Here is a 288,358-nt window from a genome sequence, read left to right as displayed (position 1 = left end):
CCAGCAAATTCACCCAGTGAGTCCAAAGAGAGAACACCAGGCTCCTACCCTGTTATAGACTAGGAAATACAGATAATACACCTGGACCAATAGGAATACCTCTCCGGCTCAGGGAATAAGCTATTTTCCTACAACATCTATCACAGTAAGGAAGTTAATTGTTTCACATTCCCTACCTTTATAAACTGAGGGCCAGAGCATACCAACTTCAAAAAAGTTTTAGGATAAGGGCCAATTCCAACTTAGTTTATAAAGTCAGCTATTATTAGTTGTGCAGAGGGGAAGTTTGCACTCAGTGATTCAAAAGCCACATCCAGTGCTTCACTACCAAATAAATTCACCACCTCTACCTTCCAATACGATGCTCACTATGTATGAATACATGAAAGCAACATTTGTTTTTAAAAAGCTTACATGTTGATACCTTAAGACATTTGGATCTTGCTAATTTGCTTATCATTTCAAGATTCTGATGAATATTTGCGATTCAGCTGAATCTAAAAAAGGTGAATTCCGTGTACCCCAAAGTTTTATATATGTATAATTCACCTGTGTCTCCCATCCTGTGTATAGAGAATTTTGACAGACTTTCATATGAAAACATGTATTTCAGACTGAGGGTTAAACAGTTGTGCATGTTGGCTGTACAAATTGAGAGAAAAAAAATCAAACTTTTACTGCTATAAAAGTAAAGGATTTCAGTACTATTTTGGTGTAATTAGACTTCTGTTTGATTTAACCAAAACAATGTTCTAAATTCAGTTTTTATTTCAACACTTTAAATGTCCCCCCTTTGTTATGTAAAATTCAGCTCAAATTATACCTGCTTTCCAACATGTCCCATAGCTTTTATAGCTCCATTACTGTCCTGCACAAATTAGGGTTTGCCAGGTTTGACTCTAAAACAGTGAAAAATCTATAAACATGTTCTTACAATGCAGAACCTTTTGTTTAATTATTTTTAAAACAGACACATTTCTGTAAAATAATCGTAGAGGCTCATAGGGTTAACACTGCCCTGTTAAATCCCTACACTTCCTTATTTCCCAAGTTGCTGGGCAAAAGCCCATGTATTAGTTTGAGTTATTAGAATACTGTGTAAAGTGCATCATTGGACCTCCACCTGAGGAACAGGGTGAATGTTGCTTGGAGCCGGCAATTAGTCCCAAGTAAAGGAAAAGCCCCAAGGGTGGTGAGGCCTTTGGTGAAGTTGGGATACAGGGGCCCCGTGAATGAGGTGTAATGAAGATGGTAGTTCTCTGGAATAGCACTTTCTAGGAAAGTGAGGCAGTTAGAATTAACTAGCAAGAGCAGCCTGCGCTCCAACTTTTTGTTTGGGTGGGGTGTGGGTGGGGTATTGGTATAATTGGGCCATGCATAAGAGGGGCACTCTTTTCCATTGGGGCTCCATTAACATTTTGGCAGGGCCCACATTTCTGATGACTAGGGGTCTAATAATTGGAGGTCCCTGGGGAAGGGCCTTGCCAACTTTGTAATATATGGCTCTGTGACTATGGATGTTGCCCTGATTTCAGCAGACATAGTACATTTCTCTGTGCCTTTTGTTGTTTATTTTTGTGCATTACATAAGAAAAAAAATATCAGCAACCAAATCTCCTAAATCTCCTGGCCTAAAATCAGGTATTTACCAGCTGCTACTCCTCCTTCTCCAGGATGAGCCACAGGAGGTACTGTGGTTTTTGGCTTGGAGATTAATGGACCTCTGTATTCCCCCACACTGTAGGTCAGGGATCCCCAACCTTTACAACCCGTGAGCAACATTCAGAAGTAAAAGGAGTTGGGGAGCAACACAAGCATGAAAAATGTTCCTGGAGTACCAAATAAGGGCTGTGATTGGTCATTTAGTAGCCCCTATGTGGATTGTCAACCTACATTGAGGCTCTGTTTGGCAGTGCACCTGGTTTTAATGCAATAAAACTCACCTCCAAGCCTGGAATTCAAAAATAAGCACCTGCTTTGAGGCCCCTGGGAGCAACATCCAAGGGGTTGGAGAGCAACATGTTGCTCGCGAGCTACTGGTTGGGGATCACTGCGTGTAGGTGTTGGCTAATAGCCCATACTCCATATCTTTTAAATGCCTCTGGCAAGTGCTAGGCCACATGCACCAGGATGGAGTTTCCAGTGCAGACAGCGATTTGGGGCACTTCAAATTTGTTCTAAAGCTTTCACTGCATACACATATGCATAATGAGTGTGCTCATGAGAAGTGCTCATTATGACCATGTGTACCACACAATATGGCTCCCCCCCAGGTTGTGTGGCCTAGCATTTGTGGTGGTCATTTAAAGAAGAGAAACAAGATTTTTCCCTCAACTGGACTGTGGGCTCAATTAGCAGATAGGTGACATTTGATATAGATGACTTTTTCCTCCTGGCTGTATACCATGTGTAACAACCTTACCTGGTGGTCTAGCTGGAGGGGGTCTGCAGGGACGCCTGCAGCCCCCTCGGCGGGGACGCCCGCCACGTTGCTCCTCTGGGCCGCAAATGGGGAATGGTTAGGGCGCGCGCGGCGCGTCTCTTCCTGATTTATGTGCGCATGCGCGCTGGCGTGTGACGCCAGCGCGCAGTGGCGCGAAATTTAAAAGTATTAAAGGCACAGTTTGGATTTTTCACATTGCCCGTGATAGGATTTTGTTCCTGGTGCTTCTGAGCCTTGTGCTATATTCTGAACCTGTTTGATTCCTGTTTTTGACCCCTGCCTGGCTATTTGACTATTCTGACTTCTGGATTCTGACCCTTGCCTGATTACCGACTACCTCCTCTGATTAACCCTCTGATTGACTTCCTGGTTTGACCCTTGCCTGCCTGATAAACGTTTATTCTCTGCCTGCCTCGACCCGGCCTGATCTGACTACTCTTTTGCCTAAACGCCTTGTACTACGATCTTCTGTCCAAAGACTTTGCTTTACTGTCGTGCCCCTCTGCTTATCCAGAACCCTCATCTTGCACCTCTCGTTTAAGTCCAGGTGGCATCCAAGTAAGCCGAGGGCTCCTCCCGAGGCCCAAAGGCGGTCACACTACTGGTGAAGCACGAGCCGAGACCAGGGTGCCTGGTGTTTTGTTCTGGTGTTGGGTGCCGACTGTGACACCATGGCTAACACCACCTGTGATCCAACTGTAGGCAATAGCCCAATTAAGGGGCTATTTAAGCCTGTCTCTCCTATACCCTGGTACTGGATCATTAGCATCTCTGCTTTGTCAAGCCATCGTTCCTGTCCTATAAGTTGGTTCCTGTCCTGCCCTTGTCTCCTCTAGTTTTGACTCACCAGCTTGTTATTGGATTTCCACTTTGCTGCTTTTCCAAACCTTTTTTTCATTGACTTGCTACCAGCCCTGACCATGTGCCTGAACTTTTATTTGTCTTCTGTCTGATTCTCATCATTTGCTGAGGTCTGAGTTAAGTATCTGTTGGTAAGCACACAGTTGTGTTTAGCCTCAGTATGTTTGTGAGTGGTTAAACAGCATGCAGACTCCTTACTAACAGTACAGCCAGCTATTCTGACAGTTAGCTGAAACCTTCACTGCTCAGGGGCACTTTTGTAGAGCAGCACATACTAATGTTCTCTTTGTCCTTCACTTTGCAAATTTGCCCTTTTACAAATTCTCAATAGCTTTATCAAGTTGTCTGTAAATGAAATCACCATTGAAGTAGAATCTGTAAAAAGCTGCTAAGAATTAGATTTTCTTTCCTTGTGTTTTTGGATCAATTTTAAGGTCATGTTAAACAGCACATATGGTAGAGTGTCCTATAAAAGATGTAGGCCCAGACAGGGCAAAGCTATAAATAAGCTAGTAGTGCATACACATTCCCACTGTGCATACCTTACCAGTCAAGTGTAAGAAAGGTGGCCTCCAAATGCTATTCATTTATCTTATTGGCTTTAGTAGTAGTGTTTCTACCTATGCCACAGTCAGTTTTATATCTTAAGGTGGCCATAGACGTAACAATTACAATCTTTCCTGCAAACTTCATTTTATACAATAGCATCAGTGCCACCTTTACTCTGACCACCTTCATCAAAAGGTTTTCTCATCTCATCTGAAGTTTTATTTACTTTACTATAACATTGTGTTTTCTTCATTTTAGATTAATTCAGTCATTTTGTTCTGCATTCACAGTAAAAACTACATGCACTTCTTTTCATCTGACATTAAGGTTTATTTATAAAGTGCAAGTCTCCTTAGGAATGCCCCATGAATACATAGTTGTGTTTGGCTGGCTTTATTCATAAGAGAGCAGGCAGGAGTAAGCGAGTAGGAGTCCTCCTGTCTCCTACCCATCTCCTACCTCAAGGGACGTTTTAGTCCCCTATGATTTTTGCGGCTCCTGCTAACCTGGTAGGATTCTCAACTTGCTTCATTGCTGGAGTCAGGCACCATCGAGGGGAGGGGGCACAGGGGGGATTGTCCCCTCAGGCCTAGCAAATTTCAAGTTTAAAGGGAGTCTGACTATGCTGCACTTCCTGAATTAGCCAGGCCCCCCTTAAGTTAAAGCAGGACGTTGCTGCCAAAGCCACAAAAGAAAGCCGGAGAAGCTGCCTTCACTGAGGAAAATGCACCTTATTTAAACGGTAAGTTCCTTTAAACCATTTTTCTTTTTATTAAACCCCTGGCCACCAATGTTTTTTTAAAAAAATCTTTTATGAGCCATGGTCACCAATTTCTTTTTTCCTTAATCCTCTATGGCAGCCCTGGCCACCAATGTTGTTTTTTTAACTTTTATGAGGTCCCTGATAAGCAGAAGAATCTAGCGAAGCTTTTATATACCTGTATATATATAGCGCTGCCATATATATATATATATATTATCAAGAAGAGTTTGCACAATGTATATTCGTAAGCAAGAGTTAATAGATAGAGATCAAGGATAAAAAAGATACAGAGCAATTGTTAATGCACAGATACATTTTATTCAACCAACTTTAAAACAAGATTCTGGCTGGGGGGCCCCACCCCTGCTGCAAACCACTGTAACACCACCCCCCCCCGATGCCATGCACGCGTACCTGTTTTTTGCCATGACCTGGCCGGAGAGGGAGATCAAGGGCAGGCACATCGGACTTTGATAGGAAGCAGGTCAGGGCCAATTATTATTTTGTATACATTTTGCATACCTCCCAACTGTCCTGTTTTTTGCAGGACAGTCCCGATTTTGTGGTGAGATAATGCTTTAAGTTTATCCATTTCTGCATTGATTTTACTGGCAGGTCTGGCGTTAATGGAGTGTTCATTGATGCGTGTTCAGAAGACAATGAAATATAGGGTTGTGTTTGGAACTGACAAAAATCTACTTTGTGCGGTTGTGATTCAGCTCCTCTTCTTGCCGATACACACTAACTGACATGGTACATCAACAGATTCGATTTTCAAATCTGGACAATTAACGAACTGATCAATACCTACAATACATGGATGTCATTTAGGATAGTCCAGCAGTAGAAAGGCTGGGTACCAGTGCAAAAAATATGTGCATGGGCCCCACAGGCCCAATAAAAAAATGTCTGTGGGAGTCTACAGCAGCCCCGGCAATTGCCGGAATACACAAATTGACAGTCAAACATACACAGACTGACAGGCCATCATACAATTTTATCAATACATGTATGGCTGGACTTAGAAGAAAACAATTGAAATAACCCCAGAAAAAAATAATCTTTGGCTTCAATGTAAGGTCCATTATCATAGGCATTCAAAGGACTCCTGTATTGGAGTGTGCATTTAAGCTGTTTTAAGTACTCTGCATTTATGGAATGTTATTTTTAATAACTAGATTTGTTATGTAATCTACTCCAGCAATATACAGAAATGCAATTTACAACTGTTTGTGTTTTGGTTTTGAATGCTGTTCCCCTTGAATAGTTAATCTTTATACATGTAAGTATGTCATGGTTAAGCATGGCTAAGCAGGAATTAAGTAGATAAAGCTCACATGATTAATAGCAGAATTACAGTTTCTCCACTCGAGCAAAAAGAAAGTGCCCCCATTATCAGAAATTACATTATTTGTAACTAAATGATTATTATTGTACTCTGAAGAGGGAACAAAGTTGTCCTACACATGCTACATGCAGCCCACCCAATGTAAGGGGCCAGGCCTGAATTTGTGGTGAGGCCACAAAGGACTGGGCCTATGAAGGCTTAAATTCAGGGGCTGCATGCAACCCAGCTGATTTCTAAGGGGGCCGCAGCTCCCAAGCAATCTGGTGCATGCATGCATGCATGCACAAGCTCGCGCGGGTTGGACAGGACACAAAACCTGGTGGGCCCTAGGACGCCTGGGAGTCAAAAATGGAGAGGGGCTGTTATCAGGTCCCATAGAAAGTCAGTATTTAGTGGGCTGGTGGGGGCTGTTTGGGCCTTTGTGTACCTGAAAAGCCAGGGCCTATTTTAATTCTCAGTCCGGACCTGCCTGCGTGTGACTGATATGGCCACAAACATACAAAATGGGAAATTGACCAATGGACATTTCCTGGTTCCCTATTTTATTCATTGTTTCTTATCCATACCTCCCAACATTTTGGAAGTAAAAAGAGGGACAACAATTTAAATTTTGCACGTAGAACAGGGATTTTTTGACCATGCCCTTTCTGTGGCCATACCCCCTAATTACCATGTTCATTTTACAAAATGTAGCAGGTTATGAAAGTTTGAAAATATTTTTCCTTATCTAAACTGTTTATTTGTGTCTCAAAATTGTTACAAAGTATCTTATTTGCAACTGTTAGCTGTTCTCTGCTTTCTGCTAAAAGTGAGAAACTTTTTTTCTTTTTCTTCAGTGCAGAGAAAATAGGGACTTTCCAGTACAAATGAGGGACTGCAGGTTGAGCTGTCAAAAGAGGGACTGTCCCTCTCAAAAAGGGACAGTTGGGAGGTATGTCTTATCTGAGCAAGTGCATACATTTTCAAAAACAATGTTTTTAGATAGATAGTCACAATATTGCCAAGCCAACCTACCACAGCAAGGTAGTAAAACAGGGGACCAGGGAATGTACACTGATCACTCTCCTCTTTCGTATGCTTGATTTCAACCATTTATTGGCTGTCTCCAACACGCACAATACTAAATGTTATTGCATCAGACAATTCTGGTTTTTTTTTACCTCCAAGTAGTTTAGGACTTTTACCAACTTATTTAGAGCAGTAATTATTGTAATTGCAAAAGTTGCAGAAGTGAGGACTAATGCTATTTGGGACTTGTCAACAAGACTTGCATTGTTCCTTTTAGCCCCGCATATTTCCAAGGGGTGTGGCTGAGGGGGGCCCAGGAGGTATAGGGAGGCCCATAAGATCCAAATAATCAGCAATTTCAACATATATTGGTAAAACAGGGCAACCTCTGTATATCTTGGGGGGCCCTAAAATTAACTTGCTGTGGGGCCCAGTAACATCTACTCCACTGATGTTTCCCTATGTCTCACGACTAGAGGGGTTGATATTTTATAAAATCTTTCCTGCCTTAATTGAAACCTACCTGAGGCTGTAGAGAGAAAAAATCAACAGGGCCTGGATTCAGACATATCTGCCGATATATCATACTCATTTGCTCTTTAAGATGCCAGGAATGATGTGGCTGGCATAAAGCTGCCTATTGCTTTAATAATTGGAGTTAAAGCAATAAATGAGAGGTGTGTCCTGCTACCCTAATAACAGCATGGATTGCCCCAAGGTGGGCTGCATTTCTGTCGATCAGATGTATGGTTATGATTAGCAGCTGTGTAACAGGGTGTCTCCCTAGTGGATGAATGTTTTTTTTTTTGTTGCTAAAGTGTTACAGCAGTTGTATACCACAGTGGGGCACTGTAGTTCTACTTGTTGTTTCAGTTAACACATTCTCTCCTGTAAAGGATGTGATTTTCCTTGTTATTTGCTCTTTATGGTTAAAATTCAACTTCCTGTAAATAACTGAACATAATTAGCCCATGTTGGAGCTCTAAGGTCAATGACACACAAGGAGATTTGTCGCCTGCATTAAAAAAAATCAATGCTGCGAACGACAAATCTCCCTGAAAATGCTTGCTATTCACTAACCTTGTAAATGGCATTACTCACATATATGGGCTTAATGGTTTGCTGCTTTTAGCGGCTGTCAGATGTTACATGAAAGTTATTGGTTAAATATTATATGAATGTAATTATTTACATTGATATAATACATTGATCACAACTGATGATCTATGCTGGTTGTTATTTATGTGCATTTGTTAATAAACAAGCAGCGGCCTTTTCACCCAACTATCTGGGTTGGCTTGTTGTCTTTTGGAAGGGGGCTAGAACTTGGTGTTGTTGGGAGGGGCCCATCAGTTGTAATTTACTTGTGGTGATTAGAAGGTAAGTGAACAGCAAAGCATTTTCTGGAAGATTTAAGAGATAGTGATCAGCAGCAGCAACAACAAATCTTGTCCATGTGTCATTGTCCTAATGCAGTGCTTTCATTTTCTGGCCTACTTGGTGGAGGGCTGATAGTAGAAGCCAGTGTTGACCACTCCCTCTTAAACCACACCCATTTAAAACACACCCATGTCATCACAAGACCATGTCCACGTTAATGGTGGTAACACCCCCCCCAGCTCATGATTAAACACGCTAGGGGCCCCTAACAAAATTTTCCAAATGCTAACAAACCCCCCAGAACAAACCCTACCAGGCTCACATCTCACAGGGTACAGAGTAGGGCAGGCAGAGTATGGCACGCCCAGGGTGCATAAGGCAGACAGAGTATGGCACACACAGGGAGCATAGGGCAGGCAGAGTAGGGATGTAGCGAACGTCGGAAAAAAAGTTCGCGAACATATTCGCGAACTTGCGCAAAAATGCGAGCGGTTCGCGAACGGTTCGCGAACCCCATAGACTTCAATGGGAAGGCGAACTTTAACATCTAGAAAAGACATTTCTGGCCAGAAAAATGATTTTAAAGTTGTTTAAAGGGTGCAACGACCTGGACAGTGGCATGCCAGAGGGGGATCATGGGCAAAAATGTTTCTAAAAAATCCATTGTTGACACAGCGCTGCGTTTTGTGCTGTAAAGGGCAGAAATCACACTACATTTCTAAACCTGTGTAATAAAATGCTTTAAAACGTCCGGCGTCTACATGCCAATCAAGTCGTGTAAAAGTTACAGCCTGTTCACACGCAAAGACGAAACGCGGTGCTTACTGCAACGCAAAAAGACGCAAAGAGCTTTAATGAATGATACCGTCAAGTGAGCAAATAATAGTTTTTAATTACTAGTTGCTTGTCACCTCCAGGATGTTCGTCCTGTTGGTGGCAATATTTCTGTAGTGGTGTGTTTAGCAGTCACCGTGCTTGTGCGCACGTGCACGGTCAGGCAGAGGTAATTCAATGTACAGTGAAGTGAACCAAAAAACACAGATTCTGCAGTGTGGGCCCAGTTTTGGTCTACTTTATTGATCACCTGCGGTGACCATAAAAGATGCGATTTTGCCACTGTTGCAGAACCCTGAAAAATTAGGCATGTGTACTTTCCTGAAAAATTATGTTTTTTTTGTCGCAGCCACTGAACCAGAAGTCCAGAAACAATATGCCATATAAATGCTGAAAATATTAATTTTTTTTTGTGGCAGCCACTGCAGCACAGAGGCCAGAAAAAATATGCCATATAAATGCAAACAATATTAATTTTTTTTTGTCGCAGCCACTGCAGCACAGAGGCCAGAAAAATATGCCATATAAATGCAAACAATATTATTTTTTTTTTGTCGCAGCCACTGCAGCACAGAGGCCAGGAAAAATATGCCATATAAATGCTAACAATATACATTTTTTTTGTCGCAGACACTGAAGCACAGAGGCCATAAAAAATATGCCATATAAATGCAGAAAATATGCATTTTTTTGGTCGCAGCCACTGAAGCACAGTTGACAGAAAAATTATGCCATATAAATGCAGAAAATATAAATTTTTTTGGTTGCAGCCACTGAAGCACAGAGGCCAGAAAAATTATGTCATATAAATGCAGAAAATATGCATTTTTTTGGTCGCAGCCACTGAAGCACAGTTGACAGAAAAATTATGCCATATAAATGCAGAAAATATAAATTTTTTTGGTTGCAGCCACTGAAGCACAGTTGCCAGAAAAAATATGCCATATAAATGCAGAAAATATAAATTTTTTGGTTGCAGCCACTGAAGCACAGTTGACAGAAAAATTATGTCATATAAATGCAGAAAATATGCATTTTTTTGGTCGCAGCCACTGAAGCACAGTTGACAGAAAAATTATGCCATATAAATGCAGAAAATATAAATTTTTTTGGTTGCAGCCACTGAAGCACAGAGGCCAGAAAATTATGCCATATAAATGCAGAAAATATGCATTTTTTTGGTTGCAGCCACTGAAGCACAGAGGCCAGAAAAATTATGCCATATAAATGCAGAAAATATGCATTTTTTTGGACGCAGCCACTGAAGCACAGTTGCCAGAAAAATATGCCATATAAATGCTGAAAATAGTCATTTTTCGCCATACGTTGACCTTGTAGACATTGTTTGCCCAGTTTTTTTGGTTGCAGCCACTGAAGCACAGAGGCCAGAAAAAATTAAACCAGTAGGGTTTGCACCCTAGTTTGTAACGGTGGCGGAGGGAGGAGGACGCTAAAGGACAGCTGTGTGTGGAGTCATGAGGCTTGAAGAGAAGGACAGCTGCATAGAAGTCAGAACAAGTCTTCCGGCGTGCAGTAACCCTCCGAGATCCACCCCTCATTCATTTTAATAAAGGTCAGGTAATCGACACTTTTGTGACCTAGGCGAGTTCTCTTCTCAGTTACAATCCCTCCTGCTGCACTGAAGGTCCTTTCTGAGAGCACACTTGAGGCTGGGCAAGACAAGAGGTTCATGGCAAATTGTGACAGCTCTGGCCACAGATCAAGCCTGCGCACCCAGTAGTCCAGGGGTTCATCGCTCCTCAGAGTGTCGATATCTGCAGTTAATGCCAGGTAGTCCGCTACCTGCCGGTCGAGGCGTTCTTTGAGGGTGGATCCAGAAGGGTTGTGGCGCTGCCTTGGACAGAAAAACATTTGCATGTCTGACGTTACAGACTGGCCAAAGGGCTTTGTCCTTGCAGGTGTGCTCGTGGCAGGATTACTGGCACCTCTGCCCCTGGAATGTTGATGAGTTCCTGAAGTGACATCACCCTTAAAAGCATTGTACAACATGTTTTGCAGGCTGGTTTGTAAATGCCGCATCTTTTCGGACTTGTGGTATGTTGGTAACATTTCTGACACTTTATGCTTGTACCGAGGGTCTAGTAGCGTTGCGACCCAGTACAGGTCCTTCTCCTTAAGCCTCTTGATACGGGGGTCCTTCAACAGGCATGACAGCATGAAAGACCCCATTCTCACAAGGTTGGATGCAGAGCTATCCATCTCCGCTTCCTCATTATCAAGGACTGCATCATCCACGGTCTCCTCCCCCCAGCCACGTACAAGACCAGGGGTCCCCAAAAGGTCACCACTAGCCCCCTGGGAAGCCTGCTCCTGTTGGTCCTCCTCCTCCTCCTCCACAAAGCCACCTTCCTCCTCTGACTCCACTTCTGGCACCTCTCCCTGCGTTGCAGCAGGTGCCTGGGTTCGTTCTGGTGATTCCGACCAGAAATCGTGCGCTTCCAGCTCCTCGTCACGCTGGTCTACAGCCTCATCTGTCACTCGTCGCACGGCACGCTCCAGGAATAAAGCGAAGGGTATTAGGTCGCTGATGGTGCCTTCGGTGCGACTGACCATATTTGTCACCTCTTCAAAAGGTCGCATGAGCCTGCAGGCATCGCGCATAAGCACCCAGTAACGGGGGAAAAAAATCCCCAGCTGTGCAGATCCAGTCCTACCACCCAGTTCAAAAAGGTACTCGTTGACGGCCCTTTGTTGTTGCAGCAGACGTTCCAACATAAGGAGCGTTGAATTCCAGCGAGTCTGGCTGTCAGAAATCAAACGCCTGACTGGCATGTTGTAGCGCTGCTGAATGTCAGCAAGGCGTGCCATGGCTGTGTAGGAACGCCTGAAATGGGCCGACACCTTTCTGGACTGGGTGAGAACGTCCTGGAATCCTGGGTACTTGGAGACAAAACGTTGGACTATTAAATTTAACACATGTGCCATGCAGGGCACATGTGTTAAATTGCCTAGTCTCAACGCTGCCAACAGATTGCTTCCATTGTCACACACCACTTTTCCGATCTGCAGTTGGTGTGGGGTCAGCCACCGATCGGCCTGTGACTGCAGAGATGACAGGAGTACAGATCCGGTATGGTTTTTGCTTTCCAGGCACGTCATCCCCAAGACAGCGTGACAACGGCGTACCTGGCACGTCGAATAGCCTAGGGGGAGCTGGGGGTGCACAGGTGTGGAGGAGGAGAAGGAGGACCCAGCAGCAGAGTAAGAAGAAGAAGAAGAAGACGAGGTAGAGAGCGATGGAGGAGTAGAGGTGGTGGCAGAACCGCGTGCAATCCGTGGCGGTGACACCAACTCCACTGTTGTTGTTGAGCTACCCATTCCCTGCTTCCCAGCCATTACCAAGTTCACCCAGTGGGCAGTGTAGGTGACATACCTGCCCTGACCATGCTTGGAGGACCATGCGTCAGTAGTCATATGGACCTTTGGCCCAACACTAAGTGACAGAGATGCGGTAACTTGGCTCTGCACATGTTGGTACAGGTGTGGTATTCCCTTTTTAGAAAAAAAATTGCGGCTGGGTACCTTCCACTGCGGTGTCCCAATTGCTACAAATTTGCGGAAGGCCTCAGAGTCCACCAGCTGGTATGGTAAAAGCTGGCGGGCTAAGAGTGCAGACAAGCCAGCTGTCAGACGCCGCGCAAGGGGGTGACAGTCAGACATTGGCTTCTTACGCTCAAACATGGCCTTCACAGAAACTTGGCTGGTGGCAGATGACTGGGAATGGGAACAGGTGGTCAAGGTGGAAGGCGGAGTGGAGGGTGGTTCAGACGGGTCAAGGAGAGCAGAGGTAGAGCAGTAAGATGCTGGACCAGAAGGAGTGTGGCTTTTAGTTTGCCTGTTGCCTTTGAGGTGTTGCTCCCAAAGTGCTTTGTGCTTGCCGCTCATGTGCCTTCGCATAGAAGTTGTACCTATGTGGCTGTTGGGCTTACCAAGGCTCAGTTTCTGACTGCACTCATTGCAAATTACAATGCTTTTGTCAGAGGCACACACATTAAAAAAATCCCACACTGCTGACTTTTTGGAAGTGTGCGATCTGGCGGTAACAGTAGAAGTTGGCGGAGTTGGCGGTATTGGCGGCAATGGCGGGTGCGTTGGCCGGCTGAACACAGGTGCCGATACATGTTGTTGCCCTACTGATCCCTGCGGGCTGTCCTCCCTGCTTCTTCTAGGTCTTATTCTCCTACTGCCTCTCTGACTCTCCGTCTCTCCATCTGAACTACCCTCCTCTTGCTCTCTTCTACTAGGCACCCACAAAACATCAATCTCCTCATCATCATTCTCCTCAGATGCATCAATTTCTTCTGACACATCACAGAAGGAAGCAGCAGCGGGGACCTCCTCCTCATCACTCATTATGTCCATCTCTATCGTGTTCTCTGCCAGAATTAAATCTGGTGTAAGGTCCTCATCTCCTTCATCTTCTTCTGGCAATAATGGTTGCGCATTACTCAGTTCAAGAAACTCATGGGAAAATAACTCCTCTGACCCCAGTGAAGAAGGGGCACCGGTGGTGGAGGAAGTGTTACGTGGGGTGGCCATAGCAGTGGAGGATGAGGAGGATGTTGTGGTAAAGTTAGAAACGGTAGAGGATGGGGTGTGCTGTGTAAGCCAGTCAACTACCTCTTCAGCATTTTGGGAGTTCAGGGTCATTGGCTTTTTAAAACTGGGCAATTTGCTAGGGCCACAGGATTGCATAGCAGCACGGCCCCTAGCACGGCCTCTGCGTGGCGGCCTGCCTTTGCCTGGCATTATTTTTAAAAAAACAACAACAACAAAAACTCAGTTGGTTTTTCTGGAAACGATAATACACACAGCTAGATGGCAGTTTGAAGAAAACAGTGTGCAAATAATGCCTACAAGGTCAACGTATACACAGCGGTGGATACGGATTACGTAAAATATATGAATGCTGCTTGAAAAAAAGTAACTCAAGTGGTTTTTCTAGAGACGATAATATTATCAATATTTAGACAAAATGTGAACAAGCTCACACAGCTAGATGGCGGTTTGAAGAAAACACTGTGCAAATAATGCCTACAAGGTCAACGTATACACAGCGGTGGATACGGATTACGTAAAATATAAGAATGCTGCTTGAAAAAAAGTCACTCCGGTGTTTTTTCTGGAGACGGTAATATTATGGATATTTAGACAGAATGTGAACACGGGCACACAGCTAGATAGCAGTTGGTTGAATAACACACTGGGCAAAAAATGCCTACAGGGCAAATAATGCCTAAAAGGTCAACGTATACACAGCGGTGGATACGGATTACGTAAAATATAAGAATGCTGCTTGAAAAAAAGTCACTCCGGTGTTTTTTCTGGAGACGGTAATATTATGGATATTTAGACAGAATGTGAACACGGGCACACAGCTAGATAGCAGTTGGTTGAATAACACACTGGGCAAAAAATGCCTACAGGGCAAATAATGCCTAAAAGGTCAACGTATACACAGCGGTGGATACGGATTACGTAAAATATAAGAATGCTGCTTGAAAAAAAGTCACTCCGGTGTTTTTTCTGGAGACGGTAATATTATGGATATTTAGACAGAATGTGAACACGGTCACACAGCTAGATAGCAGTTGGTTGAATAACACACTGGGCAAAAAATGCCTACAGGGCAAATAATGCCTAAAAGGTCAACGTATACACAGCGGTGGATACGGATTACGTAAAATATAAGAATGCTGCTTGAAAAAAAGTCACTCCGGTGTTTTTTCTGGAGACGGTAATATTATGGATATTTAGACAGAATGTGAACACGGTCACACAGCTAGATAGCAGTTGGTTGAATAACACACTGGGCAAAAAATGCCTACAGGGCAAATAATGCCTAAAAGGTCAACGTATACACAGCGGTGGATACGGATTACGTAAAATATAAGAATGCTGCTTGAAAAAAAGTCACTCCGGTGTTTTTTCTGGAGACGGTAATATTATGGATATTTAGACAGAATGTGAACACGGGCACACAGCTAGATAGCAGTTGGTTGAATAACACACTGGGCAAAAAATGCCTACAGGGCAAATAATGCCTACAAGGTCAACGTATACACAGCGGTGGATACGGATTACGTAAAATATAAGAATGCTGCTTGAAAAAAAGTCACTCCGGTGTTTTTTCTGGAGACGGTAATATTATGGATATTTAGACAGAATGTGAACACGGGCACACAGCTAGATAGCAGTTGGTTGAATAACACACTGGGCAAAAAATGCCTACAGGGCAAATAATGCCTACAAGGTCAACGTATACACAGCGGTGGATACGGATTACGTAAAATATAAGAATGCTGCTTGAAAAAAAGTCACTCCGGTGTTTTTTCTGGAGACGGTAATATTATGGATATTTAGACAGAATGTGAACACGGGCACACAGCTAGATAGCAGTTGGTTGAATAACACACTGGGCAAAAAATGCCTACAGGGCAAATAATGCCTAAAAGGTCAACGTATACACAGCGGTGGATACGGATTACGTAAAATATAAGAATGCTGCTTGAAAAAAAGTCACTCCGGTGTTTTTTCTGGAGACGGTAATATTATGGATATTTAGACAGAATGTGAACACGGGCACACAGCTAGATAGCAGTTGGTTGAATAACACACTGGGCAAAAAATGCCTACAGGGCAAATAATGCCTACAAGGTCAACGTATACACAGCGGTGGATACGGATTACGTAAAATATAAGAATGCTGCTTGAAAAAAAGTCACTCCGGTGTTTTTTCTGGAGACGGTAATATTATGGATATTTAGACAGAATGTGAACACGGGCACACAGCTAGATAGCAGTTGGTTGAATAACACACTGGGCAAAAAATGCCTACAGGGCAAATAATGCCTACAAGGTCAACGTATACACAGCGGTGGATACGGATTACGTAAAATATAAGAATGCTGCTTGAAAAAAAGTCACTCCGGTGTTTTTTCTGGAGACGGTAATATTATGGATATTTAGACAGAATGTGAACACGGGCACACAGCTAGATAGCAGTTGGTTGAATAACACACTGGGCAAAAAATGCCTACAGGGCAAATAATGCCTACAAGGTCAACGTATACACAGCGGTGGATACGGATTACGTAAAATATAAGAATGCTGCTTGAAAAAAAGTCACTCCGGTGTTTTTTCTGGAGACGGTAATATTATGGATATTTAGACAGAATGTGAACACGGGCACACAGCTAGATAGCAGTTGGTTGAATAACACACTGGGCAAAAAATGCCTACAGGGCAAATAATGCCTACAAGGTCAACGTATACACAGCGGTGGATACGGATTACGTAAAATATAAGAATGCTGCTTGAAAAAAAGTCACTCCGGTGTTTTTTCTGGAGACGGTAATATTATGGATATTTAGACAGAATGTGAACACGGTCACACAGCTAGATAACAGTTGGTTGAATAACACACTGGGCAAAAAATGCCTACAGGGCAAATAATGCCTAAAAGGTCAACTTATACACTACTACAGCGATGGATACGGATTACGTAAAATTTATTATGGCTGCTTGAAAAAAGTCACTCCGGTGTTTTTTCTGGAGACGGTAATATTATGGATATTTAGACAGAATGTGAACACGGTCACACAGCTAGATAACAGTTGGTTGAATAACACACTGGGCAAAAAATGCCTACAGGGCAAATAATGCCTAAAAGGTCAACTTATACACTACTACAGCGATGGATACGGATTACGTAAAATTTATTATGGCTGCTTGAAAAAAGTCACTCCGGTGTTTTTTCTGGAGACGGTAATATTATGGATATTTAGACAGAATGTGAACACGGGCACACAGCTAGATAGCAGTTGGTTGAATAACACACTGGGCAAAAAATGCCTACAGGGCAAATAATGCCTAAAAGGTCAACTTATACACTACTACAGCGATGGATACGGATTACGTAAAATTTATTATGGCTGCTTGAAAAAAGTCACTCCGGTGTTTTTTCTGGAGACGGTAATATTATGGATATTTAGACAGAATGTGAACACGGGCACACAGCTAGATAGCAGTTGGTTGAATAACACACTGGGCAAAAAATGCCTACAGGGCAAATAATGCCTAAAAGGTCAACTTATACACTACTACAGCGATAGTAAAATAAAAAAAAGTTAAATAAAAAAGAATGAATATTAAAAAAAAAAATTAAAGTTGGTGCTGCTGAACTACTAGGAGCAGCAGATTAGCACACCAGTCCCACTCCCCAACACTGCTAGACTAATAGCACTGGGCTCTTATAGTAGTAGTAGTAGTAGTAGTAGTAGTAGTAGTAGTAAAACAACAAAAAAATAAATAAAAGCAGTCCTTACAAGGACTATTGCTATTGCAGCAGTCAGCAGATGAGATCAGAAGCAGGACAGCTGCCCACTGCAGCTACATACAGAGCACTGCAGTAGAAGGTAGATTACTAGCCAGCAAAGCTACCTAAGCTTAAATGTCCCTCAAACCCCTGCAGACTTCTGTCCCTCCAATAACAGAGCAGTATCAAAACGATTACTAGCCAGCAAACTTTCAACTGTCCCTGAAATCACTAACAGGCAGCAGCTCTCTCCCTACACTATCTCTTCAGCACACACAGGCAGAGTGAAAAAACGCTGCAGGGCTTCGGTTTTTATAGGGAAGGGGAGTGGTCCAGGGGAGAGCTTCCTGATTGGCTGCCATGTACCTGCTGGTCTGGGGTGAGAGGGCAAAAAAAAGCGCCAACAATGGCGAACCCAAAATGGCGAACGTCGCGCGACGTTCGCGAACTTCCGGCGAGCGCGAACACCCGATGTTCGCGCGAACAAGTTCGCCGGCGAACAGTTCGCGACATCTCTAAGGCAGAGTATGACACACACAGGGAACATAGGGCAGGCTGGACGTTGGCAACTTCGGTCCCCACCGCAGCTGTGCACAATCGCGCGCAACCATGGACTTGCACGCACAAACAAGGACGTGTGTGCGTAATCACTCATAACCGAGGATGCGCGTGTGCAATGGTGCACAGACGATGGCGTCGCGCACAAAGCACTTCGACTTCACAGAGCGCACCCAATTTTCAATGTGGTAACACTTACCAGACTAGGGGTAGGCTGCATATAAGGTAAGTGCCTGGCACCCCCCAAGCTTTGCGCCCCAGGCACGTGCCTCTTGTGCCTACCCCTAGTTCTGGCCCTGCACACGGAGCATAGGGCAGGCAGAGTATGGCACACACAGGGAGCATAAGCCAGACAGAGTATGGCACACACAGGGAGCATAAGGCAGAGAGAGTATGGCACACACAGGGAGCATAGGGCAGGCAGAGTATGGCACACACAGGGAGCATAGGGCAGGCACACTATGGCACACATAGGGAGCATAGGACAGGCAGGGTATGGCACACACAGGGAGCATAGGGAAGGCAGAGTATGACAGACACAGGGAGCATAGAGCAGGCAGAGTATGGCACACATAGGGAGCATAGGACAGGCGGAGTATTGCACACACAGGGAGCATAGGGCAGGCAGAGTATGACAGACACAGGGAGCATAGAGCAGGCAGAGTATGCCACACACAAGGAGCATAGGGCAGGCAGAGTATGATAGACACACAGAGCATAGAGCAGGCAGAGTATGGCACACACAGGGAGCATAGGGCAGGCAGAGTATGGCACAGGAAGCATAGGGCAGACAGAGTATGGCACACACAAGGAGCATAGGGCAGACAGAGTATGGCACACAGGGAGCATAGGGCAGGCAGAGTATGGCACACAGGGAGCATAGGGCAGGCAGTTGGACAGTGCTGCCCCAATGCACAAGTTGTTTAGACATTACCAGAGAGTTCTGCACGCTTCCACTATGAAACTATCAAGAGTAAAAGCACAGGTTTTGTTGTACACAGAACATATTTTGTCTGCACATTAGAAATAATAATATTTATTGTAGTAGCCATGTTGCTTGTTTCATTGGTGGCAGTCTCAACAAATGTAGTTAAAACTGCTACAGGTACTGTGGACACTCCTCAAAGAAATAACATATGGAATCATATTTTCATTATGTGGTGCTACTGGCTCTACAATCAACAAGAGACTTAATTGGGTTGTACACAGTGCTTGTAATATAGTGGCGTGTGCGTTTTATAATAACTTGATAACTGAATACTGTTTCAGGTTCACTTTTGACAGGCTTGTTATAAACTCAGTAGAACTGGAAAGAATGAGTACCAAGCAATATAATGAGCAGCCATTTGGTGGCATCACACTTTCAGCTTTGAAATTATTACACAGGCTGTACAGTTAACTTGGGCTAAGCTGCATTAAATAAGGTTAACTGCTTAAACTGATCTATGTAATTATGTTTAAAGAAGAACTAAACCCTATAAATTAATGTGGCTAAAATGCCATATTTTATATACTGAACACTTTGTACAGCCTAAAGTTTCAGCTTGTCAATAGCAGCAATGATCCAGGACTTCAGACTTGTCACAGGGGATCACCATCTTGGAAAGTGTCTGTGACACTCACATGCTCAGTGGGCTCTGAGCAGCTGTTGAGAAGCTAAGCTTAGGGGTCGTCACAAATTATCAAGCAGAAAATGAGGATTGTCTGTAATATAAGCTGATGCTACAAGGCTGATTATTAAATTCTGATGCTAATTGCACTGGTTTCTGTGCTGCCATGTCGTAATTATCTGTATATATAACAAATCAGTCTAAGGGCTCTTACAGACAAGCATTTTAGCTGCGCCCCCCTGCATTCCGTTTCATGCATTCAGCCGCAAGGGAGCGCAGGATTAGTCACACTGAATTCTTTTCAATGGGACTGTACTCACACAGACGTATGTAAGTGCCGAACGCAGGTTGGCACGCAGCATGTTGCATTTTTCCTTACATGCATCCTTGTGAGTACAGCTCCATTGAAAATAATTCAGTGCGTCTACTCCTGCGCTCCCCTGCGACTGAACGCATGAAACCGGAAAGCAGGGGAGCGCAGCTAAAAACGCTCGTCTGTAAGAGCCCTAATACTGTGACATTTATATTCTATGTGTACTGTATATTATGAATCGGTCCCTAAGCTCAGTAACTGACAGCAGAATACAGATCTTTACTGCTATGCTAAAGGGTTGTGGTTGCTTTGAGCTGGTACAGAACTCCAAAACAGAATGTACAACATATCTAGCCTAGCAAATTACCCTAGCAACCATGCATTAATTTGAATAATAGACTGGAATATGATGACCTGAATAGAAAGATAAGTAGTAAAAAGTAGCAATATCAATAAACACTATGAAAACAGGAGTCCAGTTTCAGAAAAAGGGGTACATACTTACATATTTTAATGAAACTGGGCCTATTCAAATATTTTACCTCTTCTGCATTCCCTAAGGTCTGTATATGTACATGTGTATAAATACATGTGCTGAGGATAAATTGGAAGGGTCAAACTTGATCGGGGCCGGAACTAGGGGTAGGCAGAGTAGGCACGTGCCTAGGGCGCAAAGGTGGAGGGGCGCCAGGCACATACTTACACTTACCGCTAGTCCGGTCCCTTCACTGCCGACCGCGAGTACGCGAACGCATGTGTCGATTTGCGCATGCGCAGAAGCGTCTATGCGCTCACGCGTCTATGCGCTGAAGCGTCTTTTCGCGCAGCAGCCAGGCAGGCTGCCTAGGGCACCTGCCCGGCTTGGCCCGGCTCTGACCTTGATCACTATAGTAACTATTTTACTGTTATATATCATGTATTTAAGAGAAATTCCATTCAAAAATGGCAAAATTGAAATACATAATTAAATAATATGTAATATTAGGTAAGTTCCCATTATACATGAAACACTTTCAGTGTTATTTGTAAATGTAAGTTAAAGTGTCTGGCTGACTGTTTATATTCTCTGCACTGCTGGTCCTGACTTATGAAGCCAACAGACCTGCAGAAGAACTTTTGATACATTTTTCATGAGTCAGAACTAGATGTGAGTGCAAAGAACAGAAAGACAAAAAATAATACTTGCAGTTGCAATTCAGTTTTCAAATTAGTTTAAACCCACTGAACATTTTTGAAGAATGTATATTGGGAAGTTGCTTAGATTTACATTTCTATGGTAGACATAATTTTTAATGGACAAATGTGAATTAGTGGATGGATAATATAAAACCGTAATGGGAAACAGAGAGTATCAGGGCACACAAAGAAAACTAGGGAAGAACAAAAACTCTAGCATGTGCATGGCAGGGTCACAAATAAGTCCCTGGATCAACTGTGGTTAAAACTAATTTCTGTAACCCTGTATTTTTCACTTGATAAAAAGCAAGCCAACCATTTCTTAAAGCTATATAATCTCAGTACAACCACTCCACAGAGAGAATTCCACATTGTGGTCTTTGATCCGATGGGATTTTTTGATCTGCCCAATGGACATCTGGCTGAATGTGTCCCTATATGGACAATAAGCTGCCACTTGGTCTGTAGGCAGCTTTTATCAGTCCGTATATGGCCACCATTACTGTAAAAAAAACCTATTTTGATTATAAAGATGGAACCTCCTTTCTTTTAATCTAAATTGAGGCCCTTGCGTCTGCTGGATGGACCTTATGGTAAATAAAACTTGAGAGAGTTTATTATATTGCCTATTTATATATATATAGTTATACATAGTAATCATATCTCAGTATCTTCTCCAGTGTAAACGTTCTTACCTTGGCTATCCATTTCTCATAACTCTTTTGGCCAGTTGACTATTTATTCACAAGTTCCCTTAGGTCCTATTTCATTGCGCCTTTTCCTAAAGTAGTCTATTAATTATATAAATGACCATACATTTATCAACACTGAATCTCATTTGACAATTAGTCAACTAGAATTACATTTTGTCAAATTTGTCATCCTGTTGCAATTTCACATCCTGAATGGAATTTTTTAGGTTCAATCTTTGCCTGTGAAGCAATCATTTCCTTATTTTCTTTATCTGATGTTTTTATTACGTGTTGTAGTATTTATATTCCCCGACTTACTTGCTGTTTTTTTCAATGCTTTCCTCTTCATTCCTATTAGCTTTTTTACTTCTAGTTCTTGCATTTCCTGTATAAGGGAATACATTATGGTTTCCAGTAGGGAAAAAAAGTTATTTTAAGGAAGCACACTAATTTTGGAACACAAAGAGTGCTGCAAACCACAGATACAATTCCCAGGACCACCAAAGAGAGTCGAAGGGAAGGTGCCAAAGCATTAACAAGACAAAGTTAAATAAGTAAGATTTTGGAGATCTTGCCTTACAGTGTCGCCTACAGTAGGTAGCCTGCCCTAGATAATCTTTATTCGAGATCATATACTACCTATTTAGTTTCTTAAAATAATACATATATTGTGTAGACTAGTAGATCAGGATTGCTTATACACTGATAGAGACCCTGATAGAGAGTGTTATCATACTAACATTCTGACCCTTTATTTTACTCTTTCTTCATTCCATCTTCATGTGCCTATAAGATGTAAAATTTAAAAATCATCAGAAATCTGGTCTACATGCAGGATTTGTGCTGAAGATTTTGTTTGTGCTAGAATCAGTTATTTAAGTGAGCTCTAATACATTTGCTAGAAAAAGGGAGCCCCTAGTAGCAGCTACGTTTTTATGGCTACAAAATACCCTACAATAGACAATACTGAGAATTCTGCTAAAACACGTCTTCGCAAAGCCAATTATCACTATTGTCTATTTTGTAGCCGTGACAAGTAGCTGCTACTAGTAGCTCTGTGTGTCTTCACCCTAAAATATATATTCGATTCTTGCTCTGTGTTTGTGATACTGACTTTGAAAACCCTGTTATGCTTGTTATAGTAACAGGCTGAGGGAGGACCCCAGTTCTTTCTGACAATAACGGGCCTATGGAACAATGCTCCTGTTTGTAACAAATTGCTGAGTGTGCTTTTTCCTCTGTATGAGGAATGTTGGAAAACTGAGAGCATTTGTGAGTTTATGGGTTAAAATATGCACATCTGTTTGGTTTTTCAACCATAATATAACCAATAAAGGCAAAAAAGATTCATTTATGACTGCTGAGCAAATCACATCTGTATTTTGCACTTTGCATCATCTCTGCACTGTGTATTTTGTGCCAAACTTTTGTTGCGCCAAGGTCATTGCCTTATATACAGGTGCTCTTTGTGTGGACATTAGGGGGTGCAATGTTCCACCTCTCAGTGCTCTTGTGTCAGAAGCAATGTTAAATAAGCCCTAAACTTGTGCAAACTATGGTCATATCAGGCATGGTGCACATAACTTCCCAGCAAATATATATGAAATTATGCTCTCATATTTCAGTGCTAAGGAAGCGTGACATAGGCACATCTTTGTAAAAAGGGAGCAGTCTCTCAGTGTGAAGTGGATCAGTTTTCCCTCGTGTACACTATTTTATTCACCATGTAAAACTTGTAAAATATTCTCCCGATCTGCAAAATGACAAGTACTCAAAAATAACAAGGAATTCTTAGCCTTTTCTTAAAGCAATCTTAGTTGTGACCCAAGGAATGGCTTGGTTTGGCAACTTTTAGTGGGCAATCATATAAAAGAGTATAGCTGTGGAAGCTACACAGGCTTCTTTTCAAAGTATCAAATATAAAGGCCTATATCTAAAGATGGAATCGGAATCAGAACATGCCCAAGACTGAATGCAAAAACGATTGGTCAACTAATTCGATTTTGCTTTTATTGTTCTTCCTGCAGCTATTGCCGTGGCTCAAGTGCGAATTTTAACCATTGTTGGAAGATAAATCCCACTACAAACTGCTGTATTCTTATTATGTGTAAGCCATTTGCATGTAGTCACGTACATGTCTTATTTCAATTAGACAGTAGACAATGACCAAAGTTCTAGTCCTCTGTATTCATTATATTAGTTAATGAGCCACTATGATTTCTTTACAAGAACTAACAATTATCACTATATCTAAAATTACGCTACTTGACACAGTATTGGCAAGAACAAGTGTGAATTCAAAACATGCTTTGGTTTAGATAGGATTGGCATTCCTTGTGAATTGATGCAGACTTTGATTGCCAAATACATCTTTACTCCATAAAGTAGTGTTTACCAATCTATAAGGCTGCTGTAGCAGATGATATGCTTACTGTATACACAAAGTCAATGTTTATCATATCGGCATTACTTTGCTCTATATATGATTATATAGACCCTTTGCTGTGTAGAGCAAAGAAAGACAGAGCTAACTATGTCATGTGCTTGACACAGAAAAACCCATAACCTCATCCATTGTGTGTGTGGGTTTTTGTGTGTGGCCTTGACAAAATGAAGGTGACCCTATTGTGTGACAAACAGTAACACATTTATTGACTCTTGCTCACTTTGTGACACTAAAGGACAATGACAACCATCTAGTGTGTTTGTACATTTGTTTATGTGTGATATAAATTGACTTTTTGTCTGAACCCATTATGTGTGTGTGTGTGTGAGAGAGATAGAAACAGAGAGCTCAACAGAAATGCTTGATCCATTCACACAGATGGTGAGCCTGCCCTGTCTATATGACACTGGAGTACTGAGCAATGCCTCTAATCTGAATGTGACACTGAGATATAAAAAGAGTGTGTCCCTGAGAGACTATATCCTGCTTCATTGTTAATTCATTCATAATAATGATGTTTATATACAAAATACCATCAGGTTTGTAATGCTTCTTTTCTCAGATTGTGTGCATATTTAGTATCCTTCACAAAGTACTAGATCTTGCTTGAGAACCCTGTGTTCCTGACATTGCAATTGTCTCTGTGTTTGTGTGCGCTGCCAACTTGACATCTGATGTAACTGATTTGTTGTAAGATTACCAGATAACTTGGAAAATTAGGCTCAATTCTAAAAAATGCTAGTTGCTGGGCTTTACTAATTGCATTTAAATTAATTTAATCCCAGAATGTCCCTATTAATGTACACAGGTTCCATATGCCACCAACAAAAATGATGTTATAATATAGAAGCTAAACTTCACTTATGGTGATTATTTTTTAACTGCATCAATAGGCATCACAGTAGGCCTGTAGGAATTGTGTAGGCCTCACTGTATTGGAAATCATATGGGTGTGCAAGTAAAGCAGGGATGCACTGAATCCAGGATTCGGTTCGGGTTTCAGCAGGATTCAGATTTGGCTGAATCCTTCTGCCCCGCCGAACCGAATCCCAATCCTAATATTAGGGGTGGGAAGGAAAATCACGCGACTTTTTGTCACAAAACAAGGAAGTAAAAAATGTTTTCCCCTTCCCACCCCTAATTTGCATATGCAAATTTAGTTCGGTATTAGGCAGAATCTTTCGCGAAGGATTTGGGGGTTCTCCGAGTAAAATAATTTACTCTACCGTGCAAAACTGAATTCCTGAACCAACAAGGGTATTTTTTTATTGGTAATATTGTTGTGTAGGCAGCCATCTCAGGTCATTTTGCCTGGTCATGTTCAGAAAGAGCCAGAACTTTAGGATGGAATTGCTTTCTGGCAGGCTGTTGTTTTCTCCTACTAATGTAACTAAATGTGTCGCAGTGGGACCTGGATTTTACTATTGAATGATGTTCTTAGATCTACCAGGCAGCTGTTATCTTGTGTTGGGAGCTGCTATCTTTTTACCTTCCCATTGTTCTGTTATTAGGCTGCTGGGGGTGAGAAAGGGAGGGGGGTGATATCACTCCAACTTGCAGTAAAGCAGAAAAGAGTGACTGAAGTATATCAAAGCACAAGTCACATCATTGGGGCAGCTGGGAAACTGACAATATGTCTAGCCAATGTCAGATTTCAAAAGTAAATATATAAAATCTGTTTGCTCTTTTGAGAAATGGATTTCAGTGCAGAATTCTGCTGGAGTAGCACTATAAACTGATGTTTTCCCATGACAGTAGCCCTAATACCCACACTGTCCTTATAATGGGTATGGGGGGGAACCGAACTGTATCAAAATTGAGCAGCCATGCAGCTGATGCATCAACATTGCAGCACATCTTTTCTGCACTTGTGCACAAGTTACTGTGACACACACAGGAAGAATTGTGTACAATTGGGCATATGGAAATTTAGCAACCTGGAAAAAGGGTCCAATGAAATCCCTTTACACACCTGCTCTCACGTTTCTCAGCTGGGCTGTGGCAGCCGGATATAAGTTGGCTGATGAATACCAATTTTTGCCATGAGTGGGGGCAGTCTCATACAGAAACCAGATTTTCTTTTAGAAAATGCTATGCTTCCACTGTTTTTGTTCATACAAATAGTTATAAAACAGATCATTAAAAACTGCCCAACATCACCATTCACATGTGGCCTCTGGCTGCCACTGATTCTGTGCCATTTTCTGACATGCATGTGACATGAAGAGACTATGATCATTTCCCACTAGACCCACTAACCCACTAGACTCAGCAATTTGGTATTGACAAAGTGAACAAGCTCTTTATAATTCATATTCTCATAGTATGTCTGTTCTTTGTGGCTTTGTTGGTATTTTAAACATCTATTTTTGAGACAGAAATGTTGACAAAACCACAGTTTTTCTCAAAGCAGACTTTACTATTCTGTGAGAAAATAATTATAGGTCCTGGAATTATATACGGTATAGTAAAAAGGAGAAGGCAGAATAAGCTAGGGAGGGGTGGCTGAAAAGAGAAGAGCAGAGGAAAAGAATGAGTGGGAAAAGGAGCAAGGGGCAGAAATGAGACAGACTGATCCTGTGCATTTAAAACAGCCCACAAAGGACTTGAATTGTCTCAATGTTTTAGAGAGGAATAAAAAAAAAAAAGACAGGGGTGGAGAAACAGGAGAGTGGGTAGGGGGGAGGCGATATGAAAAAAGCAAGAGAAAAGCAAAGAGGGAAGAAGAAAAAATGAAGGAAGTGAAAAGGAGGGGAAGGAAAGGAGGGTAGGTTAGAGGAGGAGAAAAAATACAGGGGATAAGAGGCGGTGTTATCCCAGAGATTTAAAAACTCTCAATTGTTATTGTTATGGGAATTCCAAGCCGGTCCAGTGCAAGTAGGCAAACTCTGTTTAGATTCCTTTTCTCTGTCCTCTCAGCAGTGTGTGGGCACATTGTGAGAAAAAAGAAGGAGGCTGGGGGGAGTTAGGCTACCCACTCAGTGCTGGCTGGAGGCAGGATTTGTCCTCAGTGACTCTAAGGGTAGTTTTATTGAGCATCTCGAGACAGTTTTCCCATGAAGGGCTAGGGCGCATGCTGCGAATTACCTGTCCTCATGGAACCACTAGAAAACATTTAACCCTTTCTTATGCACAGCACCACACTCTTTGCAGCTCTGGGCATACTAAAAAGGACGGAATCGTAGAATCTACTGGCCCACAGAACCATGAGATTGTGGTTGCCCTGCTGCTCAGGTTGGCACATTCTGCTCTGTCTCTGTGCTCTTCTGGACAAAGGTGTGTCCACATGGCCACCCAACACCCAGTACCGCTATTCACCAGTACTGCAAGCGAAATCCAGGGAGACACTCTCCACACCTAGAAGGTAACCAGGTTAATATGCAATGTGGCAACTTCTTTCCTTCTTTTTCTTCTATTTGAATATTGCTTTAATATTTGTATTCAGTGATTCATACAGATTTATTTTAAACATGAAATGTCTTTGATTTGATGAGACACAGGCGATCGACTGCTTGTTCTAAGTCACACTAATCTGGAAATCTCACTGTATAACGAATTACTTTTTAAGAACTGAGACTTTTTTTTACGCTTTAATTCTGGCATCTTTACACAAAGCTTAAACAATGTAGTTCAAATCATTGGTTGTACAACCTATTTGGTTTAACAGACTTGATTTAAATTTTGCTAAGCAGACAAAACAGTTCTCATTCTAACAGTTTCAATGTGTCGACAGCTGCTTTCTGCGATATAAAGAGTTAATGCTTTCTCCTTTTTTTTCCTTTTTTGCGTGCTAACAATGCATATCCTGCTGTAGGTCTCATATTTTCTCCTGTCTATACTGTAAATAAATGGCTCTGCTTACGATTCCTGGATACAGAATCAAACTGTTTTCATATTTTCATATTTCACACAACATCATGTAGCAAATATGACTGATTGCATTATAAGGAAGCTATGCACAGAGGTTTACTGTATCCATTAAAAGGTGCAGTACAGAAGTAAGGATGGAGTAGAATGTAATTTCTTGATCAGAAAAATGTGAACGTTATGTATCTCAGACCATACTATTACTGCTACATTCCTGATTCACAGAATTTGTATTTTTTATTTATTGACAACTGTTTGGTCTATTAATTTATTGTTCTATGTTTATTTCCTGGCATTTATATAGTGCCAACACAGTTCGCAGAGCTGTAAAATGATTATACATCATTCACATTGTTTCCTGCCCCAGTGGATTTTACTACAACTCCTATAACATTTACTTTCTCCTGATACATTTCTTGTGGTGCCACTGCACTCTTCTTCATACACTGCTTGCGGTACTATTGTTCTCCTCCTGACCCACTGATTGTAGATTGATTGCTCCCCACCTGATACACTGCTTGTAGTTGCTCCACTCCTGACACTGCTTGCAGATCGATTGCTTCCCTCCCGACACTGTTTGCAGTTCGATCAGGCCTGGATTTGTGGAAAAGCCCAGGCCTAGGGCGGCAGAATTTTAGGGTGGCATGTAGGTCTGGACTGGGAGTATAAATAGGCCCTGGTATTTCAGGTACACAGAGGCCCAATCAGCTCCCCAGAAGCCCACTAATTAGTGACTTTCTATGGCATCTTATAGCAGCCCGTCTGGCATTTGCCAGAACCCACAGATGGCCAGTCCAGGCCTGGCGGAATGTCAACGAGCCACATCTCAATGGGTTCAGAAGCACTGGGGACATGTGAACATAGCTCTTTAAATCTCCTGTGCACCAATCCCTGGACTAGGGTTGCCACCTGGTCAGTATTTTACCGGCCTGACCGGTAAAAATGATGGCTGATCCCAATGTTATTAATATGGGAAAAAATATAAATATATAGGAAGGCCAGTATTTTTTGCCAGAAAAGGTGGCAATTGTACCCTGGACCCAACAAGAAAAGACTTTGTAAATGAAGGGGGGGGGGTGGAAGGTGTAGAGGAGGCAACAAGTGGCCTTGGCCTAGGGGCGCCCTATGTATAAATCCGGGCCTGAGTTTGATTCCTCCTCTCCTGGCACTGCTTGCAGTTTCATTGCTGTCACCCTAATACATTGCATTCAGTCTTATTGCTGCCCCCGGTACTCTTTTGTAGCTGCATGTTCCCCTCCTGATATTCTGCTATCTATCCCATTGCTACACTTCTAAAACACTGCTTCCAGCACAACAGCCACACAATTCATTGTTTGCGTTCCAGTACACTGTGAACACTAATATTGCGATTTTATGGCTCATCCTCCTGATACAGTGCTTATCATTTCCATAGTTTACTACTGTATACTAATAATATACTTGTTGCTATCGTATCCTCCCATCAGAATACTTACAGAATACTTACTCTTCTACCTGAAACAAAATTGCACTTCAGTAACTTTCATTATGACCTGGCCCTTCTTTCAGATCTCAATGTTTGTTAAGTGCCTCATATGATTCCATCCTTTCTCCTAGTTATTTTCTCTGCTGATTTGCATAAAGCTTTCCTCTACCTACAGATGAGTCAAATAAATTTTCCACCCTAAACACACCTTTATAACTGCAGGGGTCTTTTTAAAAGAGGTGAGTTGTCTGTTTACCCCTGGAGCAGTCTCAAACTTAGTCTCTCTCTCTTTTTTGGCATGCCTTTCCTTCCCCCACCCCACCTGTAAAAGAAATCACACTCCCTTGGGGCAATAATAACAGATCGTTCACAAAAACTTGTGTATCGGGATATATATGTTTTTTTCTAAATGTTAATTCTTGTCCTAGGGAAATCCATGCATATGAATTCTAGTGGGTTCACAAGTATAAAACAAAATTGATATCACACTGAGTTTCATTACATCTAATCTTTCCTGTGTTCTCTCTGATATTGTGCCTTTTTTTCTGAAAGGAATTGGTGTTCAGTGCCTGTGAGTCGGACAGTGTCGTGCCAAGTTCAGAATGGCACCTTCATGCAGAGAGTGTACCAGAACTGTCACTGGGCAGCAGGCTGCTCAGGGGGGAGGTAAGACCATGTTTGTGCAAAAATAGCTTAATGCGTCAGTTGTAGGTTTGCTTTATTTTGTTTCTGTGTTATATCAACACATCAGTAGTCTTCACTTGTACTTTTTAACCTACTGACAAATATCATGCAAATTGTCCAGTTATAGAACAGTTGCCAGGCCAACATACAGACTCAGCTATAAGACAGTGACATCGCTGGAATGGAGATGTTGCCCAGGATACCGGGGAACCAACTGTGAGGAGGGTAAGAAATGTAACCCAATGATTTGTGATTTTTTAGAATAGGGCAATCCTTGAATCAGGATAGTAACAGTTAAGTAACAAGACCACAGTCCCGGTAATCCTGCCTATCTTTGCTTTGTGGTGTCCCAGGGAAAGAAAATAATAGGTAGTCAGTTTTGGGACAGCTTCACCGTTCTTTTTTCCACCTTTCTCAGCTAAATTCTTATGAATTAAGCACATGGTTTAATTTATATCCAAAGCTATACTGGTCACATAAATCGGCTACTAGTTAACCCACTACTATTGAAATCACGATTGGGATTTAAGTTTAATTATAGCACCTTAAAAAATTTAAAATCTTTAAAATCACTTTAAAATCATACATTTTGGCATTTAAAATCCAAGGAATGATAATTTGTAATTAATGTATAAAGTAATTAATTTAATGGATTAAATTCTATTTATTAAATCACTATTGCACTTTGAATTGAGAATCGGCAAATAATTGATTGCACATAGAATCTGTTAGCGCATTATAAATGAATTTTAACTCTATGCACTGCACTTTACTTTTGTAAAAAACCTTTTAAAAAATCCTTTCGGACTAAGAAGGTATTTTCTCAAGAGATGAATTCAACTTGAAATATTTTGTGATTTGTTACTGGTGGGGTGTGGATGGTCATATAATAGGGACACTGAATGTCCAATACCAATCGTATTAATTAAATAAATTTGATTATTTATTAGTTATTGCTGGTACTTTATTCTTTTATTTTTTCTTTCTATAGAAAATAATTTTTCCTATTTTAATTCACTGACCTATATCAGACCCCTGTTATAACTAAGTGGATATAAAATTTGGTTGAAATAATTAAGGCATACTATCCTATCATTCTTTTTACAATGTCCTCCTCATGCCCAATAGAATGTTCTATTACCGCACACCTCCTTCCACTTTTCTGCGTGGTGGTGCTGGTCCTCCGTTGACCTAGCCCGGTCTCCTTACTGCTTTGTAATTTCAAAAAACGGTCCGCACACACCAATATTGCAGTCGGGGATTGTGCCCCTTTTATTAATGCCACCAACAATCAACGTTTCGGGGGGAACACAGCCTCCCTTCTCCTGAAGAAGGGAGGCTGTGTTCCCCCCGAAACGTTGATTGTTGGTGGCATTAATAAAAGGGGCACAATCCCCGACTGCAATATTGGTGTGTGCGGACCGTTTTTTGAAATTACAAAGCTCCTCATGCCCAAACCATAGAAAGAACAGGTAATCTCTGTAGTGTCTATGATATTTAAATGTAATGGTAGACCAAAAATATGTGTAAATATGTGTAAGCCTTACCCATTGTTCAACGTACAGGAAATCCCTCCTATATCCTTAAAAATCCAGTGATGTAAGACATCCTTTTTATATTTGGCAGATTTGCAGATGAAACGTTTATGTAGGGTTATAAGTCAACTCCAGGTAATAATATACACTAGACAGTTGGATAAGAATTTTTGATCTATAACATCCATAATCCATCAGGATTACTACACAGATTTTTCAGAGTAGATTTATCCTCTTTACTTAAGTGGCCCCTGATATATGTTTAGGCAGGTGTTTCACTGATCACATGTAACTGATTGTATGTTAAACATATGTTTAAAGGCCTTAGTAATGTATTGTTAGTCCCTGAATGAAAATTCTTAGGTAATTTAAATAAGCAAACTCATAGAATCCCTATTGAATGTATTTTATTGAATAAAAAAAGTAAATAAAAAAGCTGAAACAGTTACTAAAAATACTACCTTTTGCATGCATTTATTTTAATTTGTAAGCAGAAACCCTGAACTTGTGCATTTGGGCAATGGATGGTTTTGGGGGTTGGTTGTTGATGTGCAGATTACAGTGAAGGTGGCAGCCATATGGGCCTCAGATTATGCAGCCTGGAAGTTTGGATGAGGTTATGGTGCATAAAGACCTGGCTAACCTCTGACGTCATCCTCTAACATATGTGTATAAGCAAAGAATGTCTATAAAAAGTCTGTTTACTGCAAAAATATTAGGGTCTGTGGCTAGGCATGCACAGTTCCTGGTGTCAGATGGATGATCTATCGGTGATGATCAGATGCATAGATAATCAGTGCATAAATAATTACTAAATATGTGTTTAGTTGTGTGTGTTTCTTTTCACTGTTCACTTTCTTTTGTGGAACTCCCAAAACCTATACTTCTGTCATTCTGAGCAACTTTCCAAAATATATTAATTAAAATTTACATCATAAGTTAATTGTAACTGTGATTACTATTATTTAAGAGTATAAACCAGAGAATAGAAATACAAATATACAGTGCTTTCATATTGAACACTTTTAATTAATGTATTCTGGAAAACTACATACATTTTATTTTTCTATTTTCTACATGTAGAGCAACATGGTACTTACTTTACTAAATGGTTGCTTGATTACTAAGGGGATTATTTATCAAAATCCAAATTTTTCTGATTTTTTTAAATAAAAAAAGTTCAACCAAACTAGAATACCCGATTTGACCTTATTTATTATTAAAACAGCTCAATTCCATTGATTTGTATAAACATTTGATAAAATCAAGGGAAAACCCGAATCGTATGATTCTTTTGAAGTTTTTTCTTGAATAGCTTGTTTTTTTCTGGCTTTTTCCTGAAATGTCCGAATTTTTTAGAATCCAGAAAAGGTCAGATTTTCAGGCTAATTCTAGCACAGACCACAGAAACTTCAAAATAGGATAGGAACCTCTGCCATTGCCTTATATACAACCTTGTCGGGTCTGAGATGGCAGATTTTCAGATTCTGGCTTTTTGCTGAATCTGGCTTTATTAAATCTCGAAAAATTTGATTTTTAAAAAAAACTCGGGTTTTGCCCCAAAAAGCACGAATGGAGTTTAGTAAATAACCCCCTTAGTGTATGAGTGTACGTTATTACCATTTTTCACCCAAATCATAGAAGTGACTATTTATAAATGAGTCCATTTAAAACCAACTCACTTTTTGGTTCTAAAATAAAATACGCCATCCATTGTATTCATGCATGTATCCATACTCATTTCACTCTGTGTAAATTTGCATCTGGGTAGTAACCCATGGCAACCAATCAGTAATTAGCATTGTTGAAAAATGAAAAAATTTATTTATTTTAAATGAAAGAAAAAATGTATTTGGGTGCCATGGGTTACTGCCCAGGTGCCTGTTTATCCAGTATTATTAAATAAGCCCTGTGTAGTGCTTTATGGATACAATAACAGACTGCTAGACAACAGCTTAACTACAGTATAGCATACACTGCACCTGCAGGGGGGACCAAGGGACAGGGGGACTAGACTGGGAGGTCTGCTGTATTGTATTCCCCCTCAGCAATGCAACAAAGTTTGCCACCAGTCAGTAAGCAAGCAGCGGGCAGAGTCTGTAAATGGCCTACTAAGGTCAGAGGGGGTAGCTGGTGGTGTAATGTGCTTGTGGTTAGGCCAGGACCTTAAAGATTTTTTTGTGGGTGGCCAGGTCAACTGTAGTTACTCCTCTGCTGCCAATCCAGACTACTGTTGTATTTTTTTTTCTCTTGCTATCTGCTAGGACTACATTTACATTTTAGAAAATTCTACAGGTGCACAACTTTTTACAGAATATAATCTCCAGATTTCCAACTAATTCAACTTTACATCTTCATAATATTCAGAATTGTATACCTTTATTTCTTGTTGGTTACCCAAGTGCCCATGGTTACTGTTACTGAGTCATCTTTAATTAGTACAGTATCTGTGGTGCCAAAGAATGAAAATGTAATGGGCAGGAGTAATGGAAGGCAATAGATTAATTGCAAAGCAGCAATAAATCTTACAAATTTGGATATTTGGAGGATCTTTTTGCTTTCATGACTTTATATTAGTAATTACAGACTAGTTACTTTGTGCCCAATGCCAGCATATTGGTGTAAATTACATGCACCCATAGATAGACTGGGAACATCAAAACACACTTGCAAAAACATTGCTAATACATGAATATGTATATTTGATCTAAACTATCAAGTGTGCTGTAGTTATATCAGAGTGGCATGAAGTGGGGCTAGTGTGAATGGGGTCAATTTAAACTAGAGACAGAAAGAGGTGAATTTAGAGGACATGGGCCTCACTTTATGCAATGATATTAAGTAAAATATATTTGTAATTGTGATTAAAGTATCTGAATTTATTATTAAGGGGAGTATAAGAGAAGATTGAGGATATATTAACAGGAATTAAGAAAGCAAGGTATGCAATGGCAATAATAGATTAATTAAGAGCCTAAGGGGCAAATTCACTAACGCGCGAAGCGCCGAACGCTAGCGTTAATTCGCTAGCGTTTGGCATTTTCGCTACTGCGCAAATTCACTAACGAACGCTGGCATAGTTTCGCTAGTGTTACTTCGCAACCTTACGCCAGGCGAATCTTCGCTAGCGACGAAACTACGCAAATTCACTAACTTGCGCAGTGTAGCGAACGCTACCTTTTACGCTAGACTTCCTTCGCCAGATAGAGTAGATAGGGATTGTTTCAAAAAAAGTCAAAATTTTTTCTAAGTCCCAAAAAATGCTGGCGTGTTTTCTACATGATGGCTGATAGGCTGAAAAAGATCGAAAAATTTTTGGGGCTCCCCTTCCTCCCCCCTACATTTCCTGACTCATGGCAACTTACCTAGACAGTGGGCACATGTGTAGGGCAAAATAAAATTTTTATTGGCTGATTTGAAGGTTTTCTAGGCATTTGTAGTGCAGATACGTGTTCCTCCATTGAAATTTGAATTTCGCGCCGTATGCAAATTAGCCTCCGCTAGCGCAACTTCGCTTTATATAGCGAAACAACGCTAGCGCAACTTCGCAACCTTACGCTACCCCTGTGCGCAGCTTCGGATTTTAGTGAATTTGCGGAGCCCTGGCGAAACTTCGCCTGGCGAAGTGCGGCGAAGTTGCGCCTGGCGCAACTTCGCATCTTAGTGAATTTGCCCCTAAAGGTTTACTGTAATGGTATAACATTTAGAATTAGTAACCATGTCACATTCAGACTGTGGATTTTCCCATGGTTACGTATGTGTAGACCTGGCCTTAGTATTTTGTTTTTTTATTACTAAATTTAGTGTTTATGGCAGGAAACAATATAGGGGTTACTATAGAACAACTTTGTAGATTCTACTAGATACTGTGCTAATCAATGAAGCTGTAAATATCAAACTAGGTATGTGTTCTATGCCCTTTTGTTTATTCTGCCCCAGTTGAATCCAGGTCATGTTTGGGATTTACAATCTGTCTCAGTTGGTAAAAGAAGGCAATCGCGATAAACTATACCCATACAATTCAATTACCTCAGCTGGGAAGCATTATTCTTTAGAGGGGGAGATTACAAAGCATTGTGTGTGTTTAATGAGATTAGGTAAAGATTTGAACCTTTCTCCTTGTAACACTGAGTGGCAGCCTACAACAAGGTATTCACTAATACAAGGGCACCCTGCTCTCAGAGGGATTTGACCTTAAAGCTGACTGAGAATTTTTAACATCAAGTCATCAGAATGCTAGCTTTTCAGCAATTATGCTTATCTAAACTGGTACACAAGTTATGATGCCAGCAGTATCCTTCTGTTTTACTCAATAAATGCCATAGAGTTTTTCAGTTCAAACCCCCTTTGTGATCCAAGCTTTGGTCAGGGCCCTTACCTGTTACCAGGCTTACAGATATACACTAGATACAGTAAATGTAATTCATCCAGCAAATAAGTTTTCACCCAAAATATTACCTTTCAAGCTGAGCATTCAAGTGTATCTAGAAGGGTATATATGGGCATTCTGCACAGATCTCACTGACATTTAGGATGAGCCCTCTACAGTAGGACCAACTACAGAACAGTTCCACTGAACAGGTTAGAAGCTGCACAATGGGGTCATGAGCACTAGGTTCAAGTGCTTAACCTCACCTAGAGCCTGTATCCACAGTATTTAATTAACCCCCAAGGAAAGGTTTTTTTTTAGAGGAGGAACATAACTTTATCGGTGTGCAGGGCCGGATTTAGATAGCGGGCGCCCCTAGGCCCGCCGTCGCTCGTCGCCCTTGTCTTTTATTAACTCAAATTTTCATCATCGGGATCATAGCAATTGCTGCACCGGAAATGTAAAAAACGATCATATTTCCTGCGCATCACCAGTGTTTCTGAACCAATGTGGGTGTGGTTGGGCAGCATGCCACACCCTAAGCCCGGCCTTGGTGGCCTTTCCACAAATCCAGGCCTGCATGTGTACCTATCTCTTTAACATATGCACTTAAGCCTGCTAAATACAGTGAGTGACAAAGAAATGAAAACTGATAGAAATCACATTACATGCTCATCTAATGTGTTATGTGTTTCAACTACAGATAAACACTACAAATTTCTAGGAGCAGAAGTAGGCCAAACTAAGTGAATAAGACATCTGATTCAGATTTAACTGATGTTTCTTTCTTTTTTTTCATTTGGCTGTCCCATTGTAACAGATACCATGTCCTTGGCTGAAGCACAGGAAGCACCACGGATCAGTGCCCCAATTCGTAAATTGCCTCCAAGGGCTGGGGGCAGCTTTTCAGGTACCTTTAATCTGTTTGTGTTAAGGCAACTGGCCAGCTGGGCAGTACCCAAAATAGAGCAATTGTGTGCTGCCAATGTCCTATTTGTACCCATTTTGTATTAATGAAGTTGCTGGCAGTAGATGTAGTTAAGACCAGGTTATTAATCCGGCATGTTTAGCTCCTGTTGAATGTGTGTGTGAAGGGGATTAGGGTAGAACTGTATTTGCCTTTTTTATGCATAATCTCAATGCCTGCCAATGCATTAAATAAGGAACGCTGGCACTGGTGTCTCCCTTTTGTTTATTTTTGCAGTGGTTGGCACCACAGTGTGTTTGTGGCATTGCTATTGATTGTATAAATGGAATGTTTCAGACAGGATTGTATATAGGGATAAGAGAAATAGATATGCAAGGACTGTCAGTGAAACTGCTCAGTCTGTGGCTGTCCTTTGTACTTGGTACCCATGGAATAAAAGTATAAAAATAGGCTGTGTTTATTAGTGTAAACAAACATTTGGAGAATCCTTGTGTGCTTGTCCTGGGTTTCTCAGGATATGGATATGAGTGATACTAAGCCTGTCCTAGCTTTAACCGTGCTGCCTTCTAAGCAATCTATTGCTTTACCCATTTAGGGGATTAAACACAATTCTAAAGCACTGCCAAGACAGTTGGAAATGAAATGTGTGGGAATCAGCTTCTTTTGTGATTCCTAATTTAAAAAGGGGTCTACCACCCCAAAACAGTTATGCTTAAAATAAATTCTAGCTTTCAAATATTCATTCATTAACAATTTGAGTAGTTCGAATGGTATTTGCAAATGTAATTTTCAGTGCAAATCAGTATCTACATGCTTGTTTTCTATACTATTGGATCAGCCTGAAACTTTAAATTACATTTTAATTAAAAATTTGTTTTGCTTTTATTATGTATTTGTGGGTGATCTCCTGTACTATATACATACAAATAGATCCTCTGCATTTCATTATAAGGCTAGTGCCGCATGTGGTGCCGGTTGATAAACACAGGCTGAGATCAGGTGCTCTGCACAACTATGCAAAAGTGCAACGATCAGCTTTGGACACAAGTACCAAAGAATGGATATAATTCACGCAATGACTGCTCATTTGTGATTGTAAATTTGTCCTATTGTCTAATTCTGTTCAGGGCCCTATAGCTGTTACTAACCAAAGTTCCCAGCAATATCAGTTAGCTACTGGCTGATTATGGATCCTGTGACTGATGTATACAAACAAATCTTAATACAGACTGACAATCCTTCTCTTAGTAGTAAAGCATCCAGCATGTGTCCACTGTAGTGCCATTTTCCTGTTGCCAACATTGCAATGTTTTGCAGATCAGCATTTTTCCTGGTCTCAGCACCTGCAGGTCATTTCATGCTAGAAGCTTATGGACATGCTTTTTAACACCTGCACATTCAAGCACAACCATGCATGTTGCAACATTACTTTTAAGGACATCCAGTTTCTCAACACTTTGCAAAGCAATCTAAGCCTATCCTGCTGTGACTATAAGGGCTATTCCACACGGGGAGATAGCCATGCGTTTGCGGTCGCGGCGCTTTGTCGCCGCGACCGGCGCAGGCGACAGTTTTGTATGGGCGCCTATGTAAAAACGCCTGTGCTAACCACACGAGGCGATGCGCTTTTCAACAGTCGCCTGAAAATGCCTCGCCAGGCATTTTCAGGCGACTGTTGAAAAGCGCATCGCCTCGTGTGGTTAGCACAGGCGTTTTTACATAGGCGCCCATACAAAACTGTCGCCTGCGCCGGTCGCGGCGACTGGCGCGGCGCTTTGTCGCCGCGACCGCAAACGCGTGGCTATCTCCCCGTGTGGACTAGCCCTTAGCCTTCTTGTATTTAGGACCATTATTACTGACGTTTGCCTGTTTTCTGGACCTAAAGTCTCTGTTGCCTGTCTTTGATCCAGCCTGAACTTGACTCCAATCTCTGATACTGGTTTGGCACTTTGTTTGCACTATTTCCTAGTGAGAATTTACCAGCCAAGTATTCATCTCCAGGTGTTGTTCTGCTTGTAGCAGATGTAGGAAAGGCCAATCCTCTCTCCTGGCTACATTTCCTATATACTGACCGAGTATACTGAGTATAAGCACAATTAAAATGAATTAATCAATTCACTGAAATGCCTCTGTATAAACAAAATCATGCATTTCCTAAGCTAGAGTCTTGCTTCAACTAAGAGACAGATAATTACATAGCGGGCGTCTCTGTACTGATAGTCAAGTTGGTTTGTTTTAATTGTACATTCACAAACAGAAAGTAAAATCTGACTTTACTTTAAACTTGTGATTTGGCTTTAAATACAAGCCAAGGAAGCAATGTTGACAACAGGGCTGTAAAAAAGAATAGATGAAGTGGTGAACTACATGGTTTCAGTGGTTTATTCTTGAGACAAAGTTCTGGGAATGATTAGCTGTATTGAGGGTATTCTTGCCTATGGCTTCATTATAAGAGTAATTATTTTCGGTCCACATAGTGATTAAGAAGCAGAGAGCTGGGTCCCCAGATCCCACATTTCTGCAAAGTTTTTTTGCAGAGTATCTTTCTTAAGCAAAGCACAAGGGTTTTCCCTGGGCTGATTCCTGCATGTAAATCCACAAACATTAATGGAGTGGAAGGCAACAGATCGGCTTTTCTTTGCTAGCATATGAAAACAATATGTCTGCCATTAAGATGCAATTAAAACATGAAAAATACAGTAGAGATGACAGAGATACAGGAGGTGATGATAATAGAAAGAGAGGCACAGAGGGCAACTGTAAACCAGGACAATTATTGTGATAACTTTTTTTTAAAAAAAATCTACAGGATTCTTATCCACATTCTGCCAAAACAATTACATATAAAGCATTAATTAACCTGTTGTTTTATGTTATTGAGGCTTTTCTGTGTGTGCTGCTTCACCCAAAACTGTATTGCTTTTTCTTTTTCTCCAGGTTGTCTAAACTGCAGCCAAATCCCGGATCTGAGCGAACGTTTGAGCTTTCTGGAATCCAAGGTAAATGGATATGTAGGGAAACCTTTATATGTAATGTTATTGCTTATATATCACATAGGCAAAACACCTTTTTCTCTTGCTTATAGGTAGCAGTGATCTTGGAATCTGATCCTTCACTGAGCCAAAAGCTTAGCTCTCACTCCACTGCATCTCAGTTGTGGGGAAACCCAGCAGCCCGGGGTAGCCCTGGGGAGGAATCTGTAACAGGTAAGAGATTCTCCGTAATACACACAACATTCAATTTTCACATTGTGAAATGTAGAAGATTCTAGTAAAAAAAAATCTGATTTCTGCCCCTTGATAAGCGTGTCTTTGTGTTTCTTCCTCTGAGGCTCTTGGGCCTTTTAATTTTGCCAGATGAGAGAAAAATAGCCAGATGCCAAAAATAGTCCTGTGTGCACTCTCTTACCTGCAACCACATAAGCAAGCACTAAAGTAGAAACTCTACAAACAGTGACTCGTCAATCATACTTATAGCTTTGTCATTAAACAGTACAGAACAAGTTTTTTGGATAGACACAATAGAATAGAAATAGAATGACTAAGTCTAAAGCCACCTGTGTTATTTGGGTTCTGCTTTTTGCTTTGTTCGTTCTAAATTATCATTGATATTTGGACAGCACTAATGCTGTCAGTTTAACAACAACAAAATCTACATTTTTTCCCAGTATCTCCCTCGTAATCAGTCCTGTCATTCCCCTGTGACTCTATTGTTGGAGGATATGTGTTACAGGAATGTATATAACACAGGGGAAGGAACTAATAACATGGTCCTTTTCCATCAGGAAGCCAGTGTATATTGACGTCACTTAACTCCTTTTGTATCAGAACAGTAAAACATGGATTGTTCGTCTATGAGAGCCAGTTTGCTGTTTGCAAAAAGAACAAGATTTAAGCACAACAGGGGCTCATTTACTAAATTATGGAAAGAACCATAGCAATCAGACTTTTGGAGCTACAAATCTGCCCTATACTCCTATAACACCAGCCTTTCCCAAGCCAAACAAACATAATTTACTTCACTCATTAACTCCTTTTATAAAAAAAACGGCAAAACTTTTTTCCACCTTTAACACTCTTTTTTCCCCTTCTCCATCCCCTCCATGCCCATCTGTCTCTGCTCAAGATATTGTTGAGCACTTCAAAAACAAAATTGACACTATCAGAAGTGACATTACACTACTCAATCCCCCTAGACTTCCATCACCCTCCTTCCACACTCCTCAGTCTCTCCTGTGCTCCATCACTCCTGTCACTGATGAGGAAGTCTCAAAACTATTGGCCTCTTCTCACCTTACCACCTGCCCGCTTGATCCTATTCCTTCGAAACTTCTCCACAATGCAAATACCTGTCTAATCAAAGCCTTAACTCATCTATTTAAATTCTCGCTCTCAACTGGAATCTTTCCTTCTCAACTAAAAAAAAGCTCTTGTCATCCCCATTCTGAAAAAACCCTCTCTTGATCCCTCTAATCTTGATAACCTCTGGCCTATCTCTCTGCTAACTTTCATTTCTAAACTACTTGAGCGCCTAGTCTACAACTGACAAACCTCATTCCTCTCTGGTGCCTTGGGGTTATCCTAGATTCTGCCCTATCCCTCACTCCTCATATCCAGTCACTTATTAAATAATGTCACTTCCACCTAAGGAATATATCCAAAATACGATCATTTAACACCCAAGATGCTGCTAAAATTCTTATTCACTCTCTCGTCATATCACGTCTAGACTACTGTAACTCTCTTCTAATTGGCCTTTCCCTCCAGAGACTGTCACCACTCCAGTGCATAAGGCTGCACCCCTCCTCTGGAATTCTCTCCCACGGCTGTCCGACTTTCTCCCAACCTTTCTGCTTTCAAAAGATCTCTTAAAACGATCTTCTTTAGAGAAGCCTACCCTCACTCTGCTTAACTACCAAATGTAATACCACATACAGTACCACATCTCTCACTCACTCAATTCTGATCCTGCCCACTCCCACACCTTGTGTCTTAATTTCTGCCCTTTAGATTAGAAGCTCCTCTGCACAGGGCCTTCCTTACCTTTTTTACCGGTATTGGTTGTGATGTATATAACTCCATATGTTCTATGTATGTAATTAATGTGATTTAGTTGTATAAACACATTTACTTTACAGCGCTGCGAAATATGCAGGCGCTATATAAATGTTAATAATGTTAATAATAATAATAATAATAATAACTCGCCATGTTTTTTTCCTACAATACACCATTTTCCAAGCATGCCCACATAATTCCTTTCCACTCTTTGCCATCGATTCTAGAGTTACAGTTACAGTAAATTTTCTGGGTGGTGAGTAGTAGTCTATTAAAACCTAAGCAATTTGTAGAGGGCATATAGTACTGGGCAAGGGCTAGGGGTGGATGTGTATGGAACTGTAAAGCCCAGACTTCCCAACCCTTAGCATTCCTGCACTTGCACCTACACCTTGATAAATGAGCACATAAGAGAAGAGGGGCATACACTGATTATTATTACATTACTGTGATAATGTAACCGGAATTACAAATTACATGATCATACATATGTTAACAATATGCTTGTATGAGTTTAACAGAAAATAAAATCTTTAAATAAAAAAAAAATAGTTCTCATTATGAGATTAAAGGGGGAGCATATAGCATGATGAATTGGATGCATCAACCTATATGATCCAACACTTCGGTACTATTGCTTGACAAGCATTTCTCAGGCACTTTCAATACAAGTGTATGGAGGTCTGCTTTCAGTACTTTATTGCTACTTAAAAAGCTGCAGTAAAGATGCCAAAAACAGTCCTGTGCGCAATTACCCTAAAGGCTGCTTTGAGCACTGCAGTGTTCTTGCTGACAACGGCCTTGGGCAAAATGCCCTTTTTGCCTGTTACCCCGTACTGTAAAAATTGATGGGGGAAAATATGCCTGTGGCACAATACCAAAGTAAGCATTCCTGAAGAAAGATAACAAATGAAAAAGGGGACGAAAGATAACAAAGGTAATATTGCCAAAATTATTTAAAGAACAAAAAAGGCAAACTCAGCAGTAATAAGGATGCCAAGTGTTGGTAGGATTCTTTGTAACAATGCTCTTTTCCAAGGATTTTGCCTGATGTTTAGTTTTAGTTTAGTTTATACTGTATGCTCCACCTAGTGGGAGAATGCAGAATCTATGAATAAACATTAATACTAACATTAACAGTCTGGTGAAAAATACAGATTTCTCTTATCTGAATTCTTTGTGCCTGGGGTTTCCAGATATGGATGCTTTCCATATTGAAACCTCTATTCCTAAAGGCTATTTAAAAAACAATTAAATATTTTGAACCCCAACATGCGCCTGCTACAAAGGACACATTTTCACTGCTCTCGAGTCCCATTAAGGGGAGTTGCTGCAGATGTTTGTCAATCAATAATAAAAACCCCACACACCTTACAAATAGTTCTTGTGCTGACATTGCTTCCAGAGACAGTTTAGAACTCAACAGTGTGAGTGTACCAAAAGAGGATTGATGTGATTTTAGATCGAGTGACTGCATTCTTATGGCTATAATGTACCCAGATACTTTTGGCAGTGTAGCATAGCTTATTACTCTGAGTAGGGTTTCTTCTCTACACAATGACATCATGTCAAAAATCTGTTATTTCAGACATTTCTGCAAGGAAAAACTCTCAGGGACCAGTTGTTATTCCATGGAGCTCAAGGATTCCAGGAATGAAAGGCCCAGCTGGGCCCCCAGGTTGGGAATCCCCATTTATTTATTTATTCACATATAAAAGCAATCAATGGCAGATAACTTTCTATGTCATAACTACAATACCTTGTCTCAGGTAACAGTCGCTTTTTCCAAAGGAGCCCAGGATGCTACAAGTACAGATAAGGCCTTGATACTCTGGTCAGAAGACCACTCTAGATTTAAGGATCCATGTTACACAAACAGGATCTGATATGCACCCCAACAAGACGCAGCCCCTAATTTGTGATTTTTTTTTAATGATGTGGTGCACTTCTTTACATGATGAAATATGTCCATCAATTTATAAATCATGGATAAGCTCCTCTAATTTCCCAGAGTATGCCTTTACAACACTGATTTTGTACTAGATTTTAAGCATAGTACATATTTGGGAAATATTAGGAATTTCATTATAAAGGTCAAGTAATTTAATCAAAATTATAAAACATTAGGACATATTTTGGGGGTATTACAGTATGTACTTGTTTGCATGGACTGCCCCAGTAGGAACTCACTCTCTCTGCACACACACACCAGTGTTGGACTGGCCCACTGGGATACCAGGAAAACTTCCGGTGGGCCCAGATGTCAGTGGGCCCTCATGCTGTAAAACATTTGGCCTGTTTCATGTCCATTCCCTATTTCTATGAGAACAAAGAGGCTAAATAGATGGAATAATAGATTATAGTATGTAAAGAAAAGAGACTAGGAGAATAGAGGTTGAGTGAGGAGAGAAATAATAATAGTGCTGAGAGTTGTCCCTGGTCTAAGGTTTTTTCATGGGCCCCTGGTGTCCCAGACTGACACTGCCACTCACACATTTTTTCTTTTTCTTTCAGGTCCCCCTGGGGCTCCAGGTCCGCCAGGACGGGCTGGTGCAGTTGGGCCCCCTGGTGAAAGAGGCCCACCTGGCCCAGCTGGCCCTTCGTCCACTGCAACTCAGAGATCAATGGATCGGGGTGGGTTTTGCATATAAACATTTCTATTATTCCTACAAAACATGTTGTTTTAGAATCAACTTCTTTATTATTACAGTTATCTAAGCCAAATAATGAATGTGAGTATTTACACTTGTATTTTATGTTCCTTCTTTGACATATTCCTTTGTTATAGTATTTCCTGTCTCAGTCAGCAATTTTAGCCCTGCTGTGGAACTATATTACCATGCACTTTGCTCAACTTATTCCCCCCTTCCCTCAGTAAAGAAAAGAGCATGCATCATAGTATTGTAATGCTATTTTGGGCTGGTTAATGTCCAGCTAATACAGTAGAGAAAAGGTTACATTTTAACATGCAGGAAGGGGCCTTCTCTAGGTGGAAGATATGAAGGGGAAGTGTAGTGGTACTGAAACTCATATAGACTACTGTGTATGAAAATGAAATAAGGACATCGGGAGGTTCTTGCAGGAAACACATAGAAAAAACTTTATTGTCAAAGATCCACAAGGTTAAATACTCACAGATTCATAGAGGCAAGGTGGTGAAAGATCAGAATTTAGCAGGACAGTCAAGCAATGGCACCATGTGGAGACAGCTGGGTACACCTCTAGGTTTTAAATGCGCCTTGTGGTCCAGATCCCATACAGCAAAATGGATCAGAGAGAAAATTATGCCTGAATTCCTCTTTAAACTGTGGCCTCTTCAGAGTTTAGGGGAGAGCTACTCCCTACTATCAATCTTTGTTGGAACAGAAGCTGCTCATTCTACCTATACCTGACTATTTATTTACCTTGAAAGTACCATTAAATAAATTAACCTGTCACTGACTAAGCCTAGTTCGTGGAGTCCCTGTTCCCTGATTTTCACTATAGGTCACTCTTGGACAGTACAGCTTTACTGGGCGTTGTTGGACCCAGGCTCCCTGGAGCACATCCAGCTGGGTCAACAATGGAAGACCAAAGAGAGAGATCCACCTCTAACCAAACACTATATTATAGTGTAGCAGGAAGTGGCCATAGTCCTAAAGGCCAATAATAGAAGTATGTAAATTAAGTGACTAGATACATGTACATCTGCCCAGTCACAAGGAAGTGTAGGGATTTATAGCTATGGCATTACTGAATCTATGGGCCCCTACAGTATATTTACTGAGTAGGCATGTGCCTGGGGTGCATTAGAGAGGGGAAAGATGAAAGGAAATATGTCAGTGAAAGTGTCAGGGATTCAGAGAGTGGTGGCAGTGGCAAAACGAGAGTAACAGTGGGGGGGGGCAGCAAATGCAGTGACAACAGCGCCAGGGAGGTTTGTAGATGTGAGCAAGCAGGGGCAATTTAGGGAAGTGATAGACCAAATTGGGTAGCAATATTACGTAGCCCAGCTCTGCATTTGACACTTAATCTACCCAAATTGTCATTCAGAATTGTTCAGATGAAATAAAAATTTTCTTGCAGAAGGATAAATAACTTTATAACTTCACATTTTCAGTATTTTACTACTCAACAATAATATGGTTAAAGAAATTAAAATGGAACTGAATGACATTTTACTGCTGTAAAAAATGACATTGAAAATGCTTCAACTGAAACCTTTTGATGTTCTATAATTATTACCACTTTGATGCTTTATGAATAGGCTTTTGCATGATTTGTTATGCTACATGATATGTTCAAAATATGTAAATTCATGAAATTCTCATATAATAATCAAAAGAAAATTATGGATGATAGAATATTTTAAATTCTTTTAAATGAGGCAGACTTTTCATTTTGAATCAGTGACTGCCTGATGAATTCATGTAAATCCCTTTAACAAAGAAGGCATTTAAAACATGCCTAAGGCAGATCTGCATGGATTTCAATACAGCTTATATCACTGGATATTCACTTGACACCCCTTTTAAGGTACTTTATATGTTGCTACATGGGAAGGTTTCATATATCTAGTAATGAATTCATTTTATATGTGAAATGTGCTGTTATTTCATTCCTAGGAAGATGGCACTTTCTCTGCAGGGAGCTCTCTGTAGAGAAGTTGTGAATCACCCAAATGTGTCCCATTAATTTGAATGTAAATAAGTGGCAGCACTGTTATTGGCATGGTTTTAGCCTGAGGATGCGGAGTGCCAGTACCAGCTCTGCTATGCATTTCCCATTCAAGCAAATGGTTTGAGACACTTCTATGCTGGCTTAAGTAAGACCCATGTGTCATATCCCATAGAGTCAATACACTGCAACCAGTTGCCCCTCTAACAAGTCACTTTTTTTTTCCAGACTTATTTCAGTCAAACAGATTTACAGAAAACTCAGGACACAGTATTCAGGGACCCAAAGGCCCTCCAGGACCAGCTGGTAAATTAACTTTGAGAGCATTGCTATACTGCATTTCAAGGCCAATCTTGTCTAATGAACCTTCACCTTTCCTTCCACTTTTATTTCAGGGCCACCAGGACCCCAAGGGCAAATTGGGCCCCCAGGACTAAGAGGCCAGAATGTATGTGTCGTGTCTTGGATCTGTGTATCAATAATATACTGACTATTATAAAATTATAAATTGTTATTAATTATGTCATATTTTGCCAATATTTTTGCTCATTTACCGCTACTTAATGACATTGTGGTTTTGCAAAGTTAACCACAGTTGTAGCATGAAAAAATTATATTCATTAATGGTGTACATTGCAAATATTTCATTCTACCATTTAAAATGTTATTCTTGAACCAATAATGTATTTTTTTTTCCATTGTAATAATAGTGTGTAGGCAGCCATTGGTGTGTAAGTAGGTAATTGTGCCTGATCCTGAGCTTCAGAAAGAGCCAGCATTGCACATCTTAGCTATTGTTTCTCTTTCTCAATGTAACTAGAGGAGTCATGGCCAGACTTGGATGTTTTACTATTAAGTGCTGTTCTCATGTATGCCACTAGGTGGGGCATGGGATCATTTTAGCAGTGGAGGTGTCAGAAAGAAGCTGTTATCTTCTTACCTTCCCATTATTATGTTGATAGCCTGCTGGGGGTGAGAGTGGTGACATCAATTCAACCAGTAAAGAGTGACTGAAGTTTATCAGAGCACAAGTCACATGGCTGAGGACACCTGGGAAACTAAGAACATTTCTAGCCCCATGTCAAATTTCAAAATCAAATATAAAATGTTTGCTCTTTTAAAAAAAGGAATTTCATTGCAGGATTCTGCTGGTCGAGTGCTATTAACTGATGCATTTTGTAAAAACATGTTTTCCCATGACAAAATCCCTTTAAGGTTAAACATCTATTTGCATTGTTTCTGCACTTTGCTCATTGCACGTGCAATCATAAATGTGACTTTTTTTTTAAATCGTATAACTAACTCTTCACAACAATTTGCAAAGAAAAAGCATCATAAGCATGGGATCCCTTATCTGCAAACCCATCATCATTTGAAGGAAGAATTTTATATTAAAGTGTTTACACTTTGTTGTTTTTTTTTTTTACAACATGCATAGGGTTTAACCGGCTCCCAGGGACAAACTGGCCCTAAAGGAGAGAAAGGAGACAGTGTGAGTAACAGTTCACCATGAATACACAGCCTATATATTATAATGTACATTTTAATCTGATATAATATTTTCTGCAATTCAGGGTCTGTCTGGAATGCCTGGTGACCCTGGAACAAAGGGGGAACCTGTAAGTGCAACCATTTCTTAATTTTAGCTTTCTGCCTATATTCTGATTGATGATCCTATTTAAAAGGGAAAGCCATAAGGAGTGTACCCTTGCTCATATTCTATGAACACGTAGATGCCTATGCAATCAAGCAGCATTAGAATGTTGTGCATTCTTGCTGTTTATTCAAGGGGAGATGAATGGCAGTTCATTTATGAATCAGGTATTGTTACTTTTAAATTAACGTTTGCTAGTGCCCTTGGTGTTTATATTTATATATGCAAAATACTAGTTTTGTCCTTTTGTTCTCTGGATACTAATTGGTTTGTCTGTGATTTTTTTTTATCGGTTAGGGAACCCCAGGACAAAAAGGGGAACCTGGAGAGAAAGGCGAGCCGGTAAGCATTCCCCAGCACACATCCCACTCAAATATCGACCCTTAGATATGTTGCTGCACTGTAAACTGACAATATATAATGTTCATGTAATGAGGCTTTCATTTCATATGACCCATATTCATATCAAACCTTTTATCTGGTTTCTGTACATCTAATTTATCTAAACTTTATCCCTTCCCTTTGTGGTATCCCTCAGTGTTTTCTCACATATTTTCTATTGTTACTCTTTTTAACACACAGTACATGTGAATTAGAACTCAGGAAATGTAGCTTAGTATTTTATAGAAACCAGCTTGTACTTATTGCCTTCTGTGGGGGTGTTATGTAAGATCTGGTTTGGGGGTTACGTTAGATAAATGTAGTGGTAACAGCTCTTTGGGAAAAGGACTGATACAGCTGTGGGGATTTCTGGTCTCACTCTCTCTTATCAACCTGAAAATCACTCTCTCTTATCATCCTGAAAATCCTGCAATATAATATGCACTTGACTTTTTCTGTCTATTCCCAGTCTGCTTTTAATCATTTCCCCCTACTGGCGTACGTTTCTTCCTTTTTATAGTTTAAAATATGCATCTAATTAACGCATGATTGGCATGCTATTGCACCATTTCATCTTTAATTACATTTTTTAAAGTACAGTTTATTTTATTGATTATAAATACAATGCAATACCAGCTTACCCTGCAGCTCACTGACAGAGAGTTATAAACTCTTGACTTTTCAATTTCCTGACCCAGCAATAGGACCCTGTGCTACAGGCAATAAAATCCCCTTGAACTGTTGTTTAAAAATATCACATTTACTGCAATTTGTGAGCGACATTAGCCTGGCACTACTGGAGGGACATAGATACCAGTGCAGGATATAATTTCTATAGAGAGAATGCTAAGAAAATGCAAATATACATTTTTACTTTATAGTGCTTAACATTTTCTGATAACCTGCTAATATTTTATTTTCATACATATTAACATTTTAAATTCATTTTACAGAATCTGTGGGAGTTATCAATATACCCCTGCCCCCTCCCCCCTAGACACACACACAAAAACATGTTTTCATCCTATCATAGGTTAGTATCATGCCCAAAGTTCACTGCTTTAAAATACCATGGGCATTAATTATACCATAGGCCAGATTATAAAGAGTGATGCATTTATGATATTCGTAAGAGATACCAGAATCAGATACTCCTTATAAATGTATGCATCCACGTCTTAAACAACTGGTGTTTATTTAAATGTGTGTATTTCCACACAGTACCTTAAAAAGGATGTTAACATAAAATTAAAGGAACGGCAGCACCAAAAAATAAAAGTGTTAAAAGGAATGTCAATATGTACTGTTGCCCTGCACTGATGAAACTGGTGGGCTTGCTTCAGGAACACTACTATAGTTTATATAAAAAAGCTGCTATGTAGCTGCTGTTAAGAAACCTACATGCTTGGGGACTTGGAATGTGCCTTGGCCAGATGTAAAGCCATAAAAGTCCCTTAGAGGGCCAGTCAGAAATGACAATTATAAACTGAAATGTGTTCACAGTTGCTGGTTTTCAGCACCTAGGACATACTGGCCCAGTTATCCCTTTCACCTACTGCTGCACAGGCAATAGCATCTTATTAAAAGTCACTTAAAACATGCTATTGTGCTGCAGGGCCCCATACATTGTTGACTAAGAGTCACAGTGGTACATTTATCAAAGAGTGAAGTTCCGCCACTAGAGTGAAATTCCGCAGCTCTCCATTCATTTCTATGGGATTTTGAAAGGCGTAGTTATCAATGGGTGAAAGTAACCCCTTTGATAAATACGCCTATAAAAATCCCATAGAAATTCATGCAGAGTGGCGGAATTTCACTCTAGTGGCGGAACTTCACTATTAACTTCACTCTTTGATAAATATACCCCACAGTTGTTACCCAATGCAGATGGCACAGCTTGCCTACTCTGGACTCATATCTTGCTGCTAGAAATGCTATACCGGTCTGAGTGCTAAATGCATCCATCCTTATTAAAAGGTCATTTAAAGGGGTACTATCATGGGAGAAAATGTTTTTTTCAAAAACACATCAGTAATAGTGCTGCTCCAGCAGACTTCTGCACAGAAATCCTTTTCTCAAAAGAAGAGCAAACTGATTTTTTTATATTTAATTTTGAAATCTGACGTGGCACTAGACATATTGTCAGTTTCCCAGCTGCCCCCAGTCATATGACTTGTGCTCTAATAAACTTCATTCACTCTTTACTGCTGTACTGCATGTTAGAGTAATATCACCCCCTTCCTTTCCCCCTCAGCAGCCTAACAACAGAACAATGGAAAGGTAACCAGATAGCAGCTCCCTAACACAAGATAACAGCTGTCTGGTAGATCTAAGAACAGCACTCAATAGTAAAACCGAGGTCCCACTGAGACACATTCAGTTACATTGAGTAGGAGAAACAATAGCCTGTCAGAAAGCAGTTCCATCCTGAAGTGCTGGCTATTTCTAAAAGCACATGACCAGGCAAAATTACCTCAGATGTCTGCCTACACACCAATATTACAACTAAAAAAAACAATTGCTGGTTCAGGAAAGAAATTTTATATGGTAGCAGGCCCTAGGCCCGGGCCTTTGTGGCCTCGGCACAAAGGCCCGGGCCTAGGGCGGCACATTTTTAGAGGCTACGTGCCGCCCAGCCGCATCGATTTGCCTCACCACAAGCAGAGCTGGAAGCAGAAGAACAGTAAAACTACGCGTGCGCGCAGCTGGTCTCAGACCGCATAGTTGAGAACTTTGGCGCATGTAGGTGAGCAATCTGGCGATGTGCGCATGCGTGCGAATGTGTTAGGAGAAGGAGGAAGTGCTTGCGGGGGGAGGGATCGCTTGTGATGGGAGGGGGGTGGGTATCTGAACCTCTGGCCTAGGGGCGGCCCAAAAAGAAATCCAGGCCTGTATGGTAGAGTAAATTATTTGCAGTGTAAACAGTTTAAATTTAGAAATAAAAACAACATCATAAAAATCATGACAGAATCCCTTTAATGTTTAAATATAACTTTCAAATTGGTGCCGTCAATGAGGCATTGCTATAGGAGCCGTTTCCAAATCCTGAATGGTTTTCAATTATTAACCCTTTGAATGTTAATAACAATACTGCAAGGTAATGTGAATGCTCCTTTTTCTCCATTAGGCTTGATATGACATTGCATGATGTATAACGTTATGACCAGTTAACTATTAGAAATAAAGCACTGTGGCTGCAATTTCAAATTATTTTAACTCTAAAAGGGTTAAATGTGGGAGGGTGGGGGTTAATCCTTCACAGCTGTGTCTGTCTCTTGCCTACACAGGGGGAAAGGATGCTGCAGATCAGAGAGGCTCTGAAGATTTTAGCAGAGAGAGTTTTAATATTGGAGACAATGATTGGAATTCATGGTAAGTATCATAAATAGAGTGCCACGGGGACAGAATTGCTTATTGGCTGCTACTAGTAAACTTGCAGTGGTGTGATTTAGCACAGTGAATTTTATCAACTACTATTTGAGATGATGTAACAGCAAATGTGCAGATAATGCTTTTTCAGACTAAATACATATACATGACAGATCAGAGTTAAAAAAATATTTAATCTCCAAATATGTAAATGTCTTAAATTATGTTTAAAGACTAGACTTTCATATCACTGTACTAGATAGTATGCTACATATGAATATGTCATAGAAACGCTATTGTGATTTCACTTGCAACAGCGGTAGTTCAAGGGTACCATGTGTCACATAATAGCTAGATCATAGGCTTATCCATGGGTAATCAAAAGATCTTGCCCCTATCTTGATTTGTAATGCTCTGTGCTGGAATGTGGGTGGGATATTCTTTTTTGCTGTATGGCTGTGGCCAGTACTAAACATTTGGACCTTTGATTGTACGTTCCTCTGTGCCAAGGACTGGTGTGAATTAGGACCAAACTCTGTAAAGTGTTTAAGGATATGCTGGGCAAAGGCTAGAAACATAATATAAATTGTATAGAAAAAAAACATGGATGTCATTTAAAAACAGCAAAGTATATATATATATATATATATATATATATATATATATATATATATATATATATATATATATATATATATATATATTCTTCAGATTATCCATAGTACATTTTGTAAAATAAATCTTGTATTAAGCATGTGGACATTCACATTTATCACTAGAGTCACTTATGTAATTGCAGCTTGGCTACAGATCTAAACCAGCTCTCTAGCACTAAGGGGCTGATTCACTAAGCTCGAGTGAAGGATTCGAATGAAAAATATTTCGAATTTCGAAGTATTTTTTGGGTACTTCGACCATCGAATTGGTTAAATTCGTTCGAATTCGAACGAAATCGAACGAATCGAACGAAAAATCGTTCGACTATTCGACCATTCGATAGTCGAAGTACTTCCCCTTTAAAAAAAACTTCGACCCCCTACTTCGGCAGCTAAAAGCTACCGAAGTCAATGTTAGCCTATGGGGAAGGTCCCCATAGGCTTGCCTGTGATTTTTTGATCGAAGGATTTTCCTTCGATCGTTGGATTAAAATCCTTCGAATCGTTCGATTCGAAGGATTTAATCGTTCGATCGAACGGAAAATCCTTCGATCGATCGATCGCAGGATTAGCGCTAAATCCTTCGACTTCGATATTCGAAGTCGAAGGATTTCAATCCGAGGGTCGAATTTCGAAGTATTTTTAACTTCGAAATTCGACCCTTAGTGAATCGGCCCCTAAGACTCTATCATTACACTATTAACACTAAAAACAAAATTATAACACTATCATTAACTAAATACATAATCCATTTTAATCTTAAAACTTTTGAGCCGGCTTCTGTGTTTGGCATCAAAATCAACAATCACGTCATGTTCTGTGGCTGAAGTTCTAGTTTACATAAACTCACAAGTAACCGTTTTCTTGTCTAGAGGGGTCATAATAATAGTATTCTCTAAGCCGTTCTTTTTCAACCCCCTCTCCAGTACAGCTCAGTACAGTTTTGAGTTTTGTGTGTTTTTTAATTCCTTCTAAACCTTAACCTCTTCTATTGATCTCAAAAATAAACAAAAGAGGAACACCAGGACTCACCAGTGTTTAGACCACAGGGATTATAGGAGGGAAAATTGGGTAGTAAGCCAAATACTGGAGAGTTTTGCGATGCACTTTTTTGAGCATTGTATAGTTAGCACTTTCTCCCATGTAGTGCAACTCTGCAGTGCACCACTGACGAGCATTTCAGTTGGTCGTCCAACTAAATGGAAACAGTATAACTGTGTGTTGGACTGGGAGAGAGAAATCTCCCCCCCCCCCAACTTGGTATTAGACATCTAGCGCAGTCGAGTCTTCAGTATTCATTTGGGAGCATGGGATTATGTCGGTGGCTGGTCTGCAGTAAGACTCAAAATTGCCTTTTTAGTCTCTTCTCGGACTGTTGTCGGGGGCCTGTCTCCGTGGGCCCCTTGCATCCAACCAGCTGTCGGCTTCTGATGGTGTTGCGAAAATATGTGACCAACCGCTATCTAGGACCTTTAGTTTAGCGGGGGAAGAGCATATTATATTGGATCTGCGCCTCCCGCAGGCGTCTCTTGACTCCTTGAAAAGTAGCTCTTTGTTTTTGCACTGCGATAGAGAAATCAGGATAGAAGGAGATACGGGCGTTGTTGTATTGTATGTCTCCTTTTTGGCGAGCTGCTCTGAGAATAGCGTCTCTGTCTCTGTAGTTAACTGACGAGCATTTCAATGGGATTTTTAAAAGAGTGTTTATCAATGGGTAAAAGTTTACCCTTTGATAAATATTCCTTTCAAAATGCCGTAGAAATGAATGGAGAGTGGTGGAATTTCACTCTGGCAGACTATGGAGATCCCCTCTTCTTTGATAAATGTGCCCCTATGAGTTTGTGCCAGCCTGGTTTTATCAGTAACTAATCTTGACAAACAAATCGAATTGCCTTTTATGAGGAAGTGAGCAGGAACCTCAACTCTGCAATGGCAGTGGATGTAATCTTCTTGGACTTTGCTAAAGCTTTTGATACAGTGCCACACAGAAGGTTAATGGTTAAATTAAGAATGCTGGCCTGGAACATAGTATTTGTACCTGGATAGAGAAGAGTGGTGGTAAATGGAACATTTTCTAATGGACCAGTGTTGTTAGTGGAGTACTGCAGGGCTCTGTACTTGGTCCTTAAAAGGGGCGGGGCCACCGCCGGAAGCCGACGAAAATGTAAGTTTTCATCGGCGGGCAGGGGTTTTGTAAATGGTATTACAAATTACCAGCAGCTACATTGCAGGTAAATTTGGAATACCGGCCCCGGCAGGTGTTTTACCAGCTAGGCCGGTAAAATACCGGCCGGGTGGCAACCCTATCACCACCTTGGAACTCAAATGCTCAGTGGGCTTTGGCCAGCTGATGAGAAGTTTAGCTTAGAGGGTCATCGCAAATTGACAAGCAGAAAATAAGGTTTGTCTGTAATATAAGATGATGCTACAAGGCTGATTAAATTTTGATGTTAGTTGCACTGGTTCCTGTGCTGCCATGTAGTAATTATATATACAGTATATATATATAGTCAGTCCCTATGTGGAGTAACTGGGCATGTGCAGTGAATCTGCAGAAAAGAAGATATGGAGCTACTGGGGTCATCTTTGGAGACACAGATCTTTACTGCTAAAGGACTGTGGTTGCCTTGGGCTGATACAGAGGAAACATAACGCATAATCTTTCTAGCCTACTTCTTCAGTTAAGCTTTAGTTCTCCTTTAAGGGGATGGAAGATTTATATTATGAGGGTAGATCAAGTTTTGGGGTTGTTTTCTCTGGAGAATGAAGATGCTTGCAAGGGGACATGATTATTCTTTATAAGTACATTAGAGGACATTATAGACAGGGGACCTTTTTACCCATAAAAGGATCACCGTACCAGAGGCCACCCCTTTAGAATAGAAGAAAATAACTTTTATTTGCAGTAGTGTAGGTGGTTCTTCACAGTGAGGACAGTGAGGTTGTGGAATGCACTGCCGGGTGATGTGATGGCTGGTTCTGTTAATGCCTTTAAAGGAACAGTTCAGTGTGAAAATAAAAACTGTATAAATAGATAGACTGTGCAAAATAAAAAATGTTTCTCATATAGTTAGTTAGCCAAAAATGTAATGTATAAAGACTGGAGTGACTGGATGTCTAGCATAATAGCTAGAACACTACTTCCTGCTTTTCAGCTATATAACTGAGCTAGTCAGCGACTTGAAGGGGGGCTACATGGTACATTTCTGTTTAGTGAGTTTGCAATTGATCCTCAGCATTCAGCTCAGATTCAAAAGCAACAGATATGACCCATGTGGCCCCCTCAAGTCTCTGATTGGTTACTGCCTGGTGACCAGGGTAACCAGTCAGTTTAAACCAAGACAGCTGAAAAGCAGGAAGTAGAGTTCTGGCTATTATGTTACACATCCAGTCACTCCAGCCTTTATACATTACATTTTTGCCTAACTAACTATATTAGAAACATGTTTTATTTTGCACAGTCTATCTATTTAGCCAGTTTTTATTTTTATACTGAACAATTCTTTTAAGAGTGGCTTGGATGAAAAGCATAATATCCAAGGCTATTGTGATACTAAAATCTACAAATAATATAGATATTGGTATATATAGTTTCAGTGAATGTGTGAGCTGTGTTTCATTTGGAGGGGCTGAACTTGATGGATGTTGGTCTTTTTTAACCCAACTTGACCTATGTAACTATATTCATGTAACTACAGTATGTAGCTATGTAAGCGTGTATGAGACACTGTGCAGTACAATCTGATGGAATGGTTTATTCAATATACTTGATTAAACTGAATTTAAATTCTGTTTATCAAAATTAGATTATACAATTTTATTAACATAGAAATATAAAGCACCAAGTATCCTTTTTCTTCTTTTTTTAATTTTGTTTTCCATCCATCCCTATTTAATTTTACTTGTCTTTTTTATGTGATTTCTCTGATGAATAGCTTTTATTCCTACCCTTTACCCTTATCCTACATTTTTGATATCAGCCTCCCCACTCATCTTGCTGGACCATTATCCCACTCTTCTATTTTTGGTCTGGCAGGTGGTCAGCCTAGCCTCCTTCATCCAGCTACAAGAACAGCTGGAGCTGCTGGTTAGAAGGGTCACTCTGCTTGAGCACATTATGTGGCCAGGTAACCACAGTCTTGAACTTCTTTTATCAGTCCAATGGCACTTTATATATTTTCAACCATTTATGCACCTGATATTAACATGGCTGTAAAGGTAACTTGTTCCCAATATGCCTCTATAGTCATTTCAAGCTGAGGGGCACATTGAAAATGGCTTTAAACATAAGATATATAACTAAATGCTTTATAAACTCCCAGGATAATTGTTCTGTTATCCATGTAAGAATAATGTAATTAACTTTGTCCAATTAAAGCAAATGATAGCTTTTAATAATCGAGCATTCCATATACCTGATTATAAATCCTGGGCTAGTAGAACAGGTTACACTTACAGACTTTTGTGATATCCACAGATTGTGTGCATGCTGCTTTTGTATTCTTGTTGCATGTGTGCACGTGTACTTGTGTATGTAGATTGAATTGCATGCTTTGGGCATGTATTAAAAAAATTATTTATGCCATATTTATGCATTTATGCAAATACCATATTTTTTGTTATTATGCAAGCATTAACACCATACATCATGATCACAGAAACAATCCATTGCAACGGGATCTGGGGTTTTACGGATAACGGATCTTTCTGTAATTTGGATCTTATACCTTAAGTCTACTAGAAAATCATGTAAACATTAAATTAACCCAATAGGCTGGTGTAATCAGTGCCTCGCATACATAAAAAATATAAATAGAAAGCTTTATATGGTCATATAAATAACAACAAGTATGCCCCATCCCCCAAGGTCAGGACATCACATAATACCCATTCTTAAGTTCAATGTGATTCTTAGGGCTATGTAAGTCTATGGGTAAATTAACTAACTGTGAAAATTCGCCAGCGCTCGATTTGCGCACATCGCAACACTTCGTCAGGCGTAAATTTGCCTGGACAACCCTAATTCATGAAGATCCGAAGTTGAGCACAAGTTACCGAATGCTTGCGAAGTTGCGCTAGCGAAAATAAGATCACCAGTTCGAAGTTACGCAAGCGTTGGCTAATTTGCATACGGCGTGCAGTTAAAGTACAATGGCCGTATATGTTGCAGCAAATACATTACACTACATAAGGCCAGGGAACCTTAATAAAATTATATACAGTTGTTATAATGCCCTACACATGTGCCCACAGTATAGTTTAGGTGCCATATGTTATCAAATGTAGAGGGAAGGAGGGTACCCCAAAAAAAAATCGCTCTTTTTCAGCCTATCACCCAGTAAAAAGGATGCTAGCGTTTTTTTTTTTGGGACTTTTTTTTGACAAACTCCTATCTAATCCATTGTTCTTCGCCAGGTCTAAGGGGGCGAAGGCAAGTCTGGCGATAGAGGTAATGGTCAGTAAAATCAAAAACTTAGTGAATTTGTGTAGTAACGCTCTTTCGCCAGAGTGAAAATTTGCCTGGCGTTAGAGTGCGAAGTTGCACCAGAGTCTATCTCCTTCACTAGCGTAATTACGCTAGCGCCCGTAAGTAAATCGACAAAGTGCCGAAATGATGTCACGCTGGCGAATTTTCGGCAGCATTAGCCACTTTGCCCTTTAGTAAATTTGCCCCTACATATTTCAATCTCAAAAATGTGCCAGGAATCCATAGTGGTACTTTTTAACCTTAATATAGAGCCAACGCTCACTATAAAGTGTAGAAAATGTGCAAATAGTGTTAAAACCATAAAATATCTAAAAACATCATGCGAAGAAATTTGGAAACTAAAATGATGACAACTACCTTTTAGAAAAAAACATAGTTCATCAGAGTCAATCAATTTATATGTGGCCTTAAGCCTTGGATACTGCAATTATGTTTAGTCAGTTCATTTATGTTTTAAATCCACGTATCTCACATAGAACCCTATGGGCAATTTATACTCCAAAGTGATTTTTCCTTTTGTGGTCAAAATTATCAGTACCACTCCATTATAAGTAGCTAGAGAGAGAGTACATTTCATTAAGACTTTTAGGGGCAATAGTATCCAGAGTTTGCATCCATCTCGCTTCCCTTTGCAAAAAAAGTTTAAATCTATCACCCCCTCTACGTGGGGGGTATGTCAATCAAAATTGCACGTAGGGTCAGCAGAGGATGTTTGCACAATAAGAAATGTCTAGCCAAGGGAGTATCGGCTTTTCCCGTAGATAAAGCAGCACGTATTTCAGATCTATGGTTGTTCATCAGCATACGAAACAAAGTCACACATTTTCCCACGTAATAAAGGCCACAAGGGCACAATATACAGAAGATAACATAGTGTGAGGCACATGTCAGTCTGTACCGAATCTGATACCTTTTTCCACTGTGGGGATATATATATAAATATATAGTGAGTGTGGATATATATAAAAATTAGGGATGCACTGAATCCAGGATTCGGTTCTGGATTCGGCCAGGATTTGGCCTTTTTCAGCAAAATCCTTCTGCCCAGCCGAACTGAATCCGAATTTGCATATGCAAATTAGGGGAGGAGAGGGAAATCGTGTGACTTTTTGGCACAAAACAAGGAAGTAAAAAATGTTTTTCCCTTCCCGCATATGCAAATTAGGATTCTGATTAGGTTCGGTCAAGTAGTATACTTGTTCGGCCAAATCCAAAATAGTGGATTCGGTGCATCCCTAATATAAATGTATAGCGAGTGTGGGATCCAGCAGTTGAGCAGTCAGTCATTGTAGTTTACCAGCCTTGCTGTGCATTTTTACAACAGTTTAAGAGCAGTATAGGGAGGTTTCATTGCTGTGATTGGTAGATGGGAGTGGAGCCAATAAAGGTGACCCTTGGTTAATCAATTATTTTATTTCTCCTTTAAAGCTATCAATAACTGTACTCTATAAATTTTCTGAAATCAAGGTATAAAAGTTAGCTTTGGTTTGACATGTGGACAATTTTTTTTGTGGAGTATTCACCATTTAGTAGAATCCAAAATAAGTGTGTTTTTTATGCCTCCCTAATGATTATACCATAATTTTACACCATACTACATCTGAAGTAACCCACTGATAGATAGGGCAAATTCTGGTCCGTCTGTAATTTACCAGCATCATTATTTGTAACCAGATATTTTAACAACTACTACACATTTTGCTGGGGAAGCTTTTACTGACATTTTAACAACGTTTCCAATCTGTTTCAATAATGTGCCTTTCACAGCTTGATAAATAGGTCAGTCCAACAGTGGTAGAATATGGAGAGATAATACAAAAAGGTGTGCAGAATTCCACAAACATCCCATATATTTGTAATAGTTTAGAAGTGTTTCTCCTCAAGTATAGGGTCATTGACTAGAGACATCCCAGAAGGTAACATTATTCCTAACCAGGATATATAACTGACCACCTGTAAAACGATGAAACAATAAACTGAAGAATGTAGAGGGGTCTTATATAACCATGAGTGGGACAATCTGAAATGTGTGACATTGGTGAGGTGAGGGAGGGCTCGCAATTAAAAGTTACCAATACAAAATTGGGTGGACTACAGGTTCAGATTACACTAGGGCTGCATATAGACCACTCTGGCATATATTAATAAAACAACCCACATATAGAATAAATAAACCCCCCTCCTAATCTTGTAGGCAATAATAAATACTATATGGAGGTGGTTTCACTTTGGGGTAAAAATGAATTACTTTAAAAATGGCTCCTTTATTGGAGTTTCTCTTAGATCTGCTATGGCCACATCTTTGTTTCAATGATGGTGGGAGTGTCCTTACAGTCCCTGCCAGAAGCACAGTAGGAATAAGATAGCCAATCACAGCCCAGCATTCACACAAGCAAAGACAGGCTTCAGTTCCCTATCAGGTCAGCCTAGCTGCTGATCTGAGTGCCACCAGTTCAGGCCAGGACTGGCAATCTGTGGGTTATGGCAAATTCCAGAGGGGCTGCTGTAAAGTCCGACAGATAGTCACTATTTAGTGGGCTTCTGCACAGCCTGGGAAAGGAGGCAGCATGAAGTGGAGCAGATTTATTTTCAATTAATCAACCCTAAACACAACTTTTTAAAGCACATTCCTTCTATATTTAAAAGAGTATAATGCACTGGAACATTCTTGTTTTTTTACACAATATGTCTCCTTTAACCCTTTTTTCACCTTCTGGACAACTTGCAGGTTTGGGCTGGGCACAGGTAAGAAAAATAGCCGCACACTACATATTGTGTTGGGTGCAGGTTGTAACTTGTTGGGTTAGAGATCTAACTTAATTTATACAACCTGTTCATCCTTGGTGTAACAATAGTAGGCAAAGACATGTTGTGGAAATGTACACAGCTGCAGGGTAACCATCAAGGATATGTTGTACTATTGATAGTTAAGTATGTTGCATTTGACAACATACCCATGAATTTTTCCATGTTCTGTTCACAGAGACTGATGTTGGTTCAGGAACAGGACCTACCCCAACTGGTGATCCTGCATTTTATCGGGGCAGGCGCAACGGGCCTACACATTACAGATTTAAGCCCTCTGAGCATTATGAAGATGAGGAGGAAAATTTCTGATTGTGCCAAGCTAAAAAAAACATTGATATCTCTTCACTCTGCTGATATCTAAGTGCCTTAATATGCTCTGTAAAAAAAAGCTGATGGCAGCTATATCCTAGAGGAACATTTTGTGTGTCCTGGGGGCTTGCACTGCAATCTCAGCCAAAGTGTTGAAAATTGAATGGGACATTCCTGATGCTTATTTTACCAATGTGGACTTCATGTTTCCACTTAAGTACTCATATAATAATAATGATTTTACCTGCATACACTTTTGCCAATAATGAAATATAGACCAGAAGCTATGTATAAAGACAATATATGAACACAAGTCCATAACTCCCAACTGTCCCGTTTTTCGCGGGACAGTTCAGATTTTGACAACTCATGTCCCGACTTTCTCTTTGATCTCCTGCACTGAACAGCTAAAAAAAGATACAATGTTTCTGACTTAATTGGCTTTTGGCAAAGAGTCCAGAACAGCCACCAAGTGCAATTTGGTACTTTTGTAACAATTTAAGATGAGCAAAGAAGCTATTGTAACAATTTAAGATAAGCAGGTATCTTGGGGAAACTGTGACTTGCAGCTTAAAGGGCAATTCACCTTCATTAGAAAAACTGTAATAACACATAAAAACCACAGAAATGTGTACAAACTTTCATAACCTGCCAAAAAAACTTTTTGTCCCTCTTTCTATTTCCAAAATGTTGGGAGGTATGCAAGTTTTCTGTTTTTAACTTAATAATTACATCTGTGTACCTCTAATTAATTATAAAGCCCCTCTTCAATCATCTAATAAGAAACTCTCAAGTAGAGACAGAGAAAACAAGTTGACGAGAGGGCAACAGCAAGTGCTATATAGATTAGCACCCATATCAGGAAGAGCAGTTTGATACTTTCGGTGGGTATGTCAGGAATTGTTTGCACGTATCCAAGAATTTGCAATCTACCATGAAAAATAAAAACATTTGTATAAATAAAATACCTTTTTTTACAAAAATACAGTAATTTTGTTTTGTGTATTTATTAGAAGACCTTGCAAATAATGTATAATTCATAATATTAAAAAACTATTAGAAAAGATTGCTCTTGTTATGCAGTTCCTGTGCTTGAAAATACTGCAGCATTTTACACCATGCAAAGCTGATATGGCACTGCATACTGGAATTTTATACATCCTATAAAACAATGTTTGTATGGCAGTTATGTATTTGTGTACAGGTCAGATTGCCTAATGGTTGTACTTATGCGTCTTTCACTTCACATGTATGGGCTTGTTCTGGTGGGCTTCTAAAGATCCCTAATTTCCGTTTCTCATTTTTTACACGGGCGTAAGTTTTTTGGACGCCGGCGCCCGTTTTTTGGATGCCAGCGCCTGTTTTGTGGATGCCGGCGCACATTCACGCGGTTTCGCGAATCGCGGGAACTAATGGTGGCTAAGTTGGGGCACACATATGTGCATAATGAGCTAGATTTATTGTTTATTATATGCATGTGTGCACCCAACACGGCCGCTCATTAAGCTGTTGTGAGAGGGGTTTTAAGTCACAAAGTATTACTGCTTCCTCCAACCGGAGTGCAGATTCTTCTCAAGAAAAGGAAATGGCCTGAAATCCATTACTCCAGTGTGCTTTGTTGCCCCGAGCTGACATGGTTGTTAAAAAGGAACACTGACTTAAGGTGGCCATAAAGCTGACGATATCGGTCGTTTGGACCGATTTGACAGCTTATCTGCCCGTGTATGGGGGCTTCCGACGGGTCTTCCCGATCGATATCTGGCCACGATATCGATCAGGAAGGTTGGATTTTTAACCGACCCGTCGGAACCCCTTGGCGCATCGTAATTCGATTGTTCGGCCATATGGCCGAACGTTCGAATTACCCCTGATATGCTGTTTAGTGGCATATCGGGGAAAGATCTGCTCGTTTGGTGATGTCACAAGCACCTTATGTAATTTCTCTAAAGGGAAAATATTGTATTATAAAATGTTAATAATGAGGGGTGGGTCTATTGTAGTATAAGGTCATGTTATTATAAAACTATTCTGTTCCACTAAATAGCACAGGCCCCTGGTGCTACAGCATGGTATTAAACAAAAATTTCTTTATAATCTCTCAAATACGTTGAAGACGCACTAAAGAACAGAGCAATACCAGGCAAAGAAATATTCATTCACTGCTTCTCTGTTGACACTAATCTATTTCTGTTGCTTAGGAATATGGCAAACAACATTAGGAACTGTAACCTGTATGCTTGAATGTTTGGAAGAAACTTTATATGGTTCAGAAATATACCATATATTCATGTTCTACTATATTTATTCAACATTTAGGGACAGATTTATCAAAAATCAAATTAGATTTTTTTTCCCACTATTCAAATTTTCTTGGCACTCAAACTCACACATTCGAGTTTTATTTTCAAAAACTCAAATGTCTGGTATTTATAAAGCAAAAAAACCTAGAAATGTGAATGTAAATATTCGCTATCGAAAAGCTGGCGAGGTCATGCAGAAGTCAATAGGAGTTTTCCTAGGCAAAGCTCAAGTGTTTTGGTTGATTTGAGGGTTTTTATCTGAAAACTCGATCAATTTGAGTTTTCAGGACATAAATGCAATCAATTTAAGCGATTCGAGATTTTTCAGGACACGGACTCAATCATTAGAGTTTTTTTCCCTGTTGTTTTTCCCTACGAGTTTTTGACATTCTGATTTTTTCATGAATACACAAACATTTGAAATTCAAGTTTATTCGAGGTAGAAAAACCTTCACACAAATGTGATTCTTGATAAATATGCCCCTAATTCTCACACCATCCTACAATATCTAAGTTGCAAAATTGAAGCATAGAGGGGTCATTCAGTCTGAATTCTACTTGTGTAATACCTTTGTAAAAATGATATGCATACATGCTGGTGTCCATAGGCTGAGCAAAAATTACACATCATTACAGTTAATCCAGATATTTTTTCTTCACTTAATAGACAAAATTGTTAAAGGGGTAGTTCACCTTTAAATAAACTTTAAAAAGGATGTTATCACAGAAAACTATTTTCCACAATAAATAATAGTGAAATTCTGCACTGAAATACATTTTTCAAAAGGGAAAATATTTTTTTTAATATTTAATTTTGAAATCTAACATGGGGTTAGATATATTGTAAGCTCTCTGACAACTGCAATGCTGGGCGTAGAAAGAAAATAGTCCCACCACGAGTACACAGAGTAGGTAGATCTTTCTGAAAGCACAGGATCAGGCAAAATTACTTGAGATAGTTGCATACATACCAATATTACAGGTAAAAAAATACATTTGTTGGTTCAGGAATAAAATTTCATATCGTAGATTGCATTATTTGTTATGTAAACAGTTTAATTTAGAAATAAAATTACTAGAGATGCACCGAATCAAGGATTCGGTTCGGGATTTGGCCTTTTTCAGCAGGATTCGGCCAAATCCTTGTGCCTGGCCGAACCGAATCCTAATTTCCATATGTAAATTAGGGGCGGGTAGGGAAATCATGTGACTTTTCGTCACAAAAGACAGTTTTTTGTTTTTTTTTACTTTTTCCTTCCCCAAATGCTGATGCATATGCAAATTAGGATTCGGTTCAGTATTTGGGCAATCTTTTACCAAGGTTTAGGGGATTCGGCCGAATCTCAAATAGTGGATTCGGTGCATCCCTAAAAGTTACTCCATAATGCTCCATTTAATGCTATATAGATGGTGATATTCTGAAAACCTGCAATTGTTTTTCATTTGTTTTTTTACAATTTAGCAGCCCCAGTATGGAAATAAAGAAGCTGTCTGGCAGCTAGGATCATATATATCCTGTCAATCAGGCGGTAGTTTAAATGAAAGATGGGAAAATAAATAGGAGAGTGACAGAATCGAAAGATATGTAAAGTAACAAAGAAATTGGAGTAATAGTTTATTTGGCTGCTAGGTCAGTCTCCCACCCATTTGATAAGCTGGACTGCCCATTTAAACAATAACATGAACAGTCTGTTAGGTATTGGGGCTGCTGCAAATTAGCCGCATACTTGTGCACAAAAGGTAAACGGTTAAATCATAATAAGATTGACTAATCCGCAATTGGTATACCTTATAGTGGTGGGTGGAAGAGAAGGCGACGACATGTGACTTAAAATTTTAGATAGTTTCTATGGGGTGATTTTCTTTTCCCCTTTGGAAAAATTACCTTGTTCAATTTTACTATTGCTGACCCAAGTCAGACTTCAACAGAAACTGAGAGATACGACTATAAATAGGTCATCGGGAGTACTGATTTGTTCTGCTATTAGGATTTTATACATACACATGTATTTCTTGAGCTGAAAGGAATTCACAAAATGAAGTTAACTCAAAGCAATCAATCTAATGTTTTAGTGGGAATTTATACTGTGTGGTTTACTCTAGCAATGGAAGAGTTGATTAGGTTTATGGGGAAGTTATAAATATCCTTTTGGTCAGGTGATCATATTGGCTGAGCTATAGGTTATGGAGAGAGGAGATTAGCGGTCTAGAAACTTTGCTAAGGTTTATTGAGAGATTTCTAGTACTGATTCCTGAGACTCTGCTCTAGTTACAGCTTTGGCAAATTGCTATTTGGGAGTTTTCATACTTCCCAACATTTGAAAAATGGAAAGAGGAACGTGAGGAGCACGAGTAGTGTGGCAAGATTTTTTGACCATGGCCACACACCTTAATTACCATGTCCATTTTACAAAATTTCACAGGTTCTTAAAATTTGAACACATTTCTGGGAGTTTTGAAGCAATGTTTTACATTATTACAGTTTTGCTAATGAAGATAAATTTGCACCTTAAACTGCTAGACTCAGTTCTCCTAGGAGACCTGTTTATCTTAAATAGTTACAATAGGCTTATTTTAAATTGTTACAAATTTATCAGATGCTGCTCTGCCAAAAAGCTTATTTTTTTCATTTTCAGAAACGTTGTAGCTTTTTCTAGTGTCTGTGCAGCAGATCAAAGACTTTTTAATAAAAATCCAGGACTGCTGGCTGACCTGTCAAAATCAGGAATGTCCCACAGAAAAGTATGTGTTTTGTCTGTTCCAGCCCGTTTGTACTGCTGCATTCAGAATCTCCTGAGCTCTGTGTGTAACTGCTGCTGCACTACTCTGGCAAATGTTTATTTTCTTATCTTAGTTTTACTTTTGATCACCTGTTGTATTTAGCTAGAGTTCTCTAGTATTTTGCAACTTGCTGCAGATATATCAGAACTAGCTGTGACTAAGCATTGAGATTGATTAAGGTAGCCAGTCTACACTGCAGACATCTCTAGTGGGAGCTTAACTCTTTCATCTCAACTCCTGCTTAGTATCTTCTAGCTCTTTGTATACAATATTACTGCAACCACTTGCTCCTTGCTGCTGGGAACACATAGGGGCAGATTTATCAAGGGTCGAAGTGAATTCGAGGGAATTTTCAAAGTAAAAAAATTTGAAATTCGAATTAATTTTTTGGATACTTCAACCATCGAATAGGATACTACGACTTTGAATTTACTTTGAATTCGATTTGAAGTAAAATCGTTTGAATATTTGAACATTCGATAATCGAAGTACTGTCTCTTTAAAAAAACTTGACTTCAATAGTTCGCCAAATTAAACCTGTTGAAGTGCTATGTTAGCCTATGGGGACCTTCTAATGCATTTTTCTATGTTTTTTGTAGTCAAAGTAAAATCGTTCAATCGATCGCTGAAATCGATCAAACTATTTTACTTCAACCGCAAACCAGTCAAATTCGGTAAAAAAAAACTTCAACTTCGATATCCAAAGTCGAAGTATATTTCACTTCGAATTTCGACCTTTGATAAATCTGCCCCGTAGAGTTCCTATTATATTTACTACTTTTAAGGTGGCCAGATTTAGTTGGCTTAGTTAGACAATATAGTACTTGGGCTGATTATTCTGCAATCATTTTGCAGTCCATCTGCACAGCTTTAAAATGTGATGCCTCCACAAATGGAAATGCAGCTTCTGCTGCCTTTTTTTGTAGATAACGTGGTCATAAACGCACCAATAATATTGTACGAAACTTTGTTTCATACTATATTCACTGCGTCTGGCTGGAGACGAGCCAACCGATATCAGAAGACTTGGATATTGGTCAGTTCGTCCATCGGGCTGGCCAGGAAATTTTCGGCCACTGTTAGTGCTGGACATTAATAGTGCAAACATAACATCTAAAAAGAACTGTTTTTCTAGAGGAAATATGTACAGCCACCTTTGGTCTTATTGCAGTCAACATGTGAGCTAATTATTGTGTATTTGATGTAGGATACTACTTTACAGTAAAATGATAATAGTTTTTTGAACCTGTCCCCTAAACATGACCCCCCCCCCCAAAAAAAGTAGAAACTATCTTGTCATGTGTGGCTATTATTAAAAGAACCATTACAATTTTGATGAGTGCTCCTTACTAAATTCCATTTTTTGTAATAGCTAGAAACAACCCCATAACAGCAGCTTATTTTTATTTGAGGGATATACTATTCTAAATGCTTATAGGAAAATGAAGTATACATTTATTTATGCAACATGGTATGTGAATCATGCTTATATTTTGCAAGTACAGTGATTAAAAAGTATATTACTATTTTTAGGTTTCCCTAAAGGATTTTTTTTAACTTCCACTGCTTTCTTCTTGTACAATAACTAATACAGTTTTAAAAATGTACCCTTAGGAACACAGAAAGCAGAAACATATGGCCTACTAATTGCAGTGCAGGCAAGACCCATAGCAAATAATAAAAATAAATGCTTTGTTAGAAGTGCAGGACTTTGTCTTTTTTCAACCCGATTTAACTATGTAATTATGTAGCAGAACATATATGATGAGAAAATACTGGAGATATATAGTTATCTGACTTTTTCATTGGGATTACTTCAATAAACACAAGTATACTGTGCCTTTCGCTCAATCAATGTAATACTATGCTCTTAGACAAATACCCACAACTCTGCTCTAAACAATATAATTGTATAATATATAATTGTACACCATTGTTTGGTTTTTAAGTCAACCCTGCCTCTTACCTGGATCCCTACAAGATATTTCAGTATGGGTTAAACAAGAGAAAATGTTTGGTTAATCTCCATGGATGTTGAGGGACTGGGACCAGTATATCAGAGAAACCTCCTCTCCATCTGCCTCTTTTCCCTCTAGCCCTTGTCCTCAGCTAGAACATACTTTTGAACATACCTGTGGCACATTTGTGATCCCACAGAGACCTAATACACAGTATTTATGCCCAAAGACACATAAAAAATATGCTCTAAGGAATTGTATGCTTTATAGCTGATCCCTTAATTATTATTTCATATGTCTAAATAAAAACCAAACCTGGTTTAATATGACTATAGAACAGCATATTAAAATTTGAGTTCCGAACCACTGTTTAACCATTCTAAAAGAGAAGGCATTCAGGCTGTATGCATTGTATAACTTTGCAATCACAACATTCAGCACAAAATTGCACCACATACAATATCATCACATAAGTGCTTGTGTCTGCTCCAAAGTGCAACAATAAAGTGCCATTTAGAACTGCAATAAAAATTGGGCACAGTGCACTGTGCTGCAAACTTGACCTATACCTTTTACCTGCCCCCAGCAGGTGGTATTTCCAGGATATCCTACTGCATGTATTAATAGAATTAATATAAATGTTGTTATACACCACATGATCTGTCATATCGTAGTAGTGTCAGCTCTACCAAATTAGTGCAACTTACTGAAAAATCCTGTTACGCAACACAACGTTTTTTAGGGTTGGTAGTAGTGCTGGGAATGCTTGGTAAAAATTATGCATTGAGAATAAAAAAACACTTATAGTACCAGTATAGTAGATAGGCCTTATAACCAGGTTATGGCAGACATGGAAGACATACCAACTGTGGGAGCATTGGAAGCATATCAACTTCCCTAAAGTCTGTGGGTATTTAAAAGATTTTGCTGTGGAACCACTTGCATACTTGTATACCCTCACAGCCCACACCATATTTAATAACCACTCAAATAATATCTAGCCTAGTTACATCTTACTATCTCTATTGTTTGTATGCTTATTAATCCTATCAACTCATCACACCATCTGGAGGTAATCTTTGACTCCTCTCTCTCTTTATCTGAGCATATTAACACCACTTTCAAGTCCTGTCAATTTTTCTTACAAAATCCGTCCCTTTCTTTCACCTACTATAGCCAAGACACTCATGCATGCTCTCATCCTATACTGACTAGAATACTAGCTTCCCATAAAACAAGGAATAACTTACGAACTCCTCCTCATAAGCTTTAAAGCCCTGCATTCTTCAGCACCTAACTACATTTCATCTCTCTGTATGTCCCTGGCTGAATCCTCGGCTCCTCTCTGAGCAACCGCTTGTTTGCACCCAGTGGCGTAACTACCAGGGCAGTCGATATTCGAAGTCGAAGGATTTTACTTTGAGGGTCAAATATCGAGGGTTAATTAACCCTCGATATTCGACCCTTAGTAAATGTGCCCCTTAGTGAGGCTCCAATTTTATTGTTATTGTTACTATATTTCTAATCTAGCCCTCTCATTCATTTCTAGTCTCTCATTTAAACTACTGCTTGGTTGTTATGGTAAGTCAGATCCTAGCATTATCTGTCATTTATAGATATAGCGCCACCAAATGTTGCAGCACTTTACTTTATATGAACAATGATGACCAGTTGCAATTTACCTCAGAATATGTCTACATAATACTAAAAATGATTTTAAAATTTCAAGTGTTCATCTGAACTGAATCCAAACCATTACAGGGGTGGTTCACCTTTAAATGTAGTCTAAAACTTAACTTTTAGTATGTCATAGAATGAATAATTCTAAACAATCTTTTAATTGGCCTTCATTTTATCTTTTTTATAATTGCTGAAATATTTCTTCTGACTCTTTCCAGCTTTCAAATGGGGGTCACTGATCCAATCGAAACAAACAATTGTTCTGTAAGACTACAAATGTATTATTATTGCTTCTTTTTATTACTGAAATTTCTATTTAGGTCCTTTCCTATTCATAGCTAGGGTAATTTGGACCCTAGCAACAAGATTGCTGAAATAGCAGATTAGAGAGCTGCTGAATAAAAAGCCAAATAACCCAAAAATCACAAATAATGAAAACTGAAAACCAATTGTCAGGTGGACAATCCCTTTAAAATTCAATCAAATCCGAGTCCTGCAAAAAGTGCTACAATTCCGAAGTACACTAATTTTTACACTATTTTTGGCACACTTTTGCACAATTTGAAAAATAGGCCCTAAGTTTTACATTATATTAAAATGTGAATTGTAGTTACAAGTTCGCAGTGTTCCCTCAAAGCAGTGCACTAGTGTTTTGAGGCTAGCAAACATAACAAATGCCATGTGGAAAAGTAATTTTGTTAGAAACATACCATTTTATACTCATTCTGACCCATGCAAAACTCTTTACACACATTTTTTAAAAATATGAATAAAAGAGAACACTGCCAGTGAATATAGTATGCTGAATTTGAAATTAAAATTATTAATGCAATGTAGTAAACCACAAGCTATGAGGACACAATTTGCTGTATGCGCCTTCTCTACATCAGGGGTGTCCAAACTACGGCCCACGGGCATTGAAATACAATGGATGCAGCTAGGTCCATATATCCTTTTCAAATAATTTGTATACCTTAATATATCTAGAAGATACATAGACAGACATCTTTTGAGAATCAACCAATTGATTGTGTTTATATGTGCATGCTAAGTCCTGTGCAGTGTTTTCTTTATAAGTATATTTTAATACATGCATTGCGGTTGTCTTTTACATAGTTACATATCACAATAGCCTCTGATATGGTCTGTCCAAGAAATCATCCAAGCCACTCTTAAAGGCATTAACTGAAACAGCCATCACATCATCACCCGGCAGTGCATTCCACAACCTCACTGTCCTGACTGTGAAGAACCACCTACATTGCTTTAAATAAAAGTTCTTTACTTCTAGTCTGAAGGGGTGGCCTCTGGTACGATGATCCTCTTTATGGGTAAAAAGGTCCTCTGCTATTTGTCTATAATGTTCTCTAATGTACTTGTAAAGTGTAATCATGTCCCCTGGCAAGCGCTTTTTTCCAGAGACAACCCCAACCTTGACAGTCTACCCTCATAATTTAAGTCTTCCATTCCTTTTAACCAATTTAGTTGCACGTCTCTGCACTCTCTCCAGCTCATTTATATCCCTCTTAAGGACTGGAGTCCAAAGCTGCACTGCATACTCCAGATGAGGCCTCATCCGGGACCTATAAAGAGGCATAATTATGTTATCATCCCTTGAGTTAATGCCCTTTTTTATGCAAGACAGAACTTTATTTGCTTTAGTAGCCACAGAATGACACTGCCCAGAATTAGACAACTTGTTATCTACAAAAAACCCTAGATTCTTCTCTTTTAAGGATATTCCCAACACACTGCAATTTAGTGTATAACTTGCACAGGTTATTTATCGAACCACTTTGCCTTGGCAGCCTTGTATCAGGTAGAGAGCAAAGTGTTGGCGTATATCAGTAGAGTCAAATGACTGTTAACTTTGTGTTCAATGAGCGAATTAATATTTTAATCAGGATAATAAGTTTATAGCCTGCCTGTTTAGGACAAGTGCAACTGAATTAAAAAGCAAAGAGCAGTGTGTTAAACTGTCCCAGGGAAGGGGGTTAAACATCCATGCATAATTGCCATTTTCTCCAGCGGTTGCTCTTTCGCTTGGAATTATAGCTCATTATATGAAGTAAATGCATATGCTGTCTAGTTAATTTTTTCGTATAGATGTATTCAATAGCAAAGGGATACACACTTTTATTATTTTTGTGAATGGTAGAAAATTATTTGCCAGAGGACAGATATACTACTAGTGCTGTCTGTTGTAAGTCTGTGCATGGAGTTTCTGTTTTATGGAGTGAAGTGGGAGGGACCATATGTAGCTTAGCGAATATTAGGTATTTGGGTTGATTGCTATTTTCTGGTACAAGTGTTTGGAGACTGTAGATACGTAGATGCTTATTATACTTGTTCTAATTCAGACCTGTGTGTGTTCTACACTACACAGAAATACATTAGTGTGCATGTCAGGGGTACATAAAAGTATACTTAGTTTCAGGAACTAGTGGTAGGCAGAAGAGGCAAGTGCCTAGGGTGCAAACCTTTGGGGGCACCAGGCACGTACTTCATAAGCAGCCTACCCCTAGCCCACCATTGAACAAAGTTAAGCGGGTGCTGCTCTCTAACCTCAAAGCTTGTTGATGTAGGCCCTTCCTCGTTCTTTTGCACATGTGCATTCTCTTTTGTACTGTAGCGTCCACATTTGCGCATGGCAGGGGGGCTATGGTACTGCACACTGGGGTATTATAAAAACCTCCCCCGGCAGACTTAGTCTATTGTTGTTCTGAATCTACTAAACATTTGATAATCGACAAAGTAAGGGATTGTGCAATAGAGGACATAGACTGTCCCAATAGCTAGTAAATTAGTAGTACACTAGGCTGCCAATGAGTTTGGCTGCTTACTTGGGTTTTTCCGAATCTCCTATTCTAAAAAACAGGAGCTGATCTATTTTATATTCAGACAACTTTGCAGTAAAAATAATAACTCTATTTGATATACTCTTTACTGTGTTGTGTAGTATCCCAGTGTGGTGCATCAAACCTACAATAGCATACACTATACTACTGGTTATATAGTGTCTGACTTCTCAGTTCTCCAGTTCACACAGAAACTGTGTATATCTATCTCTCTCTTTATATCAATCATCGATCTCACCTACCTGTGTATCTGTACCTCGCTGATGTACAGTTTGTTCTAGCTATAGGCGTATTCATTTATCATTCATCATCATGTTACTTTTGGTATAAAGTAATGTCGCTACTGCCTTTTTGTCTGACCTAGACATAAATAAATATCTAAATTGCATGCCCTTTCAGTTACTATTAAGCTGGCCGTAGACGCAAAGATCTGATCGTATGAATCCCCGAATCATACGTATGATTTGCAGAGGGATACTGTCACTAGCTTTGGTCAGACATAACTTTCGTATGATTGCTGTCAGGGGCAGAACATTGGCTGATCTGTTCTTTTGTACTTTATTTGATCGAAATGGTTAGTGGCTGGTCGGGAGATGGGGAAGTCCAATCGTTACTTGATTCACACGATCGGATCTTAGCGTCTGTGGCCAGCTTTAGGATAGCCCACTCCTAACTCATCATCTCTTTATATTATAGTCAGGATTTCCCTCTGGTGTCCCATTACTGGCTGATCTTCCTAACTCTGCCCCACAGAAAACCGCATTCCTTGCATAGCAACATCATAATTGTACATATGCCTGCCCTTTTATCCTGACATCGAAAGACTGCAAAGCATTTGTAACATTAAAAAAAAAAAAATACAAGGAATCTGGTGCATTTCCCTCACATCTATATTGAATGCTCATATTTTGAATTGAACTACTTCTTGTGCATTGAGACAACTAGGGAAGATGAGTTCCTTAGAGGGAAGTTAAGAGAATTCCATTAAATCTGTCTGGATAAGAAATCAAGAGCAATGCTTTTCGGTCCCATTTTCCTTTTATACTCAGTAATATATCAATCTAAACATTAACCATATTGAAATTTAAAAACGGAAGGTGTGTGCAATGTATTTTAAAGGACCCCTCTTTGTAGTCCAGAATCTAGTTAGGAAAATTATTACTCTAATGACAAAATGACAATGTATAAAATGACATAACACCCTCCATACTATAATATTTCAGACAGAGAATAACATCCCACGCCAAATATCATCCCAACCCGTTATCAGTAACAGATATTGGTGATATACGGAAAAGGAGGCCGTTTTGTATGTTAGATTGAAATATGGTGGGTAACTAATACTTTCTTAGTTATTTAAGACAGTATTACATTTCAGTTTTGAAAATATTTCTGCGTTTAAGAAGCACAAGTAGCAGAGAAGGGGGGATTCCCTGCAGGGGGCACCTTATGTTCCAATACAAACATTCAATTGAATGCGTGAGGATGTGTGTTGTACTCATTTCCTACATGATCTCATTGAGCACCTGCTAGTGGCATCTGCACAGATATGCTTCTTTAAACTTTCCTTTTATATACATATGGGCAACTTAGCCAAAAATCTATACAAAAAAGAACTGAAGAATGCAATCATTTCATTATAATCATTTTATTATTTGACTTTAGTGTAGAGTTAGTAGAGTCAGTTATTAGGGTAGTGTAGGCTTTTTACCTACTTCTTAGAAAATTGTATGTTCAACTTAGCATTTGAGCCGGTTAGCGCTTTTTAACTATTACTTCTTAGAAAGAGAATAGTAAAATTAAATGTAGGCTCCACTTAGCATTTGAGCCGGTTAGCGCTTTTTACCTACTACTTCTTAGAAATAGAATAGTAAAATTAAATGTATGCTCCACTTAGCATTTGAACCGGTTAGCGCTTTTTGTCTACTACTGCTTAGAAAGATAAAAGTAAAATAAAATATATAGTCAACTTAGCATTTGAGCCAGTTAGAGCTTTTTACCAAGTACTTTTTAGAAAGAGAAAAGTTAAATTAAATGTATGCTCAACTCAGCATTTGAGCCGTTTAGTGATTTTTACCTACTACTTCTTAGAAAGAGAAATATTTTAAAAAATCTATGCTCAACTTAGCATTTGAGCCGTTAGTTCTTTTTATCTACTACTTATTAGAAAGAGAAAAGTTAAATTAGCATTTGAGACGGTTAGCGTTTTTTACCTACTACTTCTTAGAAAGAGAAAAGTTAAATTAAATGTATGCTCAACTTAGCTTTTGAGCCATTAGCTCTTTTTACCTACTACTTCTTAGAAAGAGAAAATTTAAATTAAATGTATGCTTAACTTAGCATTTGAGCCGGTTAGCGCATTTTACCTACTACTTCTTAGAAAGAGAAAGGTTAAATTAAATGTATGCTAAACTAAGCATTTGAGCCGGTTAGCTCTTTTTACCTACTACTTCTTAGAAAGAGAAAAGTTTAATTAAATCTTTGCACAACTTAGCATTTGAGCCGGTTTACTCTTTTTACCTACTACTTCTTAGAAAGAGAAAAGTTAAATTAAATGTATGCTCAACTTAGCATTTAGGCCGGTTAGTGTTTTTTACTTACTACTTCTTAGAAAGAGAAAAGATAAATTAAATGTATGCTCAACTTAGCATTTGAGCCGGTTAGCGCTTTTAACCTACTACTTCTTAGAAAGAGAAAAGTTAAATTAGCATTTGAGACGGTTAGCGTTTTTTACCTACTACTTCTTAGAAAGAGAAAAGTTAAATTAGCATTTGAGACGGTTAGCGTTTTTTACCTACTACTTCTTAGAAAGAGAAAAGTTAAATTAAATGTATGCTCAACTTAGCTTTTGAGCCGTTAGCTCTTTTTACCTACTACTTCTTAAAAGGAGAAAAGTTAAATTAAATGTATGCTTAACTTAGCATTTGAGCCGGTTAGCGCATTTTACCTACTACTTCTTAGAAAGAGAAAGATTAAATTAAATGTATGCTAAACTAAGCATTTGAGCCGGTTAGCTCTTTTTACCTACTACTTCTTAGAAAGAGAAAAGTTTAATTAAATCTTTGCACAACTTAGCATTTGAGCCGGTTTACTCTTTTTACCTACTACTTCTTAGAAAGAGAAAAGTTAAATTAAATGTATGCTCAACTTAGCATTTGAGCCGGTTAGTGTTTTTTACCTACTACTTCTTAGAAAGAGAAAAGTTAAATTAAATGTATGCTCAACTTAGCATTTGAGCCGGTTAGCGCTTTTAACCTACTACTTCTTAGAAAGAGAAAAGTTAAATTAAATGTATGCTCAACTTAGCATTTGAGCCAGTTAGCGCTTTTTACCTACTACTTCTTAGAAAGAGAAAAGTTAAATTAGCATTTGAGACGGTTAGCGTTTTTTACCTACTACTTCTTAGAAAGAGAAAAGTTAAATTAAATGTATGCTCAACTTAGCATTTGAGCCGGTTAGCGTTTTTTACCTACTACTTCTTATAAAGAGAAAAGTTAAATTAAATGTATGCTAATCTAAACATTTCAGCTGGTTAGAGCTTTTTACCTACTACTTCTTAGAAAGAGAAAAGTTAAATTAGCATTTGAGCCGGTTAGCCCTTTTTACCTACTATTTCTTAGAAAGAGAAAAGTTAAATTAGCATTTGAGCCGGATAGCGTTTTTTACCTACTACTTCTTAGAAAGAGAAAAGTTAAATAAAATGTATGCTCAACTTAGCATTTGAGCCGGTTAGCGTTTTTTACCTACTACTTCTTAAAAAGAGAAAAGTTAAATTAAATGTATGCTCAAATTAGCATTTGAGCCAGTTAGCGCTTTTTACCTACTACTTCTTAGAAAGAGAAAAGTTAAATTAGCATTTGAGACGGTTAGCGTTTTTTACCTACTACTTCTTAGAAAGAGAAAAGTTAAATTAAATGTATGCTAAACTAAGCATTTGAGCTGGTTAGTGCTTTTTACCTACTACTTCTTAGAAAGGGAAAGGAAAAATTAAATGTATGCTCAACTTAGCATTTGAGCCGGTTAGCGTTTTTTACCTACTACTTCTTAGAAAGAGAAAAGTTAAATTAAATGTATGCTCAACTTAGCATTTGAGCCGGTTAGCGTTTTTTACCTACTACTTCTTAGAAAGAGAAAAGTTAAATTAAATGTATGCTCAACTTAGCATTTGAGCCGGTTAGCCCTTTTTACCTACTACTTCTTAGAAAGAGAAAAGTTAAATTAAATGTATGCTCAACTTAGCATTTGAGCCGGTTAGCGTTTTTTACCTACTACTTCTTATAAAGAGAAAAGTTAAATTAAATGTATGCTCAACTTAGCATTTGCGCCGGTTAGCGCTTATTACCTACTACTTCTTAGAAAGAGAAAAGTTAAATAAGCATTTGAGACGATTAGCGTTTTTTACCTACTACTTCTTAGAAAGAGAAAAGTTAAATTAAATATATGCTCAACTTAGCATTTGAGCCGGTTAGCCCTTTTTACCTACTACTTCTTAGAAAGAGAAAAGTTAAATTAAATGTATGCTCAACTTAGCATTTGAGCCGGTTAGCGTTTTTTACCTACTACTTCTTATAAAGAGAAAAGTTAAATTAACTGTATGCTCAACTTAGCATTTGAGCCGGTTAGCGCTTATTACCTACTACTTCTTAGAAAGAGAAAAGTTAAATTAGCATTTGAGATGGTTAGCGTTTTTTACCTACTACTTCTTAGAAAGAGAAAAGTTAAATGTATGCTAAACTAAGCATTTGAGCTGGTTAGTGCTTTTTACCTACTACTTCTTAGAAAGAGAAAAGTTAAATAAGCATTTGAGCCGGTTAGCCCTTTTTACCTACTACTTCATAGAAAGAGAAAAGTTAAATTAGCATTTGAGCTGGTTAGTGTTTTTTACCTACTACTTCTTAGAAAGAGAAAGGTTAAATTAAATGTATGCTAATCTAAGCATTTGAGCCGGTTAGCTCTTTTTACCTACTACTTCTTAGAAAGAAAAAAGTTTAATTAAATCTTTGCACAACTTAGCATTTGAGCCGGTTTACTCTTTTTACCTACTACTTCTTAGAAAGAGAAAAGTTAAATTAAATGTATGCTCAACTTAGCATTTGAGCCGGTTAGTGTTTTTTACCTACTACTTCTTAGAAAGAGAAAAGTTAAATTAAATGTATGCTCAACTTAGCATTTGAGCCGGTTAGCGTTTTTTACCTACTACTTCTTAGAAAGAGAAAAGTTAAATTAGCATTTGAGCCGGTTAGCGGTTTTTACCTACTACTTCTTAGAAAGAGAAAAGTTAAATTAGCATTTGAGCCGGATAGCATTTTTTACCTACTACTTCTTAGAAAGAGAAAAGTTAATTTAAATGTATGCTCAACTTAGCATTTGAGCCGGTTAGCGCTTATTACCTACTACTTCTTAGAAAGAGAAAAGTTAAATTAGCATTTGAGACGGTTAGCGTTTTTTACCTACTACTTCTTAGAAAGAGAAAAGTTAAATTAAATGTATGCTAAACTAAGCATTTGAGCTGGTTAGTGCTTTTTACCTACTACTTCTTAGAAAGAGAAAAGTTAAATTAGCATTTGAGCCGGTTAGCCCTTTTTACCTACTACTTCATAGAAAGAGAAAAGTTAAATTAGCATTTGAGCCGGTTAGTGTTTTTTACCTACTACTTCTTAGAAAGAGAAAAGTTAAATTAAATGTATGCTCAACTTAGCTTTTGGGCCGTTAGCTCTTTTTACCTACTACTTCTTAGAAAGAGAAAAGTTAAATTAAATGTATGCTTAACTTAGCATTTGAGCCGGTTAGCGCATTTTACCTACTACTTCTTAGAACAGGGGTGTCCAAACTACGGCCCGCGGGCCAAATGCGGCCCGATATCCATTTTTAATTATCCCGCAGCGTGCAAAAATCCCCCCCCTAAAAGTCTTTCAGCATCCAGAAAATTTTTTTTCCTACCACACGGCGTCATTGGGGGGCGGAACCTACAGTGCTTCAATGTAGACTCTGAGAACTTGTCCTAAACTCCGCCCTCCCCTCCCCGTGACTGAAGTTTAGTGTAGTGTGGGGAGGAAGGGGGGGGGTAAACAACTGAAAGCATGGCTCCATTCCCCTTCTACACTGCTGCCTAACCTGGGCTGGATTTCGTGCATCTGATCTGTGAGTAACTGCTTCGTGCTTGGCTTGGGGGGAGGGGTGGATTTAGTGAGGCTGCAGCCGGGCAAGGGAGTCAGTTACAGATCGAGTGTGTGAGTTAGTGTGTGTGTGTGTGTATCTGTCTGTATGTGTCAATGTGTGTGTGTGTGTATCTGTTTATATGTGTCACTGTGTGTGTATCTGTTTGTATGTGTCACTTGTGTGTGTATCTGTCTGTATGTGTATCACTGTGTGTGTGTATCTGTGTGTGTGTGTGTGTGTATCTGTTTGTATGTGTCACTGTGTGTGTGTGTATCTGTATGTGTCACGTGTGTGTGCCTGCGTGTCACTGTGTGTGTGTGTCTGTATGTGTGTATCTGTCTGTATGTGTCACTGTGTGTGTGTGTATCTGTTTGTATGTGTCACGTGTGTGTGTATGTGTGTCACTGTGTGTGTATGTATCTGTCTGTATGTGTCACTGTGTGTGTGTGTATCTGTTTGTATGTGTCACTGTGTGTGTATCTGTGTGTGTATCTGTTTGTATGTGTCACTGTGTGTGTGTATCTGTCTGTATGTGTGTCACTGTGTGTGTGTGTCAGTCTGTATGTGTCACTGTATGTATGTGTGTCTGTATGTGTGTTACTTATTTACAATTTGTAAAATGAACATGGTAATCAGGGGGTGTGGCCACAAAATGGGCGTGGCCACAGTGAGTGGCCCGGCTGTTTGTGTATTTTACCGCATATGGCCCTTGGTGAAAAAAGTTTGGACACCCCTGTCTTAGAAAGAGAAAGGTTAAATTAAATGTATGCTAAACTAAGCATTTGAGCCGGTTAGCTCTTTTTACCTACTACTTCTTAGAAAGAGAAAAGTTTAATTAAATCTTTGCACAACTTAGCATTTGAGCCGGTTTACTCTTTTTACCTACTACTTCTTAGAAAGAGAAAAGTTAAATTAAATGTATGCTCAACTTAGCATTTGAGCCGGTTAGTGTTTTTTACCTACTACTTCTTAGAAAGAGAAAAGTTAAATTAAATGTATGCTCAACTTAGCATTTGAGCCGGTTAGCGCTTATTACCTACTACTTCTTAGAAAGAGAAAAGTTAAATTAGCATTTGAGACGGTTAGCGTTTTTTACCTACTACTTCTTAGAAAGAGAAAAGTTAAATTAAATGTATGCTCAACTTAGCATTTGAGCCGGTTAGCGTTTTTTACCTACTACTTCTTATAAAGAGAAAAGTTAAATTAAATGTATGCTCAACTTAGCATTTGCGCCGGTTAGCGCTTATTACCTACTACTTCTTAGAAAGAGAAAAGTTAAATAAGCATTTGAGACGATTAGCGTTTTTTACCTACTACTTCTTAGAAAGAGAAAAGTTAAATTAAATATATGCTCAACTTAGCATTTGAGCCGGTTAGCCCTTTTTACCTACTACTTCTTAGAAAGAGAAAAGTTAAATTAAATGTATGCTCAACTTAGCATTTGAGCCGGTTAGCGTTTTTTACCTACTACTTCTTATAAAGAGAAAAGTTAAATTAACTGTATGCTCAACTTAGCATTTGAGCCGGTTAGCGCTTATTACCTACTACTTCTTAGAAAGAGAAAAGTTAAATTAGCATTTGAGATGGTTAGCGTTTTTTACCTACTACTTCTTAGAAAGAGAAAAGTTAAATGTATGCTAAACTAAGCATTTGAGCTGGTTAGTGCTTTTTACCTACTACTTCTTAGAAAGAGAAAAGTTAAATTAGCATTTGAGCCGGTTAGCCCTTTTTACCTACTACTTCATAGAAAGAGAAAAGTTAAATTAGCATTTGAGCTGGTTAGTGTTTTTTACCTACTACTTCTTAGAAAGAGAAAGGTTAAATTAAATGTATGCTAATCTAAGCATTTGAGCCGGTTAGCTCTTTTTACCTACTACTTCTTAGAAAGAAAAAAGTTTAATTAAATCTTTGCACAACTTAGCATTTGAGCCGGTTTACTCTTTTTACCTACTACTTCTTAGAAAGAGAAAAGTTAAATTAAATGTATGCTCAACTTAGCATTTGAGCCGGTTAGTGTTTTTTACCTACTACTTCTTAGAAAGAGAAAAGTTAAATTAAATGTATGCTCAACTTAGCATTTGAGCCGGTTAGCGTTTTTTACCTACTACTTCTTAGAAAGAGAAAAGTTAAATTAGCATTTGAGCCGGTTAGCGGTTTTTACCTACTACTTCTTAGAAAGAGAAAAGTTAAATTAGCATTTGAGCCGGATAGCATTTTTTACCTACTACTTCTTAGAAAGAGAAAAGTTAATTTAAATGTATGCTCAACTTAGCATTTGAGCCGGTTAGCGCTTATTACCTACTACTTCTTAGAAAGAGAAAAGTTAAATTAGCATTTGAGACGGTTAGCGTTTTTTACCTACTACTTCTTAGAAAGAGAAAAGTTAAATTAAATGTATGCTAAACTAAGCATTTGAGCTGGTTAGTGCTTTTTACCTACTACTTCTTAGAAAGAGAAAAGTTAAATTAGCATTTGAGCCGGTTAGCCCTTTTTACCTACTACTTCATAGAAAGAGAAAAGTTAAATTAGCATTTGAGCCGGTTAGTGTTTTTTACCTACTACTTCTTAGAAAGAGAAAAGTTAAATTAAATGTATGCTCAACTTAGCTTTTGGGCCGTTAGCTCTTTTTACCTACTACTTCTTAGAAAGAGAAAAGTTAAATTAAATGTATGCTCAACTTAGCATTTGAGCCGGTTAGCGTTTTTTACCTACTACTTCTTAGAAAGAGAAAAGTTAAATTAAATGTATGCTCAACTTAGCATTTGAGCCGGTTAGCCCTTTTTACCTACTACTTCTTAGAAAGAGAAAAGTTAAATTAAATGTATGCTCAACTTAGCATTTGAGCCGGTTAGCGTTTTTTACCTACTACTTCTTATAAAGAGAAAAGTTAAATTAAATGTATGCTCAACTTAGCATTTGCGCCGGTTAGCGCTTATTACCTACTACTTCTTAGAAAGAGAAAAGTTAAATAAGCATTTGAGACGATTAGCGTTTTTTACCTACTACTTCTTAGAAAGAGAAAAGTTAAATTAAATATATGCTCAACTTAGCATTTGAGCCGGTTAGCCCTTTTTACCTACTACTTCTTAGAAAGAGAAAAGTTAAATTAAATGTATGCTCAACTTAGCATTTGAGCCGGTTAGCGTTTTTTACCTACTACTTCTTATAAAGAGAAAAGTTAAATTAACTGTATGCTCAACTTAGCATTTGAGCCGGTTAGCGCTTATTACCTACTACTTCTTAGAAAGAGAAAAGTTAAATTAGCATTTGAGATGGTTAGCGTTTTTTACCTACTACTTCTTAGAAAGAGAAAAGTTAAATTAAATGTATGCTAAACTAAGCATTTGAGCTGGTTAGTGCTTTTTACCTACTACTTCTTAGAAAGAGAAAAGTTAAATTAGCATTTGAGCCGGTTAGCCCTTTTTACCTACTACTTCATAGAAAGAGAAAAGTTAAATTAGCATTTGAGCTGGTTAGTGTTTTTTACCTACTACTTCTTAGAAAGAGAAAGGTTAAATTAAATGTATGCTAATCTAAGCATTTGAGCTGGTTAGCTCTTTTTACCTACTACTTCTTAGAAAGAAAAAAGTTTAATTAAATCTTTGCACAACTTAGCATTTGAGCCGGTTTACTCTTTTACCTACTACTTCTTAGAAAGAGAAAAGTTAAATTAAATGTATGCTCAACTTAGCATTTGAGCCGGTTAGTGTTTTTTACCTACTACTTCTTAGAAAGAGAAAAGTTAAATTAAATGTATGCTCAACTTAGCATTTGAGCCGGTTAGCGTTTTTTACCTACTACTTCTTAGAAAGAGAAAAGTTAAATTAGCATTTGAGCCGGTTAGCGTTTTTTACCTACTACTTCTTAGAAAGAGAAAAGTTAAATTAGCATTTGAGCCGGATAGCATTTTTTACCTACTACTTCTTAGAAAGAGAAAAGTTAATTTAAATGTATGCTCAACTTAGCATTTGAGCCGGTTAGCGCTTATTACCTACTACTTCTTAGAAAGAGAAAAGTTAAATTAGCATTTGAGACGGTTAGCGTTTTTTACCTACTACTTCTTAGAAAGAGAAAAGTTAAATTAAATGTATGCTAAACTAAGCATTTGAGCTGGTTAGTGCTTTTTACCTACTACTTCTTAGAACGAGAAAAGTTAAATTAGCATTTGAGCCGGTTAGCCCTTTTTACCTACTACTTCATAGAAAGAGAAAAGTTAAATTAGCATTTGAGCCGGTTAGTGTTTTTTACCTACTACTTCTTAGAAAGAGAAAAGTTAAATTAAATTTATGCTCAACTTAGCTTTTGGGCCGTTAGCTCTTTTTACCTACTACTTCTTAGAAAGAGAAAAGTTAAATTAAATGTATGCTTAACTTAGCATTTGAGCCGGTTAGCGCATTTTACCTACTACTTCTTAGAACAGGGGTGTCCAAACTACGGCCCGCGGGCCAAATGCGGCCCGATATCCATTTTTAATTATCCCGCAGCGTGCAAAAATCCCCCCCCCCCTAAAAGTCTTTCAGCATCCAGAAAATTTTTTTTCCTACCACACAGCGTCATTGGGGGGCGGAACCTACAGTGCTTCAATGTAGACTCTGAGAACTTGTCCTAAACTCCGCCCTCCCCTCCCCGTGACTGAAGTTTAGTGTAGTGTGGGGAGGAAGGGGGGCGGTAAACAACTGAAAGCATGGCTCCATTCCCCTTCTACACTGCTGCCTAACCTGGGCTGGATTTCGTGCATCTGATCTGTGAGTAACTGCTTCGTGCTTGGCTTGGGGGGAGGGGTGGATTTAGTGAGGCTGCAGCCGGGCAAGGGAGTCAGTTACAGATCGAGTGTGTGAGTTAGTGTGTGTGTGTGTATCTGTCTGTATGTGTCACTGTGTGTGTGTGTGTATCTGTTTATATGTGTCACTGTGTGTGTATCTGTTTGTATGTGTCACTTGTGTGTGTATCTGTCTGTATGTGTATCACTGTGTGTGTGTATCTGTGTGTGTGTGTGTATCTGTTTGTATGTGTCACTGTGTGTGTGTGTATCTGTATGTGTCACGTGTGTGTGCCTGCGTGTCACTGTGTGTGTGTGTCTGTATGTGTGTATCTGTCTGTATGTGTCACTGTGTGTGTGTGTATCTGTTTGTATGTGTCACGTGTGTGTGTATGTGTGTCACTGTGTGTGTATGTATCTGTCTGTATGTGTCACTGTGTGTGTGTGTATCTGTTTGTATGTGTCACTGTGTGTGTATCTGTTTGTATGTGTCACTGTGTGTGTGTATCTGTCTGTATGTGTGTCACTGTGTGTGTGTGTCAGTCTGTATGTGTCACTGTATGTATGTGTGTCTGTATGTGTGTTACTTATTTACAATTTGTAAAATGAACATGGTAATCAGGGGGTGTGGCCACAAAATGGGCGTGGCCACAGTGAGTGGCCCGGCTGTTTGTGTATTTTACCGCATATGGCCCTTGGTGAAAAAAGTTTGGACACCCCTGTCTTAGAAAGAGAAAGGTTAAATTAAATGTATGCTAAACTAAGCATTTGAGCCGGTTAGCTCTTTTTACCTACTACTTCTTAGAAAGAGAAAAGTTTAATTAAATCTTTGCACAACTTAGCATTTGAGCCGGTTTACTCTTTTTACCTACTACTTCTTAGAAAGAGAAAAGTTAAATTAAATGTATGCTCAACTTAGCATTTGAGCCGGTTAGTGTTTTTTACCTACTACTTCTTAGAAAGAGAAAAGTTAAATTAAATGTATGCTCAACTTAGCATTTGAGCCGGTTAGCGCTTATTACCTACTACTTCTTAGAAAGAGAAAAGTTAAATTAGCATTTGAGACGGTTAGCGTTTTTTACTTACTACTTCTTAGAAAGAGAAAAGTTAAATTAAATGTATGCTAAACTAAGCATTTGAGCTGGTTAGTGCTTTTTACCTACTACTTCTTAGAAAGAGAAAAGTTAAATTAGCATTTGAGCCGGTTAGTGTTTTTTACCTACTACTTCTTAGAAAGAGAAAAGTTAAATTAAATGTATGCTCAACTTAGCTTTTGAGCCGTTAGCTCTTTTTACCTACTACTTCTTAGATCGAGAAAAGTTAAATTAAATGTATGCTTAACTTAGCATTTGAGCCGGTTAGCGCATTTTACCTACTACTTCTTAGAAAGAGAAAGGTTAAATTAAATGTATGCTAAACTAAGCATTTGAGCCGGTTAGCTCTTTTTACCTACTACTTCTTAGAAAGAGAAAAGTTTAATTAAATCTTTGCACAACTTAGCATTTGAGCCGGTTTACTCTTTTTACCTACTACTTCTTAGAAAGAGAAAAGTTAAATTAAATGTATGCTCAACTTAGCATTTGAGCCGGTTAGTGTTTTTTACCTACTACTTCTTAGAAAGAGAAAAGTTAAATTAAATGTATGCTCAACTTAGCACTTGAGCCGGTTAGCGCTTATTACCTACTACTTCTTAGAAAGAGAAAAGTTAAATTAGCATTAGAGGCGGTTAGCGTTTTTTACCTACTACTTCTTAGAAAGAGAAAAGTTAAATTAAATGTATGCTCAACTTAGCTTTTCAGCCGTTAGCTCTTTTTACCTACTACTTCTTAGAAAGAGAAAAGTTAAATTAAATGTATGCTTAACTTTGCATTTGAGCCGGTTAGCGCATTTTACCTACTACTTCTTAGAAAGAGAAAAGTTAAATTAAATGTATGCTCAACTTAGCATTTGAGCCGGTTAGCCCTTTTTACCTACTACTTCATAGAAAGAGAAAAGTTAAATTAGCATTTGAGCCGGTTAGTGTTTTTTACCTACTACTTCTTAGAAAGAGAAAAGTTAAATTAAATGTATGCTCAACTTAGCATTGGAGCCGGTTATCGTTTTTTACCTACTACTTCTTATAAAGAGAAAAGTTAAATTAAATGTATGCTAAACTAAGCATTTGAGCTGGTTAGCCCTTTTTACCTACTACTTCTTAGAAAGAGAAAAGTTAAAATAAATGTATGCTCAACTTAGCATTTGAGCCGGTTAGTGTTTTTTACCTACTACTTCTTAGAAAGAGAAAAGTTAAATTAAATGTATGCTCAACTTAGCATTTGAGCCGGTTAGCGTTTTTTACCTACTACTTCTTAGAAAGAGAAAAGTTAAATTAGCATTTGATTCGGTTAGCGTTTTTTACCTACTACTTCTTAGAAAGAGAAAAGTTAAATTAAATGTATGCTTAACTTAGCATTTGAACCTGTTAGCGTTTTTTACCTACTACTTCTTAGAAAGAACTTACGGCTAACTACTACTACTTAGAAAGAGAAAAGTAAAATTAAATGTATGCTCAACTTAGCATTTGAGCCGGTTAGCGATTTTTACCTACTACTTCTTAGAAAGAGAAAAATTTAATTAAATCTATGCTCAACTTAGCATTTGAGCAGTAAGGTCTTTTTACCTACTACTTATTAGAAAGAGAAAAGTTAAATTAAATGTATGCTTAATTTAGGATTTGAGTCGGTTAGCGCTTTTTACCTACTACTTCTTAGAAAGAGAAAAGTTAAATTAAATGTATGCTCAACTTCACATTTGAGCCAGTTAGCCCTTTTTACCTACTACTTCTTAGAAAGAGAAAAGTAAAATTAAATGTATGCTCAACTTAGCATTTGAGCCGGTTAGCGATTTTTACCTACTACTTCTTAGAAAGAGAAAAATTTAATTAAATCTATGCTCAACTTTGCATTTGAGCCGTTAGTTCTTTTTACCTACTACTTATTAGAAAGAGAAAAGTTAAATTAAATATATGGTCAACTTGGCTTTTGAGCCGTTAGCTCTTTTTACCTACTACTTCTTAGAAAGAGAAAAGTTAAATTAAATGTATGCTTAACTTAGCATTTGAGCCGGTTAGCGCTTTTTACCTACTACTTCTTAGAAAGAGAAAAGTAAAATTAAATGTATGCTCAACTTAGCATTTCAGCCAGTTAGTGTTTTTTACCTACTACTTCTTAGAAAGAGAAAAGTAAAATTAAATATATGCTCATCTTAGCATTTCAGCCAGTAAGAGCTTTTTACCTACTACTTCTTAGAAAGAGAAGTCAAATTAAATGTATGCTTAACTTAGCATTTGAGCCGGTTAGCGCTTTTTACCTACTACTTCTTAGAAAGAGAAAAGTAAAAGTAAATGTATGCTCAACTTAGCAATTTAGCCGGTTAACGCTTTTTACCTACTACTTCTTAGAAAGAGAAAAGTAAAATTAAATGTATGCTCAACTTAGCATTTCAGCCAGTTAGTGTTTTTTACCTACTACTTCTTAGAAAGAGAAAAGTTAAATTAAATGTATGCTCAACTTAGCATTTGAGCCGGTTAGCGATTTTTACCTACTACTTCTTAGAAAGAGAAAAATTAAATCTATGCTCAACTTCGCATTTGAGCCGTTAGTTCTTTTTACCTACTACTTATTAGAAAGAGAAAAGTTAAATTAAATGTATGCTCAACTTAGCATTTGAGCTGTTAGCTCTTTTTACCTACTACTTCTTAGAAAGAGAAAAGTTAAATTAAATGTATGCTCAACTCAGTATTTAAGCCGGTTAGAGCTTTTTACCTACTACTTCTTAGAAAGAAAAAAGTAAAATTAAATGTATGCTCAACTTTGCATTTGAGCCGGTTAGCACTTTTTACTTACTAATTCTTAGTAAGAGAAAAGTTAAATTAAATGTATGCTTAACTTAGCATTTGAGCCGGTTAGCGCTTTTTACCTACTACTTCTTAGAAAGAGAAAAGTAAAATTAAATGTATGCTCAACTAAGCATTTCAGCCAGTTAGTGTTTTTTACCTACTACTTCTTAGAAAGAGAAAAATTAGATTAAATCTATGCTCAACTTAGCATTTGAGCCAGTAAGAGCTTTTTACCTACTACTTCTTAGAAAGAGAAGTCAAATTAAATGTATGCTTAACTTAGCATTTGAGCCGGTTAGCGCTTTTTACCTACTACTTCTTAGAAAGAGAAAAGTAAAAGTAAATGTATGCTCAACTTAGCAATTTAGCCGGTTAACGCTTTTTACCTACTACTTCTTAGAAAGAGAAAAGTAAAATTAAATGTATGCTCAACTTAGCATTTCAGCCAGTTAATGTTTTTTACCTACTACTTCTTAGAAAGAGAAAAGTTAAATTAAATGTATGCTCAACTTAGCATTTGAGCCGGTTAGCGCTTTTTACCTACTACTTCTTAGAAAGAGAAAAGTAAAAGTAAATGTATGCTCAACTTAGCAATTTAGCCGGTTAACGCTTTTTACCTACTACTTCTTAGAAAGAGAAAAGTAAAATTAAATGTATGCTCAACTAAGCATTTCAGCCAGTTAGTGTTTTTTACCTACTACTTCTTAGAAAGAGAAAAGTTAAATTAAATGTATGCTCAACTTAGCATTTGAGCCGGTTAGCGATTTTTACCTACTACTTCTTAGAAAGAGAAAAATTAAATCTATGCTCAACTTCGCATTTGAGCCGTTAGTTCTTTTTACCTACTACTTATTAGAAAGAGAAAAGTTAAATTAAATGTATGCTCAACTTAGCATTTGAGCTGTTAGCTCTTTTTACCTACTACTTCTTAGAAAGAGAAAAGTTAAATTAAATGTATGCTCAACTCAGTATTTAAGCCGGTTAGAGCTTTTTACCTACTACTTCTTAGAAAGAAAAAAGTAAAATTAAATGTATGCTCAACTTTGCATTTGAGCCGGTTAGCACTTTTTACTTACTAATTTCTTAGTAAGAGAAAAGTTAAATTAAATGTATGCTTAACTTAGCATTTGAGCCGGTTAGCGCTTTTTACCTACTACTTCTTAGAAAGAGAAAAGTAAAATTAAATGTATGCTCAACTAAGCATTTCAGCCAGTTAGTGTGTTTTACCTACTACTTCTTAGAAAGAGAAAAATTTGATTAAATCTATGCTCAACTTAGCATTTGAGCCGTTAGTTCTTTTTACCTACTACTTATTAGAAAGAGAAAAGTTAAATTAAATATATGCTCAACTTAGCTTTTGAGCCGTTAGCTCTTTTTACCTACTACTTCTTAGAAAGAGAAAAGTTAAATTAAATGTATGCTCAACTTAGCATTTGAGCTGTTAGCTCTTTTTACCTACTACTTCTTAGAAAGAGAAAAGTTAAATTAAATGTATGCTCAACTCAGTATTTAAGCCGGTTAGAGCTTTTTACCTACTACTTCTTAGAAAGAAAAAAGTAAAATTAAATGTATGCTCAACTTTGCATTTGAGCCGGTTAGCACTTTTTACTTACTAATTTCTTAGTAAGAGAAAAGTTAAATTAAATGTATGCTTAACTTAGCATTTGAGCCGGTTAGCGCTTTTTACCTACTACTTCTTAGAAAGAGAAAAGTAAAATTAAATGTATGCTCAACTAAGCATTTCAGCCAGTTAGTGTGTTTTACCTACTACTTCTTAGAAAGAGAAAAATTAGATTAAATCTATGGTCAACTTAGCATTTGAGCCGTTAGTTCTTTTTACCTACTACTTATTAGAAAGAGAAAAGTTAAATTAAATATATGCTCAACTTAGCTTTTGAGCCGTTAGCTCTTTTTACCTACTACTTCTTAGAAAGAGAAAAGTTAAATTAAATGTATGCTCAACTTAGCATTTGAGCTGTTAGCTCTTTTTACCTACTACTTCTTAGAAAGAGAAAAGTTAAATTAAATGTATGCTCAACTCAGTATTTAAGCCGGTTAGAGCTTTTTACCTACTACTTCTTAGAAAGAAAAAAGTAAAATTAAATGTATGCTCAACTTTGCATTTGAGCCGGTTAGCACTTTTTACTTACTAATTCTTAGTAAGAGAAAAGTTAAATTAAATGTATGCTTAACTTAGCATTTGAGCCGGTTAGCACTTTTTACCTACTACTTCTTAGAAAGAGAAAAGTAAAAGTAAATGTATGCTCAACTTAGCAATTTAGCCGGTTAACGCTTTTTACCTACTACTTCTTAGAAAGAGAAAAGTAAAATTAAATGTATGCTCAACTAAGCATTTCAGCCAGTTAGTGTTTTTTACCTACTACTTCTTAGAAAGAGAAAAATTAGATTAAATCTATGCTCAACTTAGCATTTGAGCCATTAGTTCTTTTTACCTACTACTTATTAGAAAGAGAAAAGTTAAATTAAATATATGCTCAACTTAGCTTTTGAGCCGTTAGCTCTTTTTACCTACTACTTCTTAGAAAGAGAAAAGTTAAATTAAATGTATGCTTAACTTAGCATTTGAGCCGGTTAGCGCTTTTTACCTACTACTTCTTAGAAAGAGAAAAGTAAAAGTAAATGTATGCTCAACTTAGAAATTTAGCCGGTTAACGCTTTTTACCTACTACTTCTTAGAAAGAGAAAATTAAAATTGAATGTATGCTCATCTTAGCATTTGAGCCAGTAAGAGCTTTTTATCTACTACTTCTTAGAAAGAGAAGTTAAATTAAATATATGCTCAACTTAGTTTTTGAGCCGTTAGCTCTTTTTACCTACTACTTCTTAGAAAGAGAAAAGTAAAATTAAATGTATGCTCAACTTAGCATTTGAGCTGTTAGCTCTTTTTACCTATTACTTCTTAGAAAGAGAAAAGTTAAATTAAATGTAACCTAAACTTAGCATGTGAGCCGGTTAGCACTTTTTTACCTACTACTTCTTGGAAAAGAAAAGTAAAATAAAATGTATGCTCAACTCAGTATTTAAACTGGTTAGTGCTTTTTACCTACTTCTTTTTAGAAAGAGAAAAGTAAAATTAAATGTATGCTCAACTTAGCATTTCAGCCGGTTAGAGCTTTTTACCTACTACTTCTTAGAAAGAAAAAAGTAAAATTAAATGTATGCTCAACTTTGCATTTGAGCCGGTTAGCACTTTTTACCTATTAATTCTTAGTAAGAGAAAATTAAAATTAAATGCATGCTCAGTTTAGCATTTGAGCCAGTTAGTGCTTTTTACCTACTACTTCTTAGTAAGTGAAAAGTAAAATTAAATGTATGCTCAACTTAGCATTTGAACCAGTTAGCATTCTATACCTCCTACTTCTTACAAAGAGAAAAGTAAAATTAAATTCATGCTCAACTTAGCATTTCAGCCGATTAATTTGATGTTATGATTCATTTCTGAGATTACTGATTTCATGATAGTTCCCCTTTAAACAATATTCTGAACACACAATATGAAAACATAAAAAGGTAAATAAACGTCTTGCAAATGCAAACACATAATACAGTAAAATTAAACGTTGCCCCCTCATCGTTCATAGCAGCTGGTCAACTCTAGAATGTGGGTTAAACCGAGCACTGGCGATTTTTTTCTGCTTCGTATAAAAAAAGAAAATGTCCAGCCAAGATTAGAACAAGTCCGAGAGTGGAGTGATTCTAGCAGTGTATAACACCTGTCAAGTCAAGTGCTACCAGGTGTAGGGCCTAAAACTGGCAAGGGCCAAAAACAATTTCTTGACAAAACAAAAACACCAATAACACTACTGATGCAGTGGAACCGGTGAAGGATGTTTATTTGCTCATTAAAAAGTGACAACTCCGATAGTCTTCATTATTTATTTATAGTTTTTTTTACCTTTTTCTTCTGAATCTATCTAGCTTTCAAACGGGTTCACTGATTTGCTACTTTTGATTACTAATCTTTCTATTCAGATCCTATTCTACTAATATTCCAGTCTCTTGTTAAAATCATTATATGGTTGCTCGGGTTATTTGGACCCCAGCAACCAGATTGCTGAAATTACAAAATGGAGAGCTGCTGAGTAAAGAGCTAAATAAATGAAATATGAAAAAAAAATGAACACCAATTGCAAATTGTCTCAGACTATCACTCTCTGCGTCATACTAAACGTTAACTCAAAGGTTCCACTTTGCTCATCTATCCAATACGGCCTATATGTAACATGAGGCACTAAGATTGCCTAGGAGCAGTAACTCATGGCAACCAATAAGATGTTTGTATTTGAATTGGCGACTAGTAAATTCTACCTGCTTATAGGTTACTATGGGTTATTGCCCCTGGACAAACCTAGGGGCCCATTTACTTAGCTCGAAGTAAATAGAGGAATAGAGGAAAAATAGTTCAAATTTCAAATGGTTTTTTTGGCTACTTCGACCATCGACTGGGCTACTTCGACTTTCGACTTCAAATCGAACAATTCGAACTAAAAATCGTTCGACTATTCGAACATTCGATAGTCGAAGTACTGTCTCTTTAAGAAAAAACTTCGACCCCCTAGTTCGCCACCAAAAAGCTACCGAAGTCAATGTTAGTCTATGGGGAAGGTCCCCATAGGCTTCCTAACAATTTTCTGATCGAAGGAATATCCTTCTATCGATGGATTAAAATCCTTCGAATCATTTGATTCGAAGGATTTAATCGTTCGATCGAACGATTATTCCTTCGACCGTAGGAATAGCGGTAAATCCTTCGACTTCGATATTCGAAGTCGAAGGATTTTACTTCGACGGTCGAATATCGAGGGTTAATTAACTCTCGATATTCGACCCTAGGTAAATGTGCCCCTTAGTGTCTTTTATTACTTGACCCAAATAATGTGAAATATATGTATAGAAAATCTCTTCTCAATGGTCATAATGGTCTTCCCTAAATACACCATGGAACAGTGGCATATTAAAATAATACAAGCAAGAATCTGTATTACAAGTCTACCTTCCTTTAAATAACAAAGAAAGGTTTCCACTAGATTTTACACTTTATCATAGACCACCCTTACCTGATCGCTAACTTTGTTTGTACCAATTAAGTTAGCCTCTTTTTATATTGGGGGTTACTCTCTTTAGGGTTTTTTTCTTTGGTGAGGGAGGTAAAAACTTTTTGAAAGATGGGCATGGCATTATGAGTTCAGCTACCCATGACCCTAATTATCAAATGCTAACAGGTGGGGGGGGGGAACTTGGTTACTTTGAGGAATCAACATTACGACATGGTCCCAATTAATCATAGACATACCAAACAGAAAACTTGACTTGAAGGGGGTTACTACCCAAAGAGGTTAACCTTCGCAGACGGTTTAAAGAGAAATGGTGATTGTCTAACCATAGTTCACCATATCACCAGAGAGGCTGTTGTTCCCAAAAATATTTTTTTCCATTATACTAACTCATTTGAAGTAATGCAGGATGTTTACAAATTCACTCAGTCTCTAAAACATAAAGAACAATTTAAAAACTCCCCTGAACCAGTCAAGACAGTCGTAAATTCATCCCACCCAATGTGCCTTCCTCAGTTGCCACTTGTTCCCAAATACTAATGCACAATTGCAAATGATGACACAATCTACTTAGGGGAGGTATGAGTCTAGGTGTAACTTTTTTCTAACCACTACTTTCAGGTATATTATGGTGAGAGGCATGGTGTTATCTTTTTTTGTGCAATTCAGATAAAAGTGACCCTTTCTACATTTTAACATTTATGTTCAGTTCAGTTGTAGGTCTCTTACCTGCACAGCCACACAAAATGAAGATGACTGGGTATTGGGGTACTTCAGGCTCTCTATCTCAGTAGGACACCCCCGCTCCAGGTGCAGCAAATGATCCAATAGCTCAATGGAACCGAGAGAAAGCACGCAATGCAGATTAACTGCTAAGTGATTTATTTTTCACAACATGTTTCAGGCTGCACGCCCTTTATCACTTGATAAAGGGCGTGCAGCCTGAAACATGTTGTGAAAAATAAATCACTTAGCAGTTAATATGCATTGCGTGCTTTCTCTCGGTTCCATTGAGCTATTGCACAGCCACACACTTTAGCATCCTCACTCACACTGACACAACTCAAATCAAAAGCAATAAGAGAGTTTGTATCTGGAGTGAGCATTATGACATCATTGTTCATATGACTCACAATGAAGTCTGTTTTAACTCCCCCAGCATTCAACTCCTAACTAAACCATCTTTTTAAACAGTCCTTTTGGTGAAGTTGTAGTGTGGGGAACACCACATTCTCTTTTAGTACAATACCTAAGTGGTGTGGATGGCCATGATGCCCTAACATATATTTTAGATCATCACAATTATGAAAATATTGTAGGTCTCTTACCTGCACATCCACACTCTTCAGCGTCCACATTCAAACTGACGCAATTCAAAAATATCAGACAGTGTTTATCTGGAGTGGGCATTGTGATATTAGTGATCACATAGAAAAAGACAGCTGGAAAATAATAGGGTGTATCTAATTGAAAATGTATAAACCATACAAGATTTAAGGCATATCACTGTATATTATGTATACATTTACAAGTACTTACTAATATAATGAATGAATATATTACAACAATAGAGCCAGTGGCGTAACTGGACTTGTAGGCCCCCTGCAAAATAATCTATTGGGGGTCCTGACGCGAACAGTCACTGCTCTCACAGGCACCCCTCCCAGTCCTTTGCAAGCACTTGAGCATGTGGAGGCTCCCTCCAGTGCACTGGCAGTTTAAGAAGCACGTCCTCAGTGCTTCCAACAAAATGGAACACATGTGGGCAGCATGCCACCCCTAAAATCTTGCCACCATAATCCCAGGCCTTTGTGGTTTTGCCACAAATTCGGACCTGACTCTGCACTGTAGCCAATGCTCTGGTTCCCCAGGCGTGTTTCCCTTCCATACGACGTGTCCTCAGTAAAAACACTCAAGGCACATCTCTACTTTTGCTCCTGTAGTCCACACCTTACAGTTTGACCTGTTTCTGTCTAATAACACATTTTCAGACACTCCAGAAATGAACTGATTATGACGATAAACAGATTTATTGTACACTCTCAATCATAAAATTCACACTTTCATTTAAATCTGGTGAAAACAGCCTAACACGGTTCGTGTATGTAAGTACAGTATCCTCAAAAAGAAATACAATTAAAATTCACTGGATCATAAACACTATCAGGTGAGCTATATGTCTCTTCCTATCCCCTCCAGTTAGGTTCCTTATAGCAAATACCTATAAATGGCAGTGGATCATTATTATGCATGTATATAAAATAATAAGTAAATCCCAATCTCGTCATTCATTTTCTCCATACATATTGTTAATTACAAGGACATTGTAATACATACACCATTCAATATGGAGTTGTAAAAATGAGTTTCATTGCATTGGTGGATCTTTTTATATCCTTCCATGCCAACTGGAAAGTGTCTAGATAAGGATAGTGTCAAATGAAGTCATTCAATATATGTAGTTTTTCCCTGTTTAATAAAACAAGGATCACATATGTAAAATGAAAACATAACACATACTTTTTCATCTATTGGGATCATTTAAAAAATTGAATGTCATAATTGTTGGACAGAGACGTGAAATCCTCTGCACTAATATCAATATATTTAGGATACTGAGACTTTTGTGCATAAAGATACTAAAAACACCCTCCAGTTTTAATTAAACAGGTATTGTTTCTCTATATATTTAAATATATTTATATACCAATGTAGCTTAGTGTAGAGATGGTCTTTTTATGGTATAAATGTTATGGTAACTTCCTTGTTGCACCCCCACATTGTTGCATTTCCCTAGTGTTATTACTATTGGCTAAATACAGTTGGAATTAACATTAAGATCAGGAGTAGACAAAAAGGGGCAAAATAATTTTCTTCTATTTGAATAAAGTAGCCAGATAAAGCTGTTTTTCCCAACAATAGGCTCTAAGCATTATTATCTTTATAACCTTTAATGACTAACCAGATTCCATTAACTGCAGAACTCATAGTCCAGCATAGGAACGCATGGTGCAGCATGGGGACAATGTCATCCTTAGAAAGGCAAAAGCATACCTCCCAACATTTTGGAAGTAAAAAGAGGGACACGTAGCGCAGCAATTTTTTGACCACACCCCTTTCTGTGGCCACACCCCCTAATTACCATGTTTGTTTTACAAAATTTGGCAGGTTATGAAAGTTTGAAAATATTTCTCCTTATCTAAACTGTTTTTGTGTCTCAAAATTGTTACAAAGTATATTATTTGCACCTGTTAGGTGTTCTGGGCTCTCTGCTAAAAGCCAATTAAGTGAGAAACTTTGTTTCTTTTTCTGGCAGTTCAGTGCAGAGAAAAGAGGGACTTTCCAGTACAAATGAGGGACTGCGGGTTGAGCTGTCAAAAGAGGGACTGTCCCTCCGAAAAAGGGACAGTTGGGAGGTATGGCAAAAGAGATATGAAGCACTAATTGTATCTCAGAGCAGTATATCAGATCATGTTTAAATTCACTCTGCAGCAGGAGTAAATCAGTACACTTGGTGTCTAGCCGTGAAATTGCTTTTTTAACATTGTGTTTCCCATTGGATTTCGCTGCAGAGAGGGAAGTGTACATCCAGGGCAATAGTGATTTGAACAGGGTTTAGTGTAAATATAAAAACTGGGTAAATAGGCTGTACAAAAATGCAAGCTTTGTGACTATTTTCAGAAAAAAAAAAGTGTTATTTAAAATAGCTTTGCAGTTTGGTAGCTTGCAGTAGAAAAATGTAATTTCCTCCTTTAGAATCGTCAGTATGTGTACTTTCTGAGTAACCTTGGGAAATTAGAAGGTAAAGCTGCTTCCAGTCTTTGCCCTATTTACTGCAAGCAATAATAACAGTAAAAAACAGTTTATACAAAGTGTGCTGTTGTAGGTGAACGCAGATGGAGAGCTGTAGGTGGGCAGCTGTTAAAAATAGATGAGGGCGCCTGCTGACAATAAATACCCAAACAGTCACTGTTACCACAAATGTGACACTGTATTCCATCCAGGTATTACCACGCCTAACCTTATCAACAGCCATTTTACTTTTCCCCTACCCAAAGACAAAATCACCGCCCACTATTTCAATGGAACAAACCATCCATTCTATCTTGTGAATGCGCTCACAGGAGTAGACTATTGTATTTTGTATTACCAGCTCGTGCTCTCGCTTACTGCAGGCACCCTATTGTTTTGAAATTACACGCGACATTTGGAGCCTAAGTACGTGGATAAAAAAAAAAAAAAGTTACCCCCCATTTCTTATGCGCAAGTGGTATGGTCCGCACGTAGAGTACTGCGCAGGAGCAACGCGTGTTCAATCACACAGGCGCTGCAGCGATTGAAGGCATACAAAATGGCGTCTACCGGTAAGTAAGTGGAGATGCTAGCGGTATTACGGTAATTATCGATGCAATTGCTTTCGCGAAAGGCGTGTTTATCGTTTAACTGTATTTGTTTGGCGAGCTTTGGGTTTACAGCTAATAATGATAACGTTCATACGAAACGTAGTGGGGGTTTGCTGCTTCCGCTTAGTTAGGCCTCGCTTCCAATGTGGCGTTAATGTTCGGTCTCTTATTGTGCAGTAGGTTGTACCTAGCTTAGCTACACTCCCCAAGCGCTAGGTTAAAAGCACATGGCGAGCATCGTATTGTGACGTTGCAGTGTTATTGGGTAACAGATACGACGCTCTTTTTCCCGAGTAGCTCTCTTCATTCATTGCTTGTGATTGATATTGATCGCAGCTGCGTAGCGCTAAAGTTGTTATTAAAACATTGCGATAACGTGTACGTTTCTTTAACTGCAAGGCAAAGTGCGCCTGTGTGTGTGTAAGCAACTTAAATAGTTTAACGATTTGCCTCCTTCTGATACTCACTGACCTTACCTTAAAAAACAAAAGTTATTGCTGCTTTTTATTACAACTCTTTTTGTTCAGGCCATCTCCTATTCGTATTCCAGTTGGTTGGTCATTTCAGGGCCTGGTTGCTGCTGTGATTTGGACCCTAGCAACCAAATTGCTGAATAACTAAAGAATTAGGAATAGTAACTGAAAACTAATTGCAAAATGTGCTGGTGATAGACATGCAGAATTTAGCCTTGTATCCAACGAACAATCGTTGTATGAAAAAATGTCGGGATGATCCATTGAAGCTGGAAAAAAGGAGAAAAGGCACAGGATAGCCTGCAGATAAGAAGTTCTAAAGAATCCCATTGTATACTAAAGAGCTTCTTTTATCTACCGTTTTTCCTGTGCCTAAAGGAGAATGCAACCCGAAACTTAAAAAAACCCTTACCCAACATAGACAGACCCTCCCTCCTCCCCTCGGTTTAAAGGAGAAGGAAAGCTATGGAGGCATTTTATTGCCAATAGATTAGCTGCAATAGTGCAAGCTAGAGTGCTATATTTATTCTGTAGAATGTATTACCATACCTGAGTAAAAAGCTCTAGAAACTCTCTGTTTGTTTAGAATAGGAGCTGCAGTATTAATGTGGTGTGACATCACTTCCTGCCTGAGTCTCTCCCTGCTCTGGGCTCAGATTACAGCAGAGAAGGGAGGGGGCGGGGGAAGAGGAGCAAACTGAGCATGCTCTTGCCCAGGGCAATGAGGTTTAAGCTGAAGGCAGGAAGTCTAATACAGAAGCCCATGTGTACACAATAGAAGGAAAGAAATACAGTATTTCTTTTGACAGGGGACTCAGAGCAACATTACTTTGGGGGTTTACTGGTATATTTAGATGGGCCTTTCTGATAAGGCTTACTTAGTTTTAACCTTTCCTTCTCCTTTAAGTGTTACCCCAGGCAAATGCCCCATATGTTTTACTCACCCCTCGGTACAGACTCGGGCATCGGAGTTCACAGGTGCCATCTTGAGCCGCTTCGTTATCTTCGGAATGAGACCAGCATGACTGCGTAGTTGGAGCAATTTCGCCGCATCCGCCGAAAATTGCCAACGCATGTCTCATTCCGAAGATTAGCAAAGCGGCTCAAGATGGTGCTCGTGAACTCCAGCGCCTGAATCTGCACCGAGGGGTAGGTTAAAACGCTGGGGGCATTTGCCCGGGGTAAAACTTGGGCTGAGGGGAGGTCAATGTAGGGTAGGGTTTTTTTTTTTTAAGTTTTAAATGGCTGCCCCCATGGCTACACAGCAGTTTGTTTATATAAACTATAGTAGAGTTTCTGAAGGAAACACACACCATTTTTAAGGTGGCCATTAACTAGCAGATTAAAGCTGCTGATATCTGTCGTTTATACTGATTCACGGCTTATCTGCCAGTGTATGGGGGCTTCTGACTGGTCTCCCCGATCGATATCTGGCCAAGATATCGATTGGAGAGGTTTGATTTCTGTTTTTGGCAATCTAAGACCGCATTGGCTAGTTAATGCAGTCCTCCTCTTGTCTGCGCCTGTTCTCTTTGGTGTAATCAGATCGTTCGGACTGACCCAATATTGCCCTGCAGTTGGTGGGCATATTGGGGAAAGATCCACTCGTTTGGTGACCTTGCAAAACGAGCGGATCTTATCTTGTGTGGCTACTTATCCTTTAACATGCAATTGTTGTGTGACTTGAACCTGCCAATTTGTTCATTATGGTTCGTTTTGAGCAAACCGGATGCATTGGTGGAAACTAATAATGCAGACTTGAGCATTTGTATGCTTTATGTTGCATCTTTTTTTCTTCTGCAGGGCAGTCGGTACTCTTCCATTTTAGTTTAATGGAAAAGCCATTTTTGCCTAAAGAGCATTTTTAGACTTGATTGTCAGTTTCCAATAAACTGACTGGTGGCATTGGTAGCTTTTGTTCTGCCAGGTGTGGTATTGGACGGAATCAGTGACCCCCAAGCAGTGACTTAGGAGAAACCTGTTGCTCCCAGTACCCTCAAAGCTGGTGCTTATTTTTGAATTACAGGCTTGGAGGCAAGTTTTGGTTGCAAAAAAAACGGTGTCCTGCCAAACAGTCTCCCAGTCCACAAAGGAAATATCAAATCACCAAACACAGCCCATATTTGGCTCCCCAGGAACTTTTTGCATACTGGTGTTGCTCTCCAGCTCAGTTTATATGTATGACTTACTTCCACAGATTGTTTTTTTTTTTTTTAATTTTTTGACAACTGTAGGCAAAATGAAACAAGAATTAAAAACCAGTAATGGTTTTGCGTGCATTTAAATATAATGTACCACTGACATGTTCAAAGTCAATATACTGGTATAGTTACCCTTCTTTCCTTGTTCTGGTATCAGGACCCCTTGCTTCCATCCAAAGCAATGTAATCAATTAATCCAATAGGTGGGAAATTATACCAATAAGCGCAGGGATTCTGCTGCAAGGTGCTTTTATTAACACCGAGTTGTTGATAAAAGCGCCTTGCAGCAGAATCCCTGCGCTTATTGTGGTATCATTTCCCACCTATTGGATTAATTGATTACCATAAACATGTTTTGGTAAAAGCAGCATGTTTGCCTCAAAAGCACAAACAATTATTTAAATAGCAATGTGTTGCCAGTTAGGCAGCCATTCAAAATGAATTGGGCTAATGGGGCACATAGGTTACATAACAGGTAAAACCATGTATAGAATTTTTTTTTTTTCTTGTAATAAAACCGTAAACATTCATGGCTTAAAGGTTGAACACCTCTTGTAATTGTAAGTTGGACATAACATATAAAGCTTTAACAAAGTTAAATGTCAATATTTAGAGGGGCTGCAGTAACATTAGGGTAGTTGTTGCAACTGAAGTTATTTAAATGCAATATCAAATCTACTGTTAATTTCTAAAAGGTTTTCATTGTACAGTTCTGCGGAGAGCTATGAATTCCATGTGACCCCTGTAAAATTTAAACCTATTCTGTGCATCTAATCTGTTATATGCTCTGTAAACATGAGGTTTTGCACTGTTCAGATTGAATGGCTGCCCCACTGACTAGAAGATTTAAGAGAATAGCACACCACCATGTATGTTGCAGGTGGGGAGCTTACCCCTTTTATTTAAAGTGACCACCTGTGCATCAACGTTTCGGGGGGGATTAACCCTCCCTTCGTCAGGACTACACAGCAGCTTAATTATATAAACTGTAGTTGTCTTTCATGAAGCACATATGCTTCTCTCAGCCTGCAAAAACAGCCGGAGCCAACAGCCTGTGTGTTAATTAGGGATGTACAGAATCCTCTATTTTGAATTCGGCTGAATCCTTCGTGAAAGATTCTGCTGAACCGAATCCTAATTTGCATATGCTAATTGGGCTGGGAAGGGGATTTTTTTTTCTTTTGTGAAGTCGTGTGGTTTTCCCTCCCCGCCCCTAATTTGCATATGCAAATTCAGTTCGGCCAGGCAGAAGGATTCGGCCGAATCCTGGATTCTGAGAGAAATCGAGACGATAAAAACTTGAGTATTTCAGAAATGGTACAGAATTTTTACCTGATTGTATTTAGAAAGAATGAAGAAGCTTATAATTTTTTTATTTTCACGATAGTTCCCCTTTAAAGAATAAGTGTTTTTTTTTTTTTCTTTTTAATTTTGAAATCCCTAAAAAGTAGGATGTGCCAAATCCACGATTTTGGAATATAAATCTGAAACCCTAATTTGTGTATATATAGTCGGATCGCGGCCGCATCTGTTCATCGATGCGATCCGACCGCCCGTAAAGCCACTGTTAGGATCCGATCGTTGGGCCCTTGGGCCCATGATCGGATCAGCCCGATATTGCCTACCGCAAGGTGGGCATATCGGGGAGAGATCCGCTCGTTTGGTGACATCGCCAAACGAGCGGATCTCTCCGTGTATGGACACCTTAACTTGCAGTCAAGTGACTGAAGTTTATTAGAGCACAAGTTACATGACTGGGGGCAGATGGGAAACTGACATGTCTAGCCCATTGCCAGATTTCAAAATTAAATATTAAAAAATAATTTGCTCTTTGAAGGAAACTGATTTCAGTGCAGAATTCTGCTGGAACAGCACTATTAACTGATGCATTTTGGAAAAAAAAAAAACCCATTTCCGCAGGCACTGGGAATTGGCTGGATCCCAAACCAAACTACATTTATACATAGGGTAAGGGCACATGCTAAGATGTGTGGATATTTAGTTGCCCAGTGACAAATTGCCTCTTCTTTGGGCGGCTAATCTCCCCTAAAAGCTTTCCCACCTGTTAGAATGGAGCGCTTAGTTTTCCAAAGTTGCCTCACGAAACTTCGGGCAACTTCAGAAAACGGAGTGCTCGTCGTGCCATCCCTTAGTTCAGGGAGACTAGTCGCCCGTAGAAGAGGCGATTTGTCGCCGGGCCACTAAATCTCCCCGAATCTGTGCGTGTCTCTGCCCTAAAAAGAACTCCAAACAGCTCACAATTAACTTACTTCTGTCGTACTTTCGAAGATAGAAGCTCAAACAGCTGTTAAAATTAGTAATTTCCTTATCTAGCTTGAAGTGCTACCCCCTTTGGTATACTAAGCCTTCCTTCTCCTTTGACTAGGAAATTTGGTTAAAGAGCTGTCTAGTGTGCATGCTTGCTGCCTCCTACTCAGATACAAATCAGACATGCACAGTACATTGCTTTCTATAGAGATGAGAAACAGGTTGATTGAAACCCCTTCTTACATCCCAGGACACTCATTGTCAAGATGTCTCTGGAACCAGTATCCGCATAAGAATTATTCATTTTAAGTGTGGATTGTTTTTTTTGTGCTAGAACTGAAGTCAGGCCTGTGGCCCAACGTCAATGTCCAAACTCAGTGATGCTCTGTTTACTGGAAGCAAATGTTGCTGTTTCACATCAGGTGCAAAACCATACCAGAAGAGTGGCATCTAGTATTTCATACAATTTGTTTCGGACTAAGATGTTGGCTTGGCAAGCTTTTTGTTTTTTGTAGTATAGTGGACAAAACAGCAGTCAAAAAGACCCATTAGCCCTGTTTAAAATGCCTTCTCAATATATGGTTATGATACAAACAGGAGATTGATCAGAGTTCATTCAATGACTCCATGTTTTATTAGCAATTCATTCTGTGCAAATGCAAACATTTCCAAAAATCGAATCCTAAAACTGTCAGTGACCATACCACATCAACATCACGTGTCCTTTTGGTTAAGTTTATCAATGGCTAGCACCTCCCTGTTGCATATATTGGGCAAAGTTTCTCCTGACCAAATCATTGGTCCTGCAGGCTAATCTTCCAGCTGTAGCTATTATAAGGAGTGCTGGCCAAGGATAATTGACTAATTAAACATCTAAATGTAAATTTCCTTGCTCCGTGTTTTAAGTAATTTTGCCCGTTATTTGCAATTCCTTGTGCTTTATACTTTAAAATACATAGCTTTGGCATATGAAAACTTGCATTCTAATTGTGTATAACTTTGATACAGTGCTATAATTAGGGATTCAGTGAATCATGTTTGTTGCGGCATTTAGCCTTGACCAAAGTCCTTTCTCTTGGCCAATCAAAAATGTATCCTTAACTGGCAAATTTTTATTAGGGGTGGGTGCATTTTTCCTAATTTGCATGCCAAAATAGAGAGAATATTTGTGTGTGAATATATTATCTTTGTCAGTCATTTTTTTGCTTGATTGCTTATTTTACATGTGTCCACTGATTGAGTAGTCTGCTTCATTTACAGGTAAAGCTAGAGAGGGCTGTAAAAGATTAATTTATTTGGGAAGCATTTCCTGATGCTCCTGCTCCGGTTTGTTGCTCAATATAGATCAGAACAGCAGAGGATGCTCTTACATATTATATTAGATTTGAAGATCTTGGCAGCAGTTCACTTGTAAGAGAAGAGCATAAATGCAAAAGTGCTTGGAGCGCTGTTAAGTTTTGCATTAGGCTATGGACACAGGCTATTGTCGGCAGCTGTATTCAGCCTGCTTAATTGGGCTGATCTCAGCCTGATCAGATTCAAATAAATGGAGCAGGGACACTAAGCAGATCTGCTTCTCTCAGCCTGAAAAATTACTTAGGCTGACAACAGCCGCTGAAATTGAGGACTTGCTTTGGTGTCATAAATATGCTGCTGTAGAATAATTTTATTACTGGGTTTTTAACCACAGAACAAAAACTTAATTCTTATGGATTATTTGAAATATATAAGGGTATGTTCCATAGTATTGCTCTGTTTTTTTTTTTTTTAAAACTTTTTTTTACTTATAAGTTTAACATTCCTCTGTTATAGATTACAGCACCTATGGCCAAACTGGAGCCCAACAAAGGTCAGTAGGTTTACCTGTAAGTTTTACAAACTATGCATTCAGAAGCTTTCCTGTCCATGTAGTGTTTAATGGGACTGAACACCTATTTGCCTATATTTTTACAAAAAGCTAAACATATTTATTTCGAAAGCTAAACATGGCAATTGAAGCAACTCTTTGATCATTATGAGGTTAGAGTTGCCACCCGGCCGGTATTTTACCGGCCTAGGCAGTAAAACACCTGCCGGGGCCGGTATTACAAATTTACCGGCAATGCAATTGCCGGTAATTTGTAATACCCTTTAAAAAAAGCCCCTGGCCTGCCCCCGATTTGCAAAGAACTTATCTTTTTTCCAGCGCTGTGCGATGTTGCTCCGCCCCTTTTGTGGCATGCAGCGTAGCTCCGCCAGTGTCACTGACCGCCCCCTTTTGGTGACCCCCCCCCCCCCTGTGGCCGGTAAACATTTTTAATAAAGGTGGCAACCCTATATGAGGTAGATAATTATATTTCCAGTGTACAATCTCCCCCTTTGTTTTTACTTGCTTGTTAACCGATCTTCATTGGATAGAATTAATTACATTACCAGTTCAGTTACCTTCTTTCGCAAGGGCCAAACGTAGTTGCTTCAGTTAAATTGCTTTTAAAGAATAAAAAAACTAGTCATCACAAGCCCTATTTTTTTTAAAAGTTAAATCAATAGTAACACCAAACAAAGTGCATTAAAGTAATGAAAATATAATGTACTGATTGTGCCGCATTTATACAGCTGGTGTTTGCTGCAAAAACTCTACAATACAAAAATTTGATAACGAGATTTATCATACACTGGCCCGTTAAGAACTCGAATTTGACTATTCGCCACCTAAAACCTGCCGAATTGCTGTTTTAGCTTATGGAAGACGTTCTGGAATCAATTTGGAGTTGTTTGTAGCCTTCCTGGCATTCAAGTTTTTTGTGCAGTTTTCGGGTCCATATTATTCACCCACCTTTGAAAAATCTTTTTTTTTTTTTTTTTTCCTTTAATTTTTGATTGGTCAAATTTCGCGTTTCATTGGAGTTTTAAAAATATAAAACTCCTATGAACACGAAATTCGACCCTTTATAAATCTGCCTCTAAGTACTGCCACTGGTCCCCGATTTCTGTGGTAGCTGTCAAGTTAGTTATCAGTTTAGCAGTAAGGCACAACTTGGCAAACTTGCAGAATAGTCAGGCATCAAGTAACTTCTGGGATGAGAGGATCCCTTTAACTATTCCTTTAATACACCTCAGTTTGTGCATGATGGCAAAATTACATGTTTGCAAATAGAAATGTGAGTGTCTTAGTAATTTGTCTTGTATAATGTTATTCAGTGTTTCCTTTTTCTTAATGCAGTTACAGTGCATATACTGCACAGCCAGCTCAAGGCTACACTCAGACTGCACAGGTAATTATGCTGAACACCATTGTACAGTACATTTATGTTCTGCATTAACTTGATGAGCCCCGTTGATAACTTTTTTAAATACAATTCCTATTTTTAGGCAACTTATGGACAGCAGAGTTATGGCACCTATGCCCAGCCCAGTGATGCCAGTTACACACAGGCACAGACAACAGCCAGCTATGGGCAACAGTCTGCCTATGCCACTTCATATGGACAGCCACCGACAGGTAACAATAACTGGGGACAAAGGCCTGAAAGCTTTTATCTATGGAACTCTTAAAGGAACAGTAACACTAAAAAAAATAGGTCTACCCTGCATAAAGTTTATTAAAATTAATGCTTTATTAAAAAAATACTGTTTGAAAACACTACTTCCTGTGTACTGCAAAACGGCGATAGAGCGACTCGCTGTGCATCTTCCCCCTAACCCGACTTGTGCCAAAACCAGAAGCTAAGCGCTACAACCGTGACAGCAGCCCATTCTATTACACATTGTACAAGCCGGATTTTGTGGGAAGTTGCAGCAATCCCCTTTTTTCCCCCAACTTACCTTGTAGTGGCAGGACTGTGGAACACTGGTCGCTGCCCCAGTGCTCTTTCCCATGCTAGCAGGCAGGTGAAGACAAGCCCGTGGTTCCGGTTTTTGCAGAAGTCGGGTTAGGGGGAAGATGCAGAGTGAGTCACCCTACGTTTTGCAGTACACGGGAAGTATTGTTTTCAAACAGTATTTTGTAAATATATGTAAATATCAAACTAAAATTATACATATTGAGTAATAAAAAAAAGATTTATAAAAAAAAATAACTGAAGCAAGAAGGTGGTTTACTACGTCATCATATCGTTCCCATTGTTTTTGTAACAGAACTTGTGTTGTGCAATTTAGCTGATTAAATTAAGGCCTTCCATTTGAGTTTTCAGTGTTAAAATGTATGTTCAAATATTTGGTTGCTGTACCACTGTAAACTTCCTCTTTGCAAGGGTGACATTGGAGGCAGAGTGCTGGGTATACACTTAGAAGTTGTAGGGGTTTATTTTAGTAATTTACCTATCTAAATTTACCATCCAAGTGACTGGTTACATTTCCATGAAGATAATTCAAAGGGAACTCTACACACAGACTTTGCATAGCAAAAACAAAAGATGCTTTCCACCAGATTGAAGAGGCTCTTCAACAAGTCCAATGATTAAAGGAACATTAACAGTAAAAATTAAATTGTCAAAGTAATGAAAATAATGTACCATTGCCCTGCACTGGTAAAACTGACGTGTGTGTGCGCTTCAGAAACACTAAAGTTGTTTATATAAACAAGCTGCTGTGTAGCCATGGGGGCAGCCGTTCAAAGTTGGAAAAAAAAAAGAGAAAAGGCACAGGGTACATAGCAGATAACAGATGAGCTCTGTAGTATACAATGAGATTCTTCAGAACTTATCTGTTATCTACCATGTGCTTAAATCGCTGCCCCCATGGCTACACAGCAGATTGTTTATATAATAGTTATATATCGTTCTTGTTTCTGAAGCAAAAATCCCAGTTTTACTAGTACAATACATATAAGTTCTTACTTTAGGACACTTGGATTTCTTGGTGTTACTGTGCCATTTTTGCAGGACTTTGCATTGTTTAGCTCAAGAATAAACAGGGAAATGGAAGCTACTCAATATTTGCTGTTCTCCCAGGCTAACATTTAAACCAAAGCAATGCATTCCATCTTCGTTCTGAGCTTGGATGTGCCTGTTTCCGTACGGGCCCATAAGGAAGAGCTGTGATTTTTGTTCTGTGCTTCCCTGTGATGGAACACTGCAAAACTAACCGCAGAGAAAATGCCAGTCCATTTGAGCCCTAAGTCAAGTGATGTCTGCATTATCAGTGAGTTGGGATACATTTTATATTAGACATGTGTGAGGGAAAACTTAAAACGGCACTGAGGTAACCTAACTGTATATGTTCCATGTATCATTAAAACGTATGAATGCAAATATCTTAATGTTCATTTTATGTACCATTTAAAACCTTTTTGTGCCTTGCAGGTTACACTGCTCCAGCTGCTCCCCAAGCCTATAGCCAGCCCATACAAGGCTATGGTTCTACAGGCTATGACAGTACCACTGCAGCTACCACCACAACCCAGGCTACATATGCTGCACCCTCTGCCTATGGTTCCCAACCTGCATATCCTTCTTATGGTCAGCAGCCTGCTACTACTGCGTCTGCAAGGTAAAAGTCTATTGTGTGGAATTCTTTTAAAAGACATATAAATGATACATATTTAAAACCATAAATCGCTTATTTCATTAACTATTGTTTTTTTTTTTCAATCGTAATTTGGTCCCTGAAGTGTTCAACAAAAGCATAGACGCAAAATTTGTTAGCCTTTACTATTTCTAGACCACAACATTATCTGCTTTATATTGAAACTGTTGTAATTTTTTTTTTTTTTTTTTTTGTAGACCTCAAGATGGAAGCAAGCCAGCAGATACCAATCAGCCCCCACCAAGTACAGCCACATATGCCCAGCCTAGCATTGGCTATAGTCAAAGCAGCTACAGCTACCCTCAAGTTGCTGCAAGCTATCCAGTGCAGCAAGTGAGCGCACCACCATCCTACCCTCCTACAAGGTAAATTTACTTTGCTTTTTGTAATTTACTTACCATCTACTATGGTTTCTTAAAAGGATCGTTCACTTTTAAATGTTTAGTATGTTAAAGAGTGGCTAATTCTAAGAAACTTTTGAATTTGAGAGAGAGATTTTGAATTATTTGTTCTGTAATGCTATACTTTTACTTTTTATTAATCATCTTTCTATTCATGCACTTATTCATATTCCAATCTGTAATTCAAATCAATGTGTGGTTGCTAGGGTAATTTGGACACTGGCAACCAGATTGCTGATATTGCAAACAGGAGAGCTGCTGAATAAAAAATCTAAACTCAAAAACAGTTTGCAAGGTCTCAATTTTATTCTCTTCATCCATAATAAGTTAATTTTAACACCAGTTAAGGTGAGCAGCCCCTTTAAATTTGTACTTATAGTTGCACATGGATAAAAGGGGACAGTGGTTGGCATTTCTGCCTGGCACTGCAATTAAGATAGTAATCTGGCTGCAAAAAGGCCATGTCGGAAGCCAATATTTGGCATATTTATGGCCTTTTTTTTAATTAATTTTTTTTTTGTTTACAAAAGGACATGGCTTCATCTTAGTAACTTTTTTTTTTTTTTTTCTCTTTCATCTTGAACATTTATTCTAGCTCCCAGCCATCAAGCTATGAACAGAGCTCCTATTCCCAGCCAAGTTCCTACACCCAGCAGAGCAGCTATGGACAGCAAACTTCATATTCTCAGCAGGGCTCCTATGGACAGCCAAGTAGTTATGGTCAACAAAGTGGATATGGCCAACAGAGTAGCTACCAGGCACCCCAACAGCAGCAACCTCCTCCTACCAGTTACCCACCTCCTTCATCTTCCTATAGCAGTCAGCCACCAGGACAGTATGGGCAACAGAGCAGTAGTTACGGACAACAGAGTGAGTAACTGCATGCTTTGTTTTATAGATCGAGATATATAGATATATATCAAGATTATATCATAATTGCTTCATTCCATTTTAGGCAGCTATCGTCCAGAACATTCTAGCAGTAAAAGTCCCTATGGCCAGGAGCCTCATCAGGGTTTCTCCAGCTCTGGCGATAATCGTAGTTCTGGAGGCTCCGATTCACGCAGCAGGGGTCGGGGCATGTTTGACAGAGGTGGCATGAGCCGTGGTGGGAGGGGCTCTCGTGGTGGCATGGGGTAAGAGAGAATCTTTGAACTAAATTATTTTTTCCTTCAACAGCATAATGTTGCACTGACTGAAAGATGACTGGTTTGGAATACATTTTTTACACAGGAGGCGTATCACCTCAACTGTATCATGAATAAATCTAATCTAATTATTTCTGTGGGGTGTATTTAGACCCCCATTCAGTATTTTTCTTTTCTCAATCTCCATAACCTCTCTGACTTGTGCACACCAACCCAATCAACCCTAGTTGCCTGGTTTCAGCACAAGCATTTAGCTTGATTTTTCAGTTTGCTCCAGAGGTATGAACAAGAAACCTACACTTCCACTGTGCTGCCCTGTACTTAATAGGGTGTCAGCCACTTTACAATGCAAACATAAGTGTGCAGGATTTTGGAAACCTTTTTTTGGATGTTATTACCTGTGTCCTCTGTTCTGATGGTTATGCCAATCTGCATGTCAGCTGAAAGTTGTATGCTTTTATGAAGTGCACGCTACAGGCATAGCTTTGGCATTGACCAAGATTGTTGGATTATGGTTTGTACACTCAATTCTTAACCTATATAGAGTATTGTGTGTTCTCCAGTTATCTCTAAACATGATTCAAAATCGTTTAAGTAAAATGTTAACCCCTACACATGTTAGTCTGGTAGGTATATTGAGCCCTGTCTGACTCTTTATATTACTATAATAAATGAATTGTCATTTGCCTGGATATGTCTATTGCTCTTATTGGCTGTACATGAAAATCCCTTCTTTTAACATGCTTTGTCAAATTTATATGCCACAGGTTACAAAGTGAGAGCGTTGTATACACTTCAGTTCTTAAAAGTGCCCACTCAGCCGGCAGCATTATGAAAAGTGGGACTCGGTGTCTAAATGGAGAGGAAAAATATCCCAATATCAGTCAATAATTTAAAAATTAGAACAGAACAATGTATTGTAAACAGTCATATTGTAAATTTAGGTGCCAAACTGGTGGCATCAGGTTTAAATCCTACGTACGTCTATCTTCTATAATGTAAACTTTTTTTTATAATAAAACTTGGTGTTAAAGGTTATAAGCTGTGTGGGCAGCTTGCTGCTGACAAATGTATTAAAGATGCAATGCTTGTTTAACAGGAAATCTCAAGCTAAATCACAACTTATTTGTTTCAAATCTTGACTAGTTTCTGGCCCCTTCAAAATACCCAGTGTAAGTGTACTCTCGGCAACTAAACGTTTTTACTGTTCAACTTACATTGCGTTTACAGATCATCTTTTCTTTTTGGATTTGCTGTTCCTACACAGCTTCACTTTCTGTACCCTTCACTAATGCATTGGTATATTATTGCCTTATATTCACTTTTGATATGTCACCTGTCTGACAAATTTGTCTGATCTAGGGACAGTCGTCTTCTGCACTCTCCTTATTGTAGTGCTTATCATAAAGAACAATGTATAATTTATGAAATACTGGCATATTAAAGCAGAAGATGGCATCTTGTTCAATGTATGAAGTGAAGGTTTCTGGTACTGTTATTGGTCAGCTAAGCATTGCATGCTTAATACTTCTGCTGATGGTTTACACCCTGAAGCATAAAGACCTATGTAGATGTATGTGAATGTAAAAGTAGCTATACAAAAAACACCCTTGAAGATTAGTGCCGTGATGAGACAGATGCTTTGTATGGAGATGTTAAGCCACGGCCGGCTCTGTACCCTTGAACCCCCTTCGAGGCCCAGAATGCTTAATGGCTCTTTAAAGGGAAAAGGCCTTCATTTCTTCACCTTTATTCTCCCAGCAGCGGTGGAGATCGAGCTGGCTTCAGTAAGCCTGGTGGTAAGTTTTTGAGTATTACAAATGGGTAGTGTAACAAAGAAGCCCCTCCCCCCCCTCTTATATAACTGCTACATTTGTTTATATTTTTTAATTTTCTCACCTCCATGCCATGGTGTATAACTCCCCGTGTGCAGAAGTTTACGGGTCTGGCCGGCATTTTGTAGGGGTATACACGGTTATATGGTTAAACAGCTGAAAAGCAAATCTGAACAGAGTTGTGTGTAATTTGGGGGAATACTTGCATTAATGCACTGAAATTGGTCTACATGGTTTATTTGGAGGACTTAACTGTTAAACTAATACGGGCACACTAACTTGAATCAAATCACTGTTATAGTGTTAAGTGCTTTATTGCCCTTCCCCTGTTTTTTTAAAAGCATTTTTTCGCTGCTGCTTCTTCCTGCTGTTTAGTTGGTGGCAGTGAACATGCAACCCAACCCATGTGGGGTTTTCACCTTGCCCTGTGGTAAAAAGGTTTATATGCAGAACAGATCTGCCTGAATTGGTTATTGCTTGCCCCGCCACCTGTGCCCTGGTGGAATCCCCTATACATTTTAACAGTGGTTCTAAGTAGTTTTGATGTTGCAGTTTGTGTTGTACATGCATGTGTGAACTTGTGAACTAACTTCTCTTTATAATTTCATCTGCTAGGACTCTTGGATGATGGACCAGATCTTGATTTAGGTGGGTACTTTTTTTTTTCTTTAATACTGTACCCTGCAATTTTTTTTTTTTTTTTTAAACTTCTTCACATTGTCATGTAGTTTGTTGGAAGATTTAAGTAATTCTTTATATGGTTTAGGGTTTTCTCCACCCCCTCTCTTTTTAGTACCCCCACCACCACACCTGGCTAGCTTTTTCATCCCACCCAATTGGAAACCTTTTCTATGGAGAACAATGGGGGATGTAGACACATTAACAAAATTCAAGACTGGAAACTCCTGTGACAACTTTGAAGGCCTGACCATTACTACTAGATGCTCAATCTTTAGGCTGGATCAATTCGTTCAAAATAGCATTTCTAGTCACATTTTCAGGGTGTACTTCTGCTTTCAAAATGCCATGTCCCCATGGTAGAATAGTGCTTTGTATTGATAATCAAATATAGATCTGTGAATTGAAATCCATGTCTATATAGGGCAAAGGCTAGACACAACAGTTAATTGCTGTAGTGTGTCTATTTTCTGTTGCTGGCTAGAGGTGAACTATATGGACACCAGATGCACAATCCAAAGTAGAGAACGCTTCAATTTGACACTGGTCCAGGTGCTCTGGCTCCAGGGAACTGACAAACTGTATATGGAACAAAAAAAGTTTGCAGTGAATAGTACAGCAACTTCTGTACCTTCTTTATATATTTTAGAATTGTCTCTAAATTTGTATTGTAGGACCCCCTATGCCTTTACCATTGCCTTTGGACCCAGAAGAGGAGCAAGAAAACAATACTGTGTATGTACAGGGACTAAATGAAGATGTAACTGTAGAAGAAATAGTGGATTTCTTCAAACACTGTGGTGATGTCAAGGTAAGTGTCATGGTTATGCAGGTTCAAAGTACCAGTAAAGAAATTAGGAATGTTGTCATTAAAATAAGGTTTGGTTTGGCTTTGTCTGTGGTTATCCCACCCACGTGCACCTTCAACCACAGCAGCCAGGGTTGTTACCAGGAACCTTGTTGCTGTGCAGCAACCTTATTTCTATAATTGGCTTTCATTTTCTTGTAATGACTCTTAAGGTCTGTAATATGGACTGACTTGTGGAAAATATTTAACTATTAGTTTTTTGATTTTTGCATTAATTTTGTTAAATGAAGCAACAGTATCTTTTTTTCTTTTATTGATAATTGGAAGCCGTCCTTGACACACGTCACAGGTTCTTGAGGACCTCCCTTTGTGCACAATGCCACATGCTCTGTTACAACCTAGTACAGATATTGAGGATTTGTTCATAGGTCAGGATTAGCATTATCACTTGCAGCTGGAAAGTAGAAGGGCCTAAACACTTCTTAGCCCATTAATGGTGCATTGAAGGAACAGTGTCACACAAAAAATGAAAAATTATTAAAGAAAAGACAATATAATGTAGTCTTGCCAGGCGCTGCGGTTTGCTTCAGAAACACAACTATAGTTTAAATAAACCAACTGCTTTGTAGCCATGGGGGGGTAGACATTCAAGCACAGGACACAGAGTAGATAACAGATAAGTTATGAATAATCCTGTGCCTTTTCTAATTTTTCAGCATTGAATAGTTTCTGAAGCAAACACACATTTTACTAGGGCAGCACAACAGAACATTATATTTTTATTGCTTTAGGATACTTTCATTTTTTGTTGTTACTGTTCCTTTAAATGCAGGGGGCTGGAGTTCTGTAGGCTGAACCAGCACAACCTTTGTATAAATGTGGTGTCCATTCCTGTCATAAGCTTTAGCCCCTTCTTTGATTCCAGGACAGTTGTCTGCAAAAAGCATTTTATGGTATGATAAAAAAAAAAAACTCCTGATGCATCTTTTTCTTTCCCACAGATAAACAAGCGGACAGGCCAACCACTTGTAAACATTTTTACGGACAAGGAAACCGGGAAGCCCAAAGGAGATGGCACTGTGTCTTTTGAAGACCCACCTTCAGCTAAGACTGCTGTAGAACTTTGTGATGGTAAAGATTTCTATTATCAAATGCAAACTGCTTAAAGGGCACCAATCTAAAATCATTTACTAAGTAAATACACTATGTGAAAGTTCAAGAAATCAGATTTTTAAAACAGAATTGTTTGTATAATGTAAATCATCGGATCACTATACTTTCTGCAAGATCTCCCATATCTCCAATGAAGTTCTAGCTGAGGCAGCCATCTTGGATTTCACTGGCTCCTCCTACCTATATCTTCACAGCCAACAGCTCTGAACTCTTGCACATGCTCAGTTGAAATTCCCTAATTGCTTAGCAACCCTTCTAAGCTTTTTTTTCAAATCAGCCAAACTTCTGTTGGCTGCTGTTCAGTAGTGCTGCCACCTTCTGGAAGTTACTGTGTGCCCTTCATTTGCATAATATCACCAGCAGGGGACAAGATAGGGAAATCTCGTGATACTTCTAGTGGAGGAGTTTACTAAAACAAGGCATTCTGGGTAAAATACTCAAGGCAGTGCTACAATCTGAGCATGCTCCTGAACTTTGCATGTTATGGTCTTTGTTATAGTCACTATATGGACTCCCTCAGTGAAAGAAAAGTAAGGGGTTTTTTGAAAAAAACAAACAAACTGCATGTAGTTTGATTAATCGTGTTTTGGTTGTACTGGTCAGATTGTTAATGTGTTTGATTTTGGCCGATAGGTGCCCTTTAAAAAATTTTCCTCTAGAATCTAGATGGTGCACTACAATAGCCCTTCTAAAGCAGAATTATGTTCTAAAATCATTTTCAAAAAACTTTCGTCAGTGCCCTGAGCCCTTGTTCTCTGATAAGCTTCAGTATCTCTTTACGGCTGAGATGCCCTATGGATTACAATATAGGGTGGATGTGGGGTTTGGCTACTGTCAGGGAAGACCAGTTTAAATATACATCAATAGCAAATGTCATGGACTGTCTCCTCAATGCCCAGCTGGGGGTTCTCTGCCAGTTAAAATACATTGTTGAAAAATTGCCCAATTCGCTTTTACAGTAGAACCCACATTTTACGTTTTTCAGGGGACCAGAAAAAATGGTGTAAAATCAGGGAAATGTATTGTGCATAGTATATAGACCACAAAACAAAAATCAGGGGTGTAAAATTGAGGTTCCACTGTATAGTAAAGGATTAGGGAGATATCCCTCCACACACAGTAAATGACTGATTTCAAGAACAATATTTCAAGATTCTAAATACAGTATACAATAAGGCAGAAGGTTGCCAATGTACAAGAAATACACGGAGTCTGTGACAACACTATATAATTCAAAATGAACTGGTCATCCTCCCCAATGCTCTCATGCGCCACTTACTCTGAAAGCACATAATCTTGCATAATGAACGCAGGTGACTGCCTACATACACAACATACTAAAATACTTATTGGTTTGAGAACATTTTAAATGGTAGAAAAAAATTCTTTTTTCCAAGCATACACATAAATGTAAATTTTATTTTTTGTAGGGAAGGATCTTAATGGAAGCAAGTTGAAAGTGTCGCTGGCTCGCAAAAAGCCTTTGCTAGGTAGCATGCGAGGGGGGTTGCTTTTACGTGACAGCAGAGGGCAGCCACCACCTCTCCGTGGAGGTAAGAAATTATACTGCTCCCCTTTTAGATCCATCCTGTGTGGTATTTTTTGCAATTTGGTATTTGTAAACTACAGAATATATGTCATTGAATGACTGTGTAATTTTCTAATTGAGGTCCCATGGGTCGCATGGGTGGCCGAGGAGGAGACCGTGGGGGATTCATGCCAAGAGGACCACGTGGACCACGAGGTAGCCCAGTTAGCGGTAATGTGCAGCACAGGGCTGGTGACTGGCAGTGTCCCAACCCGTAAGTATAATAGAGAAAATATTACATAGTTAACATAAACCGTTAAAGCGCCTTTATCTATACACTTACCAGAACAAAACAAGATGCTGCTGCAAAATAAAGCTAAAATCACAAATCATAAGCAAAAGTATATTCAACACAAGCTTTGTAGTTGAACAAGAAGGTATGCTACCATCTAAAGGGTTACTGTCATGGACACTTTTTTTTTTTTTTTTTTTTTTTTTTTTTAAAGCACTAATCTGTAGAGTTTTCCTATGTAAAACATTGTATAAACACACTTTTTAGTTTTTGCAAAGATCTGATTGTTGGACTTGTGTCTGTGTATATATAGTGTGTAATTGCTTTATGTATGTACACTGCCTTGCAAAATTTTCACACCTATTTTGTTACATTCCAACCTGTAATTTAAATGTTTCTTAATCTTATTTTATGTGATGGGTCTGCGCAAAATAGTCTTAAGTAGGTGGAAGTGAAATGAGAAAAATATGTATACAATTTTTTTTTTTTTAAAAAAAAAAAACCTGAAAATTGCCGTGAAGCCCTAAACAAATCCTGTTGCAACCAATTACCTTCAAAAGACACATAATTGGTGAAATGAAGCCCACCTGTGTGCATTCTAACTGTCGCATGGTCGGTATAAACACACCCTTTTTATTGGTCATGGTACCACAACAAACCTGCCAATAGAGGGCTGCCCACCAAAACTCACAGACCGGACAAGGAGGTCATTATTCGGATCGGCAGCGCAGAGACCAAAGGTAACCCTGAAGGAGTTGCAGAGACTGGAGTATCTGTCCAGAGGACCACAATAAGCCGTACACTCCATAGAGCTGGGCTTTATGGAAGTGGCCAGAAAAAAGCCATTACTTAAAGTTAAAAATAAGAAGGCAAATTTTAAGTTTGCCAAAAGGCATGTGGGCAACTCCCCAAATGTATGGAGGTAGGTGCTCTGCCAGATGAGACTAAAATTGACCTTATCAACCACCAAGGAAATTGCTATGTCTGGTGCTAACCCAACACATCCAATCACCCCAAGAACACCATCGCCACAGTGAAACATGGTGGCAGCATCATGCTGTAGGGATGTTATTCAGCAGCAGGGACTGGGAAGGTGGTCCGACTCAAGGGAAAGATGGTGCTAAATTCAGGTATATTCTTGAGCGAAACCTGTGTCTGCATGTGATTTGAGACTTGTCCTGCTGGAAGGTGAACCTCTGTCCAATGACCCGAAGCATACTTCAAAAGCAACACTCAAAGTGGTTTAAGGGGAAATTTTAAATGTGTTAGAATGGCCTAGTCAAAGTCCAGACCTCAATCAAATTGAGAATCTGTGGTCCGACTTGAAGATTGCTGTTCACAAGCGAAAACCATCCAACTTGAAGGAGCAGTTTTGCCTTGAGAAATGGGCAAAAATTCTAGTGGCAAGCTCGTAGAGACTTATCCAAAGCGACTTGCAGCTGTAATTGATGCAAAAGATGGCTCTACAAAGTACTGACTTTAGGGGGGGTTAGACAGTTGTGCACATTGAAGATTTATTTTGTCGTATTTGTTTTTTTTATTATTGTGAAGCAAACGTCTTCAAAGTTGTAAGCATGTTCTGGAAATTTTAATGGTGCAAACTCTCAAACAATCCAATTTAATTCCAGGTTGTGAGGCAATAAAACATTAAAAATGCCAAGGGGGTGAAGACTTTTGCTAGTGTGTGTGTGTCATGTGATTTTTTGGCAGTCTACAGAAATTGACAATTCAGAAATGCATTTACAGTTCTTCCATTTGTTTGCTGGCAAATGTGAAGACCTTTCATTGTGACCAGGCCCCTTGTAAAATTGCTCAAACACTTTAAAGTTTTATAATAAAGGTGGCTACTGTGTTGAGTGTGTAGGTAAATGTATCCATTTCAGTCTCTCTTTTTCTTTAGGGGATGTGGAAACCAAAATTTTGCTTGGAGAACAGAATGTAACCAGTGTAAGGCTCCTAAGCCTGATGGTCCTTTTCCTCCTTTCCCACCTCAAGGTACGGATGGTTGTATTAGTTTCTATTTGTTTATAGTTTTTGCCCCATCTCATAGGATGAATATTATGAACCAATTTGAAGTCCCAGACAGCATGTTTTATTTGTAATTTAGTTTGTCTAATGTATTCCTGTTGTGTTTCCTCTGAAAATACTTGTTAGAGTTGATAAGACCACTCTTTTCAGTTGGAGTTTGATTGCATTTGTTTTTAAAGGTGCATTTTTGCCTTTTGTTTTGGGTTTATTTATTTTTAGTAATGATTCTAAAATCCTTCTGGATATCTCTTGTTTGTGTGTGTTGTTTCCATGATTTTATTTTTTTCCCCCTGGTCCTCTGCTGTGCGTAACTAATTGATTTACTGCAATTGCAGGAGGAGAACGTGGAAGAGGTGGGCCCGGCATGAGAGGAGGCAGAGGCCTAATGGACCGTGGAGGGCCTGGTATGTTCAGAGGTGGCCGTGGAGGAGATAGAGGGGGCTTCAGAGGCCGTGGCATGGACAGAGGATTTGGTGGAGGAAGGAGGGGAGGACCCCCAGGTCCCCCTGGTCCCCTTATGGAACAACTTGGTGGAAGAGTTGGTGGTGGAAGACGAGGTGGTCCCAGCAAAATGGATAAGTATGTTGTTTTTTCCCTTTAACATGCACAGTCTAAAATACTAAAGGCAACCTGCTAAATCTTTACTTTCTTTCAGGAGTGACCATCGCCAGGAACGCAGAGAGAGACCCTACTAGTTTTGGAGCCGCCTTTACTACCAGATTTATTTTTTAAACCAGAAATGTTTTAAATTTATAATTCCATATTTATAATGCTGGCCTTGAAGATCCTCCCCTTCACTGCCACATTATGATTATCCTTTGTCTGTAACTTTAGTATTCACAGTTTGTGGAGATATTAAAATGAAAATTTAATGGTAGTATTGCTGTCTGTTTTTGTTTTGCTATTTTTTTTATTCAACCCTCCTATTGAGGGCAGATCACATTTTTTAGCTTCTTTGCATGTGATGGTTTTGAAGTATTTGAATGATAGCATGCATGTTACCTTGACAGAATCTATGGCTATAGAGGATAGACCATACAAAACTTGTTTATTTTTAGCAGTTTAATATGTCTGGCCCTGTATTGGGTCATCAAATAGCCGATACCCTCTTATGCCACCGTGGATTTGTGTTTAACTTTTTTTGTTTTTTGGGGAGGGGTGGGGCTGCAATTGATGAGCATATTATAAGTGTGGCCATTCTGTACAAAATGGGGATTATTTTATTTTTGTTTTAATATACTGGTTTGTGTTAATTTGTTGGACCCCCACCCCATAATACTGTAATAAAATCTTGTTGAACCACTATTTTACAAATTGGAACTCCTTAATAAATGTAATTTTTAAATGGGTTGGTTTTCATTATGGACAGTTATTCCATTGATTAAACAGATTCTTACCATAGAGACTTATAATTGGTTTGTCAATGTTAATCAATTATTGTAGAGTAATATTTATGAAATTTCCAATCGGTATGCAATGCTGACTTTAAAGTAGTAAAATATAAATAGAAGTGAATCACAGACTTAAAAGCAGCCGATATCAAACATGGCCTGGGCCTAGACCAAATATAAAGTAATCGTCTAGACCAGTGCTGTCCGCATCGGGTCCCCCCCCCCTTTTGTGGTCCTTCATTAAAGTCTGGCCCCTGTGACTGTTTAACTATTTGTGTATGCTTTTAAGGAACAGTTCAGTGTAAAACTAAACTGGGTAAGCTGTGCAAAATATAAAAATGTTTGTAATATAGTTAATTAGCCAAAAATGTAATCTATAAAGGCTGAAGAGACTGGATATCGAACAGAACCGAACGTCCTGCTTTTCAGCTCTCTAACTCTGAGTTAGTCTGTGACTTGAATGGGGGCCGCATGAGGCATAACTGTTCAGTGAGTTTGCAATTGATCTTTAGCATGCAGCTCAGATTCAAACTGTTATGTGCCATGTGGCCCCCCTCAAGGCACTGATTGGTTACTGCCTGGTAACTAATCGGGGGAAACCAAGATAGCTGAAAAGCAGGAATTGGTGTTCTGTTAGAAAGGGCTTCTTTCTCATCACCCTGCCATACAGATGTTCTTTGTGCAAATTGTAGAACGATGCAAGTGTCTTGGAGGTGATCTTTGGATTGTCTGTAATCATTCTCACAATCCTCTACATATGCCGCTCTTGTATAGTTTTTTTTTTTTTTTTGCCTGCCAGACCTGGGTTTTACCGCAAATGTGCCTGTGGCCTTTCATTTCCTGATTACATTCCTTACAGTTGAAACTGACACCTCTGAGAGCTTTTGTAACCTTCCCCTAAACCATGATACTGAACAATCTTTGTTTTCAGATCTTGTTGCTTTGAGGATCCCACGCTGTCACTCTTCAGAGGAGAGTCAAAAAGAAGCACAACTTGCAATTGGCCACCTTAAATACCTTTTCTCATGATTGGACACACCTGCCTATGAAGTTCAAGGCTTAAAGGAGAATTCAAACCTGTAATAAAAAAATAAAAAAACGTACCCACCCCATGTAGACCCCCCCTCCCCCCAGACTTACTGCCCTCCCGGGGAAATGCCCCATACTTTATACTTAACTTGGGCACAGATTCAGGCAGCAGAGTTCCACGCAGCCATCGTCCGGCTCTTCGGTAAGCTGTCCAGGAGATCGTCAATTTCCGTCCATTTCGGCGCATGCACATTTGTTGCAAGCCGGCAACTTGCTCCAACTGCGCATGCGCCACCATGCCAATCTCCCAGTCAGCTTACCGAATACCTGTAATATGGCTGAGTGGAACTCCGCTGCCTGCATCTGCGCCGAGGTGTAAGTATAAAGTTTGGGGCATTTCCCTGGGGGGGGGAGGGTTCTATGGGGGATACAGGGTTTTTTTTATTACTGGGTTGAATTCTCCTTTAACAAGCTAATACAACCAATTTGGTGTTGCCTGTAATCTGTGTTGAGCAGTTGCATGCATTCAAATTAGCAAAATTACATGCCATCTTTTTTCATTTCATACAACTGAATACTGCTTCACTAAACTTTGTTCAAAAAGCACCCCAGTACTCTGATGTCCCTGGGAAGTAAAAAGACATACCACTGGTTTTTTTTTTGTTATGGGGTTCCCAAACTGTATATGTACAGTATATTTTGTCAGTCCCTAAGCTCAGTAAGTGACAGCATCACAGAGCATGTGCAGTGAATCGGCAGAAAAGCAGATGGGGAGCTACTGGGGCATCTTTGTAGACATCTTTACTGCTAAAGGGCTGTGGTTGTCTGGGGCTGGTACAGAAGTCCAAAACATAATGTACAACATTTCTAGCTACTTCTTTAATTGAGCTTTAGTTCTTTAAACCCATCGTTCCCGGTGTCGCCCTTTCATCTACAGCCAAACAGATTTCTCTGTCGTCTTTAGGGGGACACAGGGACCGATGGGGTTAAGCTCCATCCTCCAGGAGGCAGGACACTTGAAGTAATTAAAGTGGGCGTGCCAGGTTAGGCTTAACCCCACACACTGTACTCAGACTTCAGTTTTTTAAGTGTCCTGCTACCTGGAGGATGGACATCTCTACCTCTGAGAGAAATCTACGGTCAGTCTGTGACTGACACCAGGGGTGACACCTAAGGCAGGATTACCTGACTTTATATGGTTAGCCCCCTACGCGAGGACATCCACCGGGGTCATAACTCTAGCCTGTGGGCTATACAGACCACCCAGACGTATGCCTGTTCTAATTCTAGCACAGAGGGTCTGGCCGGTGTGAGGGGGGGGGGGTAAGTGACTACATATATATGTTATATAATGTATGTTCACTATGTCTGCTGGATTCTGCATGACTCTGTCTCCGTTGACCCCCCCAACCCCCGCCGCCCCCTCTTGCCGTTCACCTCACAGACTGCGCCATGCTCTACTACATTTTGGGTTTTTCCCGCGGTTCAGCAGCACTACACAGCACAGCGTCTTGTCTGGTGACGGCACAGGTTGGCTACCCCACACCCTCTACATAGGATGGCAGAAGGTAGGCCAGGGGGGCTATTCAGCAGGGCGGGGGGACGAGTCCCCACAGCACAGGTGAATTTTTTTGTGTGTGCTAAGTGTCAACAAAAATTTCAGGGGGCACAGGGTGAGTCGCTTTGCAGAACTTGCACCATGGGGCAGGGGGCAGCTATGGTCTCTGGGGCCCCACCAGAAACACAAGCTGAAGATACAGTGCAAGGCACTTCTCAGGAATTCTCTCATGGGCCAGCAACAGACCCACTCCCGCCATTATGGGCAGTACAGTTGTCACAGTCACTGGCTTCACTTCAGGGATTGCCAGCCATTGCTGATAATTTAGGAAAGGCGCTGGCTAAATTTCACCACAAATCCGGTGGTAAACGCAAACGTCCTGATGACGAAAAAGCGGATCCTGTTACTCACAATTTTTCTGAGGATTCCTCTGTTGAACAAGGTTCTTCCCAGTCAGAGGGAGAAATACCGGCATCTATTGCTTCTTCTGATGATGAGCAAGAAGAACAAGATGAGGCAAGGGAAAAGGATAGCCTTCATGATGTTGAGGGTATTATTAAAGGGGTACTCGATGTACTTAACATTTCACCGAAGTCGAAAACAGGGGAGACAAAATCTCTTTTCAAAAGACAGCATAAATCTACAGTCTGTTTTCCTGAACATGATCAGTTACTAGGGATCATTCAAGAGGAGTGGGATGCTCCTGAAAGGAAGTTTCAAGCTACTAAGAAATTCACAAAGTCCTATCCCTTTCCTAAAGAGCTTATTGATAAGTGGTCTAACCCCCCCCCGGTGGTCGACGCACCAGTGTCAAGACTTTCTAAATATACCACGCTGCCAGTCACTGACGCAGCGGCATTCAAGGACCCATCTGACAAAAGACTAGAAGGTTTTTTAAGGGCAATATATTCCTCAGCAGGATCTACACTGCGGCCCTGTTTGGCTTTAGCATGGGTCTCAAGAGCCATTCAGGCTTGGTCCGAGTCACTCGTCAAGGACATTCAAGGTGGTGTTCCCTGAACTGATTTTCTGTCCTCTGCACAAGCAATTGCGGAAGCATCAAGCTATCTTTGTGATACTTCCTTGGATGCCTCACAGCTTACTTCACGTACTTCGGCTCTGTCCATAGCAGCACGCAGAACGCTTTGGCTGAAGAATTGGTCAGCGGACATTAGTTCCAAGAAGTCCTTAACTTCTCTTCCGTACAAGGGCCAACGATTATTTGGCGAGGAACTCGAGAAGATTATCTCACAAGCGACAGGTGGTAAAAGCACCTTCCTTCCACAAGCCAAAAGTAGAGCATCATCAGCCAACAGACGGGGCAAATTTTTTCGTGGCCAGAGTGGCCGGTTCGCGCGGCGGGGTAGTCCGCCACAAAGATTCCACTTTCGCTCCAAAACCAGCAACAAGAACCGCCCCCCGTGGAAGAGTAATCGACCTCACAACAAGCCATCAGCTGATAAGCCCACGTCGGCATGACGGGGCAATCCCTCCGGAATCGTTGGAACAGATCGGCGGAAAATTACTACGATTCCGGGAGGAATGGATCCGTCACTCTTCAGATGCCTGGGTCAAGGAGATCGTCTCTGGGGGCTACCATCTCGACCTGGCGGCACAGCCTCCCAGGAGAATCATTATGTCCAGGGTACCCTCCAATCCCTTAAAACAAAGGCCCTTTCTGGAGTGCATAGACAAGATGGAGAGATCGGGGGTTATCACACCAGTACCTCAGCCGGAGAGATTCTCCGGGTTCTACTCCAACCTTTTTACAGTCCCAAAGAAGGACGGCACGGTCAGACCAGTTCTCGACCTCAAGCGACTGAACAAGTACATCCGCTCTGTGCGCTTCAAGATGGAGACATTGAGATCAGTAATTCGTGGCATGGAACAGGGTCAACTAATGATGTCCCTGGACATAAAGGATGCTTACCTCCATGTTTCCATTTGGCCTCCTCATCATCGCTACCTCCGCTTTGCCTTTCAAAACAGACATTACCAGTTTGTGGCACTACCGTTTGGCCTGTCCTCGGTCCCGCGGGTCTTCACCAAACTAATGGCGGTGTCGGCAGCCACCCTGAGATTGCAAGGGATTTCGGTGACACCTTATCTCGACGACCTACTTCTCAAGGCCCGGTCAGTAGAGAAGGCCAAGGTGGATCTCCAAAGGGCGATTTCACTTCTCCAGAGCTTCGGCTGGACCATATATTGGTCCAAATCCAACATGACTCCGAGCCATCACATGACCTTTCTCGGGCTGGAATTCAACACCCTCACGCAGACCGTGAGTCTACCTCTGGTCAAACAGAACAGAATCAGGGGTCAGGTACAGTCTCTGATAGACAGCCCGGTGTCCACAGTACACAGAGCAATGCAAGTCCTCGGATCGATGGTATCAGCCATCGAGGCTGTCCCCTTCGCACAGATACATCTTCGTCCTCTTCAGTCCAGCATTCTTGCCACCTGGAAGGGGGGATCGTTGAACCAACCTGTCCGGTTATCTCCGGCGACGAAAGAAGCTCTACGGTGGTGGCTGTCCCCCGAGAACCTAGCAGTAGGACAATCTTGGGCGACACCGGATTGGAGGGTGATGGCCACGGATGCCAGCCTTCAGGGCTGGGGAGCAACTTGGGAGAACCACTCTGCTCAGGGCCGCTGGTCTCCCGCGGAGTCCAGACTTCCTATCAACATTCTGGAACTCAGGGCAGTGAAGTTGGCACTCAGTCAGTGGAGTCACCTTCTACGGCTACAGTCAGTTCGCATCCAAAGCGTCAACGTCACCACGGTGGCCTACATCAACAGACAGGGAGGGACTCGGAGCCAAAAAGCTCTGGCAGAAGCCAGAGAGATTCTGCAGTGGGCAGAGCAGAACTCTGTCAGACTATCAGCCATTCACATACCAGGTGTGGCCAATACAAAGGCGGACTTCCTCAGTCGAAATCAACTCGATTCCGGGGAGTGGGAGCTTCACCCGGAGGCTTTCGATCAACTAGTGTCAATCTGGGGAAGACCAAGCATAGATCTCATGGCGTCGAGACGAAATCGAAAAGTTCCAACCTTCTTTGCACGTTACCGAGACCCTCTAGCGGCAGGGGTAGATGCCATGACACAACACTGGCAGTTCAAGCTGGCTTATGTCTTCCCTCCACTTCCAATGCTCCCTCGGGTGCTCAAGAAGATCAAGCAGTCCAGAGCCACAGTAATCGTAATAGCTCCCTTCTGGCCGCGAAGAACCTGGTTCTCTGATCTTCAAGAGCTGTCCGTGGCACCACCGGTCCGGCTGGACGGCAGGCCAGACCTTCTGCAGCAAGGGCCCATAGCTCATCACAATAGCTCATCACAATCTATCCTATTTCAAAAGCGCCTAGCTACTGAGGAGACGATTCGCACTTTTCTACAGGGAGTCGCTCACGTGGCACCCCCATTCCGACCGCCTACAGCTGGATGGGATCTCAATCTGGTGCTGGAAGCCCTACTTGATCCTCCCTTTGAACCCCTGGGTTCAATTTCCGATGCATGGATGACGTGGAAAGTGGTCTTTCTGATGGCAATATCCTCTACTAGACGAGTATCTGAACTTAGCGCTCTGTCTTGCGACTCTCCATATCTCATCTTTCACAAAGACAAGGCTGTTCTACGCACACTCCCGCATTTCCTGCCGAAGGTTGTTTCGGAGTTCCATCTGAATCAGGAGATTATCGTTCCCTCCCTCTGTCTGGAACCTAAGAACGACAAGGAACACCGGATCCACAGCCTTGACGTAGTCAGAGCTCTTCGCTGGTACGTCTGAGTACAGTGTGTGGGGTTAAGCCTAACCTGGCACGCCCACTTTAATTACTTCAAGTGTCCTGCCTCCTGGAGGATGGAGCTTAACCCCATCGGTCCCTGTGTCCCCCTTTCGACTACAGAGAAACAGATTTAACGGTGAGTACAAAAATCCTGTTTTAAATCTTATTGAATACTATCAAATTCCAGGCTGTGTGGAATGTAGAGGAGGTACACTAACATAACTATTTCAAAAAAGTGACTATTCACCTTGAAAAGAATTACATATTTTTAGAAATTGGTTCTTGGAGGTACCTCATCACTTAAAAAAACTAGAAGTTATGCAGGTTTTATTTAGCCAAAATTAAGTTTAATGGCTTTTTTTCCTAAATTACTATGAAACAATAGACTAGCGTTCATACTATGTATGTATAACTTTATAGTTTATGCAGCGCTGTATCTAAAATATACAATATAAAAAGTACACACAGGCAGGACAAGTATAAAAACACAGATTAAGTGCCATGTGGTAAGAGACAGTAGGAAGGAGGTCCTGTCCCGTAGAGCTGACAAGTATAAGTGATTACATAACATACAGGCACAAACTGGGAACCAAAAGTGCACAAGGTTTGGGCACTGGCCAATACCCAATACTAGACTAAAATAAATAATTTTCTAGTGCTTCAAAGGGTAGAATTAGTATTTTCTTTAGAGATTAAGGGAGTGTTTGTAAGCAGGATTTCAAGGATAGAATTGCAAAGGTTAGGAGCCTTTGCTGCAAGTAATAGCAGGGAATGCCTTTTTTCAAATTTTCCTGTGATTATGGTCACAAAGTGTTTTTTTGTGCCTCCCTTGCTGGGCATGTGGCTGTAGTACAGTTTACCAATTCACAGGTGCTATATATGCTACATTTCTGTCTTTTCATAGTGCGCCCCATCAAAAGTAATGTTATAATGAAGCTATGTGAATGCATAATTCTCATTTTGAAAGTAAAAAGGGAGACAAAACGCTTTTTTCATTTTATGACCATACCCCCTAATTATCATGTCCATTTTATGAAATTTGGCAGGTTATGGAAAGTTTGAACACATTTCTAGGGGTTTTACGGTCAGGTTTTATGTGTTATTACAGTTTTGCTAATGAAGGTGAATTGCCCTTTAAGCTGCAAGTCACGGTTTCCCCAAGAGACCTGCTTATCTTAAATAGTAACAAATGTATCTAAGTGCACCTAACACATATTCTGGGCTCTCTGTCAAAAGCCAATTAAGTTTTAAAAACATTGATCTCCTGCACTCAATAGCCAGAAAAAGATGCAAAGAGAAAGTCGGGGCAGTTCAGTAACAATCTGGGACTATGGGTTGAGCTGTTAAAATTGGGACTGATCTGCGAAAAACGGGATAGTTGGAAGGTATGTATCAAGATCTTGTAGAAAACCCTTTGGTGCCACAAACGCTTAATATCTGCATTATTCTACATCAGTACTCTTGGTGGAGAATACAAAATGCACACTATTTTTCTATATTTTCCTTTTAATTCTGTCTCTGTATGTAGCAGATGAGACAATTTTTATAAACCTGTTTAGCACAAACTGTATGTACTGTATCTTTTGTCTGCTATTAAAACTACTCTGGTTTCTAGGGTAACTGGCACCCTAACAACCAGAACTGGGGGGCTTTCATTTTGTACACGAGTCAATAGTTGTATTTCTGCATTGTCAATGGAATGGTTTTTATCTGCTGTGTTCTAATTAGAGGACATAAAGGTTCACAAAGTGGCTGTGTATTTGAATTGCCCCAATTGTCTGCTGTTTTTGTGAATGTTAAAATGCTATCTGGCTGATCCTTTTTCTGATCTAGCCATTCTCTGTGAGGCTGTTTTAGTTATCTTATTACCCTATGTATTGCTTCTTATCTGTGTATTGCTTATTTTTTTAATTGAGGCCCTCTCCTTTTTAATTTTCCATTTTGGGCAACTCCCAGAGAGTCCAATCACTAATGCGTCTTCTACAAAATGTCTGTTTACTGCAGTTAAGTTGGTATGAGCCTGGGAGTTGGGTCCTGAATCAATATTGACCCTCAGAGGAGTGGATTAGCTTTTGCAAGCTGCTGTAATGGAAATGATACTATACCTTAAACCAAACTTAAGCACTTAGAAGCACTTCCTTCCAGAAATCAGCCAGCCTGACTGCAGAACAAGTGATTACACTTATTTTCCACCCATTCTTCCCCCGCCATCAGACTGGGATTTTTATTTTTGTTTGACTTCCTCTAATAATTATTGTTCACTTCACTATGTGCATTGAGGGATTTTCCACTGTAATGGTTTCAGATCAATATACATACTGTGCAACCTAAACACTTTCTTAATCATGCAGTATTCAGATACTGATCAATCTTTAGGATAGCCAAAGAAGTTTCATTTAAAATGATTGCAAACCTATTTGGGCAACACTTTGGATGAACATTAAAGTGTAATATTAGCAAGAAAACTTCAGATACGGTATTTAAGGAACAAAAGAGCTCTTCTATTTTTATTGCCTCCTTTTATGAAAGCTCAGTGGTTTGGGGAGGAATGTGGCACAGGACATTTTTGAGCACCACTGTCATCCTTAGAAGAAAAAAAAAAAAAGGGGTTGAGAAGAGGTTTTCCCACTGCCACTAATACTGAATCAAAAATCTGTGTATATGAAGCACATGGATGGGTAACAGAACTAAAGAATGCTTGGTTCTCCCCTGGATGGCAGCAACCGTCACAATGCCTGTGTGCCTTACAGTAGGTAAACATGCTGGTTGAGAATTATATATTACTTTTGTCTTTATTTCTGGGATACATTATCCAGGAAGTCCTAAAATACAGGAATGCCATCTCCCATAAAGTCCTTTTCAAACAAATGAATCTCTGTTTCTAACATATTGGCATTCCTCTGTAGTAATGATACAGTACTTTGCTACTTGAGAATGGAGAACAAAACCCATTATTGCAATGTACTGCTGGTGCAATGCAAAGGCCTGCCGAAATGTACCAAGGATGCACTCCCAATGGGGCCCATCATCAACACTTCATAGCTAGCAGAGTACAACTGCAAGTCTTTAGCTGCTTCTCTTCATCTACCAGGAAGGTGATGCACTACTCTAAACCAAATGTGTGAGATGCGTATTTTTAACCATTTGTCATACTTAAAACTAGGCACAGGCAGCACGTGAAAGACTTGTCTTTAAAGAGGTATTTCGCCTTTACATTTTTGTTTTAAGTATGATGTAGACATTGATATTTTGAGACAATTTGCAATTAGTCAGCAGCTTTCTGGTTACTAGGGTCGTATTTACCCAGCATCGGATGGGGGGGGTGGGTATACTGGGCATACACAAGCTGATATATCGGGGCTCTGCATTCACACTCTGGAAATTGCAGCTGGAGAGCTGCTGAATAAAAAGATAAATAACTCAAAAGCCACAAATAATAAAAAATGAAAACCAATCGCAAATTGTCTCAGAATATCACGCTCTGCATCATACAACCCCTTTAAACCCAAAGAATTTTGGATGCATGGATGGATTAATGTATAGGCTTATAGACGCTTGCAGGTCAGGCATGCATGCAACTATGGTACGCAGGATCCAGTTCAACCTCTGGGGCACGCCTCGGGGTCTCAAATCACATTAATCCACCACTGTTTGGGAGCTTTGTAGCCCGCTATTAAATGCGAACATCAAAACTCTTATGCTGATTTAATTCCAGATATTTACTGTATATATAGCACAGACACATTTCCATGGTGCTTTTCAGAAATTTTACATTATTTCCCGCCCCAATGCAGTTTATAATCTAAGGTCAGAAACAGGGAGAACATAAACTCTCTGCAAATATTGTCCAAGCCAGAAAACTCACAACCGCAGCAATGCAAGGCAAAAGTGCTACCTACTGAGCCACCATGCTGCCAGTTAAGTTCCATTATGCTTTCAGGATTTATAATTGCATAGCAGATAATGGATAAGCTATAATACAATTGCTTTAGTACTTAAATGTGGATAAACAGAAGTCAGATGTCATCCAGGGCTTTGTACACACACAGTATAGGACAAAACCCTGTCTCACGTGAGACATTCACGAAATGAAACCAATAGAAGATAGAAGGACACTCCCTTGCCTAAAAGATATTTTATCATTTTATAAACAACTGCTAAGTATCCCAAGGCAAACAATTCTCATGACAGTTTTATATATTTGTATATATCCCATCCATCAATGTAGCAGAACCTGTTCAGGTGAGCTCCATAAGCAGAAGAGCTCGTGCCAATATGTTCTCCCAAATAGTTATACATTCATAGGAAATTGTAGTGCAAAATTCTCCTCTATTTATATAGAGCCAATGTATTTTGCAGAATTTTAAAGAGATTAAACATCATTTACATCATTCTCTGCCCATGTGTTTAACAATCTAAGGCCTCTATCACATTCACACATGCAATGGGCAAATTTGTCAAAAGCCAATTTACTTGACTGTATGTTACAGTGTAGGAGGAATTAGAGTAAGTGAAAAAAACCAATACAAGCACAGGATACCCTGGCTGGTATAGCTAGATCCCCAAGGCACCAGTGTTAACCATGCTTAAAAATAACACATCACTATACCAGCCTTTGGACAGCAATGTATTTAATGCTTAAAGGTGAGGGTTTAAATCCTCTCTTTAGATCTGCACAGACACCGCATTAAAGGGAAGTGCACTTTAAATAAACTTTTAGCTTGAAATAGATGGTCATATTCTACAAAATGTTTCAATTTTTTTAAAATCATTGCAGCTTAAAATCCTACATAGTGTTGAGGTCACGACCTCAACAATGGCAAAAAATAAAAACAAATAGACTGACTGAAGCTTCAATTTTACATTATTCTTATTGCTTATGTTTTTATTTCTTATTAGATGGCAGGCAGCGCTTGTAATCACTGGGTGCTTCTTGAACACTAGGGGAATTGCCAGCTCAAACTATCCTACCATGTGGATTCCTTTCATCTTCCTTGAACTTAGTAACTCTGTCTAGGGACTACATTCTGGTAGGGCTGTCCAATTTACTCTATACCTGCACTGCAGAAATGTTATCATCAGTGGGTGACTAGTAGATAGTTTGAATTGAGTTTGGCTCGGCTCTGCACTTGCTGAAGTACACATCACCCTCCAGTTAAGGGATATCCCTTTTCCATCTTTGCTTAACTTTTTCTATTGGGTTGGGGCCTGCTAGTGTTAAGGTGGCCATATACATAGAGATCCGCTCGTTTGGTGAAATCTTCAAGGTGGGCGATATCGAGCTTGAAATTTAATAGATTGAAAGCAAGACGGGCAGTCGGATCTCAGGACCACATCAACAAACAGATGTGGTCCATGATCCAACGTTATTTTTACCCTACCCGATCAACATCTGGCCGACTTTCGGCCTGTTGGGGGGCCCAACACACGGGCCAATAAGCTGCTAACTCTCAGCAGCTTTTATCGCCCTGCGTATGAACACCTTAATCAAGGTATATCACATAGAGAGTGGTTAACGCAGATCTAGTTGAAGTAGATAGACTTCAAGAGTTGTGTTTTTTAAGATGCCATGGTCTGGAAGGAAATTGTGTTTGAAATGCAGTCTTAAGCTGTATATACATAAACATCATATTGGAGAAAAGTCCAAATTCCTGTCTAAGCATTGGAAACAACTTACAATTATTGATGAGCGAATCTGTCCCGTTTTGCAGACAAGTTTGTGAAACTGCAAAAAAATTCCAGACATGACGAAAAATTTGCGAAACACATTGAAGTCAATGGGCGTCAAAATTTTTTCACGTGTGCAATTAAATGCATTCATGGGCATTTTTTTTCTTATGGATACTTCTTGTCCAATTGCATTAGTTGATAGATGTTTTTTCATTGCAAATATTTTAATTTCTTCTGCTGTGAATTTTTGCCACAGTTTAGCGAAAAAAATCGCAGATAGCGAAATGCAGAAATTCACCCATCACTACTTACAATCTCTTTCTTTGGCTATATCTTTTAAAGTTTGGTATCATGATTGGCCTAGCAACGTCAGGGATCTGCTGAAAAAGGGGCAGGTTGGGGTTTCCCCATAAAGGAGTCCATAAGGACCACATACAGTACCTGTGTTACCTAAAGCCATTTTCAAAGCTTTTTGAAAGGAGTGAGGCACTTTGAGCATAGGAAGTGTTATCTAGAGGGGCCTCAAGCTTCAAAGGACCCAACTGCTGCTGATTCCAAAATGGTTTTTGGGTTGTCTAGTTTAGGGTTGATCCACCAGTGAGCAAAGACTAACTGGCTGCCAATAAAGTACGGTTTTAGGTCCTTTGTTGGGGCACGGAGTGTCTTAAAGGCTAACTTCTCGGATGGCCTCCCGTCCATAGAAAGTTTCTAACTAACTTCTCAATGTGTTTAAACCAGGTGTTTTGAGGGCTGATCGGGGAATTAGGCAGCATATATAGAAATGTTGGCAAAAAAAATAATTAAAAAAATATTTACTCTGTCTGGCAACAACAGCTGAAGGGTCTGCCAAATCTCTAGCTTGCGTTTTAGAACTTGTACTACCATGTCAAGATAGAAGTGAGTGTAACTACCAAGGTCTTTGTGTACACCCAGGTATTTGAAATGGTCAACTACTTCCAAATTGCTCACTATTCTAGGGGATAACACCATTGTTGGTGAAATAACCAGACCAAAAGAAAAGTTCAAAAACTCACAGGCCTATGGATTTTACTTCATTGTAAACTTGTTAATGGCCTCCCTTTAAAATACCAATTAATGTTTACTGCTGAGAAATGTTATGTGATTGCTTAGGGGTATTATCACATTATTTGCTTAGTCTAAAATTATACAATATGTCTTACACAATGTTATATTACCAGTTTATCATTCTCATTGTATATGTATAAACATTTACCTTATGGAGATGTATGCAGATTATACCTGGTGCACAAACTTCTTTAGTACAACTCCTGTTCAAAGGATCTTCTCCGTTTGATCCTCTGGCTCCAGGCTGAAAGGGGAACTATCTTGAAAATTAAAATGTAATAAATGTAATAAATGCTTCATCCTGCTGAAATAAGAAGCTTTCTAAATATAATCAATTACATATTCTGCATCATTTCTAAAATGATCAAGTTTACCTTCACTATCTCTCAACATCTGTTTCTCTTCGTTCTGTCTTCCTGCAGCAGTTGGGTGTCAGATATTCTTTGACAGATCCATTATATCTTATATGGGGGCTCCCTTTCCTATACCACCAAGTCTTTACCTTACCTTTCATCTGCTATTATCATGACTTGAACAGGTTCTTATTTCATCTGTTCTTTACTTGTTTTTTTCTCAGACAAGGGTGGTTATATCAGATATGCAAACCTACAAGGAAGATTTGTGGCCTATAGACTCATTTGAATGACACATTTTTTATATACTATGCCATTTGCTATATCAGCTCTTTGGCCCACTATGTCAAATAATAAAGGCACCACTTACAAAGTACAGAAAAGTACCCTTAGCTCACTTGCACACAGACACAACTCCTCTTCTGCTGGGCACTAAAGTGTGTTCTAGATACAGCCATTCATGGGTACAGTAGGTACAGTTATAAAGCCCAACATTACTTCTGGTGCCTTGAAACACAATATTTATTACTTGACAGAAGGTCAGAAAAAAACTGTCATATTTGTGCAGTTGTGTGGAATAAGTGGTTTCTGATAGTGATCCTGTGAATATAAATACAGGTTTGAGATCTGTAACCTGTTATCCAGAAAGCTCCAAATTACAGAAAGGGCGTCTCCCTTAGACTATATTTTATCAAAATAATCCAAATTCTAAAATAGGATTTCCCTTTTCTCTGTAATAAGAAAACAGTACTTGACCCAAACTAAGATATAATTAATCCTCATTAGAGGTAAAACAAGCCTATTGGGTTTATTGTCTACGTGATTTTCTGGTGGACTTTTGGTTATGAAGATACAAATTATGGAAAGGTCCTTTATCCGGAAAACCCCAGGTCCCGAGCATTCTGGATAACAGGTCCCATACCTGTATATGGTCTTTAAAACCCAAGTCAATTCAAATTCCTCCCTCATAAAACTCTTGCTTCCTGTCCTTTCTTAGGGTAAGGACACACTGAGCATTTTGGGGAGATTTAGTCACCTGGCGACTAATCAACTCGTCTTTGCGGCGACCAATCTCCCCGAACACCTTCCCTCACTCTTGCGCTGGCTAAAATGAAAAATTGCCGGTGCTAAGCACACGGGCAACTTCGGAAAACGAATCGTCGCGTCTGCTTAGCGACGGTGATTTTTCATTTTAGCCAGCGCTCTTTGTACTTGTAGGATCTGGTTTTGAATATTGCAGTAGTTGCAGTAGTAATGAAAATTACCCATCCTGCCCTGGAGCAATATATTTCTTCTTGCCAAGCTCCGCTGCTATTTAACAGAGGAGTATATTACAGTACAGCCAGCACTATGGTCAGTCTGGTATTGGATGGGTTTGCAATGATCATGAGGAGCTTTTAAAATGCAATCTTTGCATACGCTACAAAATTGGGAAAATACCCCCCCACACACACACACACACATGCATGTAAAAGGGGTGGAGATACGGATAGATCATTCATTTTGGCATAGGGTATGGACATGCCCTATTATATCTAGGCACTGGGAGAAAGTTACCATATACATAATAGATACCCTGGCATTATTCCCACTGAAGGCTCACGAAATATGCCTACTGACCTGGGCCTAATGGGTGATGTAATACCTACTAACAACACTAAAGTCTTAACTAGATCCCTACTTTTCTATGCAAAGAAAACAAGAATAATGCAATGGGTGCCCCCCCTTCCCCCTAAGAAAGCAACTTGGTTTGTCTATGTTAACAAGATGTTCCCCTTAATTAAATTGACCTATGAAGCCCGGGGACAGCCTGATAAGTTTGAAAGGAAATGGGGCGTCTAGCTGGAGACCCACCTGCTAACCTTACCATGAATATATTGTATATTTGAAGTATATTATGTAACAAGATGTACATAAGAATGTGTTGATACCACTGCTGCTGTAACCCGTTAAAACAAAATCTATAAAAAGAAGATCTGTTAAAAAAATGCAATCTTTGGAACTGTGCATTGGGTTAAATTATGCAATTATGTAACTACAGTTAAAGCACTGCCACACACAACTGGGTCCACACTTCCCGCTGTTCTGATCATATATGGTATCCCCCCTGTGGGCTGTTGCACCCTCAATGTACCTTGTTATATTCCTGACAGCATTGTTTCATCATCTTTACCTGATTCTCAATAGCCCTTTTGACTGTCTGATGCATGTGCTCAGTATAGTATAATTTCCAGTTATATTGTGCATGGGCAGCTATATGGATGCAGTCCAAGACAGACAAATGGGCCATTGGAAGGTTAGTGGTAGTGGGGCCCTTGAGCTCAGGTTCACCGGTGGGCCCAAATGTCCCCAATCTGACACTGAACAATGAAATCCAACCTGGGCAAGTGATGATGAAATGTAACTTTCATCCTGGAAGACCTGCTTTGGAAAACTGAGCACTGCTGGGAGTAACACTAAAATGCAACTAAACACGGAGGACCTGTTCTGATAACACCCACCATTTACTAGAAGATGAAGGTGCCTCAGCTTTTCCAACTACACTTAGCACTGTAAACGTCAGGAGTTACCTCAGCATAGCCATAATTTCGTTCTCTGCACTATCCAAGACGTTGACATATTTAAACTTGGGAGTGAAGCCAAAAAGTCTGGAGTCTTGAAAAAAGGCCGCCTCGCCCTCTCCTGACTCGCTTGTGTGAGATCATCCTTAAAGCTGCAGCCTGTTGTTCTCCAGAAGTGCTGAAACTGCTCTTGGGTGGGGAGCACAGGATAACTATAGAGGAAGCAGACCCTGTGATTGCTGGGGAGTGGGCAGGAGATTCTGACTGATAAGCCCTTTCAACATCCGAAAATGATTTATGTCTGTAGAATGGGGGGCTAAACTGATATTGCTGTGGTACCCAGTAATCTCTTGTAAACCACTGGACTATGGGTTCCATCTTGTTTTATTACCTACGCATCCCACAAGGTATAGCAACCAAGATTAAAGGAAAACTATACCCCCCGAACAACGTAGGTCTCTTTTAAAAGATACTGAGTAAAACAGCTCATGTGTAAAACCCTGCTTCATGTAAATAAACCATTTTCATAATAATATACTTTTTAAGTAGTATGTGCCATTGGGTAATCATAAATAGAAAATTGCCATTTTAAAAAATAAGGGCCACCCCCTGAGATCATAAGATTCACTGTGTACACATACAAACCACATGTAAGGTCACATGAGCCAATTAACAGACAGAGTTCTGCCTTTTGCTTCCTCACTTCTTCCTGTTACAGTTAGTGTTGTAGTATTTCTGGTCAGGTGATCTCTGAGGCAGCACAGATAGAGTCATAAAATGGTCGTTCAAGGCAAGAGATGTAAAAGGGCAATATTTATGTAAATATATATTCCAGTTTGGTAAGATTCTTTAATATCTCATTCAATTTGATATAAACTATCTGTTGCTTAAGTATTCATTTTGGGGGTATAGTTTTCCTTTAAGAAGAAGCCCTTACCAGAAATCAGGATTTGTTACCACATACTGTGAATTTAGTAATGCAATAACCCCACCCCCACATATACCCATATCTCTTATCTTCTCAGAGGGGAGTTTCTCAAGGTGGCCATACACGGGCAGATAATGCTGCAGATATCAGTCGTTTAGACCAATTTGACAGCTAATCTGCCCGTGTATGGAGGCTTCCGACTGGTCTTTCCGATCGATATCTGGACATGATATAGATCGGGAAGATTTGATTTTTCTCCCGACCGACCCGTCAGAGCCCATTGCGCTCGTCGTAATCCGATCGTTCGGCCAGGGCCCAACGTTCAGATTACCCCCCGATATAGCCCTGCCGTTAGTGGCATATCGGGGAAAAGATCCGCTCGTTTGGCGATGTCGCCAAACGAGCGGATCTTATAGTGTATGGCTATATGGCCACTGTCGTCCTTGCTTTTATTGCAGTGTCACTATTATGCACAACCAAGGCTGCTGTATCCATAGGGCCAATGGGACATCTGCCCAGGGCCCACTGAATATTTTGCAAGCCGACATCTCTACCGTGGCCCTTTCCCGCTGACCTTCACAAAGGCCTATGGAACACACAGCCATCTTGGATTTCCCAGCAGTGTACAGAGCAGACAGGACTTTTTTTCAGTAATCTTACTGGCATGTATGGAGCTAATGGAGTGTTTAATAGACATTTTCAGCTACTTTTTTCAGTGATCTTACTGACGTATCTGGGATTGATGGATTGCGTATTTGCCATTTCTACAGCGAATATACTGACACAGCAGGGGTTAATATACTGATTACCCATTGTCTGTAGTATTGTGCAAGCACATCTGGCTAATTATGCTGATCATTTATATTCTGTAGTGGTTATACTGTCATGCCTGGGGTTAATTTGCCCATTATCCATTTTACTTAGGGATCAAATATTAGGGATTAATATCCACATTATTCATTTTGTATAGTAATTATACTGGTTTATCTGGGTTGTGTTGGTACTGAGTATTGTATTTAGGGGTGTGGCCAAAAGTGAGAGTGGGTTTGAAAACATTTTTTGCAGAATAATGGGGCCCACCAAGTGCCTCTTTGCCCAGGGCCCACCAAGGCCTTAAAATGGCCCAGTGCACAACGTCTGTGGGATATATGTGCCCCATTGTCATGGCACCAGCCCTATGCTTGAGAGTTGTAGTTTAAGAATGAAGCAGATGATTTTGAGTGCAGATTAATGGAAGTGAGGGTCTGGGACAGAGTATCCATTCACTTTCAGTCGCCTTATCTATCCGCGTTGAGTGTATTATATACAGCTATACTCGGAGCACCCCCTCACACGGGATATTAACTGGTTGTTAGATGACGTAGGAAGTTGTACTTCACAAATACTTTGGGGCAGCACATTGGGAAGCCATGTTAAACTAGAGTGTCCTCTACAGTCGTTTAGGATGGGACCAATTACGATTTTTTGTAGCCCCGCCCCTTCGCATTCAACTGGTACTTCGAATGGTCCCAAATACTGCCCCTCCCCATTTGCAGCCCCCAAATCCAGTTGTCGCTGCTGTCTGTCTGTCACGCTGTTCTCTACGGGCCGCCAGTCCCACACAGCAAGTTATGTAACATGGGGATCCCGCTTTCCCTTATTAATCCGAATGAATGGGCATGGGAAGTTGCAGTAAAAGCCTCCCTATTCTACATGTCCTCGTCCATCCCAAGAGGGGCTGAGCTGCGGGTGTAGTCAGGCCAGAACTTTAGGCTCCTGTCATTCTATAGAGTGGCGACAAAGTGCGAGTCTTAGTGAATCCCGGGCAGAAAGAGACAGCAGACGGCAGTTGGCTGCGCGCTGGAGATTAGACAGTCTCATTAACCTTGTGTGGAGGGCGAGGCTCTGACTGTCTACTGACGTCTCTCCTCCCCTCACTGGGCTTGTCTTGCCCTGCCCGGACTGCAGAGATCCGGAGAGACAGCAGCAAGAGGGAAAGAGACAGCCCATGTGGCGAAACGAGCCCTAACTTCAAACGGGAGAGAGATAAGGAACTATCGGAGAGAGGGGAAGTGAATACAGGAGGAGTCCCAAGCGGGCGAGAAGAGACAGATAAGGATGGGGAGGAGGGGGCCTTCTTGTGGGATGTGGGCGCCTACCCCCTCCTCAGATAGAGGGACAGAACATGTATAGTCCTTAGGAGACAAGGAAAGAGCAAGAAGACTGCTGTCCCCGGTAAGTGACAACTTACACGTTATATGTTGATTTGAGCGGCCTGGCGCCTGTCCTGCCAATTTGTCTGTGAGCCAATAGCACTCGCGTGTGACTGCCGGCTGCTCAATCCCCTGTCAGAGTCTGTCTATGAGCCCTGTGTGTGTGTCTATGTGTCTGCCCTGACTCCTGGACACTCCTTGCCATACAGCTGCCCGGGAGTGCCAACGTTTCTCTCTCCCTTCATAGGGAGCCTTGTTGTCCCACAGCCCTGGAGCAGACACAGAATCATAGCCTGCTTCAGACAGGAGCCAGTGTCCAAGTTGCCATGTACATGTGTGTGCTCTCCATGATACCCCAGTTACTACTCCAGGCGCACATTGTGTTAGTTAGTGGCACAGGAGGAAGACTTTCCAGCGAGTAATAACCCAGTGATGCCAAAGTGCAACTTCAGTAAGTGGTTGGTATTGGACACTTACAACTATTATACTGTACTGAATTGCACATTTGTTTAAATCAGGGATCCCCAACCTTTTGGACCTGTGAGCAACATTCAGAAGTAAAAGTATTTGGGGAGCAACACTAGCTATGAAAAATGTTCTTGGGGTGCCAAATAAGCCAAATAAGTGCCGTGATTGGCCATTTGGTAGCCCCATGTGGATAGCCAACCTACATTTAGGCTCTGTTTGGCAGTGCACCTGGTATTTATACAAGCCTGGAATTAAAAAATAAGCTCCTGCTTTGAGGCCACTGGGAGCAACATCCAAGGGGTTGGAGAGCAACATGTTGCTCACGAGCTACTGGTTGGGGACCACTGGTTTAAATCAATGCACTAATTGATATCTGCATTGTAAACAACAACATGCTGCATATTACAGAAGGGCTTATTTCATCTATGCAGCTGTTTGGGTATTTGTGACTAATGGTAAGACTACACAGATGTTTTCAGCGCAATCCAAAAACGCCGGTGTCAAATCGCATTAGACGGAAGTATGGTAAGGGAATGCATTGTTGGATGAAGTCGCAGCTGCATCCGACAGTCGTGACACGTCCGATCAACGCTTCGACTTCATCCAACATTTCTATCTCTTATCTGATTTCTGTTGACGCCAGCGTTTTGTTGCCACGCTTTTGGATCGCGCTGAAAACATCTGTGTAGTCTTACCCTAATAAGCAGTACTTACTGTACTTTATTATGGTTTCTTGTGAAGCATATCATTATACACATTATTATTACATATAAGGTTAATAAAGCAGCATATAGTTCGGCCTATGTTATTGTGCATTCCTGTATTTTATGGGGAGTTTACCAGATTCATAAAATTGAAACCTGGGAGAACGTATAAAAGTCCAGAGATTCATAAAAAAAAATTTTTTTTTTTAGACCATACCCACTCACAGTAAAGGCAAAAACATCCAATTAATAAAAATCAGAAAATAAAATAAATACTTATATGCTCTTTTATTGGACACTCTTCCCCTGTGGACCAAGGTCCTGAAACAGGGACTGATGGTAAACCTATGTTATGGACAACAATTTACTAGACAAGGTAACTGCAGGAGCAATTCTTTTGTAACCAGGAATAGATGCCAGACTGCACCCCATTCTCTCTTCTACCCTAGTACAAACAGCTACTCCAAAACAAATTTGCATTAACTACAGTGCCCCAATAGTGCCTTGAAAAAAGAAACACACACACACATATATATATATATATATATATATATATATATATATATATATATAAGAAAGCTACAATAACTCATTCTTTGTGAACAAGTCTTTGTGAACATCCAGTCAGTATTTTTTTCCAAGCAGATATTAGAGTTGACCCTTGCTTGTGTGATCTTCTCCACCAAGACAATTCCTTACTTTGAGCAAAATTGCTGAGGGAAAGTCACCCGATGTGAGTCATGCCCATACTAGAAAAGACTATTTCATCATTGTAAAGGATTTCTGTGAGTCTGGCTTCAAGTGTTCTTGAGACCTCTGATATCCTGGGCTATGAAGAATTCTCTCACAAGTTATACTCATATAAATCATATAATGATTTAGGACTCAACACCTTCATACAACTGCTATGCATTACAAGTAAAACATTGTATAGGCTCTTCCTGTTCTACATTACATAGTTATATTAGGGTTTGTAGATCCATCACCCACACCCCCAGCATGCCAAATGTAAAGTCTGCCTCAAAGAATGGAAACGCAAGACTTATTCTATTTGTACAGGGCAACAAAACTGCTGTTGTGTAAATGTGATTGCATGATATGTCCCTTGCTGCAAAACATTAATCAATTCAAACAAATCGCTCTCCAAACATTACCACATTCACCCACTCAGTCATAAAACTACAGCCAACCCCTTTCTGAGGTCTTCCAGTGAATGCCTTAACATGTAAGTACAATGGAAATGCAACTGATCAAGTTAGCCAATGAACCCACATGTTGCTCCTTTCAACCCACTGAAACTTACCTTTCCTCCATGATAATTGTAGGTTTGCAAGTGAGATCGCAAAAGTGAACAATTCTGAGAATGCATAATGTAAACACTGCTAAGTATGGAAATATGTATTTTTAAACATTCATATTTTCTCTTTCTTAAAGTATACCCTGTTTTCAACTTCAGTAAATGACTAAATGGCCTTAATATACTTTTTGCCTGTTATTTAAAATATAACAAAAAAATGTTTCCAAAGTTGAAGTAGTTTGAATTTGCCCTGTTTAGCTCTAGAATAAGATGTTTGTGATGAAAAATTAATTGCACATTCCGTAGTTGCCATAATCATTCAAGAACTATATCAGTGGCAGTTTATTAAACATATTCCATGAATATATTGTTCCATACAGAGTGTTTAGTGTTTGCTATAAATCAATGTATATATTGGTGAAAACCAATGTTATACTGCACAATTCTCTCTCTCTATAACCTACAGGTTCAATTTATTCTGATTTGCATTAAGGCTTTTGTTGTTTATTCCAGCTGAAATATTACAAATGCAGCCTAAAGTTGTGAATCCCGTGTGCTATTCATACATAATTCATAGAGCATGATACCCAGATGGGCTATTTTATGGCAGCCATTTTCACCTAACTGACTGTCCCAAGTTTTGCAAATCTTGTCTCTTTATGAATATTTCCAGTGTAATTAATGCCAGCAAACAATAAATACAGAATAGGAGGAAATGCAAAGTAATGCACATGTTTTAACATGACAGCAGTAGAGTGTGCACATATCAGGCTCCATCATTAGTTTATTGGAGTTATTTACAGTGCAACTGTTGCTGCTGCAAATTGAGGATGTCAGATATGAAAGCATCCAGCTGTTAGGAACTACAAATCCCAGAATCACATTACAGGCATGCAATTCTGAGAGCTGTTGTTCATAATAACATTGTTCTTGCAAAACTAATAGCCCATGCTTGTGTGGCTCCAGCTGCACATAACCTAGCGACTGACAATAATTTCAAGATATCAGGGGCCACACCTCTGGCTCCTAACTACACAGAAGGGACACATGTTAGATTTTATATTGCTAATTGCACAATACTGTACCTTTTAAAGGAAAAATATATTTTAATTTTCTATTTTACAACTTGCTTTGAAGGGCCATCTGTTAGGCATCATTTTTATATGTTACTCAGCATATTTCAGTTCTCTGTAAAGAAGGAATAAAATTCTGTTTTGTTAGAAATTACCCAGTTTTCTGGGAAGTTGCTTTGCACAGAATGCTGTGTACAGTATACTGCCAAGTTGGGCCATAACCCTAAATCAGCTGTTTTGCTGAGCATGCTCTATGTAGCTCTGTGCATAATGCAGTGATACCCTGCAGTCTCTGTACACTGTTTCTTCTGCAGACAGTATTCTAAGCATTATGTATTCTGAACAAATAGCTGGACACACTGTGTTCTGCTTATAACAAGTTTTTGTGTTATGGCTCAGGATTATACATCCATAAATACCTGTTCAAACTAAAACAAATGATTCGAATGAGCTGTAAGAACTACCCAGTGTTGACACCCGCAGGTTTGTGTTAATATAATACAACTTAACAGACTGAAGAGTAAAGGGCTGGGACCCTAGTACAGTTGGGGCCCAGTCCTATACTACAATGCAAACCAGTTCGGGTGATAATAGATCCGACAATTCTAACAATTAGGGCAGGGCTCGATGATGCGTTTTGACTAAACGCATGCGACGTGTCGGATGTTTTACTGAAAACGGAAGTGAAGGAGAAATCGCATGTTACAACTACATTGATCCGACTGTCGGATGAAATTGCGATGCCCCAATTCTGCCAGTATCTTTAATCATCAGGCGCATAGTAGCTTCCTATGCATACTGCGCATGCGTTGCCCCAATTTTGCCAGTATCATAAAGTGTATATAGGTAAAGTAATTGCTTATGGTGTTACTGAATATGAGGGGCTAATTAGTCAATTTCATAAATGAATTAACTCAAGCACAGTGAAAATATATCAATATAATAGATAAATCATAAGTATTTGCAATGGCAAAACAGTGGAATATTAGTGAGACTCAGAGAAAAGGCATGAAGGTGAAGCCCTCGTTCAATCCATTGGGGGCTTTGCTATTCATGTTGTAAATCCACTCTGCTTCTCTTTGGAGCACTTTTCTATCTAGGTTACCTATTCTTGTGATGGCATTAACTCTTTCTATCCCTATGAAAGTCATTGTGTTGGTATTGCCACCATGAATTTCATTCAAATGATTAGTGATAGAGGTGATTTTTTGGGGATAAGTAGGAGATTTCTGTCACTTTCTAGTGATCTTTGATAGGCTTTTTTGAAGCAATTGTGACTATATCCTCTCTCTGTAAACCGCCAGTACAGTTTGGCCTCTATTTTGAACTCATTGAAAGTACTGCATACTCTTCTGATTCTTAGGTATTGACCAACCGGTATACATTGAATGGTATTGTGTGGATGTTGACCTGTTCAAACTAGTATAAATGATGGATATTTACTTTATATTTTTACTTTGAGTTACATGATCACCAGCTCCTATAGGAGTGCACTGGTGATACTGCAGATATTCACTTCTCTGCATAGAAGACTTTATAAATATTCCTTGCTTTGTGAGCAAAACAGGCGTATTTCAATGGAAAATTTTAAAATAATGTGCCCTACATTTATATGTAGAAAACTGTGGATAAAAGGCAGCATGGCGGTTCAGGCAAGTGCAGTAAAATTTGTCATGCATTTAACAATTTGTTCCATAGTTGTAGCTGTAGGGTGTGAGACTGAAGCCACCTTAAATCCCCCACCAAACATGTGCCTAGTACAGTTTTGTTTTGCATGTCAAGTGTGTGATTTGGTTGGCTGCAGAGAACCATACTTCAAGCTTACAACTTTTATGAGAAGTGGTACCCAGCTACTGTACCTCCAGCACTTGTTGAGTTACAAATCTCAACAAAACCCAACAGATTTCAGCTGCTGGTCAATGGCATAAGTTTAAACTTAAATGAATTAATTGTTGGTAAATTCAGGAGCACTTATGGAGGACTTCAAGCTGTCTATTTATTGTATACTGTAGAATTATCTCTTTAAAGGATATTATTTATTATGTATACCGTAATCTACAGGCTGCATAATGGTACTATTGCTGAAATATACAGTACTTATTCTTTTTTATTGTTTACTTTACAGATACGACTGGCAGGGAAGGGGAATGAACAAATATGGCGGCTCAAAGCCAAATTCAGTCATCTGCTTCCAAAAGTATCCGGCCTTTCCGCTCCAGCGAGGAATACCTGGAGGCAATGAAAGAGGATCTGACAGACTGGCTAAATATGTTGTATGACCTAGACATTGAGGCTGGCACATTCTTGGAATCACTCGAGACAGGCTACATTCTATGCCAGCATGCCAATAATCTCAACCATCTAGCAAGAGACTTCCAGCAGCAACATCCTGAAGTTGCTTCTGGCATGAGGTTGCCCCAAAAAGAGGTGATATTTCAGGTTAAGGGAGCAGTGCCAGGCTCTTTTGTGGCAAGAGACAATGTATCTAACTTTATTGCTTGGTGCAGGCAGGAACTTGGCATACCAGAGGTGCTCATGTTTGAAACAAATGACTTAGTACTACGGAAGGGGGAAAAGAGCTTTGTACTCTGCCTGTTGGAAGTGGCCCGCAGAGGGGCACGGCTGGGCATGCCTGCACCCACCCTTGTTCAGATGGAGGAAGAAATAGAGGAGGAGCTTAGATGTGGAAAGACAGGCAATGAGCAAGGACGATACCCACCAACGCCATTGGTTGCACGACCTGTTCGTACCCTGTGTGATCTTAAAAACCTGGATGAACTGGTAAGATAGTATTTTTGTCTTCATGACCTGTTCGTAATTTTTGTGATCTTAAACACCTGGATGAACTGGTCTTCATGAGCCTCATTGCAGCCCAACATTTAGTCATGAGGCCCTGACTAATATAACTTTACTAACTTATTTCATCTTATTGTAATTTCTGCAGTATCCAGTACTAAATCTTACCCTAACTGACCTTTAGACTGGTTCCCCAAGGAGCTGTCAGCCCAAAAATATGGAAAACCCTTAAGTGACCAACAAGATCACCATAAGGGGAGAGATGTCATTGTCATTTCTGCATATAATGTGTTAAATGGATTTAGCACAAAGTACTTTCCATTTTGTCACTTGATTTCGGTTATTATGATCCGTTTCAACCGATCAAACAAAGGTGTTATATTTGCTTAGCTTGTCAAAGTGGCTTTAGAAATCACCATTGTTTGTCTTGCTGTGGGACTTCTCTTAAGTTGGCCATACATTGGCCGATAAAAGCTGCAGACAGACCAAGTCGGTAGCTTATTGGCCCATGTATGGAGCCCTCTGATGGGCTTCCCCGATCGATATTTGGCCGAAAGTCGGCCAGATGTCGATCTGACAGGGCTAAAAATCCCGACTGCCCATATTCCTTTCATTATGATCGATCATTGGGCCCTAGGGCCCACAATTGGATCAACCCGATATCGCCCACCTCAAGGTTGGCAAAATTGTGTATGGACATCTTTACTGTGAGGAAACCCTAATTTAGGAAAAACTAATCCAACACATAAAAGCAAACCCTAATTTCAGATTAAACCCTAAATATCCATTCTCAGAAAAGTGCAAAACTGGCAGCTGATTCAGTAACAACTTAACAGAAGATATGGAAAGTAAAACAATTCATATCTGAATATATACAATATGTTGGACAAATACAAGGGGTAGTTTCAAATCAAACGGGTATAAGGATCTTTTAAAAAAAAAAAAAAAAAGCTGCAGTTATGAGTATGTGTTTGTGTGTTTTATAGTGCTTATGCCATATTCCCACTTTCTTATTTTAACATTAAACCCTATGGGATACTTTTTAAAAAGTACAAGGTGAGACCAGTGGAGCAAGAAAAGAAAATGTAACACTAACAAGGCAAACCAGCATTTTCCTGTTTAGTAGCAGTAAAAGTTTTAAAGGTGTTAACTTATTTCAGTGATAAAATATCTTTAAACACATGTGCCATTAAGGCATATAAATACTGTTAGCTTGGGAAAGCATGTCTCCTGTGTTTAGTTGGTACAGGAAACCATGAGAGAACTCCTTTCCTTTGTATATGTTACACTAGAAAACTAAATTTGCTTTTGAGTATATATATAACGTAGCTAGTTTAATCGAGAGGCTCATTATTTTTCAGTGCAGAGGGCACTCCCTATCACTACCATTATTTTTGATTATAACTTGTTTTGTCGTTTTAACTGGACCTTCAAACTAGTTTGTAAAACTGTTGATACAGGACATACAACTGTGTGAATATGAAAGTAACTGACTAAGAAAGTGCCTTTCCTGTTGGGGACACAGGAAAACTTAGGGTGTTCCCCCTGGTGTGTGTGATAACAAACTTGGCAGACACTGAAACCATGACAAGGGTAAACAGAGTGATACTGTTGTGGGGCTGCATGAAACTGTCATTGAGGTAGCCCTTTGTTTTTATGCAAGTTTGGGTAAAACTCATAAGGACTCATTTACATAAGCAAGTGCCATTTGCAAGATGGCGGTAGAGATGTGTGGGCATTGATGCTATTCACAAGGTATTTGTGTCCATACATGCTCCTTAAAGGGATACTGTCATGGGAAAAAACATTTTTTTTTCAAAACGCATCAGTTAATAGTGCTGCTCCAGCAGAATTCTGCACTGTAATCCGTTTCTCAAAAGAGCAAACAGATTTTTTATATTTAATTTTGAAATCTGACATGGAGCTAAACATATTGCCAGTTTCCCAGCTGCCCCCAGTCATGTGTATTGTGCTCTTATAAACTTCAGTCACTCTTTACTGCTGTACTGCAAGTTGGAGTGATATCACCCCTCTCCCTTTCCCCCCAGCAGCCAAACAACAGAACAATGGGAAGGTAACCAGATAGCAGCTCCCTAACACAAGATAATAGCTGCCTGGTAGATCTAAGAACAGCACTCAATAGTAAAATCCAACTCCCACTGTGACACATTCAATTAATTGTGCTGGCTCTTTTTGAAAGCACATGTCCAGGCAAAATTACCAAAGATGGCTGCCTACACACCAATATTACAACTAAAAAAAAATATACTTGCTGGTTCAGGAATTAAATTTTATATTACATTCAAGTGCTTTGTGCCACTAAAATCTAATTTTTCTTCATACAGGTCCGTGAGATTTTAGGCTGCTGTAGATGTCCCTCTCAGTTTCCAATGGTCAAAGTGTCAGAAGGAAAATACCAAGTTGGAGACAGCAACACTCTCATATTTGTGCGAGTAAGAAGTTATTTCATGTAGAATAACATTATCGTAGTTTTACAGGAGCAATGACGCCTATGATTTTTAAGATGCCCATCTACCACTACCAAAAACTAAAAATTATAGGCAACATTCCTGACCACTACGTATTTAAACTGTATGAAAGGAAAAAGCTTTTGTTAAACAATAAATAACTGTTACTTTTACAGATAATTATCTCAATCCGACTGATGTTCCTCAGTGTTTTCCCAGACATCAGCAGTCTTCAGTTACTAATCAGTGTGTTGTGTTTTTTTCTTTCTACTGCCAATGGTGTGTAGTATGAATGATGCCTTTCACTGGACCAGTATAAAGCGTCTTCTTCAGCTAGTGCAGCCATTGCAACTAGAACTGAAAAATGGTGACAAACAGGGACACAGCAAGTTTGGTTATGGCTAATGATTGGTAGAAACAAAATACTGATCAGCTCACTCGTAAACACACAGAATACACAACACAGATAGTGAATCATTTTTGGGCAGGGCTGTCTATACCTCTTGTATTGGGTTTTTTGTATGCAAGCTGAACGTTTATTGTATACACCCATTTTATTGTACAACTGTACAGAATATTTTGGCATTTTTTAAATACTTGTTTGTAACAATAACCCTTGAATGCACCAACTAGGCAAAATGAGCAGTAATCCTGTCAGTGTATTAGGAGTTTCTGTATAAACATAGGAGTTTCTGCCAGATACTGATCACGGGCTCTATATAGTAGGAGTTTCTGCCAGATACTGAGTATAGGCACTATATACTGTGATGTTATTCAAGATAATGATTGTATGCACTATTTAATACTAGGGACCTATGCCAGATTATGCCTTTGAGCAAGGCATTGCAAGTGTCGGTGGGTCTGTCTATTGCAGCCCAAATCTTTCAATGGTTTAATCTTCCCTTGCTGCTTTCGTGTTGCAGTTGCTACTTCATAACAGAAAAATAATATGAATCAATTTTACTGTTAGGCTTTTATCTTCAGAATTGGCAATAGGCACAAAGGTATATACTCACAGGCATTTTTACCACAGAAAATTTCTATATGCAAAAAATGTTTATCAAAAGTAGCCACAGCATAAATGCAAACTATGCAAAGGGGTCTGAGTACTATCACAGGAAGCTGTCTGCCCATAATGTAATAGTCCTGCATGTTGCTTTATTATATGTATTGTGCTAAGCAGTCATTTTCCAATAGGAGTGTATGATCCTGTTTGTTTGTGTGCTACTGCTTAGTTCCCTGATTAAATGACCATTAACAGCAACAATTAAAATGCTTAGTACTCTACTATTCTTTTTTATACTTTTACAATTAACTTTTAGTATCCTGTAGGTAATGATATTCTTCAAGAATGTGTAATTCATCTTCATTATTTTATTTCTTAATTTCACTGCTAGCTTTGGGAGTCAGAATGGAAGATAGCGGAGGGCCTAAATAGAAAGATACTGTATACTATATGGCAAACAGTACCTGGACAACAATGTTAGTATGGAGTTGTCTCTCCATTTATTGGTGTAAATGGGAAGGCTTTCCATGAAAATTTAGAACATCGTTGGTGCACTTCCATATCCATTTAGCATAATGAAGGTTGTGCTAAGTTAGAGACCAGAGTTCACTTGGGTTGAGATGAGGGCCCTGTGCTGGCCAGTCAAGTTTTTCCGATATTTTTTTTACTGCAACCCCAATATGTATGGACCTCACTTGTGCTCGGGTAAGATTTGTGTGGAAAAGGAATGGGTCATCCCCTAAATTGCAGGGAATTGCTAATAATGTCAGTTGCTTCCAATGGCACATGGGCTATCTGCCAATCCCAGACTTTTCATTCAGACTACCAGATGAAATATCATTTATCACTCCATAGGACCCCTTTATACTGTTCCAGAATCCAGTGACTTTTATACCATGCCATTCGAGGGTTGTTTGCATGTGATCATTCATATAAACCCAGCAGTTCTTGTGCTTCAAGAGAGTGTTCCAGCATTGAGTGTTCCAAATGAAGACTCTATTTCAAATGTAGTGTCCGGCTACTTTTAGCCATATGGTGCAAGCAAAATAAAAGTTAAGAATATAAGAGAAAAATCATGATTACACTTGCAGGGGTAGCACATTTAAGAGGTTTGCCTGTGGAGGGGCTTACTTGTGTAAGCCTGAAAATGAGTGGGGAACTACACCAGCAAGAAATGTGCCATTTCCATAAAGGAACAGTAACACCAAAAAATTAAAGTGACTTAAAGCAATGAAAATATAATGCACCATTGCTCTGTACTGGTAAAACTGGTGTGTTTACTTTAGAAACTTTAAATTAATTAAGACAGCAGCACTCCGGAAATATTGAAAAAGTGAAAAACTTTACTCAAGTGCTTAAGGCAACGTTTCGGGCTACTCAGGCCCTTTGTCAAGCCTTGACAAAGGGCTTGACAAAAAAAAAGGCTTTACAAAGGGCCTGAGTAGCCACTCCACTCCATGCCCTGTCTCCATTTATAAACCAGACCAAATATACAAAAGCAAGCATTTTCAGGCCAACCTCCGCTCCACTGTGTGTGACTGTGCACAAGCGGAACTTATCAAATCAATGGAGCAGGGGCTCTGTGTTTCCTTGGCCTTAGTATGAACTGCTTTCAGCTCTGCTGTGTTTGGCCCTTTTGAGAGGGGTTGTTCATCTTCTAATATGATGTAGAGAGTGATATTTTGAGACAATTTGCAAATGCTTTTCATTTTTATTTATGTTTTTTGAGTTATTTATCTTTTTATGCAGCAGCTCACCAGTATAAAATTTCAGCAATTTGGTTGCTAGGGTGCAAATTATTCTAGCAACCATGCACTGATTTGAATAAGGGACTCGAATATGAATAAGAGAGGCCCGAATAGATAGATCATAAATAAACAGTAGCAATAACAATACATTTGCTGCCTTACAGAGCATTTGATTGTAGATGGGCCAGTAACCCCCATTTGAAAGCTGGAAAGTGTCAGAAGAAATAGGCAAATAATTAAAAATTCGAAAAAATAAATAATATAAACCAATTGCAAAGTTGCTTAGCACAAACAAAGTCTTATGGTGTCTCTTGTATTTCCCTTTACAAACTGCTACACTGCCTATGTAATTACATTACATTTTCGACCCCCAGTGGCTCCTTGTTAGGGCAACTTTTGAGCCAATAATTAAGGTTTTGGTCAGTCAGCCATGGAATTACAGTTTATTACACAAGGCTGAAATTGCAAAGTTGAAAATGTAATAGAAGCTAGAATAAACAAAGCAAAAGGAATATTAATTATATGTTCACCTCTTACTATTTTCATTAGACAAGTAGTAATGGAATATTAAAAATGAAGGTTTAATGTTACCAACAGACTTCTTTGTTTGTGATGGAAGCTTTGGTGACTGAGATCTGTAATGTGATCAGATTAGAGTGCATTATTTAGGAAATCCACTTTCCATCTCACCTTTCAACATTAAATTCTAGAGCAGTGTGTGTGTGTGTCTATGGGTTATCTAAGGTTACCATGATGAGGAACATTTTTTGCAAAATGACAACTGGAGGGTGAAAAAATAATTGTTGCTCCACCTTGCATGTTGAAAAAATTTTACGTGGTGTGCACCTTTAACGCGGGCACGCTGAATTTGATGCGGACGCACCCAAATTTGACACTGGCGCACCCAAATTTTAACCTGCAGTGCCCGAATTTGATGCAGCACGCGCAAAATATAATGACAATATAACGTACTGTTGCCCTGACTGATGTGTTGCTTCAGAAACACTACTATAGTTCATATAAACAAGCTGCTGTCGGAATGTAGCAATGTCGGAAATGGAAAACAAGACTATATGGCACAGGTTAAATAGTGGATAACAGATAACACCATTATGTTCTACAGAGCTGATATGTTATCTGCTGTGTAACCTGAGCCTCTTCTTTGAATGGCTGCCCCGCATTTCTACACAGCAGCTTATTTATATAAACAATAGTAGTGTTTCTAAAGCAAACACAGCAGTTTTACCAGTGCAGGGCAACACTGCACTATATTTTTATTACTTTAAAACACTTTCATTTTACATGTTACTGGTCCTTTAAGTCTCGTGATCACACCCCAGAAATAGTATTGTGTCTGCTCCATTTTTGGCTTGTATGTTGTTGTACTTTTGTACTTTAAGTCCTTATTCGTGTTGCTTTGCCCTTGTCTCCTATAGGTGCTACGCAGTCACGTGATGGTGCGAGTTGGAGGAGGTTGGGACACCCTTGAACATTATTTGGACAAGCATGACCCATGCAGATGTCAGTCAGTCTGTGAGTATTATTCATGCATTGTGCCACACTAGTGCTTTGCACTCATTTGTAGTGCCTTCATCAGGAGCCCAGTCACTTCTAGGCCCTGCTTATTAAAATGTAGTATTGTCTGACGGGGCCCCATATGTAACACCAGTAGTGGGCCTTACAGGGGGAAATACATTTTTGATGGATACCTTGTGCATGAATAACTCATGAATATTCTGACAGTACATTATGTCAATATTTATTAAAAATTTCTGGATTGTTCGCTGTGCCCTGTATACAGTATCTTTGCACTGTCATTTCTTACCATTGTATGTTTCCTCTTCTCAATAGCCCATCGCATGGGGGCGTCCCGTCCCTCTACCTTTTCTCCACAGCGAGGTTCTAGCTTTACCCCACTGAGAAACTCAAGTCCATCTCTGGGTCGCAGGTCTGAGGGAGTCCCCAGAAATCTTTTACAGCAAGACAGTGTTCCCTTAAAAGGAACCTCCTCCCGTTCCACCCCAGCACCCCTAACCAGTCTTCGAGGCAACACACCCAGGGTCCCAGCCCCACAAAAGGAACACCCAGGACTTCAGGGCATTAACTCTTTCAGGTTGGTAACCTTTGCATCCAGTCATAATCTAAGAAGTTAATGATAACTTCCTTCCTATATCCTTATAGTAATTAGTTTTCAATTCAGCCTTTTAAACAACAGTGATGGTTGCAAGACACAACATCTCCTGTACTTAGCAACTCTCTATTTCTCCAGCACTTGTCTATCTGTTTTTTTCTCTGTGCTAGTTGCTCTCTTAGTTGTTTGTTTTTCACTCCTTCTTTCTCAGGCCTCCTCGCTCTCGCCGTTACTCTGGTGACAGTGACTCTTCTGCCTCCTCTGTTCAGAGTGCCCCTGCAGGCAGAAAATCAGGTGAAACCATGAGAACTGGACCACGTGCCTCTGTAACTAGGAGCCAGTCTCAGGACCGAGGGCCACTGCTCAGACGAACACCAGCCTCCCAGCATCCCATTACAAACCGTGGCAGATCCCAGGGTCCATCTGCCGCTGCTGATCCTGTCAGAAGAGCAAGAAGTCAAGGGCCATCTATTAGCAAGAAGTCAGTTTTACTTATTACACGTGACAAAGATGGGCAGCACTCATGGTCAAGCCCTGCCACGACAAAGCCTCCAAACCCTCGTACCAAGACAGAGCCCCGTAACTCTCAGCCATATAAACAGATGCGGAACAAGCCTGAACCTTTAGACATATGCAAGGAACAACAGATTTACCGGAGCCTGGAGAGGGAGTTTATGGAAAACTCGCGGCTCCTGGAGACCACTGATCATTGTGGAGCAGCACAAGGATCTTGTTTGTTACCAAACTCTCCTTCTTGTGAGCCAGTCATTGACTCTGCTTACTGCTCGTCCAGCTCTTCTTCCTCTTCACTAAACTTTTATATCACTGGTGGAGGTGGAGGTGGAGGTAGGGAACAGGTGCCAGATGGACCCTCAGCAACACTTCCTTCAACTTCCTGGAGGCGACTTCCAGCTCTTTCTAGTTCTTCAGATGATAGCTCCTGCCCCCAAGGCCCTGATGACGCAGAAGAGACAGCTGAGAATGAAGAGCCATGTAGTGGCTCTGTTCTTGGGACAGACATAGAAGGAGTAACGCTAAGACAAAAAAAAAACTTAAAACGCCCAGATAGGGTACCATCAATCTACAAACTAAAGTTGCGCCCTAAGGTCCGGCCTCGGGCTGACAATCAGCCAGATAAGTTACCCTCCCGCATTCCAACCCCACTAAGTTATAGAACAGCTGAATCCTCACCTAAATCTTCTCCTATACACCGCCCTTGGAGAGTGATGCAAGCTGTCTTCTTCTCTGATCAGTCAGGAGGACAGAGAGAGCAGACACTTGAGTGAGACACTGGCTCAGGATATAACAGCACCACGGAATATATTTCTCAGTTGTTGAGCTTTTCAGTTTTCCATTTTCTATGGGTTCCTGTCATTATTGGTTTATAGTGTTGCAAGGAATTTGCCCCTGATAACAAGCATGCTACATTACGCACATAAAATGCCCAGACATGGGGTTAAGGATTTCTCAGCAACATCTGTATATGCCCTGCAACACAGCATGTTAACTAGATAAGTGGGAGAAGCATGTGGAAGAAAAATCATACGCTACTGCAATATTTTGTTAAGACATTCACTGTAGTTGAGTATAGTAACCCTTAGTGTTTTAAAGTAGGGAGCTTTATTATGTTTCCAAAAGACAACGGAGTGGCACTTTAGGGATAACAACCCCAAGTAAAAGTAGCAATGAATTGTTTTAGTGTTGCCTTTAGAGTAAGCATCTTGTGCTCTAAGAGATTTTAGTACCTGACACAGTCAGAGAGTAGACTTATATGCAACCCCTTACTGCCAGAGAGACAGCAAAGTAACGGCTTCTAGTTGGAATCTCATTGCACTATTGGAATTTAAGTTGGACCCTCAGCTTCCATTCCAAACAGCTCCAGGTTTTGGGATCTCATAACTGGATCATTACAACAGCTGCATCTTTGTCTTTAAGGGTGACTTTGTAATTGTGCTCAATTCCCTCGTGCTCATGTAAAGAGAGTCTAAAAAATTGCACTAAAGGGAATCTAGGGTTCAGAACAGCCACACTTCTCACTTCATGGAGTTATCAACATTACTGGTAAGAGACAATGCTGTTGTTGACTGTACATTTATCACTTGTACTACAAATGTTCTGCCTGCTGAAAAATGACAGATGCGTCAGTAAGCAATGGCTAACCTGTAGTCTTCCAGCAGCAGATGCGTTGGAGGCTTCAGGGATTTGTAGTTTAGTAACAGCTAAATAATTCCACATTGTTGCTACAGTAGGATCCCTACCCCTATTCTGTTCCACAAGCCTTGTTAGAAAAGTGTCTTTTAACTTGATAAAAGCAGGATACTTTAGCACTTACTTGAGATGTTTATCACCACTTAGTGCATTTCTTTCCCATTTATCCTCAGGGTTTGCTTTTTTCTAGTAAGATAATGTGTGGCTATCCCTTACTGTATTGGATATAACAGCCACGTGTTCTGGCTGAATGTTCAAAGTTTATGCTGTCTTTATTCTAATCCTAAAAAACAGCTTTGGTAGAAGTGAAAGAGTATTTTTGCTGTCTCTTGTTTTATAATTTATATTAATGTACAAAGTGTTCACATTACACTACAAATTATTATGCAAACTTGTTAGGTTCTAGGCCTTGAGTTGTGTGCTGGATATGGCAGCTCCCATCAGCCACAGTCAGACTGTACTAAAGTCATATTGTTTATGTAACTGCAGGTTTGCCAGTCTCTTTATCAGTGTAGCCTGTCTGTGTTGTGGCTATGGTAAACTGTATAATTGATTTTTTAGTTTGTTTTAATATTATGAGTTATTTTTGTGGGTACAGAAGAAATTAGATACTGCTCTATTCTGGAAGGGGCGTTTGTGTGTGTGCAGAGTATTTTTGCTTGTGCTTGGGTAAATGGATTGCAGGACCCACTACAACAGCTATAGGCAGACCGAGGCCATCTGGATATTGCTCAGCTACAACTCGTATCAGCCATAGCCTGTGGTTCAGCAATATCTGGAGCTTGAAAAAGTTTACCTAGGCCTGCAACATGAACACTATAGTGCAATGATATGAATTCTTTGGGGCATATTTATAACGGTCTGTAAAATATTGAAAAATATGTAAAATATTGATGGTGGAATACACCACACATCTTTCTGTATTTTGGATCTTCTACCCTTAAAGAGATACTGACACAAGAAATTAAACTCTTCTTTACAGCTATCATAATATTGCGTTTGAAAGTTTCTTATAACTTTAACATAAAGTATTTGCACAATGCTTTTATGTTACCTGTCTGACGCCCCATGTTCCTCTATGAGGGGGCTGCCATATTTGTGCAGCAGGAGTCCGTTAGCATTAGAAAATTTAACTGACAGGCTGAGATGGGACAGTCAGGTCAGGTTTAGAAACTTCAAGTAACAATTACTTACAAAAACAAACCTCTCAGCAAAAAATGATCAACATGACCTATAGGTAACTTTTAATGTGCATTCATATTTTAAAAAGTAGTTTTATAGTGTCAGTATCACTTTAAGTCTACTAGAAAATAATTTCAACATTAAATAAATCCAATAGGCTGATTTAGCTTCCAATAAGGATTAATTATATCTTAGCTGGGATCAAGTACAAGATACTGTCCTATTATTATAGAGAAAAAGGAAATCATTTAAAATATATATATATATATATATATATATATATATATATATATATATATATATATATATATATAGAGTAGAGTAGAGAACCGGCACTCACGATATTGAAGTAACTGTGCCTGGGTGCAGTCGTCATGCGGGAGAATCAATAGAAGAAGTGGAGATCGCACTCACAGGTCTTAAGTGTAGTAAATAGCTTTTAATTGTGGACAATCGCTGATGTTTCGGCTGATACAACAGCCTTTCTCAAAGTAAAAAATGTGTCAAACAAACGGAAATAAATACACAATGTGGCGGGAACAAAATCAAAATAACCAAAAAGCAAACCGAAGGCAGAGGAAGTGACGTGTGAATGACATCATAAATGAAAAAAAACTAACGTAAAGGACAGAAGATTTTTGTTCCTATCTATTAATTTTTTCTTCTGTCCTTACGTTAGTTTTTTTCATTTATGATGTCATTCACACGTCACTTCCTCTGCCTTCGGTTTGCTTTTTGGTTTTTTTGATTTTGTTCCCGCCACATTGTGTATTTATTTCCGTTTGTTTGACACATTTTTTACTTTGAGAAAGGCTGTTGTATCAGCCGAAACGTCAGCGATTGTCCACAATTAAAAGCTATTTACTACACTTAAGACCTGTGAGTGCGATCTCCACTTCTTCTATATATATATATATATATATATATATATATATATATATATATATATATATATATATATATATATATATAAAACGGGTTTCCAGATAATGCATCCCATGCACCTGTGTTGCTTTTGGGTTTTATCTTTTTTGGGTGAAAAACTGTTTACACACCCTTATGAATAAAACGTTGTGACAGGTTAGGCTTTATAACCTTTATGCACCGAATCCAGGATTTGGTTTGGGATTCGGCCTTTATCAGCAGGAATCGGATTCTCCCGAATCTATCTGCCAAGCTGAACCAAATCCTAATTTACATATGCAAATTAAGGGCAGGAGGGAAATCGCATGATTTTTTTTCTAAAAAAAAAACAAGGAAGTAAAATATGTTTCCCCTTCCGACCCTTAATTTGCATATGCAAGTTCGGTATTCGGCTGAATCTTTCGTGAAGGATTCGGGGATTCAGCTGAATCCAAAATAGTGGATTCGGTGCATCCCTACTAAAGATATTTGAGACTGTCCTCAGATCACTCTATTGTGTCCTGCGCCTAGAATAACTCCAGCCATGCACCACTGGAATCCATTTTCTTGTAGTTAATCCGTTTGAGACACAAGCATCCTACTACCGTGCAGCATGAAGTGTCAGAGAGGTTACATGTATAGGGTGGATATTAAAGGCATTAAAAAAACAATAATGCCATCATTTTATTAACTGGAAAAAAGAATAATGTAAAATGCAGGACTGATATTGCTTGAAATACTGGGGGTGGTTTTACATTATTTCATTAGTACACATGTTGTTAGATATGTTTATATACACCTTCATTTACTCACTGCTGATGTATTTGAGTGCAATAAACCATGCCAGCCAATCACAACATTTTCATTTGCGCATAAGGCTAACTCCATGTTGGTTAACATGGGTTACTGCAGTGGGAGCAAATCTGCACCATGTTAGCTAATGGCAATATTTTTGGGGCAATGGCACAAGGATATGTTTATCACCACTTAGTGCATTTACATAGTGCATTTACTTAGTGCATTTATTCAAAACGACATCACTTACCACTGCATTGACATCAATAGGAATTTACAGTCACTGCAGTGATTAGGCCCACAGGACAGAAGTATCACAGATCACTAACCTGGACCCAAAATATTTCTGCACAGGTGTCTGACATGTATAGGGGTAGATTTTGTATTCTATTCCTGACTCGTTTACTGAACTTCGTTCAATTTGTTTTCCTGATTCTAATTTTGCATATATAAATTCCAATTGTGGGACATTCGGGTTAGATGTTGAAATATTTTGAAGCCCAGCAAAGTCTAACAATAATAGGAAAATAAGGATGACCCTTTAATGGAAAAATACAAAATGTAGAGGAAAACGCTCACCCTCTCACCATAGGATATATGTGATGTGTGGCAGAACAGGAAATTCCAGTCATTTGTACACACTATATTTAATCTAATCTGCACTTTAGTAAGTTGATGACTAATAAGTGTGTGTGATGATGGAATGTATGGGAGCAGGAAATGCACACCTACCTATGCTGGGGCCAAGTTTCCTTTATATATAGCACAAAGGCAATGCTGCTGAGTAGAACCATAATTCATGTTCAAAAAGCAAGAAAATATTATAAGAAAGTATACCTCCCTTTTTGGCATGAGCTCTTTGAGATGGGCTTATATAACAAAGGTACATGAACACCATGCAAAAGGCCAGAAATAAATATATATTTTTACTTACACAGACATACGTGATTCCACAGACTGAACAGAAACCAGGACAGTCTGTCTCTGCTTAAAGGACCAGTAACATCAAAAAATGAAATTGTTTTAAAGTAATAAAAATATAATGCAGTGTTGCCCTGCACTAGTAAAACTGCTGTGTTTGCTTCAGAAACACTACTATTGTTTATATAAATAAGCTGCTGTGTAGCCATGGGGGCAGCCATTCAAAGGAGAAAAGGCTCAAGTTACACAGCAGATAGCAGATAAGCTCTGTGGAACATAATGCTATCTGTTATCCATTATTTATCCTGTGCCATATAGCCGTTTTTCAATTTCTGCCATTGCTACTCAGCAGCTTGTTGATATGAACTATAGTAGTGTTTCTGAAGCAAACACATCAGTTCTACCAGCGCAGGGCAACACTACATGATATTTTCATTACTTTAAAACACTTTCAGTTTTTGGTGTTACTGGTCCTTTAAACTATTACCCCTTCTTCCCCTTGTCACTGTGTTTTTCTGAGAATCTATGCACCTCTCATCATAAGGGTCATTTGCTAGCTAAACGAAGTGTGCAAAAAAAAAAAAAAGCCAGAATACAAACTGTATTAGGCTCTGGGCTAGTTTCCACAGGAGCTGTGACCTGCAGCTTCCTCCACAAATACAAAGCTAACTGATCTAGCCAACAATTGGTGGGGGGCATTTAGGCATGCAAATTAGGGAGCAGCCCAATATGGTGCCCTACACTTATTGCTGGTCCTATGAAAGATAAAAGAAAAGGAGAAGCTTGTCTGAGACTTCTCATGTTGCTCTCTGCTCCAATCCAGTGCCAGGAGCAGAGCACAGGTTCCTGAAGTACAAGTGCTTTTTAAGTGAGCACTAAGGGGGGCACTCTAGCACTTGTGATCCCTCATGTCTTCATCATTATACAGCGAGTAGAAGGGGTGTTTTCAGCCAGTTCAGCAAATGAGGGGAGTAGCGGCAAGCAGGCGAGGTTACTTCTTGAGGGAAGGGGTTAGTGGAAACTGGATGGAGCGGGTAGGAGACATAGTCACAACTTGCAGAGAGGAATAAGATGAGGAGACGTGAGCGGTGCTCAGATTTTTTGGAAAGCAGAGGGACTTCAAGGGCCAGACTTAACATGGGCATTAAACAAAAAATTGTCCCATAGCCTATTATTCATAAAAATAAAAAAGTTTATTCAATTAACATTGAATAAGCACCTATGATTAAGTAACCAAGAGTATGAAATGCGTAGGGTGCATCATATGGGGCCAGGATGTACTATTATTCTAACATGACTATTTAATGGTGTCCAGGGAACTGGGACACGTCCCTGGGGCCTTTGCTGTTGATTATGGACTGACAGTATAGACTCCCCGTCTCTTTACAAAAACAGACTTAACATGGGACAAGGTGGGGGTTGAGTGACTATGGTTACCTAAAGGTTGGTTCATCCTGGTTTCCTCTGAATCTGAGGAATTATTTTTGAGCATCTTGGTGTTTCCCATAAGCCCAACTGGATGAACCAATGTCAACCTCTGCCTTATGTAACAAGCTTACTGTATATTTTTTACTGCAACAAAAATATGAATATAGTGAACCATCATGAATGAGTTGTTGCACAGCTCCCAGCATCCTCAGCCAGCACAGTTTGTATGGAGCAGTTTTTTACAAGAGCTGTAGTTTCATATTTGGCTTTTTCAGCTGACTGCCCTTTTGTGAGGAGATTGTTTAGGCAACCTCTGAACAAGAGAAGAAACCACAGTACATTGGCTTTGTTCAATGAAAATGCTTTGTGGCATTTCTGTCTCTCAGAAGGACCACTGAATATACTGGCATTTATGTACTATTAACGGTTACACAGCTCAACCACTAGCCTTACCAGCAACTTAAATATTTCAAATATTCCTCACATTCTGACATGTTGCTTTTTAGTGAAAATCAGTATAACTCATGTTATATTTATAACTTATAAGTTACTGGATGGAAACAAATATGCTCAGTTTATTACAGAGCAGAAATGGAATGGTTTCATAACTGTATTCTGCAGGAAATATATAAATTGTTGGCATCACTATATAAGAACAAGAACAAGTCAGCAGGGACATTTATGAAACAATAAGAGAATGATGAATGTGAGAAATCTAGGCTCTGTGGAACAATAGCTGGAGTGATTTAGGGGCAGGGAAGGGACAGCGAATAAACAAACACAGAGCAGATGTTGGAAGTATGGAACTGTAGAGAATATATATATATAGTTTGCAATAATATGGTATAATACTGTGGGTTTATGCAGGGGAATTTGGGAATAGTTCTATTTATATGTATTTTATAGCATTATTAATAGAGGCAGCATAAACAGAGATATATAGAAAACACTATCCTTATATATGGGATATACTGTATGACATAAAGAAAAAGAACTGAAAAAAGAATTATATATATATATAATTCAGTCATAAAACAGGAGGTATATATAATAATGCATATAAATACATAGCACACAGAATCTTGGTGTAGGCAAGATAAGCTTCTGTGCATACACAGGTACAAGTGTTATACCTGAGTTGTTTCCCCCACAGGGGGAATTATATATGGTCTTATATTCATCTACATGGACGGCCAAATAGCACCGGTCCGTCTGTTTGTCCATTGTACAGATCTGCTGTTGCAGGGAGCTTGGCAAAACTAACCCACACACCATGTCCATGGAAGCCCAAACTGAGTTAGTACTGAACCAGCCAAACCATTTGATCAAATCTGTCCATCAGGCAATATCAAAAGAGGCTGCACAGGCTGAACCACACCAGGTAGAGAACTATTACAGTGTACCCTACACATTGGTTCCTTGTTGTCATTTTTCCAAATCTGTTCATGCATAGTCACGATAGAAAACTGAATGGAATCTTGCTTGGTGGGCAGCTTGTCCTGCTTGGGGACACTCCATGGAATTACTGTGTATTCTGCGTGTATAGTACACTCTTGATCATTGATTGTTTTATTCCATGCTATTTTATTTATTTGTATAATATTTAACCCAAGCCATAGCTTATATTTATATTTCTCAACAATGATTGTACGTTTTAGAAATAGTGACACCAGCCCTCTCAGTGTTCTCCATCACCCAAACAAACTGCCGTTGGCAGAGACCAAGTTTATTGTGTTTGGGATTAACAACACACACACACACACGCTGCTTTGGATGTTTTAAACAACACATTGTTAAGTAGTCCAAACACACACCTGAAATAGCCCCCCACTAATGCTGAGTTGTCTGACAATTGCTCCTACCAGTACTTTTGGGCTACTTGAAACCATAGAGCTTTAAAAAACAGCCTGTGTTCCCTTTTGATATTGAGCAACCTAAAGAGATAGGATATAAATTCATCAATGTTGCTGTAGGGACACTGGGCCTTCATCACTGGACAGCCGCATCCATGAAGTGACAAGCAACCAGTTTGCTACAAAATATCTAATTGCCTTTTAATATGTTTCTATAAAGCTAATTTTTTAAATATTATTGCTCACACTTATTAAAGGGGTTGTTCACCTCCCAACACTGTATTTCAGTTCAGTTGGTTTAAGATTGTTCACCAGATATAAAGACTTTTTCCAATTACTAACCATTTTTCTAATATTGAAGTGTAAGTCTTATTCTAAGTATTATTCTAAATCTGCTCTTGGAAGGGGAGGGGGGTCATCGACCCTCTAAACTGTTCTAAATTGAAACATTTAGTTGATACATTTCTTATCTTTGTTCCTGCTGAGCAGAATCTCTGAGTTTCATTAAAGGCAGCTGTTAGAATTGATACAAAAGTTGCTAATATTCCACAGATGCTGCTGAGAAATGTATAAATTAATGTAGCCACTAAGGGGCCGGTTTATCAAGGGTCGTAATTCGAATTTTCAAGTTTTATTATGGTCAAATTTGACTAGGGAGTTATTCAAATTTGATTTGAGTTTTTCAAAAAATTAGATTTTTATCATGCTCTGGCCCTTTAAGAACTTAAATTCAACTATTCGCCACCAAAAACCTGTTAAAGTCAATGGGAGACATCCAGGGATCAATTTGGAGATGTTTGCAGCCCCCCTGACATTCGCATTTTTTCGGAGAAAAAAACCTCAAATCGAGTATTTAAAATTCGAATCCAAATCAATTAGAGTTTTCAGGTAGATCTTATTCAACCAAGTTTCAAAATTTAGATTTTTATAAATTTTGAGTTGAATTTCGAGTTTATGGGAGTTTTAAAAAAAAAAGAATTCAAAATTCCACCCTTGATAAATGTGCCTCTAAATGTATCCAATTCGTACGATATGTATGGTGGGAAACGAGCGAACCGATATTGGCAGAAGACTTGGATATCGTTCGGCTCGTCGATCGTGCTGGACGGAAGATTTTGATTGGTTGCCTTTGAAGGCACTCAAACATCGCCCATTGTTAGTGCTGAATTGTCAGATACATGTAGAATTCTATTGTTTCTATCTGTATATCTGACGATTCAGCTCTACACGTGTGTATTAAAATGAACAATCTTTCGTGGAGAGATCTTTTCCAAGAAAGATCGTAATTGTAACTTCTATGGCCACCTTCACTGAGCTGCAAGACTCAAACACCAGAGACAGGAACCTTAAAATGTAAACTTAGATTATGGGAAAACAATTGGATAAAGTCTTTTATTTCTTGTGAACAATCTGAAAACAACTCGATTAAAAAAGTATTTGGAAGGTGAACAACCCCTTTAACACAGGTACTTGTGCCTTAACCTGCTCCATGTAACTTGCACGTAGCACCAATACCCTGGTTCAGTTTGCTGTGATGAATGTTGCAGGAGTGTAAAGTGCAGGGGGCACATACAGGAGGGAAAGAAAAGTATAAATTTTTAGATCACTGTATGTAAAACATCCCTATTGCTTAATTGCATGAAAACGCCCCTTTTCTTGAGCTTACAGACCCAACTGATCGTAAATGATGCCTAAATCTCTGAGGTGCTTGTAACATTGCATAGAGCTACTGTATGATTCCCCATGTGCAGCAGCCATATCTTGCTCAGGTAATTGTATTGTATTGTAGGTAACTTTCTGAGGCCTTGTCTTTGCCTGCCTACCTTCCTGTTGCCGCTCTGTTGCCCATGTACTAGGATCAGCACTTGTATGTTAAGCAACGCTCTACCCAGAGGCACAGCTGGCAGCACAGGCAGCATGGCAGTGAGATTTGTGAGGACTTTAGGCAATAGCTCGCTGTAATTCAGCATCCAGGTCCTGTACATGGGAAATGAACCATGTAGCAGCTTCCCTTTTCACTAGATAATTCTGTGGTATATATACAGTATATATATATATATATATATATATATATATATATATATATATATATATATATACAGTATAAAAGAGTCCACACCAGTGGCGAGATAGATGACTAATAAAGTTATGTTAGCTTTATGGATGACAGGTTAATAACCAAAACAAGTCATTCTCCAGGAATTGGGGGATACAAAGTGTAAGAAACAGTATTAATCTTTTTTCTTCTTCCTAGTAACTGTCCTGTTTGTCTGTGGCATTAGAATGTAGGCATGTGTGGGATATTGCTGTATTCTCTTACAGATGTGCAGTATTTTCTTGGAATTCTAAACAAATGCATTAAAGAGGGTGTTGAGTGCCTTTCTGTAATACTTGCTAAACTTCTATACCCCCTCAGCTATTTTTGTATAGTCACAAATACCTGAATAAATCACAAACTCACAGTAAAACACACATTCTCATAGATATATGAATGAAAAAAGAACACCACTGTGATTGCACCTCTAAATGATTTGTTTCCTTGGGGGAGTCAGAGAGCTGTGCACATGCTGGAGTCTGTCAGATGCACAGTTGTGTTTGTATAATCCACATTCACAGGCAAATTCTCTGCTTCTATATGGGGAGTCACAAAGAATGTCTACATGTCAATGTCTAGGTGATGTGTGCTCTCTTGCTGCTGAATAAACTACCTTGGAAGTGACATTGCTGCAGTGTGTTCTGTTGCTGACAGTGTACAGTATAATGGGAAGGCAGATTGATACAGTAACAGTTGTATAGGTATGTTGGTGGCAGAGAAAAAATATTAATTTATGAATAAGCAGGTGCAGCACATGCGACAGTGAGAAGCTTGCAAGTGAGCTCTAATGCTTCATAATTGCATCAGTGCCCATGTGATTGACACAGAAATGAGACAGCCCTTCTATGTGAGCAGAACTATATGATCTTTCTGTGTTAATGTGGAGGACTTATTAATAGTGTTTGGTTGCTGACATGATTCTGCACTGCTCCCTCTGAAGTGCCCCTTGGAGACAGATACTGGGGCTGGTGTTTCTGCCTCTGGTTGTTGCACTGATGAGAAGCTTCTTGAAGAATGTGCCAGTTGTTTTGAATAGTGCACTTCCAGCTCTTCTTTACCAGCACAGACAGTATGTGGCGTGAGGCAAAGCGAAGGTTCTGCTGGTCTCTTTTATTGCCAATTACTACAATCAAGGGGCTTTTGCTTGTGCTGCGGCGATAATCAAGTGTCAGTTCAACAGTATTTTCCTGCCTTCAGGCTTCCCACCTAGTACACAACTGTCCCCTTCATCTCCAACTCTTGTTACAGAACCGGTCATTCATTCACGGCCCCTCCGCATCTCCCTGGAGTAGAACTTGAAAAGTCACACATCTGGGCCTCAGGCACACCAGCTATATGTTACATAGAAACCAAACATGGTGGCCATACACGGGCAGATAAAGCTGCCGATATCAGTCGTTTGGACCGATTTGACAGCTTATCTGCCCGTGTATGGGGGCTTCCGACGGGTCTTCCCGATCGATATCTGGCCACGATATCGATCGGGAAGGTTGGATTTTTACCAGACCAACCCGTCGGAGCCCCTTGGCGCATCGTAATTCGATCATACGGCCGAACGTTCGAATTACCCCCGATATAGCCATGCTGTTTAGTGGCATATCGGGGAAAGATCCGCTTGTTTGGCGATGTCGCCAAACGAGCGGATCTTTGAGTCTATGGCCACCTTTAGTTACAAAAACTACCTGAACTGTCCAGGATTTGTTGCCTCAGTACCTTCACAAAATGGAAACTCTTAGGTGTCAAAAACCAAGATTAAGGCTCTGCTGTTCCTTAGGGCAGAGACACGAAGATTCAGGGAGATTTAGTTGCCCGGCGACAAATCGCCTCTTCTTCGGGCAACTAATCTCCCTGAACTCACAGTGCTACGCTTTGCGAAGTTGCTTCACAAGGAAACTCTGGGCGACTTCGAAAAACTAAGCGCTTAGAGTGCCATCCCACGGCCATTTATATTCTAGCCTGCGGGAAGGCAGTTCGGGGAGATTAGTCGCCCAAAGAAGATGTTATTTTCCCTGTAACTGGATAACGTCTCCCAAAGCTGTATTAAGTAGTTTTAATGTTATTTAATGCTAAGCAATGTAGCAGAGACCAACTGATTGACATGCCTGTGAAGAAGCATGCATGACATTCAGCAATTGCTGGAGGAGTACTGTAGAAAGTAGAACTGAACTGATGCTGAATATAAAATGTTTCGGTCAGAACCGGTCCTACTGCATTGCTTGGCATTCACTGGGAGCCACGTGTACAAACGTTTGCCGTCTACTGAGCCAAGCAAATAAACAGCTGCTAAGAGAAATAACTGGGAGATCCTCAGATATGAACTTTAGCATGAGCGGCCTAGTCTGATCTTGTGTTTTTTCTCTCTCGCATGCAGTTACCCGGCTCCATGATGTGCAGTCACAAACAGGAGGTGTAGATGCAATGCCCTTTGTGACCTTGGACATGGCCTTTGTCTTATTGTAGGATGGTCCTGATAGCAAAACACCATACTGGGTTCCATTATTTCTGGGGCCAGTAGTTGTAAAATATATAATTACAAATCTAGAGAGCCACCTTGGTGGTTTCCCTTGGGAACGTGAAGTGTGTAAGCTTTACACACTCTCTTCTAAATTTGGCTATGAAATATATATACCATGCTGCATTACACTGCAGAAGTAGATGAGAATTGATGACTTTACTAAAGAGCTAATGGGACCAAAGCAAACTGCTTTCAGCATTGCGGATTCACTCATCTGGTGCTAGATCTCCCTGCATTTATATGACATGAAAAAGGCTCAGCGTAAAGCAGTTATTAATTGGATGCAAAAATGAATATAAAATATGGCCAGCTAGACAGCCAAACAGTTCTGTGGGGACTGGGAGCTTTAAAGCTAAATGATAGTGCTCATTTTTCTTGCTTAGTACAAAATACTCATACAATACTGTGCTTCCCCCCTACATTCTATGGGGTGTTTTATTTGATGCCCCCAAAAGAAGCACATGGCTGTAGCAAACCCCGGCAACAAAATGATTCCCACTGAAATAATTTTTACCAAAACGTTCTCTTTTTGCTGTTGATGTCCAGCTGCTACTGAAAGCTGCATCAGTATTGGGAAAAATACCAATTACTGTCGTTAATAGAGCTTTTTGAGATGGGGTGGATCTTCCTCTTTTGCTTCTGGTTGCTGATCCAGCTGGATGTTCCCATTGAGCCTGGGTACAAGACCCAGTAAAGCCAGTTTGCCCTGGAGGGACCTGAATCTCTAGTGTGGAAGTCAGGGAGCAGGGACCCCGTGAATAAGGCTAGTGAGTGGCAGGTATGTAATTGTTAAATACTCTCTAGGAGAGTAAGACAGCAGGGGAGATAGGAAGAGCAGCTTTGTGCTCCATCAAGGAGGTGTAGCAGGGAGTAGCTTCCCAGGCTGTAAGATTGACTACTGTGAAGAGACCACAGTGGATAGGGTGTCGCTTTAGGTTCTCCCACTGACCACTCCACTGGGTGAGATCCAGACCATGTGTGATGACCATGTGATTACATCCTCAGGGAATGCACCTGCATCTACCTCTGATATACTGCCTGAGCTGTGTGCCTATATATTCTGCAAATGCCTCTTTACTAATGTAAGTAACCTGTGGATTATTTATCTCTGTTTCATTTGCAAGAACCTCCTAGTGCCCATTTTCAGTAGCCTGTGGGAGTTGTAGTTTCACTACACCACACCTTCAATACTTCCCTTTTGTGAAAGCCATGCCTTAAGTGGTAGAGTCCATTGTAACCCATGCTCTAGTATACTAGCTGGATGTTAACCCCGTTGGCCTGGATAGTCCAAAAACATGTTACACTACTGTGTTGACTGTATGTTGACTTTGGGCACAAGCACAGGTAGTGGATACTAGGGCCCAATATATCATTTCATGCCATGGTTCTGGGGGAGGGGAGTAACTCAATTGCTAGAGCCCATTTGCTCTCACAGAAGGAGAAGGTCAGGAAGGGCTGGGGTGTAGATGGGGCATCTTTGTACAACATGACAGCAATAAAGATACAGACACAGCCGCTTTTTGAAGGTCACACCAACAGAACACAACAGCAGTAACAGAAATGAATAGTGCAGCTTCCACTTCTGTACATCAATTGTATATTCACTATATATAGAGAGGAAATGTTATTGTCACTCTGGGAAGCCCTGTTCCCCCCAAACTTATCTCCCCACATTTACTCATTGACTTCTCCTACTCCCCTTCCCAACTGTGGAACAGAACTAGATCATGATTATTCATATCTCTATATATCTAATATTCATATCCAGTGATGTAACTGGATATTACTGGGCCCCACAACAAATTATTTTTCAAGCCCCCAAAATGTTAAGGGGATGACTCGTTTTACTAATATTTATTGAAACTGTGTATGAATTAGGGTCTCATGGGGCCCTTATAACTCCTGAGCCCAGGGTTGGACTGGAACACGGGGGGCCCCAACGGGTTCCACACTGCCGTGGCCCCCCGCTCACATGCATGAACACTGGCACCAACGCCGGCATGAACACAGGACTTGGCAGATTAGGGGAGAGGGCCTGGGCTGACAGGGGGCCCACTAGGTTTTTCCCCGTGTCCCGCCCTGCCAAGTCTGACCCTGCCTGATCCCCTCTGCAGCCACAGGGTCTGCTTCCTCTATTGTTAAGCCCCTTTTCATATCTAAAGCTAATGGCACATGGGGAAATTTGAAGCCTGCTTTTCAGAGCCGGAACTAGGGGTAGGCACGTGCCTAGGGCGCAACCACCGCGTCACTCTCTCACCTCGTAGGCGCACAGCAACAAGCCGGATTCTGAAGCCAGGACTGGGGATGGCGGTAGTGAAAGGTAAGTGCCTGGCGCCCCCCAAGCTTTGCGCCCGAGGCACGTGCCTACTCTACCCCTAGTTCCGGCCCTGGATAGCTCATAGTACAAGTTGATCCAGGACTACAAATATGTAACCAGTACATGCTATGTTTAAATGTTGTCAAAAGAGCTTACCGCAAGGGGAGCAAATACCAGGAAACCAAAAGAGGCTGGAACAAGCCTGGAACCCACGAAATAGTAAAGTCAGATGGTAAAAGGTTAAACAAAAGCTTACATTTTATTTTTCTAAAAATGAAGAACCAAGGCCTGACGTGTTTTGTGTCTACCAAGGACACTTAATCATAGTCAGAAAATTGGAGAGGCTTCAGATAGGGGTTTTTTTCCTCTGGATCAACTGGCAGTTAGGCAGGTTATACAGTAAGTTAAAAGGTTGAACTTGGTGGACGTGTATCTTTTTTCAACCTAACTTACTATGTTACATTGACTGTTCTAAAGAGAAATGGCGCAACATTTTGTGGACGGATGAAAGCAAGATTGTTCTTTTTGGGTCTAGGGGCCAAAGACAGTTTGTCAGACGACCCCCAAACACTGAATTCAAGGCACAGTACAGTGTGAAGACCGCGAAACATGGTGGCGCAAGCATCATAATATGAGATGTTTCTCACTACTGTTTATCACACACCAGGGATCATGGATTAGTTTCAATACATCAAAATAGTTGAAGAGGTCATGTTGTCTTATAATAAAGAGGAAATGCCCTTGAAATGGGAGTTTCAACAAGACAACGACCCCAAACACACCAGTAAATGAGCAACATCTTGGTTCCAGACCAACAAGATTGATGTTATGGAGTGACCAGCCCAATTCTCAAGAAGAAAACTTGTGGGGTGACATCAAAAATGCTGTTTCTGAGACAAAACCAAGGAATACATAAGTATTGTGGAATGTAACAGGTGCCAGAAGTTGGTCGACTCCATGTAACACAGATGTGCAGCAGTTCTCAGAAACACTGATTATACAACTCAATATTAGTTCAGTGAAAGCAAAATCTTGAAACATTTCTCATTCATATGAGCTTTAATCACTTTTTTAAACACTCTACTGATTATTCTGAACATAGCTGTATATGGATCTGACTTTATAAGCTTTCTAAGGCGAGATATTTATTCTCCTTTATTGGGAAAAATAGAAATATACTGTTTACTGTACATGCTAATTTCTTTTTATCACTAAATCCGAGTGCACAAAACCAGACTTCATAGTTAACACCAACTGCTGCACGGATAAAGACAGGCCCCCAAGTGTATTGAAGCTTGTGCCTGATAAAGTGGTGGGATGCCATGAAACACATAGGGGCAGATTTATCAAGGGTCGAATTTAGAGTTCATGGGAGTTTGTAAAAACTTCCATAAACTCCCATGAATTCGAAATTAAAATTAAAATGGGCAATTCAAATTTATCCAAAAAAAAAAAAAAAAAATCGCATTCACTTGGGTGAATGGGATTGACCCACAAACTCGAATAAAATTCCAATCTAATTCCAATCTAATTCGATTCGAGGTTTTTCCTCCAAAATTTTTCAGGAAGGCTGCAAACAATTCCAAATTGATCCCAGGACGTCCCCGATAGGCTAAAACAGCAATTCGTCAGGTTTAAGGTGGCAAATATTTGAATTCTTAAAGGGCCAGTATGGCTCTGTCGCTACTGGAAAGGAAATTGGGTGCTAACATGGATGCCATTTATGCCCCCATTGGAGTGTGGCAATTGCCTTTATGCATGGATGCAATTTAATACAGAACTTATTTTGTTTTCACATACAAAATCAATAATAAACTCACACAGTTAAAAGTTTTTTTCTTATATACATAGATTTTATCCAATGTACTCCCATTTTAAGTTAATAAGAAACAGTACAAGCTATCTCTTAAAAGATAACAGAGCATTTATCAAACAAGAAGATAGCTCCACCAAACCTACTTAAAAAAAAAACATGACAACTTAATCCAATTTCTACCCATCCCAGAAAAATAAAGGCTTAAAACATTAGGTCGATGATGGTGCAAAGAGCATAAAATCAACACTTCATTATTTGGTCCATGTTTGGTTTTCTGATTGAAAAGTAGGTTTGTTCTTCTCCTAGAGGTCCCTTCTTGGTACATTCAACCTCTATGCAGAAAGAACTACATCCATCATCTTGATAGGACGAGGGATCAGGATAATACTTAGTTCTTCACAATAGTCTCGTAAGCTTGGAAGATGAACTGGGATACTTCAGGTGCACCGCATTTTAGAGACAGCTATTTATAGATACAATTGAGGTTAAGAGTAAATATTTGGGAGATTAAACAGTTCTTGAGAATTTATCATCACCATCAGTGTGTTTCCTCACTCTAAGTAACCCATAACTGCCATTACTTTTGTTTCGTAGCAATTAATAAGCAGAGAAACCCCTTCAGTTTAATCCGTCTTAGTTAAAAAAAACAGAAATGCAAACTGGAAATGAAACAGGTCATTTTTTAGAGAAAGTATATGACCGACAGACATACCAACACTATTCGACAATGGCTGCCAAAATGGCACATTTCTGTAAGTCACCATTACACCAATTACACCATTGCGGTCAAGTTATTCTGAGCTGCAGAATATACCTGTATGACATACAGTCCACTATGTCATGTCATGTGGTATGGAAGGCTACTACTCTTTCTTTTGGATTACTCCCCAGGGCAGATCTATGTTTACAAATTGTATGTTGCTGACACTCTGAAGCAGCTAAAACAAAACAACCATACCCAATATCAAATGAATAATGAACATCCAATAAGGCAATAACCACATGTTTGTTAAACATGGTCCTACACCTAATACCACTCTTTGTTATGGTCTAATACCTTGTATTATTAAGACATTTACAAAAAATAGGTAAGCTTTGACTACTTACTGCGCAGTTGGGGCTACCAGGTTGCATTCTCACTTCTGCTAAAACCCAGATGCCATTGGCGATCTTCAATGATTGGTACAGCATATCTTGACCTTCCACTGTTCTTCGGGCCACTGTGAAGATATTGCTAGCTTGCAGCTTGTTGATGACTGCATCTGCAGTTTCAAAACAGTAATACAGTCATGTCATATACAGATTCAGATGGGATGTGAGTTGTAAATCCTGCAAGAGCAGTCACCATAGACAGTCAGTGCACCTTACCTGAACTTGAGGGGCAGTCCCTTATTTGAAACTGTGCCTCATTCTCATTTGCTATATCCTTCCATGTGGCCAAAAACATCTGTCGCTCTAGAAGAGAGTGATTACAATTGGTTACGGAATAATGAATAGGAAAAGGATAAGTACATTCTGATTCTTGCACCACAAAGCAAGTTTTTAAACACCAGTATGTTCAAAACCATTAAACCTGAACATGGGAAACTTTTATAAAGCGACATCTGGTTCTAAATGTGTCAGCGCTATCCCTGGAAGTTGTCAGCTTTTCTCTAAGTACTACTGTACATCTATTCCTAACCAGTTATTATGCTGAGAATCCACAACAGTCAGGTTTCTGTGTGCATCTGCAACATGCACAGTACCTCAGTGATTAATAAACAATAAGTTTTTCTTTTGCCATTTTCATTAATTAATACACTTTCAAATTCCCATTCAAATAGGGCAATAAAGGAAACCATGCTTATTGGAGTATTATGCCCCCACACTCACCCATCTTTCCATCTTCTACAAATAGTATGTGTAGAGGGTACAAGACACTGAAGTAAAATACATCTATATTGTTCTTCACAGCAACCTTCATAGGAAAGAAAACAAAGTAAGACTACATTGTGTTTAGATATATACCATTGCACAGCATGCACGGCCAACTTTTATATTCCCTCCCCATACCTGGTGCCCCTGTATCACTGTCTTAAATATTAATGCTTAGTAGAAACAGCACTTAATATATGACATACTGTAATGTGAGTGGTAAGCTAGACATGCTATAATCCTATTATAGGGCTATAACGCTCAGTTTGTAAATATTCATTTCATGTTCAAGTTAAGAATCCTTTATATTGTATTAAACTACAGTAAAACTTCAATTTTACACACCCTGATTTTAAGTTTTCCCTCATTGTTGTTTTATGGTCCCTCCTATATATTATGCATAATATGTTTTCCCTCATCTTACATTTTCCTGGATTTTACCATTTTTTTCTGGCCTCCTACTGTATGTAATTTAATGTAAACTTATTGCCTTTCTCATAAAAAGTTTCACACAAGTATTTCACCTGAAGATTGTTAAGAGGATCCATTTTCATGACAGAGCCAATTGTGTTTAGCGGAAGAGAGACTTCGGTAGACTGGTTTGGTGCTAAGGGTGTGAGGATCTGAAGAGCAGCAGCAGGTGTCAGCCCAAAGCTGGGGAAGAGTGAAAGAAATGTAATGGAATCAAAGAGATCGTTGCATCAAGCTGGGCACTAAATGTACATAAATGTGTTAATTTGTTACCTGTTGCGATTGAACTGAATAGCAAAGTCACTCATGACCTGGAGTGCTCGATTGGTAAACACAAGGTCCATGAACACTGCTCCAGATCTTCGAGCAAAAGTACCACTGATTTCCAGGCCTTTCCCTTTCATAGCATGTAACCATACCTTAAATAAAATGTGTACAGAAGGCCAATCACAATATTATCCTGGCATATTATTACATCTTTATTGCAGCAATTTACTTTACCCTCCTCATTAACAAACAGCAGAACAAGTCAATTGTAGGTAGCCCCTTCTCTTTTATATTGCAATATAACCACAGCTAGCAACCTCCCTTTGATAAACAACAGAACATGTTTGTTTCTACAAACTACCGTAACCCAGTTGTACCTACTTTTTAATTAAAAGCAGCAGTAACAGAGGCAGGTACCCGATGCACCAGGGTCCTGCCTGGGGTCTCATATCGCCATTATTATTTGTACTGTTGCTAGAGACTCTAATGTACTTCATTATAATGATTTCCTGACATTACTGGCCTGCAGGTGGGACCCCGTAAATACATGATCTGTCTGTTTGTATAAAACACACTATGAAGATTAAGCAACCCGAAGATCTCCCTCTCTCTCTCTCTCTCAAATCAATTCATTACCCTCACTGACTTTTCAGGTTACAAAATCAATCTCACCAAATCTCAGGCTCTGCCCCTTTCATTAGCCGTAGTGGAACAAAAACTTTTTAGAATTAATTTTGACTACTGCAGGTCACAACACCTTCCTTTGATGCTCTGTACACAGCAAACTACCCAGAACTTATCACAAAAGAGAGATCTGCAACAGACATAAATGGTCATGGCTTGGGCACATGACCACAATTCTCTCGCTCTCTCTTTTAGGGCACCACCAACTTACTCCCCAGGGAAAAAAAATTGCACAATCCTAAAAAAGCAATCAGTAATTTTATATAAGAGTGTAAACACGCTAGAATAAAAGCTTTCATTCTCACAGCCAAAATCCAGTGGATGGCTTGTTGAACTACACAAATTCTGCAATTAACAATTTAATTAGGGTTAGAGGATTTTTCACTCTACACCTGGTGGATCTGTTGACAGGCTCAGAGATTCTGGGTAATAGGGGCAGACATGCTCTCTCAGTTTTTTTACTGCAGGATTAAAGCTAATCTCAACTACTTCTAGGCCTAAGAATTCATGTCATGAGATTTAGGGGCACATTTACAAAGCTCGAGTGAAGGATTCGAATTAAAAAAACTTCGAATTTCGAAGTGTTTTTTTGGCTACTTCGACCTTCGACTACGACTTAGACTTCGAATCGAACGATTCGAACAAAAATCGTTCGACTATTCGACCATTCGATAATCGAAGTACTGTCTCTTTAATAAAAACTTCGACCCCCTAGTTCGGCAGCTAAAAGCTACCGAACTCAATGTTAGCCTATGGGGAAGGTCCCCATAGGCTTGCCTGTGTTTTTTTGATCGAAGGATATTCCTTCGATCGTTGGATTAAAATCCTTTGATTCGAAGGATTTAATCGTTCGATTCGAAGGATTTAATCGTTAGATCGAACAAATAATCCTTCGATCGGTCGATCGTAGGATTAGCGCTAAATCGTTCGACTTCGATATTCGAAGCCGAACGATTTTAGTTCCTAGTCGAATATCGAGGGTTAATTAACCCTCGATATTCGACCCTTAGTAAATCTGCCCCTTAAAGTCACCACATACTAAAAACACATTCTCACATCAGACAGGTATCTCCTTGCAGCCAGCTGGGGAAAAAAAAAAAAACTTTCCCAGGAAAGATGTTTAGGTTATTCCATGTCATGGGCCAATTAAGTCTCATATAGCACATTTGAAGGCCAAATTATATTAAATTATATTATATATATATATTATATTAAATTGACGATGACATACAACGAAGTGTATGTAGCCCATAAGCAGGCTAGGGGTCCTAAAAATGTGTTGCGGTAACAGAAATGGCTAGGGACTAACTTAATAAGAGATCCAAAGATGGAGAACTGAAATGGCATCTGTGGATAAAATATCATCCTTGACCTCACAATCCTCAAGTGCTAACTAAGATAACCCCCCCCCCAAGGGGAACTATACCCATCCAGCCCTCCTCACTCACTGGATAGAGAAATGCAATGACATCCTTTTTATTCTTACTTGGGTTTATTCTGAAATATGTTACATTATGGTGGTACCAACTGCTGACTGATCAGCTAGTTATAAAATCCAAAAACTTCTGCTGAACATTTTAAAAAGTCACTGTTTTCAGTAGAAATAGCAGAATAAGACTCACTGCTTTTGGAGCAACATAAGGTCCAGAGACTGCTCCCGTTCCACCACCAAGATCAAAAAGATCTCCCAGGCCACCCCCAAGAGATGGTCCAAGAGGATTGGGAGCCACTGGGGGAGCCATGAATCCTGTAGGAAGCTGTAGGACAAAAAGTGTTATATATATATATATATATATATATATATATATATCTATATATCATTCATATAGAAATAATTTGAGAATTTATTTACACTATAAAAATCCTGCGAGTGCATTTTTTTGATGGTTTTGATATTTATTTATTTTGTAACCAGCACCCAGGCATTGTTGATATTTTTGGAGTGCACCAGTATACAGTTTCTCCCCACCCCACAGGTCCGCCCCACTAAAAAAAAAAAAACATTGGTGGCAATGGTTCCCCCATGTTAATAAAAAAAAAAAAAAGATATTGGTGGTCAGGGCCCCAAAATTAAAAAAAACATTTGTGGTCAGGGCCCTCCATTAAAAAATACTGGTGGCTAGGACCCCACATGGGGAAAACAATTGGTGGTCAGGGCCCCCCTTAAACGTCCATGTAAAAAACTTGCCCCCAGACATTTATAAAAGAATTTGGTGCCCAGGGCCCCACCACACAACAGGGACCGCAAAGGTTTCAGTGAGCTGCCAACTACAGAAGGGAGGAGGGGAGCACAGGTGGCTGCAGCTTCTTCCAGTGACAGCATTTTCTTCCCTTATTGGTCACAGAATTTCAAGTCCTGGTAAAGTTGTATGGTGATTGGATGAGCTTGAGGAGAAGTTCAAACCTCAGCTATCCAATCCTTGAGCAGCTCAACCAGGACTTAAACTCAGTGACCAATAAGGGGAAGTAATGGACAGAAGATACCTCCCCCTGTTCTCCCGCCCTGCCTTCCCGAAGTCAGCAGCTCTCAGAAAAGCAGGGGGCCCGGCTAATCAAGAAAGTGCGGCGTGGCCGGGCCCCCCTTACCCTCGGGGCCCCCTACAACTCTCCCCCCTGTCCCCCCCTGATGGCTGCCCTGAATACACACGCATACATACATGCATTACTGTATGATAACACACAGAGGGTAACATATATCATAAAGGAAACAAATTAAAATTATAAACTCACTTGAAAGTAAAGAGAGTATGTGTAAGGTTTAAATATCCATGATTAATGGATAAAAAACAAAAAAAAGCAGCAAAACATTTGCTCATTCAAAGTTAGGAGACACTTTCCAACTTACCCCTAAACCAGCACTTGTGTCTCCTCCCAACTGCAAAAAAGAGAATGAAGAGCAAGCTATGTGAATCCCGAGCAACATAATATTCATTTCCTAGAGGTATTTTTTGGAAGCTTAAATGTCAGTTCTACATAAATAGAATAACTTAGGTGAGAGGTATAACAATATGCCTTTACAACCATGTCCTCTGTTATTGATATGCCAAGAAACAGAGAAGAAGAGAACTGGTTTAATTAGGTCCTGATAGTATGTGTAATATATATTTTCCAAGTGAATCACCTCCCATTCAAGATAGTAACAAATACAGATAATGTTATTCTAATCAGTGTTGCCTACATGGAACTGGAAATATGTAAATATTTCCTTATTTACATACCAAGCTATCTAGTCCTCCACCAAGTAAGTCCACACCTCCTAAGGGAACAGAACTTGTAGGAAGGGGAGGTCCAGTAATGGGTGGAGCTAGATCCAAGTTTAGGAGATCCCCCAGAAGGTCTCCTTGCGATGGAATGACAGAGGAATGGGCTTCTGTGGGAACACCAACAGGTGCTGCCTCTGGACTTTCTGCACTCTCATTCCTGCAAAAAAATAAAAAAAAGGCAGACATTTTAATAATAGCCTCTATGTTTATGACACACTACACAGATACATAAAAAAACAAACAAATAAAACCCTCAAGTATCTTCCACATTTACTCACGAGCCAGTGCGTGGTGGCAGTCTCTTAGGCACAACACCTCTGCTTCCCTCCACAAAGGCATTAGGAGGTTTATGGTAGACAGAAGCCAAAGTCCCAATGTAACAGATAAGCTCATCTAGCAAAGTGGGCTCAATTAGGTCAGTCTCTTCAGAAATTAATGGTTTCTCTGCTAAGACAACTTCTTTAGCAGCAACTGGGTCAGTGGACAGCAGCCTCCAGTAGATGTAGCCACGATCCCGAAGATCTGGATTATCTGAATCCTAATGGACATACATAATATTACAGGATTTATGTGACCAGTCATGTGTTATACATGGGATGCCAGGGGCCCACCAGAAAACCTCAGACCACAGGCCCACTGTACTTCTCTGTTCATACACTTTTTCTTTTTCCTATGGCCATAATATAGGCATACAAGCAAATGGAATGACATTTTGTTGGGCTGCTTGATCACCTTGTGTACTAGAGAAATGGGCACCTGTTCTCATGCTTGCAATTTTCTCTGTGTAAGATTCACCAGTGCAGCTAGAACACAAGCTAAAAAGCAGAAATATTAAAGAATATCCCTCAAACTGATAATCATTTTTTTTTTTAAATAAAATTAACATATTACAGTTTCAGGCTTTTTTTCTATTCAGAGTTTAGTCACTATAATCAAATTCTATTTAAGTTATTTTACAGCCGACAGCTGAATTTCACTTGGCCAAATACAATACAAATATATATTTATATGACTGTTTCTTATATTAAATAAAAGTAGCACATTTTTAAATAAATTCAGCTAACACTCAACCTGTTCCTTGGAGCAAATAAAGCAAATAGCCCACATTATTGCAAGTTAGTATCCTCCCCTATATCTTTGTTATTATTTAACCATCCTCTCAGTTTCTCTAAGAAATTAAAATCTGGCTTTTTGACAGTTTCTTTTGTATAAATGCCTAGCATCCCTTTAGTTTATTACAGTAAATATGGCTAAAAATCTGCTACTTTCAGGACTAGCATAATGCTTTTTCTTTCAGTTAATGTAGCAAGCAACCTAGTGGTTAGCAAATACAATTAGCATCCTGTCAGTCTACATATGGCTAATATCACGTCTATTTCCATTAATATGTCTTGCATCCTGCCAGCTCATTTCAGAAAATACATCCACTATGCTGCCAATTACTTTCAGTAAATACTAATAGCTTGTTTCTGCAAATGTCTTTTTCTTTCTTTAAATATAGATAGTAAAACCTGTATCCGTAAACATTGCTATAATCTTACCCATATCTTTTCATAAACACCCTGTATTTTTCAGTAGCGTTAGCTAGCATACTACAGGTATGGGAGCTGTTATACCTGTTACCCAAAAGGTACCCGTTACTCCTAATGGCAAGAAGGCCATCCCCCACAAACTTGATTAAAAAAAAAATTTCATTTTCTCTGTAATAATAAAACAGTACCTTGTATGTGATCCAAACTAAGATATAATTAATCCTTACAGGATTTTTAATTAATGTTTACATTTTTTTTTTTAGAAGACAAATTACAGAAAGATCCCCTATCCAGAAAACCCCAGGTCCTAAGCATTCTGGATAGCAGGTACCATACTTTGGTGTACATGTATTGTCAAATATTTATAAATAATTAAATATATATTATATATATATATATATATATATATATATATATATATATATATATATATATATATATATATATATATATATATATATATATATATATATATATATATATATATATATATATATATATAAATAAAATATTTTATATAAATAAAATTTCTAGCATAGCATAACGCCTGGTTCCTTTAGTAAATATAGCTAGCATCCTGCTTGTTATTGTCCCTAAAAAAATGGTTAGAATACTTTTGTAAAACACATAAGCTGAAAAACTCATGGGATGATAAAAAAGCAAGCATCCTTACTTTGTCGGTTTCTGAGAAAGCCAATACTCACCAATCACTAATAATCACTTTTATAAAGATAAAGCTACTGATTTAGGAGCAAGGAACTGTGCTCACACTGCCATTCAGCAGATTCATACACACCTGTGTTGCTAAGCTCAAAACTTGCTGCACTAGTTCTTGGGTCTCGGTTGGTTTCTTCAAGAAAAGCTTCACAATTGCTGTAAGAAGTTGTAACTGGACCTATCAAAGAAAAGAAAAATAAATAGCTTACTTGCAGGATCCAACTTGGATTTCTCCTGTAGATCAATTGTTCACAACTGTGAGGCTGTCCCCCTACTTGCACTGACCGGGGAGACCAATGTGAAGGTTGGCATAGATGAGAATTAGGTCTCCTGCTTTTGCACAGAAGCTGAGGTTGTAAGTGTTTTAACAAAACAGGCACTGAAAGTGGAAAGGAGGGTGGCGTCCGGAAGGTCATCAAAAGCGGTGGAACCAGAAGATAGGTTAAAACAGATAAACTTTAATGAAATCCTTAAAATTGACAGTACAAGCAGGCAGGGTGAGTGTAGCTTGACGCGTTTCGTGACCAATACGTCACTTCATCATCAGTAAGTGTTTTAAAGTAATGAAAATATCATGTACTGTTGCCCTGCACTGGTAAAACTGATGTGTTTGCTACACTACTATTGTTTATATAAACAAGCTGCTGTGTAGCAATAGCGGAAATTGAAAAAAGGCTATACGGCACAGGTTAAATAATTTATAACATATAACACCATTATGTTCTACAAAGCTTATCTGCTATCTGATGTGTAACTTGAGCCTTTTCTCCTTTGAATGGCTGCCCCCATTGCTACACAGCAACTTATTTATATAAACAATAGTAGTGTTTCTGAAGCAAACAAACCAGTTTTACTAATGCAGAGCAATACTGCATTATATTTATATTACTTTAAAACAAAACTTTAATTTTTTGATGTTACAGTTCCTTTTTAAATAGGCTGAACATGGCCATACATACAAGGTCACCAAATGAGCGTATCTCTCCCCGATATGCCCAGGTAGGCGATATCGGGCTGATCCAAGGAGAATCAGGTTGTTGGATCCAGGACTGCACCAATGAACCAATGTGGTCCTTGATCCAACTGGATTTGTAAACGTACCAGATCAACATCTGCCCAACTTTTGGCCAGATATGGATCACGGAAGCCCATCAGGGGTCCCCATACAATGACCAATAAGCTTCTTGTCCTACACATTTCTTGGAATTATGGCTGAATGGCTATTGCAATAACATTTAATACATTTGTAACCTTGTTATGACACAAAGGGGCTTTCAGAAAATGTAGGATGTGAAAAAAGAGGCTTAAGATGAAAACATCCAAAAATCAATTCTGTGTATTTAATATACTGTAGCATAACACTTTATATTCTAAAAACCTACCAGTGAAGTATAAACCATTTCTTTAGGTCAGTAAACAGATACCTAGCTGACACAATCTTTCAGTAGGAACTTGAAATAGACAGCATTCTGTGAGAAGGCTAACAACTGCAAGACCCATACAGTATTGCAAAAGCTGCACCTGGATATTTCTAGAATCATAGACAGTGCTTTAGCCAGTTTCACTATGCACAAACACAGCAAATACCTACAAGGAGTGCTTAAAAGTGGCAAATATACAGGTAAACTCTGAATCTAGTCTCTAAATATGAGCTGCAAGACTGCCTTACCTGAGTGCTCTCATCATGGAATCCCTCCAGGAAGCTCTCTAATAGCTCGTCTGCATTGTCTATGCGCTCTGCATATTCCCCCACAATCCAGATCATAGCGGCACGAGCCTCCGGCTCATCCAGAGAGTCCAGGTTCTCACACAAAGTTGATATGACACTTTCATACCTTTACAACGAGAAGAAAAGCATTCAGTGCAATTTTCAATAAAAGCAATATATGTGTATGTGCTTTGCAAGATGCAGTCAGAATAAGAGAAACTGCAGCACAGTAAGACTGATCAGTGCAGGCTCAAGCACACCTACTTGTTTGGGTATTTCCTGAAAATGTCTTTTATCACCACGATGGCTTCTTGAACTACATAATTGACTTTGGTCTGAATGAGATCAAGCAAGGTGCTGACACAGCGCTCTGCAGATTGCTGAAAGAAATTTAATTTTTTCTGGTTTCAGCTCATCATCTAAAGTGATTCTTTGTTAAAACAGTTTAGAAAATAGTCTTTTACCTCCACCTTGATGGCACAACGTCCAATTGCTCTTACAGCTTTGCGCACAAAGTCCACATCCACTTCTGTAGCATATTCCTTCAACTCAGCTAGCACCTAAGGAACGGAGGGTTCAAGAAATAGTTTAAGAGAATACACAGAGAAAACAGGAAAGAAAAATATAAATCAAGTTTGAACCTCATAGCAAACATACAAAAAGAAGGCGTTTTTGGTGCCAAATTGTGTGTGCATTATTGTTTAAAAATTGGGAAAACAAATGACATAGTAATTGCATTACACTTTCTTTTATTTCACATGGTCTGGATAAATGTCAAATATTAAAGAAAAAAACAAGTTTAAGATAGAATAGAATAAGTAGTGATGGCAAAGTGTACTGTGTTAACAGCCAGATAAATAAAAGGAAGTAAATAGTAGATTAAACAAACCTACGTCTAGACAGGATATATTTAATTTAAGTCAGTGGACCACAAAAAACTGATAAGCAAAAAGGGAAAGATACTTCACTGTGGCTCACCCATAAATAGACATATGCCCTGACAAGAATAAAATAATGTACACACAATCACACAAGAGTAAAGAACACTACAGAGGAATACAAAGAGAGAAAGGAGATGCAATATTCGGAAAAGCATAGGGTTTTCCATCAACGTGTCTATTTGCCGCAAATAAGATGAATAGGAACAATGGCTTATTATATTTTAGGGCTTCATTCATCTTACAGTGACAGATTTTTAGACAGGTTGATGTATAACTGAAAAATATCTTCTTTATATCATGTGAGAAAAAAAATATAAAGCTCTGAAGAAGAACTATGACTAAAGAGATTTTGAAGAGCACTGCTGAGAAGCAAAGAAAAAGGCTAGAGGCACACAGATAATTAGCATAACCAAAACAGTGTACAGCTACCATATAGCTATCCAAAACAGGTAATGGAGTAATTATTAATGGCAATTGTTTATAGCACAGTGTAAAAAACAAAGTGCATTTAGATACAAATTAGTACAAGTGATACAAAAAGGATGGTAAATATAAATATTAGAAAAATGAGACTTCAACTCCAAATGACCAATTCACCATTACAATATTAATTTGGATATGGAATTACAAAATATTCTGAAAGTAAAAATAAAAGGCAATATTTATTTGTTTACCACCATGCTATGAACTGGTTAAAAACATTTAAAACCAAGGAAACAGAGCTGCATAAGGACTGAGGGATCCCTCTCTACTGACAAACATACAATGATAAATTAAAAGTTTGTAAAGTGGAACTGAGCCACTCAAAATAGGTAGCTGATAAAAGCCATCCTGGGTGGCTTAATTGTTTGCAATCAATGAAATGGGTGCACCTGGAACAAGGTCCAATGCTGGATAGTATTGTATCAGTTGTTACAAAGTTGGGAAGAGTTTGCTGGAATAAGTATTATTGATCCATAACACTCCGATGAGGTGTGGGCTAATCAGCCCTAGCTGTGTAGCCAAGTCGGTATGGGGCTGTTGTATTAGACTGCAGTCTGTGAGTCAGAATGATGCTGCATTGGCGTGTAGTAAAATGTATAATCCAAATGTGGGTTACAGTTTCAAGACCCCCTTCACAGCCGAATAGTCACTCTGGCCACAATAAAAGTTGGTGTCCTATTGGACGTAATAACCTAAAGGGGGCCCCGGGTATCACCAATTCCAGCCCCAAACACAGTGAATTTTACCGACCGTAGCAGGCTAACCGATCTGGCTCCAGACTCCTTCCCTCCAATCCAATGCGATCAATGCATGTACTTGCGCAGGTGCATTCCAGGGTCCCACAGATAACAGTGGAGGATGGGACCTCAGCTCAGCCGCGCTGTATCTCAACAGCCGTTTCGCCACAAAACGTGGCTTTCTCAAGAGGCCGGACCACCGGAAGGAATACCTTATAAGGATTCAGTCACATGATCTAGCTGCCAGGTGCCAAAGATCAATGGATCAATAATAATTATTCCAGCAAACTCTTCCCAACTTTGTAACAACTGACAATACTATCCAGCATTGGACCTTGTTCCAGGTGCACCCATTTCATTGCAAACAAGCAAATCTTGACCTGATATGCCCACTAACGGCTGGGCGATATCGGATGAATCCGAATGTTCCGCATCAACTAGCCAATGCGGTCCTGGATCGTACGTACAATCAAACTTGACCGATCGATATCTGCCCGATTTTTGGCCTGATATCGATCGGTTGGACCCGTCGGGAGCCCACATACATGGCAAACAATTAAGCCACCCAGGATGGCTTTTATCAGCTAACTATTTTGAGTGGCTCAGTTCCACTTTACAAACTTTTAATTTATCATTGTATGTTTGTCAGTAGAGAGGGATCCCTCAGTCCTTATGCAGCTCTGTTTCCTTGGTTTTAAATGTTTTCAACCAGTTCATGGCATGGTGGTAAACAAATAAATATTGCCTTTTATTTTTACTTTCAGAATATTTTGTAATTCCATTTCCAAATTAATATTGTAATGGAGAATTGGTCATATGGAGTTGAAGTCCCATTTTTCTAATATTTATATTTACTTTTCTAAGTTGGATGAGGACACTCCATGCGGCCTAATTCACCATTTATCTAGTTTAAATGATATCCTGCGCAAACCATTCTTAATTAACAAAAAGGATGGCTTAATATATTTGACCAAACTAATACATAAGTATACATTCATATTTTATTTTTCCTTACCCTGAACTATCTTGTATGACTTTGTTCAAGATTTAGGTCCCTAGTAGAGCGCAAATTAAACAAAACTGAAAATGGGGATGCCATTGGTAACCAAAGAATAACTAGCAGTCATGGACCCATTTTCTAAAACAATGTTTTAAATCTTCCATGGGTTTGGATCAGGTTGCAGACCTGAAGGACATGAACTGCATAGTATTACAGAGCACAACAATTTGAAAACTAGCATAGAAGCAGTAACTTGACTCCCATTCACTTCTTCTGTTACTGTTCCACTATGCATTTTCCAGGCTGAATAATTCAGGTGTGTGTGCTTTTATCCGTTATATCCATGTACAAGTTATACAAGGGTTAGCCACTTGCAAGGCTGTGTTGCAGAGCCATGCCAAAAAACCTTAGCACCCAAGGGAAGGGAGGCAAACTGTGCATCCCCATAGTACTACTACCACACCATTAAATGGCAGACCATTTCATTATGGCAAGGGATAGAAGAGACAAGATGCGGTTATCAATTAATTGGATTTGGACAATCAACTTTACTAAACCTCAAATCACCTGTCTGCAACTGTGCTTGCCAACCTTTCCAAAAAATTTAATACTGAATTGTAATATTTTTAATACAATACAAAGGGCCTCTTTGGCAAAAGCACTCTTTTAAAATAATTTGAAAGGAACAATTTTTTTGTGTTAAATGGTCCCAACTGGCAAAATAATTATTTTGACAATAGGGACAATTTTTAAAAAGTTAACTACACCTTTAATCAACGAGTCAAATGACACTCATACTGTATTCATAAAAAATATGGCAAAAGGTGATCCAAATGCAATAATGAATTTAATGTCATTACTTGCCCATGCAAAGCTTTATTGTATAAACTGACCTGTGCAATGTTTGCTGGTGATGCCAGTCGAATCATGATGTCTAATTTTTCTAATTTCACATATATTGGGTCGTTGTATTTTACAAAGAAAACTTTCATTTCATGTTTAAGGATCTCTGCTCTATTGAGAAAAAAACAAGTATAAAATTTAAGCACATGAAGATGTACCAGGGGACTTATATGAGGCACAATGTTTATGATAGGAATCATGCACCTAATTCCAATGGGGTGCTAAAAAGGCTTACCGTTTCTGGACAATTAAGTTTATGTTGCGTAATGCCACATACTGGAGCTCAGGCTCTGCAGATAGTAGAGTTACCAGGGGTGGAGCCAGCTTCTTCAGAAGTGTACCATAATAGTCCAAGTCTTTTGACAGTAGTTCCATTAACTTCATCAGGACTTTCACTGCAGAAAGAACCACAGCTGCGTTTGCATGGGAAAGCCGTGGAGTAACACGTTCGCATACACTGTAGAGAGAACAGTTGGAAGAAGGTCAAGACAACTCCATTCCTTTTTCTGCATAAAACAGTGCAGGAATCAGGCCGTTGGGACAAGGACTACATCAGATTGCTCTCAGCTGGGCAAGCCCATTCATTTAGCATAAAGTAAACATTTACTTTCTTACCCATTTGTTCATAAAAAAATATTTTCTTCATTTAAAGTATGCTTATTTTAAACCTGATCACCACCATGGATTCTTTTAGGTAGCTGTACTGGTACTGTCAGGTATTTCCCTTCCTTTTCAGACATCTTAAAAACACCCCATATGCCATCAGCATCCAGGGGCGATCCTGGCCCCTCCGCTGCCTGAGGCAACAACAGTTGCTGCTGGCGATCCTGGCCCCTCCACTGCCTGAGGCAACAACAGTTGCTGCTGCCCCCCCTCCCCCGCAAATTCGCTCTTAAAGTACCAGGAGCAGCATTTTTGCTGCCCCTGGTACCTAGTGGGGCGCTGCTGCCTGAGGCGACAGCCTCAACTCGCCTCATTGGCCAAGCACCCCTGTCAGCATCAATATTGCTACAATGTTTTTATAATCTGGTAATTGGTCACAAAACCAAGACCACTTTTTAAAAACTCTGAGTGGTAGGTACTCAATCAGTACTTAATAGTGGGGATACAAAGCAATTTTTCTGGCTGCTCAAAAATGTGAGCGTATAGGTGGCAACCTGTGCACACATGCAAAAGGCATGGCTTTGAGGAAACACTATTGGCAAATGCCATCAAACTAGAAAACAAGATTTTTTATTCTCACTGTTAAATCTGTTTCTCTGTGATCAATAGGGGGACACAGGGACGATGGGGTTAAGCTCCACCCTCCAGGAGGCAGGACAATTACTACTAAATTAGTGGGGCGTGCCTAGCTGTCTTAACCCCACACTTAAACCTTCCACAAATCAGTTTGTCACAAAGCAGTGTTCTAACAGGAAGAACAAGTAATTATAACATGAAGAAGATAAACCAGTGAATTATCCCATAACAACCAATGCTCAACTTTAACTTCAGGGTGGGAAGCCCTGTATCCCCTTATTGATCACAGAGAAACAAATTTAACGGTGAGTATAAAAAAAAATCTTGTTTTCTCTGTCATCATAGGGGAACACAGGGACAATGGGGACTTAAAGCAGCCCTAGAAAAGCAAGGAGGGCATTGTAAGTGAGTTGACCATTACTTCAGCACTGAATGAAGTATCTTGCGCCCAAGGGATGCTTCAGCTGAAGAAAACGTATCAATTCTATAGAACTTTGTTAACGTGTGCACGGAGGACAAGGTAGCCGCTCTGGTCCAATGAGGTGGAGTTGCGCCACGCCCAAGAAGCGCCCACTGCTCTCGTAGAGTGGGCCCGGACTCCTTCAGGTGGAGTCTTTCCTTTGGCTAGGTAGGCCTGACGAATTGTCTCTCTGATCCATCTTGCAATGGTAGCTTTCGAGGCGGCCTGACCCTGCCAGGGACCAGTTGGTAGCATGAACAATTACTGAGATATTCGAAAGGACTTTGACTTTTCAAGATACCATCGTAAGGCTCTGACTACATCAATGTTGTGTAGTCGGCGTTCCTTATCATTCTTCGGGTCAGGACAGAGATGGTACTACAATCTCTTGGTTGATGTGGAAAAAGTACAAAAATGTTTTTAAAACTTGCGCAAATATAAAGGTGGATGCCCAAAACACAAAGGGATTCCACCCCATAAAGTCAATCAAAAAGAAAGATTTGTATGCGCTTCCTGTAATAAACCTTATCCCACCAATTCGATAGTTTAAACCTTTAGACGGTTATAATTAATCTGTAATGTCCTGTAGATATTTCACAGGGCGTAGTATCAGAAGTAGGCAATGGATTAGCGTTCCTCCTTTCTAGCGCACCAGTTTCTCAATAGATTTCACCTCGGGAGAAACAGAAAAAGAGAGAACATTGTGCGCTCCTGTGAACATATACAACGGGTCCCTGCTAAGGTTCTACTTACAGGATTCTCTGTGTGTATTCGCGTTAGGTCGAATATCCTGAATTTTAATGTAAGTGTATACTACATATTTGTAATAAACGAAAATTCCTATCTTTTGAGCTTCTCCTTGTCGCTCGACTGATTTTCCCAGCTTTATGCGCTAAATCCCGCATGATCAGCTCCCAGCGTGACCCGTAATGAGAAGGAGGGAGATTCTGTGAAGTGGAGAGACAGCGCACGAGCAGCGCAACACGAGCAGGCCGACGGCGTTACAGAACCTGAACGATACAGGGAAGTAAGATAAACAACACGCTCTGAAGTCGAAAGGATTAACGCTACGCAAATACACACCGAGAATCCTGTAAGTAGAACCTTAGCAGGGACCCGGTGTATATGTTCACAGGAGCGCACAATGTTCTCTCTTTTTCTGTTTCTCCCGAGATGAAATCTATTTAGAAACTGGTGCGCTAGAAAGGAGGAACGCTAATACATTGCCTAATTCTGATACTACGCTCTGTGAAATATCCACAGGACATTACAGATTAATTATAACCGTCTAAAGGTTTAAGCTATCGAATTGGTCGGATAAGGTTTATTACAGGAAGCGCATACAAAACTTTCTTTCTCATGTGGAAAAAGGACAACACCTTACTTAGGGAGGAAGGATGGTACTGTTCATAGAACTTGCTTATCTCTGTGGAATATCATAAATGAAGGAACAGATCTCAGTTCTGAGACCCTTCTGGTTGATGCTATTGCCACTAAGAACACCACCTTCCATGTGAGCCATGTGTCGGAAACAGATCCCATCGGTTCAAACGGTGGATCAAGTAAGGCTTCCAGTATAAAATTTAGATCCCAGCCTGGAATCGGAAGCTGATATGGAGGAACTACATGTGCCACTCCCTGTAGAAAAGTACGTACTGTGTTATCCAGAGCTAGTCAAGACTGGAGTAGGACTGAGAGCTCAAATTTGCACCTTCAGGGAGCTGAGTTTTAATCCCCAGGAAGCCCCGCTGCAGGAACAACAGAACTTGTGGAATGTTGAGTTCAAGGAAGGATAGATTGGATTCATCGACCACCTTCGCTAGGATTGCCAGACTTGGTGGTAGGATCTCGATGATGTAGACTTGCGGGCCTTTAGCAATGTTGGAATAACCTCTTCAGCTATCTCTGGTTTCCGCCAGATGGCTGCTTCAACAGCCACCCCATCAAAGTGAACAGACCTGGGTTGTGATGGACAATGGGCCCCTGCAATAGTAGGTCCGGTCTGTAATGGATACGCACTTAAAAAAACTGATTTGTGGAAGGATTGAGTGTGGGGTTAAGCCAGCTAGGCACGCCCCACTAATTTAGTAGTAAGTGTCCTGCCTCCTGGAGGGTGGAGCTTAACCCAATCGTCCCTGTGTCCCCCTATGATGACAGAGAAAGGACATATCCCCAGGGATAGGATTACCCAGACAATGGGCTGTCCAACAACATGAGACAAAATTCAGTTATATTCAACCATATGGCCCATATGCTAAATGTGGTCAGGCCAGTTTTACAGATAATGCAGTAGATATTGATATTATATGTTACAGCTTTGCAATTACACAGTAAAGACACTAACTGCCAGTGCATTCCATTGCTGAAACTCAGGCACTCTACTGCATGCCGTATTTATTTTTATTGTTATTTCTGTTACTAACAGCTCTGCCACGTTTAGAATTATATTTGTGGAAACCAATAAACATCTGTGAACTAAAATTAAGTCTATTCCCATATCTTGAAGGCATGTTTTCTTCCCACTCACCTCTGTGCTTCACGGTCATCTTTAGGGATATAGTTGGCCAGACAGTCCAGGATGAATATTTGGCCCCATTCTGTGCACTCATTTAGGGCCGTCAAAAGCTTGTTTATGGACTGTGGGTTTAGGTCTAGCAGATTGCTACTTGGATGTGATTCCGCTATCTCTGACAAAGCTGCCACAGCATTAGCCACAACCTGCATAGCAAAAGCCCAAATTATTATAAAAATTGAGGATTAAGCTAAAAAGATACAAGACAGGCATTATATTGAAGAGGTTGCATAAAGCATTACTCAAAACCCTACACTGACATCCACATTAGAAATGATGTGCCAGGCAACTATGTGAAAATCCATTCTCACACTTTAATAAACACATGAAAGCTTTTTATAATTGCTTGCTTTCAGGTGCCTGATTTAGCACATTCTAAAGTGTGAGTGTTTAACTTGCACTAAGAAAAATGTAATGCTGTGTCTATGAAGGAACTTTTCAGATGTCAGTGCTCTCTATACAGATCAAGTTGCTGTCTTGTTCTTGTAAGAAGGAAGCTGGGGATTCTTTCTTACCATAGGGTTTGAGTCAGATATCAAATCCTTTAAGGTGTCAAGGAATCCCTGGTCTTCCACTAGCTGAGCATTGATGTCATGTAGTTTTGCTACACACACAGCAGCAGTCTTGCGTACATACGGATCCTCATCTTTTAGGCACTTGCGAAGTGGCTCACACAGGTACTCTGTGATCTTGTCCACCCGAATACAGCCCATAGTACGCACTGCCAGGGCACGGATAAGAGGATTTGCATCTTCACAGTCCTGCATAGAGAAAATATTCAGTGTTCATAATTCTGAAGTCATAAGAAAAACATTCCAGATATGAAGCAAAATGTAGCATGTTAAAAGGCAGAACCAAGTATATGAAATCATTAGGTGGAAGTATTTTTGGTGTGTTACCACCGGTAATGTGGACATGGATGTTTAAATGGATGTAGTTTAAAAGGGGAGTGGTCAACACTGGCTTCCATCATTGGCTCTCCACTATGTAGGCCAGAAAAATTCAGACACAGGGTACCACAGAAGTTGGACAGCACTGTATTAGACCAACCATTAAACAGTAAAAGAGCTCACTGTGCATCATTCTGCAGGTTAATAGAAATTGATGTGGCAGCAACATAAGCTTACTGTTGGTTCTAGCTGCCCCTGATATACTAAATTCAATAAGGCCCTTCACAGTTTATGAGTGGACATGAAGTGCATATACACCAGCACTGAACTTATACAATATTTTGAGTGATGCAACAGTAGGAGTTTATTATGAAAACTGATGTTTAATTTCAGAATGCTTACATGCTGCAGAAGTTTGTGTAGGATTTACTATGGTCAAATATTATATACTCAACAGTTGCTCTGGATACTGAAATGAATGCAAACCCTAAGCAAAATTAATGAGAACAATTCCCTATCCCTGCATAATGTGCCAAAATTCAGCAAACCAAAGACTTTGGGCATCTTTACTATTTTAGGGTCTGAAACACACCCCAAAAACAAAATAAAAATGTCTTTGACAGACTGACTACTGTAGAAAAAAACTACTGGAAAAATGTAGTACCAAAATAATAATAGAAATAGTTAACTTTGTTATGTATACGCCTGAGAGCTTCGTTTTTAAAGTTCACATTTATTCATTTACTTGTTTGTATCTAAATCACGAATAGGTCCATTGTTAAAATATATAAAATAAAAAGGCATAATATTTAACCTCTTTTGCACCATGTTTATACCGTATAAATTACAGGGAGGGATAATGCCTTACTAAAATCACATGTAGCACATTTCCCCTTTTTTCAGTTCTCCACTAACCTTAACAAAAGTGTTCACTGCCATGATGGCCATGTCTGGCTGACTCTTGGCATAGTTCATCAAATAAAGGTATACCAACTTCTTCAGCTCCAGGTTATCGGTCTGCATACAGTTCACTACATCCGGGAACAGGGCACTGCCATTGAAAACAAAGCCAGATTCAGAGATATGCTCACACAAAAATCATACATACAGGCAAGTTGAGGCAACATATAATAGCTTTAGGGAGCATTCTATACACCATTCATACACAGTAAGAAAATGAAGCATTAGTGAGACTGTATGACCACCAGCAAACATACCTGACATCTTTCCCTACTGTCATGGAGGCTATAACCTTCTTAACAGCTTCTTTCTTCTTTTCTTTTTTGTCACTGTTCAGTTCTGCTTTTAGCTCAAAGATCTCACCTGAAGGCGAAGATATAAGTTAAATATAACACCAGATGTGTTTCTCTAGTAAACTAACAGCCCCTTTGCACCCCCTCTCACCTTTCTTGGTGGTGGTGAAGTATTTAGAATCCGTCATGTTTTCTCAATGATTTTCCTCTTTGCTGTAAAGAGAAGAGAAGAGAAGAGAAAGTCAAAGAATGGAGAGGGAATCTTTTTAAGTCAGCTGATGCTTCATGGAGGAAACACACTGTGTCCCCACCTCCTTCCAACAGGAAAGAAAACAGTGCAAAGGGTCAGGAAGGAAACTGGAGCAAGGTCAGTTATAAAGAAAAGATCCCATCATTGTGAATGAATTCATGTGTGGGCATTGCTGAAAGTGGAGTGATGGGGGTAGGTAAAACATGCAGTTTTCCCTTGTAGGGCTAGTCCACACGGGGAGATAGCGACGCGTTTGCGGTCGCGGCGACAAAGCGCCGCAACAGTCGCCGCGACCGGCGCAGGCGACAGTTTTGTATGGGCGCCTATGTAAAAACACCTGTGCTAACCACACGAGGCGATGCGCTTTTCAACAGTCGCCTGAAAAAGCCTGGCGAGGCATTTTCAGGCGACTGTTGAAAAGCGCATCGCCTCGTGTGGTTAGCACAGGCGTTTTTACATAGGCGCCCATACAAAACTGTCGCCTGCGCCGGTCGCGGCGACTGTCGCGGCGCTTTGTCGCCGCGACCGCAAACGCGTCGCTATCTCCCCGTGTGGAATAGCCCTAAATGTACTTTCCTTAATTTGAGCAGGTAAGCATAGATTAGTAACAGAGTAGAAAACATTCCTTTTCTACATACTGATGTTCATGAGACTGAGAGCTGCATTATAACTTGCCTCCACACAGTAATATGAAAGTTATCTCAATTGTTGGGCTTTAAAAGGTCACAATTCTGTGTGTTTTCTCCAGTGGTAAACTAGTAAACATTTGAACTCCAGGGAAAACCGTGTATTGCTTCAGTAAGCAAGGTTATGTTTATTTGCCAGCTTAGGAAAAGCTGAATAAATGTGTCCCTGGAGTGATTACAAGAGAGCAGGGTGGGCCCTCCATTCCATACTCCATTTAGGATTTTGTAGCTGCCGAGCTAGAGGTAGCTAATCTGATTATGCTACATAAACCTCAGAGTCCTGGGATACCTCCTTGAGCTGGAGAAGGGCGTGGGTCCCTGAAGACCCCCTTGTGCTGGAGGGAGGTGTGGTGCTGCCAGGGGCTGGCGAGTTGATATCGCTTGAAGGGAGAGTACAAGGGGCTTAATGAAAAGCCTGACTATTTCATTTATTTTTAGTGTGGGAGACCTGAATGGTGAGAACCCAAATGAGAGGGGAATAAATCTGTTTTCGACCGAAGATGTGGTGTCCCTGTCGTTTTGCTCCTGAACCTCTGCTGACCTGCTTACCTTTGCTAAATTGGCCACAGACACTTAAAGTTATAACTTTTCTCCAGAACCAGCAAGATTTACAGAATATTAAAGTTATAATTTGCAACACATGGTCTTAGCGCACAGGCCTGCAATTGTGATATTACAAACAAATCATAGTCACACGACACAACCTTCCTCAGCACTGGCAATATAGCAAATTGGCACTGGAAGGGATGTATTTTTTGTGATGCTACAGAGGAAGAAACTACATGTCATAATCAGGGATCCAAGGTAGGAGAAAAAGGTGAACGAGGTATGGCTCTACTGTGACACCTGTTTAGAAGACTAAGGGGCAGATTTATCAAGGGTCGATTGGAAATTCGAATTTTCAAATTTTTTAAGGTCAAAACTGTCAAATTCAACTAGGGAGTTATTCAAATTCGATTTGAGTTTTTAAAAAAATTCTAATTTGATTTTCGAGATTTATCATATACTGGCTCTTTAAGAATTCAACTATTCGCCCCATAAAACCTGCTAAATTGCTGTTTGAGTCAATTGCAGCCTTCCTGACATTTGAGTTTTTTCAGAGAAAAATTCAAATCAAATTAATTTCGAATTCATGTTTTCGGATTGATTTAATTCCTTCGAGTTTTAAAAATTTGATTTAAATTCGACCTTTGATAAATGTGCCTCCAAATGTCAAGTAACATGAAATGGAGGGAGAGGGTCAGGTTTAGGAGGGAACATATGCAGTTCAGTCTTGGAAATATTCATTTTTTGCTGACAAGCAGACATTAACAATGGAAGGAGAAGGATCTTGGTGTTTCTGTGTGGTCACTAAGAGGTAGAATATAGAGAGTAGAAGAGGCAAATACAATTGTTGTACATGCCTTTTTCTGATACGGCCAACAATGGTAGTTGAAAAGCTAGGCATCCACCTGTCACTGTGCACATGGGGTGTCCAGTCACATTCATACTCGAATATTCATGCCAAAACTCCACAATGTGCTCATTGACAGGTTGATTCCATTCCTGCCACTGCAAACATACAGTGCATTAGTGATCCATTTTGGCCTTTTATCCACTGGAAAACAAAACGTTGTCTTACAGGAGCTTAAGACAGACCCCACGGGGCACACTGCCAGCAAAAACAACAGACGAAAATAACCTTTAGAAATAGTTGGAAGGTATGCCTAGAAAGATGAAGAGAGAACCAGGATAAAGCAGCCATTCACCTTTCCAGGCCTTAGGCATTTGAGGCAATCTTACTGGCAACATTTACTTAAGCTGGTCATAAAAAAAAATAGTATTCTGTTTTTTAAACACAATAACTAACACTAGGCTCATAACAGTAACTGACAATATATTGTCCAGTGATGCATGCAACAAATAAAATATAAATACAACGCAAATGCTATTGCACAGACGTTTCAACGAGAGGACAAAAGAAAAAGCTGCTGATGGTTAACAGTGAAAACAAACTGCATTCATCAAAACACTGAAGCAAGGATGGTGGTAAATGTTTAGTAACTACAGAGATTTTGGGGGGTGGAAACTTGCAGAACCAGTAATGTAAACTGAGTGGGGGTATGGCCAGGAGTGCCCGTACTTTACTAATGCGAGGTCTACTTTTAGTGATATTGTGCCAATATGATCTACATCCATAAAAGCATTGTTAGCATTCTGTTCCATGGAAAATATTTCTTAAATATTAATTTATGAGAAAATGTATTTTGCTAACAAACAACTATTTTTTATGTAAGCTTAACTTACATATCTGAATGAAAAGCATGAGACGGGAGGGTGATTTAAACAATCTGCTTGTTGATAGTGTCTTGAGATCTACTGATCACCAGCTAAAGGTCTACTGGTAGATCCCGATCTATCTTTTGGGCACCCCTGCAATATGCATTCCACAACTAATATAATTATAAATATACATATATTTAGTTATAAAGAATGGGCATTAGTGTTTTGAGGAAGAAAAATAATGGTCCCATGAAGCCTTTTTTAGAATTTTATTGGAAAAATATTGTGTATACTGTCTATTTTGCTGTTGTTGGAGAAGTGGCAATATTTGTCACAAATTAACAGAAACAGCAAGCTAAATGTAATAGATAATATAATAAAAGTATGCCCAAATAAGAAGTAGCTATAAGTGACTTTTAAACATACATTAATTACATTGTAGAATAATTTAAAAGTTGTTTGTACAGGTTATTGTAACAAAGAGCATCAAGGGCACTTGTCTGCACTGCTGGTTCTGGCTAGTGAAACAATGTTGCAGAAGTCAGCTATAACAGAGGGCATTGGGAGGGTTGGATGGAGGAGGAAAGCAGACTACTGCTACATTGTTTCTTGAGTCAGAAGCAGCAACATAAAAAAAAGACAAATGCAGCCTTTAATTGTAGTTATATTTTCTTTAAATTGGCAAAAAATGCAGTGAGAATGTGTCAGAAGAGCAGAGAACAATCCAGTCAGGCCCCAATGAGGGCTATTACCAGCAGAGTGACTCCAATAGAAGTTACCACAACCCCCAGCAGCAGCAGCTCCAGTCAGCAGGTACAACCCAGGCGAATGCCTGTGAAAGTTATAACTTCAACAACATAAAAAAAACAAGGAAGCAGGCGGCATCGCAATGTGTTTCCCCCGGTGCAGGGGAGGGCCGAAAACAGTAAGAGGGAAAGGGTTAATAATTGGCTGGAAGTTCACTTCCAAAAACTCTCCGGCTCGTCCCCTGCACCCCAATGAATGGTGGCACAAGCGGCGCCTTCTCACCTCAGCCGCGGAATTAGTGTCACGTCCCGAGACTCAGCTGACGACTCGGATGTATTAGTGTACACAGCTTAGGTTCCCCTTCCTGCAATTCACCGCAAAAATGGCTGTCACCTGCGACAGGAAGTGACAGCACCAACGCGGAATTTCCGTGTCTCGTAAGCGTGGTTGCCATGGAAACTGGCTTTACAGATTTGGCAGCGTGTGTGTAATAATTTGTGCTATAGGGAAATTCAATCCCTTCATCTGAAGAGCAACACTAAAAACAGCCCAAATACAGACAGGGTTGGGCAGGTCTAACGGGCCGGCGTATGGTTGGGGTGGGTCAGGTCTGTACTGGGAGTCAAAATAGGCCCTGGCATTCCAAGTACAGAGAGGCCCAATCAGCTCCCCACCAGCCCACTATATCGTGACTTTCTATGGCAGCTCCTCTGGCATTTGCCAGAACCTACAGATTGCCAGTCCAGGCCTGGTTGGATTGTAACAAAGCAGGTTCAAAATATTTGCAAAAAAATGGTCCTCAGTCCATAGGGTTGTCACTAGGGTTGCCACCTTTTCTTGCCACCTTTTCCTATAAATAACATTGGCATCAGGCAAAATTTTTACCGGCCAGGCCGGTAAAACACCTGCCAAGGCCGGGGCCGGTATTACAAATTTACCAGCAATGTAGCTGCCGGTAAATTTGTAATACCCTTAAAAAGACCCCCTCGGCCTGCCCCCAATCCCCTCTAAACGTAGCTTTTTTGACTATGTCCCCCGTCGAGAAATCTCCGCGCTGTGACCATGCCCCCTTTTACATCATGACCCCATCCCCTTTGACATCACACCCGCCCCTTTTTGTTCCTGCCCACCAGCGGCCGGTAAAATATTTAGGAAAAGGTGGCAACCCTATATATATATATATATATATATATATTGATTTTTTCCTTGAGATGCTTGCGATAATATTGAGAATGAATTATTTCACTTTTCAGGATGTTTTCTATTTGCAGTTGCGTGGAACCGCGATGGGATCGAACGTCGCCCCGTCGTATGCCAATACCTTCATGGTTTGGCTTGAAGATACTTTCATTTATCGCGATGATCTCTACCGGACACATTGTGTGGCCTGGTGGAGATATATCGACGATATATTTGTTATATGGCGGGGTGACGTTGACTCCTTATCTCGGTTCCACGCCCACATCAATGGATTTCATCCCTCAATTAAATTCTCACATACGTTCAACTCGAGGGAAATTTCTTTTCTCGACATGGTAATCTATAGGGAAATAGGCTTACAAACGAAGTTATATTCAAAGCCCACTGATCGAAATCAGATATTACACTTTTCCAGCAACCATCCGTTACATACGAAACAGTCCATTCCAATCAGCCAATTGACACGGGTACATAGATTAGTAAGTAATCCAAAGGTGAGAGAACAACAAATTAAACAGATGAAAGGCAAGTTTAGACAGAGGGGCTATCCAGCACATACATTGGACAGAGCGGAGAGAATTATTAGCAGTAAAAAGAAAAGAAGAGTAGGAGAATCTAGGGTTACCTTCGTTAGCCAGTTTGGGCCACTAAGTGGCAGAGTCAATATGATTTTACGTAAACATTGGTACATACTGCGCAGGGCGTACCCCATGGTAAGGGAATTTGCTTCTCCCCCATTGATCTCATATAAAAAAGGAAAAACAATTGGTTCATTAGTCACCAGAGCAGAAGTAAGGAAAGATGAGGACCATACGGATAGGTTCCTGGGTACTCGCAATACAGGTATGTACCAATGTTTAAACTGTGTACAATGCAGAAATGTTATCAGAGGAAAAACCTTTGTTCATCCAGAGACTGGGGAGACAATCCGAATTAGGGGCTACCATACTTGCTTGTCCCAATTTGTGGTTTATGTCATTGTGTGCCCCTGTGGTAAGTTATATGTTGGGGAAACCGTGCAGAAAATCAAATCACGAATTTCCCAACATAAATCAACCATTAGGACTGGGAATCTAGCATTACCTCTCTCAAGACATTTTAAGGAATATGAGCACACCAGTGACCAGTTGCGGTACATGGTGTTGGAAACGGTGCCCCCATTAAAAAGAGGAGGGGACCGTGAATTGCGATTGAAACAGAGAGAGGTATGGTGGATCAACAAATTGAACACACTACATCCACATGGCCTTAATAAAGATTATGATTTATATTTATATCTATAAAGGGAATAGCTTAAAGTATTGTATTTGTGCTGATTATGGTTTTTTATTCAGGTTACGGGGTGGAATCCCTGCACTGAATGAATCATATTACATGCTATGTCACTTCCTTTTTTGGACTTTAAAAATCAGTGATGATTCAGATTGAATGCTTGCACCATGTCACATATGGCTTGAGAAAGAGCCAAGCTTGGCTCGAAACGTCGCTGAATAATGTGCACATACACGGTGATGTATTTTAATATTTAATACAGAATTTTTGCATTAAGAGTGAGTGCTGTCCATCATTTCTAAAAAGTATATATATATATATATATATATATATATATATATATATATATATTCATGTCGCGGTTATCGGGTCTGCCCGCACATCACTAGGAGGTATGTTATATTTTAATTTGAATGCCTGTCCTTGAGTCCACTGAAAGGACCTACTGGTGAATACTTTGTGGGATAAGCACATCTTTTTAAAAAAAAAATTGTTCAGGGTGCTTTTCTAAGCACTTTTGCAGTTTAAAGTGATTGTTTTATTATTATTTTTGTTCATTTCAGAGTGGTTTTAGGTATTAACTGACAATATAATTTACAGTATATATAATATATATACAGTATAATTCTGTAACACCTACACTGCCTACTGGTAAGTTTCTGTAACTGTATGGTTGGAAGAGGGACACATTCAGAAGTAAAACAGATAATGATGTTGCTGTGCTCAGGATAGAGATATGAAGCTTTTTCCCACCCCTTTCCTGAGCAGAGCAACATCAAAACCCTGATATAGCACTACAGCTAGAATTGCCACATTTTCTGGAAAAAAAATACTGGATTTCCTGCAACCATCATTATTACTGTCCATGAGGCAACACTGAAATCTCGAATGGAAGCAGGCACTCAAGGGCAAAAACTTCCACCAGGCAGATGTTCAAAAAGTGAAAAAGTTTATTGTGTCAAACAGCCTGACGCGTTTCGTGTTCCAAACACTTAATCATATCCTACAAACATAGGAACAAAAAAATAATAATTGTGACATACACAAAAGTTTGGACACCTTTCAATACCCTGTTTTTGCAAGGTCCCTGGCCATAATATTACCTTATTAGGCCATATAAGCCTTTAGACGAGTTCATATCTAAAAAGGAAGCAAATGGATGCCTGCAAAGCATCCCATCCTGAAGCCAAATCTAAATCCAAAGCTAAACTGCAGTTGTAGCCCTTCACAGTAAGATTTGAGCTTAATTGCACTCTAGTACAGTAGTTTGTTTATATAGTACAGGGCATGTACTATAGACTTGTAAAGGTTGATTGAGAATTTGTATCTATGTTTCACAAGCCTGCAATTTGGCATTACAGATCAATTATCCAGACCAAGCAGTCTTAAAATGCATTACTTTCTATGGGGTACTACATTTTGCAAATCTGCACTCATCTAAGTAAATGTATATCCACAAAATCACATCTTTGCATTGACACTTTGATGGCTTTGTGCCCTGGTGTCTCAATCTTTTTGTCCCATGCATCTTTCTAAAGGTAGGGTTGCCCCATGGCCAGTATTTTACTGGCCTGATTGATAAATATAATGCTATGCCCATAAACCATAAATTATGGGGCCTGGTTTTATCTATTGTTACAGATTCTCTTGAAGTCTTTTCTCTGAGGTTTTGACTCTGTAGGTGCCTTTCCATTATCTGCACCATGAACTTTTGTTGCCTGCCTCATACTCATACTTACAGATGCAGCCACTTTGGTTTGTCTGTTTGACACAGAATAACTAAACACAGATATCCCATTTATCTCATTTAACACAGAAAACTGTGTCACAACATCCCATCTAATTAAAGCATTCACCATTGTGAACAATGGTGCTTTGGTATGCTAATGAAAAGGTTAAATGCATTAAATGAGTTAAGATGACTTTAGATAACCCAGTTTCTTCAATTAACCCTGAGTCATGACGCATTTAACTCACAAATCCAAGTGGCTTCATCTGTATGATGTTTTATTTGATTTTAGATTTGCTTCTTACCTGAAACCCAAAACTTTGACTATGCTTTTGGCCCTTTTCTTTACTTTACCGCATCTCTTACAGCATTGTGTGGGTTATCTCAGTGTCTTGCATAAGCATCACATGAAACCTATATCATACGGGGATTGGCATTGTTTCAATTCACCTTTTACACTATCTGATGTTTTAATACAATATAACCTTACATTTCTCAAAGAAAAAATATTTTTGCTCATTTCATTTTTTTCTATCAATGTTTTAAGCAGACCACTTTTTTTCGACCTAATCATAACATTATTGCTTCAAGCATGTGAATTTCAGTATTTTCATTACATTACATTAAACGATAAAGAAAACTTTGTGGCTTGGAAAGCTTATGCAGCAAAATGTCTTGCTTCATTTATATGTCGAGCCATTAAAATGTATCACTCCTGACACTCTGGGACCTGCATTGATCTTTAATATATATACCGTATATACCCGAGTATAAGCCGAGTTTTTCAGCATCCAAAATGTGCTGAAAAAGTCTACCTCGGCTTATACTCGGGTCAGCCGAGTTTTTCAGCATCCAAAATGTGCTGAAAAAGTCTACCTCGGCTTATACTCGGGTCAGCGGGCAGTTGCCGATATTGCAGTCACTTTTAATCATTCCTATACCAACAGTTCACTTGGGGAGAGACTGCAATATCCCACAATGCCCTCTGTTGGTTTTATGAAAGAATAACAGTGCGCCCTCTGTTGGTTATATCAAAGAATAACAGTGACTGCAATATCACACAGCGCCATCTGTTGGTTGTATCAAAGAATAACAGTGACTGCAATATCACACAGCGCCATCTGTTGGTTATATCAAAGAATAACAGTAACTGCAATATCACACAGCGCCATCTGTTGGTTGTATCAAAGAATAACAGTGACTGCAATATCACACAGCGCCATCTGTTGGTTATATCAAAGAATAACAGTAACTGCAATATCACACAGCGCCATCTGTTGGTTGTATCAAAGAATAACAGTGACTGCAATATCACACAGCGCCATCTGTTGGTTGTATCAAAGAATAACAGTGACTGCAATATCACACAGCGCCATCTGTTGGTTATATGAAAGAATAACAGTAACTGCAATATCACACAGCGCCATCTGTTGGTTGAATAAAGGATTAACAGTGATGGCAATATCACACAGCGCCATCTGTTGGTTATACGAAAGATCAGTGATGGTTTTATGACACACAGCACTCTCTGCACAATTCTCTGTCACCATCAACTTTGCAAAGAAGTCCGGTCGATCGCTGGGGGAGTCTCTTTGGCGGAAGGTGCGCTGCTGGGAGACAGGGCTGTAGTTGTGTCTAGGCTTATACTAGAGTCAATAAGTTTTACCAGTTTTCGTAGGTAAAATTAGGTACCTCGGCTTATACTCGGATCGGCTTATACTCGAGTATATACGGTATATATAGCATGGAATTCATGAATTATTTATGCTGCTAAATTATATTAGAATCAATTGAAACTTGTATTTTTGTATATTTATTTCTTCTAGGAGATTTCCATTAATCTGTTTTTAATTCAGAAGGCTACCACTATGTTTTCTGCAGTGGATATTTTATCCAATTTTCCCTGAGCTGGTGCATCTTTTCCAAAATGGAACCCTGGCCTGGGGAAAACACTTTCTAATTTCCTTTGCTTTCTAACTTCCAAAAATATCTGATAATGCATTAGTTAAATCTTCACTACAGTTTAGATTCTTTAGTTCCCTTTTAAAAGTCCAGTAATGACAAATTTAAGGGTTTTCTAAGCATTTAAATATGCTACACTGTTACCATGCACTGGTAAGAAATGTTTGTTTCCAAACATTACTACAGTTTATCAAAAAGCTAAAAAGTAAAAAGTTAAAGCTTTACTTTAACTTTAAAGCTGGAGCACAGTATTTACATATTAGATAACACATAAGCTTAGTAGAATATAGTGTTTTATGTTTTACAACATGTAGTGGTCAAATGGTTCTCTACAACCCTATAGTGCAGGTTTCTGCTGATAGAAGCACTGGCAGGGTGTCAGCTAAGTAAATACAACATCTGTGACTTACTAACTATTGTATCAATTCTAACAGCTGCCTTAAAACTCTGCTCAGCAGGGCCAGAGATAAGAAACCAATGTATCAAATTAGAACAGTTTAAAGTGTTGGGACCACCCTCCCACCAGATTGGGAGACATGAGAAGATGAGAAATAAGGGTCAGATTTATCAAAATGTGAGATTAGAGCTCACCACAGGAAATTAATCCACTTTCTATTAACTCCTGTGGATTTTTTTAGAATTGTATTTATCAATAGGTTAGTGTTCACCATTTAATATATATATATATGCTTCTAAAAATACCATAGGAATTAATATAAAGTGCATTCATTCTTCAATACTAGAAAAATTTATTGATGAAATGATCAAAAATAAAACACAGAAGGCAACAGAAAAAATATCTGAAAAAAAAGTGTTTGTAAGGTGAACAGTCCCTTTAAAGGGATTCTGTCATGATTTTTATGATGTGGTTTTTATTTCTAAATTACACTGTTTATACTGCAAATAATTCACTCTACAATATAAATTTTCATTCCTGAACTAGAAAGTGATTTTTTTTTAGTTGTAACATTGGTGTGTAGGCAGCCATCTCGGGTCATTTTGCCTGGTCATGTGCTTTCAGAAAGAGCCAGTTCTTTCGGATGGAACTGCTTTGTGGCAGGCTGTTTTTTATCTTGTGTTACCTTCCCATTGTTTTTGTTGTTAGGCTGCTTGGGGGAAAGGGAGGGAGGTGGCATCACTCCAACTTGCAGTACAGCAGTAAAGAGTGATTGAAGTTTATCAGAGCACAAGTCACATGACTGGGGCAGCTGGGAAACTGTCAAATGTCTAGCCCTATGTCAGATTTCAAAATTAAATATAAAAAAAAAACGGTTTGCTCTTTTGAGAAATGGATTTCAGTGCAGAATTCTGCTGGAAAAGCACTAATAACTGATGTATTTTGGGGAAAAAAAGTTGTCCCATGACAGTATCTCTTTAAGTGCTTTTCTGAGATATAAGCAGTTTTCATTCTGGTAGGCAGCCTGGGCTCTTTGTGAAGGCTTAGAGCTGTAATCCCCAATCAGTGGCTCACTGCCAACATGTTGCTCGCAAAGCCCTTGGATGTTGCTCCCAGTGGCCTCAAATCAGGTGCTTATTTTTAAATTCCTGGCTTGGAGGCAAGTTTTAGTTGTATACAAACCAGGTGTACTGCTGATCAGAGCCTCCTGTAGGCTGTCAGTCCACATAGGGGCTACCAAACAGCCAATCACAGCCCTTATACTCAGGTACTTTTTTCATGCTTGTGTTGCTCCCCAACTCTTTTTACATTTAAATGTGGCTGGGGTTAGTTGGGGATCCCTGGCCTAGATTGTCAGCGACCCTGTTTATGCACTCTCTATGCAGTTTGGGTCACTGACACCCAAAAGTCTGGTATTAACAATTTAATAATGCATAAATGTCAGGATCCACTAAAAATAGAAAATTTATGAAAAGTGCTTAGAGACGGGGTGTTTATTTTACCTAATTATTTGGGTTTAGAGCCCCTTCAAATTTTGTTACAGACTTAATGACCATTAAAATATATTGATAATCTCTCTCTTGCTTGTAAGTGTAATTCTTCATTTGCTTTGTATTTTTATTGTCTCGTGTTATTGGCTTGTGTTATTAAAGGAACAGTAACATTAAAGAATGAAAGTGTTTTAAAGTGATACAAATATAATGCAGTGTTGCCCTACACTCGTAAAACTGCTGTGTTTGCTTCAGAATCACTACTATAGTTTATATAAATATGCTGCTTTCTGGCAATGGGGGACGGCCATTCAAAGAGAAACAACTCAGGTTAAACAGCAGATATCAGATAAGCTCTGTAGAACATAATGGTTTTAATTGTTATCCACTATTTACCTGTGCCATATAGCTTTTTTTCAGTTTACACCATTGCTAAACAGCAGCTTGTTTATATGAACTATAGTAGTGTTTCTAAAGCAGCCAGATCGGTTTTACCAGTGCAGGGCAACTGTGGATTAAATTCTGGTGGCTTTGAAAATTACCGCTATAAAACAGCAATTGTGATTTTTTACACCATTTTTACATCACTTCCTATGCTGTAGTTTTATTGCCTGCTGAATTTTCTCCATTGACTTGTATTACTGAGGACATGTCATAAATGGTGGCAATTGGGCAGTATGAAAGGAAATACACACCTTTAAAAATACTGCATATAATTAACATCTATTGATTCAAATTAAAATGATGTCTACAGTGAGGCACCAGATATATTGGTTTTCTATTGTCAGCTACTTTTAGTGTGGTTAAAAATAGAATAGACAGCAGATAAGAAAATGCTTGTGTCCCAGGTCACTAAGACTGCACTTAACAGTTCCTCCAGTCAGCACTAAACCAGAGTATTGTGTAGAAAAGTAGAATTTTTGGCTAAAGCATCACTGTAGATAATTAAGCAGCACAGTGGTTCATTTAATTGATGACTTGCATTTGCCAGTAACATAAATCAACTGATCTCATTCTTCAAACAGAACTTCCTAGTAAATAGGTATCCTTTTTCTTCACTACAACTGACATTGTTATAGAGAAGCACTTTATCTTTTAAAAATAAAGTATAGATTATAACTAGAGAGGTACATTTCCTGAAGAAAATGTGAGTGGTGCTTGCCGTGGCAAAACTCAGGCCCAAATCTGATTGGCTGTTGTTGCCCCGCCCCTTTTTTTCCTAATTGTGAACCACAGTCACTCAGTGACTAACATACCAAAGTTTGGGAATGCTGTCATTTAATGTGTAAAAATGGCAGCATTTCTATTCTTTTCTATTGAAAATCAATGAATGAAATTTGATTGGTTGTTGGTGGCTCCGCCCACTTTTTCTAAACTTGAAGTGGAAACCCCCAGCGACCACATTTGTGATATTCAAGGTCCCTGACATCAATACTGAGAGAATGGCAGCCTTCTTAATTTTTCCCATTAAAACCAATCAAAGAAATCTGATTGGTTGGTTTTGGCTCCACCCACTTTTCTTAATTTTAATCCCAGTCCCCCAGTGACCAACTGTGCCAAGTTTGAGGACCCTGCCATTAACCGTCTAAGAGCGGCAGCAGTTTAAAATTTTCCTATTTAATTGAATGGCTGAAATTTGATTGGCTGTTGTAGACTCCGCCCACTTTTTGTAAATTTTGGCTGCAGTCACCCAGTGACCCACGGTGCCAAGTTTGGGAGCTCTGGCTTTATTACTGTGAGAATTACAGCTGTTTACATTTTCTCATTGAAGTCAATAGGGAAAATCTGATTGGTTGTTTGCGGCTCCGCTCACTTTTTTGGGTCCCCAAAATAGGACAGAAAAGTCACAACACCCCATTCCCGAATAAGCTGAACGGTTTGACACCTCATTCATGGGTCTGCGACAAACTAATTATTCGATAAATTCCCCATTATAAGTCAATGGGGCAAATTTGGGGACCTCTCCTGCCCCGGGGGTAAAACTTATACACTCGTGTGGGGTATCATCTGACACAGGTCGCAAACCTCTTCAAATGTGGTAAATTTAACGTTTCTACAAGATTCCCTCTCTGCGCTAGAATCCGTCAAAAGTTGGCCTCAATGTTAATCTATGGGACTTTTCGGGGTGGTTAATTGACCCCGCAAGGGGCAATTAACCACCCACCCCTTAGAAAAGTCATACCACCCCATTCCCGATTAAGCCGCACGATTTGACACCTCATTCATGGGTCTAGGACAAACGGTGCGGGACTAGTTACGCGCCAAACTTTCATACGGAAGAAGAATAAAAATAAGTTTGCAAGATAACAGTAGTGATGCTTTGCTTCGCAAGCACCACTAAATAAAAATAAGTTTGCAAGATAACAGTAGTGATGCTTTGCTTCGCAAGCACCACTAATAAGTTTGCAAGATAACAGTAGTGATGCTTTGCTTCGCAAGCACCACTAATAAAGAAGAATTTCCAAACCAATCATAGTGAATGATGGCTGGTTATCATGTCTTTATAGGCTCCTAAAATAAAAGGGATGATCAAATGTTAGATTCATTTTTATAAAGGATAAACATGTAATTATTTTATATAGTGGGAAACAACAAAACAACTTAAGCAACCAAACAGATTATGAGACTTCTTTATAAAAAAAAAACGGATTGATATTCATAAAGTAAAGCATGTGATCACTTGATTAATAAACGGGTGCATTCCCAATGCATGCATTGTGGTCTGGGGGAATTCTTTCCCCTTGAGCATAATAGGTGTCGAGGGAAAGAAGGCGGCACGTGTTGCCTTGGACAGGAGGGCTGAGTGCAGAGAGGGGTGCGGATCTGATCAAAATGCTGCAGTGATGATGCAGAGAGAATTGGACAGCTGCAGAATGAGGGGAGGAGGTACTATATGCATGAGAGCACCTTGGGAATGAATGTGTGCGTGTGTTGAGTGGGGAAAGTGATGAGGATCACAATGAATAGACTTTTTACCCCTTCTATACCAGAAGCCTATATATATAAAGAATGCAAAGATAATACAGTATGTTTTAATTGATCACAAATGCATTATGATTGTTTTCTCTGCAAAAGGAAGCCAGACAGACAGAGAGTAGTTCTGCTAATGACAAATTAGTAAATAATTGATTGATGCTAATTGATTGATGTGTGTATTATTAACATAGGGCTTATCATTTTGGCCCTTTTAAAGGGACACCTTATGAAAAAGGAATGCTTCCTGGTTATACTATACAAACTGTGTTTCAAAAGAATCCCTTTTTAAATGAATATAGAATTGTTACAGCAGCAGGCTGTCACTTATGTGCTGTGCATCTCTGCTGAAGAGAGAGCATTATAAGAACATTCAGTGGAGAAACTTTAGTAGAGTTACTCCTCAATGGACCAATACTAAGCAGAACTACTAATAAGATTCTTTACAGATGTTACAGGTTATATATTATGTGCAGTACTGCTCAACAGTATTATTAATGATATTCACTGTCGTCTTCTGATAATACTGAGGATAAAAGATGAAAGTATAGTGGCACTTTAAATATGTGTGTGTGAGTTTTCATATCTCGCAACAATTTAAATTCAAATAATTGTGACAATTTAGGCTATACACTGTATTTAGGCATACAGCTTTGCCAAGGCATGCCCTGATTCACACCAAACACCAACTAATACTTATAACTCTTATCCAATTGAGGGGAATGTAGGAAGGAATGCTTCTGAGGAAGTGGCGTGAAGCCACGAAACGCGTCAAGCGTGGGGTATGTTACACTACTGCGGATGATTGATTGGTTTTAATGCATTTAATAAAATGAAGATTTTATGACCCGAAGCTACCTGGTGCTCCGTGAACATTTACAAGGGGAATGTAGGACACCTGATCTATCTCTCTGTACATACTCATGCAGAAATTATTCAGTTTTAATAGAGATGGTAATAGTAGGCATGCTATACAGCATTTTGCAAAGAATGATCTTCAGTCACATCCTCCTTGCCCCAGTGGTTCTTTCTAGAATTTCCCCTGCTCATATGTTTTTGGAGTAAGTTATACAGACTTCTTGGCAAGAAGAAGACTTAGAATTCTAGTGCTGCATGACAGCAGGGCCTAACCACTGAGCCAGTGTGTTGGCCTTCTCCACCTGACATTTTCTTCTCCGTAATGGCAAACCATAGTAAGAGAAACAGCTACATTAATATGTTCCCAATTTTGAACCACATTAGAGTTACAAATTTTGTTGGTGTTCTAAGAAATCCCTGCTTGTAAACAATGGAACATGTTGGAAGCCCCAGATAAACAGATACTGAGCCTTTTGAATTGTACAGTTCTTTTAAACTCCAAATCATTCTCTACATATTATAAGACACATCATGATTGTCTGGCCAAACCCTGAGGGGAAGTTGTGAGCAGCGGAATTGCAGTCATTATGCATGGGCCTCTGCTTTAAAGGAACAGTAACACCAAAAACAGAAAGTGTATCAAAATAATTAAAATATAATACAGTTGTGCTGCACTGGTAAAAGTGGTGTGTGTGCTTCAGAAAGACTAATATAGTTTATATATAAACAAGCTGCTGCGTAGCCATGGGGACAGCCATTCAAAGCTGAAAAGGGGAAAAGGCACAGGATACACAGATAACAGATAAGCTCTGTAGTATACAATGGGATTCTTCGGAGCTTATCTGTTATCTACTATGTACAGGCCCGGTTTGTGGCAAGGCCACATAGGCCAGGGCCTAGAGCGGCAAAAAATAGGGGCAGCATGCCGCCCAGCCGCATTATGGGGACGTGTGCGTCTCCATTCAATTACACCAGCTGCGCCAGTGTTTTTTCGCCGGCGCGCTGGGAAGGGGAAGTGTAGGCTGGCGCTAGGACCGTGCGGCAGCCTGGTCAGACCGCACGGCCTAGGGGCGGCCGGCAAAGAAATCCGGCGCTGACTATGTATCCTGTGCTTGAATATTGTCATTCCTTTAAAGTGGACCTGTCACCCAGACACAAAAATCTGTATAATAAAAGTCCTTTTCAAATTAAACATGAAATCCAATTTCTATTTTTTATTAAATCATTCATAGCTGTTGTAAGCTCATATAAAAATCTCAGCTGTCAATCAAATATTGTCTGCCCCTCCTCTATGCCTTAGGCATAGAGGCAGGGCAGACAATTACTTTCACTTTCCATTCAGCATTTCCTAGATGTCACAGCTCTCCACACATTCCCCCGTTCTCTTCACCATTTAATTGTGTAACCAGGGCATGGAGATGAACATCGGGTCCCCCATTCTGGTGCACAAACAAGATTCTGAGATGATACAAGGCTTGTCTTAGTAACAGTGTCCACAAAATGGCTCCTGCCTGCTTGCTATAATTATGAATTCCCCGATTGAAGGAAACAAGATTCAAATGATTTATATAGTGTAATTAAAGTTTATTTTGCTTGACTAATGTGATAAATTAGGATTTTGAATAATTATTTTAAATTTAAATTTTAAAAAAACATTTAGTGTTGCTGTTCCTTTAATATTTGTCTGTTATTATCATTTTGCGTGCGTTGTTATTCTGGAATGCCTATTGATTGTAGTCCTTGCTAGTTTACCATTTTTTTCAATTGCTGTTCCAGGAATGCCAAAAAAGGAAAGAGAGACCAAAAATGCATGTAAGAACAGTTACAGGCTAACAATTTTGAAATGAAATATAACAAATGTGGCATAAAGGCATTACCTTTAGTAGCTAACTAAGATGATAATCACACCAAGAAGCTTTCAGAACATTCCAGTTCCTTTTTCCAGGAAGGCCCCCTTGCTTGTGTCAGTTGTGATTCCCTTCTGCCTAAGGCTTAACTACAGTACATTGTACATCTGTTCCGCAGCCTAATGAGCTACTTCTGCCGTTAAATAGTTAATGGGGGTATTTTTCAAGGAGATGCAATCCACATCAGACTATTTGCTAAAATGTTTCACTACTCCAACTCTGAAAGCTACTTGCACTCAATGAACCCACTGCGTCCATTTGCTTCCATTGGTGTATCAGATGCAAGATGCAGTGTGTGCTGGCACAAGGGAGTCCTATAAATAACACCAGCCTTGGCCAGATGGTTATTACGGGGGCTCCTTTTGCCCATAGGCACTGTCTCTTGTGCCACTAGGACAGCGTGGAATTGAAGAGTGTGTGTAAGTGTATTTTAATGAATGCTGTTGGGTCAAATAAAACTGGCATCCATAGCAAGGACATCAGTTGCATGCTCACCCACTCCTGCACATCACAAAACTTAATTTACACATTTCTAGCTATACAATGTGTAGGGTCAGTACACTCGAGCAGATACGAGGAGATTTAGTCGCCTGGCGACTAATCGCCTCTTCTTCTTGGTGACAATCTCCCCGAACTGCCTTTGCATGTTTTCCTGTCCGCTATAATGAAAAGTCGCCTGCTCTAAAGCACACGCGGCACTTCATTTCAACTTTGGGCGACTTCGGAAAACGAAGCACCGCGTGTGCTTTAGCGCAGGTGACTTTTCATTATAGTGGATGGGAAGACACGCGAAGGTAGTCGCCAGGCAACTAAATCTCCCCAAATCTGCTCGTGTGGACTGACCCTTAAGGGTACACTCTTCATTAAACAGCCCACCACTAAGTGATACATGTACAATAAAAACAATATATATAATATAATAAATATAATAATATAATAAAAAAAATAATATAATAAAAAATGCATGCATGGTAGCATGACGCCATAGGTCATTCACTTCACTCTAGTAATAATAACATTATAATGATAGCATTAGCACCAAATTGCCACTGCTTGCAGAATAATTATGTTATCATAGTCCATCAAGGTCAAGTGTTTCAAAGAACCTTGTATAGCTACACTCAAGCAAACTCTATGCCTATTAGTACAGATAAACACAGAAAGCAGGCTGAGAGAAGCGGGGCATGCACCTAGTGTGCCCTTGCTCTAAAGTTCAACCCTAAATCACCTTATATCTGCTTAGACCTTTTCAAGTTGGCACAGGTATGGGACCTGTTATCCAGAATGTAAGGGACCTGGAGTTTTCCAGATAATAGATCTTTCCGTAATTTGGATCTTAATAGTTTAAACCTACTAGAAAATCATGCAAACATTAAACAGATGCAGTAAGATGCTTTTGCTTCCTTTAAGGATTAATTATATCTTAGTTTGAATGAAGTACAACATACTGTTTTATAATAACTAGTGACGGGCGAATTTGTCCCATTTTGATTCAGCATGAATCATTTCCTGTGAAATGCGCGAAACTAGCAAAAAATTTGTGAAACGTCAAAGTTGAAGGCCATTGTTGACGGCGTCGGAAAAACTTTGATGCCAGCATCGGAACCGGCGCAGACATAAAATTTTTGTGACACCGGTGTATTTTCATCAGCAAATCTTCACTGCAATTTCACCAATTTATTCGCCGCCAGCAAAATGCGCAAATTATGCGTGAATTCACACCAGGTGAATAAATTCGCCCATCACTAATTATTACAAAGAAAACAATTTGGATTATGTAGATAAAATGGAGTCTATGGGAGACAGCCTTTCCATAATTCGGATATTTGTTGATAACAGGTTTCTGGATAACAGATCCCATACCTGTACTCTGTTCAGAGTATAAGGCTTCCACGATGTAGATCTGTAGTTACAAAGGGCACATTTGGTTTTTCTTTAGATTCTCTGAAGAACCTATTTAACGTGATGAGCAGATTAATAATATGACTACCATATAGAGGCTGCCTTCTATATTGGTGTTCTGTTTGCAGATGACAAATGGCAGCAATCATCTTCTATCTTCATATAATTTGATCTCTAATAACTTTTATGTACTGTACCTGGAGCATTTCACAGCATCACACATATTAGCTGAAACATAGCTGTTTGCCCACTGATTTAACTGATTTATTCACTTTTGGAGACTGGTGGAAACTTCTTCACAATGAATTATTTGACACATTTCGTAACAATAACAATAATTCCATTGTTTCAGATTTTTAAAAATGATTTGCCTTCTGCAGGTCGGGCTTTCGCCATCATATGCTATTTGTCTGTATATATGGCCCTTTGCTGCTTGCTGTCTTAATATCCTCCAATGGAAAATATTTTGGTTTTTAGATTGCAAGCTCTTTTGAGCAGGGCTATTTTTTACCTCTTTTATCGGGCATCAGTCATATTTTTATATAAAATCTGTTTGTTCAGTGTATATACCCAGTTATAGTAAAATTCTGCAGAACATGTTGGTGCTTAATACGTCATCATTTTTAACTTGTTAATGCTCGGGTTACTAAATCTCGATTCAAAAATGTGTTTTGATACTGATGTTCCTCCTAATCTTCAATAAGGAAATAAGGTGGCAACTCGAAATAGGTACACAAAGTGATTTCTAGATAGACTGAGGAATCTGGCAGGCTAGGTAGATACCATGTTTACATGTCTACAATACCTGTTCTGTCTTTCTGGCACAATCCCCACTGTAGAAGTCAGGATTGCCAACACCCAACTGGGAACTATTAATGAATAATAAATATGATGTCTGTCGCTTTTTTGATCTTTAACTATTATCACCATTCCGTTATCATCAGTCCATTTCAGACTGAATTTGTTTATTGTATTTATTTTTGGCATTATGTCTTTTACTTTGAGGTGCCATAACAGGTTGCTATGACAACCGCTTTGGCACCCTTTATATTTAAATATGTAGAATAGGCTATAATCCTGAAATAGGTCTGGTTTGCAGAATGGGAGATTGAACAAGGAGACTTGTCTTTGGATTCATGTCGGAATTCTCATAAATGCAATCCCTGCTTTGTGTTAATGCATTATATTAGAGATAACATTATAAATGACAGACTGCCATCAGAATTTATATTTTAATTCAAACATGTATAAATGATCAGCGTGTTAATTTATTTTCTTTTAGATTCCAGGGTGTTAAATATTCACATAGTATTACGACTTGATTTTACCAACTGCACAAAAAAGATTGTTCTGTCCCTGCACGGTCATGGCCGGGTCTAAGAGTGGCACAATATGCTGTAACAGTACAAGATAAGGAAAGGATGACAAGTGCGGTGCATTGTGTACCCATAGAAATGGGTGTGTTATGGCTTGTCGTATGAGACAGTGGTTTGTGACATTGTCATAACTGTAGCCGATACAGCCCTTAGTACACATAGAGGTCATCTCTTTTATTCTTGATTTCTAAGTGTAATGTAATGAACTAGAAATAAAAGGAACAGCAGGGTTCCAAAAATGATTCAAACAGCAGAGGAAGAAAATATTAGGAAACACTTCTCTTTAATTATGGCAATTACATATGAAGAGGGATCAATGTGGTTTAAAGCCACCGTTTTAAATGTATAGTGAGTTCAGAGGTAGAAAGTGTATTGCTCTCATAGGTGAAATGGGAATTGTAAAAATGATGAAATAAATACTGGCATTATGCAGGTTAATACATCCCAGTGCTGTGGGCTTTTAAAACAGTTGCTCACTTTAACACTTAGTAAGCCGCATCTTGCCTTCTTTCATTGCTTGCATATACTGTACATATTTTTTTTAAATCAATACCTAATTGTTTGAGTGCAATGTGGATATGATACATGTGGAAAAGTCTGTCTATGATATAACATAGTTGTGTGCCACTAGGTGCAGGGAATCAAGGTGCTGCATAGAGGTATAATATTCTGCTCCTGTGTGAATGTATAATGCTGTGCTCGCTGAGAGTCAGCGTGTAAGATGATGAGTATGATGCAGGGGTGGTGTCTTTGCTTTGCTGAGTTGAGAAGTTTGCTGCAGTATAAATACTGATGCTGTGTCCTCTATCTGCCGCAGTGCCCTGCATCTCACTCACTGGGTGCATATTACCTGCTCCTCACATCCTTTTTCTTCTCTATCTATTTCTCAGCACCCTTACATATTAGCTCATATTCCTATTTCATTACCTTCTTCTGTATTCTTGCATTTCTTTTTAAAGGAACCTAAAACATTGCATATCTCTAACAGCCTCTGCCTGTTATCCCTTTCTCTTACCCTCTCCTTGTGTCTAGCCCTCTACATCCTAAACCTTACCATGCTCAGTTTCAGCCTGGAGCGGTCTATGGGCCCTGTCACATACCGCAAGCCCCCTGGGGACCACTACCTCCGCTCCAGTTCTGTCTCTCTAACCCACAGTGGTAGCAGCAGTTTTCAGTCCCACTCTCGGAGTCGACGTAGTGCACCATCCTACAGTGAGAGCCCTGAACCCTCCAATGGACCCAGAGATGAAAAGGAGGCCTTGCAGGGACTAAATGAGAGATTTGCAGGTTACATAGACAAGGTGCGGAGACTGGAAGAGCAGAACCGTGGTTTGCAGCAAGAGGCAACAGCTTTGCGGAAGCAGCAAGCTGGCATATCTGCCATTGGACAGCTATATGAGAGGGAGATTTGTGATATGCGCAACCAGCTCCTGAAAATTAACTCTGAAAATGGACAGGAACAACTTGAAAGAGAAAGACTGAGTGAAGACATTGAGTTGCTTAGGATGAAAACCCAAGAAGAGGAAAGGCTGAAGGAAGAGTCTCTGGCTGCTGAGAGGGCACTGAGGCAGTTCATGCAGGAGTGTAGCCTAGAGAGAGAGCAACTGGGCAGAAAGGTTCAAGCTTTAGAAGATGAGGCAGCCCATCTGTGCAAGTGCCACCAAGACGATGTGGAGGAGATGCTTAGCCAAATACAAGGAAGTCAGGCAACAACCGAACAGATGGGAGAGGTGCCCAGTTTGGAGCTGGCATCAGCCCTGAAGGAGATAAGGGCTCAGCTTGAAGGTCATATTGGTAAAAACAATGTGCAAACACAAGGCTGGTTTCAAGGTGAGTTGGATAAGTTGCATCTAAAAGTAGTCATGGGGTCGATAAAAATATAAAAAAAATAGCTCTTTTAAATGATTACGGATATAACTTTGGGTTCCTAGTCCCTTGTGCAATGTGTTATATGCTGAAGATACAGCTTGCTGAGCTCTACTGAGTTATACATTTGGGAGAGAGATATAAAAAATGGGTTATTAACTTTCAAAATGATGCCACACTGGTACACTTGTGCCTCTCCAGCTGAATGTGACGTAAGTACTGAGATGTGGTTTAAGTACTGCAAGATCTGGAATTTTAGCATTTGAGTCTTGCTGCAATTTTTTAACGAATCTGTTTTGCAACATTTCACCTGAACAAAAGATTAGATAGTTAAGCTACATTCAAACTACTGAAATAAATTTATGGGATTTCTTTATTCTAGTGAAAAATTAAAGGCAACCCTTGTGTCGTGTAATATCTGTCGTATATGTTTAGTATTATATGCCAATTTATTATTAAGTATATCAGACTGCGCCATGCTGTTAGATTTGAACCTTTTCAACATTTAAACATTTTAGCACCCATTGGGGCACCTATTTTTGCAGCTCGTTGCCAATGTACTCTTAGTTTCCATTTTATTCCTAGTCAGGAAGTAGTTAAGTGTTTGCAGTCTGAAATCCCTGAGTCACAATTCTATATTGGGAGCTGCATCTGCCCTCTCCCTCCATCCTCCCTTATGCAGCTGAATTAATAAGCAGGACACATACAGAGGTCCTGCGGTTCTCATTCCACACTTAACAAATGATAAAACAGCTTATCATTAGTAAAGACAAATGTATAACCTGTAAAATAAATCCTTTAAATTGACATTGGTTAGAAAATATGAGGCTATTAAATCACTTTTAAAAAGTACTGACCATATGGTCCTGGATCTCCTTGGTGACTTCTCACATTGTTTCTTTTTTTTTTTTTAACAATTATTATTGAGAACAGAATGATGTGCTTACAGAATCTTCTTAACAGTCTGCATATGACAGGATACAGCTGAACTTGAATAGAAAACACAAATCAGTAAGAAGATAGAAGATAGGAAAAGTAGCAAGAGAACATGAACGGGAGGGTGGAGACAGGTATAAAAACAAATAGGTGCATTATTTTAGATAGATAGAGAGAAAAAGAGTGCGTGAGAGAGAGAGAGAGAGAGAGAGAGAGAGAGATTGACATATAGACAGTCGGATAGATAAATCAGAAGAATGGAGATGCATTATTTTAGATAAATGGTGTGCAAATGTAACACTGCATTACATTCTGTGGTTCTAGTTTCAAAGAGAATCTGCAAAAATAGTTAAAAGACATTTGTAATGTGTATGTCATGTACCTTAGATGACTATTCATTTTATTTCACATCAACTAGTTAAATGCATTTATATTTTCAAGCTGCATGTCTATTTGTATGTGTATATATATATATATATATATATATATATATATATATATATATATATATATATATATATATATATATATATATATATATATATATATATATACACACATGAATTAGCTGGAAAAAGCTCAGGTACCCTTTAATAAAAGATGGTCAGTAAAAGTTTTCAGTCTCACGGTAGACCGTCACTGCATAACTCTGTTGATAAATGTCTAGTTGTTAAAGTAATGACATGGGTTTTTATAATAGATTATATTCAGCAGGCCTGTCTAGTTTGCCATTGGCATTCTTTCATCATAGGCATTCTGAATTTCCCTTTCTTTACCTGATGTTACCACCACAGCTGCTGCTTTCAGCAGAGTAATACTTACTTATTATTGATGCTTTTGAAACATCACCGCAGATGTAACATATAGCAGTCTGGTTTCATTTGTAGCAACTATTTCATATTCATTATGATATATATTATATTTTATATATTAGTGAGCAGGTTTCTTAGTTTGTAGGCATACATAAGAGTTATGCTATTCCATCCCTTGTCCTAGCAGGGATATGCCATAATAAACTTCAAAAACATATATACAGTATTAATTATCAATAAAGCAGAGATAACATATATCTGTTGTATAAAAAAAAGTTGAAAAGAAGAAGAACATTGGCACTGCTGGTTTGGCACATGAAGCATGATGTGTACCAAAATTCCCTGAAGACCAGTCCCAGTACAGCACACTCTGCAACTTATTTCTGCAATGCAGCAGTTTTAACATCCCAGCAAGCTTCCTCCTGTTACACTGCAGCACTGAATAGAATGGAAATGGCCCTTCTGTGTGCTGTGAATTTGGCTTGCTGCCCTGACTCAAATGTAATTACATATACAGCATTTGTGGGATGGTCATTTACCATAGGTGAGGCATGTATATTAATTTGGAGTTTACATGCAATTAAAGCTATCAGGATGATTAGGGTCTATTCAAAATTATATTTTGAAGCCCATTTAACACAGTGCAGCTTAATAGTTTATAATGTCCCACCCAGTGGCCTGTTATATCAGCCAGTCTGACACATCTGCTCACTTTGCTATTTCCACTGTGTAGTTTTATAGAATCATTTCTCGGTTCTTTACTGCAACACTGCTAGTGCTTCTCCCACTCAATGATTTATCTCTACTCATTTGCTGCAGAATTGTTTGTTCTCCTTATACAGCTACTGCTAATTCATACTGACTGCAGACATTTTACATATGTCTTTCCTTAACTCTATTCTGCTCTATCTAAACCATTTTATTCTACTGCCTCATATACACATATCAATTTCTTTGCTTCCTTCAAATGCCATGGTCTAAACTGCACTCTCGACTGTTGCATTGGTATATAGCATTTCACCTATCTGCTGTTACTTTCTCTGTTAATGTATCTTTCATTTACAGTTTTCACTAGGTTCTTCATTCCAGCCACATAGTCGATAGAGGTCATAGTGACAGCAATATCATTGAGATGATATGAATGTTATGAGTATATGATTATGAGAAAATCATATACTGTCCATGCATCCCATTCCATTTAACCTTTTTTGCATTACTGTCTTTAAATGAACTGTTGAAATGACTGTGGGAGAAAAATAGTAGTGTTTCTCTAATGTAATATGTGCAAGTTTAAAAGTGTGGCAAATAGCTCTAAAGTCAACAGTGATCATGGGTACACGATCCTGTAATTACAGGGCTCTCTGTAAATGAAAAATGGTCTCAGAGTTGTTCTTCACGAACTGTTAAATCTCTATCTTCCCATTACAGTGCAGCTGAACAAATTAAATGAGGCCTCCCATGTGAATACTCAGGCCATACGTTCAGCCAGTGATGAGATCACCAATTACCGCCACCAGGTGCAGAGCCAGATCACCCAGTTGGAAGTTTTGAAGAGCTCTCAACAATCCCTGGAAAGACAATGTTTAGACATGGAAGATCGACATCAAGCTGAAATGGCATCCTACCAGGTATATAGCACTTCCCATATATATCATAGTTTTAAAATTGCAAGCTTTCTACTCCTAAGCAATATTGTATTATAATGCAACACCCCTTCCTTGCCTCCCTTAGGATACCCTGCATCAGCTGGACAATGAGCTGAGGACCACAAAATGGGAAATGGCTGCTCAGATCAGAGAGTATCAAGATCTTCTTAATGTCAAAATGGCCCTTGACATTGAAATAGCTGCCTACAGGTAAGGTATATGTTTGGTATTGAACTGCCGATGACAAAGAATTAACTGTACCTAAAGTCCTTTTTTTTACAGTCTACAACCAAGTTTTCATATATGTATTCCAAAGTGGAATATAGTGGGTAGTACTTGGCACTGCAAGTAATTTAGCAGCCTGGATGGAATTAATGACTAACAGGCTAAATGCCCTAAAACAGTTATTTCAAGTTTAGTAAAAAATATATATGCTTCTTTCTACAAAATATTATATTGTAGCACTCTTCCAAAACCAGAGAAACCAGTTGCACTCTTTTCCAAAAGCAGGAAGAGAATGGTGCCACCAGCTCCAAATTATGCTCCAGATATTAAGTTTTAGAGATGAATAACTGATGAATTCCACAGAAACAACTTTTTCAAATAACCTTCAGTATGCTGCAGAGAATATTAAATGCATATCCCAGTTAGTCTTTATTACCTGCTTTTATTCATTCTATAGATATGTGAATTATTGACTTTTTAATTAGGTATAGAGAATGGAAGGGGTTATTGTTATCAATAGTCAGCATTGTTATTCATCGCATGATATAGAATGTCAAGCCACAGAATCTGGTTTAGTAATGATATGGCAAGGGGAGAAAAACAAAGACACAGATCATTTATATAAAAAGCCTATTTAGCTACTGCATATAAATTATCAAGAGATTTTCTAGGTAATTGTACATTGTAGATTGCTGTGGTGTTGTGGTAGTTATCAGCACACCCATGTCCAATAACAGTCACTTAATATTAATTGAATACAAAAGTGAAGCATAGCTCAGGAATGCACAAGTCAATGTTCTTGACAAATTGTGACAATTTTGCCTTACACATAATGCTGACTATTACTGTGAATGGTTGTTTTCATGTTTTGGTTCTCTGCACCTGGTGGTGGTAATCTAAAACAGTCAGCCATTACCCCCCAAGCAAGAAGGGGTCCCTTTAGAATTAATAAATTATAGACCAATACTTTTTGTAGTTTTGGGTGTCAAGAGAAATTTAAGGACAATTCAAAAAACATTTCAGGAAATGCTGGAGGAATATTGTAAGATCACTTTATATAAGTGACTTGACTAATCTTCCCACTACTTTTGCTTTACTTTAGAAAACTATTAGAAGGTGAAGAATGTCGACTTGGTTCTGGATTTGATCCTTTTTCATTTGCTGAAAAGATTCCTCGTGGGCCAAGCACTCCAAAACACATCAAAGTAAAAAAAGAGGAAAAGATTAAAATTGTGGAAAAATCTGATAAAGAAACAGTCATTGTAGAAAAACAAACAGAAGAAACCCATGTGACCGAGGAAGTGACTGAGGAAGTGACTGAGGAAGTGACTGAGGAAGTGACTGAGGAAGTGACTGAGGAAGTGACCGAGGAAGTGACAGAGGAAGATGAAGTAGTCATTTCTCTTGAGGAAGAACAGGAAGAAGAAACACCTTCTGTAGAAAAAGAGGAAAGTAAGGAAGGAGAAGAAGAAGAAGAACAGGAAGAAGAAGAAAAAGAAGAAGAAAAAGAGAAAGAAGAGGAAAATGAGCATGATACAGTGGAGGAAGAAGAGGATACTAAAAACAATCAGGGAGAGGATTCTGCTGAGACTGGAGAGGGAGAGGAAAAAGAGACTGAGGAAACAAAGGATGAAGACATGGATAAAATAGAAGAAAAGAAACCCACTAAAGTGACAGATAAAGGACCTGAGCAAAAGATAAAAGATGTAGACCCAAAAGAGAAAGAAGAGAAACCAGTTAAGAAAGAGGAGAAGGTAGAACCAGCAAAAAAAAAAGAAAAGCCTGGTATGGAAGGGAAGAGCGAAGAGACAAAGACAGAAGACAAAGAGGCAGCAAAGAAAGAAGAAAAAGAGGAACCAACAAAGAAAGAGGAGAAGGAGCCTGCCAAGAAAATTGAACAGACCAGCATTGAACAAAAGCCAGAGTCTATAAAAAAAGAGGAAAAAGGAGAACCAAAAAAGGAAGAAAAGAAAGAGGCTGCCAAAAAAGAAGACAAAAATGAGCAGACCAAGGTGGATGAGAAGCCAGAGCCAGCTAAGATAGAGGAAAAGGGAGAACCAATAAAAAAGGAGCAGAAAGAGCCTGCCAAGAAAGAAGAAAAAGTAGATTCAATGAAGAAGGCAGCAAAAAAAGAAGAAAAAATGGAACAACCCAAGACTGAAGAAAAGCCAGAGCCAGCCAAAAAAGAGGAAAAGGGTAAACCAAAAACTGAAGAAAAGCCAGAGCCAGCCAAAAAAGAGGAAAAAGGTCAACCAGAAACAGAGGGAAAGCTAAAACCAGCCACAAAAGAAGAAAAAGATAAAGCAACAAAAAAAGAGCCTGCCAGGAAAGATGAAAAGAAGGAAGAAGAAACGCTTGAGTCAGTCAAGAAAGAAGAAGAGGGAGGACCAGAGGAAAAAGAGAAGAAGGAACCTGTCAAAAAAGAAGAAAAAACAGAACCAGCCAAAAAAGATGAAGTCAAAGAGCCATCCAAGAAAGAAGTTACTACAAAAGAGGAATCAACTAAGAAAGACGATAAAGAAATAGCCAAACAAGACAAGCTTTCTAAACAAGAGGAAAAGGTGGCAGCCAAAAAAGAAGAGGAAGCTATCAAAAAAGATGAGCCTCCCAAAAAAGAAGAAAAAAAGGAACCAGCCAAGAAAGAGGAGCCTCCAAAAAAAGAAAAAAAGGAGCCATCCACAAAAGAAGAAACAAAAGTATCCCCAGCTGAAGAGGAACAGAACCCACCAGAGATGGTAGAAAAAAGGGAATCTGCAAAGAAGGAAGAAAAAAAACAACAACAAGTTATAGAAGAAAATAAAGAGCTTCCAAAAAAGGAGGTTGCAGTTGACAAGAAAAAGGGAGAACCAACCCAAACAGAAGATAAGGAACCCCCCAAGAAAGAAACTAAGGAATCTACAAAAAAAGAAGTCAAGCCAGAGCCTGCAAAGAAACAAGAGTCTTCTAAAATAGATGAGAAAGTAGAGACTCATAAGAAGGAAGAGAAAAAAGAACCAACTAAGAAAGAAGAAAATGACACAAAAAAAACAGAAGAATCAGCAAATAAAGAGGTAAAGGACAAGCCTACTAAGAAGGAGGAACCTTCTAAGCAAAAAGAAAAGAAAGAAGACAAGGATCAAGTAGTAAAAGAAGATAAAGAACCAGCCAAGAAGGAAGATAAATCACCCAAAGTAGACGTGAAAGCACCAAGTAAGGAGCCTGAGAAGCAGCCAAAATTGGATGGGAAGCCAGCTAAGGATGAGGGAAAGAAGTCAGTCAAGGTAGAGGAAAGCAAACCAGCAAAAGATGAAGAAAAAATGTCTTCCAAGGCAGAAAAGCCACCTAAGACAGAGGAAAAGAAGGAGTCATCCAAAGACAATGAACCACTCAAGAAAGTAGAAAAAGAGGCCATCAAGACAAAAACAGAAGTAACAAAAATAGAAACGCAACCTTCCAAAGAAGAGAAATCAAAAGAAGATAGTCCAAAGGTCACAAAAAAGGATCCTGTTGGTGCAAAATCAAAGACTGAGAAAATAGAGAAGTCCTCTGGTACAGACCAGTTAGAAATTGAATCAACTCAGGGAGGAAAAAGTAAGAAATAAACCAATTTTTAAAATGCAGTGCAAGCTGAGGGTGCTAACCACCAATCAGGCCAACAAGCCAAAGGATCTTACTCTGAATCTGTCAACCTCAGAGACTTTGATTTGAAATGGTGGACCCAACTATGCTGCAGTTCAGATTGGACATTACGTTACCTGCTTACTAGAGTGATCAGGAGCAGCCTTCACTCTGCAAATTTCTCTGGTATGGTGGTTCAACCCTATCCTTAAGAAACCTCAACACTTGTGTATTAACAAGTGAACACAAGGGGGGATAATTTACAAAGGAGAATGATATTGCAATTTTTTTCCCCTGTGGTGCAAATAAGAATTTTTTACACATATAGAAATAATGTTGAGGTTAAGATCAGTATGTGAAATATGTAAAGGAAATTTAGCTAGAGCAAGTGAAATACTGATCAATGAAGAGGAACTACAGATCCAAAAAGTGAGTGGTCAACAGATATAAATCGAACTAGACAATTAGGGAAGTTCAAGAATGCATTCAATCATGCATTAGAATAATAGGAAAAGAAGTAGAGGAGAAGGGATTGCACCATTAAAGGAGGACAAGCCAATCAGGGAAGAAGTTTTGTGCACATTAATACGTTAGTATTTATGTTTCACATCCCAAAATCGCCTCTAGTTTTTGCACTTTACAGGCAGGAATCACTACAATTAATAAGAAGCCAGCAAACCCACATCCCTAGAAAGGACCTGACAATGCAGGCGCTAATGAAAACATGTTATAAACCACATCAAGCTCTTGGCTTCCCTCATCACAAGAGTAGTGCAAGAGTAGTGCAAGAGTAGGTTGAGGTGTCCCAAGTATCGGGTTGGTAAACAGCACTGTAACCAGATAAGTTATACCAAGAAAGTTTGTACCATGTTAGCTCCAGCTTGCGTCAGTTGGCATTGTTATGTTAGATACAATTAGACAAGTAAAAGCTCACAGCCTGAAAATGATATTGTCTTTAGGGGATACGTGCAGTAACAGAACACAGGCTCTCAGTATGAGTTTTCAATACTTCTAATCCAAAGTGTTTTTGGGGAAGACAGATTTCCTCCAGCAGTAGATGCCTTTTTAGTATATTCTTAGCAAATCATCCTGTTCTCTGCTAGGGGCCTTAACACACTGCTTTGTAGTTTGTTGCAGTTCCCTGCGGCAGCCACTGGATATGTGAATGTAATGAAAAAGTTTCAGGGAAGAGATACAGGAATATTCAAATAGCCATAAAACGATAGGCAGATCTACACCAATACAAATTGCAACTCCTTTTATGATGGCTGTGTTATAGTTGAACATTGTTCTTCAGATTCACTAGTTACATAGGGAGTAAATCATGCACTGTTCTAGTCCTTTACATCCTGCTTATCAAACTGTGCAATAATACATATAGTAATAAAATAATTATCAACACCTGCGTGTCGTTAATGAGTTTTTACTTTTGCGCTTTTCAAATTGAATTCCCTGTTTATATACAATTATATTGCAGTTGTAAAATGGGTCAGCAGGAACCCCCCCCAGCCTGCACAACATTTGCAAGGATGGAATAGGATGGAATTCACTCTCGGTTTGTTGAAAATGTTGCACATTGTTTCCTGTCAGTGCAGTCCCATCAGAAAGACATAGGAGCAGATGTACTAAAGGGCGAAGCGGCCGTCACTAGAAAATTCGGCAGAAATCCAATTTGCAGGAACATCACCAATTCACTAACAGGCACAGATGACAATACGCTAGTGAAAGAGACTGTCGCTAGCGTTCATTCACACTCTATTGCCAGGCAACTTTTGGCTCAGGCGAATGGTCATTGCTCCACAAATTCACCACAGTGCGGATTTTACTGAACGTTATGGGGCAAATTCACTATGCGTCAATTCGCTAGCGTTGGTCATTTTCGTTACTTCGCAAATTCGCTAATGTTACTTCGCACCCTTACTCCTGGCGAACTTGCGCAACGGACGTAACTACGCAAATTCACTAACGCGCACATTGTTCTGAACGCTACCTTTTACGCTAGACTTCCTTCGCCACCTCAGACCAGGCGAAGCGCAATAGAGTAGATAGGGATTGCTTCAAAAAAAGTTAAAAATTTTTCTAAGTCCCAAAAAACGCTGGCGTTTTTTCTATATTATGGGTGATAGGCTGAAAAAGATTGAAAAAATTTTTGGGGCTCCCCTCCTTCCCCCCTACATTTCCTAACTCATGGCAACTTAACTATACAGTGGGCACATGTGTAGGGCAAAAAAAAATGTTTATTCCTCCATTGTAATTTGGATTTGGCGCCATATGCAAATTAACCATCGCTAGCGTAACTTTGCTTCGTGAATCAACGCTATCGCAACTTCGCAACCTTACGTTACCCCTGAGCGCAACTTCAGATTTTAGTGAATTTGCGGAGTGCGAAGTGCGGCGAAGTTACGCCTGGCGCAACTATGAATCTTAGTGAATTTGCCCCATAGTCTTTCGCCAGAGTTGACATCACCACCTCAGACCAAGCGAAGTGCTATAAAGCAGCTAGATCTTCCTCAATCATCTGTCATTTACATCATATCCTGTCTGCCGAAAATGCATTAAAGTTGAAAAACCGCTGGCGACTTTTCCTTTTTTCAGCGGGATTGCCTGCAAAAGTCCTAACTAAAACTTTTTTGGGTTGACATTTTTCCCCAGACATTTGAGAGCCATAGAACATTCATTTTACAGTAGGCTCATGTCTAGGGCATTATCTGATCTCTTTTGTCTTTATTAAGGTTCCCTTGACATTTGTAATAAAAAGTGGCCACTTCAAGCATTTGCACCAATATCTCTAATAAAGACGTCCATACTAATAACTTTAATGTACCCACCCTATTCAAACTGACCTAAGCGTAAGATCACTAGCAAATTTTCGCTAGGCATAAACGAACGCTAGTGTATCTTCGCTATGAAATGCTGGCACTGAAGAAGTATTACTAGTGAAAAGTCGCCAGTATTCGGTGTCCAGGACACAACTTTGCATTTTAGTGAATTAGCGTAGTGGTAATGAATTTACACCTAGCGAAGTTGTGCCAAGTGTGTGAAGCGGTTGCTGGCGACTTCGCCTTTTAGTAAATCTGCCCCTTAGTATTAAAATTGCAATGACTTTACCACCAAAACATTAGGTCACTGGAGGGCCTACATCAGTCTATACAGTGGGTCAGTCTGAAAGACAATAAGAATGCATTTTGTTGCAAAAACCAAAGCCTATTGGGTCCAATTCAAAGTAATGGGATGTTTTTTATACTCCCATAACTTTGAAATTTGAAGAAAAAAAGACCAACCAAAATGTTTCTTTTTGCGGGTTCGATCATTAGAATCGAAGTAAGATCGTATTCGATTCATAGTATTTTCAAAAAAAATAAAGTTAGATTTTTTTTTAAAGTCCACCAATTGACTCCAAATCGGTTCTAGGGGGTCCCCCATAAGCTAAAACAGCAATTCGGCAGGTTTTAGATGGCGAATGGTCGAAGTCGAATTTCAAAGCAGTACATGATAAATTTCGTTATTTTTTTCAATATATTTTTTTAAATTAGAATTGAATTTGGACTATTCCCTAGTCGAAGTACATAAAAATACTCTGAAATTTTCTTTTTCTTGAGTCCGTAAGGTAGCACACACACTTGGGAAAAGCTTTGATCCAATCCCCTCGTAGGACAGAAAAAAAGTACAACCAATAAACAACCCTATATTAGACTCCCCCTCCTGGCTCCCGGCAGTGTCAGTTTTCAAGCTTCATACTAGGAAGAACTACATAACACAATTTTATGCAATATTTCTTTTAATAGGGAGGGATAATTGTGCTGCCTTACGGACTCAAGAAAAAAAAATTTCAGGTAAGACAAATTTTCAGTTTTCTTTACGTCCTCCAGGCAGCACACACAGTTGGGATTTAGCAAGCTATTCCGGGTGGGAAACATCAAATATGATTATAGAGCTGCTTCTAATATTCTGCTGCCGAAAGCTGCATCTTGAGAGGCTGCAACGTCCAACCTATAATGCTTGACAAACGTATGAACATTACTCCAGGATGCTGCTCTGCAAATCTCATTCACATTTACAGATGATTTTTCTGCCCAAGATGTGGCAACAGCCCTGGTAGAATGGGCCCTTAACTGAGACGGAGGTTCTTTCCCCGATGCACAGTATGCTAATGATATTGTACTCTTTATCCATGAGGAAATAGAGGATTTTACTGCTTTTTCTCCTTTGCACAAATAACACAGATAAATGGTCTGTGGATATAAATAGTTTTGTCTTGTCTATATATTCTGACAGACATCTGTGTACATTCAGGGTACCAGGCTTCTTCTGTTGAGAATTCTCTGGCTGCTGACAGAAAGCAGGTAAAATTATTTGAGAATTTATGTTTGATGAAGAAGCGACCTTTGGAGTAAAATATGTCCTTAGTATGACCTTGTCTTGAAAAAAAGTAGTGTAAGGAGGAACTGCTGCGAACGCTTGCAACTCTCCAATCCTCCTTGCGGATCTGATGGCGACAAGAAAGGCAGTTTTCCAAGACAAGTGTTTTAATGATGCTGACTGTAACGGTTCAAATGGGCTTTCAGATAAAACAGACAAAACGTAATTTGTCATCGTGTCAGAAAGGAACTTTTTAAACCATGAAAGAAATTCTTTAGCAGGTGGGTTTAAACAGGCTTCACATTTTGAGCGTTGATAATTTTCCGGCAATGGCTGTTCACATTGAGCACATATATTGTGCCTCGACTTTCTCTTTCTTTTCCCCAATCTAGGTGTATCAGACATCTAGAAAAAGAATAAGGGTAACAGTATATGTAATTACATGTCATACTTAAAGAGAACTGGCTGGCAATAGGCTACTTTTAGTACCTTATGCAGCCTACACGAGTCTGCAGCCTGGCAGCTTGGAACACAGGAACAGACAGGAACCAGCAGTCAATAATTTGTTTCACCATGGGGATTAAACACCTACAGGCAGGTTGTTAATGTCACCTAAAACTGATGAAAACCTCCTTTACCCAGTTTCTTTCCTAGAAGCTGAATCGCTACCTTGCTGCTGCTGATGACGTCATCAGTGCGCGTCCACCCACAAGCGCAATGCACTGTGAGGACACAGAGAAACTGGCAAGCCGGATCAGGAACGTCAGCTGGTCAACTCTACCCCCACAGGGGATACAGGGACCGCACTTGTATGCCAGGTATGCCTAAGAGACAGCTCCAGTCCCCCTGAGAAACCCATCCTTAGATGGTTCCCCATACGGCCTTCAGACCAGTACTTAGTCTGGCTCTACAGACCACAGGTCCCTTTACTTCTCCTACTGGAACAGGACAGAAAAAAACACTGCTGGGAGCCAGGAGGGGGTGGGGTCTAATATAGGGTTGTTTATTGGTTGTACTTTTTTTCTGTCCTGCCAGGGGATTGGATCAGAGCTTTTCCCAAGTGTGTGTGTGCTGCTTGTAGAAAGAACTGAATTTTTTAACTTCAAATTTTCAATTCGACCCTTTATAAATCTGCCCATTAACGTTAAAATGTTTTTTTTAACACATTAAGTACATTGATCCAAAGTCTGGAAAGATTGCTTATCTGGAAAACCCCAGGTCCTGAGCATTTGGGATTATAAATGCCATACCTGTACCCGTTTTCTGACCCCTTCGTACCAGCATTACACCTATCCCCACTGAATCATTAAAGACCCAAATTAACTTACAAAGATTTCCTTTTTCTGTCTCTCATTTTTAGAGGAAATCTTGATTAGTCAGGTAGCTTTATTTAGAAACTGGATCCCCTGCCTAGTGCAGCTAGCTAGCTGACAGCTAAACAATACCAATTATAGGAGCTCACTCTCTTTACTGCCTGTTTGATGACTGAGGCAAGCACTGAGATTCGGTTGGCCCATGATTTCCAGACAGAAAATTTGATCGGTCACTGCGGCAGGTCCAAATGGTTCAGAAGTTTTCCTGCCTTGCTATTTTGTTCCAGGTTTCTGTGATCATTTATTCTGCTTCTGAAATTCCTTCACATGACTGTGAGGTATTTTATCAACAGGGAAGAGCCAAGGGGATGAATCCGGAAATGTCATATTGGTCTAGAATTGTTTCTTCTCCCTTTGAAGTGAGACAGATATAGTGACTTGTTAAAACTAATCTAAACTAATCTTAAAACTAAGCTCTGCCTTGTTCTCTTTCTCCTTCAGAAAGTACAGTTGCGGAACTACCTGGGGTGCGATCGGGACAGGGCCCGCATCCCCTTAGGGCCCACCAGCAGCCCGTGCGCCACTAAAATGCGGGTTGAAAAATTGCATACGGAGGGGGGCCTGGCTGTGCGTCACGCACCAGGGCCCCCCCCCAGTTACGTTACTGAGAAAGTCTGAGATTTATTTACATTAATGCACAATAACAAAAATCTTCAAGTTTCTCTTGTATATCTGGCTACTAGGCCAGGTATCCTCCTCCAGGAGGTGCAGCACTGGTTCACTTGGATATATAGTGCATTGCCAGTTGATGATTTACGACTGCTTTCATTTTGAAGTCAACTTTACATAATAACAAAAGCATAAAGTGGACCTGTCACGCAGACACACAAAGCTGTATAATAAAAGACCTTTTCAAATTAAACATAAAATCCAATTTCTATTTTTTATTAAAGCATTCATAGCTGTTGTAAACACATTTAAAATGTCAATCAAATCATGTCTGTCCCTCCTAATAATAGTTTTATTTTAATCAATTAAATGGTGTTTTTTTTTTTTAATCTACACTATTGTTTACTATCAATTAAGTATCTGGGGCCTTGTGCCTTAGAAGGGTTGGGCTGCCAGATCCCTTTAAAGGAACACACCACTGCCAGGATTTTAATAGAAAGACAGCAATGCAATCTGTACAGATTTGATAGTAGGTAGGACACCAAAAAACCAAATGCTCAGTGCAGGGATATCACTTATAAGTGAAAATTGAAGTCATATTAAAATATACCCTTAAATCCATATGCTTCATCCTCCCCTGTAGATAACACAGCAAACCCAGCACATGATTTAACACCTTTGGGGCCAGGGGCGACTCTCAGGGCCTGAGGGGCAGCATTGCTAGTGCATAGAGCGCAATAACGCTCAAGAGGTGGCTTTTGCCCCTTGTAACTGGCCACTCACTGCTCTTGAGGCAAGGTTCCCATCTTGCCTCATGGCAGGAGCAGCCTTGTTAGGGACCCCTAATAATAATTTATATTATACAATAATTCCGCAGGCAGAGCAGGGCACACACAAGCAGAGTATGTCACACACAGGCAAAGTATGTTACACACAGGCAGAGTATGGCACACACAGGCGGAGTATGGCACACACAGGCAGAGTATGGCACACACAGGCGGAGTATGGCACACACAGGTGGAGTATGGCACACACAGGCAGAGTATGGCACACACAGGCAGAGTATGGCACACACAGGCAGAGTATGGCACACACAGGCAGAGTATGGCACACACAGGCAGAGTATGGCACACACAGGTGGCACACACAGGCAGAGTATGGCACACACAGGCAGAGTATGGCACACACAGGCAGAGTATGGCACACACAGGCAGAGTATGGCACACACAGGCAGAGTATGGCACACACAGGCAGAGTATGGCACACACAGGCAGAGTATGGCACACACAGGCAGAGTATGGCACACACAGGCAGAATATGGCACACACAGGCAGAGTATGGCACACACAGGCAGAGTATGGCACACACAGGCAGAGTATGGTGCACACAGGCAGAGTATGGCACACACACAGGCAGAGTAGGCACACACAGGCAGAGTATGGCACACACAGGCAGAGTATGGCACACACAGGCAGAGTATGGCACACACAGGCAGAGTATGGTGCACACAGGCAGAGTATGGCACACACAGGCAGAGTATGGCACACACAGGCAGAGTATGGCACACACAGGCAGAGTATGGCACACACAGGCAGAGTATGGCACACACAGGCAGAGTATGGCACACACAGGGAGCATATGTTAGACAGAACAGAGCGGCAGACAGGGAAACCTATCAGGACTACTCTAAGATGTACTACATATGGTGACACAGTGCCGGTGCCCCTCCAGCAGTTTGGAGGAGTTTGAACAGATGAACTATGTGCAGTTTCAGTCTGGGTCTTGGGTGTGAACAATACAGAGGAGTACAGTCTGTATTTAAAGTTTAAACAATGCGGGGGTCAGCTGATCTCTGTAGTGATACCTTTTAAAGTTACACATGGTAAGCAGAATCAGCAGGCAGACTTTCATGTGGGGGGTTACACAAGGGGGGTCCGGCCTGTGGGCCACCAGTTGGACAGCCTTGGCTTAGTGTATTAATCTCAGGAAATTGACAGGTGCCAAAGACACGTGTTAGGAATTAGTAGAAAAAAAAATGAAGAATCTACTTGGGGCATTCCCTGAGGCACAGAAATTTCCTAGATGGCTGTGGTCACCATGGACCACTAAAGATGTCTCAAACAAAATGTGTAGCATTTCTAGCCTAATTCTTTGTTTTTCTTACGTTCTCCTTTAAGACCACCTCCTTCCCATGTGGCCCATAGTTTAGGAGCTTAAGAACAATAAAATGACTTGATCTTGCGAATGTTTTAAGGCACTAGCACATTGATACTAAATATGTTTCTTATATATGTTAATATGTTGTGAAAGTAAACAAAGGGCAAATAGAATTATATTGTTGGAAAACAATTTTATTCAGTGACAACAAAGATCAGTAATAACAGGACATAAATCCAAGTGACAGGAAAAATGCTGAAACATTTGGGATCTTAACGGTGACTGAAAAATCCTTGAGGGTAATTATACTTGAATGGCTTAGTACGGCTCGGCCCCCTAGACAGAAGGAAGAAGAGAATAAATAAATGTGCAAGTCTTACAAATTAGAGTTAAAGTGCATAATGATATAAAATTAAATAAAAAGGGAATAACAGATGAAAATAAGGGAAGAAAAATTAAATAAGCACAGCAGAAAACTCTCAAAAATAATTTCTTAAATCATTTATACAGAACAAATAGGTAAAAGACAAATAAGCAGAGGTGTCAAATAAAGTATATATACTGGGGGCATGACTCACCTGAGGAGGCGCAGACAGATCTTTTCTGGAGGAAACTCGTGAGGTCCTTCCACGCTGTTGTCGTGGCGCTCAGTTTCTAGGTAGACATCTAACAGCATGCAGAGTCTCTGAATCTGGTTTGTCAGCAGCTGGAATCCTGGAGGAGGACCACACAGTTCCTTGTAGTAGACATTGACCTCACTCTCCATAACCTGTTGTAAAAAATACAAATTCTTTAGGGTGACCCTGAGCCTTTGTATATACTTTTTGTCAGTGATCTTCCCCTGCCCTTTCCCACCTCCTCACTTCCCCAAACAGTTAATAAAGTGAATACATGAAGATTGAAATTATTTAAAATGTTTTTAACTACAGGTTGAAGCTCCCCAACAGGAATCTAAAGCACAGCCAGGTCCAACTGGGGGGCTTGAGCTTTAGCCTATAGAGTACTCCATGAACATGATGTTAAGGAGTGAAACTTCTCGGTATTCCTGAGGTCAGCATACACACATTGAGAAGGTTGAAAATGTGCATATATGCATTGATATAAGCATACTTAGAAAAAAGAAAGTGCTTCCTTACCCCAATATTGTCATCATTGCTGGATGAGCGTTCCCCTTTCCAGTTAAGGCAGAGGCTGAACACTGGAGGTACAGAGCTATAATCAGGGTTCAGAACCACTACTCCATTTAGTTTAGCTAAAAAAAAAAAAAAAAAAAAAGAAGCAAATAAGACAAATGTTATATAAAAGAAAATGGAAACAGAAGAGCCTCAGAAAGGGATAAAAGGCCACAATATCATCATAAAATTGCCCTAAATTCCATAATACCCACATTTAAAGGAGAAGGAAAGCTACCAAGGCAGTCTATTGCCAATAGATTAGCCATAGCAGTGCAAGCTAGAACTCCTATTTATTCTTAAAAATGTTTTTCTATACCTGAGTAAAAAAACTCTAGACAAGGTCTCTGTTTGTTTAGGATAGCAGCTACCATATTAGCTTGCTGTGATATCACTTCCTGCCTGAGTCTCTCCCTGCTCACTTATATGTCTGTCTGAGCTCAGGTTACAGCAAGGGAGGGGGAGAGGAGCAAACTGAGCATGCTCAAGCCCTAGCCGGAGGTTTAAGCTGAAGGCAGGAAGTCTGATACAGAAGCTCATGTGTGCACAATAGAAGGAAAGAAATGCTGTGTTTCTTTTGACAGGATTAGAGCAGCATTACTTTGAAGGTTTACTGGTATATTTATATAAACCTTTCTGATAAGGCTTACTTAGTTTTAACCTTTCCTTCTCCTTTAAAGTCTTAAAGGACAATGTCACTTTTATGTGCTGTATGTTTTAACATTAAACAAATGCATCTAAATATAGTTCAGACCTTAAAAAGTATATGGGGTAATCTACTCCACATTATAAATCAATTTTTCGATAGAGGAGCGACCAGAATGCAGAGACTAATGGTATTTCTCTGTCATCATAGGGGGGGGCACAGGGACGGCTTAACACCACACTCTAACTTTATTCAATCAGTTTCTTAAGTGTCCTGCTACCAGGAGGATGGACATCCAGCAGCATGGATTTTAAAGTCAGCCTTTTGGCTGTTACCTGGGTTCTTACTCTGAGCAGCAATTGTCCACTGCATCTTAGTACAGTCCCAGCTACAGACAGCTCACCGGGTCATTCCTAGCCTGTCAGACTATAATGACCACCCAGACATTTTCCTGCTAAGCTCAGTCAAGGGCAGATGGTCTGGCCGGAATGGGCACGAGGTGAGGAACTGCTGTTAGGCATAACAGCTCACCTCGCAGCATTGGCTTGGCAGCTAATCCCTTCATGGTCGTAGCTATGACGGTTTTTTCTCTGCCCCCCCTCCCTCAAGTACAGAGCTCTACTCTTCTCTACGGTCCCCTTTATATCCCATGGGCTTCCTATCCTCACACTCGGTTGTGATTGGGAGAGGCGAGAGAAGGGGAGAGAGTTGGAACACGACGCAGTGGAATACACATTACCTCTGCGTTCCGGCGGCCATTTTGCTCGCCGTTTTCACACATACTATGCACTGGACGGTACACAGTCACCGCTCCTGCGCTAAACAAGCAGCATTATCTGAATAGCTGCCCGTGCCTTACTCCCCACTCTCTCACTTTCTACAATTAGTTACATGGCAGAAGCTAAGCCAGCGGAGTTATTCACGAGGGCGGGGGGGCTGCCAGAACAGCGCAGGTCAATTTTTTTGCCTGTACCAATTGCCAAAATAAGCTGCCCAGTGGACAAGGTGAAGCGCTCTATAAATCTTGCTCAGTGGGGCAGGGACCAGTACTAGCTTCAGGTGGTACAAGCCCAACAGCAGTACAACCAGAGAACCCTGAAATGGAGGGTACTTCTCAGGGTCATGGGTCAAGTGCGGATACTGATATACCAGCCACAATACGGGCCATCAAATTAACACAGTCCCTGGCTTCCCTGCAAAGCATTCCCACCATTGCTGACTATTTAGGGAGAGTGTTAGCCAGGCTTGACCACAAAACTAGCAGCAAGCGGTCGGACGACGCTAAAGTTGGCACTGCTACACACACCCTATCTGACGAATCAGCAGAGGAGCAGACATCCTCTCATTCTGAGGGAGAAATACTTCCGTCTCAATTGTCATCAGATAAGGAGGAAGGAATTTTGGAGGACCGCAGAGAACGGGATACTCAGCATGACGTGGAGGGTATTCTAAAAGGCTTTCTTGAAGTGTTAAATATCTCTCACTAGCCCAAGTCACAGGATGATGCAGGTTTATTCAAAAGGAAGCATAAATCTCTCACGAGCATCTCCTTAGCATAATACAAGAGGAGTGGAATTCACCAGTTTCAAAGTCGGGGGAGTGTATTGGGGGCAAGTTACTCCGATTCCGGGAGGTGTGGAACAAACACTCTTCAGATATGTGGGTAAACAAAATCATATCTGAAGGTTACCACCTAGATTTTTCAGCCATGCCCCCCCAAAAGATTCATCATGTCCAGGGTACCTTCAGAACCCAACAAAGCAACTGCCTTCTTAAAATGCAACACAAGCTTGGAAAAAGCCGGGGTGATTACTCCAGTGCCACATTCGGAGAGATTCTCCGGCTTCTACTCCAACATCTTCATAGTGCCAAAGAAGAACGGATCATTCAGACTGGTTCTGGATCTCAAACAGCTAAACAAGTTTATCAGGTCTGTGCGGTTCAAAATGGAGACCTTGAGATTCGTGATACGAGGGATGGAACAAGATCAACTGATGATGTCTATCGATATCAATGGACAGAACTATTACAAACAAAACCAGTTCGAATACAGAGCGATAATGCCACTGCAGTGGCGTACATAAACCGCCAAGGAGGTACTCGCAGCAAGGCTGCACTGATGGAAGCGCAACAAATTCTCAGTTGGGCAGAAGACAACGGAGCAAAGCTTTCGGCCATACACATCCCGGGAATACTAAATACCAAAGCAGATTACCTAAGCAGGAATCGTCTAGACCCGGGGGAATGGGAACTTCACCCAGACATGTTCTCAGAACTAGTGCACCAATGGGGACAGCCACAGATCGACCTAATGGCATCCAAAGACAATGCAAAGGTTCCTCAATTCTTTGCTTTTCCGAGAAGGTTTGGATTGGGTGGATGCCATGACACAGAACTGGCATTACAGCCTGGCGTACATATTTCCTCTACTACCCATGCTGCCACGAGTCCTTAAGAAGATCAGACAGTCCAGCATCACGGTAATAGTAGTGGGCTCCATACTGGCCTCGAAGAACCTGGTTTTACGACCTTCAGGAAATGTCAATAGCACAACCAATGCTGTTGAAACAGCCATCTGGCGGAAGCAAGGGTTAACAGAAGAAGTTATCCCAACAATATTAAAGGCTCGCAAGCCTACATCTTCAAAATCCTACCACTGAGTCTGGCAATCCTACTGAAGTTGGTGTGAAGAATCCAATCAATCCTTCCACAATCTCAGCATTCCAAGAGTTCTGTCGTTCCTACAGCGTGGTCTCTGGCTAGGTCTAATGCTCAGCTCTCTGAAGGTACAAGTGTCAGCTCTTTCCATCCTATTCCAGTCTCGTCTCGCCCTTGATGACACAGTACGTACATTCCTACAAGGAGTAGCGCATATGGTGCCTCCGTATCATCCCCCAATACCAGGTTGGGATCTAAATGTTGTTCTCAAAGCTCTACTTGATCCACCATTTGAACTGCTGGGATCCGTTTCAGACACGTAGCTCATCTGAAAAGTAGTGTTCCTAGTGGCAATAGCATCAACCAGAAGGGTGTCAGAACTAAGTATAGCGGAAATACCTTTCTGGTATTTCACAAGGATAAAGCACTAAGTATAGCGGAAATACCTTTCTGGTATTTCACAAGGATAAAGCAGTTTTACACATGGTTCCATCTTTCCTTCCCAAAGTAGTGTCATCATTCCACATCAACCAAGAGATTGTAGTTCCTTCTCTCTGCCCGGAACCGAAGAATGATAAAGAACGACGATTACACAACATAGATGTAGTTAGAGCATTACGATGGTACACTGAAAAGTCAAAATCTTTTCGTTTATCTCAATCACTGTTTGTACTACCAACTGGCCCCCGACGGGGTCATGTGGTATCAAAAGCTACCATTGCAAGATGGATCAAGGAGAACATCTGACAAGCTTACCTGTCCAAAGGAAAGACTCCACCTGAGGGAATTCGGGCTCATTCTACAAGAGCAGTCGGAGCTTCTTGGGAGTGGCACAACTCTGCCTCAATGGACCAGATCTGCAATGGCGACTACCAGGTCCTCCCTGCACACCTTTACAAAATTCTATAGAGTTGATGCGTTTTCTTCAGCTGAAACATCACTTGGGCGCAAGTTGCTTCATTCAGTACTGAAGTAATGGTCAATTCTACATGCGATTTCCTCCCTGCTGTTCTGGGGCTGCTTTGTAAAGTCCCCATCGTCCCTGTGTCCCCCTATGATGACAGAGAAAACAGGATTTTTTTATACTTACCGTTAAATTTGTGATCTCTGTGATCAATAGGGGGACACAGGTCTTCCTGCCCTGAAGTTATGTTGACCATTGGTCATTATGGGATAATTCCCTGATTTACCTTCTACATGTTTTTGAATACTACTATTTGTTTTTCCTATACAAACTCCAGCAGCACTCCAGTATAGTGCAAAATTATTTATTTGTGCAAATGAAGCAACGTTTCGGGTGTAACCAGCCCTTTATCAAGCTTAACACCAGTGTAACATTTACTCCTTTATATACCTTAGTAGGGGGAGGGGAAAACACATTTGCTCCTCCCATGTAATAAATATTTATATTAACCCTTTGTGACATATATGATGAATAAATACACATTAAAAGAGTAAATGTTACACTGGTGTTAAGCTTGATAAAGGGCTGGTTACGCCCGAAACGTTGCTTCATTTGCACAAATAAATTATTTTGCACTATACCGGAGTGCTGCTGGAGTTTGTATTGGGATTTGAACTGGACCTGGGCAGACAGAGTCGCAGCTGGCACCCGACGCTACAAAAAGCAGTGAGATTGATTGTGTAGCACTACGTTGTTTGTGAATAGACTATTTGTTTTTCCTGTTACAGCACTCTTTGTGACAAACTGATTGTATAAAGATAGAGTGTGGGGTTAAGCGTGTGAGGCACGCCCACAAATTCAGTAGTAAGTGTCCTGCCTCCTGGAGGGTGGAGCTTAACCCCATCGTCCCTGTGTCCCCCTATTGATCACAGAGAAACAGATTTAATGGAAAGTATAAAAAAAATCCTGTTTTCTACAGCCCCTGCAGCAATATCAAGGATTTTCTTGGGTGCCCTTGAAGCATCTCTATGACTAGAGATCCCAGGTTATTTCACCACGGCTACTGTACATGTGGCCATGCAACACCTCTGTGTATTAGGACTACACAACCATCAACATTCACTGCTGCATGTTTCATAGTTCTATTTTAAGTGATACTAACACTAAAAAAAATTTCATCACAAATAATAATCTACATAAAAAACTACCTATTGGTCGCGTTGATCATTTTTCACTGATAGGGCTGCTTTTGTAATTAGACTGTCCATTCTCAGCCTGTCAGAGTTTCTAATGCTAACAGACTCCTGATGCACAGTATGGCAGCCCCTTCATAGACGAACATGGGGGATTGATAGGTAATGTAAAAGCATAGGAAAAATACCTTTATGGCAAATTTATAAATAGCATGCAAAGAAAATGTTATGATAGATGAAAAAAAAAGGTTTGATTTCTGGTGTCCGTATCTCTTTAACTATAGAATTGTGATCCTTTTAACGAAGCATCATTTGTCCGCAACTCACAATACCAGCTGTAAATATTAAAACAAGGATTTGGTCATTTTCCCAGGCCTTCTGAACTGGCCATATATGGTCTTATCATATATGTAATAACCGGAGGGGCCCCTCTAATTACTATGTTTTGTATTTATGGCACAGGGTTTTTTAACAAGAGTGGTGTATAAATCAAATCTGTATTACAGCTTATGGATCTGGTGCAGATAATCAATTACTATGCAAAGATATTCAAGAGGGGAGCTGTAGTTCATCTTCAATATTGTTTTAGAGTTGTGTGTTGGGAGTAGTATTCCCTAACTGAACTGCAGTTATTTGAAGGAACTTGTAGTTAATTTTTAGTGTTGTTACAAATTACAGAAATGTTTTAAAAATATAAAAGGTTTATACATTTAGCCCAAGACATTCTTTAACTGCTGATCAGCCCCATCATACCTGTTCCACGCTCAATAAGCAGACAGAAATACTGGTCCGTTTCCTTTGCTAATCCACACTCTACAACATCCTTTGTATACGGCAGTGCCTGCAGCAGAAAATCCAGATAACAATACTTATTATTTGTACTTATGGATCAATAGAGTAATAATAATCCATTTCCTTCATACACAATAAGGTTCAGAATTTCATAACCCAAGATAAATTTAAGTAAATGTCAATAAGTATTCAAGCCAATGTCTGTGTAGTTTAAAAGGGGATAGAAATTGTGATTTATTTCTATATTTAAAGTGGTAATTGTAAAGCACAGACCCCCGCATCCCAAAATAGACATAAATGCTTAACTCTGTACATTGTTTTGTTATTCTTGATTTTTTTTTTTTACAGTAAACCTGGGAACGATATATGAAATTGTATAGCATTTTAAAACAATTGTTGTGCAGAATGAGATTTAATTAAAACACAATAACAGTTGAGTAATTTCAAAAATTCTTTAAAGAAAAAATAACCTTAACATAAAAAAATCCAATCCAGGGAATCCAACTTTTATTACTAGGTTCACATCATATTGTTACAGAAGTTTAAGGACCACTTGCAGTGCAATGCAAATCCCCAAAATAGAATCTGCTTAACGGGGTTCACCTTCCAAACACTTTTTCAGTTAAGTCATTTTCAGATTGTTCTCCAGAAATAAATATTTTTCAATTGCTTTCCATTTTTTTTTTTAACCGTTTTTCCTAAAATCTAAGTTTAGAGTTTAATATCCCTGTCTCTGTTGTTTCAGTCTGGCAGCTCAGTAATTCAGGTGCAGATTCTGAACAGTTACAATTTTACAACATTCAGTTTCATACCTTTCTCAGCAGGTTCCCTGGAGTAGTAACAAATAAAGTATCAATTCTAACAGCTGCCTGTAATAAAACTCAGGGATTCTGCTCAGCAGGGACAAAGATAAGAAATGTATCAACTAAATGTATCAATGTAGAACAGTTTAGAGGGTTGGTGACACCCCTTCTCAGAGCTGCTTTAGAAAGGTGAAAAATTAGATTTACACTTCAAACAAAGGTGCAAGCTAAGCCCGCACTCCGGTTGGGGTAACAGTAGTTTTTTTTTTAAATTGCCCCCTGCCAGCGGCCATGTCTGTCAGAGCACATTCACATAACATGCTCCTGACTTCATAAACAAGTTGCGGCATTTGCTCATTATGAGCACGCGTGTGCCCCAACATGGTCGAGCGAACTGGGAGCTCCTTCCAGGTGCAGGTGACCTAGTGCTGGCAAGGGAGCATTGGAGTTGGGCACCTTTGGTTAGGGATAATATAATTTGCCAACAAGTGCCTTTTAAGAAACAAGTCCGTTTATGAAATTAAAATATTTTACTCACTAGATAATCCTCATAGGCGATGACATTCCACTTTGTCAGTCTAGATATAACCTTGGCTGGGAAAAGAGATTGGCACTCCAAAGATACAGGTATACTACCATGTTCTGAAATAACAAACAAAGGCTGCCATTAGGATCCATTGCCAGTAGCCCCCTTATGTGCACACTATATGTAAAAAAAACACTACGTCATTTGCATAAACCTCCCAATTCCATGCCAGTGTTTTTTTTTTCCGCTAGATCATTTTCCAATGCTATTTAAGCGTGTGGAAGAAACAAAAACTGAGCTTTAAGGTGTCCAAAATATAAAAAACACAAGTTACCCAAGGAGGCAAACTGCCGGTGCAAAGATAATCGTGAAAGCAATCTGGTCTTCAGCAACTTAATAGTCTTCTCCATGTGACTAGCACTGAGAGCATTGTCTGCTACAAATTCAGGCTGTGTAGAAAAAGACGAAGTAAACGATGGTGTGGAAAAAAAAAGGAATTGTTAGTACAGGTATGGGACCTGTTATCCAGAATGCTCGGGAACTGGGGTTTTCCGGATAACAGATCTTTCTGTAATTTGGATCTTCATACCTTAAGTCTACTAGAAATTCATTTAAACATTAAATAAACCCAATAGGCTGGTTTTTCTTCCAATAAGGATTAATAATAGCTTAGTTGGGATCAAGTACAAGCTATTGTTTTATTATTACAGAGAAAAAGGAAATCATTTTTAAAAATTTGGATTATTTGGATAAAATGGAGTCTATGGTAGACAGTCATTCCGTAATTCGGAACTTTCTGGACATTGGGTTTCCGGATAAGGGATCCTATACCTGTATAAGCATGTGTACTTAGCTGCACTACAAAACAAGGATAACATTGGACAATAATGGACTTTGATCCAAAACATCAAGGTTTCTCATTGCCATATATGCCATCTTTTGCTCATATGTACCACTGTATATGAGGTCTTTATGATTTTCTTGAAAACATTCCAAATGTTGCCATTTTTGTTATGCTTATTACTTAATGGTGTGCACTGATTGAAGCATATTGGTAGCATATTGTTTGCCTCACATGGGTTAAGGAAAAATCAATATTTTCTTTGTACTCGTCGTACATTGTTAAATATTATTTTGGATATTGAAAATTGCTGGAATGCCCTCCATCATAATCATCATCATTTATTTATATAGCGCTGTCAAGATACGCAGTGCTTTACTGCAGTTATAGCAAACAGGGAATAAATGGTTGATAACAGACAAGGATTACAGAGTCCAATAGGGTTAGAAGATTAGAGTTTACAAACTAAAAGTTTAGGGTACAATTGAGACATTAGGATTGTATAAACACTTTGTTATTTTTGATACAGCAATGATTAATTAAGGTACATCGAATAAGCCTCTTTAAACAGATGGGTCTTTAAGGAGCGCTTGAAAGTTTGGAAGGAAGGAGAAAGTCTGACAATTTGTGGCAGAGAGTTCCAGAGAAAAGCAGAAGCCCGAGAGAAGTCTTGTAGACGAGAATGGCCAGAAGTGACCAGAGGAGAAGTGAGGCGAAGATCAGAAGCAGAGCGTAGGTTTCGTGAAGGAGTGTATTTGGAGATTAGAGATGAAATATAGGGATGGGTTTCATTATTAAGGGCCTTGAATGTGAGTGTAAGTAATTTGAATTTGATTCTAGAAGAGATTGGGAGCCAGACCCTGTGAAGGCCTTAACAATAGAAATACTGTAGAGCACAATAGATTTATATATATTTTTTTTTCTTAGTGACACTGCTGTAAACAGCTGCCCAAAAGAATGTCAGTTACAGAAATGTATATAACAAGGTGGTTTGTTAATGAAGCTGAAGATTACAGATGAAGTATGCTTATTGAGACAAGCTTTTTTGTTACCTGTGGTTGGTCTGTTGGAAAATGAAGTCCTCCCATTGTTTGGGCCCATACATAGGGATGTCCCAGTTCTGATATATAATCACTAAGGGACAAGATCCTGCAAACAATATATTAATAAGTGATTCTGACAAATAACCTCCATTTATTATCTATTAGAAATATTACTTGCAGTTTATCGTGGTAAAAAGCAGACTGTACAATAGACACTTCATCACATCACCATTAATAATGATAGTCTGTCTCTGCTTAATTTTCCCTTGTTTGATTGCAAAGAGAGGGACGTCAAGTCCCAGAATCCATCAGTTTCCAGCTGATCTATACAACACCCACTACGAAAAGCAGAGGGATTTCAAGTCTCAGTTTCCATTGCACAATGGAAAAAGGTAAGATAGGAGTTTAATTCTGAAAACCTGAATTTTAGGGACTTCCCAAGTATTAAAGGTTTGTTGGTTTGTATAAGACATGGGTTGCATAGTTGACATTATACGTTGTACCACTGTGCACTGATAATTTACTTATGTTCACTTTCAACCGTCTGCACTGCTTATGATAACCTGTCAAAATTTTGACACGTACATATTGCATTTGTTTGTAAAACAATAAAATATTGATGAAAAAATAAATGGGTTGCATGAGTACAGGTACATCTAAATAAAGCACAATCCCAAATTTAGCTATTTAAAATGCAGCCACCAGTATTATAAGAGATCCACAAGCCTCTTACTAAACAAAAAATAGCAAATATGGTAAAATAAGAAGGTCGTAGTAATTATTCAGCCCCGTTCCTAGAGTTAATGTAGAAATTCATTTAACCCCGCCCCATATTCTCAGTCCAAACTCTAGAAAAGTTTGTTGTTGATTTTCCACAACAGTATTTAAAAGCAAAACATACCCAATTTTATCAAATTGGTATTTGTTTGCTGGATTAGGAGTGGTCTTTCCATCATCTCCTTGGTATAAACAACCAAGAATCAAATCCGGATTCAGCAGGTCCCTAGAAAGAAGGTAAAGAGAGACGCTATATTATTTCAATGGTCTACGTCTTGAGTTTCTCACATCTATTATGGCTATATTACATTTTTGTTCAACTAATTGTTTTAATGTTTGAATGTTTGCAAAAAACAGGCTACTGGCACACAAAAGCTGATCCATGGGTCGACTACTATCGCCTAACTTTTTATTATGCCACAACAATACAACTTTTCGTAAGTGCGCCCCTTGGTCACGTGATAAGAGTCTACAAAGGCTGCAATCAAGTTCTTATTTTATCTTTCAAGAACAGAAGCCACATTTTCACTGATTATTTTCTGAAGTTTTTAGTTATGATGCAGAAGCTGCCTCTCTCTAACCCCATCCATGTCTCCAATTGTTCTTATGGTGGTGGACTTACTACTTTGTGTCTCTTACCCAGCAGAGATAGCAGTAGAAAGCTCAAAAGCTGGCTGAATTTTGACTTTTACAGTCAGGATATTGAGGTTCATGAGAAAGTAGAAAGTCAGGGTGAGAGTGCTTCCTTCTGTAAAGATGAATTGAGAGTTTGTAACTACAATGAACACTGTAATCACTGTTCCTGCACTACATACAGTTTATTAACTACTGCTTACCTTTGCACATCAATGTTAGGGTCACACATAGAGGATGCCTTTTAAGCATCTCCTTCCTCTTATCATCCAACTGAACTCCAAGTGTTGGGCGCCGTCGCTTCTAAAGGAAAGAAATATACATAGTATTTAAAGGTTATCCTGTGCTTACAGAAATGTCCAACCTCTTGCATGAAAAGTGCTTGAAAAAGGTTTGCCATAAAAGCTGTCGGTACATTTTGAAGACTGTGTCTCTCTCAAGAACACTTCCAGTAATAAAATTAAAGTTCAACCAACTTTAGTTAAGTAGTTAGCTAGCAATTCACCTTCTGACTGAATAGAAAAAAATACCCAATCAGATATTGTTAAAGATGTAGTTTTATGAAAACCTGATGTATTGAAACACAGTTGAGCACTAACTACAATATAGAAAATTACAAATGTTTAAATGAAAAATGATGGGCTGATACTATTCCTCTTTAAGTAACTTTCTCTATGTATTCTGTATTATGCTTATCTTTACCGTTGTCTGCTCCTCTTCAGCATCAGAATCACTCTCATCATCTGTTAGAATAGAGCACATGAAGTAACCATCATGAACTCAAGGTGGATGTTCTACTAATTAATATTAACTTGCTTGTTTAACATTCCTCACTGGAAGTAACCCACGGAGATTCTTGGCTGTGCCATTAACCAAGATTCATTTTGTTTAGTGACTTTTATGCTTTTAAATTTGTTTCTCCAAGTTTCGTCTTTGTGAGATTGATAAATAGACACAGAGGGGTAAATTTACTAAGCGGCGAAAATGATGCCTGCGCCCGTAAGTAAATCGCTAAAGTCCCTGAAAACGGTAACGCTGGTGAATCTTCGCCAGTGTTAGTCACTTCACCCTTTAGTAAATCTCCCCCAGTGTGTTCCATATAAAGAGATTTTAGCACACTGCACACTTCCTTTGAGCTTGCATGGCCTAGGATTTTAAGACTTAATTTTTTCCATTTAACAAATTATTCACCTAAAGCTGATAGAAGCAGCCACAGCAGGCCAAACATGAAACTTTTTGCTTCAAAATTGCTGTACAATCATTGTACCTCACGTGTCACCAACTGGCATGGCTTAACTAACTTTCCTTTTTTAGAGGCAAATGTTAACTAAGAATACATTTGGCAATAATGCAGCCATGTAAACACCTTGAGAGTCTTCTGGTGGTTTAAACAAAGCTCTTGCCTCTTCGACATTCCCTTCGATGGCTACCACAAGCTTCTGGTCTGTAAGAGAAGGCATAAAAAAAGTAGTTCAGTTACATATTAAATAATAATATGGATATGTAATTACAAGTGCAAAGCTTGCTCCAGGTCTAGTGACCTTTAGAAACCAATTAGCAGGCAGCATTTACTGGTGACCTGTTTAAAGGATAAGTAAACCTTTAAAATAACTAAATGTAAAATTGATTAGAGTGCTACTTTAACCACTTTTGCAATGTACATTAATTATTTAAATTAGGGATGCACCGAATCCACTTTTTTGGATTCGGCCAACCCCCGAATCCTTTGTGAAAGATTCGCCGAATACCGAACCAAACCCTAATTTGCATATGCAAATTAGGGGTGGGAAGGGAAAACATTTTTTACTTCCTTGTTTTCTGACAAAAAGTCACGTGATTTCCCTCCCCGTCCCTAATTTGCATATGCAAAGTAGGATTCGGATTCGGTTCGGCCAGGCAGAAGGATTCGGCCGAATCCTGCTGAAAAAGGCCGAATCCTGGCCGAATCCCGAACCGAATCCTGGATTCGGTGCATCCCTAATTTAAATCTTTTTTTAATTCCAAGATATTATGGGATACATGTACTGTGAATATGAATTAATTTTGTTAACTGACCAGTGCCAGCTGCTGGCCAGTTTCTGACCAATGTGAGCACCAAGTAGTCAAGGAAGTCGTCAGGAGAAAGAAAGAGACTGCTTTTATGTTCTTCTGCTTAGGAAAAAAATAGAAATCTTTCCTAAGCAGAAGCAGATAGCATTGGCTGGTCATCTGTTCGAAAACAATTATCTGATTGCAATGGGTTACCAGACACAGACAAACTTTAGAACCTTTTATGTCATTTGTGACTTTTATTATATTTGGGGGGTAAAACGGATTTGTTTGGCCTGGAGTTGGAGAACTAGCGAACTAACCCTACCCAATCCACAAAAGGCCTGGGTATAGGACTGCAGCAGATCACCATGTGCTCTACAACACTTGACACAGTAACTACAGGATACATGAGACACTTCCAATAGTGATGGTTGTTATTAAAAGAGGCAGTATACCCCTCCTTGTTCAACATAAAACCATTAACACATCTTGTGCCAAACATACTTATGCTTATTGCTTTAATTAAGAAAATTCAAGGGTTTTTATTTCTTAAACGGAGCAAACCAAAAAATTAAAGCCACTCCATGTTTCCAGCTTCCTAGTTCTTGCGAGGTTGAGATAGTTCCAATACACAGATAAACCTAAAGCATAGTGGAGTTCTGTCTGTTCATAAAAATAATCACGACAAAAGGGGTACAGGGGGGTTGTTTATACAGAGCTCATTGTCTCATTGAACTATCTCTGCTTTGGAGTTAGCAAATGTATGCGCAAAATACTTTTTTGTTACTTTTGTTACTGTTACTGCTTTATAATTAAGAAAATACATAGGCAAGTTATATTTTCATTATAAATACTATTTTGCTCATGTTGAAAAAAAGGTGTTATAGGTGTATACTGTCCCTTACGCATTATATCTACGCATGTATGTATATCGCAATCTAAAAAATAACCCATATACCAGAATTCATACATCTATGCAAAACAATCTAAGTTTTACTAACAATTAGATCTTTACATACACAGATCAAGAAAAGAAAACTGTGGCTTGATAAAAGACCGATGGCGGTCTGAAACATTGCCAAGTGTATTGGGGTCTGAGCCCATGTCTCAATAAAGGCATTTTAAGCAAAGGAATCCATGACTGGTGCTGTCAATATCTGAAAATTGTGAGTGAACGGATACATGGTGGAAACCGTTGTACGTGCATCAGGCCCTAAGAATTGGGAGGCTACAGGTGATGACTAAGAAACCTAATCAAGAAAAGAAAGCTCTCAACTATAGGATAAGAACATAACAGATTACATGCATTATTGTCCAAATCACCACAGTTAATGATCTGAGCATTAGAATTGTAGGTATGAGCTAGTCATACTGCAGCATAAGGAATTGTCAGTTTGACACATAGACAAAGCAGTTATCACCCATAACAATTTCTCACAGAAGAAGCAGCGGTGCCAGACTCCACACTACAAATCTAATCTAATCACATGCATTCATAAAGTATTATGATTATTTGCGAAAAAGGATCTTAGAGAATGAAAAAAACAGTACTGAATAAACCCTGAAAATGAAAGGGAGATGAACAGAAGAGATATACTCACCCTGCCTATAGGGCTGGGCGTAACTCTTCATGTGGTCTAACATCAGGGCAAGGAAGAAAACAGACATGGGAAAGAGCAAGAAATGAATAAGGATAGAAATATATATAGAGAAAGGAGTTAGAATGAAAGGCAGGGGTATGGGGGGGGGTTACAGTAGAAAAGATAAGAGGCGACAACCACATACAATAAAAAATGGGAGGGAGAAGAGTCACAGACGGTGGAGCCCTGTTCTATACAACTGGAATTGCAAAGATTGAGAATTACTCTCTCTGGTGGTGCATGCAGTATGTAGGCCAGCAAAAGGCTAAGAATTACCATCTATATGGTAGTAATGCAGTTTTTGTAAAGTTTACTACTGTGTATGGTTAAATGCCACATATATTATAATGGCGTGGCAGCCACAGGAGTTATTCAAGATAAGATAAACTACAACTGGCAGCTTTAGCAAATCATAAAGGGATGTCGGAGAGCTATATTTAAAGGGGAACTGAAGTCTAAAATAGAACAATGCTAAATTTTGTATACTTAACATAAACAGAAGTCTAATAAAACAAATGATTTTATGCTTTCAAAGTTGGCCCCAGGGGGTCATCATCTTGTAACTATGTTATACATCTTTGCAAGACCAAGACTACACATGCTCAGTGTGGTCTGGGCTTCAGTTGGTAGGTTAAGCTTAGTAATTGTCATAAAGTATCAAAACAGAACAAGTCAAATAACATCTTCCACAGAAGCCAATACAGCAAGACTGTGGAGAATATGCAGACTGCCCTGGGTCTGCGGATACAAATCTATACACAGTTGCCAACTGCAATACAGGGAAACAAACAAAGCTGCTCGAGGTCAAGGGAAGTAAGGTGGGGGGCTCCCCCCTGCCGTTTGAAAGTATGATCGTTTCCCTGCAGAGCACTTAGGGACCGTCTGAAGTTTCCTATCTGCAGCTGTCAGAGCAAGTAAAACGAAGGGGAAATTTCACTGCATACAGTCAGGATTACAAAAAAACGGTACACATTTTTTAATTAAAGTATATTGGAGATAGATTTATTTTTCATTAAAGAAAGTAAAAACAGGATTTTATTTTTTTTGCCTTTACATCCTCTTTAAAGGAGAAGGAAAGCTCCAAGACAGTTTATTGCCAACAGATTAGCCCCAATAGTTCAAGCTAGAACGCTATATTTATTCTGCAGAATGCTTTACCATACCTGAGTAAACAGCTCTAGACACTGTCTCTGTTTGTTTAGGATAGAAGCTGCCATATACGCTTGGTGTGACATAATTTCCTGCCTGAGTCTCTCCCTTCTCACTTAAAGCTCTGAGCTCAGCAGGGATGGGAGGAGGGAGGGGGAGAGAAGCAAACTGAGCATGCTCAAGCCCTGCCCTGGAGGTTTATGCTGAAAACAGGAAGTCTGATACAGAAGCCCATGTGTACACAATAGAAGGGAAGAAATGCTGTGTTTCTTTTGACAGAGGACTCAGAGCAGCATTACTTTGAGTGTTAACTGATGTATTTACAGTATATAGACCTTTCTGATAAAGCTTAGTTAGTTTTAGCCTTTCCTTATCCTTTAAATAACAGCTGCATGGCTATGCATTTGAAAGCACAGCCACCAAAAGCATAACAGTGAACACCTACAATAGAAACATAGAACACATATTGATGCAAATAATGCAACTCGTATTGTTAATATGCAGAGGACAAATACATCATCCAACCCATACATTTTTCCAAAAAAAATTTGCATAAATCTAAAACAGAATCATAGAGAGGGAAATTAAATTACTACATAGGAACAAAAATTGCCACCTTCAGTTACCCTGTGATCAAAAATTACATGAAGAGTTTTGATTTGTTTCAACCAGGCACTAGAACCTGACCCAATTCAAATACAGGCAAAAAGTCTGATATTCGGTGCACCACTACTATATGATAACTTACTACAACTCATCTGGCCTCCTCTGTATTTTAGTTGTTTACCTCTAATTCACATACAAGTAAATGGTTTGATGACAAACAGTTAAAGTACTGGTGTCCCCACCTGTGGTAGACTGCCCAACTAACTCTAGTATTGTACTGATGATAGCAGAGAGAAAAGATTTTTTTGCCATGAGCCATAGAGAATTAGCCAATCTTTTTCAAGTAGATATAAAGTAGGGCCACTTGAATTGTAAAGCACTATTAACAAGACGATGACTTGAGGATGCTATTTGCATACTAATTAGACATAGCAAGCAGTGACTGGGAGCAACTATGTGAAGGAACTGGAATCCCAATTGCATTGATGCAAACACAGTACATTGCGGTTGTAAAATCTGTCAGGCTAAGTGCCATCCGTGACTTTGGCCATTCAGTAAATCGGGGATGCCTGCATTTATCTTAATGCAGCATCTGCCCGCCCCCACACACTTTAAAAAAAGACAAATTAATGTCATGTGCCAGAAGCACCTACAAAGATTTTGACATCTCAAAATATTTTAGTTACCTGGACTGAACATATATTAACTATTATAAAAAGCATTATATTGTTTCCTTTTCAAGTGTCATTCACATTTTAATATTACACAAACCCAGCATACTTACCACAAGCCTGGCTATAGGCACTAGCCTGGACAAATAACACATACAATGGTGCTGGAAGGTGGCGTGCCGTCTCATATTGTTTATGCATGCAGTCAAATGGCATGGATAAATATTCTTGAACTGGCAGTGAAGCCTGAGGGAAAGGAATTAGATGTGTTATATATGGGAGAAGTGTTTGCTATACTCAAGCATGCAACCTACAAACAAACAAAGCAGTGAAAAAATGTATTCTACTTCTCTTTAACCAGATATTTAAGCTATCAGTGGATGCTAGACTCTGAAGATGAACAAATGAAGGATGATAAATCAGATATCCATGTTAAAATTAGCAGTGAAGCCAGTGAACAGCTGTTACTGCCATGATAACGCTTTCTCCAAAGAAACAAATTTCCAAGACTCAAAGTAACTGGAAAGTTCAGTAACTGTCTTTGAGCTCCCTGGGTTGAAATTGGAATCCTGTTTAGGCGAAAAATTAAAGGGCACCTGTGGCCCAAGAATATTTTCCTCAACCAACTACGGTTGGGGGAAACAGTAACAGTTTAAGTTGTGCTAGGAGCACCTGGTGCGAATGGGCATTTTGTGAATAGCGCATGCACACGAATTCTGACATCATGCATATGTGCATAATGAGCAAGTTGCAGCATTTGCTCATTATGCTCATGCGTGTGCCCCAACATGCCCGCTCAAACCGGGAGCTCCCACTCAGTGCAGGTGTCCTATCAATGGCGGGGGCAATTAAAAAAAAAAACAACTACTGTTAGCCCCCACCTTTGGTGGAGGAAAATATAACTTATGTCTCATACTTTCAAGCCATTCTGTTACCTGCATAATGCTGTTAAGTTGTGGCTGTAAAGTGTTAAGATATTCCTTCTTAATTTCAATCTCCTTCAGGATCTTCTCCTTGCTGGCCAGACACTCTTTGTACTTCTCTGCAAGCCTAAAAGCACAAAGAAATCAAAATAATTTACTGAAAAAATTCTGCTTTAACTAGACAGTATTGTTATTTTAACACTTGCATTGTCTGGTTAATATACCAGTGCCCATGTTTGCTAACTTCTGCGGTCAACACTAGTCTGTTGAATTTGGTTGTATCTTCTTATTTTTGAGACATTGTTGTAACATCAAAGTATTGAAAGTCATAAATAAGGAAATTTAAAAACAATCACAGTATAAAACCATACAAAAGTAGATTAATCCTTATCCATACGTGACTAGAACATCACCTTTTCCTCTGTTCCAGCTCCCAGTCTAGACGTGACAAGGTTTGCTGGTGGGGATCAGTGGAAGTAATTTCTGGCTTGCTTATGGCAGCAGGTGCGTCACTGTAAAATTCCTCCACACTAACTAGCTCAATTTCTTCATGCTTTGATCTGTAAAGATAAAAAGAAAAAAAAATTTAAGGAAAGGCAAAAACCAACATGCACATTTGTAGAAATAAGGTAAGACAGGTTTCTGGAAGTTTGCCAACATGCAATTTCTTAATTATATACAAAACTAAATTCAAAAGTACTAATACATGAGTGATGTTAAATGACCATCCTTGCATTCTGTAAGGAAGGATAATTCAACCAAAATATTTCTAAACATAACCCCAGAAGATGGATTAACCCAGCTTGGCTGTACAAAAGACTACACTTACTTGAACTCCAAACATTTTGTGATCTCTTTCTGTAGATGCATGACTTCATATAGCAAGTTTTGCAGCTGCAAATTATATGCATCCACCTTCTGCTTGGCCTACAAGAGAAACAAGAAAAAAGGTGACCATAAATGGGCCATCAATGTATGGTATCCAACAGAGCAGACAATGCACAACGTATGAGATCCATACACAGAACATTGTTCCGTTTGCTCGGGGTGACCACTCTAATGATAGGAACAGCAAAAAGTGAGAGGAGCTGCGCAGCTCCACTTCACTTCTTTTCAGCCAACACATGAAAATGTTCCATCTTTGTTGCTAATTAGATTCAATATAGCCGAGGACTGTTGTGTAAAGTTGTCTTTAAGGGGCAGAATGTTATATTCCACAAAAATAATAAATGCAAACATGTCTTTATATGAAGACCCTACAATTTATAGAACATTTACAAGAAAGTAAACTTTGTAATTTTACTTATAGAGTGTGTATGTATGAATGAATATATATATATATATATATATATATATATATATATATATATATATATATATATATATATATATATAAACAGAAGGCTAGGGACTGGCTTTTACCTCATGAGTTTGGTCTCGAGCTTTCTTAAGTCGAATGTTGGCCAAGCGATTGAGTTTCTTCAGAGTCATGAAGTGCACACAACTTTGTATCTTCTTTTCTTCTATTTCCATAGCCTAAGGATGGAAGAGCCCACTTTAAGAACATCATGTGATTAGTAAAATATAGAATGCCCTGTGTCCCACTGCTAAGAGGCAGATTTGTTTAATTTCCAGTGACCCCAAGTTTCTTTGGTAAAACGTTCATCACAGGTTGCAGCACATTTTAGATTATACAATCCGCCATTGCCATGTACCCCGTGTAAAACCTTGGCCACTGAAGCTCCCATCTTAAATATTCAGTAGTTCAAATGGTAATCAGTTACAGGAGATGCAAGATACAGAGCTGCTATGGACAATGTTAAAGACATTGCTCACTACTGTAACAGGACTTGTAAACTTCTGGGCTGGTACATCATGTTCAGTATATAAAACACTGCATAAGTTTTCCTGTATTAGTTAATATAAAAAACAGAAATGTCGCCCTTTTTAGAACACTCACACTGTCTTTGCTTCCTTTGCTCTTTAAATCTTGAATTTCAGACATCAATCTCTGCAAAGCAACACATGTATCTTTGTACAGCTGATAGTCTTCTCTTGAATCTCGTACATCTACTTCAGCTTCTTCACTGTAATATCGGCCTTCCTGTCATATCAGAAAGCAGCAATAAAAAAACCACACAAGACTAATGTTCTAGACCTACGGCATAATTAAAATAAGTATATCTCCACAAAAAACAAACACAGCGAGTTACCTGCTCATCGTGGCGACCCCTCTTTCCATCCTCACTTCTATTCACTTTGGGTTTTCTTTTCTTTAAAGAATCTGAAGACATTTCTATCTGGTTTGGAATACTAAAAGACACAAGCATTTTACAGAATGACAATACTAATAAAAAAAAAAAGTTTGGTGAATTAAACGGGTTGTTCATCCGTTAACTTTTAGTATAATATAGAGAGTGATATTCTTAGACAATTTGCAATTGGTTTTCATTTTTTACAATTTGTGGTTTTTGAGTTACTTGGCTTTTTATTCAGCAGCTCTCCAGTTTGCAGTTTCAGCAATCTAGTTACTAGGGTCCAAATTACCCTAGCGACCATGTATCGAGTTCAATAAGAGACTGGAATACGAATAAGAGAGGGCCTGAATAGAAAGATGAGTAATAAAAAGTAGCAATGACACTTAATTTGTAGCCTTAAAGAGCATTTGTATTTATATTGGGTCTGTGACCCCCATTTGAAAGCTGGAAAGAGACAGAAGAAAAAGGCAATTGATTGAAAAACTATAAAGAATGAATAATGAAGACCAATTGAAACACTGTTCAGAATTGGCCATTCTATAACATATTTAAAGTCAACTTAAAGGGATACTGTCATCGGAAAACACGTTTTTTTCAAAACACATCAGTTAATAGTACTACTCCAGCAGTGCTCCTCTGCACTGAAATCCATTTCTCAAAAGAGCAAACAGATTTTTTTATATTCAATTTTGAAATCTGACATGGGGCTAGACATTTTGTCAATTTCCCAGCTGCCCCTTGCCATGTGGCTTGTGCCTGCACTTTAGGAGAGAAATGCTTTCTGGCAGGCTGCTGTTTTTCCTTCTCAATGTAACTGAATGTGTCTCAGTGAGACATGGGTTTTTACTATTGAGTGTTGTTCTTAGATCTACCAGGCAGCTGTTATCTTGTGTTAGGGAGCTGCTACCTGGTTACCTTCCCATTGTTCTTTTGTTTGGCTGCTGGGGGGGGGGGGAAGGGAGGGGGGAGATATCACTCCAACTTGCAGTACAGCAGTAAAGAGTGATATAAGTTTATCAGAGCACAAGTCACATGACTTGGGGCAGCTGGAAAATTGACAAAATGTCTAGCCCCATGTCAGATTTCAAAATTGAATATCAAAAAATCTGTTTGCTCTTTTGAGAAATGGATTTCAGTGCAGAATTCTGCTGGAGCAGCACTTTTAACCGATTCATTTCGGATTTTTTTTCCCCATGACAGTATCCCTTTAAAGATGAACCACCCCCTTTAAGAGTTATATCATCTTTCTAGTCACCAAGGACTAGATGTTAAAGAACTTTATCTAGCAGCACCCTAGTATCAGTTTGTGAGTAATGTCAGGTTTCTTGGCTAATGGAAAATTTGGAATAATTTAGGGGAATTATTTAATATTTATTTACATATAGTATCCATAATGACGCAGAGTAAGAAACACTGACTAGTTGGCCAGTCAGTGTTTGAGTCAGTCAGTTTATCAGCAACAAAACAATAATTGTAAAGCTCAAGTTTAACGCGTCAGGAAAGTATCGTTGTAATTCATCTGCTTTTGCTTATTATATACTCCAGATGGCAGCATATACAAGACTTCACAATATAGTTGTTCCTAAGTGTTGTGCATTTGGATTGCGAGGTTTCCTCATTCACCACCAGTGATGGCTTTGGGGAAGACGCAACGTGAGCCCTACTGGAATAAACACAGAGGCTCAAAGCATAATCAATTCTAGTCATACTTGCACCCTCGGCAGCTTTGGGGGAGATACTAATTAGATATTAACAAATAACATGCTGAATAGCACTATTCAGTAACGCGTATCACGGGCCAGTCACAATTTTCATAACACAACTCACAGTTCCGGATCACTGTTCAAACAAATGCCTCGGATCTTGGTAGCGGCTAGTTCCAAGTTGAGAACAGGCCTTGGAGGACGTCACGCACACGCGAACGTCTCGAGGAACGCCTCCGTCACGTGACATTCGGCGCATATTCGGCGCCTTCTTCAAATGGTGGTCAAATTTCAATCGGGGATTGCCTGGAGAAGAACCCTGCCGCAGTGCTCCACTGAATGAGTATGTGGTTGAGCTGGGCAGCATTAGGTTTTTTCTTGGGGCAGGATTTTACTCCGGTTTTTCCCTTACTGTAATATCGGGGTGCTTGTGAAATACGGGGGCGTTTACTATTCAGTGGAGGCTGCTAATCTTTTACATACTTGGTGGCTTGGTGACGTGTATTTAGATTTTGGGTGGTTGTGCTGATGAGTTTTGAGGGTTTTTTTTAAGGGAGGGTGTTGACTTTTTTGTGTACTTCCTACCTGCCGTCTGCCCCCTCTTTGTTCCATGCCCTGCCTGCCCTATGCCGCCTCTGTGTTCCATGCCCTGCCTGCCCTATTCCCCCTCTGTGTTCCCTGCCCTCTGCCCCCTCTGTATTCCATGCCCTGCCTGCCCTATGCCCCCTCTGTGTTCCCTGCTTGCCCTCTGCCCCCTCTGTGTTCCATGCCCTCTCTGCCCTCTGCCCCTCTGTGTTCCATGCCCTGCCTGCCCTCTGCCCCCTCTGTGTTCCATGCCCTGCCTGCCCCGTGCTCCCTCTGTGTTCCATGCCCTGTCTGCCCTCTGCCCCCTCTGTGTTCCATGCCCTGCCTGCCCCGTGCTCCCTCTGTGTTCCATGCCCTGTCAGCCCTCTGCCCCCTCTGTGTTCCATGCCCTGCCTGCCCTCTGCCCCCTCTGTGTTCCATGTCCTGCCTGCCCTATGCTCCCACTGTGTGCCCTGCCTGCACTCTGCCCCTTCTGTGTTCCATGCCCTGCCTGCCCTATGCTCCCACTGTGTGCCCTGCCTGCCCCCTCTGTGTTCCATGCCCTGCCTGCCCTCTGCCCCCTCTGTGTTCCAAGCCCTGCCTGCCCTCTGCCCCCTCTTTGTTCCATGCCCTGCCTGCCCTCAGCCCCCTCTGTATTCCATGCCCTGCCTGCCCTCTGCCCCCTTTGTGTTCCATGCCCTGCAGAGGGCAGGCAGGGCATGGAACACAGAGGGGGCAGAGGGCAGGCAGGGCACACAGTGAGAGCATAGGGCAGACAGGGCATGGAACACAGAGGGGGCATAGGGCAAGCTATGCCCACACATGTGCCCACTGTATAGTTAAGTTGCCATGAGTTAGGAAATGTAGGGCGGACGGAGGGGAGCCCCAAAAAAATTCTCGATCTTTTTCAGCCTATCACCCATAATATAGAAAACACGCCAGCGTTTTTTGGGACTTAGAAAAAATTTGAACTTTTTTGGAAGCAATCCCTATCTACTCTATTGCGCTTCGCCTGGTCTGAGGTGGCGAAGGAAGTCTAGCGTAAAAGGTAGCGTTCAGTACACTGCGCGCGTTAGTGAATTTGCGTAGTTACGTCCGTAGCGAAAATTTGCCAGGCGTAAGGGTGCGAAGTAACACTAGCAAATCTACGCCAGCGTTCGTTAGGGAATTTGCGAAGTAACGAAAATGCCCAACGCTAGCGAATTGATGCTAGCGTTCGGCGCTTGGTGAATTTGCCCCTTAGTTTTTTTTCTTGAAGAAATTGAGAGAGCACTCCCATCTCTCTCCCCTCCAATCAATCTTAAACTCCACTATTCAGAGGTAAGGAGCAGCGAGGTAGAAAGGTTTGAGGCGAGAGGTGGATGGTGTGAAAAGAAGCTGGCTCTGAGAGGAACAGAGGAGTGAAGGGTTTTGAATGTTAAAGGACCAGTAACATAAAAGAAAAATGTAAAAAAAATCGTTAGTACACATCAAAAAATAAACACCAACACAAATTATACTTTAAAATCACAAAACCTTTATTAAGAAATAACTTACAGAAACTGCACTTCCTGTCCTGTACAAAAACGGCGAAAAGGCGACCATCGATCCTGCTGAGCTCGATTTCTCCTCCTGGCTACTCATATACGATGGATGGTGTCGCTGATGAAGAGAAGTGGCAGTCAGCGCAGGGAGGAGAGAAACCCATTCATGAAATTAGCAATGAGCAGCTGTAGGTACAACGGCAGGATCATCTGACCCCTCCTGAGCGCATATCGAAGGAAACTGTATGAACTTTACAGCTGGTGTCTAGTGGCAGCGCTGCTCCAAGCACAACTCAGTCAGGCTCCGTATGGCTCCGGCGATAGTCCTCGCCGTGACCGAAAACCCCTTTCAGTGCCCAAGACTCCCTTTGCAAATACTCCATTAGACTGCAGACCAAGAATGTTTGCGAGTCTGCGCTGTATCCTGTACCATTAGCGCTACTGACCTATACCCCGTTTCTCATCAGTAGCACTAAATATGTCAGTCTAAATGTTGTGTGTGGCATAAGTCACAGGATACAGCGCAGAATTCTTCTTCCCGGACTTGACCCACTAGAACGATCGCCGGAGCCTGATGTGGGAGTTGCGCTTGGAGCAGCGCTGCCACTAGACACCGGCTGTAAAGTTCATACAGTTTCCTTCGATATGCGCTCAGGAGGGGTCAGATGATCCTGCCGTTGTACCTACAGCTGCTCATTGCTAATTTCATGAATGGGTTTCTCTCCCCCCTGCGCTGACTGCCGCTTCTCTTCACCCTCCCTCCTCATAGAAACATTACTCCGTTTCCTACTGACTTGCTCATAAAAAAACTTTTGTTATTGGACAGTCAAGTGTTTTTGATTGGGAAGTGTTGCCTGCACTAAAATTAGGGTTAGGTTTATAGGATATTTATCATGTGTGGGGGTAGAGAAAGCTGAGAGGAGTGTTGAATGTACCTGGGTTAAGGGCATTTATCATTATGAAGAACATGGCTTTCATTATCCTAATAATTACAGTAGCTGAGTAGTAGTTATCCAGAGTTATCGGGACCTGGGGTTTTCCGGATAACGGAGCTTTCCGTAATTTGGATCTTCCTGCCTTAAATCTACTAGAAATTCATTTAAACATTAAATAAACCCAATAGGCTGGTTTTGCTTCCAATATATTATATATTATATATTATAATAAATAAAGTATCCCCAGTTGCAAAATATAAGGATATTAGAAGTTACCTTGGAGTTCCCTGACATTCGGCCTCGTGTTTTTATATGGTCATGAAACTCCTCGGTAACTTATAATATCCTTATATTTTTAGGGATGCACCGAATCCACTAATTTGGATTTGGCGGAACCCCCGAATCCTTCATGAATTATTCGGCCAAACCCCCGAATCTTTCATGAAAGATTCGGCCGAATCCTAACTTGCATATGCAAATTAGGGGTGGGAAGGGGAAAACATTTTTTACTTTCTTTTTTTTGGGGCAAAAAAACGCACAATTTCCGCCCGCCCCTAATTTGCATATGCAAATTCGGGTTCGGCCAGGCAGAAGGATTCAGCCGAATCCTGCTGAAAAAGGCAGAATCCTGGCCGAATCCTGTATTCGGTGCATCCCTATATATTTTACAAGAGGGGGTACTTTATTTGCTATATAATTTACAATAGGAGGTATGTTATCCCTTATAATACATGAGTGATACACCGAATCATCTGTATAACTCAGCTTTGTGCCTTTTTATGGTCACAGAATGACTCAATGACTTCTAATATCCTTATAATTTACAGTAGGTGTACATTATCCCTTATAATACACGACTGATACTCAGAGTTACCTGTATAAATCAGCCTTGTGCCTTTATATGGCCACAGAACCAGTGACTTTTAACATCCATAACATCTTCCGGTTTTTTCTAATTTTTAATACAAATTACAGTTTCCTGTACCTTTATACCTGTGTCACACAGCCTGTAGCCTTGTGCTTTTATTGTCACTGAACGTGCATTACATCAGAGGTTTTTCCCTCTAGTATTGCTGCTGAGGATGGCTGACATGCTTTCTCATGCCACAGAAGACATTGCTGTCATTAGCACTGTTATATACTTTTCCTTTTTACAAGCAAAACTGGAGTAACTTTGGCTGTCTCTTGCAGTGGTGGAAGGGATGGCCTTGTTGGACCTTGGAGTGTCCCCTTACTCAGTAGATGTCTTTCATGAGGTAAGTGTCTAACTGTTCATTGAACACCCATATATAGATTTTTTTCATGCTTACACTATCCATGGTATATTACTTTTTAGAGCTGAAATTCAAATGTTGTAATGGCACAATCAATAATTAAATTATGTGAAGCAGTTAAGTGTTATCTAGGTTGGTGTATTTTTTTTCTATTTGCAATTCAATAAAGTGACTACTGTGCCCAAAACAATTGTAAGATTTTATAGATATGTATTATAAGTGTAGGTCACATAGTGCATTGCATTTTTACAATTTTTTTCTTTTTTCAGACGCCGCTCATTGTATATCTTTTCCATTTCCTTGTAGACTATGCAGAGATAGTATTCATGGTAAGTGAATAACCTTAGCTTTGTCTCTCAGTGCGGCACAGGCACACAAGGGAAAAAAAACTCACCCACTTACCTATTCTTGCTTCTCCACTCCAAGGCACGTTATGTTTTTTTAAGGTGTCGTATTCACAGAAGGTTCAAACAGCCTTCTAGTTGGCCTGTTTTTGGCAAGTGTCTAGCAGTGGTACCTGTAGAGGTATTGATTCAGGTTCTGATCTGGCTTCTTTTTTTTTTTTGGCCCCTAATATGGTATACACCTCTGTGGGCATCCCTTTTAGCCCTATACTGCCAGAATGTAGGAGCTAATTTTCAGGGAACAGCAGTACTTTGTGCTTTTTTCTAGATACCCCCAACCACAGGTGTAGGAGAAGCTCTTGCTTCTTACTAGGGATGCACTGAATCCATGATTCGGTTCGGAATTCGGCCAGGATTCAGCCTTTTTCAGCAGGATTCGGTCGAATCCTTCTGCCTGGCCGAACCGAATCCTAATTTGCATATGCAAATTAGGAGTGGGGAGGGAAATCAAGTGACTTTTTGTCACAAAACAAGGAAGTAAAAAATGTTTTCTCCTTAGTCTGCTTGGGGGACACAGGAACAATGGGGTACAGCTCGCACCACTACGAGGCAGGACACAACAAAAAACAAACTAATCCCTCCTCCTCCTGCTATACCCCAGCTTCCAGGTGGAGCCAGGCCAGTTTCGTTGTGTCCTCAGGAGGTTAGGACATAGATCTCCTATCAGGAGTTAGATTTTATTTTTCTATTACATTTATTTTTACTTTTTCCGTAGCCAACATCCTGGCCTTCCTGCAAGAGGGGCTATCCATAGGGCTATCCTTGGGATCCCTAAAATCCCAGATCTCGGCTCTGTCTATATTGTTCCAGAGACGATTAGACTTACATTCCGATGTCAGAACCTTCTTACAGGGGTTGGCCCATGTTTCGGCCTCCCGTCCGGTCTCCTATACTGACTTGGGATCTCTTTCTAGTACTACGATCCCTACAACGATCTCCCTTCAAACCTTTGTCTTCCATTCCTATTCAATGGCTCACATGGCATCGGCTCGCAGGGTATCGGAGATGTCTGCTCTTTCCTGCAGATCTCCTTTCTTCACCTTTCACCAGGATAGGGTTGTTCTCCGCACTATACCTTCCTCCTTCCATTTGAACCAAGAGATCACCATTCCAACCTTCTGTCCCTCTCCTTCCAATCCTAAAGAGGTGGCCCTTCATTCACTTGATCCCGTGCGTGCTCTCAAGTACAGGAGGAGGAAGAGGGATTCGTTTTTTTGTTGTGTCCTGCCTCCTAGTGGTGCAAGCTATACCCCATTGTTCCTGTGTCCCCCAAGCGACTGGAGAGAAAGAGATTTAACGGTGAGTACACAAAATCTCCTTTTCCCATTCCCACCCATAATTTGTATATGCAAATTCGGATTCAGGTTTAGTATTCGGCCAAATCTTTTGTAAAGGATTCGGGGTTCGACCGAATCCAAAATAGTGGATTTGGTGCATCCATACTTCTTACTGCCCTGGAACACAGACTTGATGTCATAATAAATCTTTGCGATGTCTGCTATATTGCTTATTTTATCTATAATGTTATCAATTTAGCCTTATTTCTCAAAACAAAGAATACCAGCACATTAAAAGGAAATGATATATCTTAAAAAGGCAGATGGTAAGGGAAAGCAGAAGCCTATGTTGTTAGAAGTAGAGCAAAATAGCGTACCTGAACACCCAAATCACCAAAGTTGCTGACCCACTTAATTACATATTCAGTTTTCTTTCTCCTACCCATGGGCGTAACTTCAGAGGAAGCAGACCTTGTGGCTGCAGGGGGGGGGGGCATGAGGTATAGGAGCCCCATGAGGCCCTGATTCATATACAATTTCAATAAATATTGGTAAAACAGGTCAACCGCTAGACATTTTAGGGGCCAGAAAACAATGTGCTGTGGGGCCCCATAATATCTAGTTACACCACTGCTCCTGCATGTCAATAAATGCATTTTCTAAGGCTACCTTATTATCTACAGAATTTTAGGAGGGAGTTCCTTTCTTTTCTGCAGTACCATTCCTCTGCAGCAAAAGGTGCTTTCGTTATTGATGTAGTTTCTACTGCCTGCCAATGTGCACAGGGCTTCCTCTTCTTTTTTTTGGCAGTGCTGTTTTTTTCCTGGGTGGGTCGGTATGGGTGGATTTAATATAAGTAGATTCAGCGATTGTACTGCCCCACTCTCACTCTATTCAAGCTTGTACTCTTCAGACATATTGGTTCTGCAGTTTTGTTATTGTTTATTGTGCCTTATTGATTCAATACGTATTGCAAAACTCCATCTCCCTGTAGCTCTGATGATAGCAGAGCCAGAGGTTGTCTGTACTTGCTATTTTGCTTTTGTTGCCATGTGTTCTGATGCCCTGTGTATTTAGCAATAAATCTTATTCTCTTCCCCCAGATAACGGATGCCCTCACTGCTGTAACCCTGTACCTTGCTGTTCAGGAGTACAACAAATTAATGGTAAGATTACTTTTATATTCATGAAAAAGGATCACAAATGTCACTTTGTAGAAGAAGATTTTGGAGTTAGTTACTGTATACTCCAAATAACAAATGGAAGGTAACACTGTAAATGTCTTTGTTTAAGGCTTACTTGGCTCAGCTTTTACTATAAGCAGCAATCAATATCTGCTTCTTTCTAAACATGATTATCTCTCTCTTGGGAATGTTAAGCAATCTAGTCTCTGCTTTAGAGGAGGAAGTTAAAAAAACATCAGATGTTGGTGTAATTTGGAGAAATGCATGACTAAGGTAAATCAAATTATTAAAAAAAAGTGATGGTTTCGTCTTTAAACAGACAGGAAGTAAGTGAAATGTTGGTAAATTGATTACTGGGGGAGGTTATGGCTGGCTTATGACACCATTAGCATTATTTTGCTGCCACAGATAGACATTAATCTCTAGATTTTGTTGCCTTTGTACAGAGTCAGAGTGTAATAAAGAAAACTCCTTCCTTATGCTGAAGACAAGGGGGCAATATCTCAACTGGTGTCGGCAAAGGAGACTTCCCCTGTGCCTTAAGCATTAACCCTTTATGATTGCTTTTCCTCTTTCATGCATCTGAAAAGTGTATAGCTATTAATAGATTTTAATATAAACCCAACTCCACAGGGATTCATTTTCTTGCTTGTTCCTGTAAACCGACTGTAAGGGGTTTAATGCCGATGTTCTGTTTTTCCTCTGCAGTTTAAGAAGCAAAAGCTTTTATTGGAGCTGAAAAAATATCCACAGGAAGGACATGAATTTCTAAGGGTACCAACTGAGATGTAATATGTACCTTTGAAGGTGTCTCTTTTGTAAGTATTGCTTGGGGGAAGGAAACAGTATTTACTGGATGGTAATATTGTTTGCATTGTGTGTAGTTAATTGAACATTTATTGGTTAAAAATATAAAAAAATGCGGCAGCTGCACTCTAGGATGAGATGCTCGACCCACAGCTATCCTTTTCTTCCCCTTAGGCAATTGGTGATTGTTAAACATCATATTCCATCACTGTTAGCGCCTGGTAGCAGCTGGGATTATTTATATATATATATATATATATAGTGAATAAAGTACCCCCTTTTGTAAAATATAAGGATATTATAAGTTACCGAGGAGTTTCATGACCATATAAAAACACGAGGCCGAAGGCCGAGTGTTTTTATACAGGTCATGGAACTCCGAGTTAACTTCTAATATCCTCATATTTTACAACTGGGGGTACTTTATTTATTATAATACACAAGTTTCAGTGAGTCATGTGACAGAAATGACATCAGAACTCACCGTTTATAACTGATGACATCAGAACTCACCGTTTATAAGGATATCATTTACAAGATATTCATAGCTTTTGTGTATTATATATATATATATATATATATATATATATATATATATATATATATATATATATATATATATATATTATAAACCCATTTATCTGACTGTGCAAGACTGTTTTGAATTTGTTCGTTTTATTGGGAGCAGCCATGATTCCTGGTAACCTTATTCAGAGTCTCTAATGTAACAATACCAACCAATAGCCAGCTTATCAGGAAAAATGGTGGCATACTTGCTTTCCTTTACAAAATGTTTGAACAAAGCTTTTCTCAGCCATGGCAATATGTTTTCCAAACTTATTACTGCTCAGTACACAGCCACTACCACATATCAAACAGGAGTAATGTAACTCTATTTATTGAGTAGGTACACCTTTCTTAAAGGAAATCTATACCCCCAAAATGAATACTTGAGCAACAGTTTATATCAAATGAAGTGGCATATTAAAGAATCTTATCAAACTGGAATATAGATTTAAGCAAATATTGCCCTTTTACATCTCTTGCCTTGAACCACCATTTAGTGATGGACTCTGTGCTGCCTCAGAGATCACCTGACCAGAAATACTACAACTCTAACTGTAACAGGAAGAAGTGTGGAAGCAAAAGGCAGAACTCTGTCTGTTAATTGGCTCATGTGACCTAATGTTTGGTGTGTTTGTGTGCACCGTGAATCATACAATCCTAGGGGGCTGCCCTTATTTTTTAAAATGGCAGTTTTCTATTTAGGATTACCCAATGGCACATACTACTAAAAGAGTATATTATTATGAAAAGGTTTTACATATGAGCTGTTTTATGCAATATTATTTTATAGAGACCTACATTGTTTGAGGGGTATAGTTTTCCTTTAACCCTTTCTACTGGATGTTATTGGACCTAGAATCTGTCTATATTTAATTCACAACACAGCAGCTGGGCTTTCTCACAATATATACCTTCAGCAATGTCTACACATTGCATATACTTTGTGTGGCACAAGAATCTGGGCTCCCTGTCAAACATCTCTTATCAAAACCATGGGTATGACTATGAACTTTGCTTCTATAACAACTACTGCTATTCTGGGAAGGCTTTCTATTACACGGTGAACATTATTGTTTTTGGATTGACCACTGATGCTGGGGATCAGTCTGTTGGAAAAAAAACCAAAACATCCCACAAGCGTTCTGTTGGGTTACACTCAGGGCTCTGTGCAGTAGTGATGTGTGGGCCAATAATACAAAAAGAGGTAGCTGGAGAGCACTTGATTCTTTAGTTAAAAGGTCATCTCTTTATTTGCAGACATTTACTGCACAACATGTTTCGGCTACACAGGCCTTCGTCAGGTGAAAAAAATCAACTGACACAGCAAGCTATTTGACCCCTCACCAACAACTGCATACCCGCTCCACAGTGTGGCCAGATTAATACAGACATATTAAAAATAATAGTACTGCCATCTTGTGGCCTACTAGTAATTAGCACCAGCAAAAGTTGCAATTGTTTTGTAGCGATGGTGATACATATTGACACAATATATGCAGAAGTTTGAAACAGTAACAAGGTATTGTCCTACCAGTGTCAAGCCATTTTCAGTATTATAGTGTATGTTATTCCAAAGTATATCTGTAAGAAAAATGGAATTTCAATTATATATAACCATTTATAGGAAACATTTATAGCTCATAGCTTCGTTCATTCCCCTTGGTTCAACTGTATTCATTCTATCTATCCATCTTGCCTCAGTTTGTAGTAGTAAGCGTTTTCTATCTCCCCCTCTTTGGGGTAACTGAACCTTCTCTAAAACCAGCCACCTTAATGTTGCAGGATTGTGCTTATGCAAATAAAAATGTTTACCGACCGGTGTATGAGTTTTTTTATTCTCTGGATCATAATTGGAAATAGAGTACTTATGTTCCCTGATCCTAATTTTTATTTGTCTCGATGTTTGCCCAATGTACATTTTCCCACAGGGGCATTTAAAGGAGAAGGAAAGTTTAAAACCAAGTAAGCCTTATCAGAAAGGTCCATCTAAATATACCAGTAAACCCCCAAAGTAGTGCTGCTCTGAGTCCCCTGTCAAAAGAAACATTGCATTTCTTTCCTTGTATTGTGTACACATGGGCTTCTGTATCAGACTTCCTGCCTTCAGCTTAAACCTCATTGCCCCGGGCGTGAGCATGCTCAGTTTGCTCCTCTTCCCCACCCCCTCCCTTCTCTACTGTAATCTGAGCCCAGAGGAGGGAGAGACTCAGGCAGGAAGTGATGTCACACCACATTAATACTGCAGCTCCTATCCTAAACAAACAGAGAGTTTCTAGAGCTTTTTACTCAGGTATGGCAAAACATTCTACAGAATAAATATAGCATTCTAGCTTGCACTATTGCAGCTAATCTATTGGCAATAAAATGCCTCTGTAGCTTTCCTTCTCCTTTAAGGGCATAGATCACTGAGTCAGTATTACAAGTATGATAAGCTTTTAAGCCCCCAAAGAGGGGGAGATAGAAAACGCTTACTACTACAAACTGAGGCAAGATGGATAGATAGAATGAATACAGTTGAACCAAGGGGAATGAACGAAGCTATGAGCTATAAATGTTTCCTATAAATGGTTATATATAATTGAAATTCCATTTTTCTTACAGATATACTTTGGAATAACATACACTGTAATACTGAAAATGGCTTGACACTGGTAGGACAATACCTTGTTACTGTTTCAAACTACTGCATATATTGTGTCAATATGTATCACCATCGCTACAAAACAATTGCAACTTTTGTTGGTGCTAATTACTAGTAGGCCACAAGATGGCAGTACTATTATTTTTAATATGTCTGTATTAACCTGGCCACACTGTGGAGCGGGTATGCAGTTGTTGGTGAGGTGAGGGGTCAAATAGCTTGCTGTGTCAGTTGATTTTTTGCACCTGATGAAGACCTGTGTAGCCGAAACATGTTGTGCAGTAAATGTCTGCAAATAAAGAGTTGACCTTTTAACTAAAGAATCAAGTGCTCTCCGGCTACCTCTTTTTGTATTATTAACCTTTGGCACTCCAGCACGGGGATTGCAGCGCGTAGAGAAGCACACTCACACGGATGAATACATAAAGGACTCTTTTATAGTTGGATATGTGTGGGCCAACCTTGCACCCCCCTTTCCGGGTCATGGGTGGGTATGGGTCAAGCTCTTCTGACTGCTCTCCCCGCCCACGAGCTTACAAATGCCGACTTCTGGGTTGAACTTTTATAGACGCGCGGGCTCACCCCGCTCCTTTTGTGATCATCGTCAGGGCGGGTCGGCGAGGGTCTATAGAAGGAAGTCGGGAAAATGGGAGGTCACCTTTATAATGACTTTGTTTGTTATTTCAATAAACCTTTATTTTGCCCATATTGAACTGCGCTGTATTTTGCCCCTTTGCTTTAAGTGATTTACTTAAGTTTTTATTTACTGCCGTTTTGTTTGAGGCCACACTCCCCTGTGGTACAAGAAACAAGTTGGTCAAATGGTTTCTTAAATGTCGGAACGCTAATATTTATCCTATTTTGTTTTTCAGGTAGGGGGTGACTAAGTGCTGTGTTTCTGTCGCTGGCAACCTATCAGTCTCTGTATCCAGTCACCTTATTGCCACCAGCGCTGCTCTACTTGCTTCAGGTGCCTGGTCAAACTGATGTGTAGGCAACTGCTACTAATAAAGTGTACTAATGGCAATGACCTATTTTGGGGTTCAGTCCCTCTTAGGCCTATAGTGTACTAATGGCAGTGACATGTTTTAAGGGGCTGATTTATCATAAACTGAGTTGGTGTTTTTTCTCGATTTTCTGAAACCTCAAATACTTGGAATTTATTAAAGGAGAACCAAACCATTTTATATTAAATACCCACCCCCCCTCAGCCTAGGTGTTACCCTCGATAAATGCCCCTAACTCTTTACTCACCCCTCGTTGCAGATTCAGTGCATCGGAGTTCACGGGTACCATCTTCTCTTCAGTAATCTTCAGGTTTTCTTCCATGACTTTCGGCGAACGCACAGTTGTTAAAAAAACGTCAGACTGCTCCAACTGCGCATGCCCGATACAGCGCTTACTTCACAAATATTACAGAAGATGGCGCCCGTGAACTCCGACGCGCTGACTCTGCAACGAGGGATCAGTAAAGAGTTATGATCATTTACCGAGGGTAACATCTAGGTTGGGGGGGGGGTAGCAGGGAAGGGTAGGGGATTTTAATATTAAGGGTTTGGTTCTCCTTTAAAGGGGACCTGTCGCCCAAAAAAATTATTCAAAATCCTATTTTATCACATTAGTCAAGCAAAATGAACTTTAATTGCACTATATAAATTATTTGAATCTTGTTTCCTTCAGTCTGGGAATTCATAATTATAGCAAGCAGGCGGAAGCCATTTTGTGGTCACTGTTATTAAGGCAAGCCTTGTATCATCTCAGAATCTTGTTCATACACCAGAATGGGGGACCTGATGTCCAACCCCTATGCCCTGGCTACACAATTAAATGGTTAAGAGAACTGGGGGAATGTGGGGAGAGCAGTGACATCTAGGAAGTGCTGAATGGAAAGTGAATGTAATTGTCTGCCCCGTCTCTATGACTAAGGCATAGAGGAGGGGCAGACAATATTTGATTGACAGCTGAGATTTTTAAATAAGTTTACAACAGCTATTAACGCTTTAATAAAAAAATAGAAATTGGATTTCATGTTTGATTTGAAATGGACCTTTATTATACAGATTTTTGTGTCTGGGTGACTGGTCCATTTTAAAGGACAAAACATAAGTTGCCATAAAAAAACTCTGCAAGTAAAAGCTGGCAAGGCTGTATAGCAGTCAGTGGAAATGTTCTCTAACGACTTTATTTTTTTAATTTATTTTCCCAGTTTATTAAAACATTTGAGATTTTCACCCTCATTGAAAATTAATAGGACAATGAGATTCTCATATGTGCATGGGAATATTTTGTCATGTTTTTTCTTAAATAACCTAGCATTCCAGAAAAAGTCACAAGTTTTCTCGTTTTTTTTTTTTTGTTCACAAAATCCTATTGTGATAAATCTGATTAAGTCTCTAAATAATGTACTTTGACTTTGTGTAATTATGTTTTTCTAATGTTCTAATTCTTTTTACAGAAGGAATTTGTCCCAGTGAAGATGAAGAGTACAAGCTTCTGGCTGTTCAGCTGCCAGTATTGCTCCATCTACCTGGGTTCTTTGTGTGTGCTGGTCTGTCATTCTTTCTTCTTGCTCAACTCATGGGATTTTATACCTTCTATATATGGCTTTATGTGAGTCCTTCTGTAAAACTATTCTCAATATTCTTTATTTATATAGCTCTGACATATCATACATTGCTTTACAGTAACTAAATGAAATAACCGTTTTATATGACCGTAGGGATAGGAAAAAAGTCATTGCAGAAATGATGTGATGATTTTAAGACGTCTTTTGATATATTCTGTTTTCAGACTCTGTACCAGATCTGACACCAAATATCGGCCTGTTTTGGTATTTCTTCGCAGGGATGTTTGAACACTTTAGTCTCTTCTTTGTGTGCATCTTTCAGATCAATGTTTTCTTCTACACCCTGCCTCTCACTATTAATACATTCAAGTGTTACTAAACGCTGAGTTTATTTTATTAATTATTTTTCTTCTCTTCCCCAGCTTTTTGATGCGTGTATGTACCAGCAGGTGCACTAAGCATTCAGCCTTCATACCATGATGATGAATGGTGGGAGAATGCAAAGAATAACTATTATAAACAAACTCTCCGGCCCAGTGTGATACTGCTTGTGGAGCAGCCATACCTGCAGTACACTCACAGGTACTGAACCTTTCAGTGTTTCTTTATTGCAAGCCATTTTCTTACTCCCTCCCCCTCTCTAGTAAAATAGACACAGCAATACCCAGAATAAAGATACACACAGCGACATGGAAGTTAATTAAATATGTAATAATTTATTTATTATTGATAACAATTAAAAAACTACGCTTTTTGATCCTGAGGAAGGCAAAAAACCTCTGAGAAATTAGAGGAAAAAATTCCTTCCTGACTCCTTAATGGCAATCGGATTTGCTCCCAGGATCAACGCGTCATAATTAATTGAGGGAAATAGGGTAAGGGAAACAGAAAGGAATATGGCAACATACACATGAGCACCTTTTAGGCAGCTAGGTGAACGCTACATTCTGTTCCATTCCATTGGAAACCACACAGCCTGCAGACCCGGCTTCTACAGTCTAAGGGATGGAGTGAAAAAGAATGCAGGGTCTACCGAGTGGCTTAAGGGGGCTTCTGTCTATGAAACCATATTTTATATGGAAAGGGGAGGCAAAGCTGGTGTAACTGATTTAAAGGGGGGGGTCACTGCTGGAGGTATTAGGTTGGCAGGAAAAGAAATAGAAAGCAATATGGCAGCATACTCATGAGCGTCATTAAGCTGCTTGGTGAATGCTGCATTCTCTTCCATTCCATTAAACCCCAGGCAGCCCACAGACCCCGGCGTCTGCACACTGAGGGATGGAGTGAAAAGTAATGTAGGGTCTACCGAGTGGCTTAATGGTGTTCCAGTTTATGATACCATATTTTATAGGGGAGGCAACGCTGGTGTAACTATTATTTAAAGGGGGGGTCACCGCTGGTGGTATTATGGTGGAAGGATAAGGAATAGAAAGCAATATGGCAGCATACACATGAGCGTCATTAAGCTGCTTGGTGAATGCTGCATTCTATTCCATTCCATTAAACCCCAGGCAGCTCACAGACCCCGGCGTCTGCACACTGAGGGATGGAGTGAAAAAGAATGCAGAGTCTACCGAGTGGCTTAAGTGCGCTCCTGTTTATGATACCATATTTTAGTTTGAAGTGGGGGAGCACCGCTGGGGGAGCTATTGTGGTAAAAGGAGGGTCAACTCTGGTGGAGCTGTGGTGGAAGGAGGAGGGGCACCGCTGGTGGAGGTGGAAGAAGGAGGTGCACTGCTGGTTGAGCTGTGGTGCAAGTGGGGGCACCGCCGGTCCTACTGCAGTGGAAGGAAGGGAAATACAAATCAAGATCTCACGCTGGTGATTTTGGCATTGCAGGTTGATCCTGGAGCTCTACATTGCGGTATAATCGAAGTCCCTAAAGGCTTCCGCAATCTCCTTTTCCATGGACAAGGAACCCTCGGAGGGAGGAGTTAGAACTAGATGTTGATCTCCATCCTCGGAAAGTCTAACATCCTCAGGTATGAACGGGGGCTGCATTCTTCTCTCTAGCAAAGCCATCCAGTCAATGCTCTGGTTTATAGACAATATAAAAACATTTATTATTAATTGTTACTTAGCATACTTACACTTTTATTTTATTTAAAATATGTTTGATTAGCATATAAACATTGGGAGTTCATCTGTACCTTTAGGGCTAGTCTACACGAGGAGATTCGGGGAGATTTTTTTCGCCTGGCGACTAATCCCCTCGTCTTTTGAGCGACTATCTCCCCGAACTGCCAAAGCGGGTTTCCCCATAGGCTACAATGAAAAGTCGCCTGCGCTAATGCACACATGGCGATTTGCGTTTTCAATAGTCGCCCAAAGTTGCCTCAGTGCCGAATCTCCACGTGTGGCCTTACCCTTAGTTCATTTCTGTAGCTACCAAAAGTTGATTGATAGATGAACTTACTCGAAAGAAATAATGATGCATAACATCACATGCATCTTCTTCACTTGAGCCCAGCCGCTTCAATGGGTCCCGCTGTAAGAGCTACAAAGAAAGAGAATGACCTTAGAAACATTAGCAGATAAGCTATGTTGCAGCGCTGTGTGACAGTTAATGGCTATAAAGGCTAATACACAGTTAGACTGCACAAATTGGAAGGAAATGATTTAAGGGATGCAAGGATAGTGCTACCTGTTCATGAATTACTGGTTAGTTCACAGCTTGCGCCCTTAACTTACTGAGTAACTTACCCCTGATATTAAGTTGACAGCATCTCCTGCCAGGAACGTCGGGATGACTAAACCAGTAGATGGTCTCAGCATTGGTTTCTGCAATGTGCAACATAAGAAAGTTCTCTGTTACTATATTTTATAGAACTAATCAGTTGTAAGTGGCTAAGAAGGATTCAAAACCTGTTGCTACATACATTAAGGGGGTTTGTAAGGATAGATTGTAGTGGGCATATCTTAGCATACCATTTATATTCCCTACAAATGCAATCAAAAATGCTGCCACACAAACAACTTTTCTCTTGCCTAATTGGGGGACACAGGCACCGTGGGGATGAAGATCCTGCAGCTGGAGATGGACACTATGTTGCAAAATAAGACTCCTCCTCCTGCTCTGGGCTTCATCCCCTGCCACCTCCTACAAACCCCAGTTTCTTTTAGTGTCTGTAAAGCGGCCACATGGGCATCTCTCCATACTTTCACTCGCTTCTACAGGCTCCACACGCATGCTTCAGCCGACGCTGCCTTTGGGAGGAAGGTGCTCAGCGCTGTGGTTAGCTAGGCAACTACTATGCAGTGTCCCACCCTTTTGGGAGCTTTGGGACGTCCCCACGGTGCCTGTGTCCCCCAATTAGGCAAGAGAAAGAGAGATTTTTGTACTTACCGTTAAATCTTTTTCTCTTGTCCTATATTGGGGGACACAGGCTAGAGTCCTGCGCGGGTCCATTTTTTTGGACCCGTACCCGACCCGTACCCGCAACCCGAACCCGCAACCCGCAATTTGACCCACTTGGAACCGCTACCCGCACCCGACCCGCATACTTGCTACCTGGACCCGGACCCGCAACCCCCAATTTGACCCGCATGTTCCCGCTACCCGCACCGGAACCGCGGGGATGTCTGTCTGCAGCGCCCCCTACTGGAGGAATTTCAAAAATTACTATTGCAAGGCAATTACATTTTAAAAAGGACATTTTAAAAGAAAATAAAATGGAGAAAGAGGCATATTGGCAGACAATCTTTTCCACATTTATTTAACAACAAATAAGACATTCTGGTTACATTCACATTATTGTCATTGTTGTTGCTGTGTTTGTTAATAAATGTTGAAGTTAGAATTTACAGTTATTGCTTGGCTGTTTGTTTGATTACACATAAGAGAAAAGAACTACATATGTGTAATCATACAGGGCACTGCCACGTCATCTGAAGCAGGCAGGCAGAGTTCGCCGGGCGTGCGGCACCAAGGCAGTGCCAGTTGCAGTTGGTAAGATCTTCTTCTTGGTATGGTAGTGATAAAGTGGCAGTGGTGGTAGTGGATGATGCCTGGTGGCGGTGCTAGGGCGGTGAGCGTGCTCAGGAGAATGGCTGCCGGTGTCTGGTGATGGTGTGACTGTGTGTGGCTTTCTGGCTGCAAGCAGGTTGTTGTTGTGCTGCCTTGGCTTGTTGTGGCAGTATTGAACAGGAACTGGCAAGTAGAAAAATTAATACACCACAGTTACAGTGAGTGAGTGAGACATGAGTCACAGAGTCACACACACCAAGCAAGGCAGCGCCATATTTCCCCAAAAGATTCTAGATAAAACAAAAAATTACAGTGAACTGAGTGAAGCTCTGACTGAGTCCTGACTATCCTGAGTGAATAGCTACTGCTAGCTAGTGCCATAATTACATAATTACTGGCTTGCCTTGTTGATTCATTAATTGCATGCAACGTGCGCACTGTTTGTTTGCGCCACGCAACACGTCGCACACACCAGACAGTTCATAAAGAAACAGCCACCCACCCGACCGTCCACCACTTACACACACAGTCGACTCGGGGGCCCTATTCTATTAGCCAATAGCCGTACCTTGACTTAGGTCTTAGGGCAACGCATTCGCATTCCCAGTAGTCCGCACGCAGCACTCCGCAGCACAGTCAGCAGGGCTTCTCTAGCCACACAACGCCGTAAATGTATCTACGTCTGACTTGCTGTGGTCCTTGCTTGTGGCACTGTTGTGTGCAGAATGTGTGAGTCTGTCTGTCCACTCCGTCCTACTTGTGTGCCGCGTGCCTGGTGTTAAAATGGCGCCATACCTCGTCTCGCAGCCAGACAACAAGACTACCACGCCGTGGGCACGCCCCCCGCCCCAGTGCGCACCAAGAAATTCAGCAGTGCTAAATGCCAATTGGTGGACAATGGCGCGCAGTAGCGTGCGTGTCGTGACGTCACTCGCCTCGCTTTCACACAGTCAGGAAAGGAACAGGAAGTGTACGGCTGCCTGGCGCGCCAGCATCATACACAAAGTTAAGCACACAAGTTAAGCAGCCCGGCAGCCAGGGCAGAAAAACCGCTCCAGCCTCCCACATGAACCGGACCCGATCTAGGGGGGCACACCTAATAGGGAGTTGTGACCCGATAACCGACCCGCATTAAAGTTAGGTCATGAGTTCCCGCCCACAATCCTGCCAGATGTCGGGTATTCCGCGGGTACCCGCGGGTACCCGACCCGATGCAGGACTCTAACACAGGCCTTCCCTCCCTATTCTGACACTGTTTTTTCACGATCTCCGTGAAGTTTTTTCCATTACGTTGGTTATTCAATTTTTCTAATGTTTAGTTCAGAGGGTGTTATTTTTGATTTCTCTTCTGTTTTGGGCTGTTTTGCTCCTTCTTCGGTTGAAACTTAGGTTTGTAGGAGGTGGCAGGGGATGAAGCCCAGAGCAGGAGGAGGAGTCTTATTTTGCAACATAGTGTCCATCTCCAGCTGCAGGATCTTCATCCCCACGGTGCCTGTGTCCCCCAATATAGGACAAGAGAAAAAGATTTAACGGTAAGTACAAAAATCTCTCTATTGCTCTGTGGCCATATGTAACTAATATAGCTGATGCTTGATGTTATTAAGTTAATAAACAGTTGCCTATTCCGTCCAGTTACTAAGGTTTCTACTTACCTCCCCAACTAGCATCTCGTATATTACAATGCCCAGAGACCACCAGTCGACAGATCTTGAGTATGGCTCCCTGGCGAGGACTTCTGGCGCCATGTAGCCAAAAGATCCTTTCAGGCTACTTGTTCGGCCTTCGTAGCCAATTCCTGAAAAAAACAGTTATTGTAATTAAATGGATGATCAGTTGGGGCTTATTTATCTGTATCGACTCAGTTTAATAATGTTTAGTTTGATAATGAAACTGGGTAAAATATTGTCTGTGAAAAATATATTTTCAATATAGTCAGCCAAAAAATGTAATCCATAATAGCTGGAGTAAACAGATGTCTAAGGTAACAGCCAGAACACAAATCACTATGTTGCGTCTCTCTCTAACCTTTTAGCCAGTTGGCCACTAGTTGCTGGGCCACATTATACACATACAGTAACTGTTCAGTTTTCTTTTTATTCTGACCTGCATGCTCAGCAATCAAACTGAACATTAAGTGATACTAATCAATGGGGGATATGCCTAACAGTTGGCACCCTCCAGTGATTTCACCTTTTCTTTCCTCCTTTAATCTGCTCTGCTAAAGCACAACTTAGTAGAAAAAGTTCACTCTCACTTTCTCATAATATGAAACTACAAATGTCAGTCACTTCATGAACCTCAATAACATTATGTGAAACTGAACCTTTTTTTGATGTGTTAGTTTATTAGAATCCTTACCGTCTTTGCTCAGCCCAAAATCAGCCAGTTTAACGTATCCGCTGCTGTCTAAGAGCAGGTTTTCCGGCTTGAGATCTCTGTGGTAAAACAACAGCAAAAGTTAGCAAAGTACAACATATCTGGGACACTGTGACAAAAGGGGAAATAATTAGTGATGTAACGTGAATAATACAATTAATTTTGTAAAATATAAGGATATTATAAGTCACTAAGTAGATCCATGGCCTTTTAAAAGCACAAGGCTGAAGTTCTCTTGCTCTTGTGGTCATGCTCTATAGGGGATATTAATATTGGCTTCTATTCATTTGATATGTTTAGCAGTAATGCTCCCTTACATTTTATATTGCAAAATGTTTCATATACATGAAAATAATAAATATACTTACCGGTGTATGATGTCATTTTCATGTAAATAGGAAATGGCCATCAGCGTGCAAGCAGCATAGAACCTGCAAAGAGACTCCCATCATTGTTATTGAATACATAGTCATATATTTGTTAGTGTAGTGTATCTCTGTCTAAATATTAGTGGCTCGCTGTAAGTCAAGAGACCCACTTACTATCATGGTATGTTCTGCATGCAGCTCGGCTTAAATAAATATGTTATGTATTTCCAAATAATGATGTTTTCTTACATCCTCTTGCCTTTGTCAGATAAACAAGGAGCCAGACCCCGTATACTACTTACTTTGTATGAATGGCACCTGCGTGACTCTAGGTAAAGGTTAATTTGTACTTACATAGCTCTTGGTTGTTCAAATGCACCTTCCCTCTGCAGGTAGCTCTTTAAGCAGCCGCCAGCAACGTACTCCATCAGAAAGAATAGATGGTATTCTGACTGGAAGGTGGCGTGGATATCCACAATGAAAGGGTGGTCAGCAACGGCGAAAGCAACCCGTTTCTCTAGCAAGATCCTGAATATTAAAAGCATTCATTGTCAAAACAAGTAAGTAACAAAGCCAACCGTACTAAAATGATTATTTCCATAAACTGACCTTTCAATGCCCCTTGAGGAGGTGATGCTCTCCTTTTTCAAGATTTTCAAGGCATAGGATCTTTTGGTTGCCGCGTGTTCAACAAGGAGAACCTGGAATAAGAGAAAATCTCAGGAAACGCAGGAAGATACATGCAGAACATCCATACCCCTTTCAGAGAACTGCAAGAATCGATCCATACTTGCCCCCATCATTGCAAGGTAACCGAACTAACTGTTTAGCCACTATTTTTGCATTTGCCAATAGTCATCCTAATTATGGATTAAGTTTAATATTACCTTGGCAAATCCGCCCTCGCCTAGGAAACCACGTTGGTTGAAATCTTGCAGTGTGTAGTTGGTCAACTGCAAAGCCCTGAAAAAGAAATACCCATTTTTATTTCAAATGAAATGTTAATAGTATCATCATGTGCAGGTTGCAACTTACTGTGGGTCCTTTGTCACTGCCAGTGGACATCCTTCTGCTGCATCAGGTGGAGTTGGGCTGATGTTTTCTTCATCCACAGATATCTCACTATAAGGAAAAGTAAGTTTGTTATTTTGCGTTTCTTTTTACCCTTAGCCGATTCATTCTCCATAATCCTCAATAGCACAGCACCCCATAGCCATAATTCATAGGTAGCTTTGTGCTATTGAATTATGTATTGTGTAATCTCCCAGCCAAAGTGCAGGTGCATATGACCATCTGTCCTCTTCTGTGCCAATCTAATACTTTACTTTAATCAGAAGAATAATCCTGTTATTGTGAAGATTTTATTTGCTGAAAGTATGGGGTAGGGATTTAATCTGGTCTCTAATAAACTCAACAATATCCTCACCTCTCCGATGGCTCTTCAGGCACCTCGTCTACCTCTGGCACTGGTTCTTCAGTGGATTCGTCATGTTGATGCTGCAAACAAGGGACAATTGTGCAATGAATGAATGTGGCATCACATGGATATGATAAAAGCAATGTTTATGTTCTGGCCAAGATATGAATGGCATCAGTATAAAATACTCACTTGGAAAGAATCACTGGCAGGTTCTGAAACAACCTGAACCTCAGGTGCGCTGACCTCTTCTGCTGGGAGGTTTACACCAGTGTCACTAGCAGTCTCCACTACTGCATCTAAAGAGACAGTAAATAAACATAGTTAATGAATTTTCAAATATAAAAACTTTCTTGAACCTAAGGCTTAAGTATGTTTCTTGATTTGGTAAGATGCTATTAATAATCAGTGGTTTGAAAAGTACATGCAAAAGCCATAAAATTCATCTATAGTTCTGTGGGGCTTAGTTTAATGTCCATGAAGGGGTAGTGGATGGGATGTTAGGATGACACATGTTACTCCATATAATGCCAATAGAAAAGAGGCTAGAGCCTGTTGTGACTCACCTCGAACATGCTCTGCTTCCCTCCGAACTATCTCTTCATTGAGCTTGAGGAGAGAGGAGTAAAGGGCTTTCAGCCTCTTCTCGCTGCTCTTCCTCAGCTCCTTCATCAGGGCTCTGGTCTTTCTGTCCTTGGTGGCATGGTACAGATTTTCGGCCCCTGCTGCTATCTTCATCTCTTTCTGGATGACTCTCACCAGCTCCTGCTTCATTTCTGAAAGAGAGACACCTACCTGGGGCTCACAAGCATCAAGAGACTGTTTGATGTCGACAGTCTATAGAGAATGGGAAACCATTAAGAAACAATGGTTAAGTGCTTGCAAATGATATTGAATATTGAACAATGATGTCACCCATTCCAATTAGAAGAAAAGAGTTTCCTCCTAATTGTTTGGAAGGGTTTTTTTTTTATAGTCAAATTCTCTACCTGAATCAGTGGTACAGGCTGATACATTAGATAGCTTTAAAAATAACCTCCCTCTTTCTCTTTGCCATTATCCCCCCTCCTGAAACGCCGCATTGAAAATTGCAATGGCTTTACAGTTTTGTGCACTTCCATTCCAAAATTTTTCTATAGTGTAAGCTTTGGCGCCACCATTTTCAAATTGCCTCCCTGCGCTTTGTCTCTAGTACGCATGCGTCTCTTCCGTGACCCTGTGGTGTAACCAAACAAGCGCGCATATGTCGATACACAGTGATAAGCATTGGTGTCGCATCTATAGTGAACATTCTTTGAATAAGCCTGTAAGTGCCACAATATGTTTTACAGACCCGAACGCTGAGTATATTTGCGTGTCCTCTGTTCCTGTGCTCGCTTCAAAGCTTCCCTTTGTTACCAGGCAAAGGGGAACATCAATCAAGGTGGAATAAATGCAGGCAGGCAGAGAGAGAGAGTTTAGGGATGACGAATGGGCAGATCACATGACCCAAGCTCATCTCTTCTCAGGAAGACGGGAGATCATAGTGCGATTGCGCAGGGCTACTCTTAGACGGATTGCGCATGCGTGTGCCCGGATTAGAAGTAGGGATGCACCGAATCCACTATTTTGGATTCGGCCGAACCCCCGAATCCTTTGTGAAAGATTCGGCCGAATACCGAACCGAATCCGAACCCTAATTTGCATATGCAAATTAGGGGTGGGAAGGGGAAAACATTTTTTACTTCCTCGTTTTCTGACAAAAAGTCAAGTGATTTCCCTCCCACCCCTAATTTGCATATGCAAATTAGGGTTCGGGTTCGGCCAGGCAGAAGGGTTCGGCCAGGCAGAAGGATTTGGCCGAATCCGAATCCTGCTGAAAAAGGCCGAATCCTGGCCGAATCCCGAACCGAATCCTGGATTCGGTGCATCCCTAATTAGAAGGATTTATGGACTAGAGCAAAGACATCCGTTTCTGTGCAGCTTGCCACTTATTTGAAAAACGATTACAGCGCAAGAATGAACGAAAAACGGAATGAAGAAATGCTTGCTGGTAATAATATTTACATTTTATGGCCAATAATTAAAGCTTTATTTTATTTTAGACTTTCCTTCTTTAAGAAGGGGTTGGATGGCTTTTTAGCAAGTGAATGAATACAGGGTTATGGGAGATAGCTCATAGTACAAGTTGATCTAGGGACTGGTCCGATTGCCATCTTGGAGTCAGGAAGGAATTTTTTCCCCCTCTGAGGCAAATTGGAGAGGCTTCAAATGGTTTTTTTTGCCTTCCTCTGGATCAACTGGCGAAAAAAGTCAAAAGGTTGAACTTGATGGATGTGTGTCTTTTTTCAACCTAACTTACTATGAAACATGATATTTGTCATGAACATCAGAAAAAACTGTTTGTCAAATGGGTTTATGAAATATTTCTTATAATCTGACTAATTTTCTTTTCTATCTGTTGGTAAGGTCTCTAATCGTCAGGCATGAAGCGACAGCTTGATATTTCCATCTGCCTTACCTCAGAATGCCGGTGCCGACGCAAGATGTTAGAATGTCCGGCACCCATCTTGACACTCCTGTATGAGAAAAAAAAGTTAGTATAAGTGGCTGCTTCAGTGGAGATAAAGAATACAACTGTTTGTAGCTGCTGGTAAACTTCAAGCTCAAGACAAGCGCCTCTCTGTAACCTCACTGCTACACATCTGAGCAGGTAGGGAAAGGGAAGTTGATATGGGCAAAGTAGTAATTTTATGACATTTTCACACTTCTTATCCCCATTGGTTTAAACCAGTACTAGTATTATTTCTTTTCAGCCCATCTATTCATGTACTAATTTTATTTCCAAACTGGTGTGTGGTTGTTATGGTAATTAAACTATAGCAACTAAACAGCAACTGCAAAAGTCTTTGAGTGGCCAAACAAAACATTTCAACTCTTCCTTTTTCCTGTTTAAATTTTTCCTTATTCTCATTTATAATTACACATTGTAATAATGCCACCTACATGGCCAGTTAGTGTTATTTGGGGTATGTGCTTATTTGCTGCAGGTTTACCCCTGGAATTGTGGAAAGCAAACTAAGTCCTGCCTTGGGGTCTCTAAGCCCCTGGCTCACAATTTATGGGAATATTGAATAATGTCTGGATCTAAAACTATATTGAGCAACATGGCAATGTCTACAGCCAAGAGTGATACCTTACACATATTATAGGGGGAATAATGCTGCCAAGAAAAGGTAGTTTTGTAGAATTGTATTGTATAATGTCATGATCTGGGCTGGCTTGTGATAAGAATACAGATCCCATCATGCATTGAGATTAATTTGTCCTATTAATGCAGAGATCGCTGCATGTACCCAATGTGCCTGCTTCCCATAACCAGCTGTGCTATGATTCGTGCTCCTGCACCATAACACAATAATTCCTAATGCTAGGCATTTTTTTATTCTGCCATTTGCTACTTTTGTTTCTATTGCAGCCCTTTCTTATATACAGTAGAACCCCCATTTTACATTTTTCAGGGAACCAGAAAAAAAATTATGTAAACTCAAGTAAAATGTAAAATCAGGGAAATGTATTATGCATAAAATATAGGTGGGACCACACAATAACAATGTAAAATAAGGGAAAACTTAAAATCAGGGCATTTAAAGTGGGGGTTCTACTGTATCATCCACACTAGTGCTGATGCTAGTGACAGTTGCTTTTAACAGTTGCTTTTGACAGTTGGTAGGATGAGTGGGACCCTAGACGTCAAATCACAGTTGACATTTATAACTAAAGAGAGGCTTAATAAAAGTTCAAAAGTAGCAATAAATATACAAGGAACATGAAATACACATTGCCTTAGAGTTACAACTCATAGGGGATGCTGGGAATTGTAGTTCAGTATATCTAGAGAAGCACAGGTTTAGCTTTAGGGTCAGTGAGGTTTTGCTAGCACAAAAAGGTTGAGCTTGATGGACGTGTGTCTTTTTTCAGCCTCATCTACTTAACATTTTACAGAAGGAAAATGCAGAATCCTTACCTTCCTCCAGATGATCCCCAATGGAATGGGTTGGGCAGGTTGCTGTTATTCTTCTGCCTTTGATGTTATTGATCAGTTTAAAAAGACTATCTTCTTCTAAGAATTCGATCAAAATCTCTCTAAAAAATCTCGAAAAATCGCTTTATGGGGAGAGAAAGAGGAGAAGTTGTGAGCTGAGCCCCCTCTGCCATATATATCTGTATATACTGGGTTTTCCCTTTCACTATCTTTCCCAATTGTACTGCACTACTGAATATGCTTGCCCCTCTATAAATAACCAGTAACACAAATCAGTAGCAGATTTAATAGAATGAAGCTGATTAGGAGAGATACAAAAGGTTGGTGCAATCAAGGACCTTGGACACCCCTGCCACCCAAGTGTGGGTGATCCTGGTTACCAAATGCACATGTAGGGGGGACTTTACAGAGTAATAGCTAAAAACCCTTTTTGGGTGTGGGTGATTGACATAGAAATGAATTGTTGTGATTGGGATTCTTATGTTGGCCATACACAGGCAGGCATACATACAATAGCAGGCAATGGGGGTCAATTTTGAGAGCTTTGGTACCAAGGGTAGTTTTGGGTGGTTTGTCCTCACTCCCCTAAGCTTCCATAAATCATGTGGGGCAAACCATCCCTAATTCCCCTTTTGTAATATGTCATCTCCCCCCCAGATTCTGTAGTAGTTCCACTTACCTCTGAATCCTGAACGGAAATAACTGCCATCCATACCTGAGCCCTCAAGTTAACTTCCCTGACAACTTTCATCCAATCAGAGCTTCCCTGGGAGTGATGTCATACTGAGCTAAGTCATGGCATCCCAGGCACTGGCAGCCAATCACATGCTCAGGTACATATGTGACATGTGACCAGTCAAACTTGTGCTTAATGAAACAGAATCAACCCCAAACCTAAGCAGCTTTAGAAGCAGGGCCATCATCAAAACTCATGGGGCCCCTGACTAGACTCCCCAATCTCCACTGATGGTTGTCCTGCTTAGATCTCCTCTGTCTGGTGACCCACCAGCTGTTAACTGAACTACAACTCAGCTATTGCTTGTCACAGGGAATGCTGGGACTTGTAGTCTGGCAATGGCTGGACAACTACAAGTATCAACACCAAGTTAGTCAGAAGTATTCTATTAGGAATTAGATTTTTTATTTGACCGCTCTGTATGTTTGACTTTTAATAGGCTTCATGTTGGTAAGGCTCTCACCTCATAGCAACCAGGGAATGGCTTTAATAGTCATAGCTAGACATAGTGTCCTTGGAAGTTTGCAGGTTTCCAGTTTATATGCAGCTGTGATGGCTAGAGACTGGGATTAGACTTGCAGCCACTGCATTTGCATTTTGATTCTCAGAGTCACTTGCCCCCAGTTTCCCTCAGTGCACTCTCATGTCTATATTTAGGGCTGTTGGTATTTGATGGGATGTACACTGGGCCCTCTTTTCTCCTGGGACTCCCGAGGGTCTGTTTCCCCTATTAACCCCCCTGCCAGTAGCATACAGCTTTGGGGTAATGGCACAGAGGGGGATTCTGTATCAGCCAATCACATGTGAGCTACATGTGAGACAGAACCAAAGCCACCATCATATCTCATGGGGTCCCTGATTGGACTTCCCCCATTCCTACTCATGATGGCCTTGCTGAGATCTCTGGTGGCCTGCCAGCTGTGAAATGAGCTACACCTCAGCTACTGGTTATTAAAGAATGCTGGGAATTGTAGTTTAGCAATGGCCAGTGAGACACAGCTATAAGATCACAGAGGCATATATAAGTATTCTATTGGGAAAATAATTTTTTAGTTGACTACATTTCACTTTAATAGTTCTCTGGTTTCTAAGGTCTCTCTCCCTAGCAACCAGGCAGTGGCTTTAATAGGCTTTGCATGGTGCAGTGTCCCTGGCCAGTTCTGTATCTGGTGCTGCCACCTGGCCTGTAAAGTTGGTATTTGATGCCAATGTTATTAATAGAAAAGGCAATGTCTATAGGAAGGATTTTTCCACCAAAATGATCCACAGAGCAAGGATTATAATTCAGTTCTATACTAAAGCTTATTTTGTTAGAGGTTCACTCCATTTGGCCCGCAATTCTCCTGGGCCTCTTGAGGTGGCAGGGTCTCTGCCAATCGACTTCTTCATTCTATTAAACCTGTTACTGATTATGTATAAGGAAGCAAACATGTTCAGTAGCGCAGTACAATTTGGGAGCGATACAGAAAGGGAACTGCTTTATATTCTATTCAGGGTCCAGCTCATGAGTGTCTTTTCTCTGTTTTATTGCCTCCATAGAAAGTCACATTTTCCCCATAATCCTCAGCGACAAAGAAGGTAAAGAAGACGATTAATCAAGAAGTGAGACTGAAGTCTAGAAATAAACAGCAACCGTCCAATTTCATTTTTGGGTATCTTGATGCAGGTAAGTATTCTGCCTCTTTTTCTAAATGATACCTACCTACCTGAACTTTGTATTTCTCCCATTGCTAATGGTCGGCAGTTGATGCTGGAAAAACACACTGGCCCATTAAATGAGTGTTCACTCTGGTTGCAGGTATGGCAGAGGGCACCCCCAAGTGGAAAAATGTGATTTGCAAGTAGTGAAATTACGGAGCTGTTACCTTATATTAGAGCTGTGCTGGAGTAAAGTAGGGATGGGCAACCTGTAGCTGACCAGATGGTGAATTACAGCTTTCTGTATCTTACTATTTGTAATTTGGGGACATATTGGGAATTCACTGATATCCAAGTGGGTCACATGTTGCTCATGTCTGATTCAGCCTTATGGCTCCATGTATATCCTATATCCTTGAGCTAGAATATATATAAGGAGCTGTTGTCCTCATGGGAACATACCAGCTGCATGCCACAAACATAAAAATCTCACTGTTTTTCATTTACCTGCTCATTTTGTTTTATAACCACATATACAGGTAAATGCCACCATATCACATTCTCCTCTAGAGTCTTGTCTTGCTTATGAGCACGCAAGGGCAAGGGCATAGATTTTCAGGAGGAGGGAGTTATTCTTCCACTGTATAGAGCACTGGTAAGGTCCTATCTAGAATTTGCCGTATAGTTTTTATCTCCAGCTCTCAAACGGGATATTATTGAATTAGAGAGGGTACAGAAGGGCAACTAAGCTGGTATGTAAAATCTTAGCTATGAGGAGAGAATGGCCAAATTGGGGATCTTCATTTAAGGGGTGATATGATAAGTATGTATAAATATATAAAGAGGATCATATAATAATGACTCTAATGCTTTATTTACCAGTAGGTGGTGCAAGGTTACCCATTCAGATTAGAAGAAAGGAGTTTCCGCCTTAATATTCGGAAGGGGATTTTTACAGTTAGAGCTGTGAAGATGTGGAATTCTCTCCCTGAATCAGTGGTACAGGCTGATACATTAGATAGCTTTAAGAAGGGGTTGGATGGCTTTTTAGCAAGTGAGGGAATACAGGGTTATGGAAGATAGCTCATAGTACAAGTTGATCCAGGGACAATGTGTAATGTGTCAGTTGGTAAACCTGTTACTGGTTATTTCTGGTTATTTATAAGGAAGCAAACATGTTCAGTAGCGCAGTACAATTTGGGATAGATACAGAAAGGGAACTGCTTTATATTCTATTCAGGGTCCAGCTCATGAGTGTCTTTTCTCTGTTTTATTGTCTCCATAGAAAGTCACATTTTCCCAATAATCCTCGGCGACAAACAAGACGATTAATCAAGAACTGAGACTGATGTCTAGAAATAAACAGCAACCATCCAATTTAATTTTTGGGTTTCTTGATGCAGATAAGTGTTCAGTCTCTTTGTCTTAATGATACCTACCTACCTGCTGGCTGATCTAGAGGAAGATGAAACCTCCATCTGAACCTTGTATTTTTCCCATTGCTAAAAGTCAACCAACCCTTTCTTGAAGCTGCCTAATATGTGCCAGAACAGCTGCTTCAGGGAGAGAGAATCCCATAACTTCACACATTAATAAGATATTTTCTTACTTTAAGATGGAACTCCCTTTGTAATCTGAATGGATCCCTTAAATCTCCTGGAAGGATCTACTGGTGAATAAAGCATTGTGCTATTTTCACCCAGTTGTATGTTTCTGCCTCCCATTGAGCTTGCTGGATTAACAAGAACCAAAATCTTAATCACACCAACATACCCAAAGCCTTAAGGCTCCCCCCATTCCCTAGCTTTGGGTAGAATGCAGAGCTCATATAGTTATTTGGTAACTATGAGAAACAGTATATATATATATATATATATATATATATATATGTGTGTGTAGTAAGGCTGTGGCACACACTTACTGGAGCAAGGACCCAGGTGCTATTCAGAGAAAAAAAATGTATATCCATATAGAAAGCTGAAGCACACTGTGATTTGTCAAAATAAAACTTAATTTATTGGATCGACGTTTCGGTCCGCACAGGGACCTTTATCAAGATAGATTATTGATAAAGGTACCTGTGCGGACCGAAACGTTGATCCAATAAATTAAGTTTTATTTTGACAAATCCCAGTGTGCTTCAGCTTCCTATATGTGTGTGTATATATATATATATATATATATATATATATATATATATATATATATATATATATATATAGTCAACTACAAGAGGTCCTCTGCACTCAACCCATTATCAATATATTTAAGACAGAGACATTTTGTGCATACTGCTACTAAAAAATGCCTTACCCTTTAAACAACACAGGGATTGTTTGTCCATATATTGCAATATATTTAAGCTGGCCAACTACGTCAAAGTCATCCCATATCTGGCCAGTCCTACGCTTAATTTTCATCTGATTCATTAAGAATTCTATTGCTTCATTATACATTTTACAAAGGGACTAAGTTTTACCTGCAACTTACTAGCTGCTTTCAAAGTAAAACTCCCAAACTTGGCTGCCCTTTTATTAGACACCAGTGGGATCACCTGACTATAGCTGGGAGGGGTGGGAGCTACAACATGGAGCTGGTCACTGCTCCTGTATAACTATAACAAACAAGGGAAAGTTGTGCTCACCACTATTTTTTAATTTTGTTTTGTTTAAAGGGTAAGGCATTTTTTAGTAGCAGTATGCACAAAATGTTGCTGTCTTAAATATATTGATAATGGGTTGAGTGCAGAGGACTCTTGTATTTGACTATATATATATATATACACATATACATACACTCTCCTCTCATATCATGTACCACTATTTGCCTATCCTTTATGTCTCTTTTTTTGCCAACTAAGTCCCTTTTTGAGGCCCCATATTAGACCTTTTGAACAGTACACCGTCTTTCAACTCATATTCACCTTGCTGCACCCCTGTTTCTCCCTAATTGTCGGTCTCAATAACCTAGGTGGCTTTAACTCTGTCTCACTAGGCTCTAAACCCTGAATCATGACCCTGCCCTGCAAGTGATTTATCTCCTCCAGTGATTTGAGTGTCAGCAGCTCACTCTTCTGCCCTAAAAGCGCAACTGTCGCTGGTACCTGTTAGGGTTGCCATTGGCTGCGTGCTGGGTAACGAGCAGTTCTTCACGCGTTGCCTAGCAACGCCTGCGATGCTCCTCACTGAGAAGTTCCGTGCACTTCTGGTCCACCAATACAGGGCGAAGGACGGGTTAATAACAGGGTTCTGAGAAATGTTGCCACCTTAGGTTTACACCAGACCATTTCAGGGTAAGGATCTGTATTGTCTTTCGCATAAGAACGACTTTCCTGCAGCGCATTGTGTATGTTTGCCTACTTGTTTGTACAGTTAATGATGATTGACAGACACCTGGATACAGGTGTTTTGGCGCCATTTGTAACCTATTTAAGTTTTATTTCACTTGTGCACTGTTGGACCACAAATAAAATCTCCACTTTATTTGCTATTTGACCCGCTGTGAATTATTGCCTTGGAGTGCTGTCAATCCATGCAGCTTTCTACATATCCTTTGGACTAGCACCCAGGCTGTGGATGAACTTTTGGTTGTGCACTCCATTCTGCCATTTTATATATATATATATATATATATATATATATATATATATATATATATATATATATATATATATATACATATACATCTGTGGGTTCTGCCAAATGCCAGAGGGGCTGCTATAAGATGCCATAGAAATCCATGCTACTCATTGGCCAACTGCTGCACCCAGTGGATCCGCTCTGCCTGCATCTGGTACAGGGTTTTAGCACTGGGCAGGCTGACCCACAGATGTAGGACACCTTTTTCTGGGAAATCTGATGGAACCCTGGGGGGGGCAAAGAATGTATTTCCCTTGGATATCCTTATACTATGCCCTATGGTGGCACACAGTATATACAGAGGCCTTCTGCTCCCCCCATAATATGAAAATGTAACAATACAAGGAAATGGGGGGGATGTGCCAGGTGTTTTGTATTGGGGTGCTGCCTACAGACAGGGCTGGATTGTGCATTATATAGAGAAGTCAGTACATATTTATTACCCTGGCGCTGCCATCTTTCCAACTCCCCGGGGCAGCTGTGCCCAATGCTGCCCAGGAACTCAGGGGGTACAGGTTGCATTCTGTCATCCAGCCACTGGGGGGGGTGCTGCTCTCCCGCACATACGCCTCCTCCACCCACTGGCAGTGCTCCTAGGATTCCAGCTGCTCTAGCAGTGTCTTTTTCCAGCGGGACTAGTTCATAGCAAAAGTGAAACAGCTGCTCCTGCGCGGACTCCGACTTTCAGCGCTTCCCGAAAGGTACTTGTCGCGAGCCAGCGGTACCCTTTACTATCGAGACCAGCCAGGAAGCGCCACCGCTAATAGGCTGAGGGCGGGGACTTTCACGCGATGAGTATCGGAAGGTATCAGCTTTAGTCTGTAACTTCACCTCCCAGGCTTCAGGGGGCACTGAAACAGTGAGTCAGTGGTGTGAGAGAGACGCAGTTTCTCAGGAGCGTGCGGCCCACATGAACACAATATATAGCGGCCCCTCTGGCATTTGCCCGACCAGACAGATTGCCAGTCCGGGCCTGGTGCAGTTAATTTAGGTGAGTAGAGCAATTCCCCTGTAGACCCCCTTGAGGTTGCCATGTGTCCTGCCAGCTGGGTATTTCATATTAAGAGTCGGCCAGAGTGTGGGTGTTGCACAGCCCCCTGTGCCCAGGGTACGCTGGAACATAAGTGGTGAAGTTATTAAAAGTGCAGTGCACTGCCTGAACTCGAATATTCAGTACCTGCTAAATCACAGACAGTGATACTGGGCATTGCTACTAGAGTGCTTGTGCTTCAGAATCAGTGTCTCAATTAGAAGTTAGGGGGCTTAGCTGATAATGCTGGGTATTGTTTGACATGGGGTGGTAGTAACTCACTGACAGTTATGTTGTGATGGTCAATCTATCTTTTATATGAACTGTGCTCTTTATGCAGATTCCTCTAGAATCCAGCCATGCATTTAGGTCTGAAGTATATGTTTTTATATACATATACTGATATCCGATATAGCTGTAATCCCTAGGGTAATCCAACAGTTTGGTGGTTGAATTTTTTCGATTTGGAGGAATTGGACATTGTGCCATAGAGGAGTTTGTGGGACCATGTGGGAGAAGTTCATTACTGAATGAGCCTTTTGCAGCGCTCTCAGTTGAGAGGTGAGGATAAGGTTTGCATCTTTCGTCTTAGCTCCAATAAGAGCATCCTACGGAAGGTTTGGGGTATTTGCCACTACAGCCCATAATTTATACAGCGGGGGGGGGGTAGCGGGTTGGTTGTAGTATTACAGCTACATGTGTAAGTTGCGCTGCCAAGAAATAGTATAACATATTAGGCAGGGCTAATCCTCCTTCATTTTTAAGTCTCATAAGTGTCTTGAGACTTAGCCTAGGCCTGAACTGTCCCCATATAAAGCTTCTCAGTGTTGTGTCAATTGTCACAAAAGTTTTAGCTGAGACTCATACCAGGCACTGCGTGCGCACGTCCCCCTGACCTCCTCTTGTTACTGCCGGTCTAATAGTGCGACCGTTTATTATTCTGTGGCAGCGCAAAAGCATGCCTTCAATGCCTGTGCCTGTAGCAGTGCGAAAGCATGCCTAGCCCATGACTTTTACTTGAGCAGCGCAGAAGCATGCCGTTCTAAAGAGTACCGTCTCAATCCATAGAGAACATGGTAGCGCTCTCGCATAACTTGCCCTGGTGTGTGCTGTGTCTAGGATAGCGTAGGTTATATCGTACGCCTCCCCCTCCTGAGTTTAGTGGGGAATGACACATAGGGTGTATCGCAGCGTAAGCGCATGCTAAAAACCCGCACACACATCCAAACTCATGTAGAAATAGTGAGGGCAGCGCAATAGCATACCCCATACAAGTGTTGGTTGATATCTCTAGAAAAAGAGAGGGAAAAATATATTACCTACCTCCTTGGAAGCAGGATGACAAAAAACTAAAGTGGGATGGGCTAATGTTGGGAAGAGGAGGAGCAGCCCTGCAGATTTTTTCCTGTCATCCCTTTGGTACCTGTGCTGCCAAGGGACGTTTGAGAAAGTAGCAATACCAATATATGTATAGCCTTACGAGGCATTGTTGTTTAGAGGGGGGCTGTGGTCCCCATTTGAAAGCTGTAAAAACTAGTAGAGAAATAACTCAATAAACATTAAAAGAAAAAAATGAAGACCAATTGAAAAGTTGCTTAGAATTTACCATTCTATAACATACTTAAAGTTAACCTGAAGGTGAACCACCCTTTTAATGCTACACTATGGGGGGCATGTGCAAGGCCTCTCTGCCAGTTACATTACATACACAACCTAAAGCAAAAGGTGAATTGGTGCATGACTGTAGGTGCTCACGTTATCTTATTTAAATCCTCATGACTCAACTCTGCCATTAGAAAAGCCTACGATCCGACCTGCAGTGAAATGTTTTCTATTACCGCAGATTTTGGAGGCAGACAGGGAGACACAACACAGATAAGCACCCATTGCAACAGCACTAAAAGAATTCTATTATGGGCAGGTTTATTTATGTCGTGACATATGGCCCCTGTAATCACGAAGGATCGTTAATTACAAATCGCTGCTATCTCATTTTTTAGAATGGAGGGAATGGCTGCAGGAGAAAAAGCAAACCTCACAGAAAGAAATAAAGTGAAGCCGATGCAATCAGAGAGAAGGTGCGGGAGGGTCACCAGGGGCAATGGGCTCGATTGGACGCAATCAGTTCAATCGGCCTAAGGCCTGCAGAACTGTGATATCATGGGCAACGCTCTATTGAACGCCACACGTGAATACATGCAATTACTCTTAAGGGATGCGGGCCCCATTGGGGGTGCAGGTGCGTGGATACTGGTGCCGCTGCACCTACTGCACAGCCGGTAGTTCCGCCACTGCCTAGCAGAGACGTTAAAGGATCATTGGCACCTGAAACAGGCAGAGCATTTAGATATAGAATATATATATATATATATATATATATATATATATGTATGTATATCCTTTGCTGGGCAGAAGAATCTCAGAGCAGCAGGCTGGGTATTTGGTTGCTTATAATCGATGAATGCTTAACATGGATTCAGAGAGTTCTGTATTTCTAAATTGACATAAGAAAATCTAGGGACAGAGGGATAGTATTTTTACTGTATTATACAAATGTACATTGCTGTGTTTACAAGTAGCTCTATATAAAAAGTTATCTGTACATATGCCCCTTTTAACTTTCTCTGCTGGGAAATAGCAAAGTGAGATGATTATACAGTAGTGCAGTGCCCCCTGCTGCCTGCTTCAGATATGAGGCATTAATTCTACTTCAGAATTTCAAGTGCATTGACAAAGCAGCTGTGTACTATGGTCGCTCCATGTCCAGTGGTTTCCTAAGCTCTGCCTGAAGCAGGATTTGTCAGAGCCACTTAATGCA

At 39.9% G+C, this 288,358-nt stretch overlaps 7 protein-coding genes, 1 long non-coding RNA gene and 1 pseudogene across 18 annotated transcripts; 6 read left to right on the top strand and 3 right to left on the bottom strand.

Moving 5' to 3' along the window:
• Positions 1-27,026: 27,026 nt before the first annotated feature.
• Positions 27,027-62,532, top strand: emid1.S (EMI domain containing 1 S homeolog). Of its 5 annotated transcripts, XM_018238482.2 has the most exons (16): positions 27,028-27,683; positions 30,204-30,317; positions 30,457-30,560; positions 37,060-37,149; positions 40,105-40,166; positions 40,253-40,373; positions 43,813-43,902; positions 44,739-44,858; positions 47,109-47,186; positions 47,276-47,328; positions 48,319-48,372; positions 48,455-48,499; positions 48,832-48,876; positions 52,203-52,287; positions 56,977-57,067; positions 61,412-61,528. In XM_018238482.2, the coding sequence occupies exons 1-15, from the start codon at positions 27,526-27,528 to the stop codon at positions 57,030-57,032; spliced, it is 1,275 nt and encodes a 424-aa protein (XP_018093971.1). In that variant the 5' UTR covers positions 27,028-27,525; the 3' UTR covers positions 57,033-57,067; positions 61,412-61,528.
• A 34,702-nt stretch (positions 62,533-97,234) lies between these two features.
• Positions 97,235-119,081, top strand: ewsr1.L (EWS RNA binding protein 1 L homeolog). Of its 4 annotated transcripts, none has more exons than XM_018239719.2 (17): positions 97,236-97,356; positions 104,150-104,186; positions 105,540-105,591; positions 105,689-105,818; positions 107,620-107,806; positions 108,040-108,207; positions 108,839-109,113; positions 109,199-109,379; positions 111,153-111,190; positions 111,842-111,874; positions 112,579-112,715; positions 113,714-113,843; positions 115,316-115,438; positions 115,555-115,687; positions 117,606-117,700; positions 118,069-118,312; positions 118,389-119,081. In XM_018239719.2, exons 1-17 carry the CDS (start codon positions 97,344-97,346, stop codon positions 118,426-118,428), a joined length of 2,016 nt encoding a protein of 671 aa, XP_018095208.1. In that variant the 5' UTR covers positions 97,236-97,343; the 3' UTR covers positions 118,429-119,081.
• A 17,434-nt stretch (positions 119,082-136,515) lies between these two features.
• Positions 136,516-155,176, top strand: gas2l1.S (growth arrest specific 2 like 1 S homeolog). Of its 2 annotated transcripts, XM_041580243.1 has the most exons (7): positions 136,516-138,308; positions 138,534-138,737; positions 143,954-144,609; positions 146,970-147,077; positions 151,283-151,379; positions 151,698-151,959; positions 152,189-155,176. In XM_041580243.1, the coding sequence occupies exons 3-7, from the start codon at positions 143,986-143,988 to the stop codon at positions 153,261-153,263; spliced, it is 2,166 nt and encodes a 721-aa protein (XP_041436177.1). In that variant the 5' UTR covers positions 136,516-138,308; positions 138,534-138,737; positions 143,954-143,985; the 3' UTR covers positions 153,264-155,176. The 2 variants fall into 2 exon arrangements, with proteins under 2 accessions (XP_041436177.1, XP_018099489.1); XM_018244000.2 differs by lacking the exon at positions 138,534-138,737 and having other exon boundaries at positions 136,517-138,308.
• Positions 155,177-169,238: 14,062 nt separating this feature from the next.
• Positions 169,239-195,352, bottom strand: ap1b1.S (adaptor related protein complex 1 subunit beta 1 S homeolog). 2 transcript variants are annotated; one of them, XM_041572080.1, is made up of 22 exons: positions 194,995-195,142; positions 191,196-191,257; positions 191,009-191,114; positions 190,707-190,842; positions 189,417-189,662; positions 188,857-189,047; positions 184,866-185,087; positions 184,621-184,741; positions 181,031-181,126; positions 180,831-180,946; positions 180,528-180,693; positions 178,938-179,036; positions 176,888-177,147; positions 176,565-176,766; positions 176,192-176,221; positions 174,969-175,103; positions 172,669-172,814; positions 172,449-172,578; positions 171,883-171,967; positions 171,379-171,465; positions 171,118-171,272; positions 169,239-170,473 (listed from the first exon to the last, which is right to left on the bottom strand). In XM_041572080.1, exons 2-22 carry the CDS (start codon positions 191,230-191,232, stop codon positions 170,399-170,401), a joined length of 2,841 nt encoding a protein of 946 aa, XP_041428014.1. In that variant the 5' UTR covers positions 191,233-191,257; positions 194,995-195,142; the 3' UTR covers positions 169,239-170,398.
• A 17,735-nt stretch (positions 195,353-213,087) lies between these two features.
• Positions 213,088-222,538, top strand: nefh.S (neurofilament heavy chain S homeolog). The gene is made up of 4 exons (XM_041580242.1): positions 213,088-213,885; positions 217,098-217,297; positions 217,401-217,525; positions 218,643-222,538. The coding sequence occupies exons 1-4, from the start codon at positions 213,111-213,113 to the stop codon at positions 221,119-221,121; spliced, it is 3,579 nt and encodes a 1,192-aa protein (XP_041436176.1). The 5' UTR covers positions 213,088-213,110; the 3' UTR covers positions 221,122-222,538.
• A 7,270-nt stretch (positions 222,539-229,808) lies between these two features.
• Positions 229,809-252,864, bottom strand: thoc5.S (THO complex 5 S homeolog). Of its 2 annotated transcripts, XM_018233865.2 has the most exons (21): positions 252,729-252,864; positions 250,857-250,956; positions 250,604-250,747; positions 250,066-250,179; positions 249,473-249,570; positions 249,057-249,203; positions 248,656-248,770; positions 247,834-247,966; positions 245,256-245,291; positions 242,990-243,067; positions 242,326-242,366; positions 241,827-241,926; positions 241,630-241,738; positions 241,115-241,216; positions 240,223-240,319; positions 238,664-238,778; positions 238,342-238,445; positions 236,962-237,049; positions 230,772-230,887; positions 230,214-230,404; positions 229,809-229,971 (listed from the first exon to the last, which is right to left on the bottom strand). In XM_018233865.2, exons 2-21 carry the CDS (start codon positions 250,935-250,937, stop codon positions 229,908-229,910), a joined length of 2,073 nt encoding a protein of 690 aa, XP_018089354.1. In that variant the 5' UTR covers positions 250,938-250,956; positions 252,729-252,864; the 3' UTR covers positions 229,809-229,907. The 2 variants fall into 2 exon arrangements, with proteins under 2 accessions (XP_018089354.1, NP_001080668.1); NM_001087199.1 differs by lacking the exon at positions 245,256-245,291 and having other exon boundaries at positions 229,814-229,971; positions 252,729-252,761.
• LOC121399042 lies at positions 252,810-268,171 on the top strand (annotated as a pseudogene).
• A 29-nt stretch (positions 268,172-268,200) lies between these two features.
• On the bottom strand, positions 268,201-272,940 carry LOC121399038 (serine/threonine-protein kinase N2-like). Its single transcript, XM_041578828.1, has 6 exons — positions 272,897-272,940; positions 272,672-272,748; positions 271,966-272,108; positions 269,050-269,127; positions 268,763-268,843; positions 268,201-268,380 (listed from the first exon to the last, which is right to left on the bottom strand). The coding sequence occupies exons 1-6, from the start codon at positions 272,938-272,940 to the stop codon at positions 268,201-268,203; spliced, it is 603 nt and encodes a 200-aa protein (XP_041434762.1).
• Positions 272,941-276,343: 3,403 nt separating this feature from the next.
• LOC121399473 lies at positions 276,344-282,766 on the top strand. The gene is made up of 4 exons (XR_005965054.1): positions 276,344-276,506; positions 276,923-277,166; positions 280,774-280,900; positions 282,158-282,766. It is a non-coding gene; the product is annotated as an uncharacterized LOC121399473 (long non-coding RNA).
• Positions 282,767-288,358: the final 5,592 nt, after the last annotated feature.

The sequence above is a fragment of the Xenopus laevis genome, chromosome 1S (assembly GCF_017654675.1).
Source record: "Xenopus laevis strain J_2021 chromosome 1S, Xenopus_laevis_v10.1, whole genome shotgun sequence".
In the NCBI taxonomy this organism is placed as follows: domain Eukaryota; kingdom Metazoa; phylum Chordata; class Amphibia; order Anura; family Pipidae; genus Xenopus; species Xenopus laevis.
Note: the sequence above shows the minus strand (reverse complement) of the source record. Positions and strands in the feature narration are given on the sequence as shown.

Bases quoted from the DNA above. Each gene is read 5' to 3' on its own strand.
- gas2l1.S (XM_041580243.1), top strand. From the start codon at position 143,986: ATGGCGGCTCAAAGCCAAATTCAGTCATCTGCTTCCAAAAGTATCCGG. The intron at 151,380-151,697 runs GTGAGTATTATT...TCTTCTCAATAG, and splicing joins ATGCAGATGTCAGTCAGTCT to CCCATCGCATGGGGGCGTCC. The intron at 151,960-152,188 runs GTTGGTAACCTT...CTTCTTTCTCAG, and splicing joins CAGGGCATTAACTCTTTCAG to GCCTCCTCGCTCTCGCCGTT.
- emid1.S (XM_018238460.2), top strand. From the start codon at position 27,526: ATGAGATTGTGGTTGCCCTGCTGCTCAGGTTGGCACATTCTGCTCTGT. The intron at 27,684-30,203 runs GTAACCAGGTTA...TTTTTCTGAAAG, and splicing joins ACACTCTCCACACCTAGAAG to GAATTGGTGTTCAGTGCCTG. The intron at 37,150-40,104 runs GTACCTTTAATC...CTTTTTCTCCAG, and splicing joins GGCTGGGGGCAGCTTTTCAG to GTTGTCTAAACTGCAGCCAA.
- thoc5.S (XM_018233865.2), bottom strand. From the start codon at position 250,937: ATGTCTTCAGATTCTTTAAAGAAAAGAAAACCCAAAGTGAATAGAAGT. The intron at 250,748-250,856 runs GTAACTCGCTGT...CTGATATGACAG, and splicing joins GGGGTCGCCACGATGAGCAG to GAAGGCCGATATTACAGTGA. The intron at 240,320-241,114 runs GTATGTTTTGCT...TATTGTTTGCAG, and splicing joins TACCAATTTGATAAAATTGG to GATCTTGTCCCTTAGTGATT.
- nefh.S (XM_041580242.1), top strand. From the start codon at position 213,111: ATGCTCAGTTTCAGCCTGGAGCGGTCTATGGGCCCTGTCACATACCGC. The intron at 217,298-217,400 runs GTATATAGCACT...TGCCTCCCTTAG, and splicing joins CTGAAATGGCATCCTACCAG to GATACCCTGCATCAGCTGGA. The intron at 217,526-218,642 runs GTAAGGTATATG...GCTTTACTTTAG, and splicing joins ATTGAAATAGCTGCCTACAG to AAAACTATTAGAAGGTGAAG.
- LOC121399038 (XM_041578828.1), bottom strand. From the start codon at position 272,940: ATGACCACAAGAGCAAGAGAACTTCAGCCTTGTGCTTTTAAAAG. The intron at 268,844-269,049 runs GTAAGTTACTCA...CTTTCTTTGTAG, and splicing joins CTGTCAACTTAATATCAGGG to CTCTTACAGCGGGACCCATT. The intron at 268,381-268,762 runs GTAAGTTCATCT...TCTATAAACCAG, and splicing joins TGCATCATTATTTCTTTCGA to AGCATTGACTGGATGGCTTT.
- ewsr1.L (XM_018239719.2), top strand. The intron at 112,716-113,713 runs GTAAGTGTCATG...TCTTTCCCACAG, and splicing joins AACACTGTGGTGATGTCAAG to ATAAACAAGCGGACAGGCCA. The intron at 113,844-115,315 runs GTAAAGATTTCT...TATTTTTTGTAG, and splicing joins TGCTGTAGAACTTTGTGATG to GGAAGGATCTTAATGGAAGC.
- ap1b1.S (XM_041572080.1), bottom strand. From the start codon at position 191,232: ATGACGGATTCTAAATACTTCACCACCACCAAGAAAG. The intron at 191,115-191,195 runs GTGAGAGGGGGT...CTTCGCCTTCAG, and splicing joins CTTCACCACCACCAAGAAAG to GTGAGATCTTTGAGCTAAAA. The intron at 171,968-172,448 runs GTGAAATACTTG...TTTCCTATGAAG, and splicing joins ATCCTCTTAACAATCTTCAG to GTTGCTGTGAAGAACAATAT.